This window comes from Pelecanus crispus, chromosome 12 (genome assembly GCF_030463565.1).
Source record: "Pelecanus crispus isolate bPelCri1 chromosome 12, bPelCri1.pri, whole genome shotgun sequence".
NCBI classification, from domain to species: domain Eukaryota; kingdom Metazoa; phylum Chordata; class Aves; order Pelecaniformes; family Pelecanidae; genus Pelecanus; species Pelecanus crispus.
This window is the reverse complement of record NC_134654.1, coordinates 145040-432644: the sequence shown is the minus strand read 5'-3', so window position 1 is coordinate 432644 and position 287605 is coordinate 145040. Positions and strand designations below refer to the sequence as shown.

The following is a 287605-nucleotide window of genomic DNA, read 5'->3' as shown; positions in this document are numbered from 1 at the left end:
ACATTTTAACGACCCTCTGCTTCAAGGATGTGACAGAGCTGGACTGCTCACAAGGCAGGCTCAGGTCTCTATTAGGACCACCAGTGACTTATTGAGATTTCTCATCTTCAGGGAAATAGGAACTCCATAGATAGATTAACTCCAGTGGCTGTGTGCTACTCTGGCCTCAATGCATAAATCAACCTTTCTAGAAGATAGCTGTGCTCCTCTCCCGTTTTATGCTCACTGAACTAAGGCATCTGATGCCAATACACCGCCGCAGCTCCAGGCCAGCAATTCGGACAGGAACAATTTGTTGGCACACCACTCCCCAGCCAGCCTGCAGAGGGCAAATGCAAATCCTTGTTTAAACTCAAAGTAGTAACCCAGGCCTTTATTCTCCTGTAGGATCTCTTCCACCCTGTTCATTTTTCTCTCTATCCTTGCTGAAATCAGGACCTAATTCCAATTGTGCCATAGTCCACAGGGTAACTTATTCTTTTACATATACTCAGTGTGCAGAGGGATGCCAGCCTCCCAGCTGGTGGTATTGCCACATCTTGCACATGTGAAAATGCTGGGTCAGAGACAGGGGATCCTACACCCCAGCCCCTTTCTTCTGTCCTACCACTGCATCTTAATGTCCCCAGAAGCATTTTGCACAGGTAGCAGTGACAGCTCCAGTGGTCCCTGTGCTCGTCACAATTAGCCTACCAGGCAAACAGCAGTGCAATTGATTAGCTTGAAAGAAGGTTTGCTCATCACAGTCAATTCCTTGCAAAAGCTCATGCTGCTACAACCCTAATACACATGGAAATACCTCATAGCACTTCATTAAGGGAAGCAGCTGGCAAGACTGTTTTCACAGCAAGATTCCAAGATGCAGGTTTACCCAAAAACAGTCCACTTCTCCGGAGCCAGAAAAGGGAAGCTGTTTCCTAAAGGGCAAATCACAAATCTCAGTTTCTGCCTTCATGAGGGTTGTCATAGGGATGCCATGGTATGAGAGAAATGGTGTTTCACTGCCCCCTGACTTTGTAGAATAAACATACATACAGTAGCATAGTCAGATTGCTTACTGCCAAACACAGCAAAGCAGCAATAACCCAGATGTCAGCAGTGCATTATGCACCATTAATTTTTTTTTTCTAAACTGCTTCATTGATATGCATGATGCTATATGCAGGACATATATCCTGGGCCTACATTATTCTGCTTTGCAAGCTTGGGGAGATTTGTAATAATGAACTCTGCATCACAATGAGAGTTTTTGTCTGCTTACCTGTGAATAAAAATTGAGTATCAGTTATCTTGGAGAAAGGAACAGAAGAGACGTATATGCAATTCAGTCATACTAGATACTACAACTTTCATTTACAACATGGAAATTACCTTCAGTGCTACGCCAACTGCAGTAGGATGGGCTCAAACCAGGCATTACTGTGGCACGCAGCTTTCCTATGTCTTTTGGTAATATTCTTGTTGGCTCCCATTTGACTTTTCCAGGACAATACCCTGGTTTCTCAGATTCTTCTGTGATTAATAATTCATTCAGGTTTTTCAACATTCCTTCTATCCCTCAGCCCCTCATTCACTGCAGTATTACCAGTCATTAAGTGCACGATCTTGTAATTTGTGCTCCGAGTCCATCTCTTCCTTGTTATCTCACTCCATAAGTGCCACTGTGCTCACAACTCCAGCTGGCTTCCCTTTGTGCAGAGGCAAACAATTAAACACTTCATAGCATTAGCCCAGACTGATCTTTAAATGCTTACTCTAATTATGTCCTTTCCAGCACAAAATGGCTGCAATTTGTAGCCATTTTATTAGCCATTTTATAATTTGTTCTCCATATTTCCTTTTTGGATACCATATCAAGTCTCTTGGTGAAAGCCATACAGATGAAAATGGTTATATTTCTTTTGTCTAATAAAAGCAAATGTAAAGGGTTACTCTAGCACACTTTCTGATAAATCTGCATTGCATTGACTTGTTCCCATTGGCATCCCACCTTTAAATGATCCCCTCCCAATATGTTCTGAAGTATAACATACTATGGAAGTTAAAGTGTCGGTTTAGCTTAAATCACTAAGGATCAATTGGAGTTGAATTTGTGTAACCCACTTTAAAATCAAATGAAGAATGTCTAGGCAGAGTTATGAACTAATTTAAGGAAACTTAAGATTAAACTGGTACAATTTTCAATATTAGCAACATCAAGGTATGCTTATCCTATGCAGAAACTGGTGTCAATGAAGACCTCTCCAAGTGCATTAGAGAACTCTACAGTAAGGAGAAGAATACCTCATCACTGTCTCAATTCACCATTCTCAGTTTTAGCTGCAAGTTTCCATCTCAGCAAGGCAGAAAGAAGCCACTGTGAGATGGCACACAACAGGCCAGCACTCCAGCATCTCAGGAGGAGCCTGTAGTCAGCAGCAGGCAGCGACAGCAACACCGTGGACCAGCTTAATCTACTAACCCCACTGATATAGTTTACTCCAGGGCTATTCTAACATGCACATACATTTCAGCACTTCATGGACCACAGCAGCATGCCAGTACTTCACCTCGAGGCAGCCACACATCCCGCAGCCCTCCAGCCCACTGCAATCCTGTTATTGCCCATGAGCGCAAACAGTTAACCTCATGCAAATGATGCAGGATTTCATATACTTTACAGATGAAAATGACATTTTACAGGTAGAAAAGCAGATACATAATCTGCTGGGGTTGCAACCAGTTTGCTTTCATTGCCAGAAAAATCTTATCTGTACCTTGAAAAATAGAGCCACGTACTAATAGTGTAATTTGAACTCAGTGGTACTTTATATTAAGGGAGAAGGAAACTTAACAAAGTGTTATTTCTCTCCTGGGAAACTTTTACAAAGCCAGAAGTAACAAATTTTTCCTGTCACTTGAAAACATGAGTCAGAATTTAGGCTTTTAGCAGATTGAAACAGATTTAGAAAACATCAGTACTACAGTTAAGTTACTTTCTCAGCACTGAATGCAAGATTTCTTTGCTGAGAAACTGAATATATGGTTTTCCCCTGCAGATACCAAAATATGTCCTGCTCTGACTATAGTTTAAGATTGGCTTTGGGCTGCATTTAAGCCAAATGAACTTAAGTCAGCTGGGAAGGAGTTCAAACTCACCTGAAATAAACTACTTCTAAGCTAAGAAACCTTCTTCCAATGTTTCCCCTGTTTTAATGGCACTATTACCTTCTTCAGAAATACAATTTAATTGAACAGAGTTGTTTAACTTTTATAGGTTAATACCTAATGACTAAAACATAAAAGCAATCTATGGGATATGAGGTGGATACCATCATTAAGAGATTGGGGAAAGACAGTTAAGGATTAATTTTCACAGGATTACTCCTACTTGCTGCAATAATCAGTTACACACATCCCTGTAAGGGAATTAGGAAGCTAAGGTTTCTTGGAAAGTCCCTCCCTCCCAGCTGTAATTTGAACAATTTTTTGGCAAGTTTCTTTAATAAAGGAAGGATTGAGGTAGGAATTATATTTGCTGTAGTCCTGTACTTATATAATTAAGTGCAAGACAATTTATTTCATTGTCTATGAGGAAAAAAAAAGCAGTGGGAAAACAGGTTGTGCCAGCCAGTCATTAACACAAAGCACTCCAATCATTGTCCTGCTTTAGCTCACTGTTTCAGCCAGAAAAAAAACCATATAGAAATTTCCTTAAAAATCAGCCATTAGCATTATGGAAACAATCATTTTATCTATTAATCAATTCTCCTGTGTTAAAATGCAACTCAAGACAGAATATTAGCATATGAAAGCAACTACAGTACTGTTTCTATGTACTACTCTGAACCAGTTCCCTCTTAATCAGTATTTCTCACTCCACTGACTTCAGTAACCATTGGCACACATTGCTGATCTGCCAACTTATCTTGACTTGGTGATATCTGGCAATTAATTTACAGCCCTAGTTCCTGAAGTCCTGGGAATACATCAAAACGTCAACTTTCCATTGAGAAACACAATGCAATTGTAGGCCCAGTAGTTAATACAAAAAAGCCTGAAAATGAGAAAAATTAAGAGGCAAATACAAAAGCCCAAAGCATGCATTTTAAATCATGATACTTTCAAGGGCTCTGTTCTGTTATCCTTTTCCACATGCGGGCTTAAAGGTACTGGACACAGATCCTGTACAAATTCACTACTATATGGCTAATCAGCTGTCTTGTTCACCACAGCAAAGGACAAGGCTGGAAACACCAGCCTGGGAAGGTGTTGGGTCATGATTTCTTCTACACAAAGCTGCTTTGTTTGCTTTGTCTTCCAGACACTGCTGCCTTTGGTGGTGGAGTATTGCACAGGACGAATTCTTACGTGGGTTTGGGGACTTCTGGATTATCCCTGTTCCTCCCAGCCAAGTGCCCACTGCCACCAGCGCTCACAGGCGGCAGAGCAGCCTGAGCTCCTGCAGACTCCCCATGGCCTTGACGCTGGGGAGCAGCTCGCCATACAGCAACGTAGCCTGCCACGCAGAGCGGCAGCGCTGAGCTCAGTTACAAGGCAGCACTCCGGCACTGCAGCGAGAGCTCTGCACGCAACCCATATGAAGGTGTTTCTGATGGAGCTAAGGTGTCAAAGCACACAGGTTTCAAAGAGACTTTATAAATAGGTAATACAAAAAAGCACAAAGTGTCAGCCCCAGAATGGCTCATTAAGCAGGTGTGATGCTAAAGAGGAAAAAGTGATTCTGAAGTGTTATCCTGTTGCTAGGTTACCCCATGCTGGTCAAAGATTTTGCTGGTCTCCCTACTAACTTCATCCTAAAAAGCACACAAAGCACATGTTAAGCTGCCACAGGAACCCACCCTAAACCTATCAGAGCCAAATCATAGTCCATAACACCTCTGTGTTTACTAGAGCAACTGTGGCTTGCCCACTGAAGCTAGTTCTATTAAGTGTTGTCAGCTGTGTACGTATGGACACGGGGAATTTCATGTAGAAAAGTTTGTTAAATATCCTCATCATTCAGCTATAATTGATCAAGCATTTTGCCTGTGCTAAGGTAAGACTGGCATTATCTAGTTTTAATCTTTGACACATCTGTATGACAGTGCTGCAGATAGGTCCACAGCTAAAAGCTCGGCCTTGAAAGCAATTTTTGGTGAGCCTGTAAGTGCTGAATTCAAAGGACACCCTGCCTAGTGTTTCTTGCTTTTGAAGATCAAAATTGAAGCCACTTACTATTGTTCAGCCACTGCTATTTCAGGAACAGTACCCTTCCCTCCTCTGAGGAGACCAATTCACAAGAAGGAAGAGGCAGGAGGTCACATCATCTTGCATGGTACAAGCAGGGTGTCTGGGAACATCAGACCTCAGAAATAACTGAATTAATATCTTTTCATTATCAGGAGATGCAGAATTGCAGCCCCCAAATTCAGTGTGTTAGCAATGATTAACACAATAACTTTCACTGTCATTAGCCTCTCTACACTTTATCCAAGTCACAGAAAGGACCATACAGGAGTTCTAGAAGATCTTGCTCATTATTCCCTCTGGACCTTTCTAAGACATGGATAATTGACACCGTAAAACCAAACGGTGCCGCATGCTGGATCTGTGACCAAAATAGGGCTGATGGCACAGGTGTGCTTCTGCTACTGCTGAACAGTGCTTGCACAGCATCAAGGCCTTTTCTGCTTCGCAGGTTGCTCCCCCCCCAAGTCAACAGGAAAAAGGCAGGAATAACCAGCTGTATAAATACAGGGTGGGAAACAACCGCCTGTGCAGCAGTCACACAGGAAGGCATCTGGTGATTATTGTGGATGATAGATGGAACGTGAGTCAGCAACATGATGTTGCTGCAAAACATCAACTGGGAAAAATCCAAAGGGGAATGATCTGAGGTCTCAAAAAATTGGTTCAGAAAAACAGGTGAAAGAACAATTTAGTCTAAAAGAGGTAAGACTAATGAGGTCAGGTACAGATATAAAGGAGGGGAAAAAAGCTAACATTAAAGGACTCTCTTTGAAGGCATTCAGACATGCTAAATATCAAACTGTTAAGAGTATGCTCCAAGACAGTCAATCTACTACTGAAATAAATGCATGTCTTAAATTATGTCTAAATGCTCATACAAGAAAATGGCTTCTCCTAGAAACTCTGAAGCATTGTTTCAATACAAGGAACAAGCTTTTGCTCTTTCAAAGAGTTAAAGAACATTATATTCTACCATACATTTTCCCAGGAAAAAAAGAATCTGTTAAACTAGTGAAGTACTCAATTTACTGAAAAAGAAACATAATTACCTTCCTCTGAGAAATTCCCCAGTGGACCATCCAATTAACTCAAAAAATATTAACCTCCAGGGGTCAAACTTCCTGTACCTAATCTCACCACACTTATTTTGTTGATCAGTTAAGAAAACATTCAGAACTATGTGGGTATGTCTACATAGCACATGTGTGCTTATACACTCTTTGGTAACAGAAGTTACAAATGGTAATTAAGAGTATCATAGGAAAACAGGCTTATATTTCAGCATTATTTTAAGACCTGCAATTGTTCAATCTCACCCATCCACATAAATACGTGCTGTACCAACTGCTGATCATTTTAATAGCACATATTTGCTGATAATGCTTCAGTACGTGCTAAGAATTTTCTGCATTCTCCAAACCATTAACAGTGATTCACAGCCTCAAACTCCCATGAGAATACCAACGGGTGTACCAGTAGTTATCCTGGAGAAAGATTGCACCTTTTATTTGCTATGCAGTTGCCACAAATCTCCAAAAAGCTCATGAGCAGGAATGAGAGCTGTAGCAAACACTGAGCTCCACTTGGGGAATTTTCTACTGATCAAAATATTTTGCATCAAGTGCCTTTTGGGGTGGGGGCTTCAAACCTGACTTCAAAACACCGGTGACAAACCTACAGGCAAGCTGGTTAGCTCAGCTTGCTTTCTAATCAATGGTATAATTAGAAACAGGCCCACTAAAGCATAAGTCATTTGACCAATTTAAAGGTCTACCTTCGGATGCAATGAACCACAGGACAGATAGTTCATTTCTCTTTGTAGATATTAAAAATTCAGTGAATCAATACATCAGGCTCAGGTCTGGGATTTCTAGACTATTGATCTCAAGTCTGGTGACATATCCCATTCCTGATGTCTACTGGAGTGCTTTGTGTTAATTCCGAAATGCCATCTTCTGAGTAAATGATCCCTTTCTGCACCATTTCAGTAAATGTCAAGATTTCAGTCCGGCTAGTATCTTGTTCAATATGTTTGATATCTACAAAGGTACTACTTAATGTCATACAGGCTTGCGTGAGATGTTGTTCCTGATGGCTGACCACCTCAAAACAGAATAATAAAGGTATTGATGTCAAAAAATCTGAAGTACCCAGCAGAAAGAACAGCAACAGTGCATCCTGACACATCAGGCTGAGCTGGATAATGAGCTGAAGTGTAGTTCCCGAGCCCCTGCATCACACAGATTGCTCGCTGCCCATCAAGTCACTTTAAGGGCAGTCTTTCATTCCCTCACTCATCTAAGACACCAAACAGTGAATTATCATTCTGTGCTGTGATTTTTGGCTAATAATCATAACAACTCTATCTTTCCTGGAAAAGTACAGGAGGCATTGTATTGTCATGGGAAATTAGGCATTAACCACTATGGAAATGGACTCACAATAGTCTGGGTAAAAGAAAAAAAAGTAGTGAATTACCTCTAGTTCTACCTACACATTTCTAGACTTCAGAAAAGGGAGTAACTTCAAAATAACAGGTAGAGTTTTCAGCATTATGCATCTTCCCCACTTTTCCTAATTTCAGTTAATAAAAATTTTCTTGCCTAATCTAGGAAAGGGTTTTTCTACAACTCCAAACTGATTGTGCTTCTTTCTGACACATCATTTGAAGGAAGAAAAATAACATCCTTAGCCATACTTAGAGTGGGATATCTATACACCTCATTCTTTGAGCAGGTCTGAAAGTCAGAAGCACTGCTGAAAAGTCCAGTTCTATCAAAACCTCTAATACACTGCAAATGTGTCATGCTTTTATTGAAATTTAGTTTAGGGAAAAAAGCATAAGTGATCCAAAAGTGGTATGTTAAGATTTTCAGAAATGAATGTCAAAACCATCTTCATTTTGCTACATTATAATAAACAAATTAAGTAACACTTAAAAACAAATCAAATATGAACATGTCAAGAGATTTTTTTTTCCTACCAAGAGTTTCCTAGGCCAGATAAAAAGAAAAATTGCAAAAACCTGGAAGTCCCACAAAAATGAGAATTTGCATACCCCACTGAGTGCTGTTAATATGCTCTGCAAATTGTATTTTTAAAATGGGTGTACAATTTGAGATTACTTACCAAATCAGTAGAGCATCTCAAAAAAAAAAAAAAAACCACTTTTCATTATCAGTTACAGAGCATATTTTTTTCATTTAAATATTATCTTGGAAAAGCTAAGATGATTGCTCCCCTAGTAATTATGCAGAACACTCCACACTGGATCACACTTTTACTGAATGTAGTGGGAAAGTGTCATTTACCCCATGCAGAGTTGCAGCAAGACTCTAATTCATGAGAGAAATGAAAATTCAAATGGAGCTACATACATGTATTTATTTTAGATATGTTGGAATTGTTAATTTACAATATATCATTATAATCATTCTGTAAACAAGTTTCTGTCCTAGTTTGATGAGCCTTTAATTCAAGCCTCCACCCATTCTCTTCATGTTTGCAAATAAAGAAATTGCATTCCAAAACTGAAATAGCCATCAGTGTTTATTTGCACAATTCACATAGGCGGAGAAGTTCAAAGGGGACAGCATGAGCACCAGTAGCACACCAACACCCAACTCAGTATCCGACTCATAGCCTGCAGTCTTAGGTAGCATTGTTTCTCAGCATGCAAGAAAGGCATGTTGGGAGAGAAAATATCTTTTTATAAAAGATACACTTAGGGAAAACAGACTTTCAAGTACTTGAGCCACTCTTCTGGTTACAAATGGGACCCACAAAACTCAAATACAGTTTACTGTGCTTAAATTCACTGTGTTAATCAGATGATTTAGGAGAAACAGCATTATGGAGAACAGCAACGAGCAGAGAGCTGCTATCTAGAGGAGAGGTGATGAGGTTAAACACCACCACAAGACAGAGCACATGGTACTCAAGTGTTAGCAGAGCACAAAGCATTCCCAGCCTTCTCTTAAAAGAAGACTTGCTACCTCTGCTTGATACCCTAAATCTTTTCAGTCTTTTTTTTTTTTTTAACTAGTCCAGCCCACAGATGAAAAGACACTTTTCCCTAGAAGTTTTATTTCACCTACATTCAAACCATTGCATTTTAGCATAAAACTACTATTAAAAAAGAACTCAGTCATGGATTGTTTTATCCTGCATTTGCCCAAATATTTAGAAACAGCAGCAAGGAATGAAAAGAGCTAGCAATAACAGCAACAACGCTTACCACTTAGAAAAATTTGAATCACTAATGGTTAATGGGGTTTACTACCATAGCACTTAAAAACAGTCACAGATTGGCATCCCTTTGGTCCAAACCATAGACATAGAACAGAAATTAAGATAACAGTTCAAGCTCACTGTGATGTCATTAAATGATCATTTTTTCATTTATTCAGAGACAGCAGGTGCTTTGACCAAAAGCTGCTCAAAGTGGGTCTTCTGAACACCCGAGTGTTCAGATGCATGGCTGCAGTAGTCCAGGGACTTTATTAGTCAGGCTTCAGCATCCTTCCTCCAGCCCTCTTAAACTTCTATTTTTCCTCCACTGCAGGCACATATTTCTTCATAATTGCCTTTCCCTGTGCTGCTGCTCACTGGGGAAGCTGATGCTGCATCCATCCCTCACTGCTCAGCAGTGAGGAACAGAAAGGGTCCCTTTTTTCCCTCAGCCCTAATAAATATTTGCATGGTGTCCATTTTCATAGCTACCTACTAGAAGCTTGTAATGATGCTTATTTATGTGCTACCCATTTAAGAAGGTGACAACATCAGAGCAGGAGAGAGATTAACCCCCTACCACTGAGACTTTTTTAAAGTGTTCTTGCTATCCGCAGCTCATTTAGAGGATTACTTTTCTTTAAAAGCTCCAATTAAGATGTTTGTTAGCTGAAATGTATCCTTCAAATCACCTATTAGTTTACTTCATAATCAGCAGACTCATGTTTCCAGCCGGGTGAGCTGCAGGACACAGAATTTGTTTCTAGTTCACAAAGTTTTATCAAGTTTTGTATATTCCTGAATCCACCCCACATACACAGCCTTTCACCTGGATCACTCTGGGTACTAGAAATCCTGCTGGAATATAAAAAGGAGATGGAGACATCCAGCAATTAAAGTGGGGACAATAAGGAAATCGGCAACACAGGAAAAGACAACCTAGACAAAAGACACTGTAGTTGATTATCCAAGCTGCTGCTGAGTTGGCAGGTTGTACTAGTTTCAGGCAGAAAGCCTGTAAGGATACAGGTTTTCTGGTACTTAGTATGGCATTTCACACTGATCTCGAATAAAGATGCCATTATTCAGAGTGCACAGATTCTTAAAATTGTTAGAAGTCAGTAAGAATATTCATGCTCTCAAATACTTGCAAACCAAAATGCCTACCCAATGACACACAAGCAGTTAGCTGAGGTGCAGCTTTTCTATCAAGTAAAATAATTCTGTCTATGGTCAGTTATGCAAAGTTTCAGCAGTACAGACAATCCAACAGAATGGTTTGTTCTAAAGAGATTAAGACAGAGCAGAGGAATCCAGGTCTGAAAAATGACAAGTCTCACCAAGGAACAGTGATGCTAGTTAATGAGTTTGTGAAAGGTCTTCTCGTCCTTTCTTTAAGCATAACCCTAGGGATGGTGGCACATTCAGACCACCATCAAGCACACAAAACACTTATTTCTGTGTAAGCAGACTTAAATTCAGAGCAACTCAAGTTACACTTCAGGATCTTAACTCCAATTCAAGCAATGTCTATGCAAGTGAATGACAGTAGGACTGCTGCATTTTATATAAATGGGAAGAAAAATGGGAACAATCATGCCCACCTGCACCAAGAGGCAGTCTCATTATACATTCAACATCAAGTACCTCTCAGCAATTTACTGGAACATGCTGGTTGACAATTTGGGCAAGCAGCTGTCAAGAAATTTGTCATTCTGATAGTGTTCTAGGTATGAAAGTCAAATGTTAATAGACCTGCTTGCAGTGTAGCGGAGCAAGAAGTCTCAGACCTTTCAGTTCAAAGGAAGTGGGAGCCCAAAGCCCTTCTGATCTGGTGATGACAATGCAGACCTATACTTATCTATCCATTCTGCTCATTCCCAAGATAGTCAAGCAAGTAAAAAAAAAAAAAAACGCACAACTCATGACAAGTGAGTTGGCAACACTGAGGGTCATCAGACACCTGTAAAAAGAATACACATCTGTAAGCTTCTAGTGATACTTTCCCAATGTGTTCTTGCGACCCCGCTCTGACACTTGGGCTTTTTGAGTCTGGCACATTTTTGTATTTCTTAGTCCACAATGATTTTCTACGAATGTCAACACAGTTTTTGAACCCATTTACAGTCTTAAGTTGTCAAATCACAGATGATGCAACAGACATGGAAAACAACTTGCACAAATGGTGAATACAACAGAAGCACTTCAGCTCCACACTCAAAGCCCATGGAACAAGCTGAGAGACATGGCAGGTGCTGACTGCATACAAAAACTTCTCTTCCACATTTACTGTACCTATATGCCTGCCTTCACACCAGGCTGACCCTTTACAGGTATCAATTCTAGCCTGTTAAAGTGTCACCTTAGCTTTTTCTACTCTATTATTAGGGGATTTTCCTTATAAAACTCTTCAACCCTCAAGACTGATGGTCCAGGATATATTTTTCCCCTGACAATAAGCTTCTAACATGCCCAGCAACTTTCATTGTTTATATTTTCCTGAATTATTGAAAGGATTTGATAGCAAAGTGTGTTAAAAATAAACACAAACAGTGAATCTATAAATAGAAACATGCAGCACTAAGTCAGTCAGTGGAAAAATGTTTCCTGATGTGATACACAATCATTCTGAAAATTGGAAGTTGAAGATAAACTATTGCAACAAGAGACTGTCTTTCAGAAAAGTCAGTTGATGAAAAATATTATATGAACTGATTATTTCAAGAAGCAAGAAGCCTCCTCTATCTGGCAGGACTTCACTTTTTTTTTTTCCCCCCCTAAAAATGCTTGAAGGTTGACTTTTGTCAGATAAAATTATTCCAGCAAAGAAGGTCCACATACAGAAGATTATATAGTTTCCTAACATAAGCTGTCATAGGGTGTCACAGTATTTTGTCTGCATAGCCAGCAATAACTTGATAGTCCGAACCTCTGCAATGCTGATGTTTGCTTTGCCAGATACCTTGCAAACTGCTCAGCTCTTCCTGAAGTTTAGGGGAAACAAACTTCATATTACACAAATTCCACTTCCACCTGCACTGGAGGTTTTGTGGCCCCACGATGCCAGTTTTCCCACCGCATGGGAGGCAGAGGGGGGCCTGTGCCTCCCCAGGCGGGCACAGGGCACCCCTGCTCCCTCCAGCACACAGAGGCTGTTACCACCAGCAAGGGGCTGCTGCTGCTCAGCAGCAGCTTGCCATTAGCATCCTCCAAATTATTTCCTGCGTTCAACTGCAAAGCGAGCTCTTTAGCTGCAGTGTCCACAGACAGAAGAGTAAGCAGACCTTCTGCAAAAGCTACTGGCAAATGAAACTGCAGGCCCCACCCCCCAATTTTCTCAGAAAAGGAAGTTTCCCTGAGCATCTCTGCTCAAAGCTGATGCTCTAATTTACCCCATCAGCAGAGGCAGCTTCAACTGAGTTCAAGACTCTGTATTTCAGATAATTTTCAGCTTTCTCCACCTTCAGAGCTCAGCACTATTCCTTTGAGTATGTAAATAATTGTTTGGATTAAATACAAAGAAAACTGTCAGCTGTTGATTCACTAAAGCTGAGAGAACCTTTCCTGAAAAACCTACCAGGATTTATCACTCCTATGTCTCACTTCTGATGAGATTTTGCTCTTCCCCTACAACATGATTTTTCATCAAACTGACCCTTGCCACTTGCCCTGGAAAGAAGAAAGGTGCACAGCACCGTGCTTGCACAGACCACCCCTACGCATAGGAAGGGAGCAAGTCTGATTACGGCAGGCTTGCTCAGCAAGCCTCAGGCCTGCTGTGCCTTCTGGAGCAGCGATAAGCCAAGAACAAGTTCAGTACAGCCACTCACCCGTTTTTGGGAGAGGGGAGTGTGGGCAGGCACCACATACTCATGTCTGTCCTTACAAGGCTGATCAAGTGTTGTTAAGGGGCAGAGATGATGGCAAGTATTGAAAGAACAAGTCGCATGCACACAAAGTCTGGAATTAAAAAGTGTCTCCCCAGGTATTAACTGTAACTTTCACTCCCAGCACTCACCCACTCAGACCCAAGAGACTCCCCTCTCTGGCCTGCGTGTCTGATGCACACAGCTGGGCAGCAACGAGACTCAGATCGCCCCACGCTTCCAGCAGCCATCCCCAGCCCTTGCTTTCAGAGACAGCCTCGCGGGGCACTGTCTGGGCCATCAGAATCACACTGTGCTTCAGCAGCAGCTGAGAGCAAGGCCTGAAGCTGTGAGCCTGTGGAGAACAGCCACAGCAGCCCTGTTTGCACACGTACCAGCGCCAGCCCACGCAGCACCAGGGGCCAGTGCCTGTGGGCAGCAGGGCAGGTCTGCGCTGCGCACGGCCACGCGCTCTGCTGACCCACGCCATCTCCGTCCCTTGCCCAGTGCAGCTCCCGGAGTCCAACCCTGCACCAGAAGCCATGCTCTCCCATTCCTCCTGCGCACACAGGTGCTCTCTTCCGCCTGCCCATCCCACTTCCTAGTGCCAGGAGGAAGCCACAGAAGATCCAAGCAATTGATTTTTATCCAGACCTCTGATCACAAAGACAGCAATATAGTCTTTGTCACCACCACTGCACTCTTCATCCAGTAACACATAGCCACATTTCAAATACCATTATGTGCTAGAAGAGTTAATCAAGCATACATTCAATTTGCAGACAGTGTAAGGCAGGATACTGCTGCAATGACACAGAAGATGCAAACAAAGCAAGAGCTACAAGGAAGAGAGGCCCACTGAGACACCCAAAGAAGTGTTTCCAGGCCCAGAAATCTGTTTGGTGCAGGTGCTAGGCAGCAAGCACACTCCACCCCATGAACTCTCTTACATAAAAACAGAGGCTGAAGCTTCACAGGAAAATGGGGGTGGAGAAGGAAATCAATGGAACTAAAATTCACACTGAAAATGGCTACAGGGGAAGCCCAGCCTTTGTAGCTGGCTGGCCATACAAGGGGCATCACACCAGCTTTCTAGACCTATGTTATTTAGCCTCCAGCACAGGATTTTACAAGTTACTTTGAGATTTCACCTCCCAGCACCACTACCATCAGAGGAAGCATCAGCCAAAACAGCAGAAATCAGCAGCAGAAGACCCAAGTGACTCACCAAGCTCCCATGGCAAGCCCCCAGCTGAGCTGGCAACACAGTCCTGATGCCCATGGCCAGACTGTGGCAGTTTGGGGACCAGTGCTCCTGCAGCACAGACAAAGAACAGAGCACAGCCCCAGGCCGAGCCTAAATAGCACGAGGGGGCCACAGAAGGGCGGGGGGGGGGGGGGGGGGGTGTCCCAGGTGAGGCTGGTTGGGGCCAGCTGGCCCATTAGCAGCCCCAGAACACCTGTGGGGTCTTCCCAGGAAGGGTTCCTCTCCAGCTACTGGGCTCCCGAACAAGGGGGAAGAGGTCCTGACTCACTCAGGCCTAAATAATGCATTTCTGAGTAATGACACCGATTTCTCTTTTTCTCGGTGTTTCAGCTAGACCAGATCCCAAATCTAGTGGAATCAAGGGAAATCTTTCTACTGATCTCTCAGGCACTTTGGACTAGGCTCTTATTGAGCTATTTGTGGCATTTGGGTTTTATTCTGCTTTACAGATTGAACCTATTGTTAATCAAAGCACCGGTGACACTATCAGAAAGGTAGTGTGACATTTCCATGCCGTTCTACCAGTTTAAACAAGATTCCATGAGGAAGTTGACCTTTTCTCAGTCGAATTATAAATGTCAAAATTTCAGGAATCCATCTTTCAATTACTGTCACCTTGAAAGTGAAAAATGCTGGAGGCATTACACTTAAAACATTACCAAGCCCAGATATATTTCAAATGCAATCTCCCCTTTCAGGATGGATTCTTCATTTCTGAAATGCAATGAATCTTATGCAACTTTTCCACACAATGGTGACAATACTGCAGATTAAGCCTAGCTTTAAAGAGGGGAGGACTGTGAGCATGTTGGGGAACAGCAGGAGCACGGCTGCCGCAGGAGGGAGGACAAGCCAGGAGCCCAGGGTACCCACGTCACAGGCTGGGAAGTGACTGCACCAGCAGGACACAGTCCCGCAGCCCCTGAGCAAGGCAGGACGGCAACAGCCACAGGTCCCGCTGACAGCCCAGGCATCAGCAGACCACACAAGGCAATGCGTCGGAGCCAAGGTCAACCTGAGAAGTCCAGAAGCCAGGGAGTCTGGATGAGCAGGGGACAGGGGCAGACATGGGTGTACCTGCGGCCCAGCTTTGGCAAGGACCGAGGACTGGTCTGACTGCAATGGGGCTCTTGGCCATGGGCAGAGGTTGCAGAGCAGGCTGGGTGGGGTGGGTAATGCCCCTTGGTCGGGCAGGGAGAGACCAGAGCTAAGGGTTAACTGGGAACTCCGACCAAATGAGCAGGACCTTCCTAGCTTAACAGACAAGAAAAAGTGCATGTTTTGGTCTAATCCTGCAGCTGGCAATTCTGGTTCTGGGTTCTGTTTCTTCCACAAACTGGATGTTCGGGTGTTCCTGATACAGCTTTGAGTCCTCCCCCTCCTTCTGTAGCCTTGAAGCTTTTAGGAAATCATATGCAACTTTTTTACATAGGGAAAAATACATTGAAATGACCCTCAGTTCTTTGGGTTTTGGCTTTGTTTTTCCTAACAGAAGTAGTTGTACTAATACACAGGTGAAGGACCCATGGCTTGGGGCAGCGAGAGGAAAAAGCAATTAGAAATGTGCCTGCAAATGTAATGATGTATCATTTATCTCAGGATTCTACTGAATTAACAACTGCATACAAGTGCAAGATTTTTTTTTCAAAGTTGCCCCTAACAAATACTTATAATATTGTTTCTAACTTTGCATATCATTAAGGCAGGCAGGTTATTGGATTCCTGCTCAGTTCTCGCAGACCCTGTGCAATCGGTATAACCATATGGTCACTATCAACACATGCAGACACGCTCCGGTTCTGAAACTACTTTGTCAAGGGCCCCAGACAAGCCCTCTGGCTTGATACAGACAAGTATCAGTAGGAGATTTACCGAGGCAGCAACATGTCAGCAGTATTTTTAGCTTAAATATGCATTTGTGCCCCTTGGATGCAGCTGGCGTTAGTGCGTCCCATGGCCAGCGCAGCGGCTGTCCCTCTCGGCCCCGCGGCAGGGCTGGTGCCTGCCTGGGCTGCCCAGGAGCCAGGCGGGGTGCTGGGAGGTGCTGGGGCGCAGGCGCTGCCCTGCCCCACGCTGCCCTGCTTGGCCCTAAGGGGCGGGCAGGATTCTCATTTTTATTTTAGCCAAACTCTCGAAAAGCCCAGTTAAAAAATTTCACTTTTGTTTGTTTGCATCCTAAAAGAAATCCGACAGCCTCTGCAGGAGCTCTGGCAGCCCGTGCTGCAGTGAGGCAGGGCCCAGGGAACATCCACGCCACGCTGGGATGTGGGGATGGAGGATCCTCCCCGGAACAGCGTCGGCTCGGCAAAAGGCACCGCTCCAAGTTGCACGGTCCTCCCTGGGTCAGACACACACCTGAAACCACAGGCCCGTTTGGATGGGGTTTGTTATTATTATCGCTGTCCAAGAGGGACCCGCGCGCCGTTTCCTAACCGCCGGCACGGCTGGGGATGGTGTCAGCCGGAGGCAGGCTGAGCCCCGGCTTGCAACTCCCGACTCGGGGCACTCACATGGACCCTCCCCTCCGCACATTTGGCTCGAGGCATCTCACCAAAAGCCACGCCAACCGTCATCATCCATTCCATCAATTACCACCAAGCCAGAAGGGATAAAATGCAGCACTGATTCCTTTTCTAAACACCCTCCTTCAGATTATCGCTCACGTTACTTGTCTCCACAAGCTGCACACTCATGCCAGAAGTACGAAAGGGGAAAAAGAGTTCAACTCAAAGTGATGAGACTCCAAACACTTTTCTCGAGAATATTCTGTACTTCAGGGTTTTAATCAGAGAGCAAAATTATGCTGACACTTCATTGATCCCTTTTCTCTAATCAGATCAGCCAGTGGGCACATTCTTTTTTCTTCACATATTGGGGCTCACAGTTTTAATCTGTCTTGTATTTTCCCCTTAACAAAGATATTTGTTTAATTCCATGATGCAAAAGGTATTTCTTTTATAACTGCTGCTCAGCTGGGAAGAATACTGCTCCTCAAGTATCAACAGCACTGTTAGTTTCTGTGTCCCAGAAACACAAGGGCCCCCATGAAGAGAGGGCTTTTCTTAGCACAACTCGAGCACATGTGCCAAGATGAGCGTTGCAGAGACCTTACAGCAAATTAAGCAGGAGAGGACAAAAGCATGGAAATTACAGGCATGTTGCCTGCGGCACCAAGGCGAGTTCCATGCCCAGGGGAAGCAGCTGGTGCCTGGAGGTGCTCGCTTCCCTCTCAGAGGGGTGGAAGGCACAGGCACCGGTGGCAGGGAGACGGGTCCCTGCTTCCTGGGGAACAAGTGTCTTTCTATCCCTCTTCTCTTTCTGACGGTCCCACCTTTGCCAGAAAACTTGCCTCCAAATGAGTTCTCTAGGAAGCAGGAAATAAAGCCCAGAACCAATTTTAAAAACTCAGCCTGAAGCATCCACAGAAAAGTTCTGTTTAAGGGGAAATGCTGCAAGGAATAAATGATCCAGAGTTCCTGCTGCTCTTTAAAGCCAAGTTGCATTTTTCCTTTTGCTTTCTCTTTCCTTTGAAAAGAACAAGACTGTGAGTCCAGCTTGTCAAAAAAGCAGCAAATATTTCTGTTCAAAGTAACTATGCACACCAAGGTTGAAAATTCACACAGGCTCTACTTCTATTTCAGTTCCATTTTATATTTCAAAACAGGATCTTCCTCTGCAGAGGTGAATGTCAAGTGTTTAATCCATCCATCTGTGTCACTCTACATCTGTCCCACTAGCCATACACCCATGAAGTTATAGGATGTTCACAATCACAATATCTGAGCACCTGCTCTTTAAAAAAAAAATAAATAAAAATTGCTACTTTTAACACAGAGTTTTAGCTCAAAAAAAGAAAAAAGAGTATACATCAAAGAGTCTGTGCAGACCCCTAAATTTCAGTTATTGCTTTCCATTTCCCTAAAGTGGCACATACTACAGTGCTAAGTGACAGCATAAAGCCCTTAGACAGATGCACATAATCATTTATTAATTACCTCTAATGCAGCCAGAAGCCCTTGGACATAGATATCCTACAATGAAACTATTTATTATGAATCATTAGCATGACTTCCTTGGATTGGTCTGCAAGTTTATTGAAAGGACTACCATAGATTAAGAAAAATCTGTTTTTTTTCTTTCTGTTCTTGCTCATTTTATCCCATCTTTTTTGTTTCTTATTCTTTCCTCGCATGGTAGCAATGCTGAATACTAACAAGACCTATGCATTTAACTGTGCTCAGTCCTTTCCATGCTAACTAATTCAGGTTCCAGTATCTGCATTTTGTGCAGGTTTGGTAAATCCCCCTTAAATTGGTAATTTCAGCCCAAATCTTCTCCCATGGCAGAGAAAATATTTCAGCTTCTGCCCATCTCTGCTCAAAATGTCAGTGCAGGGATTATTTTAATTAAAATGCTAGGTGAGAAAATCATTAGAAAGCTAACAAACAGTCCAGATCACCCATTACCTGTGGCTGGTATATATATGGGATTCTAATCCAATTTATGAAGCTTTCAAGTCAGTAAAACAATTAATTTTAAAATGCATTTCAGTCAAGATGAAAAACTACTTTGTTGTGTGCTTTGTTTTTTAAGGTGCAGGATGAATAAGCCACAGAAGAGCATTTTCTTCTTGTTTTCGTTTATTAATGACACAAATGCAGTGATTACTCCTAGATGAAATTCATCAGAAGTCTCCCGGCTGTTTATATTCAACTTTAACACTAGTTGAAATACTTCAGATACCTTGAAAGTGATGTTAGAAGACAGTGTTTTTCTACCGTTAATTGCTTTCGTTCAAATACCTCCCGCATTAAAACATCAGCCAGAGAGGAACGTGTCATTATCCCGCTGTATTTAGCGTTGGTGCGGCCTCACCTTGAGCACTGCGTGCAGTGCTGGGCCCCGCCATTGGAGAAGGACGGGAAGGTCCTCGAGCACGTCCAGAGGAGGGCAGGCAAGCCGGTGCCTGGGCTGGCAGGCATGTCCTCGGAGGAGCGGCCGAGGACTCTGGGTTTATCTCCTGTGGAGAGAAGGAGGCTGAGGGGCAACCTCATGGCTCTCTGCAGCTTCCCGAGGAGGGGATGCAGAGAGGGAGGTGCTGGGCTCTTCTCCCTGGATCCAGGGACAGGCGCCTGGGAATGGTCCACGGCTGCGCCGGGGCGGCTTAGGCTGGACATTAGGAAGCATTTCTTTACCAAGAGGGTGGTCGAACACTGGAACAGGCTTCCTCAAGATGTGGGGAAGGGGATTAGAGCAGTCTCTGCTGGAGTCTCAAACTGCAGAAATCAGGACTCTGCTTATCCTTCTCCAGAATGAAATTAAGTTGGCTACAAACAGTATTTGACAATAAACAGGTACATTTTACAGTTCCACTACTTAATCACTTAGATTTGCAGGCCAGGAAGATGAATGTGTTGAAACCTATTTATTCTGACTCCTACACTACGGCCAGATATTCACGCTCTGTGAATCCAGACAAAGTGGGACACGGGTTCAAATCATATCTGGTTCTGAATTTCATTTAAGGACACCAAATCTTACTGCATTTCACAAGCCTGGAATGACAGCTGTACATGGCAAAGCAAGACTGCCCAAAGAAGATTCTGCTGCCCTGGAATATTCTGTTCCTCCCACTTGGAGGTGCTAGGAAGCTCTTAAGCCTCCAAAGATAATATTAAATATTCAAGAAAAGTTATTGAAATTATTAGATATGGGGTCACTGTGCAAGTACATAAAACATCATTACCTTACATTATGTATTTCACTGAGCTCAAAATTGTAATTATTATGTTGGGTCATGTTACTATTTAAAAAAAAAAGAGTAGGAAAATCAGAATGATGCAGCGAAAAAGCTCTTTAATATACAGTATTAAGTGAAAGTATTGAAAAACGGGATACTGTGTAATTAGACATAAAGTGTATCCAAGCAGATATTTACAGTCTTCATTACGCTGCAGGACAATAAGTCACTGAAGGCAAAAATACCCTCCAAATACAATAAAAGTCACCATCAATTTTGCATGACAGAGGAACCTTTAAAATGAACAGGAAAAGATCATTTCTTTCTGCAAATAAACTTCACCAAGAAATGGCTATTCAATTGTGATGTATTCCATTCTTTTGAGCAACTTTTTCCCAGTTTTTCACTTTGCTTTTTGGCAGGGAGAGCAAAAAGGGAGAAGAAAGGAAAATGGGAGTGAAAAAAAAACATTCTGTCTCACCCAGCATAAAATGTATTTCACAGCAAAAGCAATCAGGAAGAAGAAAAAGAAAAAAAAAAAAAGCCCTATTTTTATACCAAAGCTATATCATAAAATAATAGTTTAAGAACTCACTGTATTCATAACCTCAGTTTCAGTACAAATGCTGTATTCATTAAAAAGAAATACAGGGTGGCAGGGCTGGATTTATCACTGGAATTTGCACACTGCCATAAAGAATGTCCTCTATTAATGACAACAGCTGTTGGTTTAATAACCCTAGAAAAGATCATTAAATTCCTTCACATTTCCCAGAAACAGATGGAAGAAATGCAAAAGTGTTAAAACATATGGGAGAACATATTGAAATCCAGCAGCCTCCTAGAGCAGCTAGGAAACCTAATGCTGCAATCTCCCGGTTTACACGGGTCTCCTCGCGGGTGCCTAAGGTGTGTGTTGTGGAGATTACGTAAATACTGGAAGAGGATAGTAGAGGCTTGATGTGCTGTAGGCGGCATTTGCTCTGACAGCTTATCATCACTTACGCTATGTTTGCAGGCACTGACTTCCTTTCCCCTCTATTTCCTTGTTAGCTTCTTTGCACCTAGAACTTCGAAACGTAAAAAATCTCCACACACAGAGGAATCCTTTCATCAAAGAACTGATAATAAGCCTGTGAATGTAGGTCACCTTCTGCACTTCCTAGAACAAGAAAAAGATTCATTTCAGGAAATGGGAATTTCCCAACAGCTTGAAATAGAAACCACAACAGGTCCCAAATGCAATTTTTTCTGTGATCAGGGACACTGTGGCGTTCATACAGTGGCATATAATTTATGCACAAGCCTTAAACGCTGCACAAGAACACCTACAAATATTTGAATGAAATATTGTTGGTATTGTTGCTAATACAGGTGAACAGTGGTGGCAAAACTTGAAGCAATGTGAAGCCCAAAACCACAAGGAAACTAATATGGGAGCCCAGCCATTTCCACCTGGTGTTTGCAGTACATTTACTCCCTCCCTTCCTTTTTTCCCGTTTCCTGTCCATTTTGGCTTCCCCTGGCATGTGGCAGTGCTCTCCCATGAAGGAGGCCAGCAAGGCCAGCCCAGGCTCAGCTCGCTTGTGGAGCCAGCCAAATTCAGCACCGGGCAACCTTCCACAAGCACAGGGGAGAGCAGGATTGTCCCAACAGAAGAAAAACCCTGCAAACTAGAGCTGGATGGGTACTGGGAAAAAAGTCTCCCTGTATAAATGAGGTGATGGCATGCACAGGGAGGGAGATACAGCTGAAAGCTCTTTGGGTTTCCTCTAGAAGACTATTCAGCCACCCATACATCTAGTAATGCTGAAAACAAAACACAAAAAAATCCCAAACGCCCACGAATGTAGAACAGGTACAGCTCTTCAGCTTTTGCAAATTAATATTGATTTAGGTCAGCTAGGGAATCTGTCCCCAAATGTGTGTATCCAAGAGAAATTCCTTGCCAACAAATTCTTGGACAGATCACCAATACTGAATAACTGAAACCTCCTGGAAATGTCGGTGGCTCGGTTCTGTAGTCTGCACAATGAAACTACTGTGGCTAAAGGCAAGGCAGGAAATCTGACAGGAAATTCAGGTGCACAGGCTCCTGCCCTCATCAAAGCTGCTTAAAAAGATTTCTTAAAAAAAAAGCAAGATGTTTTTTGTATCAGAATTTTAACAGGATTTGTGATCAGCTTTATTTGTAACTGATTTAAATGTAAAGACCAGACTTCTTTGTAAGAGGCTGGATCAGGATTTAAGAGATCTGGGACTAATTGCTGTGTGATTTTTGAGGCAACACATGCAATTCCTCTACACAGAGGCCAACAGAGAACGGGCAGCTCTCCTGCTTTGATCACCTCTAAGGGCTATAAATAAAACAGAGATTCTCTCTCCAAAGGTCACAATCTTCTTTTTATGAAAAAAAATTGTCTCTGCAATGGTTATATATTGAGATGCAGGATGCTATCTTGGATGTTCTTGCCAGGTTAATAAAGTTTGGGAGGCGAAAGGGAATTTTTGATAGCACAGATGGAGGTATTACTGGCAAACTTTGCAAATTAAGCACACGTAGGGTGAAAAATGCAATAAATCTATCATTACTAGTTCTTTGCTATTATCAGATTACTCTGCCTGCAAACAGCTAGTGATGACTAAATAATGCTGATTTGCACTGATGTGTGCCTCAAGCTCTCCAAAGTGAATTCTAACTTATAACTCAATTAGCCAGTTAGAACTAACATGATTACAGACACACAATGCTGTCCTATTTTCCTGTTGCGACTTCCCTTTCTTCTGATTTAAGTTGCTTTAACAGCATCCTAATGCAATCCTAACAGCAAAAGCTGTTTTTCCTGGGTTCGCTAATCTAATCCTTTGTTGTCATTTTTTCTGCAAGTTGTAATAAGCAACTGTACAAGCCATCCCTGCCTTCTTATGACATATATCAGGTGTTGAATACATGGATCACCTAAATGAATGATGTTTTATTTATTGCTGGATCCTCCAACAGGTGAGAATGAGTATCCATAACTTTCCCCTTGACGGAAATCTTGCAAAAACTTTGTGCATTTCTAAAAACTCTCTCCAACAGACAGTATCATATCTTAATTGTGCCTTGTCCAGGGCAGAGTTTTAAACCCACTGCCCAGTAATTTCCTAGGTCACCTCCATTTCTCACATTGTCTGTAGGGAAAGATCATTCCTCACTTGTGTTTCTCCACCCCGTGCCTAGCTTTACACACCTTCAGCCCTTTTTTCCCTGCTTCTCTCCCACCTGGAAAAGCGGCAGTCTCTTTGCTGCCTTCTGGGAAGAAGCTGCTCCTAGGTCCTGGTGATCATCCCCACCATCGCTGGCTGCACGCTTCCTCTCTGCCCTTCACCCCATCCGAGCTGGAGGGACTGCTGTGCAGCACTCAGCTAACGGTACATCAGGGTAGCTAATTTAGAGCTATCCTGATGTACCTATAACTAGAGTTATTTGTTTCCCAGTGCGTATACAATGAATTTCATTTGACATTTTCCCAGTCAGGCATTTACTGAATAGCTGTAGAAAATCTTTCTGTCTGCTTTATTTATAGCTGGAAAAATATATTCACCATTTTATTGGTCCCTTTTCCGGGGAAATGGTGTCCAGGTAAAGCAGCAGGTCGTTCACAGATCTATTTGGTCTCACTTACCATTGCCCCATTATGAAAATTACTAATTCCAGTCTTTTCCAGTTATTTAACAGGACACTAATCATCAGGAAGACTTCTCATTCTGTAACAGAATATGACAGAATGAAGAAAGGAACATATTTTTCTAACAATTATACCTGATTTGAATGGTTATAGCCATAGTTATTGGAGTAGCCATCAGTGCTTTTCATAAGACCATAACAGGTATAAATATTTCAAGTCACAAAAGTCATTTTTATAAGTCTACAGCCCACATCACAGACCTTTCATATTCATGGAGATGATAAATGACCCTGTCAATCTGACAACATAAGTCACATTTGGGTCCCTACCAAGCAACCCAGCTGCTTTATGATTAAAGCACGATCTGGAACAGCACAGAAGACTTTGGATCACACCAGATCCCTGACCGCCACCTCTGGTTGCACCACTTCATGCTGTGCTACTCGCAGGGCTCCCAGTGCTCACGTCCTTCAGTTATTAATTCGGTCAGGAAATACAAACTGCCTGCATGGACTTGAAATTAAGCATTTGTCTACTTCCTCCAATGTCTTTAGCCTATGACCTTTTTCATTGTTTTCTGGACCCCTCTGGAAGATCCAGTCAACACAGTAAGTAGAACCTTAACCAACAAGGCAATTTCTTTTGGAAGCAAAATCAGAGGCATTTTGAGAAGGTCTGATTGTCTCTACAAACTTGCTGGCAGAATTGCTTTCATTTTTCTCAAATGCATCATTTAAAAAAAAAAAAAATCCAGTAGGGATATTTATACTGGGCCAAATTCCCCAGAGGCCATGTTGATTTAATTGAACCTGCAGTAGGAATCAGCTCTGTCCTTTACGTTTTCAGCTTTGTTTCTGGATTCACCTGGATGTTATTTAAGCACTTCAGTGAAAAACTAAACAATGAACATTGGTATTTCTTGACCTATATGCAAATTATCTCCACTCTCTCTGCTCAAAAATGCCAGGTGTTTTTATCTCCTCTACAATTATCTGCTTTATGAAATGTCATAGCAAAGCTATAAGAAAAAATGGGCTCTTTAATGTTTTATTCCCCCCACTTTTTTTTTTAAGTCTTATTGCATTTTCTGGGTAAAGAGGAAGAATGCAAAAATACTCAGAGCCAGGTCTTCAGCTGAGACTAGTGAATCAAGCCCCACTGAAATCAATTTGCATCAGTTGTATAGATGGCCAAAAGCTTTCAAAATGTAATTCCTTGGTTTTTGCACTCCTCTGCCTTCCATGCTTTCCTTCTGATTGCAGATGACCATTTTAGAATTGCATCATACAACACTCTGCCACAGCCGCACAAGCAAGGCTGGCGCTACACAGCCAGGTTCCCAAGCATCGTAGCGGTTCTGCTCATCACGTGGCAGCAGCACGAGCGACCAGTTCATGATGTGACAGGAGCACAAGTCGGGATTGGGCTGTAAAGCTCTCCCAGACATGGCTCACCTGCAGCCGAGGAAGATGGGGTTTTTGTAGTGAAACCTCAAGAACCGCTAGAGGTTAAGGACTTACTGCAACACTTCAGAAGTAACCCAACTCACAAATCTCTAGAAGACAAAAGTTTTTGGTGTAGGTACCGTCTGGCTACAGCACTAATGGAAAGGTGCTCAGGATTTCAGCTCCCACCATCAGTAACATCTTGAAGGCATCGCACAGCAACATACAACTGCAGGCTGTCAAGGGCTGGCATAAAAAGAAGAGTGATGGTCATTAATTCATGTGCAAAATTTAATAATAAAAAATCAGCAACATGCCTGCAACCTGTGCAATGGTTGCACACCGGCCTTGTTACTTTCTGTTCATCAGCCACCAAAAAAGGAGATTAGTTTAAGAAAATACAAGCATAAAGCCCCTCATAAAGTATCCTAGCTTGAGCTAAGGTCTTTGAGTGATTTCTTAACATCTTCCACACAGAACAAAATGAATACATGGAGGAAAGAAAGATTTCACTGGGTATATAACTCTGTCCTCAAACTGGGAATAGCGAAAAAGTTGAGAGGGATATCCAAGTCTGCTCAACACCTGAAAGAGAAGGAATGAAGCAATGGTATTTGTCAGTGCAAAAGCCCAGCGTAACAGCACTCTGCCCACACTGCACCTGCTGAAATGTAACAGCAGACATCGAGATGTCTCTCACACAAGGGGAAACTATCTTGCAGGGTAGACCTTAGACTCCAAATGACAGAGATCTGATTTACAGAAAACACTGTATGTATTTCCATTCCAATATTGGGGGGGGGGGGGGGAGGGGGGAGCAGGGAGGTGGTTGTGTTCCAGCTAATTTGAAGATTACAGTTTGCAACTCAGCCGGGAGCCAGCTGGAGGAAGAAAATGAAATGCAGACTGAAAACCAGCCAGCCAGAGCCTCAGTGGTTTTTCTTTCAAGCATAGTCTGGAATGCATACGTGGGCCAGCAGTCTCAGAACTGATACGATTTTTCTTTGCTCTGCTCGTACAGGCTTTGACCATGGTAAGGCAGAGAGATTTTCCTTAGGGCATGACAGACAAGCTTCGGTTTTCCTGCTGCTGACAGCAGTGTAACTGAGAATTAAGAGCTGATTTTGTCGTATTTACCTCAAGGTATGATCAGGGAGACAATTTTTAATGCAAGCAGGTGGAATTAAGATCTGATTAAGTCTGATTAAAAATAGTCGTCCCCCCCAAAATGGTCTATGTCTGGGACAATACCTCTAAAGGATCAAAAGGAAGGTAAGTACCAAATCCAATTACTCCTCAGAGGCAGAGCTGTGCACTGGAGTGCAACTCATGCTTGTAAAATAGCCACTTTCTCCGGTAAAGATAAGCCTGCACTCAGAGAAATCTGTGGGAACGTAAGAACATTTAGTAGTTCTGTTTCCCTTACTGCATGATGTGGTGAAACCTTGTATCTCACAATATGCCGTTCTTTTATATTGCTTTCCACTTACACATCCCTAAGCTCTAAACAGTCTCAGTATCTCCATTTTGCAGCTGGGGAAGCTGGGGAATGAGCAGGAAAATGCTTTACCCAAAGTAACCCGGCAGATAGTGAGAGAGAACACATTAGAAATCCAAACCATAAACACGTTACAGTCTTCGCACAGATGGAGAGAGGGATTTCTCACATTTTCAGTTTTTCTGAACAAATGTACAGGAGCTATGGAAGAATAAAAGTACCCAACACCAAGCCACTATAGAGTGTCTTCCTTCTTTCTGTATTGCACATCTGAAATAAAACTCTCCTTGCTAGCCAGTAATGAGCTTTTCTGCACTTCTTCACTGGCAAGGTAGAGACACTAATTTTCGTTCCAATGGAAGCCAAAATCGCAGCCTGCAATATCAGTACCTACTAAATATGTGGGCTGAATGGCAACACAGTGAGACAAACAGAGTAAGTAGCATACACCTTCAGGTGACATTATTTTGCTATCCCGGTGGGGACTTTATTCAGGGCCAGCCTTCTCAGACTGTTTTGCAGAGGAAAGAAGTCTGTCCTCTGCCTTTCTCAGCATCTGGGGCTTCCTGGAGACATTTTGCTGGCATGCTCAAGCAAGCAGCACTACCCCTGAGCCATGTTGGGCCCTGGAGGCTGGGGGCCAGAGCATCAGTCAGAAGAAAGGGGTAGGTTCGATGGTGCTGAAAAAGTTTTAAAGCATTTCAGAACTGAGCGTGGAGCACGTGCAAAACCGTGCTCCCAGAGGAGAGCTCCTTGTGCCTCCGAAACGGTGCTGTCAACAGCCTTTAAGTAATAACCAGGTGGCACTGAGTCCCAAACAGTTCAGACTAGGAGCTCAGCACAGCCTCTCCTGGCCTCACTGTCTCCCCATGAGCATCTCTGCTCGTTGCATGCATGTTCCTGCGCCCGTGTCCAGGCGGGAGCATGGGTCCCTGCGGGTGTCTCCTCCCCTCCCGTGGTGGGAGCACCGCACGGGGCCAGCACCAGCACGGGCCGCAGCAGCTGAGCCACTGCCAGGAAGAGCACAGAAGCCAAATAATGGCACACAAGTGCCACGGTCTTTCTGCGTTTTCTCAGCTTTTGACAAGACTGGAGAGGTCTGGCTCCTTTTCATTGCTTTCTCAGCAGAGAATTCTCTGTTTCTGCTTCACAGCCCTTTTGGTATTGCCTGGCTGCTATTCTCCTCTTCCTCATTGCCCACCTTTTCTATCTACTGCAGACAGAAAGGAAAATGGCTACTTTTGACAGTATTTTCTACTATTCAAGGAAATGCTTTCAAGCAGCAGCTGAATTTTATTTACTATTTCGTTCCAGTTATTTCCTGAAAGGCCCAATTTGCCTTTTACTTTCCAATACCTTCCCTTTCTGTGGGCTGCCACACAGAGCTCTGAAGGCCTGCTGAGGACTCACCCTGCCCAAGCGCCCTCAGCTCCGACAAGTCACACCAGCCGCTGAAGTATCTCCATCTCTGGGCACGGGCACCCGCAGGAGGACAGTGCGCTGGCAGGTGGGGCACGGGCACGCTGTGCTGCAGCTGACCCAAAACCCACTGGCAACGAGACCACGCTCACGTTTTATTGCACCTGGGCAGCAAGAGAGGTGAGGGCCTGAGCAGCAGCAGATGACATGCAACAGGGCTGACCAGATCCCTCCCGTTGAAAACATGTCACAGATCCGGCCCTGAGCACGTTGTCCTTGCCCTAGGTCAGTCAAAATGGCACCATTTCATATCATTTGTAATGGAGACAAATGGGCAATGTCAGCCTTTGGAGGAACACGTGCCTAACAGCAGCGTTTTCATTTTGAGGGGTAAGAAAGTACCAAAATGCGTAAAACAGAACTTCTATTTGGGGAAGAAAACACTATCAATAAGATAGAGGGAGAGAATTCACAAAAGCATTTTCCTCCGTGTTCCCCAGTAGGTCTAATATCAGTATGCCTCAGCCCTCCCAAATGATTCGTTTAACCTTCACAGTTTAGTCATAACAATAATATTTGTCCTTTTCTCACAGCACCTGATGATTGCTGTATTCATTACACTAGAGCCGTACATCCTCTGAAAGGAAGCACTCAGATGCTAGTCAACCACAAGGCATATATTTTCTCCCCGGGTGCTAGCCAAGTGTTTGGAAATAACCTTTGTAATATACAGTAACCACTAGACTGTAATAGCTTTTGTTCAGCCGCCAAGAAAGGTTATAAAGTTTTGCAGGGATTTGTTCTGAGCAGATTTCCCCCCCAGTTTTAAAGGACATTTCCGAAGTCCTTTTTGCCGATTCTTCCCTCCCTGGCGATCCTCTGGGCACCACGAGGTGCTCAGGCCTGAGCTGCGTGCATCTGGCACGGGTCCGTGCTCCCGCAGGTAGCCCCCCAGACACAGCCCGGTGATGGTGGCCCAGGTGCTCGTGAGGTGGACCAGGCCCCGCTGTCCCCTCGCCCAGGGAGCACATCACTTGCGTCCTTGTAGTCAAGAAACTGAAAGTCACTTTTGGGCTGTGACTGCACTGGATTAGGTTCAACATCTAACCCTAGAGTGGGACCAACTTCCTCCTGCACTCCCGGGCTGGTTCTCTTCAGGCACAGCCTCGCAGACGTGAACCTGCCGTCAGCCAAACCCCACCCAGCAGTCCCAAAGCAGCCGCCACGGTCCCCTGTGCTGCTCAGGCCCTGCCTCCCAACACATCACCTGCTCTGAAATGAACAGCCGTCAGGCAACATGATACTTTTGAAAAATCTATTTGGCAAGTCTCTGCATATTGAAAGCCTTGAAAATACTGTAAGACCTGACTGCAAGAAAAGTGTCTCATCACAGAGGAGAGTAAGAGCTGAAGCCAGACCCCGTGCCCATCCAGCACCTCCCCGGCACATCCGCAGGCTCCAGCGAGGAGCCCCTGCACTTTGTGCCGCACTGGATCAACGCCCCAAAGCAGCCGCTCTGTCGTTCCCACCCGTGGGCATGTGGAGGCTCCAATTTTCACATTCACAAAGTCCTCCCAAAACAGCGCAAACAACCTGCGAGGCCACTCAATTTGTCCTCAGCAAGACCGCTTTTCTAAGGGGCAGCAATATGTGACGGGAGATGGGAACCAGCTGAAACCGATGTCTGACACACCGCCCTCTGCAATTACCGTGAACAATAACCTCTCCAAAGATGACATATTCCTAATAAAAATGTGGGCAAGGGGGTGACTCAGAGGAGCAGACCATGACGCTGCAAGCGGCTGTGCCAGCAGAGGCCATGTAGCTGCTAACAACGCTTGAGGCCTTGCTCCCTGCGACCGCCCTGGCCCAGGAGGGCCCCGGTGCTGAGGAAGGCTTGGCAGGGCTGCCACCGTGCCCGGCAACCACTGCCACCGCGCCTGGCAGCCACTGCCGCAGCCGATGCCCAGCCGACGCTGTGCAGCCGCAGCGCAGCTCGAGCCCCAGAGCGGGGACAGGGCAGCGCCAGCAACGGCTCTGCTCCAGGGGCTGGGGTGGTCCCAGCTGCTTCTCTGCGCAGGGCCCTCTGAAACACCCTTTTCAGTGTCAGCCGCCCACTCTGCTGTGAGACTGCACGAAATACAGATGCCCAGGGAACAAATGTACACACACATCCCCGAAAACAGTCCAGATGGAGCTGCAGCAGCTCCTGGAAACCAGAGAATGAGTTAGCAGTACAAAACCAGGTAAATTATCTTTTTCTGTGTGGCTTTGAGGCACAGCACAGAATCGAGCCCTAATACACAGCAGAAAATACCATATATAGGCACCTATGTACAAAGCATCATTCATACGATGAGCGTAGGACTAATCCGCGAAATTACAAATGTCTCAAATTCACCTGACATCAGCATCGATTTCAGGACCTTTGCACCCTGGAAAGCCTACCTTTACAATCATACCCACCTAGCTACTGCACTCCCGGCAGCCCGCCTGTGGTTATACCAGCCTCCAGTGGATCCCCATTCCATCTGTCCCTGAAGCACGATTCGTGCTGATTCCACCGTAAGGTTAAGACGCGGCACACCTTGTCATTACTACCATTTACAAATTACCTGTTCTGAAACATCACCCTCCCGTGAAAGCCAGGGTAGGATTTTATTACACAGCACACTCTTTATTGCAAATTATGCCCTTGTTAAAATTCATAAGTGATAAATTTAAAGGAGAAAGGCTCTACTTCTTCATTCATCTAAGTCACAGATTACAGCCTATGTGTCAGATTCTTCCTTTCTTCGCTCCCCAGTAGGCTGTAATTGCACAGAAATCCATGAAGGAGGATTTAAAGGCTTGTGACAGGAGAGCATGTAGTGGACACTAACTCCTTCTGGTACGTTACAAAATAAGATCACATTTTCAGTTCAGGAAAATGAATTGTACATATTACTTGCTGAATTTAGAAAAAAGCGTCCCCACACCAGCACAGGTCATGGGACAACTAGTACCCATTCTGCTAATATAATCCCCCCATAACAATACAAATATTGAGCCAAACATCTGCCCTATGTAAGTCAATGGAACTTTACTGACTTCCACTGAACAACACCTGTTTGTATTAGTTCATGATCCAAACTGTTAATATTCATTTTCATCTACCCTGCAGACAGCTATGTTTGTGGTTCACAGACTGAGCTGGCTGCTCAGCTTAGGAAGCTGTAATCATCAGCCGCTCGTTACCACCCAGAGAGGAACCCATCCTCATTGACACTTTAGCATGGTTCTGCTGAAGGTCTCTGTCCTGAGAGACCCCAAACCTCACAGCAAGATGCAGTACCTGAGCACACAACCACTCCTTGTCCATATTAGTGCCAGCAAGCATTGCACCTCGTTACCAGTGCTGCACTTCCACTGTGCTCCCACCACCAGACTGCAGAGGGACTTGTCTCCAGCTGAGGTTGCAAGAGCCTCATATAGCTGGGGGCAGGGGGTGGGGGGGGAACAAACACAACACCCAAGAAAAAAAACCAAGAGACACACACACACACCCCCCCAAAACCCCAAACAAACAAACAAAAAACGTAACACAGACATAACCCCTGCCCCCAGGGACATCAGTACAACAGGATCTCTCTCCACACAGTCCAGATGACTGAAATCTCTGCAACATCGTTTGGCCAAAGATGGAAAGCTTGGTGTGGTATTAGCACAGTTATAGTCAGATGCTTTAACTATGGTATTAAACATACAATACGCTAAAATGAGTCGAGCTTAAAAATCTGCATGTCTCCAGATTTCTTCTTCTGTCACCCATCTGCAATGTCTATATATTGCACCTTGGCAGACTTAAAAAAAAAAAAAAAAAATCATCTAGTACTGTCTATACAGGAGAAGAGTTTAACTACAAAGTTTTTGCTTCAAGGTAATTTCAAAAGAGGGCCTCTTAAAAGCTGTTTTCATTTTCTCCTAACTGTATTCAAACAGTACCATCTGTTTATCTAATGCAGCCTTTTGAATGCATGCTCCAGTAAAGTGATAGATGTAACAGATTCATTAGGTCATTAATCACTGATGAATTGCCTTAAAAATAAATATTAATCTTTGTTTGGGAATTTTATTTTTCTGTTCTGATAGCGGATTAAAAATCTGCCTAGATATTAACGTTCCCAATAATGTACAGTTTGCTTAAGTGAAAAAATAATCCATTAGATTCAAAAAGACAGTCTGATAAAATGTTTTCATTATAAGATGTATATGTAATAATTTAAACATTTAATTAAATATTTCCCTGCCAGTCCGAGAGGTATCTTCCTTCTAGATATTTAAGACAGTTTAATACATAAAAAGTGGAGGTTATTCAGCTGTAACTGAGAAGATTAATGCCATTTCCTTGTAAGACCAACTCCCATCCAGTTACCCTGACCTTTATGTCCCTTCTGCTGCCATCCCAACTCACTGGAAGCCAGCAGCTTCACTGACCTCAGCAAGGCCTTACCATGGCTGAACATCTGCTCCCCAGATAAACACAGCCATCACAGCCGGGACCCCACCGAGCAAGGTGCCCTCTCTACGGGCACTTGCATTTAAAACAAGACAAATAAAATACTTCTTCATCAGCTGGACTGCAACTTACTGCACATTGCCAGGAAAGCAGGAGCTCTGAATCTCGAGACCTTGGCTCAGTGGATATATGCGTGCGGCTGCACACAGAGGCCTTTACAAATTTTTTGTCTCTTTATATCATTTGCAATGGATTTTGTTAAGTTTTGTATCTCCCCAGTAGCCTTGGCATTGAATGCAGTTCCCACATAAATAGGCTGACAGGCATTTTATGAGCCATCTACAATACACCGCACCTTCTTTGTGTACACAAGTAATTGTTAAGTTCACTCTTTCAAAAGACTTCCTTTTCTTCAGCAAAACCCACTTACAATATTAAGCCATAAATCTAGGTCTTGTCTCATTGTTTATTTATGGTAATTCTCATAAACAAATGGTTCCTGTCTTCTCTAAATTGATAGCACAAAATGAGCAAGTTTATCAAAGTCATCCCAAACTATGTATAAAGTAATCATGTTTTTGTAAATCCAACTCAGGTGTGTAATTACTGCAAATAATAATTCCCGCATTACTCACTTGAGCACAATGGCATTTCAGTGAAATTTTGGCTAGTAATTGATTGTTTTGCAAAAACATCATTTCAGCTCACAAGGATACATGTAAGTTTATATGTTTTATTTATATACACACATTTCCACCTGCACGCCTACCACAGTGCATCATTGCCAAACCTGGAAATTTAACCCCCATGGCTCTCTATTCTGTCCCAAAGAAATCCTATAGGTTGAAAGGGATAACTTCCTACACCTTTTTTTGCTTTTGTTCTGCTAATTCAGCAATAAACTGTGGTTCTGATAAATATCAAGGTAACTTCTTTTTTGAACATGTATATCAGCAGATTTCAGCATCCGCTGAAAATCCATTTTTCATTCATCGTTCCTCTTGAGGAAAACTTTGCAGTTGTGCACATTCTATGAGCAAGTCTGGGGAAGATATGTTAGGAAGGGAAAATTTATTTGTTAATTCTACATTCTGTGGAAATGGTCTTTCGTTCCAGTGCTCTAGTAAATACTCTTAAGCACCTTGGTACACTATTCTACTGTCATCATTATTATTATTACTATCCTCCTAATCCAACTCTCTCTGAAGTCAATGAGACCCCACAATAGCAGCCCTGGTGGTTGAAGTTCTTTGTTATGCAGAGAAACTTTTGCACAAGCGCAAAGACTGTAAGCTTCTCATAAGCATCCAGCTACATTTCTTCATCCCTAGCACAAAGCAGCTGCCTTCAGAAGATGAAAAGACAACAAATATTCGTTCTTTCTCTGATAATGATATGCTGAGGCTCCATTGCATGCTGCATTTTAAAACATGACTCTCTTAATTGTCAAAAAACTCTAAGACTGATAGCACGTTTAAGACTATTAATCTTGGTTGCAATCAAATTGGTAAACTATTAAGGACCAACTGAAGCATTATTGCAGGATAATGATGAAAGACCCACCCAAATTGTATCACATTGTACAAGCCATAAGACAAAGTTATCAGCTCAAAGAGCTACCAACCAGCACAGGCCTTGGTGAGGAAGGAAACAGAACCTCCAAGACCTACATGAAAAAAAGCATCAGGTGGAAAAGTCCAGCCAGCAATAGCCATTCTCTTTTTTGAGACAGAGCCCAGTACACAAGCCACCAGCCCATACTGCCTCTCCTCCCTGTCTTTTGCATTCCTCTGAGCTCTTCAGCCCCATTTCCTTTTGTAGTGATGACTTCAGATTTGAAAACCAGTTTATCATCAAAGTAAATTGCTTCTGCATTGTCACAGAGCATGCTTTCAATACAATGATAGCATGTACTGGTGAGTTATAGGCAGTTTTAGAAGGGAAAGGTTCCCTTAATTGTGAGAAGTAGAATAGATTTGTATATTGCAGTGAGAAAGCAAAACATTCTATTATTGGCATCTAATAGCATAACAGATTATTTCCCTAGATATATCTCTGATCTGTACTTATTAATGCCAATCTGGTATGGTGCATAATGTAGTTATTTATACAGACCAAGCTCTGTTCATTCTCACAGCTATCAGTTTCAAATTCATGATATGCTTTTGTGTTTAAAACATCACTCTGAAGCTACAATCACCAAATATTAATCAGCCAGCCTCTTCCAGAGCTCCATATCCCTTCTCCCCAGAAAGTCTGCTTTTTGCAAGTGGTTAGACTATAAGCAGCCTTAAGTGACAACCCTTTGGAGCTAACTAACAATGAATTAGAGTCTTTGTGCATCACTAACACTTCAGAAATAAAATAACTCTTACTTATTTATTTTGCCTAGCCAGTGTTTTGAAGGTCAGAGTATTCCTTCTCAATCTGCTGAGTATTTTACACTTCAATGGAAACAAAACTAGGCTGCAAGCACCTTAACGACAGGATGCAAGTTCTCCCCCCTTCCCATTCAATAAATGGGAGTGACCCATCATTCCTACTGAAAGGTAGATGGAGATTGGGGAATTCAAAGCTTTTGCATCCTGTCTAGGAAATGTTGGTTCTGTCAAATCAACTGCAAAAATGTGTAGGAGCCCACCAAGAATTGCTCCTCAGCACCCATTTTTAGCAAATTGGAGCTCAGGGATTTCAACTGCTCTTATCCTTCCAGTAAGAGAAGGAGTGAGCACATCTCTGGCATACCCAGGCACAGCATCACAAAGGTTTCTCTGTAAATCAAGGACAGCTTCTTGAAAACATGCACCCCCTGCATCGATAGGGCAGGGAAGGTAACTCCCTGGCACATGCTCCCCCAGGCAAGCCGCCCTCCCTCTGCCTGCAGCAGGGGTGGCTCTCTGCAATGCCTCAGCTCCCACCAGAGCAGGCTGTGCCACAGAAAACACTGTAGTCATCATAGCTTCCACATGGTAAATATTTGATCAATTTGCAGGTTTTCATTAGCATATGTGACTCACTATTGATTTCTTTTTTATTTTTAGACAGCTGCAGCACACTTGATATGCCATTTCCAAGACCTCCTGTCTTCTGCACACAGTGACAGCCTGTCTTTGCAGCATTCACCAGATGGTGAAAGATCACAAGTGTGCTAGCCAGAAAGAGGGAGGTCATAGCACTTTGTGGCAAACTCGCTGTACTAGCCGTAAAAAAACATTGCTCTAATGGCTAGAACAACTAGACACATTAGAGCCAAACTGAAGATGTAGGTATGTCTCTCATCCATGTCACCTGAAATTGTGAGGCTAAATTCCTGGCTTGCCTTCTTGCTGGAGGAGATTCTCCTCTCTGCAGGAAGGTGACTGCAGACAGGCTCTGCATTCTCCCTCTGCAGCACCTCCAGCCCAGTCCCAGCTCCCTGCATCTAGATACTTTGCAGGGCAAGGATTTTCCCTACTGCCCATTTTCCACATCTCACCTGGATTCCCAACATGCTCTGAGCACCTTGAACTCTTTGTCATCCTCCCTCTCGCACCCCAGGAAAGCAACTCACTCGCACCTTTCCTCCCCAACCACCTACCCTCTTTTTCTGAAGCCTCTGCAGAATGGCAAAGCGCTAGGTGAGAACCCCCTCCAGGCCACCAAATAGCAGAGGAAGCAGCTGACAGAGCACAGCAACCCAGCTGGGTCCTCCGGGGAGCACCAGCCAGGGCAGGGGGCCCAACTGCCCCAACAGGCACTGCTCCTGCTGAGCACCCACAGCAACCGGCTGCTTCTTCAAGGTGGCCTCCGATGCCTTATTGCTTCCAGCTGAGATAACCGCCCCTCTCAAGGTGGCACCGCTCCCCCGGGGGGAAAGGATGGCTCCTTGGGACACCGCAGCAGCTCTGGAACTGAGGGTGTCCATGTCTGGAAGATGCTCCAGAGATGCTTACTTGCCAGGCATCACTTCCCCGCTGGCCTAACCGGCTGCTTCCCTGCTGTGACTGTAAGCTGCAATGGTACCTTGAGCCTTCTGCCCGCTGCATCCCTGCAGTGCTGATTGATTCCCAAGTCTGTCTTTATATACAGTGATCAAGCCATAAAGCTTTATAACTACACGCTGGTATTTTGCAAGTTGTACACCTCAAGAGAGAAACTAAAATGCAATGAGTGGCAAGTAAAATACACTGTTTGCATCCTATTAACTCCCATGGTGGGAAGAAATTTGCTTGGGGGGGGTCTTAAATGCACATTAACAGAATATTTTTTTCTAAACACATTTCCATAACAAGTACTGATTTCCTCTTCGGTAATAAGAGTGCTTTGTAATAAAATGTCATGGCAGCAGAGATGGTTGCAGTCTTGCTTAAGCTCATCTGTCCCACTGGAGGCAGGTCCCACACTGTCTAAATTAAGTTTGCTAATCCTTAAAACAAAGTTGCCTTCAGAGTTTTCTAAATGTCCTGGACTAACTGTCCCAGAGACCTTGATTTACCACTAGTTTAAACCAAAACAGCTTTTTTGCCATCAGTGGAGCCCAGTTGAGTGATGCCAACACCTCTGTTTCCTGGGGTCTCTCATTCAGCTACAGAGATGTGTGCAGCCTCCTAGTTTGCTCAGTGAGAGCACCTGGGAGAGGAGCATTGTGTTGTTCGGGATGTGTCGTACCCTGGTGCTCTCCCACAAGAGCTAACCAGCATCAGCTTCAGCTGGTGTGGTACGGACAGCTGTCCCTCAGGAGCTACCCTGAGAACCTCAGCTTGCAGAAGGCACCAATGTGTCATTAACTCATAGGAGTATTCACATGAGTGGAAACAGAATTCAAATTTAGGAAGGTGAGGCCCTTTGCTCCTGCTGTGCCTCTAGACCACCAAGTCCCCTAAGCACAGGGCCAGCCAGGAAGCCAGCCACAAATCATAAAAAAATGTGAAACTGATGCACAAGATCCTTGTTTGAAGGTCATTCAGAAATGGCCTTAAATTGCCATACCTTAATCCTCCAGAGAAGCTGAAAGTTAATTTATCTTTGAATGAAAACATCTGCAGGAGACCTAATGTGTTTTAAAATATGCACAGTGACCTCACATTTTTAGCTGGATATGCCTCAACTTTCCCGAGAGCTAACATAGAGATCAGCTGCAATGCAGGGCCTGGGTCTGCAACACGAGGCACTCAACCCTTGGTTGCAGAGCTGTGGTGCCCCAGATGGAGATGAGCCGTCAGGGACAGCCTCACCACAGAGGCCAAGACTTTGCTGAGCTGAGATCCTCCTCGTAGCCAGACACATCTCTGCCTCCTACACTCTTTTATTCAGTTATCCAAAATAAAGTTTACCTACGGGCTTATTTCTGCAGAAGTTTAGATGGAAGCTGGTCCCAAATAGGGCCCTTGAGCCTGTGCTGAGGCCCACAACATCTGGCCTGCAACATCTGGCCCTCACGCCGGTTCTCCTGCAGGGATGCAGCAAATCCCTGTATGCCTCCGAGTCATGGCTTCACTTGTAATGGAGCCAGATGCCAAATCTCTAATCCCTGCTTCCTGCTAGGCCAGTTGGGGGGAAAAAAAAAAAACAAAAAACCACACCACAAAAACCTCCACACAGAAACAGTCCCTTCCCCAGCAGAATCAGCTAATAACATAGAGGGACACTGAGGTTTTACTGGGTTATGCTTCAATCTTTATTAGAAAGTTTATCAATTATTGAATAATATTTATTTGCATTATTCAGCAACCTCTTTTATTTAAACAGGCATTTGGTAGCAGGGAAACTGGAACAAACCGTTTCAGTCCATAGCTCTATAATCTAAATAGATAGGCTTAGCAGAAATAAAAGTCTCATTTCACAGTTAAAATTCATTCGCTGGACTCATTTCATCTTCTAAATTCGTTGCTACTCCTCAGGAACGGCATGGATAGAATCAAAAAGTACCCTTTGTTTGGTGCTTTTGGGGAGCGCGACCGTCCCCGGCACACTGCAGCCCCCGCAAAGGTGCAGCAGACAGCGACGGCAGAAGCGGCCGACGGGCACCCAGGCCCCCGCCAGCGCTGCAGGGAGGGTGTTCTCCTGCAGGGATGCAGCAAATCCCTGTATGCCTCCGAGTCATGGCTTCACTTGTAATGGAGCCAGATGCCAAATCTCTAATCCCTGCTTCCTGCTAGGCCAGTTGGGGGGAAAAAAAAACCCAAAAAACCACACCACACACACAAAAACCACACTTCTGCCCGGCTCGGGTACGGTCTGGACGCAGCCCCGCTATCTGCAGAGCAGCGGCCCAAGGAGGCGGCACTCATTCATCCGAGCCAGAGTCTGAACCTGCAAAACGACAATCCTGTTCTCGCTTAGAAACAGGTGTAGCGCTGTCGAACTGAATCAGCACATGCAGTTGTGCTTTTCAGCTTGAAAGGCAAACATTTCGATCGCTACATCTTTGATCTTGCAGATGCTTGATCCTCTGCATTAAGCACAAGACTCATCCCGCTCACGCATGCAGAATGACTCACACGCCAAAATTTGAGAAGTGAGGATAAGCCTTTATAGCATTGTGACCAAGGCATTCTGTCTTCCCAGCCAGTATTTAAACTTCAGCAAATGAGTTTCGTTAGGCAACTTGCTAAGAGAACTCCCCTTTGAAAGGCCAGTGCATGTCTCCTACAACTTGCTGAAAGGAGTGCGGTAGGCGCGGGGTTTCTCAGCTAACTAGGCTGTACTGCATGGGGTTTTTCTTGAGTACCATCCTCAGGATGACACTGCAACATGTGTGCGTGTGGCAAGTCTCATCTTATGCGCAAAGCAATCAGACCATTTTAATTACCTCAGTACTGTTTATGCACAGCAATGAAACAGACCCGTTAAAGCTGAATCATTAACCATTTGAGCTAAATCAATAAATAATTATGTGTGCCATACAACTGTGCTCATAAACAGAACCTTACTGACCTAGACATACTGGAAATAAACAATAGCCACACATACACGCGCAAGAAAGAGGGAAAACAGATATCCCTCAGAAACACTACATTTTCTCCTAAGTGCTCAATAGTGAGATTTGCAAAGTTCCTGAGCTGTAAACTGATAATTTGTTCCTAAAACCACTATAGGCTTTTGAAAATCTTATTACATCAGTAGCAGATTCATAATTACCTCATCAGGTATTATTTCTGCACCATAATTTTAAACACTGATTGGACATGCACAAGGGCACACAAACATTTGCAAAGTGATTTCTATATGCCAAACTGTAGTGACATGGGTCTTGACCTGTTTAGGAGTTTTATTTAACAACTTTCCTGCAATAATCTAAAAGTTGTGAGAGAAGGAGGAACAAAATGTAGACATCCAGTCACCGTCACCTTTAAACTCCTTTTTAATACCCGTGACATCTTGGAGAAATGCCTATTTAATTGTCCCCTAAGTAAGAGTCCTCCCCACTCCCTCACCTCTCTGCTGTATTCCCCCTGTTCAGAGGAAATCACAAGACAGCCCTTTCTAGGCTACGTGATGAGCTACACAAGCAGTAACAAAGCCCGCAAAAGCCATTTTTCTTTTCTGCTCATGCAAGAGCGTCACCAGGCACGAGTCCGTTGGCCCCACTGCCCAAATCAACGCCAAAGGCAGCGGCCAGGACCGGCCCTTGCTGAGTAACACCGGCAAGGAGCTTTGCCATCTCTGCCTCCAGCCAGCCGTGTCCTCCAGCCGCTCCCCACCTTCCCGAGCGGCAGCACCCTCAGCGAGGCAGATGACGGCAGGGCCGGCGCCGTGCCAGCCCCGAGCACGCTCAGGCAAGGAGACAGGCAGCGAGGAAGAAGCGCAGCAGAGATGGCGAGGGCTCGCAATTGGAAGGACCTGCCTGCACTGCACATATCCCTGGCTGGTCTCCTCTCCCAGCAGAGGGGTAAATTGCAGCTGAATGCCACACACCACGCAGCTTCCACGTACAGGCTTAGACGGGGGAACATACCCCGCACTCGCGACGGGCAGGGAGTCAATGGTCTGAATACTTTTATTCTGCCATGCATTTTCATGGGTCCTAACACACTGTATGAGGACAAATGGGAAAAATGTGGAATAATGGCTGGGACATGCACTTATTACTGCTGTCTCTGAGGCTTTCTGAAAAAGGTCAGGGGTAGTGTCTGAACTTGTAGAAGACTGAGCATATCCGAGTGCTGGGAACTATTTACAGAGAAGTAATAGGCATTTCCAAGGGCATGAGACGTATTGTTTTGGTAATTATGTAGATTTATCTCAACTGGGGATGTAGTGAATGTTGTCAGTTCACCAGGGTGGGACACTTGTGCTGACTTGCGGAGCTAAGGCTCACCAACGCCCAGGAACAGGACATCGCCACCCCTGCAACTGCAAGCAAGGGCCAAGCCGAAGTACTGACATGTTCACCTACCCTCTGCGGGGTGACAGCAGGCACCAAGGCCAGGGGACCTGCCAGCGAAAGCAGAGAGCCTGTCACACGCCAAGGTGAGCACGGGGGCTCAGACCACACAGTTGGATGCTTGCCTAACTATCCTGTGGACCACGCAGTCTCACCTTCCCTGTTCTCATCATGCATAAGTTCTCACAGCTTTTTGAAAACAAACACCGGTTTTAGACAGCAGGAGGGCTTAGCATGCCTCTGCTCCAGCTTCAGAGGTGTGGGCTGGTGGGCACAAGTTAGGGCTCATCAGACATCTCTCAGGGTGTCCCAGAACTGTTTCCGACACTCATGCCTGGCTTCCCACCCCTCTTCAGCCTCCTAACACTCACAGGCTCAGAGGAAGATGAGCAGCTCTGGGCCCTCTGTCAGCTTGCCCACTGTATAAAACAAGGCTAATCACACACAAGAGCAGAGTCAGGTGCCCAGCTACAGTCCGGGACAAGGAGAGCACTCAGTGCCGGCTACGGCCAGGGCAGGTTACGGCACACAGGCACTGCCAGCACTGCCTCCAGGGATGCGGTCCTACCCCATCGGCTGGTGCACCCTGAGGGGTCTCAGTGCCTCCTTGAAAGCTCCTGTGGCCCGATGCTCACAGGAGTAAGCATCACTCCGCTGAGCCCTGGGCTTAAACTGAGCCCAGGCTTTTTCAGAGCAGAGCACGCAGATGAGTCCCTGCATGAAGGGCCAAATGCTGGCAGTCTGAGCACATTCGATGCACGCTGGTTATCAAGTGCTTTCAGAGGCTTCAGGATAGTATCAAGTGATACCATGAGTTACACCCATGCAGGATCTACCCCCCAAGTAGATTAAAAAGCAGAAGCTGTGAGGAAGCAATAGGTTGGCATTCTTTTTCATTTTCATCCATTGTTGAAGGCTGAAAAGTTTGTGGGTTTGAGATTTCCTTTAAACTACAAAGACTTGAAACAGCATTAGGAAAATGAATTATAAAAGTCTCAGATAACTCTGGGAGCTGGAGTTTTAAGAAGAAACACCAAGTATTGCAAGATTTTTAATAAAAGTTAAAAGACATGGCAGCACTGCTGCTTTAGTGTCTTCCTACTCTCAGAACTGAGCCGTAAGTGCATCCTTCACCATGGTGCTTACCCTGAGACAGGGACTCACAACCAGGTGCCAGCATCCCAGCTCCTATAAAACACCTCTGCGTTTTACCTGTTTCAGTCTCTTCAGAGACAGAAGTCTTCCTTTCAAGAGAAACCTTGGTCTATTTTCAGCATATGTTTCCAGGACTGAAATTCTTGCTCAGGATTAAAAAAAATGCTCCTCTAATAAAACCTACATAAGATAATACAATTTTTATAGTCCATGAAAATAACAATAAAGATTCAAGCTTTTGTAGAAATCAATGAATCTCCTATTTCAAAAGCTTTTGTGCAAACACTATTTCCTTGAACTAATATAATACAATGAACTGAAAATTTTAACTTTAATATAATTGCATCAATAGAGCAGTCACATTCCTCCAAACAGCTACTCTGAAGATAAGATTTTTAAAGCATGGTTCATAAATATAGGAAGAGAGAACAAAATAGCTTCTTTTTTGATAATTAAACAGTTAGCAGCTAAATTGCATTGTAATTGATTGGAAAATTGCTTTTTTAATGAGATTTAGTCACTAGGAAATGGCTTTTTTCTTCAATATGCCCAATGTGCATTGGGTCATTTAAACAGCAAATTGCCTTACTGGCCTCCTATTTAGACAGTCGAGATTCAACTTTCCGTAAGCAAAGAGGCACCACCCGACAGACCAGTGTCGGCCCCTCCCGGGCTCAGGCAGATGCTAGCCCCAGTGACTCTGCTGTGTCTGGGCATCCGACACAGAAAGAGGGCAGCCACAGGTCTGCCTGTGAAGGAAGAGCAGGTGGTAGGCCTTACCCACGCAGAAAATAAAATTCACATCCTGCAAGCTCTGCTCTGGCCCATTCTGCAGACGGGAGCAGGAGGCGATGCTCCATTCCCCTGCTGCAGCAGACACACGAGCCCTGCCGCCATGTGCCTCCTGCCTCCCCTCCTCTGCAGCTGAAATCAGAATGAACAACCCTCTCCCAGCTGAAATCAACAGCAGAAAGACTCTAAACTTCAGGAACCTAGGATTTCATGCTGGTTTGCTACAATATTAGCTAAACTGCCCTCCAAATGGCAGCGCTGAGGTCCCCAAAATGAACTCTGAGGCAGCGCGATCCTGACGGGTGAGCGCAGGCAGATGGCATAGCCGGCTTCCCTGCTCTGGCTGCCCGTCGCGAGCCCCCTCGGGGCGCTGGACAGACTCATGTGCCCGCTTTCTCCCTCCTCTATTGTTCTCAACTTCTTCAAAGCTCAGCAGCTGATGTTCAAAATCAGAAATTGGTATTACAGCTTATTAATGTTGTAGCTCATAGAAGTTTCTTTGTACAAGCCTTTGCACAAAATAAAGACAATCCTTCCTCAAAAAGCCTGTATAATCTAAATAGACAAGACAGACAAAGCATGGGAGAAAGTACCAAATTATCTTTTTAAAGATGTCTTGTTTTAGACCTAAGATACTACTATGATGAGTACAAGGTAAAACAAAACAAAAAAAAAAAGAGTAGCCTTTCTTCAAAACTAGGAAGGCTATTAAAATAATTGTTTTCAAGGATATACTCAGGAAACAGTGCAAAAGAAATCTTGTCCAGCTGTGTGAAGAGCACTGGGTAAGTATGTATTGAAAATAAATTATCATTTGACAACCCTTTAGGTTAAAGGAATTTTCCAAATACTTCAGGAACAAAAGATTTCGATGAATCCTGATTATTATGAACAATGTATTATGTACAACAACAAATGCAGTGTAGAGTTAAGTCAGATTTTTATTGTTTAGTTTCCAAGATCTCTATTGATGTGACTTGGATTGCAATATAAACAGCAGTGATTGCAATCATTTGTTGCTACCATAGCAACAGACAAAATTAAAAGGGCAAACTACAAAGCTGAAGTGGCATTGTAGTTGTAGCTTCCAATTGCATGACAGTAAAATGATGTGTACGGAATGGCAGCAGTACTTGCAGATGTCTATGAAGCAGGTTTGCTTGCAGAGATCAAAGTCATTTAGGTCAGGTTCTGAAATCAAGGACCAGCATCAGCTCTGGTGTTTCTACTAGTTTTCTCTCTCTCTGTGTCTCTCTGCCTCTACAGCTTTAAATACCTGGGGAATGGGGGTAGACTTAAAAACAAGATTTCAAAGCAATATTATGGACATGTAGGCCATTTCTGCATCCCCCAGGTTTCAAATTTAGAACTCAGTCATGACTATTATTCACCAGTTTTGTTCTGGATTTTAGAAAGTGGCAGAGAACAGATTTTCCCCCCAAAAATCGAAAAAACATGCTGTTATGGCCTAATCTTGCAGCATATTTTCATCAGAAAGCATGAGAAACTAGTTACTGTAAAATGCTCTGAGTAAGGTCCTATTTTAAGTATGTTTTCATCCTGTTTTCTGGCTTTGGCATAAAAGAGATGAGCTGAAAGCCTGGATCTGCTGGGTTCACCAACGGACCTCAGAAAAATGCATGCGAGATTGGTGTCTCAGCTCCAGGTCTCTATAAGAGGTAGAAAAAAATTTCCCTCTTCCCACCTTTTCCCTGCCTTATGTGTTTGGATAATCTCTTCAGAGCACGGCTTTCCTCCTGTGTTTACACACTCCTGACCATGACAGGGCCATCAGCACAGCTGGGGGGAGGCATAATACTCATACAAATTACACAAAGAAACAAAAATCCACCATCTTCAATCAGGCTTCCAGTAGAACAGAGACATGTGCTTCAAGGAGCCAATTACACCATTTATGCGCACAGAGATCACATTGGTAAGAAGTAAAAGGGGGGAAGTAGGTAGTGTGTTGAGATGATTTCCCCGAAGTGTTCCATCAAGCTAACTCAAGAGCATCTTTGAAAATTGGGTATTGGAAGCACAGGCTAAAGGTGGAGCTTAGATCTTTAGGCATGCCTGTAATCAGGCATCAAAACCATTTAACATTTCCAGTACTAGATAGGGCAGAAAATGTGCATTAGCAGCATATACAAAGATATTTAATGATACATTATTGACCTCTGATGAGTGTCAAGCTATGGAAATTCAAAGACATTCTCTGTGCTATAAAGGGCAACTATAAATTGAACTTTTAAACTTCAGTTAATTTAATGGCAATTTCTTTTATCAGCTGTCTGCTGAAGAAGCGCTGTGGTTTAACCCGGCAGGGTTAAATAAGTGATGCACAGTGCAGTTACCACCCACCGAAAGATGCCCAGCCAGCTCCTGAGCTGCTGTCACTGCCCCCCAGCCAACTCCCCCCAGTTTCTATACTGAACATGATGTCCTATGGTATGGGACGTCCCTTTGGCCAGTTTGGGTCAGCTCTCCTGGCTGTGCCCCCTCCCAGCTTCTTGTGCCCCTGGCAGAGCATGGGAAGGTGAAAAATCCTCGACTGACTAGTGTAAGCAGTACTTAGCAACAACTAAAACATCAGTGTGTTATCAGCATTCTTCTCATACTAAATCCAAAACACAGTGCTATGCCAGCTACTGGGAAGAAAATTAACTCTATCCCAGCCAAAACCTGAACAAGAAGAAATGAAGGCCAAAGGCTGAGCTGGCCTGTTCTGATGGATCATCTGCTTTTGCAGAAGAACAAGACACTTGGCCATGTTAAGTGCCCGAAAGCTGCATATGAGCCCATAATTAAATGTCAGACTCGGCCAGCTCACAAGAACTGGCCAGCGGACCTTCAGATTTGTGACTTCATCAACTTAAGGAAAACCTTACCTGTGAACACACTTTAGTAAAACTTAGTAGGTAAATTCTTAGGTGATATGGGTAGGTACAGCTTTTTCTCAAAGATAAATGGAAGTGCTCTCAAATACTTAAAAAGCAATTTCAAATGGTCATGAAAAAGTTCTGCTTTACCTGCACACCAAAACGGTGTGTTGCGCTAATCCAGGGGACAGAAAGCCTCAAAGCAGCACCAGTGGCCCCATGGCCAGCATGACTGCACTCCTACCGCTGACGGGACTAAGCCACGGAGTGTGGACCGTTCCCCCGCAACAGCACGGCACAGGTGGGCAGCAGGGCTTTTGCCTGCCAATGCTCCCGTACATGGCCCCGCCGCGCCATTTCTGGAGATGGTGGGGCAGTACACCTGCTCCCCCGGCGCCGCTGCACCAAGCTTCCAATTCTGATCTGAACAAGCAAATAACATTTTCTGAAATTAAACTACAGTGCCTCTAACTTCAGCCCTTTTCATTACCCCTTTGTTACAATGACAATGGGAGGAAAATAATACTGCCTAAAGGTACCCCAGCCATGAGTGACAGCAGACACTGTAACGTGCATAATTACAATATTCATAAGTAAATTTTCATGATAATTAACAAAGACAACTGTCGTCTTTTGTTCTGATTACCTAAAGATATGTTAAAAGTAGGTTTGCATAATTGGTTACCAAATGTAAGTTCCTTACAAATCCTCGGAGGTTATTTCAGGGAGCTTGTTCAAGGAAGTCATCTCCATAATAAACATTTTCTGTCACTTCTGAGCTTATAAATTAATTATGGTGACGTAAAGAGAAATACAGCTTGAGCATCAAGTGGAAGATAAAGCCCAGGAATTGTTATTAGCAGTGAAAAAGCAAACTTACAGGAAGATGGGAAGCCTCTTTGCCAATTTAGAGGACTTCTGCAAGGCCACGTGGTGGTTGGCCGCAGGAGCCAGAGGCAGCTTGGGCAGCATTTGGCCATGCTGCAGGAGGAGCGCGTCTGGACCAAAGCCCTGTTGGACAGTCCTTGGCACAGGCTAAACAGCACACGCACCCAGCCCGACTGCCCCGCACTTGGGTGTCCGCCGCCCGTGCGCAAGCGGCAGGCAGCCCACTGCACGCTGACCATTCCAGACTGTCTGCAGTCGTCCAGCGCCGCACGCGAACGGCTCTTCCAAAACACGTCCCCAGACCTTGGTCACCTCTCACTCAAACCGAGCCCCGTAGCAGTGCCTCTGCCCCGAGAGCCAAGCGGCACCCCAATACCTTTGCTCAGACCATCCAAATAAGACAAACGGAAGCGTCCCGTCCATCCGCTGGAAGCGAATGGAAAAGCAGGCAGATAAAGGACCACTGCCTCTGAAGGATGTTTGACTGAAACAACCTGCAGATACATCTTTGCCGAAAGCAGAGACACAGCCTGCAGCCCAGGCTCTTTTCAACCCTGTCACTGAGCAAGTGGCTCTTTTTCCAAGGCTTTATTTCTCCTCCTGACTTCCCTCTGCCTTTCTTTGTTAGATTTGGGCATAATTTATTTTTATGACCAAATAAAACAAATATAAATAAAAATATTTTTTAAAAAAGAATAAAAATATTAAATATAAACCAGACCAACTGACCTTTATGGACAAATATGCCAAGTTTACAAAATAAAATTCATTAACAACACTGGAATAAAATCTGCCATTTCTAGGAACTTATATGAAGGATTTTTGTTAAATCTAATCAGCTCATAGCTCTATATGAATAAAATACAATAGTAATCTGTCCTTTTTTTCCCTGGGGAAGTCATAATTCTGCAGCCAAATATTGGTTTGAACTTCTGGACAAAGCTCTGGGACTGTTTCCATCTCTCCAGACTCTCAGACATTTTACAAATGTTGATGCCTCAGTAGCTTCCTCTACAAAAAGGTCTCTGTAGTGTCTCCTAGGTTAGGACTCATTTACTTCTCCCTGGCTGGGATACTCATAATCTACAACCCAGCTTGAGCAAACATAGCTCTGCAGATCACCACAGCGTGTTAAGAAATTATGTGCAATCCAGTGATGTAAGGCTAATACTAAATCAAATAGCTTATTTCACAGAGACACAAAGTGGCAAGATTCATCTAAGGCAAAATAGAAATGGGTGTGAAGCTTCTTTTCACAAATCAATTGATTAGGAAGTGCTAGCATTCTACACCTCTATTACAACTGGAAGCGGGGAGAGCTGTGAAATAATCCCCACCAACAGTGTGAGAGGACAGACTAGTTATCCTTACATTTTAAATGATAATTCATTGAAGAAAAGCGGAAGAGATGGCCTCTTCCGTCTACCTTCTTCCTTCCTAAAACAGAGGAAGAGATTTCTCCTCCCGAGTCAAAATGTAAACTACAAACGTAAATAAACTCATTGGAACTAATTGCAACTGGAATATTAAAAGCTAATAAACCAGCAAGCTATCCCATCCATCTCGCTTCCAGCTAGGGGAGCTTGACACTAGAAGATGATAAATAGGTGCTCTGAAACGCAGCCACAGCACAGCAAGAGGAACTCATCAGACAAGAAGAAGGAGACGCCCATCCCCGCGTTCACCACTCATCGCCGCGCGTTCTCCCCATCGTGCGAAGGCAGCGGGGCGCTGCTGGCACACAGCCGCTGGCGCTTCCCAGGCAGGGGCCGTGCTGCAGCAGGGAGGAGCGAGCCCGGGGGGCCACTGCCCCGGCGGGGGCAGCTCCGTGGCCCCACACACACCACGTTAGCTTCCAAAAATTCAAGCAGCGATGGGACAGGAGTCCCATTTTCTCAACCAGAAGTAGTCCATTATGAACAGGTCAAACTCCTACTGTGGGCAATCATCCTTTGGTAAAGTTTATTTAACACAAGGTTCTACTTCCCACAGTTTACACCATTTCTTTGACTTTTTAAATAAAACTTTAAAGAAAAATATATAAGAAGATCCAGTTACACATAATAAAATACGCATGCATAAAGGTATATCATAAAAGCAACATAAAGCAGATTTTTTCAACATTTTAAAAGTTCAAGCTCTCAATAGGGAAATATACTGAAAGCTCAGGCTTTTGAAGAATTAAATCTATTTCCAGTGTTTCTACCAGCAATGTTATATGTGCTTTAATAACGTCCACAATACTGAAGCACAAAGTCTCCATGAAGGATGAGCAATTTGATATTGTTCATTTTATTTTAATGTCTCTATGAAATTCTTTGCATACTTTCATATATTTTTCTATTTGTTAATGCCATAAAAATAAATGCTTAAATAAAAATATATTTGCCATTCATCAATTTTTAGTGCAGTTTATTGCTTCTCCAACGAAATATTCAATATGGCATTCATTTTTACATGTTATGATGCGTGTTTACATTTATCTGCTTGGTATTGCAAGAAAAAAAAATGTGTAGGCAACTCAGTTTAAAATCCTATTTTGTCACATTTCATTGCCCTCTCCAGACTGGAAATATATACCTCCAGGTTTTGATATCTCTGAAAATATTGTATATAAAAAAGCATATTTTCTCTATGCATCAGTGATTGAGAAAGTAATTTAAGGAAGTCTAATTGGTATTTAAAATAAAGTGCCTTCCGCAACAGATTTTGGAAAAATATTCTACACACCCTTCCTCAATGAAGTTTGGGAAAATACTTCTGCTTAAAGAGAATGATTTTTGCCCCTTGATTTACAGCTACCCTGTCTGAAAAACCTGAGATTAAAGCATCATCTCTTGATGTTATGTTGTTGCTGTCCTAGTGAACCAGTCTGAACAACTGGCTTTGATGCACAAAGTAGCACAGAAAGTAGCATATAAAAACCCCTTCTGAGGATTCCAGCTAAGCACAGACCCAGCATCATCCACAGGTGCGTGCTCTCGGCAGTTAAACACCCCTCCTCACGTGGAACAGCTGAACCTTTCACCAAAGCATGGAAGAGCAGGTTGAAATGCACCAGCTTTTGCCAGCGCGGGTGCAGGAGGGGGAATGGGTCCCACCACCCGTCCCGGCCATCCTCCCTGTCCAGGGCCGCGCCACACTGAAACCAGCTCTGGGCTCTCTGCCTCGCACAAAACGAGGCGGCTCAGCCCGAGCACACGGAGCTGAGCAGGCATCAAAATGTGGATGTCACTGGTATCATCTCATCCTCCTCACATACCTCTAGTCAGAGAGGTACCAGCAAAACCACCCCATTTCTGCCCTGGAGGAAACACAACATGTGTAAAGGAAGTCCTTCACCATCATTCAGCAAGTCTCACTGTAAACAGCGTCTATCTTAGTCACAGAAAGCTCTTAATGCTCCCTCGAAATAAAACATCTTGGCCTCTGAAAAACACTGCCATTACTTCCCAGAGCTTGGACCGTCACACTGGTATCTGAAGATGGCACACCAATGCAGGACACCATTCATCTGGCTCGTGCTATGAGACACATCAAAAACAGCCTTGGGGATTTCCAAGAACTGGAGGACAAAGGTGGAAGAAAGAAAAAAAACTTTCACAGCTTTTGAAATGACTGTTTAAATTCTACTCCTCCACCCATAAGCCTTCTGTACAACAGACAATGTTTTCTTCCTTAGGAGTAGAGATCAGTGTTTTACAGAGCACTCTATCAAGTCTTCCCCACTGATTTTCTTTAATTTGCATTACCCTGCCCCTCCACCCACAACAAGGCTTCCTGCACAAAACCCAGGCACATCATAAGAATGTGCTAGTGTCATGAGTAATTTCAGGGATAAGCAATTGTTATGATTCCTCCTGGCCCACATCTTAGGGCTTTTTTTTTTTTTTTAATCATTCTGTGATGTTTTTCTAAGTAGCACTGGGAAAAAAACTGCCTACCCTTTACTTCAAAAACAGCTTTTCAACCAAATTAACAGGTCACAAAAAGGCATAATAGGTTCTCCATTCAAAAATGACAGCAGAGAAAACTTAGGCAGCACAGTCTGAATTCATGCAAATGTTGAAAACCTTTTCTGTAACAGCTCTTATGAGTAAATCCCACTCAAGTCTACATGTATTTTTCTCCACACCTCCAAAACAGCACAATTCAGTGTTGTAGACCAACAAAGGGCACTTTCACAATCACAGAAAACACATGTTCCCAGTGCATGGTGTCAGCACCTAATGACAGAAACTGCTTTCCCAAATCAGAAAAACGTACTTGCAAGATGCAAGCTGGAAAACTGAATTTTCACCTAAATAGACATTGTGCAGAGACCTATTTTTCATGACAATTTTCTATTACTCACTAAAGTAATTCTCAAACTGGCAAAGCCAGCTTTATTGTCAACTAAAAAACCTCCCAATCTTTTTTTATGTGTTGGCTGGAAATTCAAGCTTTCTGCACAAAAATACAACATTCAGTTGAGTTGTAGCCTCTAATCTGAGTAAGGAGTTTTCTTTCTAAGCTCACCTTGAAGAGCTCAGTAATTAGAGTGAAAGAAAGAGACTGCTAAGGTTCTCCAAGCTAATGATAGTTATTAAATGTAACACGTTTACTTGCATCACAGCAGAAGCCCTATGGGTGTTTATGCAGCACATGCGGTTTGTACTGCCAGGAAGCAGCACAGGTTAATCGGGGCACCGTGCACGTTCACTGCGCCCGCTGCACCCCATGCACGCTCAGCACCAACAGCTGCCACCATCACAAGCCACAACCAACTGTGCAAACCAGCTTGCTGCCTCGCCACCGGTGCCCTGGGGACCAGGTCAAAGTCAGCCCCAAGAAGCCACGCGGCTTGGTGGTGGGCAGCGACCATCCCGGGCTGGGCACAGACACGGACACAACACCCACAGGGGAGCATCCACATGGTCTCAGTATTCAGGGCACTCTGCTCAGGTGGCCCCAGAGAGCAAGGCCATCCCAGGCGATTAATAAACAGGTGCTGCATTATCCAGAGACCCCTTTTTATGAAGCTTTTTTAAAAAGAAGGAATAAAAGAAAGAAAATAGTTTATTTCAGTGTTGCTTCAAGACAATCTCTATGCAGCTGCAAGAACAGCCCAAAATGAGAACTAGCTCAGGACTGCTCTGTGTGCCAGCCACTCTTACTAACCATTACAAGTTACTTTTAAAAGAGCAATTTTCAGTCCTCACCTTCACCTCTGCTCAATGTTTCCTCTAACACCCATGCCAGCTCTTCACACTTGCAAGTCTTTATAAAAAATATATTCCCTATTCCTGAAAAGCATCTTTAATATGCTGATAGTGCTGGCACTGGGCTCCAAGCTCTGCGCAACAGGCAAGTTACTTCTGTGGACGATTCCCTGTGGGGTAATCTGACCTATTACAATGACAGTCAACTTTCAAGAAATTCGAGCCTTAGGGATAAGTAACTTCTGGCTGGTAAAGGCAGAACAAACTCTAAGAATCAAGAGATATGAAACTTTCGTTGCATTTGGTAGAAGAAGTTTTTTAGCACAGCAAATGGACTACTAGAAACAAGTCCATTCACCACCTTTCTCCTCTGAGGAGATGTCTAGAAGTACTAGAGGGAACTGTGCCCCAGTCAAAATTTGATACAGCAGTTTATGATGTTATAACCCCGTCCTCCCCCTCTGTGATCTCTAAATATAACACAAAGCATAAAATCTCATTTCCTTGCACTGCCTCCAGTCATGGGAAACCAGTTTTTGATATCTTGTGCAGGCCTGTGGGAGCAGCAGCATCCATTTCACAGAAAGAGAAAGAAGTGACACTTTTCTGTTGCAAGAGTAGAGCAGAGAGATCCCCGCACAGCACCTGCCAGTGCAATCCCTGCCGCTGCTCGTGTGTCACGCTATGGGCTCAGACATGTGGCTCGCTGGGATTTTACGCAGCTGCAGGATACCGATTTCCACAGCCCACGAACTTCCTTCTGCTCTGCTGCCTCTGAAAGGTTTGCCATCACTGCAGGGAGATCCCTACCTACCTTAGTCCACTCATTTTTATGGCACAGGCATGAAAGTAGTGAAGCATGAGGCAAGTTGCTCATGCTAGCTGCAGCACCCCGCAGCCTGTCTCCTCCTGCCCTCCCCCATCATGACTTGCTAGTGGGCTTCGCTAAATGGATGCAAATTGCAGTACTTTACTGCCATTGTTATAACCTCATTTCCCCACATTCCTCACAAACCAACCTGTCACCACACCACTGTTCTGGATGCACAGCATAGAGATGCCCAGAATTGCACTGAGGTTAAGAGGAGGTGCAACCGCAGACACCAGCAGTCAAACTATCCACTGCTGTCTCTAGCTTCAGGGATCTTTCAGCAAGCTGAATCTACGACTTTTCAGCTCACACACCCATGGTAATAAATCTCTGATAGCACAGATCATAGAAAGAGAAGCTGAGACAGAGTAGAGGTCATCTAGTCCCTCAGACTGCTTTTCATTTTCCTGTAACACTTTAGTCTGAAAGCTTCCAGCCTGCTCCCTGCTAGCAACACCAGCACCCCTCTCTGGAACACAGACCATACTTGCTCAGCAAACACTTCCTCTCTCCAGCAATGCCAAAGGAGCACAGAGTCCCCACTCACACCTTTTATACATCCCCAGTCTCTGCAGCCCTGGCCACAGCTGAGCCCAGCCAGGAGCAGCCTCCACGCAAACACCTGTGAAATGGGTTTAACCCTGTGCCTGCCAGCAAACAGCATTGGGCTGGTGCCTCTTACACTACTTCCCTGTCACTGGAGTTTGTGAAATTCCACAAGAGGAATGAGAATGCTGCCATTTGTTTAACAGCACACAGTTAAACCTCCACTGTTTCTTGTATTTCAGGTTGGTCTTTATCAGTATATTAAAGCTTGCCTAATTCATAGTATTTTTGGTGGGATTCATCAGACATGCAGAGGTTTACATCTGAGCATGTTACTGAGACACCCTTTGCAGTCAACAGAGAAAACCAGGCACTTCCAGGACACAGTCTGCCTCATCCTGAAGTAAACATCTCAAATGGGCCAAAGTATCACATCCCAGGGCCCTTGTTGGGTCTGAGAGACCTGAGGTAGTTACAGCACTGCAGCCATCTCCTCTGTAGGCATCTGCAGCTCTGGGAGATTAATCTCACCATGGTCTACTGATTTGCAAATACTGATGATTTTCTTTCCCCATTTTTTCCCTAGATCACAACATGTGCACTGCAGCAGAATCAAAGACACTGAAAAGCCTTTTAGGAGCCAGTCACATCCTCTGATTCAGACAGGGTAGCCTGATTTTCTTTCCCCACAGATGTGAACACTTACACAGCAGGTACCACCACTCCACTGCTCACACTCAGTTGCAGGACAGAGTCCCCAGTGTGGCTCACTGGAGCAATCCAGCCAGCGATTACTGTCTTCACAGGACCCAGGCACTGTCATGACCCCCCCAAGCTGCACTGAGGCTTGGTCTCAGGGTAACTGAGAAGAGCCAAGCATATCCTTAGTCTGATCAGCCACCAAAGAATTCACCACAGACCTCCGGCTGCCTCTCACACCGATGGGTACAAGTGTCACTTCCCAACAGCCAGTTTGAACATTTTTCCAATAACTACCTCCATGAGCTTGCCAAGCCTTCGCAATCATCAGTCACAACGGTTATCATTATAATTCATGGTGTAGAAATGAAATGCCACCTTTTTACAAAGCCCAGAAAATGTTACTGAATTTTTCTTTTAAAACCAAGCTGTTGGTCTGACTGACTGGCGTGTTTATCAACCTGCTCCCTACCTGCACCTTGTAAGGGGCCTGCATTAAAGAGTTTGCATTGAATCCAAGGAGGAACCTGCCAGCAATGCTTCAAGAACAAAATGGCGTGACACATAAGGATGCACAGCTATATATAAGGCTGCTATCCTTTTAACATGTTCTTCTACCTTCCAGGGAACAAGATTGTTCCTGACAGCTGTTAATAAGAACTGCTCTAAGTAGCTGCACTGCTTCTGCACACATCCAGGCAAAGGCAGCATCTAGGCCTGCGGACTGTGGGAAACATGCCTTCCTGAAATCAAAGAAATACACAGCTCTGAAACCACTGGCAGTCACCCAATTCATTTACTTTTAACACTCAATCTCCCTCACTGTTTGCTTGCACTTTTACTGCATTTCTTTCCGAATTGCTGGGAAAAATGTTCATATATGATAGATGACCAGTCCCGGTCATCTATCTAATAGTTTGTTAAGTTTTTGTGGTTTTTTTCTAAATAATCAAAAAAGTAGTTGGGCTCAAGTTTCTGCCAAGTTTTATCCCAATGTGACTCAATTCAAGCAACCCAGAAAGCCCTTTGACAGCAAATGAAGAGCTGTCAGTCATGAGGTACTATGCAAGTTACATATGCTGCTTATTTTTTCTTTAAACATGCTGAAGTGGTATGGGGGCCTTGTGTTGGCTCTTAACAGACTACTTTTACCCTCTGCGTTATTGAAAATCCACATCCCATAGAAGACAGCAGTAAGTACTGAGATCCCACATTGTCCTTTGCAACAGAACCACTGAGAAGCAGCAGTGGGCAAATCCAAAAGCAGGTCGTTCAGCTTCTTCCCATCAGCTCACTGCAGGGTATATTGTCAGTTTAATTTCTTCATTTAGTTCCTTCTGCTTCCCATAACACTGCTTTCAAATCACAACAGTATATGGGAGTAGGATATGCCAACTGGCTTTGCAATTTTTTGTACACACACAACTCCTGCCTTCAAACGAGATTAACCTTCAAGCAAAATTAAGATAACACGCATCACACAGTGTAGTGGAGGAGAAGCCACCAGCATACAGCACCTAGGAAATGGACAAATACAAGGTGTGCTTCGTTCTGGTATCTCATAGATTTGTATTAAAGTTTTCACTATGACAAAAGATTGCTTAAAAAAAAACCCCAAAGTATGGAGAGGCATGTAGGTAAGCTTTTACCAGGGAAGGAGGTTCATACAGAACTGGATTGCCTCCTGCCACTACTAAAGGATAAAAATGTGTCTTAAACTTCAGGGTAAAACACTGAAATCCCAGTGTATTTGAAGCATCAGTAGTGTTTCAGGAGTATGATGCCATATTCTCTGAGCACCTGTCCTGGTGAGGCTGACCTTCCTTTTCTTACTCAGAATTATACTTTTAATCTGATAATCATTTTCTGCTTGGTAAATACAAACTCTCTAATTTTTTTTAAGAAACAGACAATAACAAAACAAATCCTCATTACCAGGCAGGATGATTGCACACTTATTTTCATGGTTTCTCCAGTATCTTCCAGTCATTTCTCCCAGGGCAAATCTAGGCCAAGCTCTTACAAACTTTCCCCGTTGAACAGGGAAGCGCACATTGATTCTTGATTGCCATCTAGTGACCAAAGCTATTTCCACTTTACACCAAACCGGATTACAAATCTGGGGAATTTTGAAACCAAGAGCAAAAGGGAAAGGAAGCTTGCTTCTCACCCTTAACTTTGGGCTACCCTATCCATATCCCTTACGGACCCTCAGACCTCGGGGTTGCAGTGAGCGTAGGCCACCGGTGCCTTCATGCAGTCCTTTGTCTCTGCAAATGAACAGGTCCTTTGCTCTCTCTAGAGCTCAGCAATTTAGAAAGAGGTCATTCTGCAAAAATGAATAGCTTTGTTTTGTCTGCAGGGAGCTCACAGAGCTTGGGAACAGGGGCCACCTTGCTGGGTAGGGCAAGCACAGCACCTCCAGGACCAGGGAAACATTTGATGTAGCTGTAACAGCCATTTCCTCGCCTTGCGAGGTAGAAGGGGTCAGATTGTTTTCAGGTGTTGTCAAGATACTTCAGAGAGGTATTTTTATTTGGCTCATATTTTCTGGGGGCTCACAAGTGACTCTCTTCTTGCTGAGACGAACTCCTAGCAGCTAGCTCTCATATTTGCACATAGGGCACCAAAGCATGCCACAGGGATGTGCTCCAGTCCTTGGACATCGGCTTACTGGTCTCTTTATCCAGAGGCTGTTATCTTTAACGTAGCTGGGAGCCTGAAGTTACTAATTACAGAATGGTAACAGTGCCGAAGCCTGTGTAGCCTCGGAGCAATAGAGTGACCACGGAGTGCTGCTGCGCAGCCTGGGCGCAGGACGGACACCCTGGCGAGGCAGCGCCTGGTTCTCCTCCTCCCTCCAAGGCCCAGGTCTCCAGCCATGACGCAGTTTAGCTCATCCCAGTACCACCAGCAGCCACACGATGACACTACAGCATAGACTTCTGAAATAAGCCCTGCCGTGCTTTTTAGAGCAGAAATACCACTTCTTTAATAAGCTAGGCCTTCTCCCCATCCCCCACAAAAAAGGGTTGTAAGGATAAAGCTGGCCTCGTGCCCTAATATAAGTTTTGTGACACTTTTCAGACACAGACACTTTGGTTCCTGTCTCGCAGTACAAGATGCGACCCCATGGCTGTCCTGCGCTGTCAGGCTAAGCCGTGACAGAGCGTGGCATCAGGCCATAGCTGTCCTGCGATAACGTGGCTGGCGCAAGCACCGTCCCCGTACCTGCCTGTTCCTGCCCACTGTTGTCCTGTCTGGTAAATTAGGCTGTTTCTAGGTGCAAAGCATCTTCCTTTGCTTGGGCAGCAAAGCTTTCAAAGTTCCTTTTCAAAAGGGATGTAAATGTTTTCCTGCCTTTCTCTGTATAAAGATTTAGATTGCAGACTATAAGCTGCCTGTCCAGTTTGTCTCCAAATTTGTTTTACTCATTTACTGCGGACTCTCTTCAGACCATGTTATGTTTACCAGCCCTCTTCAAACAGACTTTGAAGAACAATGAAGAAAGAGTTCCTGGGAGGCCTGATAACTCCAGCTTTGCTGGAACCTGTACAGACCCCAAAATATACAACAGACTGAGACAGCTTATGCTTGTGTGGAGATCCATCGGGTCCATTGCTGTGATGTGTATCAAAGAATAATAAGAATACTAAACTATGTGAAAGTCTAATGACTGCAGAATAAAAGAGGATAAATCTATGCATTGAGTGATACAGCTTTAACAGACATGCTTTCACAGCCCTTTCCTCTGCCCCCAAACACAGAAAATTCTGTTTCATAGCACCATGTTCAATGTTAGACCTGCTTACCGGAATTTTAAAAGCTTAAAATAAACCTCAGTGAGAGCGCTGTCTTGGATTGTGTTTGAAAATTCCTTCTTAAATGTGGTCAGAGTACTCCTGCAAGCTTTCAAACGCAGTTCACTAGACACTGATCAGCAAAACATCTGGGACGGACAGGGAGTGAAGTTATGCACTCTTGGCCTTTGGGTAGCAGAGTTCCAGATTCAGATTAATGAGGTCTAAACACATGCAGGAAAAGCTGTTGATTGTTACAAACAGTCTCTATGCTGCAAAGCTTAAGGGAGCCTCAGCAGTCCCTAACACTTGTCAGGCCACATGACCAGCCACTATCCCGCTCATGATGCTGGCACTCGCCCAGGGGTCACAAGGCTGGACGTGCCTACCCTTGGAACATCCATTGGTGCATTTCAGCTCAGCCCTGCCCATATAGATATGCCTACGATATGCATAAATGAGCCTGGGCCATTGCTGAATCACTGAGAGAGTTTATGAACTCAGCCTGACTTCGCATCCCATATGTGCTTGTGCATAAATGATGCAGATAACACGTTTAGATCTGAGAAGTAAGATGTTACTCAAATTATAGGTCAGCATATATATTTTAGTTCCAGCCATCAGCTTGTAAGATTGAACACCACTGAAGATGGATGAGAGGAAATGGCACATTGTAGTAAAACTTCTGTTGTTTTAGTGTTTATTGTGTAAGATGTCAGGCAGCAAAGGCTGCTTCACAAATGTTCACAGACATTAGCATAAAGCATCCACTCTTCATGTTTAACTTTTCCACCACTGGGCTATAGCAGTTTCCATATTCATATCAGATGATCACACTCAGTTATCCTTGGATGTGTCTGCAATCTCCTGAGACTAAGCTGTCTGTGCTAGCCCTAGGTTCAGTGGTTCACTGAAATGAAGGAGAGCAGGATTTAATGTTTTTTAATTTCACTGGGCCATGCCCTGAAAAACACTAAGGTCTCAGCTCTCAGTGAGGGCAGGGGGAATCGGGGGCACTCAACATGACAGGGAATTCTGAATTCCTTACTTCCTTGTCTCCCCCAGAACAAACTTTTAAATAAGGTGCTCTCCTTGCTGAAGCAGGTGGAAAAAGTACACTCCTAAGGCAAGCTTACACAGAAATATTTGAAATTACAACAGCTGTTGAGCCCCATCACTTTTACAGTTTTCTGGTGAAACCTTTTAAATGCCTCTCTTGATAAGGAATAAAAATCCGAGTCACTCTTTGTTCTTGATCCAGAGTAGCAAGTCACTTTTATTTGTCAATAAAGTTATCACACTTTCAGTGCCTTTTGCTAAAGTTGAGCTGAAGCTTCAATCTGAAGTTGTACCTCTATTTCCAGATTTAATCATGAGTGCTGTAGAGTCTTCTGTAAAACAAACAAAGCAGTTATGAGTGTTTTTAAAGTTTTAGTTTTACAGCCTTCCTATGCAATCACTCAGCTGAACAATATAAAAAAACCACAATGCAAGTCAAATAATCCATGTAATTACCATGTACTTACTTTTATTTCAAGACCAGAGTCCTGTAATTCAAAACTAGACAAACGCCCTATTTCTCACTTTGGTGCTTTCTCTCTTTAATTTACCAGGAGAGGAAAGTATTACAGGGAGAAGTAATACCTCATTTACTGAACCAAGTAGAGAAAGCACAGATTGAGAACAACTGCTTTCACTTAATTAATTGGACTGAGAGGAAATGATACTGCTTAAGAACTGAAAGCAGAGGGGAATGTTAGCAAAGAGAGAAGTGTTAAGATTTATAGCCTGGTTGGGACAGGGTGAGGAAAGAGACTTACTTGCTGCCTATGGATCAGTCCAAGCTCAACTGGAGGTATTGTCTGGCATAATTATATCAATGCTTGCACTGAATATGCAATTTTTACTATGGAGAAAAAATCATTTTACTTCTTGTCTCCTGAAACTATTCTTTACATCTCCATTCAGTGTTGGAGCCGACAGGCCTGGGACAGAACATCTGTTCTGTGAAATCTTTTGCGCTAATCCTTGCTTACAGTAGGGGAGGTATTGCACTGTTCATAACAGCATAATTTGAGAGGCACAATACGTGTTACTCTGAGTCAAGACAGTGAAAGCATACTGGCTCTGAAGCAACACTTGCTTAATGCAACCTCATGGGAAGCACTGTCTGTCAGAATCTAAAGAGCTTTGTGATACTCTGAGTATTAGCTTTTCTAGATGCACTTCCTCTGCAAAATATCCTATTGCTGCTATTAACCCAATGTAGAATAATCCTGAATGATTAATTCTATTCTGAAATTCTGCAGTACCTTTTTCTCAATGGCTTGATTTTTGTTTCATCCTAGCATTTTCAAAGATGTCAAACGTAGACACTTGATCTAGAAAAGTAACAGTCATATATCAGAGGATAATTTAACATTATATTCAACATGTAATCATATTCAGTAGGGAGGCAACTGGGCCCTTGCTGGGATGGGAAAATTATCTAAAGCTCAATCTCTGATGTAGCTGAGATATAATCATACTATTTGCTTAGCGGGAACAACATTGGCTTTCAGCAAGGGCAGTTGCTGAAGACTTCCAGGATTTGAGCTTAAAATGAATGGCTAGAGTTAACGGTTACTATTTTCCTAAAACTCAAGCAGACTATAGGTAATGGATCTCATTTGTGTAGATGTGAGCATAAATAGTCAACAGAATTAACAAATTCCACGCTTCACAGAGCAAGTATACCTGTGGCCAGCATTTCAGGAAGCTATAGAATCCAGAAATGGGCACTGGGACCCCAGGCAGTGTGGAGATAAGTAGTGACTCTGTAGGTGTGGCCCTTTGCGTGTAGGAGGCAGAGTCCAATGTGTCACTTCTCACCTCATGTTTCCGAAGGGTTGGAAGCGGCAGAAGAATGTTGCAATGGGCACAGGTCACCAGCATGTCAAAAGACTGGGTGTCTTTAAAAGCTTGAGGTGGTGTGCAAAGTCCACCTCTTGTGGGAGAGGGAAAGCCATTTTTTTTGTTCTTTGGGGGTTTAAGCAAGGTTTTGGAGGTCAATGGCTGGTGTCTGTCTTTCCCTTTGGGACGGACATCTTTCCATGCCATTGCATTCTCGGAGCAGGAAGAGGGAACCAGGGAGGAAGAAGACTGTGGTGGATCACTGCTGAGTTTTGAAGTTGACTGGCCAGCAAGAACTTTTGTCAGTTTATGGGCTGCACCGCATTTATTCTGTTAAAAGAGAGCACGCATAGTGAGGTGAAGATTGGCATTACACCCAACTGTGTGGCATGTTGTGATTTGTGACAGGTGTGAGTCACGGGAAGGGACAGTGGACACCACCTCACAGTGATGCTTCAGCTGAACATATTTTATCATGAAACTACATTTTTAAGAGCCAAGACATGCTGCCCTTTCTAACCTAATATATAGCTCTTCAGAGAAATAACCTGGCTGGAAATTAAGCACAAACCATTCTCTTGTTCAGTTTCAAATGTGCTTACCAGATGTTGGGAGTACTGGTCAGCTGGGAATGACTTATTGCACTTCTGACAAAGATTGCCACCAGCACCTTCAGAAGGAAAAAAAAATAATGGAAAGAAACACAGTACTGACACTGGTCATCTAGACAGGCTGCTCAGATCCACTTATGGTCACTGTTTCTAGAGAAACAGAATGCTGATTCCACTGGTCACGAAGGAATTACAGCTGTGATTACATTTTGCTTTTGGCACCACTTGAAACCAATCCACCATCCCTTCTGGCAAACTTCAGGATATTTGAAATCCCACTCCACACCTATGTTTTGTGGCTCAAGATGCTTCACTGCTACCCTGGCCTAGCTAATTCTGTTGCTAGGGGGTTTTGCTCTCTGTAGTTTATTTTGACAACCACTGCACCTACTGATGCCTGTTCTTTTCTGGAATCCTCGAAAGGATTCATGATTTTTTTTGTCTTGACATACTCTATCCAATACCTTAGGCCTAATAAAGTCACTCTCAACTTCAAGAAATCAAGGTATGCATCACTGGCTTTATATATGAAGTAGGAGGAAATTCTAAATCATACTTTCTGCTGTGTGACAAATAGAAAAAGGAAGAAGTTCAACTTACTTTCTGACAGAAGGAATTTCACTTCCAGGATATAAAGAGGCATAAAAGAACATGGCCAATGGGCTACCAGTCAGTGGAACCACTCTGGCTTTATGATAACCAGCATAATAGAAAGCAACACTTAGCCCTTTCACTGTGGTTGGTTAAACAACAGTCCCCTCCAGCCTGGACTGTAGGGAATTGTAGGGAAGGCAGGAGAGTTCTCACTGAGGTTTAACAGAGCTGACCCAGTCCATGACAATGAGGAATTCTGCTTACCAGTGGGGTAAATAAATGTTGCATTAGCAGATGCTTCACTGGTTTTAAAGTTCACATCCTTATGATAGGACAGACCACTGTTGGGACAAATATCTTTGTGTTTGTCCTGGTCTTTGTACATGATGTATTTGTTACATTCCCAACACCGCTCTGTTCGGCTGGCACAGGTGTTCAGGTGTTCCTGGAGCTTGTTGAAGGGCATTTCAAGCTCACAGATCTTGCATTTCATTGCTCGTTTGCAGCATTCCTTGGTCTGCATGTGAATAGAGGAAATTATTGCAAATTTTCTATCAATACTAAAAGATGGCATTGGGCGAGAGCAATGAGTGACTGTTTAAGAATGCCCTCCTTAAGGGGTATGTACACAACCAAATGCAGACTTAGCTGTATTAGGAGTTAGCCTATCTAGGCTATCTTTAATTTAGGATGATTTCGGCAATGTAAGGCAAAATGGGAATCAATAGCAGTGAAGATGTTCTGTGTCACTACAGGTTAGCAACACAGCAGAAGCCCACCTAGAAAATTCCAATACTTCAGCTACCACCACCAGGAGAAGCCTGCTGTGTCTTCACTGCTTTGGTTCCTTGAAATGGTTAGACTACAGCTAGCACAGACAGGCTGCTCTCCTTGACTCTCACTTTGTTAAACCACTCCTTTGGAAAAGCGGGTAATATGAGTGTGGGGGCAGGACAGAAATGTCTTTGAGAAGCCCTCAAAGAACATCAGCTTGAGGTGCCAAGGAACAGACTGTCCCATCACAACTGGATGCGCAACCACCATGGGATATACTTATCTACAAGGGGGAGAAGGTGTGCCAAAACACTGCAACAGTTGAGAGGTTTAAGCTTCTTCATGATCCAGGACAGGAGTTGGGGATTTACATATTTTTGCTGTTGAACCCATTAGTGTGAGTCTTGGTGGCTGGTCAAAGGGGTCAGCCTAGAAGGTAAAAAGTACTGCACTCCATGCTTACCTCATGATGCTCCAACTGGTATTGCTGCATGCTTTGGTGACAAAGATTACATCTGACCTGCAAGCAAAACATACAGCAGTTCATTGGGAGCACAGGAGGATGGTTAGTGCTTTCATATGTTAATACAATTCAAGCTGCTGGGATGATCTTCCTGTCATTTTCATCCCAATCATCGACAAGCTGTTGGTGATTTTTTGTTTCTGTCAGGCCTGAGCTGTGTTGATGAGATTTTTGAGAAAACAGGTATCTGATGATTCTGCAGGAAGCTGTCATTCTGTGCAAGGATCCAGTTCTCAAAGCTGCTCACTAAGATACCACAGTGGAAGCTTTATTCCCTTAAGCTGCGTGTGCAGTAAGATCAAAAGGTGCTGTAACCAGGCCTGAAGGGTCATATCAGACCCTTACAGATTTTCCGGGCAAACAATTACAGAAGTTCAAATCCAGTTAATATAGAGCACAGTACCATGAACATACTACTTCAGGGCTGCCAGATGTTTTTGCCATTTGCAAGAAAATCCTGTAAAAAGTGTAGCATTCCTCACCTGCTTGTGTGCTTCTGTTTGATGGTCTTTCATATCCTTTTGGGCAACTGGTTCATCACATTCTGGACAGAGAGTGAGAAACCGCAAGCAGTGGGCCTCATGGAGGGAGAAATTGGCAGCAGACACATCTCGCTTACTACCGAGCATATAAATGGGAAAGAGAGAAGAGTTAATGAACTGGTGTGGTGGGTTGACCCTGGCCAGCAGCCAAGCACCCACAGAGCTGCTTACTCACCACCACCCCACCACACGCGCACAGTGGGATGGGAGAGAAATAGGCAAAACAGAAGTGAGAAAATTTGTAGGTTGAGATACAGACAGTTTAATACTTGAAGGAAAGTGGAGGGAATAAGTGAAGCAAATGACATCACTCACCACCTCCCACAGGCATACCTGTGCCCAACAAGTCTTTGAACGATAGCCACCTTGGAAGCAAAAAATAAAAACCTAACTCTGTTCTTCTTCTTCTAATGCAGTTTTTGTTCCTGAGCACGAGGTTATACAATATGGAATATGTCTTTGGCAGTTTTTATTCCTGAGCACAAGGTTATACAGTATGGAATATGTCTTTGGTCAGTTTGGGTCAGCTGTCCTGGCTGCGTCCCCTCCCAAACTCTCGCTATTTTTTTATATTCTACCACTTAACTGCAAATATAGCAACAGAAAGAAACATCAGCCAGCCATGGGATAAAACTGAGACAGCGGCTGCATTTGGCATGGTCCATGCACTGACTCCCCTGCCAGGTACTGCAAAATTACCCAGAGTAATATTATGTAAAAAGAAAACATGCAGCATAGGAGAGGGCTATGGATGAAACCTCTCCACAGCAAAGTAGCAAGAAAGCAGCAACCTGGAAATGTGAAAAAGTGTACAAAAGATTTTTCTTTACTACTTAATGGCTAGCCTAGCGTACACCCCTCCTGTTGTGTGGTTCTTCATCTTCTCCCCCAGTTACAGGAGCTTTTTTTCTTGATAACATCAAGAAAAATCCCAGAAAACTCTTGAAATACCCACACTTTGTAGGGGTGGAGAGGGAGGAAGATTTCTTACCAGTTTTTGCAGAACGTGCTCTCTTCTGTCATGATTTTTCTTTTTATTCTGCTGGAGAGCCTTTCTCCTAAGAGCAGAGAGGAAAAAAAATCGAAACTGAAAGCCTCTGTTGCAGTAACTCCACCCCAAACAGCTGCTTAGCCAAAAATTCTTTAAAGGAGAAACAGCAGCATTGCCAGACAGTTATTAGTTTTTAGTGCAAGTTCCACATACAGATTAGTTTGCTAGTCCGTAGAGGAAGCATGGGGTGTCAGTTTCCTTCTTTCCCAAATAAGTTTAATTTACAGCAGCTGGTTTATGCAACAGGCAGGGCTGCAGCCCGGAGCTGCCTGAAGCAGTCAGGGGCAGAGGTGTTCCTCTGCCCCACTGCAGCGGGGCTGGCCGGCCTGGCCGGCCTCTGCCCCCCAACACCTGGGCATGTCAGGCTGGACGGGGCTCTGAGCAACCCGATCTTTTCCAACCTAAACGATTCTGTGATTCTGTCTAGTGGGAGACATCCCTGCTCGCTGCAGGGGGGCTGGACTAGATGGCTGTTTAAGGTCCCTTCCACCCCAAACCATTCTATGATTCTGTGTCTGCGCTCCCCTGCCCACTGCAGACGCCTGCCGAGGAGCGCGAGGAGCTGAGCGGGCCCGTGGCTCCCTGAGCAGGGAGGCAGCAGGCTGTGGCGGGCCGCCCGCCCGCCAGCGCCTCAAGGACGTGCGAGGCAGCAGGATCTTAAAGGTCTTTTCCAACCTAAACGATTCTATGATTCTAGGACACCATCTTTGTCTCTGCTTCCCCAAAAGGGCCACGGGAGCTCTCCGGCCATGACCTCCCTGCCATGTCTGGAGCGGCAGTGGCTGTGGGGAGCCCTTGGGCCCCATTGCCCCTTCCGGCCCAGCACCTGTGCGCTGTCTTTGGCAGATACAGCTTCAGCACCTGTCCACAGAGGAACCTGCAGGGAGCATGGCAGCCCTGCCTGTGAACTCACCTTTGATGGTATTTTACTGATAACCATAACACGGCAGCCTACCAGGTCGCGGTCTGGGCAGGAGCCAGCGGAGAGGGAGAGGAAGCGCCATGAAACAAACCCTCGAGCACTGCGGTCCAAGCCCAGGAGGGCTGCCTTCAGGCAGCGGGCTCTGCCGGCAGCTGCCCTGTGCCCCACCACAGCTGGTGCCCGCTCGGCCACAGCCCTTGCCCGGCTGATGGCACCACAGCCATCGTTCTCTCAGCCCGTCCAGGCTGACAGGCTGCAGGGCGGATTTGCAGTGAGCAGGGAGGGCAGGGACACGCTGCAGCCCCCTCCGCCTCTGGAGTGGTGGTGGCAGCAGTATCCAGCCTCACAAACCCACCCTGGCCTCCCTGGGGCAATGATGTCCCATTCAGACAAAAACAGCCAGCTAGGGGAGAGGAAATATTTGCCCACCATCACCAGGAGGCAGAAACCCAGCACTGGTCCTCCAGCCTCGCCTCACCAAGCCCCACAACATGGCTGCTCAGCCTTGCCCCAGCAGACTGCCAGGCCCCACTGTTTCCCCAGTGACCCTCAGACCACGGCAGGGTATCTAAGTGTGCGCGAGGTGAAATCTCCAGCCTGCGTTAACCGGCTTTGCCTTCTCTCCCTGGTGATACTCTGTCATGGCTGGCGCTGACTGACAGTGCTAGCGGCCCCAGGTGCAGCAGGTCCTGTCACTGGACCTCAGCTGGGGGTCATACAGCTTTACATGTTTACACAGGGAACTTTAGAAGAAATGTAAGTTAGAGAGAAAAAGGAACAGAACCTCACATTTTCATTTCAGTGCCAATACCAGTATCTTCAGGATTTTCTGATGGAAGGCGTAGCATTTCTTGTACCTGCTGCTACAACTGATCCCTTGCAGCAGGACACAAGCGGCTCTTCTCTGACGTTGTAGACCCTGCCCAGGATGGAACAATGAGATACAGGAGATGCAGAAAATATGAACTGACCTTCTTAGTCTGTAAAATGGGGACAATAATATTAATTCTTCTACTTTGCAGAGGTATTGGGAAGAATCATTCACTAGTATTAGCTTAATGTATTGTAATGCCATACACAACAGATGTCCCAGATGTTACTTGGAGATTTCCCATCCAAACAAGCCCTTTCTGTCCCCCATTTTTCTCTGGGAAAAATAAAAGAAGAAGAAGAAAAAGGAAGCCCAATAAGCCATTATTTAGACCTGGGAATAATGAGTGTTTATCTGGATTTTGTGACACAAATTATGTAATGAAGCAGAGAAAAGGCTTTTGAACAAATATGTTAATGAGATGGCAGCTAAGGGAGAGGTTACAGAGTTGCCAATTCCGAATCAAATTTTTTAATGTGATTTTCTGGTTTTTTTTTCTTTTGTAGTCATTAGCCTGCACAGCATTTGAATGTGCTTTAGGGCTTCATGAAAATTATATGGGAAATACCAATTCTAGGTCAAGAAAGCCTGATCAGCAACACACACTGGCTGAGAAAACCCCACTGACTCAAAATTCATAATGAGGGCTTTTATGTAGAAAGTTGTTGGGCACAGGGATTGTACTGAAAGGACTGTTCGTTCAGTGTCTCAAAAGCTTTTCTTGGAAAAATATCAGATGCTCCACTGGGAACTTAGTTGAAAGATACTCCTAAAGCAACACAGTGGACTGGCAGTGGCTGGAAAGTACTGATTGGAGGGAAAACATAAAGTCATGAAACAGTGATTTTCTCTGAATGCCGGTAATAACTCTTTCCATTTAAATTCTGTGTAAAACTTCCAGCACGTAACATTACTGTACAAGACCTCTTCTAGGCATCTTTTTAAGTCAAGCATCACACAGAGGTAAGTTCTGAGCTGTTTGGTTTTTAAATGTGATTTTCCAAAGCCTGGGTAGAAGACGCTTCTTTTTCTGTTAAGTCCTAGAATGTCTCAGGGTCAGTTGTTTTCATTTGTGTTTCTCAGTGTGAAGTATGATAGGTCTTATAGTCCTTGTTTAATATAATTTTGTTAAAACTTTTGCACCTCTGGGTGTTGCATGGAGCCTGCGACATGAAAGAACCTTAAAAAAAATGTGAGGAGAGTTTTTGTCTTGAGAGGGAATAGCAGTTATCTAGGTCAAATGGACTGCTTTTAAACAGGCAAACCGTACTTGTGTGCTTGGACAGCATTTGAATTAGAGGTGGAAAATATGTGTATCTGTAATTAAATAAATCAACTGCTACCTGTAAAGCTTCCTTGCCACAGACCATTCCTATCCAGCAATAACAGGAGTAATGGGGATGATTGGTTTGTAGTGATGTATCAGAAAGGCAGCTTCTTGGGAATGACCTAAACTATACTAAAATCTTTATTTTCCGGTTTTTCCACCTGGACTGATGACCCTGGAACTCCTACCTTCCAAGAGGACTTGATTTCTACTCCCTTTCTTCTAACCCAAACAATGCAGATCAGCCTTTGTTAACTAGTCTTCAGCAGTGTCCCACTTCTGAGTGAAACTCTTTACAGTGGCTCACATCATTGAATCTGGTATCTGAAGTACAAAAGGGAAGATTGCAAGACTCTGTGTGTGGTTTGACAGTGATGTCAAGCTCATCTATGGATTTACTCTCTTGAAAGGTGCAGCTGTTCCTGTCCCAGCTGTTAACTGTTCCCAGCCGTAAGTGGCCCAGTCTCTTGAGCTGGCTCTGGTGCTCACTGAACACTTCATTGAACCTATTCAGCTCACTAACTCAGCAGAAAAATGTTCTGCTTTCTTTGTCAAGTTAAATTCCAGCGAGCCCCAGAGCCACCCGCTGAGTAGCAGCACGCAGGCAAGGGCAGGTCAGTGGCAGTGAGCCATGAGGTGGGCTTGGCTCTGTTAGTGCATCATACCCTTGGCTCTCGGCATGCTTTAAAGTGCCGGTGTTTATTAGGGTAGAACAGCAGCAAATGGGAGCAGTGGTGTCTAGTAACCAGGGAAAGGGATTCAGGTACAAGAGACCTGATTCAGCTCCTGGTTCCACTTCATGTCACCACCCATGCCTAAGTCTCTTTGTAACACACAGATTTGAGTTCCTTTGTAAACTGATTTGAAACTTAACTACCAAGAAGAACAAGAGCAGCATATTATTCAATGTTAGGGTATCAAAATTTAGCCCAAATTTTAGCTCAAATTTAGCCCAGCTGCTACAATCTCCTGCTTCTAAATGGTGTCTGCAACCAAAAGCTAATTTTACCTACTGTCTTTAAAGCAGTAGTTAAAGACCATGAAACCACACATCTCACATACATATTTGTAAATACTGCTCTGGTCTCTGCTATGTTCAGAGCAGTACTGACTAGAGGAAAAGATTTTTTTTTTTTCTTGAAGGCCTGCAGTTAGTGCTGAATTAGCAGGAACTGAATTTCAGGCTGTGGGAGGTTTTTGTTTGAATGCTCTCTTTGAACCATCTAAAACTCCTCCTGCTGGAGGTTTTGCAAGCACGATGGGCTCTCTGCAGCTTCCTTTTGCCCAGCTGTCAGACTAGTTCTGTAAAGCAAGCAGCCAAAGCTTTGTCTGCCTTCTCCTTGGCACAGTGAAGAGGAAGCTCATGGGCAAATTATGTGAAAGAGCTGCCATTCCTGTACCACTCTCGTATCCAGCCAGTGCCAAATGTATCTGAGTTGTAAGCACAGACTGAGGGAGACAGGGAACAGCTGGAAGACTTGCCAAATCGAACATGCTCCTCTGTGCTTCTCTCTGTTGGTGCGTGCTGATCCCTTAGAGAGCGGTGCCCAGCCTTGGCCTGCATTGTAAACTGCTCTCTTCCCTCATTTCATCCAGTCATGCTCTCCCCTTCCTGCACCTTGACTATGCATTGCACAGCTTTTCCACCTCCTTATCTGAATGTAGGCATCTGCTCTCTCGTCCTCACTCAGTATTCTTCTTCCTGCCCATCTTGTTGCTGTTTGTGATGATACGTGAATACGTGGTTCTAACACCTGGATTCAGTCGACTTCTCGGCCTCCTGGTTCTTACCGTAGAGCATGAATTGACACATGTAAACCTCGAATGGTTTATAAAATACTGATGCAGGTATCTTGAATATGAAGTGTGCAGTGGCAGGATGGCTTGAGCAAGGGGATAACAAGGTCAGAATTTACCTTTCAAGATTACAGGTTCGGTTCAGTTCAGTGCAGGACTTTTGTCCTTGCTGCTCTGCAACAGCCAGCTGCTTTGCTTGGTTTTAGCTGGTAGTTGGCACTAATGCGATTTCTTCTCAGCAGACTCAGCACAGGCATTTTTCGTGAACCAATGTTTCACACACACTCCAACAAACCAACTTGCTCTCCTCCTGAAGCAAACCTCTAGAAAAGGAGCCTACTTTTGCAAAAAAAGTAAAGAAATAAAAGTTGCTCATTTCCGTGGTCACGCTTAAGATTTTTCCCAGCTTTTGCTTTAGTCAAAGTGCTAGGAATGATTAGCCTTTAAATCTAGGTTTCTAAACTCAGTTTATCAGTGCTGGTCTTGATTCATGAAAAGATCACAGTTGTTTAGTTGGGGCCTGGGTCTCAGATAAAACCATGGTCAGATAAAGGAGATTTAAACACACTTTCTTTCAAATCTGGACTCAATGTTGTTCCTAGATCTCCCTCTCTCATTCAACTGGTATTGACCAGGCAGCTCCACCAAAGAAGTGGGAAGTGGGTATTTATCTCTAAGGGTCAGGTACTTGCTGGTCCTGATTGACACCTCCCTGTTTTCCTCCTTTGCTCTTTCCTTTCTGCTCTCTACTCTCTTGGGAGGCCTGCACCATCATCTCATCCCTGTCCCAAGGCAGCTGTTCCTAAGATCCCTAGGGAACATTGTGTTTCTCGCATCCCTCCCCTTCTCCTCCCAAAGGTACACCCTTCTGCTTGACAGCTGCCATATGGACAGCATACCAGGGTACTCCAGTATCTTTCAATCTGATTTCCTATTATTCACATGCTTATTCTTTTTTGTGAGTCCTTTTTTTGTTTTGTTCCATATCATAGAATGCACTTTGCATGGCACACTGAAGGCAAGTTCTGTGCAATAATTCTGCACAATAAGGAAACTCCCTTATTGTGGGAATTCCCTTATTGTGGGTTTCCCTTCTCTGTATTTGACAAAAGAGGACACTGAGGCATGGACTGGCTAATTGAATTGCCCACAGGAGTCCTGATCTCATTCCTGGGTACAGCAAGCAAGGCTCCTTTCACAGGATTAGTCCATCTAAAGGTATCAACACATGTTCATGGTCATTCTCTTTATTTTCTTTTCTACACTGCATCTCATTTAAACAAGAAGACAGAAAATCATATTTGTACTGTGGTAACGAAGTGAACCTTTGTACAACTCCTTTAGAGTTAACTCTTTGCATTTTCTTATTTAAGTGCTTGTAGTCCTTTTTCTTTGTTGACTAGGGACCATTTTTTCATTGGAGACAGTCCACAGGAATGCAAGTTTTGGCCGATTCCCCACTTTCTGCTAGGCTTTGCGCTGGTGTGAAGTTTCCTCTGTGTTGGTAAGTTACCCAGAGGGACTGCTCCTAAAGGTTTGAAGATTTGGAATCTGTACAGATCCGGTTGGCTACTATTTTCCTTAGGGGACATTCACTGCTTTTGCAAACAGAACAGTAACATTGGAGTGTCTTGTTTTGATTTTCTATCACTTAAGTTCCTCTGGTCAGCAGAGGACAAATAGTGAAAGCTGTAGTCAGAGCTCCCTCATTACTTGCTGTGGAATCTGAAATTCTTTATTTCTGTGGGTAACTGCTTGGTAAGACTGTACTAAGAGACTGCAGGATCAGATTGTCAAGATATGATTTATGCTGCCTTCAATTTCAGGTGGCTGCTGACATCCCAGAAGCAGAACACAAAATATCAACAAATTCTTTGCCTTCAGCCTGGTTTCCAGTCCCTCCAGTTGTTCCTTTCTGCCATTTTGATAGTGCTTACCACCCTTTCAGCAGTGCCATCACTTCTGATTCTGTGGCTAGACTGTAGACCAAATCACTGAAACGAACAACATTAAAAACAACCTTTCAAGTTAACCTTCCTGGGTTATTTTTAACCCAGGTCACAGACACACAATCCCTCACAAAATAATAGGCAGTGAAACACAACCATGCATGCCTGCACAGACCTTTGTTTTGGGGAGACCCCCACTGTGGTTTTAACTCTCCATTTCCCTAAAGGAGCTCAGTCCTTCCTCACCACTGTGTAAATGAGTGAGAGATGACCCCCCCTTGGCATCACCAGCCCCTTCTGGCAGTCCAGCACCTGGGAGAAGCCACGTGGCAGCATTCTGGTCCCTGCACGTAATACGTGTTTTGAGAATCTGTGCTTACTGGCAACTTTCTGTAGGCACGATAAGCAGGGAGATTTTTCTTAAGGCATTCTCACAACTGGTGCGATAGCTTGATCCACAGCCGCTAACCAGCCTTCCTTGGTCGCGGGGGGTCTGCAGAAGCAGGAGGACAGAGGGGGACGTAAGGCACGGGCAAATGGCAAACGCCCCGTCTTACATCCCGGCGCCCGTACGACGGAGCGGGCCGGCGGCTCCCGACCCGCTCTGGGTCGGGCTGAGGAACTCTCCCAGGTGTCAGGCAAGGGCTGCACCGTGCGCGGCGGGGCTGCTGCCGGCCGGCCGCGGGCGGGAGGGCGAGGCGAGGCGCGGCGGGGCGGGGGCGCTGGGCCGGCGCCAGACTGGCGGCTCCCCCGCGCCCCGCTCGCTCCCGACCCGCGGCTGCACCGCTGCCCGGCGGCCCGGTGTCCCGGCGGGGGGGGAGCGGCGGGGGGGGAGCGAGCCCGGTGCCCCGGCAGGGCGGGAGCGAGCCCCGTGTCCCGGCGGGGGGGGAGCGAGCCCGGTGCCCCGGCGGGGCGGGAGCGAGCCCGGTGCCCCGGCGGGGCGGGAGCGGCGGGGCGGGAGCGAGCCCGGTGCCCCGGCGGGGGGGGGGGGAGCGAGCCCGGTGTCCCGGCGGGGCGGGAGCGAGCCCGGTGCCCCGGCGGGGGGGGGGGAGCGAGCCCGGTGTCCCGGCGGGGCGGGAGCGGCCGCCCCCGGCGGGGCGCGGGCGGGTCGCGTCGCCCCCCGCCATGTCCCTCCCGCCGCGGCCCCGCCGCCCCGTACTTAAGGCGACGGCGGCGGCGGGCGCTGCTCCTGCCGGCGCCCTGACCGTGTGTCCCCACAGAAGATGGCCCCGACGTGCCTGCGGCCCCTGCTGAGGTACCGCTCCTTCGCCATCCTCTTCTTCACGCCGCTGCTGCTCCTGCCGCTGCCGGTCGCTGTGCCGACGCGGGTAAGTGCCTGCGGGGCCCCCGCGGGGAACAGAGCCCCCGGCCCGGCCCCTGCCACCCCACAGGAGCCCACTCCTCTGCCCCCCGGGTCCCGCCCTTGCTGCCGGAAAGGAGCCTGCTCCCCCGGCCCCCAGCTCTGGGCCCTGCTGCCCAGCAGCCCCCGGCCCAGCCAGACACGCAGGGCCCTGGCCGGGCTTGCTGGGCACCCAGCCTGCTTGCCCGCCTCGCCTGGGGCCGTGGCCCGGACGCCCTGTGCAGCACTGGCCACCCGGTCCGCCCTGCCGCAGCATCTCCGCCACCTGAGCGGGCAGCGCCTGATCCCTGCCCAGGCAGGCCTGCTTCCCCACGGTGCGCCGGGGCAGATGCTCCCCGCCACCTCGTCCTGAGGCCGTTCTGTGCCGCTCGTCAGCTGCTCGGTCGCAGATCTCAGGAACGTGTGTCGCAGGTTCCACTGCGAGCCATCTGCAGACACTGGTGCTAGGCACCTGAGCTTGCAGAGGCTGTGCCAGTCGCCGTTCATCCTGAGGGTTGTGCCACTGCCACGACCTGGGGGTCACGCAGATTAGATGCAATTCTTTTGGGGCCGAAGATAAATACATGCATAACTGACCTGCACATTTAGAATTGTGTCTTGCGTTATTTAGTAATGATGGCAGTGGACTGAAAGACAGCACTTCTGGGCTCTCCAGCTCATTCTGCTGCTGAGGCTCTGAGGTACTTGAAGGAGTGTTGCCGAGTGGCATTCTTCATCGGTGGTGCAGTCAGAAGCTGCGCACTGTGTGTTACGCAGTGATCGTAACGGGGTTTCAAATGCAATATCCCCCAATTCACATCCGTCGTACTCCAGTGATGGCACGACTCCTTTGCTTTCAGTGGAGTTATACCAGCGTAAAATTGGAATAACCCAGTGAAGAGTTTGGTCTTTAGTGTCTTGCAGCCTTCTTGGCAAAACGTGAAAGCTGAGTTTACAGGATTTTAGCCTACTAGAGCTTTAGAGTCTATTCTAATGGTAAAAACAGTCTTTCTTCTGAGTGACCTGTATTGCTCAGTGTATTTTGAAGTACAGGAAAATGTGCATATTTATAAACAAAATTGCCAGCCATTCCGGTTTACCTGTCTAAGTAATATCGGCCCTGCCTTTCAGCTGAATGCTGAAAGAGGAATTCCTGACTGTTAGGCATTACTTTGATCAATACTGGGAAAGATCATTTCTCTAAAAAAATAAGTATGTCTTCAGTTTTCTGGTATTTGTAGGAATATTGTATCATCAGTCTAGTCTGGGAAATTACAGTATTTCACAATGGGAGAGTACATTCCGTCAGTGACTGCTTTTTTGGCTCTCAGTGAGAAGGCAGATCACTGTGTTTCCCGTCAACTATACAGAGTCACCAAAGAAACAGTCTGTGACTGTTCCCATAAATCACAGATAGATATAAGTATAGGTACAGACACATATTTAATTCCAGATCTTTGGTTGTTTGAATTGGCTGTGGTTGTTGGAGTTAATTTATAAGCATGGTTGTATTTTTGAACTTCACATAAATTATTTACTCTCCACTCTACAAAACCAGTGTTTCTTGTGTATTGTGAATTTTATTCACCTAGGGTTGTTTATGTGTCTTTCATGCTGGCAACAGATTAACCACAGTCAGTTCTAGCACTTAGTTACTGTGGTACAACATAAATTGTATCATGAGCTCACCTCATATTTATTAAGGGCAGAGACTTAAATAGGATCTGTCTGATATCTTTTAGTCTCTGAAGAAATATTTTTTTCAAAACTTGTGCTGTAATTAATCTCCTGGAAACCTGAAGAAAAAAAAAATCAAATTACTTACAAAGGCTGTTTTCTGGTTCTTAAGCTTCTCAACAAAATGAAGGAAAACACACCCCTATTTATAAATATCACCTTAGAGCAATTTTTAAATGTCACTGTAACACCATTTATTTTTGCAATAAAGTCCCATTTGTTGTATTAGAATAAAATCCTATAAACACATACTCTAAATATGAGCAAATTCTGAACTACGGAACACTGACTTAAGCTTTAAAACACTGTTTACTGTTGGCTAATGAATGCTTGCTTCTCCTAACAATTTTGAAAGTACAAACCAAGGAAGGCTGGGTTACAGAAATGCCTGATCAACAGTATAAAGAGACATGTTATAACATTTCTAATCTAGGGAATCCCCGTCGTAGGTAAGCACAGTATAATTTGGGAAAGTAATTAAATACCTCTAACGTGCTTAGTCACCAAAAAAGGTAGAAGAGTTTTACTTTAAGAGTTACTTTAAAAAGTTAAGAACTTGTAAATTATTCAGTGATATAGTTTCTGGGCTCAGGTGTGTTACTGGACACACCTCTAAGACTTGTGGATTTCAGACAAGCTAATCATCCACACTGGGAAATTTGGCCATCCATTTAAAAATAATTAACTCAAAATAGAAATGCCAAAATCTACAAACACTGTTAAAAATTCTTGGCTCCTAGATGTGAAATCTGCTTACCCTAACTACCAAGAAGTAATTGCACACTGCGAACTGTGTACTTACCTAGTTGTGGAAGGCTTGTTTTTCTCACACCCTACATTTTGTGTGGGTACATTAGAACAAACACTGTGGTCAAAAAGATCTTTTTATGCAAGCGACTTCAGAACAAGGTTTAAAAGTACAAGTTTAAATCCTCATTTCTCTGCTACCTATTTCAGCATAACTTGTTAAGCTACAGGCGATGGAGTGTTTGGGCCCCTCATAAGAGTTACCAATGCGTTTCTTAAGAATAGTTTTCTATGCTTAAATGTGTCTTCCATTATGTTGCAGGAAGCCAAATGTGCATATATCATCATCATCATGGCTGTGTACTGGTGCACTGAAGTGATCCCTCTGGCTGTTACCTCCCTCATGCCTGTGGTATTTTTCCCTCTGCTTGGAGTTCAGAGCTCTAAATCAGTAAGGAACTTGCTCAGTCCAGATCTGATACAGGGATATCCATTGCTCTGATCCCCCATCAATATTTAGCAAACAAGTCTGATAGGAAAGCGCTCCAGTTCTGTGGTGCTGTTTTTGAACATGTTGAGCAGTGTTCAGGGTTTCTGTATGGGAAGATACTGAAACTAAATACACATCTGCCCAAAATGTTAAGGGTGTGGGGCTTGAGGTGGTAGAGGGGAAGTTCCATTTCTGGGAGTGGATCCTGCTGGAGAGCATCCCACTAGTGCCAGCAGCTTGTGTGTTCGTAGCCCATCCCATGAGAGAGCAGTGCTGACATATTCTCTGGGAGATTTCAAAATGCATGGGACAGACTTCTGACAGGATAGACAGCATGATGCCAGCAAGTACACTGTGTCCCCTCGAAAGCTCATTCGGTCTGTTTGTGCAGTGCTTTAGTCCAAGGGAGAGAGGCTGTACTTAGGTAGTGTAGCCCAGGTTCACTGCTGGCCAACAAGCTGGTCAGGGCAGGTGTGGTTGCTAAAGGTGCTGAGAATTCTGGTTTGGAGCTCATTCATTTGAGCCCCTAACAATGTTTTAAGAAACTGCTGTAATTTTGTATTTTATTAACTCCTGATGATCCAGAAAGAAGGCTCGTGATGCACAAAGAGCCCCTGCGCTAGACAGTTCAGCACTTAAACAGGGGATCAAGGGTTCAGGAAGCTGGAGGTAGCTCTGAGGCTGCAACTGCCTCTTCTGCCAGTGTTGGATGGGGCCTGGTGCAGTTAATGGCTTTGAGAGGATGGAAGGCAAAATGTACCCGTGAAGCTAACAAGCGGCAACATTTGGGCCCCTGACCTACCTTCTCTGTCTTTCAGGTGTGCTTGCAGTATCTAAACGACACAAACATGCTCTTCGTTGGAGGGCTGATTGTTGCAATTTCTGTTGAACAGTGGAATCTTCACAAAAGGATTGCTCTGAGGGTCCTGCTGATTCTTGGGGTGAAACCTGCGCTGTAAGAGTATTACATTACTTCTTCCTTGCCTGTGTCAATTTAGCAGAGGCGTAGGGGTGGTGTTTAACAGTCAGCAGAGAAGGGAACCTTCAAGAACCTCTTTAGCTGCACTTGTACAGAGTTTCCAGAGGTGAACTCTGTCAGCAGGAACAGTTTATTTGTCCTTTAGCCAAAACCAGCATCAGGCTAAATTCTAGATGCTTGCCATTGGGGACAAAATGATGACAGACTTAATCATGTGCAGACTGAGGAGCTAAATGGCTTTCTGGGATTCCTTCAGTGAAGGTGGCAGAGCTATCCTAGAAGGGAATCTGGCCCTGCTTTGTATTACTGGACACTACACACATCCCTGTCTGGGCTCTACTCTCTAAATTACAGGGACTGCAAAGCCTAGCAGCACCTGTTTTCTTTCCTCCTTTCTCCTCTGCCTGTTTCTCTTTTTTCAGCCTCATGCTGGGATTTATGATAGTCACTGCCTTCCTGTCCATGTGGATCAGTAACACAGCCACCACTGCTATGATGGTTCCCATTGTCCAGGCTGTCCTGGATCAAATGGACAACACAGAGTATGATGTGACCATGATGGAACAAGCAACCGGGCAAACAAATACAGTGATTGAGCTGGAGGAAAAGAATGCATCAGATCCCACTTCAGTGCATGGTAAGGGCCTACTCAGCAGTGAGTTGATTCTACTGAACTTGCTACGCTCAGAGCTCCCTGACCTAGAAGGAGTTCTCTGTACCTTTTCCAAGCAAAGAGGATGGTAACCTGACTGAAAATCCCTAAATGCATGACATTTAGGTTTTACAAAATGGCTTCCAATTTTGGTGGCTGCCATTTTGTTATGCTTAGTGCTAGATCCCATGCAGATTGTTACGTTCTTTCCTTCAAGCTGGGGTCATCCTCCCATAGTTCCCTAGATTTAACTGCCTGCTCAGGGAAGTGAAAAGCATATCCTGTAGGAAATACCATCCAATACCCCAGCATCCCACCTTCTAAATCTCATGATTATCAGTGTGGATTCAGCTTCTAAGCCATGTAGGAGTGTTCAAAAAATTTTTGCAAATGCAGCCTATTTTGGTTCTGGGTTAATAAGTGTCTCTTTATCACTGGCAGATTGTATGTGGAGGTGGGGGAAGAAAGATGAATACTTTAAATGCTACATTGAAAACGGGAACTGGTGTCACTTGACTCACAGTGGACAAACTACTCTTTGGAACACTTTAAAGGGTGATCTTACCCTGATGCTTGACTCCACAAGGTCTTTCTGTCAATGCTGTGGTTCTGCAGTAGGTTTCACTTGATTTGAACCATGCACACAAACTCAGTCCCTCTGATTTCACTGTCCTGCTGTTACAGAGGGCTATATTATTAAATACCATTAAAGGTCAGATCTGTGGTGCCTTTCTCTTTCAGAAGAGGAAGGATTGTCTTGGGAATTTTCATGGAGGTGTGATTTCACTGAATTAGCAAGTTGACCTGCCACGATTCCTTGTGTGACTGTGTGCAAGAACGAGTGCAAATGTTGGTAGTGCATACTGTCCCCCACATTTTAAGCCTTCTGCCTGGGACACACCATGCCCGTTTTCTGGCTATCTTGTCCCTGGAAGACACAGTGTAGAAGAAGGGTGTTTATGTGTGCCAGACATTGCTCTGAGATTGGCTCATAACTCCCATATTTGTTTGGACCTTGGAGGCATAGTTTAGATACAACTGTGATCTCTGCTTTTTGGTTGCTTCATTTCTTACCTCACTTGTGAAGGGAGAATTCACTATGATTGTGCAAATCTTATGTAAGATGTGCAAGCCCACAAGAATGCCACTTGGTCACAGAGCGCTCTGTAAGGTTTTTCATTTCTAGCTTCCAAACAGTTGTATTAAAGATAAGTTTTCATATTTGCAAATGCTCTTTTTAATGTTGATTCTAGACTCCCAAAACAGGACTTCTGTTCTAAGACCAGTAATAATAATTTTGCTGGTTTTCTGTCCACTTAGAAGGATCTGCTCGGCTTCGCTGTCTAATTTATTTTAACACGAATGTGTGCAAAAAGTACCCTTTGGTATTGTTGGGTTGGCTGTAATTGCCATAAATTCGTTGTCCTGCTCCACTAGTCCAGTCAGACTTCAAGATTAGACTGTTAACCTCCGAGAACAATGGACACAGCAGCAAAATTTCACAGCTGATGTAAACTGACATAACATATTGATCTTAACATTTATGCCAAGCAAGAATTTGGGTTTGGGTGGGTTTTTTTTTCTGCCCATATTCACAGCTGTTAAAGCTAGTCGGGTTCTTACTGTGGTATTGGAATGGTTCCACTGACTACAGTATCTGGCTGGTGGTAAGCCTCTCTGTGAAACAGGAAATTATGGCTGAGAAACTGTGGCACCGATATGGACAAGAGCGTCCTTGGATCATGTAGACCCAGATTGTCAACCTCTCTCTTCAGCTCCTCATGAACATGAGGCCAAAGTATTTAGGGACATATCTGTGTTTTTTTGAATAAAAATAAATGGCATACGCAAACTGGAAGCACTGAGCCTGCAGGCCCTGTCCTGAACTCTCTGCATCCCTAACTTTACCTGAGGCAAATCATGTTCTTTGTGTCTAGTCATAAGCAATGGACAAGTCCCTGATGACCCTAGATCATCTGAGGAAAGGAAAATGAGGAAGCGTATATGTAAGGGAATGACACTTTGTGTATGCTATGCTGCCAGCATTGGAGGAACTGCAACGCTCACTGGAACAGGGCCAAACATGGTATTGAAAGGCCAGATGAATCAGTAAGTCATTCTTGCTGTTTCTTTTACTTACTATCTTACTGTTTCTGTGACCAACTGACTAGTCTTAGATGACTGTTTCAGTTGCAAACTATAAGCAATAACCAGATGATGAACTGAGAGTGAGGAATGTGTATGAAGTGATGGGCCTCATTTTTCTGCTTCAGCCTCTTTTAGGCAGCTATGTGCTGGTATTATAGGTCTCCTGAGAAACTTGGAAATACTTGCTGGTAATCGGCAGAGGAATGAATGGGGAGGAAGAAAGAACGTTCTGTCTTGGGATAAATGAGCAGGCATGTTGGAAGTGAAAGGTGCCTAGAATATGTGGGAGATCTTTCAGCAGCGCTTGTCTTGCTGAGGCCTGAAATATCAACATGAGCTCCTATATGCATTAAAGTAAAATACAGGGAAAACCACGGACCATTTAAATTCTGCTCTGAAATCCAGGCTGCCTTCCTATTGACTTCAGTTAGGCTATGGATGTTGCCTATGATTACTTGTAGTGGTTGTCCTAGATTTACGTGTATCATTGTCACTAGCACATACTAAAGGGAGAATAGATTACTAAATGTTTTGACGTTCATACAGAAAGCATTTTTCTTTTCAGGTTATACCCCAACAATAATGATATTGTGAATTTTGCTTCCTGGTTTGGGTTTGCGTTCCCAAACATGATTCTGATGTTGGTACTAGCTTGGCTTTGGCTACAGTGCTCCTTCATGGGACTCAAGTGAGTATTTAACTACATGATATTGTGTAAACCCCTCAGCTAATGCAGATCAGCTTACTGAGAAATCTGGATAAAACAAATGCACTGACAAGTTACTAATTTTGTAGCAGAGAGCAGTTCCATTTCACAGCAAGTTTTGAGGTCTGGAAACCTTTTGTGTTCATGGGAGTTGCACTAAGGCAAAAGCTTTATACATTCTTAATGTTCGTACAGAATTGCCTTTTTATTTTTCAATTTCACATCTGAGAATTTCAACCCTAGGAGAGCTACCATATCTGTTTTGCTACCCTTGATTAAAAACTGAGTTTTTCATCCCAGGTTGCTCCAAATTGGACAGACCCTGACATCCGTTCATAGACCCCATTCTTCTGTGAGAACTGGCATGTCCCCGTGAAATACTTTGACGCTGTTGTCATTTCTTTGTTCCTGGCCTCTGCTGTAGACTATGCCTGTCCCCAGGAGTGACAGCTTCAGAGAGGCAAGCATGTTAAATCCCTCTAGTATGTTAATACTTACAGTACTTTCTTTTCCCTTTTTTTTAAAGCTTTAAAAAAAGCTGGGGCTGTGGGACAGAGAGAACTGCTAAAGAAAAAGCTGCATACAACGTGCTGAAGGCAGAGATGAAGAAATTAGGCCCTATCTCTTACGCTGAATTCAATGTCCTCCTAATGTTTCTTTTGCTGGTTCTCTTGTGGTTTTCCAGACACCCAGGCTTTGTAAAAGGCTGGGCCACCAGGCTCTTCCCAGAAGGAGAAAAGTAAGTTTTTAGGGTTTTTTTTCATCCTGTACCCTCTTGGTTGTGAATCAGATTCCCTTGCTCTTATATTCCATTTTGAGTGTGAGGTCATTCATTCCAACCTTATCTGAATTCACGTTTGCTGGGCTTGATCCTATCACTCCTGCATGGGATCACCAATTGATCTGTTGTTTGACAGTTTGTACTGCAGTGAAGGCTGGAGGCTGGGACATGGAGCAAGCTGAACCTCCTAAAGCAAGAGAAAATTCTGTAATGCTGGTCTCAGTCACATTGATGTACAAGTTAGTATTTTTTTTGTATGAGCTCCAATCAGTTGTGGTGTCATTTGAATATTTGGTAATATCACCTCTAAACAATAGCTTAGAACTCACTGGGAAATTGATTTGGTGCTTTGAATGGCTTCTTCACATGATGTCTGTGGCACACTAAGAACATAAAATGCACGATGGGACTATCATTCAGGCCATTTCTTTACACATCTTTCTTTGAGATACAACTGTTGAACCTTGGCATCACCACAGAGAAGGAGCACCACCCTGCTCCCAGGAGCTGTTGTCATCTGTGACTCTGGTTATTAATGTGCATTGTAGCTAGTTTCTTTTATTACTGTGTTTGTGTTGTGGCAGGTCTGAGAGACCTCAGTCATGAACTAATGACCTGTTTTGCTAATGTACAAGCCCCAAACAGGATGACAAAGAGCAGTGACTGCAATGCTGGAAGGCAGCCATCTTCTAGGAGAAAGGTGTCTGTTTTCTAAGCTATATTCTCTTTTCTTCCTTAGGTATATCACTGATTCTGCTCCTGCTGTGTTTATTGCCCTGCTACTGTTTATCCTTCCTGCTAATAAACCCAAATTCATAGGCTGGAATCCAAGCATGTCTGACCCTGAACAGACTGAAGAAGGTATTTAAAAGAGGAATTGTAACATTGTGAAACAGTTAGCCAGCTCCAGCTAACATGGCAGAAACATATACTGGATTTGCATGCAGTTCTTCAGGGCAGCTCACCTCCCTCACTTCTTGGGCAGGGCTGGGGCACGGTCCCTGCTCATGTGTATTACCCTTACTCTGTGCAGGTTTCTCAGTAATATGCATCTGCCTGTTGGGTCTTTCCTTAGTATCTTATAGAACAGGAGACAAAATGTCTTCACTCTCCTAAAACATGTTCTGCTTTTCATTTCTCACTTCAGATATAAAAAAGCCATTTTTATCAGCCCCGCTGCTAGACTGGAATGTGGTTCAGAGGAAGATGCCCTGGAGCATTGTGCTGCTGCTGGGAGGAGGTTTTGCTTTGGCTGATGCAAGCGCAGTATGTCCTGACATCTGTTTTTCTTTGACTCAAAGGCGAACTTCCCTGGTTTGTTACCTAGTCCTGTATTACTGGGCATGCACCCAAAGCCAAACCCAGTAGAGATGTTCAGATCTGGAGGCAGATCCAAATTAGCAAAAACTGGGAGGAGAGGTGAATGTTTATGCCTCTTTTTCAGGAATTTGTGTGCTCTGACCAAGTTTCTTCAATTTATCTTACTTCTTGGAGGCTGCCAAGTAGTTTGGGGTCTTCACTGTCTGGACAGACCAGAAAAGCAGCCCTTCTTATTTCTGTTATCATCCCAATCCCAGCCCTGGCTAGAAAAATAGAAGTATAGATCACAGAATCATAGAATCATAGAATGGTTTGGGTTGGAAAGGACCTTAAAGATCATCTAGTTCCAACCCTCCTGCCATGGGCAGGGGCACTTCCACAACACTTGTAGATAACACTTGTAAGATTTTCATTTGAGATTTCTCTAAAGGATATGTATCTTCAGATTTAAACCAAACCACTGCTGAAGTGGTCAGGAAGAAAATCATTGCGGGTAGATATCTTCCACAATTGTGTACAGTAGGGTTTCTTGAACTTGTCAGTGGCTGTTGCCGGGCGATATGCTTCATTCCATAAGTTTGATCCTGTGTTCATAAATTCACAGAAAAGGCATCTGAATTCCCAAAACAGGAAAGAATCTTGAGGTGAACCATATTGTTTCCTTCATTATTGCTAAGATGCACCTAAATCAAAGCAAGCCTTTGTTCTCAACAGTGCCATGATTTGGGGAAACTCATATTCAGATCTAAACTTTGTGGCTAGGTAGTTTTAAACCATGGGGCAAATTAAAGCTCTAGGGCCTTACATTCATCTACATACATCATACATACATTATTAAAGCTCCAGAGCATTAGAAGCCATCAAGTCAAAGGTTTTGTAAGCTGTTTGAGTCAATCACTGCCTATCTTCCTACAAGAGAGCATTCATACAGCGTCAGTATCTTCAGAAACCTTAGAAAGACCTGCCAGGAAACTTCTGAGTGATAGTATTTGCAATAGTCTCAGCAATAATTGTTTCTGTTTAGCAAAAAACCATAATTTTGTAACCGAAGTGTGAGCAAGTATTTGGGTTCCAGAAAAATCAGCAAAGTGGGACTCAGTATTTTGTCTAGTTGGCAAGGAATTTCTTTTAGTGTTTGTGACAGATCATTGTACTTTCCCGGATGGTGTTTATATAGGAGTTATTTAGCATTATTTGGTAGGAATGTTACACATAACATGAGTTCCCTGTTCATGATGTAGGGGTTCTAAGCCTCACTGAAACCCTCCTTTTTTCTTTCTCGTCAGAACTCTGGGCTTTCAGCTTGGCTGGGTCATCAAATGACTCCACTAGGATCTATCCCACCATGGGCCATTGCAACAGTACTTTCACTTATTATAGCTGTCTTCACTGAATGCACCAGTAATGTCGCCACAGCCACCCTCTTCCTACCTGTCTTTTCATCCATGGTAAGATTTCTTCCATGCTGTTATCTTATCAGCTGGGAGATCAGAGTTAAACTGACAGTCTCTAGTGGCAAAGCAATATCGTATTTATTGTCTTGAATGTTGCTCCAGTGTTAATCTGAAAGCCAGTAAAGAAACAGTCCATCTGACGGCATACCACAATGGATAGTGATTTTAGCTGGTGTTCACTGCTATGTTTATAGCATCGTATGTAGATAGAAAGTGGGAATGCAGGCTTTCTCCAATCTGCCCTACCTATATGCCTGAACCCTGAGAACCAGCTTCTTGGGTGAAGAAGCTAATTCAGGATGCCTATCCCATGACATCCTCACCACAAAGGAAGCCAGTTCAGGCCTTCTGTAAGGTGTGTCCCTTGGCCCTGGAGAAAGCGAAGTGAGAATCACTTTTTTAATACAGATCAACAAACATCAGTTAATTCTGGTCATTTTGTATTTGAAGCACCAACTGAGAACTGGAAAAACACACACACAAAAAACCCAAACCAAAACAAAATCCAGCACTTTCTATTCATCCCTTTGAATGGTTCCTTCATCTTCATGGTTTTATGCTAGAATACAGAAAGTGGTAGGCTTGATTATTAGAAATGTGTCATTTTCCATAGGAAGCCAGAACAGTTTTAAAACTTAGAGAGGGAAGCCTGGTAAGTTTTGCTGCCTTTTTGAACAGAATTGAAATTGTAGCATAAAGGAAAAAATAGGTTACTTTGTTCTTTAATTTGGAAAGTACAACTGCGTTATTCTGGACCATTTCATCAAAGTAAAATTATCCCAATCAAGGTGCTGCGCTATTAGTGACTTAAATTGGCACTTAAGTTCTGAGTCCCACAGAGTTTATGTTACATCTAAGAGTGTTACTCCACTTGCCTAGTAATTATAATCCCATCCCTGTGTTACCCTGGCAAAACTGTGGTCCGAGGTCAAAGAAAAGATCATTGGATAAATTTGACCAGAACTCCAAATTATACCATAGAGCCAAACAAACAACAAGAAAGAACCAAGCATTGGTTTTAAGTATTGTGGGACAGGAAACGAGAGCAAAGTTATCTTTAAGCATGTGTGGATTTCAGAATAAAATGTTTGTAAATTACTCTGGTGATATAACACCAGGAAACGAAATGAGCCTATGTGTCTCAGTGGTCTGGGAAATGTTCTTTATTCTTTTCTTTTGGAACATCTCCAGTGTGATTTTTCTCTCCATTTCATTGCAGGCTGCATCTGTCAAGATCCATCCTTTGTATGTTATGCTCCCTGGTACTCTCAGTGCTTCCTTTGCCTTCATGCTACCTGTTGCAACACCGCCAAATGCGATAGTGTTTTCCTATGGCCACATCCGTGTTTTGGATATGGTAAGATGATAATTGCCTGGTCTCTTATCTGAAGCTCTCCATTGCCTTTATCCCGAAACACAGAGTTTAATTCTCTTATCCAAGTATTTCCAAAGTATCAGGAAGCTCTTATGGGCTGTAACTACCACCTTATTCCCCTCTCTTATGTGCTGTTAATACTGCAATAAAGATTTGCATCTCTGAAGTAACAGTACCTTTCTCACAGGTTTTGGCAGACATACAGCCCAGCCCAATTGAAATTAAAAGCTGACAAGTCATAAGTCTCTTAAACTCTGAAGAGTTAAAATGCAGTCAGTGCTTTCCAGTCTTCTGGGGCTTTGGCGAGTGTAGCTGAAGCCTTGTTTCCACTGGAGCTGAAAGCAGAAGGTAACAATCAGTTGCCCTAGGCTCTGGTCCTCTGATTGCCTGCCAGACCACACAGTGCCAGGTTCTGTGCCGAACACCCAAACATTATCGGTTTTCTACTGGAGACTTGAAGGGGGCAGAAGCTGTTCTTTAACTAATAAGAGCAACTTGTTGTACATGCCGTGAAGCTCCTGGACTAGTTATATAGCAAAATGTTCAAAGGCTTTGCACAGTGTGTTCCCTCATATTTCCACCTAAGCAAGAACATAGGGCAGTGGGTACAATGGCTATTTCTGTGATTTATTTGACCATGTGTCATTCTTGTGTATGTACAAATAGTCCTTGCTGCAATTTGCTGTGCTGGTGTTTGGTTATTGTTGTTGGTTTGGACTTTTGTCCTCACAGGTTAGATCTGGAATAGTGATGAACATCATTGGAGTCTTCTGTGTCACACTGGCCATCAACACATGGGGAAGACCTATGTTCGAGCTGGACACATTCCCAACCTGGGCAAACAGCACAAATAACCAGTGAGCAGTGAAGAATTCACGTGTTAAACAAGGAAAGGACCCTTAATACTACTCCCTATTGCCCAAAGCCCTGTATAGAGACTCACCACCACTTCAGATTGAGTGTCAGGTGTTTGCTACCTTCCAGGAGTCACACATCATTTCAGGCATGAACCAACTCAAATTTATTCTGGTCGTGCTGGAGCCAAAAGTGCTGTTTAATTATACAACCCTAAGGATCATGTGTGTGGTTCATAAGTATGATCAAGTGATCCATTGTACCTCCGATCAAGGTCAAGATTTAGAATTTATCGAACTTTAAATAAAGAGAGGGCAGGCTGTTGTATCAAATGGTTTGAACTATCGTATCACTGGTATGTACTTATAAATCATTAGCATTGAACACTCCACTCGGGCAGGGGCTGAAAATTCATTAACTATTACTTATATCCACAAGTAAGCAGCTGTACAGAGAAATCCCTGTTGTCACTTGTCTAGTGAAAGAAGGGATATGTTACGTCACGTTACATTATGTTTTAGTCGGGGCTCAGCCATGTGGTGGAATCCTTCTAAGTCAACATCCAACACATTTTCCATTGCCTTGTTTTCATTCCCAAATCTCATTGCATTTAGACACCTTTATTGAGGGTTGAGATAACGTAATTCCATGCTGGTCATGATTCACCTGATGTCTTGGGCAATGATGAGTTAAGGCTGGCTTCGTGTTTCTTGCACTGTGGCACTGGCAGTGCCAGGAGCCTTTCCCTCTCTCAGCCACAGTATGTGGTTTCACACGCCAACCACTGTTTTGTTAGTGCCAGCCTGGAGATGACCGGTGGCCTGTAGGACTTCACACCTGTTGTGAAAGTTCTTGGATTAGCCCCTGATGTGCCTTATTAATTAACTCTGGAATTTTGGAGTGGAGACAAGGCATGAGAAAGGCTCTAACTGAAGGCCTTGTAAAAATTTAGGGGCCCAGATATTAGGGCTTGTGCTGGCTGACAGCAATGGGAGTTGTCTTGTGTAGTTTGGAATTCAGGTCCTGTGAGAGAAGTGTTTTGTAGCACCTGTTTATGTCATTCCTGAAGCAGAAGCAGTCTACAGAAAGATTGGTGTTGGACTAGGTGTATTTTGTCAGTGGTATGTGGATGCTTTTCATTCAGCCCTGGAGATGAAGTTGGGTGGGAGGTAAGGCAGTGTGTTACAATGGAGAGATCTGTAGGCATGACCTGAGTTCTGCTCCCAGACTTGCTGGGCAGCCTCACAGAAGTCAGTTCACCTCTTTTTGCCTCAGTTTCCCCTCCTGAAGAAGATGCCGTGGTACCTGTCTACCTCACAAGGGTGTTGTGAGGACATAAGGGTCAAATTCTGTGTTAATGGTGATTCCCCACCTCATGATAAGGGGTGCAAAGTAGAAGTTACAGAATCATAGAATCAGAGACTTCTGGCCAGAAGATCTGTTCTCTAGCATAGTAGCGTGTGTAGGATACTTAGTAGTTTTGTTATTAACGTGAATGTTCTTTACAGAACTGGAAAAATACTCAAATTTTGCCTTTAAAAGCGAAGAAAGTATTTATCCATAAAACGACCAGGTGCTTTTCTGAGCAGAAAACTACTTCAAGAATGATGTGATTTTCATGCCTTTATCTTCTGTGTTCTTTCAAGGTGCTGGGCACCATAAACTCTTCACTGACTGTTGTTCCTGGGTGCCTCCAATGGCACCCAGTCTACCCAGCTGGCTGCATGTGGTGCACCTCTTCCACGGAATGGTGGAGCATGTGGATAAATGCTTGCCAAGTCTATCTAAGGAAGAGGCCAGTTCTGGTGCCAAGAAGTGGCTTAGTCACAGACACTTGTCACCACCTGAAGCTTATCACAGTATTTGTTTGAAGAAATTGAAACCAGGAACAGTCAAGCACCTTCTGTGTTTTGGCAGTCACCACTTAATGCTGATTTGCATCTGTAGGTATCTAAATGCATTTGAGAAAGGGACTTTTTCTGCCTTCTGATGGACTTCACAGTATGAGGACGTTTCACATTTCAAGTACTGCCAGGTACTTCATGGTGCTTGCTCTTCACTATTGCAGGTAACATACAGTGGAGCTTGCATGGGTGGGTAACACTGAGCTTGCCTGTCTCAGTTCATGCAGATCGAAACTCCTCTAAAACTGGTTGCAGCCAAAAGCCATAGGACAGACACTTCCCTGTCCCATTTGCAGAAAGGAATGTTCTGAAAAAATGCCCTCATCTCAACTAGGGAAGAGCTTCCCTCTGTTGCTGTGCAAGTAGGAAACATTATTTTCATCAATGGTCACACAGGGTGATTTATTGACAGGAGTGCTGAGGCAGGGGGAACGTACATACGGGGTAATAAAGAATGCTGGTTTTATTGTAACTGTGGATTATTTGATGTGTCACCTCTCTGTCCTGTTAATAGCAAATGTTTCTTTCTGAGACACTTTTATGACATCCCGTGATTGATTTGTATTTAATTTGAGTGAGTTGCAGAATTAGAGCCTGGCAAATAAAAAATTACTAGAACTGCCTCCTCTCTGGCATGGATTGTTTCCTGTGTGACACAGTGGACCACTTGTTTCTGCATTAGCTTCCACTGTAGCATGGTACTGCTCTAGCAAGATCCAGGAGGGAACACAACATAGAGAATCGGTGCAAAGCAGAGATTTGGATACTGCTTAAAGTACCTTCAGACCTACGTATCCATGGTTCCTCCTTTTTCCTCAGCTAAGTGGTAACTCAAGTTTCCCTCTTTGAAAATGCTCAGGTGGGACCAAATCAGGTGGCATACCCTACAAGCTGCCTCATTCATTTCAGCATAAAAGATTCTAAGAATCTAAGAAACACAACTAGTTTGTAAGAATTAATCTTGTACAAACTCTCCAGTACAACAGGCACAAACAGGCTTTCTTCAGCATCAAGCGTGCATGTCGCCCTGTTCCAGTGCCCTAAGTAAATATATGTGTTATTTACAATGGGTAATGCAAGGACAATTGCTTTGTTACTGGAGCTGGGTTACATCCCCTTCCAGCATTTCAGGATAAGTATCATGATAGATACTCATATTGCATGGCATCTATTTTTCTTCTCATCAAAGCGTTTTTGTTTGAGGTGCAAAAGTTGTGGTGGTCCTAAGGTGGTGGCATAAAGGATCCCTTTGACCCCCGCTTCAAAATGTGCACCACCAGAGCCAAGAGAGAACACGGGAGGCTCTTTGGTGTGGACTCTGCCAGGGCGGGTTGCTCAGCCACATTGAACTAGCAGATAGTTCCTGTTTTATCGTGCGGGCAGAGTGTGATTCCTGGTGACCAGTGGGTACGTCAGCTGTCCAGCTGGCGTAGCAGCAGGCAGTGCTGCCTATGAGGAGCTACATTAATGCTTGCCTATTTTCTGTTCACTCTCTATAGAATGTCCTTGACTTTTCCTTTCTTCTCTCAGAATACCATGTTGCTAATACTGTTTCTGCAAATGTTGAACGTCTCAAACCTGCAGAATCATGGTACGGGCTGCTGTTATAAAGGGTTTGTTCCTGACAGTTCATGTATCTGTGGGCAGACTTATTCCCACAAAGTACTGGCTGTTTGGGAATGGTTATATATGTGTGCGTGAGTTCACAAGTGACCAAACTACAGGAAAACATACAAAGGGAGGACAAAGGTATTTCCTGCCTGTGTGTTGAACATCTAGATCTGTGGAACAGAGGAGAAAAAACTTTCAGCATTCTCCATATGATCTAGAAGTCACCACGCTGAAAAAAACACCCAGACAGAAATAGACTCAAGCTTAACATGGATGCAAAAGTCATCCCCTTTTCTCTTAAGTACAAGTATGTTCTTTGGCTGACTGCAGCAATCTGTCTGTGCCCTAAGTTTGAAGTAGGGCTATTTTATGCAGGTCACCTCTTTGGTTGGCGTCATCCGCTGAATTCAGAGTAGGGGGTTCGTTCCAGCTGAGTTCTGATCTCACTTGAACTCAGTCTTTGTTTTCCAGCTCAGGTGTGTTACCACTTGAAAGAGCAACAACCTGGTTGTAGCCAAAAAAACATTTGCTGACCATGTGTTGCAATTGGACAACTGGTGAAAATCAGCCCAGAAAAAAAACAGATCACTGAATTAGTCCTAGCCAAAATCCAGCAGTGATTCCTTAACACAAAAGCACCTCTTCCTTTTTAGTCATGACACATCATATACATTTTTACATACTTCACATCTTTTTTTTTTTCCCTAAATGTCTGTGCTAAATATGGAAACAAGTAGGTAGTAATGAACCCTGAACACTTGGATCATGTGGCAGATAGTTTTCACAACATTTTCCCGGTGTGGGCGAATACACACGTGAGACTGCAGTGCTCCGTTCGGTGGTGTCACTGTGAGGCTCCCACACGTCTGTGCATTGCAGCACAATCCCGGCAGCCCATTACTGGACTCTTGGCTTTGGTCTGCATGATTCAGTGGCCGCATGCCAGTCTTCCTCTGTCTGGAAGAACCACCCCAGTGGCAGCTCCTCTGCATCAGCTCAAACCTTCGCTTCTATGGATCTTTGCTGGCCCCTCTGTAGCGAGCCTATGGTGTGTAGAGGACTCTGCCGTGCAGTGCAGACTGCATCTGCTTTGCAAGGTACGACTGAAGACATTCCTGTCCTTGGGCAGAGCGCTTGAATCTCCCTGGCCCTGATGATCTTACACAGTGGTCAATTCCATCGGAGTATTTGCAGAATACCAGAACTTGATAGTGCCAATTGCTACAGGTGAATATTAATGACAAAACCAGCGCAATGAATAACAATGTTGTTATCTAAAGCCTTAAAATAGTTTCTCAGGAAACCTAGTCTCATAACACAGTTTCATTTAAATAACCATGATAGAAAAGGGGTGAAATTTGTCAAAAGTTGGTATTGTAGAGGCGGGGGCTGGTTTCACTCTTTTTTTCATTACTAAGATTCATTCTTTACTGAGGTCTTGATTCTAACATTTCCTGTATAACTCTGTTGCTGCCCAGTTAGAGTAATTAGGGATAGATTTTACACCTCCTCTGGTCTTACTTTATATCCTGCCAAGATTTTTCACCTGCAAAACTGGCAGGAGGCTTTTTCATGGACATTCGTCTGGACAGCCATTAAAATCCAGCTTCTGCTATTAACAAAACACTCAAGGAAGAAACAAGAAAGTTCCTAGAAGGTTGATGATCATTTTTGAAGACTTATGTCTAGATAGTGGTTACCTAAAGATTGATTAAAGATTTTCTGGACTCAGTATTTTACACCACTGTCTTGTAGCTAATAAATGACAATGTGAAATGAGCCTTTGTTGAACTCTGGCGATATAGTTTGTTTCACAGGAAGGCATGCTTTGTGAGAGTTTCTTTTTGTTTGTTTATGCCCATAACAATTTTGTTTCAATGGTCAGCCATCCCCTTTATTTTTCAGACTGAAGTCTATTGAAATCCTCATGTCCAGGAGCTCTTCTGTAGGGCTGCGCTGACTCCACCCCGCTGACAATCATTGCCTTTGGGCTATTAAGGCCAACTGCTTTTCCAATGCCAGCAGGTTCTGTGTGTGCCAGGCTTTGCTTATATGTTTACATGTACATATTATATATGTATTATACACATATATATAAAGTGGAAGTTGTTCTGAGTGTTTCATGTGAGTCTAGATTGCTTAAGAGTAAGTGTATGAATTAGTTTGCGAAACTGTGTGAAAAGACTTATGAAAGTACCTATATCAAAGCGAGACAGTGTGAACAAAGCAAGAAGCCAGAATCTGGTTTATTAAGGTTTTTGTGGACTCTACTCGAACTTTAAGCAAGTCGCTTAACTTTTCTGTTTCAGTCTGAGATGTTGTATTTTGTCCTTATCAACCTGTAAAACTAGTTAGAAATATGTCCTGCTAATTCATGCACGAAGATAGAGATTAAATGATTTGCCTAACTAATGAATAAAGTATGTTGCCAACATCTGTGAGTTAATCAAATTGTATGAAATTTGCTGTGACTCTTGAAGTTCTACCTCTTTGAGTCATGTAGGAATCCCAGCTTTTCTTGGAAGCAATAAGTAAGCCTAAAGCTGTGACAGCATGGGAGGAAAGTCTTTGAATATCAACTCTAAAGCCTCAAAAAACCAGAAGATTCAGTTTCGAATTACTTAGTTTTAAATGCAGACTTGCAATTTTGAGGGTTTGGCTTGTGATTTTGTGCAGCAATTTGCAGTGCGAAGCAATACTGAGTCCATGCTGATAGAATGTGGCATTTCTTGTCTATTATGCCTATTGTTCCCTGCTTTCCCTTGTTAAATCCCTATGCCGTTTGTTGTACTTGCACATGAATATAAGCCTAAAAATTAAACTATATTTATCAACAGACAGTTCCTTTATCTTTTTGTAGTAGATGTCTCTCAAATGCTTTGTTATTTAATCTGTGGTTTAGCATTCCAGTGTAGTAACTATGAACTCAATATGCTGAAAACAATGTACTTATTTATCCTGTGCTTTCACGTGGCTAGCTAATATCTGTAGCTTCTCACGGTGAAGGAGAACCTGCTTGTTCCAGAGGGAAATTCTAAGGAATTTCTGTGTCCTATGTGGAATAGTGAGGTAAGTACAGGCCTCACCACCCAGAGCCACAGAGTAAAAGGTAGGCACACCATGCTGCTCTGAGGTGATTCGGGACTGCTTAACAAGACGTTTGGTAGCTCTTTAAAAATAGAGCTGACTATACAGAAACTATTTTGTGCCCATTTAGGTTTTTCTGGAGCGCCAAGTCAATAGTCGCCCATTCATTATGGTGTAAATGTGGACTGTAGATTCTGGTCATAGAAAAGAGGCTATTTCTTCTGTAAGAAAAAAGGTGTTATCCTTCCCGTGTTTATTCAGTACTTTATTTACCCACGTGAAATTACTCGCTAGCCTTATTTGGCACACAGCTCTTCAATGAGTTTTCATAAACCGTTCCAGGTCAGAATGTGAGCCTCATTGCAGTGTTCATAAAACATTACTTTTACAGACAAACCATATTCTTGAAAGAACTGAATGTTCCAGCTACTAAAACTAGTTTGTTGTAGTTTCTTTTGTGAACTATTCTTATAGTGAATATGTGAACAATAACATGGGTTGGGTCTGACAAATATTTTTGCAAGTCAGTTGAAGATCAAATTTTCCACCAGAAACAAAGTGAACAAAATCTTTCAATTAAAGAATTATTATTTCTGGAGCAAGTATCTGTTTTACTTCAATAATTTTTCTTGGCTATACAGTCAAAAATCAGAAACCCAGGATTTTTTTGTGCATGTCACTAAGAATAGTTATCCTTCAGCTGTGGAAAACAGAATTTCCTCTGAAAAAGAGGGATGGGGGCAAGGTGGGGGCAGGACACAGGACACTTTACCTCCTCTTTGAATAACAAAAGCTGGTGGACAAACAACATAAACTTTCCTGTGAGCATCCTCCACACACACACAATTGTCTTACAATGCCGCATTTCAGAGCTCCCCTTTGACTGTTTTCATTCATATCTGTCTACAGATGTAAGTCAGATCAACCCAGCGCAAAACTGAATACATCATCCTAGGATACTGAAAATACACAAGTTAAAATCAACCCTTTGGGGGCTCGTATTGGGGAATAACTGCACCCTTGTTTGAAGGGTGGTCAAATAAATAAATCCTGAATTTTTTGGCAGGTGATCTTGGCCCAGGTCTTTGGGGGTTGTTTTGTTTTGTTTTGTTTTTTAATTTTGGGGTGACTTAAACTGATGATGACCAACATTCTAGGAGTTAAGTAGGCGCAGGTGTCCTTCATGAAACACCTCTCAGGTCTTTGCTAATTTATATGTCTCACTGCAGCAACCATCCTAGCTGTATAGAGTTCCTCCACGCCACTGTATTTGAATTGATCCATCAGGAGGTTGGAGTCTGCACAATAAATTAAGGTCAGGATACTCTGCCTCTTGAGGAATATTTAAGGAATAGAAATTACAAAGGGTAAGTGCTTTGGTTTTGGGTTTGGTTTTTTTTTTTTTCTGCTGTAGCTTGATGTCCCATAACAGCAGGCGTCAGAAGATCAGAAAAAGACAATAATAAATACTGGGAAACATGAATGCCTATACTTATTAATGCTATGTAAGGTGACAGCTCCAAGTTCATACGCTTTGTGAAGCATTTATAAAGCCCATGTAGCAGGGTCACTCTGTAAATAAAAGACTGCACTATAAAAACCTCTAGCAGTGATAGTTCTGGAGCTGGTGCAGTAAAGCTCCACCAGAAAGAGCCTGTAATAATGGAATCTGGAAACCTCTTAATTAAGAGATTAATCAAAGATGTACATGATGTCTGGACAGCTGTGCTAATGCTTACTACTGCAATTCTTGCACTCGGAAGGTGGCGGCAAGCAATTTTAGGAATAAAGACTGTTTTGACTATTGTTCCAGAAATGGGAATAGATTCCAGGAATCCTGCTGTCCAAAGTGTGGGTGGGACCCATGTTCCTCTCCTTTCTTGTCACTCCTGAATGCTCCTGATATAGGAGATGCCTGTTCCCTGACTGGAAAGAACGATCTGTGAATAACATCTTCCCTCTACTAAACTGTTCTGCACAGGAGCTATTAAAGATTCAGTTGGACTGTTTGGTAGCACTCATTAAGATAACTGTAGGTGAAAGACAACAGGAAAAATTGTTGCTGAACAGCTATGATATGCAAGAAAACTGCAGAGCAGCTGCCATGAGTATGCTGTGATTTAAGACAAAGCTTGGCAATGATTTCTTCATCTTCCTCTCTCTTTTCCAAAATGCTAAAGTGAGCCTTTCTGTGCAAGGAATGGAGATGATGTTAGCATTTCCAGCAAACAAACAAACAAACAAAAAGGTATCTTCAAATACTTTTCCCAGCAATGTGGCCTTGTTCTGTAGTGTTTACCCACAGGCAAGCAAGGATGACTCTTCCACTCAGAAACCTGGCGCCTGAGGAATTGCTATGGGCTTCAGAGGTGAGTCCTAGGGGGAGGTTCAAGCTAGGTCTTCAGATAATCGAGTGCGTTTGGTAAATGCTGCTGAGGAGCAGCTCAGCTCCTGAACACTCAGGCATTTAGCTGTTCGGGTTGAGGAGCAGGAGGCTATGGGGCTGCATCTCCCCTCTTACACAGTTTTAAGATATAAAGAAAAATGATGGGGGGGGGGGGGGTGTTCCCCTTTGTGAAATTTGAGCCCTAAGTCCTCCTTATGATGAAATGACTGCTGAAGGTTGTTTACAAAGGACACACAGTTTGTTTGGGGCTGGAGGTGGGCCCACAGATATATGAGGTGACACTGTGAACAGCTGTTTAAAAAAAAAAAAAAAAAAAAAAAGCAACCCAAAACTTATGTGCTGATCTCTATCATATGTCTAAGTCAAGGTGTCAAAAGTCACGTACAATGGCCTGTGTCACCATGGTCAGTAGTAATGTTAGATCATCTGAGCACAATTAACTGATTCTTTGAGCATATTTAAGGTTCTTCCAGTCTCCTGTGCCTTGGAGCTGGAGGACCAGGAACACAGACAAGGGTCTCTCAGAGCCTGGCTTTGGCAGAAGCTAAAATATTTATAATTTGATGTATTAGATTCACTGAACTGGAATTTTGTGGCAAATCAGCACTTCTGACTTGGTCTGTAGATGAGTGTGTTTTACAGCCAGTTTCTGAGGTCTCAGTGCAAAACCAAGGCACTTGCCTCACGGTGAGGTTAACAGGCTTCTCTCAGCACAGGCTGTGATCATATGGAGGTGTAGCCCAGGCTTGGTCCCTTGACAGAGGAATCCAGAGACAGCAATAACAAGGCAGCATCCACCCCATGGTCAGAGTTACGTCCCACTCTGGTCCCTACAGCAGACCAGTGGAAACACAGCTTTTGCAGTTACACTGCCAGTGTATGTGTCCAAATATTTCCAGAGCCTACTGGCTGATTCCAGCCCAGTTTCCTGGATGGGGAGAGAGTCTTGGGGTAATATGTATCTGGTGAGAAGAACGAGATATGGTTAAGCCCTAACGATGGGAAAAGTTACAGAGAAACTCCACAAGAGAGTTTTGATTATGCAGAAATCACCACTAGAAATTTTGCGTATAGGAAATCTGTTTCTTTAGTTCTAGTGCTCCCAGAATGACACTTCAAATAAAATTATTGCTATCTACTGTTCAAAATACTAGTCTTCAGAGAAGATGCACAGATGATGCTGTTGCAAAGCACCTAGGAAAAAATGCCGTGAAGACCCTGGATGGCTAGGGAGACATTCCTAGAAAAGCAGGAGCTAGAATACAGCACACTGAGGTATCTTAGAAGGGAGTGTGTTTACCCTTCTGTGGGGATAAGGCCAAGAAAGAAAACTAAGCAATACCCTACAAGATGACCAAGTTGTTCAGCTGGGTGTAAAGAGGTACGTCTCCAGTGAAATGAACAGTGCTCACGAGTAGGTGTTTATTAATATCCATCACAAGGTGTTCATTATGGAGATCACTGCTGCTTAGGGTCAAATAGTGCTTATGCTAAAAGCTCCTCTTCTTTTTTTTGTCTTGCTAGCTTTAATGCTCACACTGCATCAACATAGCATCTTCCAGTAATAACATGGTAATTGTTCACCTGCTTAGAGATTGAAAAGAGCAGCACTGAATGGATTCAGCCAAATGATGAATCCACTATGTGGGTTGAAAAAGGTGACTCTGGATCCCAGCTGAGCATTTATTCAATGTGTACCCCTTTTCCCTTTCTTTTTTTTAAAATTACCTCAGCCTCCTGGTGAAAAAGAATGAAGCTGATTGATTAAAATTATATATATTGAGAATTATTGGGCTGGATTTTCTTTCCACTGCCACCAGATCTTCATGTCTGCAACAGCATTGGAACCACTGGAGATACCCTTCTTTTCAGCTAGCATACGCATATCTTTCTGTTTGGAAAGACCTTGGTGAAGGGAAGGTGTATTAGGTGATCATCCCAGGATGCTCATCTTGCACTAAAATTTTCAGCTTTTCCCTCTTGAACTTCCAAAGCAAATCTTATAGTTGGGGTGATGATTAACCCAAAACCCAGTTAAGCAAACTGAAAGCATTATATTGTTCTTAATATGCTCATGACAAAGCAAAAATAACCTAGGATCAGATCCTGAGACTTTTTTTTTTTTTTTCCATTTTCTTTTTGCAATGGTTAAACTGGAGGACTGCAAGATCAGGCACCTCAGAAATTATAATTACAGTGAAAGTTAAACTTTCACATTTTTCTTAGTTGTAGTGTTCTATATATAATTGTACATTTAAAAAAAAAACTTGGGTTTTTTGTTTGTTGGGATTTTTTGTTTGGGGGTGGTGGTTCTCTTTTAACACCTAAACTGACCTAGGAAAAGGAACAGACTGAAAAAACAATGGGCTGTTTTCACTGGGCTAGGAAAAACAGCTAACAAACAGGGATATTATTAATTGTGAGATATGAACAAGGAACCAAGAGAGCTTGAAGAAACCATCCCAGAGAAACTGTGGTTTTATGGCAATGAATCTCAAAATACTTTAATTAAAAATTTAACTTTGCAATACAGGGGAAAAAAAATTGAATGTAATGCAAGTAACATGTCAAGGTGTGCTTTATACTGTTGTGTAATTATCCATAAGCTCTAGGTTACTTCATATTACTTAAGTTTATGTGCTAGACATAATTCAAACATACTCTACTGTAGGCCTGGCATTCAAAGGTTATGGGCCTTGCCTGCAAGAGGTATATTTAGATTTGCTCCCTAAGCAATTCAGCACTTTTGTTTGCCTGAATGCTGTATAATCTTGACTATAAGCACTGAAAGGTTGGCTAGCATGCAACTAAAGAGAGGGTTTATATTCTTGCCAAATATTTATGTAGGCATCTGTGAAACTGTAACTATTTGTGCACCACCTTTGCGATGACCAAGAATTAAAGTTATTTTCATCATGAGTGGGTGAGGTTGTGGGTGAGTGTACAGAGTATTTAGTTTTACTTGCCAGTAGGAAGGAATCTCACTAATCATATTTTCATTATTAGAGACCATGCATTTCCAGCTCTCTTTTCTTTATCTATAAAAGTAACTGCAGTGCTATTTCTAGTATAGTTAGATGATCCTGTGCAAGAATAGGAGAATGTGATTCTTTTTTTTTTTTATTGGTGTTTTTTGATTTCCCCCATCCCGATTATCTTAAGTCAGGCAGTTGAGATGGCAATATAAAAACTAGAAAGAAATTGGTTTTGTCTGTTTAGCCCCAATGACTTCATTAACATTACTCATTTTTATCAGAACACAGCTTTGATCCTTAGCTGACATGAACTGGCAGGTTTGTATAAACTTCAGCTGCTCACCCAGTTTATACCTGGGGAAAGTTAGTCTTGAGTCTGAATCAGTATTGTACACCGGTATGTATTTTCGTGCTCTGTCATCACTAGCATTGATGTAGCACCTACAAGCCCAACGTTTTGAAGTCTGGCTCTCCACATGATTAGTATTACTTGGTTTTGAGAACTCTGATTTGGCAAGGCCCCAGGTAAAGTCTAAAGCTCCTTCAGATCTGAGCTTGCAGCTCCGGTTCCAGCATTTGTCCCATTCGGCATTTTAGGGATGAGCAAGTTGAAAGCCCTTGCTTGCCTACCGTCAGCTTGCTTTCTCTAGACCATTATGCCAGCCCCCCCCGTTCAAAACTTCTGGAAAGACCGGGGGGGTTGACCTCATTCACTGCACAAGAACTCAATCTCTGAGCTGTCAGAGAAGCTCTGTGCGGTAGCCCACTGCTCATTTCTGTTGTTCATGTTCGGAAATAGTTTGGGGGGGTGAGGAGGAGGGACGGAGGGAGGAAGTGCAGCATTAACATTTGTGCCAGTTACAAAATCCACAAAAAAACCCCTACCTGCTAGTCTGCTGTAGACAAATCCAAACAAACTAAACCTAGACATCCAGGATTTACATTTACTCACAGTACCTCTCTGTGTGGGTCATCTGGCGCTTGAACTTTTAAGCTATTTTGGAGGAAAAGGTTGCATTCTCAAGCCTCTGTGCTCAGCTGTAGCACCAGAAAACCTCCCTATTTTTTTTTTTTAATTAAAAAAATACATTCTCATGTAAGGAATATGTTGCTGTGCCCGTTGGAAGAGCTGTTGGTCTATTCTTATGATTATTCAGAAAAATGCCCTCACCTGTAGTCTATGTGAGCATATGTATTAGTTTCAGCACCAAATTAACTATTTGTTTCTTACTTGCCAAACACAGTCAAAACATATTATCAAATCAAGGGGATACATTTTTCATTAATTCCAAATTCATGCCAATGATTTCCTTAGTTTTATACATAATTCTTCCTGGTGTTTTCCCTACGCCCTTCTGCTCAGTGCCACAGTAGAAGAGCATAAAAATGAAGTGGCATAGGAAGTGGATCAAACTATATCATTATTGGACTATTATTGGAAAATTAAATAACTGGAATTGTAATCCAAAATATAATGGAAAACAAGTGAAACTATTCATATCTGCAACCGTTATAAATCAGGTAACATTCAGTTCATTGTTCTGCAAGCTTGCCTATGGATCTCAGCCTTGGGAAGTTTTACGTTTCTTCATTACTGGGGAATGAGTTTGTTTCTGGCCTGTTTGGCATTCAACAAAATAAGAGTTCCTTCAGGTCAGGCCCCATGTATCCCAGCTCACTGCAGAATTCTTTCCTTAGAGCACCTTAAAAAGGGCTTCAAATGGCAAGCAATACCTTTGTGAAGATGTTCCTCGTAGACCACTGTTCTCAGGTTCAATGCATATTGCTCCTGGCAAATGGCTGACCTCAAAATTCATCTGCCTTCCAGACTTCCTAAGACAAAATATTGATGTATTTTGAACCAAGTTATTATAGAAAAATATAAAATGCTTTCTGACACTTGAAGTTCAAGACTGAATTTATCTTTGCTTTCTAATGGTTGTCTGAAGCTAGAGGAGTACCATAGTCACATAAGTACACATTCCAGTGTCTGCAATAAGCCACAGTCTTTTAAGTCTTTTTACACCATTTCACCAAATTTACAGCTCCACTGAATGGTGTTTAACAGTCTTCAGATGAAGATTGTTCTACCATGACTGTTATAGGCTGGCTTTTGAAATGCACATTACTTGCCAGTTTCTTGACCTCAAAAAATAGAACTCAGTGAACAGTTAAGCCTTTAATTAAATATGTTCTGACAATTGTTTCAGTCACTGATAACTATGATCTTGTTTCTATTGAATTACAATTATAACATTGGAGTAAAAAAATTGCAGACTTTGTACTGGCTTGTTTTATTTATAACATAATGCATACCCTGCTCTCTGTTATTTAACCATATTTGAAGCAGGATACTCTCCAGCCTGCAGAATTTTGTCTTGCATTCTATGGGTAAAATCCTTTAAGATGTCATTATCCATGTCAATACAAGTTTGTGCTCTATTCTAAAGCAGATGGGTAGATGTATGAACAAAAGGGGATGTCCTGGGTTCCAAGCACTGGGTGTAAAATACTGTTCCACTTGATCAGTTTTCAATCACAAAGCCTTGCTGGATCTTCTTTTCTCTCTGGTGCAAATGCACTATACTGTGGTGTCATAGATAAACTCTTTGCAACATCTCACTTTCTCAGTGTCCACCTTCAAGATCTAATAGCACTTCAGACAAGGCTTTATTTTCTCCTGTGTCTAATGCACTCTTGGTGCCTTCATGTCCCAGAAAAGGCTCCATTTAATGGCTGTGCCTCTATGCCAGTTCTAATGATGTTATATTGTACTTGTTGCCATAAACCATTCCATTTTCTAAAAAATGTTATTGCCAGTGCTGTACTAATCAACATGACTAAAAATGCCAGAACCTAGCCTGTAGCTTCTAATACTCTCTGGAACCCATGAGAGTAAACTTTAAGCTGAAATAAGTGGAAGGCATAGCCAGCTAAAAATTATACTTTTGTCAGTTACACGTATCCACTGTGGAAAACACTACAGGTGACTGGGATAGACAACTTTAATTAAAAGATAATGGTTTCCACCCTTAAGCCCTCAGAAGCAACTCTGAATTAAGTCATAGACATGAACATGTGAGATCTTTGTCTACAGGAGATATTTTTTAATCAATTTTAAATGGAATTTCCCAGTCCTCCAAAGAACCAAGTGCATTTATAATATCTCCACTATTAAAGGAGAGACCTTTTTTTAGCAAGATGGAGGATACTTCATTTAATATTAAAAAAAAAGTCCAACTGTGTGGCAGTTGGAAAAAAAGGTTGAAATCTAGACATTGACATCAAGCAGACATTGACATCAAACAACTGATGACAGTAGAAATGTTATGTTATTTTGTGGACCTGGGAAGACCTTTAGGTATCCTGGTGTCTGTGGTTTTCCTAAATATAGCATTTAAAAAGTCATGGCACAAATTTGATTTTATTGTCACTTAGCTACTATCTGTAATTACTACTGCAGCCATGTATCATTTTTTGAAAGCAGTTTTCAATATTCAACAGGTTAATTTGCTCAAGGTAGAAAACATTATCTCATCTGTTTCTGTTTGTTAGATAATATATCTGTGTTTTATATATAAATCCACCATAATTTTGGCACACTCTGTCAAAATGTCTCAGAAAAAGATAAGGTTCCAGAAACAGTTTTCAGACAGACAACAGCAGCGATGGCAATCTAGTCCCTATAAAAGGAGAAACTGAGGCAGTGATGCTGTCCTGGTTTCACAACAATAAGGAAAATTCCTGGCTCACAGTCATATATGTTAACACTTATACCTTGAAACTTTGCCTCAACTGGTATTTAAAAGCAGAAAAAAATTCCAACTTTTCCTAGAGAATGTTCTTAGTTATTATGCTATGATCCGGACTTTCAATTTTGTTCCTGGTTTTGATGGCCAAGAATTGAGATGTTTGACTTAAGTATGGCAAACCTACATAGTAATTTATTCCTGTGACCAATCCTTTTTTAGGATTGTCTCCTCTGAAGTCAGTCTTGGGAGAGAAATCACATTCCAGAATAGCAATGCAGACACGTGGGATCTGTTTGATCTCTGCTTTTAGCCCAAAGTCTGTGTTTACTGGGGAGTGACTTGTTATGTTTTGATATAGTAATGGTAGTATTCCACAACCACTAAAACCTTCTCTAAAAAAAGCAACCCTATTTTATTAAGAAAAACTATGTATAAATCCTTTTTAGATGGTTTTTGTAACCCAATTCCCAGGGAAAAAAAAAATCATACTGCATAGGAAAAGATAGTATTATAGAAAATTGCTAACTAAGATGCTGAAAATAGTTCAACAAATGAAAATAGCAAATCCCTTAAAAAAAAAAAAAAGGAAAAGGGAAAAAAAAATCAGTCAGGTTTCAGGTAAGTCTGTATACAGGGTACTGTTGCATAAGTGCCTAATAATACAACTGTCATAGCAGTGAACCTAAGCTAGCCTGACAGTGCTAAACCATTGGGGCTTTTGTTTCAGCCAAGTTCTGAAAATTTAGTATGTAACATCAAGCGGAACTGTAACTCCTGGAGTAAATTTACAACCTCAGAAGCTGGGCTTCTCTCCAGGGTGCTGATGCAACAGTGCAGTTCTGCTCTGCGCTCTTGGAGCATTTGTTTATTAACTGGTTTTACTCTGATAGAATTTTTTTTAATGAATGAAGAATTAAGTGCAGAGGTTGACTGAAATCTACTTGGCTCATTGTAAAGTTGCTATGAAAAACAAAACAAAGTCCAAGCTCAAATCCCTGTCCAATATGCAGAGAGAAAAAAAAAAAAATCAAAACATAGTTTAGTATTTTAGGGTTGAGTCTCTCCATTTTCTTCTGCTCCAGAGGTGATCAACAACAGCTTGTCTAGTACAAAGTTAAAATGAATGTTCTGCAAATACAAACACAAGATCATCCTCTTTTTATCATTCCCAGCTCAAGCATTTATCTATCTGGGGAAAAAAACATGACTAGAACATTGACTCCAAAGCTACCTTCTAATGGAATTGGAACTGAATCGCTTATACAGTAAAAGCTGCCTTACATGACAGAACAAATCATTACTCCAACATTCATTTTCTTCAAAAGGTTGTTTACTCACATTCTACATCATTAAATCTGTGATGTCAGATCATGAACACTTCAGATCTGGAACACAAGGGCTGGTTGAGGAACCTGGAGGGTTGATGACTGACTAATGGCAGCAATGCCAAAAACATAAATGCAAAGATCCATGGCAAAAAATGAGCACTTCAAGCCATGCCACTGCCTCCCAGAAGAACAACGACAGAGCCAGCTAAGTAGAATGAAGAATTCTAGCCTTAAGATGCTCATTGAGGTTTTAAGGCAGACTGCTCTCTAGGTAAAGACCGCGTAGAGACAAACTGTCCTACAGTTCCACTGAGAGGGGGCTCTAACATGGGCTCAGCTGGAGTTTTAGACATTATAAAACCTCCACAGAAAGAAGCTGCAGAAAAACAGATTTCATAAGTTCTGCTGTGTATGGATTTACTTGGCTTATTTTCATTTCTGTTGGCGCATCCTAGCTCTAATAAAGTGATTTTTTTTTTTTAAATCACTTATATTGACTTCTAACTTTAAATATTTTGTACAGTTAGAAAAGCACTAACATTTTAATATAGATCATAAAGAGATCAAAATGTCTAATAATAATTTCTGCTGGATTTTTAAGTTCAGAGCACTTGTTTTATTTCAGTAAGCAATTTTGCGCTTATGATATGAGTACTTCTCAAGGCTTTTCCTCCAACCAGCTTTGCAATGTCTCAGTCCAAACTGATTCCACATTTGGAAAAGGCTTCTGCACCCATTTTGTAACAAGTCCATAATTTCTGGAAGATCGGTTACATTTAGTCTACTGATCTCCTCCAGAAATTCTGTTGCTATTGCTTTGGGGCCATACAGAGCTCTGAGAAATGCACTCCTAAAATGTCCTCCTTACTCCTCTACCAGAGGATAGGTCACACAGCTGGGTTATAATATCTGAATAATATTGACAAAATGCTAACATTTCCACCATATTACTGTTGGAAGGATTTTTTTTTTTCTTTTTTGGTTAGGAAACAGGCCTCTAAAAGGTAGTCTTAAGGATGTTATCTTTATGCCTACACTGGATCCCACTGGAACTAGCGTTGCATACGTAACTTTTTTTTTCCCAGATGGTGAAAGCTTGCGGTTTTTTGGAGACTGCTACGTAAAGGCGGTAAGTAAAGTATTCAGAGGTTCATTTGTTTTGCTTGCAGTTTTCAGAGGGAAGTGATTGATGTAAAACTGAACTTTAGTCTTTTAAAAGTACACTGGAGTTTGTACTTTGGTTTCCGAGTACTTTGATTTTTTACTTCTGCCACTTTAAAGTTTGAAATGAGCTGCAGCAGACCACGGGAGAGCAAAGCAACTTCAAAAGGGAGGAATTCTCCCAGTACTCTATTCAGTCTGGGTTTTTACTTGGATATCGCAATCCCTGAATATTCTTTCAAGCTACAGCTACTGTAGGCCCCGGTGCTTTAAGCCAGCTGGAGGTGCTGGACGGTGCCAGCCACACTGGGGGTCCAGTGCCCGTGCCTTGCCTCCGCGTCCGCGTGTAACGCTCGCCCTGAGCGGCGCACACTTCCCTCATCAAACCGATGGAACTCATCTTTTAGGACACCGACATTTTAAAATAATCGGCACTTGTCCGAGTGATATCAGTATCCAAAAAGCAGCGAGGAATCCTGTCACCACACGTCTGAGAACGATGGGTGAAAACTTTCACTAAGAACTCCCTTCACCACGGGAAAACTGCGGCGCAGGAGGAGCTGCAGCACCGGCTCGACCGCCCGGCCGCTCCCCGCGCTCCGCTGACCGCGTTCGTGGCTCCGCAGCCCGCTCCCGAGCGGCCTTGCCCGCTGCTGCGGCCGGAGCACGGCAAGCGCGGCCGGCCGGGAGCCGGCCCCCCCCGGGCTGCTCCCCGGGCTGCCCCCCCGGCTCCCCCCGGGCTGCCCCCCGGGCTGCCCCCCCGGCTCCCCCCGGGCTGCCCCCTGGCCTGCCCCCCGGGCTGCCCCCCCGGCTCCCCCCGGGCTGCCCCCCGGCCCCCCCCGGGCTGCCCGCCGGCTCCCCCCGGGCTGCCCCCCCGGCTGCCCCCCGGCATCCCCCCAGACTCCCCCCCGGGCTGCCCCCCCGGCTGCCCCCCGGCTTCCCCCCAGGCTGCCCCCCCGGCTCCCCCCCGGCTCCCCGAGCGCCTCTGCCCTCGGCTCCCCCCGGGCTGCCCCCCGGCTCCCCCCCGGCTGCCCCCGGCTCCCCCCAGCTCCCCGAGCGCCTCTGCCCCCGCCGCCCGAGGCCGCGCCGCGCTCCCGCCCCCCCGCCGGCCCCGCCCCGCCCCGCCCCGCGCTCCCGCCGGCCCCGCCCCGTGGGCGGAGGCACCGAGCGAGGCGCCGCGGCCCGGCCCGTTGCCGGGCAACCGCCGCCTTCCCAGCGTGCCTCAGCGCTGCTTTCCGCCGGGCTTCCGCCCGCCGCCATCTTGCGCCTGGGCGAGTCGCGCACCCGGCGGGCCGCCATGGAGACAGGTGAGGGTGGCCGCTGCCTGCCGGGCGCTCGGAGTGCTGGGGCCGGCGGGCCGGCGCGGCGAGGGGCGGGCAGGCCGAGCGCCTGCGGCCCGGGAGAGGCCGGCTGCGGTCCTGCCGCGCAGGAGCCGGGGCCGGCGTGGCGCGGCCCGGGCGGGCGGCAGGTGCTGGCCGGGTGCTGAGCCCGCGGCCTCGGGGAAGGGGGCTTGGGGCAAGCCCCTGCTGCCCCCGGGCCCTCCCGTTTCTGTGCTGCTCAGGCCGGCTCCGGCACCCCGCTTGCTCCGTTGCCGCCGCCCGTGGCACTCCTGGAAGAACCGGCGGCCGCCGTCCTCCCAGAGGCCGTGGGAGGGGAGGTGGCGAGATGGCGTCCGTGGCTGTAGAGCTGAATTACGCTTTCCCAAAACTCTTGAACGGTTTTTGCCACTGATGACACCCCGACCTAATTTTTAACATTTGCCCTTGATTCAGGAATCAGAACTGCAAAATCTAGGAGCACAAAGCCCTCAGTCGATCCCAGTCTGGCCTTCATCTTTATTTCTGTGGAAAGCATTGGTGTTCACAGTTCTCCACGAGCCCTGGGCTAACTGCTCTGGGTGGGTAGCTTTTCAGAAAAAGGAGGGTGCGTTCAGATGCAGCCTTTCCAGAAGCAGGTGTATCCCGGTGTTAAGGTCTGCCAGTGGCCACAGCTGCGCACTGGCAGTTGGCCTCAGTGCTGTGAATGGGTGGTCTCCGGTGGCAGCAGAGAACTGAGCCCGGCTTCCATCGATAAGGGTTTGCTGTGTGTTCGTGATGGTTAAGGCTTACGTGGCCGCCTCCTTATTGTTACCCGTGTTCTCAACTTGCGTTGTACTGCTCTTGTATTCTCTGTTCAAGTTTCTTATTTTTTTAAGGACATAGCCATTTCTCTGTAGGATGGAAATGCTCTGAGGTATGAGGTGGAGTCACTAGGAAATTAGAGACTTGTCGCTAAAATAAAAATTAGGTGATAGTAATTTGATAAAGTGTGTCACAAGTTTTATAAGTATTACATAAATAATTACTTCGACTTAAAGTATTTTATTTAGTCTTTGTTGATGCTACAAAACAGAACTAAAGGCAGTGTGGGCTATTTCAAACAGATTAGAAAATGACTGTTTAGTAGTTTGTAAAAAACAATTTTAAATGTAGAATCATCATTTACATGGATATTTTTTTTTTCCTTCCTGTCAGGATCCCCTAGAGCTTATGTTCTCAGTGGAATGTTTAATAGTTTTCAAAATTAATACCTGTATAGGTGATATGGTGAAAATAGGTGAGGGGAAAATGTGTAATAACCCACCTGGATCAAATAACATTGTTCAAAGAGAGATGTTTTTCTAGAATACAGTTACACTGACAAAGAAAAAAATTTAAAATTAAGATACTTTGATGGAGTAGTTCTAAAAATAAGAAAGTCAGTTGATTCTTTATTCCTCTTTTTTGGTATGGTAGCCCCCAGCTCGTATAGTCATGGGCATAAATGCAGAAATTAAGTGAATTTCTTATGACCACTGCTAAACAGGCAAAAACTGTCAGTACCCAGCTTTGATTTGGTATTAGGCTCAAGTAGGCTGTTCTTCTACATTTCACCTTTCAAGATGGGACTGTTTGGCAGAATTTCAGAATAGTTTGTGTTCAAAGGAACCTTTGGAGCCTAGTCCAACCTACTGCTCAAAGCAGGGTCAACTAGACTGGATAGCTCAGGACCTTTTCTAGTTAGGTCTTCAGTACCTCCAAGGATGGAGATTCCACAGCTTCTCTGGGCAACATGTCCCTATGATTAATAAGCTTCACAGTTTAAAAAAAAAAAAAAAAAGTCAGCTCCCCAGAAAACCCCAGACTCAAACTTACATTTAAAAGGAATTTCATGTACTGCGGTTTGTGCCCATTGCCTCTTGTCCTTTCTCTAGGCACCACTGCGAAGACTTTGATTCTGTCTTCATTCCCTCACATCACGTATTTATACACGTTGATAAGATCATCCCCAAGCCTCTTGTTCTCAAAGCTGAACAGTCCCAGCTCTCTCAGCCTCCCTTTGTATGTCAGGAGCTCTAGTCTCTTAATTATCTTTGTGTCCCTTTGCTGGACTTGCTCCTGTATATCCATGTCTTTCCTGTCCTGGGGAGCCCACAGTTGGATGCAGCACACCAGTGCTGAGTAGAGGGATCACCTCCCTTGACGTGCTGGCAGTGCTTTTCCTAAATGCAGCCCAGGATGCTGTTGAGCTGCTTTGCTGCAGCGGCTCGTTGCAGGTTGTATTCAACTTGTCTACCAGGACCTCAGGTCCTTTTCTGCAAAGCTGCTTTTCAGAAGGTTGGCCCCCAGCCTGTACTGTTGCATGGGGTTATTGCTCCCCAGATGCAGGACTTTGCATTTAAAGTTTGTTGAACTTCATGAGGTTCCTGTTGGCCCATTCCTCCAGCCTGTTGAGGTCCCTCTGAATGGCTGCACAACACTCCTGTGCTTCAGCCACTCCTCCCAGTTTTATGTAATCTACAAACTTGTGTGTGCAGTCTGTCACATCATCTAGGTTATTAATAAAGACATCAAACAGCACTGGATCCCGTATCAACCCCAGTGGTATACCACTAGTGATTAGTGTACACTGCGCTGTGAGAAGCAGTATTCTCACTAGTGTACTATATCAAGATATCTTTGTGGAAAAAAAACAAAAATGCTGCTTTGCACCACTTTTAAAAATACGTACAACTAGGATTTCAGTGGGCTGTTTGCAGTTCCCTGTTCTTACCTTCTTAACTTTCTCTGTGCAAATACTCCAGGCTTCTTGCTCTTCCCTTTTCCTTCACTCTAAACAAAGTGTCAGTGGACATTCCTCCATTCTTTGCGCTTGCTTGGCTGTAAAAAAGCCCCAGTCCAGTGTCTTAATTAATGGGGGCCAAACACTGATTTGTGTAATGAAGGCTTTGCTAAATAAATCCATATTTATTATGGGGAGTTACTGGGTTTTCTCCTGTTTAAACATGTTATCTCTATTTGTATGGCTCAAACTGAGAAAATTACTTTCAAATCTGTTTTGTGGGTCCAATTCTTACTGTTTTTCTCGTGTATCAGATGATACAGGAAATCGACTTCGGTTCCAGCTGGAGTTAGAGTTTGTTCAATGTCTGGCAAATCCAAATTACCTCAACTGTGAGTACTTGAAAGTAAATACCAGGATCCTGAGGAACAAATACAGTTTAATGGTGTTTATTATTACTGGTAATGTTGAACAGGGGGAGAGAGGGCTAAACGAAGACAAGGGAGTGGGTCTTTCACAGCATAAAGGTAGTCTGCAGATAATTTAATTTGTCTAGATTTCTACCAGGTGGGGTTTTTAAAATGCAAAATGTTTTATTGGTTGAAATGGGGTGGGAGGAAGCATCTGTCTGGTGGATAAAAAAATAAGAAGTTCAAGTCTGTAGTTAAAAAGTAATGTCAAGTTAACAGTATTCCTTTATCTGAAAACAGAAATCTATTAATGTTAATAATAGTTCTGAGGTACTATACTGAATTCCCTTGAATCCCCTGCCAATTTTGATGCTACAGTCAGAATTTCGTGTTTCAAAAACCTGTTTTCTTCTTTGCTGTTGTATGAAAGATACATGCTGTAAGGGAGATGAGACTAGTTTATTATGCCTAGTATGTTGACATAAAATATATTTTTCCCTGTGTGTTTTTATTTTGAATTCTCAAAATTTGATTGCAATGATAAAGTTTTGACTAAAGTGCCTCTTTGTATAGTTTTGTGAATACATATTCTTTGAGTTTGGCAGGTATTTTTCACGCATCCGTAACTGACAATTCCTTATTTGTCATTTTATTTCAGTTCTTGCACAAAGAGGCTACTTCAAAGACAAAGCTTTTGTAAATTATCTTAAATATTTGCTTTATTGGAAAGAACCTGAATATGCAAAGTACCTGAAGTAAGTGTTAAAATCACTTAGGTTTCTGCATTGTAATGATTTGATGTTTACCTTCTGTTATGTGCCGTACAGCAGCATGTCAGTATTTGATTTCTGCCTGCAGCCTTACCTTTGTCCTCCCCACTGTGTTTATATGCAACGTAAGTTTTTCTGTTTCCAACAGCCTAGATGTAGCAAGAATAGACAAAATTATAAAACTCGTCTTTCATGAGTCACACATGGAGTCTTCCTTTTGCAGCCTATATCTGCATTTTGTCTTTGTTTAAAAGAAAACTACTGAACATTATGGTAGAAAACTACTTCAGTTAGGCCCAGTAAGTACATTTTAAGAATGATTTTGCATTGTTGATGCTTACATGAAACAAAGGATGACTTTGCATTTTTGTGAGTGTGCAAAGTCCTTCAAATTTTGGGAGAACCGTTCTTGGTTATGTTCTTTAAATGACCTCTGGAGACAGATACTGTAGTTGTTACGTATTTGTTTTAGTAAAATCTAGCCATTAGAAAAGCTACTCTAAGCAAGCGTGTATATCCATTTCTAAACTGTTAAGGACTTCTTGTTTCCTAGCCTAATGCTGAAGTTATTAAGTTACAGTGTGTGGCATATGTACAGTCTTAAGTGGTTTGATACTTGAGTAAAGCACATACATAATAAAACTGAAATAATGAACTGCAGAATTACTGGAGACTCCAGTTTTAGTGTACCTTGTAAAAACTTGTATTCAAGTATGTTTATTTTTAATGCAGGTATCCTCAATGTTTGCATATGTTAGAGCTGCTCCAATATGAACATTTCCGCAAAGAACTGGTAAATGCTCAGTGTGCTAAATTTATTGATGAGCAACAGATTCTTCACTGGCAGCACTATTCACGGAAAAGAATGCGCCTCCAGCAAGCACTTGCAGAGCAGCAGCAACAAAACAACACCTCTGTAAAATGAAAAGCCCTTGAAGAGTGATGATAAGGTGTACTTTGTGTCAGTTGAAGTATTTACAAGAGGAATGAACCCTTTTGTAGGTTTGGCTCTGTGTGTGTGTGTACATTTAATTTTTAATTTATCAAGTGACTGGGGGTTTTTTTTAATCAACTTTTTTAAAGATACAAGACTGATAAACACGTACTTCTGCCATTTATTTTGTAGCATGGACAATTTTGTAAGAGCATTACTTCCTGTAGTTATTGATTCCTCTTGATTTTGAAAACAAACAGTTTTGAGGGCACTGACATTAAAGGATCTAACACAAAGCGTATCTCCTAAGTTTGCTCTTAGGAGGCATTTTCCCTCAACAATAATGTTGTGTCTCAAAGCGTGGCTAAGAACTCCCTCAGGTACTATTTTTTACAACTGCAGGATGAGCAAAGTTGAAGTGACGATATTGTACAAAACCTAAACTGTGGATCTTTGCCTTGAAACCAAGCTGAGCTATTACTTGTCATTTCTGTTTACCTGGTAATCATTGTTGCTGGGGGTCTTAGAGTTTTCCTTACAGCGTGTTTTAGAGAGAGAAATCAAAGTGTGATGAGACAAGGACTGTAGTGAGTGGAGCAGAGATAAGTAATAATAAACTCTGCAGATACTCAACAGAAGGAAATAGGCTGTAGCTGTATCTATTCCATTAAAAGTCGGCTTACTTTAATCTTCATTTTCTGCCAGTGAAATAGTGGCTGCTCTTAGGCTTCTCTGCAGTACGTGTAGTGAAAACAATTTGTGTTACAAAAAAAAGGTGTAAACACTTGCAGTGCATCAGAGAAGGATTTGATATTTATTCCTGTATAGTTTTTATTGTAAGAACACAGATCTTGGCAGCTGTCAGGGATTTAATTTTTGTATTTTAGATTGTATTTGTGCTGCGTTCATGTTACATTTCATATCCTTGTAGGAGCAGGTACTACAACTGTTAACCCTTAACATGTGATCAGTGAGACTAGGACTGTCGGCCTTCAGCGCATCATACTTAGACTGAGTAGATAAGCCATTAAACATCTCCGGTGCTGAAAATTTATCTTAACAGCTTCAGTAACTATCTAAAGTCAGATTTAGGAAGAATAACCAAGTTTTTCTGTTTCTCCTGCTCCCCACCCCCCTTATTCACTATTAAAGGTATAACTTAGCAGTTAAGTCTTACTCTTCAGTAATTGTAGGCTGCTCTCTGTTTATAAGATGACTTCAGCTCATTTGAAAAGAGACTGTTTGCAAACTCAAGTTTATTTGAACATGAAAGATACATTTTTGCTGCAGGATTTTAGTGGAATGTTTGGACCCAGAATTTAATTACATTTATCTTGACTAGTCTGCAGTAATTAACTATGGAAGTTTTAAGAAACGTTACGGATTCCTTGAAAGGACACTGCATGTAATTTGAGATTAACATCTTTGTAAATGATTGACTACTGGAGGATTTAGTCTTCAGTAAACAACATACGCACAAGCTCTGCTTTAAAACATTCTTCTTCAACCAGCTTCTGAGGCTGAAAGAGAAGTTAAGATATTTTAGGGGCAATTCAAAAACGTGCTCTAGGCTAGAGCCATTTGTGCATACCAACACTAGCCATATTCCAGCAATTGTTTTTCTAGTGGGGGTGGGGGAATGGTGGAGCAAGCAAGGTAACAATAACTGAAAAATCCCTGAGGGTTTTCTGGCCTTGGAAGAGGCATTTCTAAGACAGTAACTGCTAACTTAAATAATACACACAAGTTAAAACTTGAGCTGTAGTCTGAGTCAAGAGTATGCTGCACATAACCTTGTTTTACTCCTGTAACTCAGCATTTGGATTTTTTAAATTTGAGGAGCTGCAAGACAGGAAGCTAATGATATGTTGCTAAGATTTTTCTCTACCCCTCAACCACTACATGCTAAGCGTATGTATTTTCTTTACTATATGTTTATTATAGACAACATTGTACAGAAAGCATGGTGGTTCTGTCTTGAGGAACTGTTTGAACCAGAAAGACTGCATTGGTGGGAGCAGAACAGCTGTTCCGAATTGTCTGCTCTCTTTAAACAAGAGAGGGTATCAGAAAACATGCATAACTAACTCATTTACAGCCATAAGCTCCTGCCAGTTCCCCATTTGAAATCCTGTAGATCTAGAACATACAATAAATCACTTACTGTTCCATATTTAAGTAGTGTAGGCACTCCTGTTAGTTTCAGATTCTTCCTGAATTCATTGTTGGGATCCTTCCAGCTGTTCAGGAAGAAGGGGTTAAACACAGCTTGTAGAGGTGCAGTTTGAAGTTAGCCTGTTAAAATTCCTTCAAAAGGATGATTCAAAGGTCTTTGCCTTCCACCTCCCCCACCCACTTCTCAGAACAAGCATGCAAAGAATTCACATTAGGGATGGTGTAGACCTCAAAACCCCAAAAACCGCTTCATTCCTTGCAGAAAAGGACAGTTCAGTCAGTTGTTCCAACAGGTTAGTTAACCTCCAGTCCACGACTAGCAAAGTTATATCAGTTGTTGGCATTAAAACAGTTACTTACTAGGCTCTGTCTCCGACTAGGCAGTAGATGAATACAGACTCATCAGGCATGTTATGAAGTTCCTTCCTCACAACCGGTTCAGCTAGAGAGTAATTTTTAAAACCTATTAGTAGTTAATACTTTTACTGTGCTACAGAATCACACGGATCTTCTTTGACCAGCAAGGCTGCTAATTAATGTTTTTTCTGCTTCAGGTAGAGATCTGTATTTTGTTTCATCTGGTTATGCACTAGCTTTGCAAAGTTTACATGCTCAACGTTTAAGGGACTGGTCTTTGATTAAAGGCCAGTTTCTGCTTTAACAAGTAAGAAAAGTAATCGGTTTCCTCTCTGTATGAAAGCCCATCAGAACAGCAGTAAGCAGCTGTCATATGTACTCTGGCATATATTATCTAGAAAGTTCAGTGCGATGTTTTCTGAGGAACCGCCTTCATATTCTACTGGCAGACAGTGACTGGCTGGTCACTTCTGCCTGCTGACATACAAGCAGAGGTGAATTAACTGATCATACAGTTCACATCTAATTGTTTGTACTGGGCCTTTGTACCGGCCTTTGTACCAGCCTTTGCTGAACAATGTGTAATGTTACGTGCCATTCGGTGGAATGCGGCTAGCAAAATGGAGAGCAGCACGGACAGCTTGTTAGTGAGGCAGCAGCTTTAGCCAGCTCCGGGTCACAGCCCACGCTGCCAGTTCGGTCTGCGAGCTTGGTAAGGGCAGCTGGAGCCTGGCACCCAAACCTGGCCCGCTCCGCTCCCGATCCTCAGTAATGGAGGCGGGATGCTGTGAGGCATGGTGGTGGTGGGTTAATGGTTGGACTCAGGATCTTAGAGGGCCTCTCCAATCTTAATGATTCTATTTAGTTTTACTTTCATTAAAAAATAATCCAGCCACCAAGCCAGGAAACATGAAACTAATTATTACTGTACCCTTAACCGGTTCAGTGGTGGACTCGGTAGTGTGAGGTTAACGGTTGGGCTGGATGATCCTGAAGGTCTTTTCCAACCCAAGCGATTCTGAGGCCGCTCTGCGCCAGGAGCTGCCAGCGGCCCGCCTTACGCGTTGCAGGGGAGGCACCCGGGGCCGGCCCGGCTCCCTCGGGCAAGCGGGAGCGAGAGCGCGTACCCCCGGCGTGGGCAGCTGGCACGGCCCCCGAGCGCCGAGGGCTCCGCCGCTGCCGCGGGCCCTGCGAGGGCCGAAGGAGAAGCGCGCTGCCCCCCGCCCGCCGAGGCCCCCCCGCCCCGCTGGCCTCACCCGTCACGCAGTCCGGGCACCAGCTCCTGCCCTCGGCGTCCTTGTCGCCGCAGAAGAGCGCGAAGATGGGCCGGCCGTGGTAGCGCTGCGCCGTCTGCACGAACTCGGGGTACCCGCGGACCTGCTTCTCCTCCCAGCCCATGGCGCCGCGGGAAGGGGCGGGCTCCGCCCTGGCCCGCGTCGGGCACCGTAGTTCCGCGCCGCTCCGCCCGCCTCGCCGCTTCCCGGCAGCCTCTGCGGCGGCGGTTGCGGGGAGCGGGTTTGAACAGCGGCCCGGTAGGTCCCGGCCCGGGCTGCCCTCCCGCCCTCCCTCCCTCCGCGGCAGCGGGCGGGGCGGCATGCCATGCCGGCATGCCGTGAGGGCGAGGCGGGCGAGCGGGCCGCGGGGGCGGCCGCTGCGGGCTGTCGCCGACAGGGCTGGGTCGTGAGGGGGGCCGGAGGGAGGTCGCGCTGCCGCGGAGCCCCTCGTGAGGGGCGCGTCGTGACCGAAGCCTGCGGGCAGGCACGGCCCAGCGGGCGCCCGGCCCCCGAGTTGCGTGAGGCGAGGGGAGAGGTGCGAGCAGCAGCGCCCGGTGGCGGGGGGATGTCCGCGGGTCAGCCCGACAGAAAGGTTTGGCAGCGCTGCGCCTTGAATCCCGCTCCTTAATTCTCAGAGGCAGGTGAAGGAGACGCAAGTTTCTGTCGGTCTCCACACATCGCTTTTATTTTAAATCTTTCTCAGTGAAGTTTAGGTACGAGCATGCTCTTGATGTGTTTGACGATAACATATTTTGTACAGACCCGGCTGCCCAGAGCATTGCCCTAGGCTGTCTCGCTAGCCGGTTTTCTTCTCGCTGCAGTACACCATTGCCCTTTTAGGTAAGTAACAGCTGTTAGTTCTGCAGCAGTCTTCCTATGGTTCCTAGTGCGAGCCTTGTAGTCTGTAATGGTGCTTCTCAGTGCTCAGTGGGGGTGTGTAAAACAAGGATATAAATGGTAAATTTTGTCTTAAACTGCGGAATTGTACTCTCCATTTTGTGTACCACCTGTATGAGTGCACGATACATTTTTCCGTTTCTCCTCAGGTTGGCTCTCTATCTGTTATTCACGTCAGACCTGGGATTGCTTTTAAGAGGTGGAAATAATGTATGATTCTTCTTCTGTTTGTAGTTGTAACTGTAAGCAAAGGACAAATAACTGGATTTTCAGCATCAAGCCAATGTGATGGGACCAAGCAAGCCAGCTATGTCTGATGCTACACCTGCATTCACTACCCATCTATACAGGAATGAAGCAAAGGCTGTACAAACACAGGTATTATTGGACTTGTGCAGTGATACTGAATAGGTTTTCATTTGTGATCATTACAAAAAGATGATTATGACCCATTTCCTGAGATAGCCTACTACCGAGTGTCAAATCTTCATGCTTGCTTTCATGATGCTGTTATACATAATCTTGACACTGCCCTTTTGTAAGGGTGTAGACCAGAAACTACATATGTAAATATTATTTACCTGTCTGCTGTGGTTTAATCCCAGTAGGTAGTTAAGCACACAGCCATTCACTCACTCCCCCACTGTGGAATGGGGAAGAGAATCATAAGGGTAAAAGTGTGAAAAGTCACGGATTGAGATAAAGACAGTTTAATAGGTAAAGCAAAAGCTGTGTGCACAAGCAAAGCAAAATAAGACATTCTTTCACTACTTCCCATCAGCAGGCAGGTGTTTAGCCATTTCCGCAGCTTCATTACATGTAACAGTGACTTGGGAAGACAAACACCATAACTCCAAACATTCCCCCACTTCCTCCTTCTTCCCCACAGCTTTTATTGCTGAGCGTGACATCATATGGTATGGAGTGTCCCTTTGACCAGTTGGGGTCAGCTGTCCCGGCTCCACGCCCTCCCAACTTCTTGTGCACCCCCAGCCTGCTCACTGGTGGGGTGGTGTGAGGGGCAGAAAAGGCCTTGGCACTCTGTAAGCACTGCTCAGCAGTAACTAAAACGTCAGTGCGCTATCAACACTGTTTTCATCACAGATCTGAAACATAGCCCCATACAAGCTACTGTGAAGAAATTTAGCTCTATCCCAGTCTAAACCAATACACTATCTTAACCTCTTACTTTACTACATGGAAACAGAACCTAGAAGCTTTATTCTGGTACCATGTTTCAGCGTTCCATTTCTCCTTCATCATGCATCTCCTTCATCATTTCTCCTTCTGTTACCTTTGTAAATTTAGTAATGCCTTACTAAATCAGTATGATATAATCATACCCATTTATATTACTAATGTTAATTGTTATAACTCATTAATTTAATTGTCAGAACTCTTAAAAAAAAAATCTTTATAAGGAAATTCATTGTCCATTGCATAGTCACTTTGGAGCAGATTTTTCAATGTGTGTACCCTCCCTAAGGTGCCCCCCTTAAGTTGCAGATAAGTGCCTAATGTTATTGACAAGATCATCTAAATGCTTAATTCAAAATAATTTTGAAAACTGGCATTTGTCTGAGTAGACAGAATGCCTTGCATGCATTGAAGAAGTACCATCATGACAGAATGCATTCTAATATGAAAGAAGATCCATCTTCCTTACTCTTGTACACTAGAGGTACATCACCTGTGTAAAGCATTCTGTGTAACATCATCTTTTTTTTTATCCTTTGGAACAGCTCCAGTTTAATAGAAATATTCCTGCAGTTCCAGAGAACTTGGCTCTCAGATTCTCTAACCCCCGTCCAATTATAATAGAAAAACTGAAGGCATCCAGTGATCAGAGAAAACTAGCTGGAAGTGAGGACCCCAGCACAAGAGGCTCTGGCATGTTTTCAGTGGTATCTGAAGAGAGACTAAAATTGGCTATTCAGCTAGCCAAAAGGGACGTAAAACGAAGGCGTCTTGAAGAACAAGTGAAACAGCAAGTGTTTGGAGATGCTGTCAATAAACTATTGTTGGCCCAGAAGCCACAAAAGCAGAAGACAGAAGTATTTGGAAGTCCAGAAGATAAAAATGCACTGAAGTCTCAAACTCACTTGAAATATCAGCAGAAACTTGGTCAGCCTTCCAAAGTGGAGACTACCATCTCTGGCGCTAAAGTTTATCTCTACACATCAAATGAGGGAAAGGTAACACCAGCTGGTTTGGACTCTCCACCCACTCATGACACAGGACCGGACCCCAAGCCAAATGTAAACAAAAAAGAAGATAAAAATACGCAGGAAGTCCGACGGCTGCAAAAGGAATTGAGGAGCTGTGTCCAGAAAATTGAAGAACTGACTAAAAAAGGTGTAAGACTGAACAATAACTATGTTATATAAATGTACAGTAGTTTGTTGATTTGGATTTATTTCTGTTTTCTGGCTTGGATTAGAATTTGTATTTAGTTCGGGATTTTTGAGAACCGTCTACTTTTTTCAAAAGTAGGTAAAAGCTAGAATGGCTAGCCAGTTTAAGCAATAGCAGGGTTTAATAGAGTGTTTGCAGTGAGTTCCGATCCAACCTGCAATGATAGTAAATTAGTGGTAAGCTATTTAATAACATGAGTGAAGAAACAGTGGTGTCTGTAGGCCTATTGACTAGATATTCAGACTGCGAAAGCCAGTATCATATTTAACCACATTCTTATCAGTGATGAGAAAGGGGGCAACAGTTGGTAAAATTTCATTTCACAAGTCTGACTTGCCTAATTTGTGGTTGTGTGGTAGCATAATTATTGTGCTTTCTGACACTGTTGTGGGCTAACCCTGGTTGGCAGTGAAGCACCACACGCTCGTGCTCGTTTCCCCCCTGGCAGGATGGGGGAGAGAATAGAAAGGTTAAAAGCAAGAAAACTTAAGGATTGAGACAAGGATAGTTTCATAAGGGAAGAAAAGAGGAAGAAGAAAGAAAAAAAACAAAACGAGTGATGCAAAGGCAATCACTCACTACCTTCCACAAGTAGACCCAATGCCCAGCCAATCTGTGAGCAATGGCTACCCAAAAAGCCTCATTTTTTTTTTTATTGCTGAGCATGGCATGGAATATCCCTTGGGTCAGTTGGGATCAGCTGTCCTGGCTGTGTCCCCTCCCAGCTTCTTGCACACCCCCAGCCTATGCACTGGCAGGGTATAGTTGAAAAAAGAGAAAGCCTTAGTGCTGTGCAAGTACCGCTCAGCAATACCAAAAACACTGGAGTGTTATCAACACTGTTTTAGTCACAAATCCAAAACAGCACCATACTGGTGACTGTGAAGAAAACCAACTCCATCCCAGCCAGCCCTAGTATATATACACTACATTGATTCTTTTGTATTAATTACCTAGCCAGAGGTTTAACCATTCCTTGCAACTTTGTCATAAAACTAAGGGGTCACATGATTTTGTAAGCTATAACTAATAAGCTATATAGTATAAGAACATTTAGTCAAATTCTAAATACAAACATGATGTAGAGTTAAAATAACGAGCTTGCATTACTGCTCAAGGGAGCCCTGCAAAATATATGATATATTGTGTATTGGTTCCGCATGAAAGAGGCTTATTGCTAAATTATGATTGTTATCATGGCTTAATAGGGATTTTCACAGGTTAAATTAAGACACAAAACTTTACATTTCATGCTTTTTAGGGAGAGACAGAGAAATTTTAGATCCTGATAAAGAGCAACAAATTTGCACTAGAAGACAGAAACAAGCTGCACGATCAGCTCGGATGCTGTATGTACTCCAGCAACAGGTAGGAACCAGCATTTTAAATTGGCATGTACAATGTCTAGTTTATTGTGATGAATTTGACAGAAATTAACTGAAACAAGAGAAATTTGATCGGGTTATCTCTGAACTTCCATGGCATTCTAGTTTAGATCTGAATGGTGTGACTAATTTCTCTCATGACTGGACAGAGAGATGAGCATCACTGTTGGAAAAACTGGACGTTCACTCAGACTTTACAGTGAAGTTTAATTGTTCGTTTATAGACATGGAGCTAGTTCTGACTAACATCCCTCTCCCCCTCCTCTCTTGATAAACAGGTAAAAGAAATTCAGGATGATTTAGAGAAACTGAGTCCTCATAAAATCAAACATACTAAAAAGGTAAGATATAATTATCCTTCAGACTGTGAGTAACTTATTGACAGAGTTTTCCAGCTAATTGAGTTTGATTGTGTATGGTACACCTAAGCCCTCTCCAGAAGGGAGACTTTCTTTATACCTTGCAGCTTTCATCTCATTCTCACAGAAGAATGTCTCACTTGGTCTGATACTGCCTTTGCTGCTTTCCTCTTCTCCTCAGTTCTTATCTGTCTACAGTAAACTGGAGAGGAAGGCTGTTGGTGGTCTGCTTTTGGGTGGCTTCCAACTCCTTCATTTCACTTCCTTTTCTGAATAACACTGTTCTACTCTTGACTGTGCTTTTTAACTTCCTGTTGTGTCACTCAGTCTTATCAGCCTCCTTTCTGATTTTCTTCTCTGCTCAGCATCATTCAGAAAGATAGTATTGAGTTCATGCCTATTGTTTGGCCAGTGTTGTCCTGTTCTCTTGTGCTTTTTCATCACCTGTATTTTCTTCTGTAACAAAAACTGGGGGATGGAGAATGTTCTATGTTTGTGCAATTGTTGCACGTTAGGGTCAAGCCTGTGACTACAGTACTCCATTGGCATAGGTAGTAGAAACATCAGAATATATTATAACCAGGCTATTTTATCTGAAGCTAGCATGATACTTGATATGAGTACTATTGTGTAGTACCTTTAGTGGATTACTTAAACACCTGTTTCGTTTTGTCTCACAAATGGCCTCATATCCATCAGAATTATCCCAAGCCCGAGTGTTTCTCCGTGACATTTCAGCAATAATTCTTTGAATAGTATCAGTATTCATAGAAACTATAGCTCTTAAAGCATTTCTTTTTCATTTTTCCAGTCTCGAACAGTATCCAGATTGGCGGCAGCACACAGAGGAGCTGTACGAGCCTTGCAGGCATTTGCCAATCAGTTTACAGATCAAACAGAGCAGCAGATTCCTACCCACTACAAGGAACTGGGCAGTCTCATTCGACAACTATCTCTCTGTTCTGCCAAACTGGAAGTGGATTCTTCCATTTCTGACATTATCATAGATATTTTGCTGCAGGTTGAGGTAGGAGAAAACATTTTGGTTTTGCTAAGGCAGAAAAGATGTAGTGAAATACGAGACCGCAAACTATATTGTGTGTTCATGAAATGCCAGAATATCTTACTCTTGGTTTTTTTAGACGCCATATTTTCTAATGTATAAATATGTTTCTAAAGTTCCTAAATAATGGTGGTCTAAAATGGAGTTGCATCCTAAACACAGAAGCTACCTGCTGCTGTTCTTGTTGATGCTGTTCCTGTCTTTATTGGCTCTCCTGGTAGAATGAGGACTGGTAGTGATAGTAGTAACAAAGCACCAATTACTGATTCTTTTGCCATTTTCAGGACTGAAAGAATTACATTTTATACGCAAGTTATGTGTTTATTGTTTTGCGATGCATGCTTTAGTCATGAGGATTAGCGATGAGCATCTGAGCCTCCCACTTGGTGGTGGGTACAGAATTGTCCAGGCAGAAGATAAAGTTGTAGCTACAAGAGTTACTTCAGCTCTATGCCCTTCAAATGACATCTGTTAGTGATATCTCATGTCTTAAAACATGTTGTTGGTGTAATAGAAAAGTTCTGATACACACTTCCTGCTGCAGTTCCTACCTACAAGATTATTTTTAAGTAAGAACTTATGTAACCTGAACTATTATGAAACCAGTATTTAATTAATTTGAATAAAAACAACTGATACAATAGCCATAAGATATTTTATTTTCCTTTAAGTGTTGTTCTAACTGTAAGAGCTGTGTTTTTTATTTTTACTGTTCTGAACTGCTTATGAAAACAGTAACAGTGCTAACTGCCTGGGAACAAGAAAGGCGGTAGAATTGTTTATGTTTGGACTTATCATTGGAAGAAGTGTCTGTCTGTCTTGCCATAGTCCTGTGGGCTTTTTTCTTTGTCTATAGCCTTTGTGTCCATTTCTTTTCGAACATGTTGTAAGCAGATAATTTGCTGAAGTCAGTTGTAAATACAAAAATGCAAGCCTTTTCTGTAAGATTTAAGTTAATAATATGAAGAAGCTTATGCATGAACAAGCTGTCAGGAATAATCACTACCACAAAAACCCAAACCGCACCAAAAAAGTTCCAGCTACTTAGAATCTCTTGAATTTGCTTCTCATTTTTACCTCAGGTTTACTGAGAGCACAATTAAAATTCTAAATATTTGGTGCAGGATCTGGATTCACTGCTGGAAAAGAAACAAACACCCAAAAAAGTGAAGAAATGTATTTCAGCATCTCAGGGCAAATCTCCAAGGAACACTGAGACGTTTCCAGCCAGAAAGCAGCTTACATCTCCAAAAGGAGAAAACAAACCTCTCATCTTAAAGGGACAGCACGGACAAGAACCTAGAAAACCTCCAGCTGCCAGAAGTCTCTTGACTGGTTTGTATTTTGAATTATTAAATACATTTTTATCATTAACTTACCATCTGCAGTTCAGTTTTGTAGTATGTTACTTATTGTTTGTCAGAAGTGTGTAGCAGCCCATATGTAGCTATCAGGTAACCTTGTTAGGCATTTTTTTTCAGCTGTTCCCCTGAGATGATAGACCTGACTCTTTATATTATTATCAACATCATCATGGTCTTCCTGTTTTTGTCCATTTCTTTTACCTTGGCCTACACTTGGATTGTTTTTCTGCAGTGTACACCTAAATGGCAGTTTACAAGTTGATATTAATGGTGCATACAGAATATTTCCAAATATCTAGATAATACTGTATAAATATATTATTTTGGAATGCAAAGTTGCTGACTGTTAGCAAATCTCCAGCAAAGCTATCGTTGTTTAACTGTTTACAGTGAAAAGATATACTGAAGCCTTGGCTCAGAATTTCCTTGGTTTGTGCAGTTTCTCTACTTTTGAGAGGGTTGGCTGTGTTTCATTCTTGCCAGCTCATTAATGTTAATGTCTTCTGCACACTAATCACAGTTTCAGTACCTAGAGACACATTAACTGATAGTTAAGCTGAAGACTGGGTTTTTTCACTACTGGTTCGCCATGCAACCTTTGGGAATTGGTTTACTTTATTGTTCTTTTATGAAAGGAAATGGGCTGTATTCTTTCTCAAGGTGTGTGAGATAAATTTACCACCTGGGGTATTTTGACACTTCATGAAAGCCATTATAGCTTATTACATTATTATATAACCTATATTAATTGTTGTTCTTCTTTGGGGTGTCTTCCTCATACTGTTTTTTACTAGAGTGATAAATATTCCTCTCTACCCCTAGGTAAGGGTAACAAGAATTCTATGAGATGAATTCATCTTTGGCAGTCCAGAGAGACAGTATATTGACAAGTATCTAACGGTTTCCATGTGTCTTGCTGCCTACAAAAGAATGTTTTGTTATCACTACCAAGACCTCATATGGCAATTACTACCAAAAGGCTTTCCCGTGATTTTCATATATATGTGTATTTTCAAATATCTATATATGTATAAATATGTATATGCACACAAACCCCAAAATCTCCTGTTCATTGAAACAGTGTAAGAAAGGCAATTTATCTAATACTTGTCAGGAAATAAAAGTTTTTTTTTTCTTTTTTAATTTGGATTTTTTTTTAATTATGGTAGAGCTTAAAAGTTCATTATTAGGTATACCTAGCGTAGTGGAAGTATCAAATGTAGAAATAAAGGGTATTCTTGCCCCTTTCAACTTACAGTTGAAAGTTTGTTTATTATTTTTGATACAGATAAACATTGACATGTTGCAAATATTTCAGCAGTTCAGAAGACAAACAGTTGTGCTCATGTATTGCACAATAAATTCCGAGAAGAAAATGACCCACGTACTCCAGAGAGAAATGATACTTTACAAGGAAGCATAGATGCATTGGTGAGAACTAGAGCTGTAAAAAAAGATCCCATCCTTGAAAGTGGCCCTTTGAAGAAGAAAGGCATGTTATTACCTGCAAAATCACAGGTATGGAAGTGATAAAAGAATTTATGCTTTCTTCTACTTGTCCTCTGGGATTTGTTATATAATGTAAGACACTGTCAAGCTTTACACTTCCTCACAATTTTTTTATTCTGAGCTAGGAGGCATAGGGGGGTAAACTGTGTCATCTGCCTACATTATTTCTAGTGATTATGACTATTTTATCAAATGTTTTTTGAAAGTAGCGTTATTGTTCCTTGGAAACGCACTGTACAACTAGAAACAATGAATTACAGAATTAGCAAGGAAAGCTTTCACCAAAACTAGTTTCAAGTTTGAAATTAGCATGGTTATTTTTCAACTTGAAATTAAAGCTGAAATATTTTCCTCTTATTGGTCATCCTCTGTTGTGAAGAATGCACTCACCAGTAATGTTGTGCTAATGCTAATGTTATTAGGAAGATATAAGTTAGGCAGACTTACTTCATTGATTACAGAAATTATAAAACTTCACAATACAAATTCTGTTTTCTGGTAAGTCCTTCTTGCAACCGGCAAGAGCATTTGTAATGCAAACAAATGAGTTCTTTAAAGAATGTTTCAAAGTGCTAAATTTTGCAAATAGTTGGGGGTTTTTATTAAATGCTTTTTTTTTTCTTCCTCAGTGTATCACCTTCAGCTTGAAAAATCAGATCTGATACAGTAACATAGATGTATGCATATGTAACTTTTACTGCTTCCCATATCTATCTGTCAGTGAGGATTGTGAGCAGGAAGGTTAAGCATTTCAATAATTCACACTGAGGGGCTAGTCTAAGTGTCCATGTAGCAAATACAAATATGGCAATATTATAGTTTCATGGCTGAAAAATATGTTACCTCGGAAAGCTTCTATTTGGATTGGATTTATTAAGAGTTAACATAGAGTCTAATTCTGAAAATTTATCAAGAAGTTTTTCCCCATGAAGAGCAACATTGGAAAAGTTGGGGCTGTTTGCAAAAATAATAGTTGCAGGATTCAGCATATGTTCTGCTCAGGCAGAGTTGTACTTCCCTTTAAATCAGTTGTAAAACCTCCACATATGTCAACTGTGCAACAAAGCCAGCAGGCATGACTTCAAGACAAATTCTGAAGCAGAACGCAAAATACTTTAAAAATTCAACACCTGGAATATACATTTTTAATGTGATTGTGTTAATTTTAAGGGAATGCCAAAATCTCTAAAATCAAGACAGGTACAGCCTCAAGGAAAGCATGCCCGATTTCAAGAGACAACTATAGCTTCCCAGCTAAAAGAGAACAAACGAATTGTTAAGGAGAGCAGAATACCCTGCGTGCCTCCAAAGCCTACACCTCCGCCTGTTTCACCTAAGCGGTATGTTCAGTCTAGTGGAACCTGTCTTTGCCCCGCTTCCCCGTGGAAATGCTGCTGTATCTGTGCTAATAAATAGGATGGATTTGGCCTGGCTGTCAGGCCGTGAAGGCAAGTGGCACAGCACAGCTCACTACCAGATAGTTGTATTCTTTTCCCGCTCGGCACGAAGTGACCTCATTCGTACAGCCTGGGCAGAGCCATTGCTTTATGCTTTTTCCTGGGTCAGGTCCAAGCATTGTCTGTGCTAGGCAAGGCATTGACAAAATGCACAGTATGCAGAACGGATGTTCGCAGCAATGCATTAAGAAGGTTAATCATCATCTCCCTGTACCAGAAGGACGAAATACAGATCTTTGTCCTAGCCACTAATAGAGTGCAGGTTTGTTTATTTTAAACGATATTTAGCATCCTGTAGTCCAGGGCTCCCCAGATTTCATTTGCTTTGGGATTGCTGTTTGTGGCAGTTGAAGCAGGAGATCCAACTGCTGATCCAGCTGCTGGATCTGTAGTAGGCAGTGTGCATGGATAAGGATAAGATAAGGAGCTTGTCACTCCAGGCAGTGTTTGTGGATAGCCATGAAGTTGCCTGTTTGCCAGTAGCAGAAACATAATTGAAGATCCCTGGTTCTCAACAGAATTTCCTGGCTTATATGCTCTTAAAATCAGTATTAATTTTCTCCCTAAGGCTTTTTGCAAGTTTTCTAAACTAATACTCAGAATCATAGGATTTCATTCTTCAGTTGGTAGAATATGCATTTTGTAACCCTCTATTGTTACTGTTTTATTTTTGAAGACTAGCGTGGCTTGAAGCAGAACCTTCAAGAAGAGGGAAGGTTCTAACTGACCTTAGCAGAGGAGAAATGAAAAAAACACAAAAGTTAAGGTAATGACTGACTTTGAAGAGCTAATAAATGGTGTCAGATCTGATATAGTCTTCTCCCTACACCCACCAGTCCCCCAAAAAGTACATTAATGTGTTTGGGTTTTTTAAATTGTTGTTGTCATACCAAGTTTCAGAATGACACTGTCATTTGTTCTTTTTTGTGTAGGTCACAAAGTGCTTCTCCAACCCAGTATGCAGACAAAGTTGAGAAGGCAGTACGGGAGCGCTTAGAACCTCTATTAGATAAGACACAGGTAGTACAGTCAAGTGCATGCCACTGTTTAAAGGATGCCTTTAGAGCTGTAAAACCCTTATAAAGGGGCAACACACAGTTTCTTTCCAACTTAATGCAAGTCATATTTATGTACTCAACACAGTTTTGGACATCTAGAGAGTGTGTTTCCATTTCAGTATGTAGGTCTTGAATTACTGTAATGAAGTTTGGCAAAGCTGCATTAAATATTTTGGCTAGCTTCTTGTCAAGCAGATGCATTTTTAAGTTGGTATTTGAATGGTCATAACAGTTCCATGCTGAACATGACTGGACTTGATAAGATTATTTTAATAATTCTTCTAATACCATATTTAATGACTAAATAGAATTGGAACTAGTAATATTAATGACTAATAATGCAGAAAGCTTGATTATCATGAGAGGATTTACATTTTATTTAGAAGATTGGTCTCTCCTTGGAAACAAACTGTCATTTGAAGGATTCTTCATTTATAAACCACCTTTTAACTCATGCAGCTGAGAAGGTATATTCTCTGTGTCATAGAGTAAAGCTGTTTGACATTTCAGATTAATTTTTATCTTTGCTGTATAGCAGAATGCATCTGGAAGAGTAGTACTGATTTCCCGAACTTAGCAATTTCAACTTACATAAGCCACAGCTTTAAAACAGTGTCATTGTATGGGCATGTGTGCCTTCTGAAGTATTGTTTTGTAACCATGTACAATATGAAACAATGAGAAAACTCTATCTAGTATCATCTCTTTCGTATATTTTTGCTTGATGTGACCTTGAATGCATGAAGCTGCTCAGGGGGAAAAATGTTTTCATATAAAATAATACAGATAAATGAATAGTGGTTTCGTACCACGGCTAATCGGTAAAATTGGACACAACTGAAACCTATGGCTGTGGCCTGGATCCTGTATGTTTACTCATTACTACCTGGAGCTGCTGTGAAACTGTTCCTGTATGATAAGTTAAATGTGCTTGTAGTGTTTTGTAAGATGAGGGCCTTCACTTCACTTCACTTTCTTGAATTCCTGGGTGTTCCCTGAACCTGTGACAGTTTCATCTTCAATTTGGAAACATAGTTGTGTAGCAAGCTTTTTCCCTATTCATTGATTTTATTGGTAGGAACATACTAAACTGTTTTTATTATTTTGGCTTATTATGTGGGTGGAAGAAAAACAGGAATTTATTTGGATTTTCATTGAAGGGAAGAGTTGAAATGACAATTCGACAAGCTGCTGTAAGAAATGTTTGGTTTGTAAGCATTCTTTCCCCCTAGTTGCTTTGGGTTTTTTTTTCCCTTTCTTTCTTGCATTGGCTGTGTGGATTGTTTTTTCATTTTGGTGTTGTTTGGGTTTTTTTGTTTGTTTGTTTGTTTTTTTAAATAGCAGGTTGCAGCAAATGCGGATATTCTGAGTGAAAAGCTATTGGATGATCTCTTGGAAGATACTGCTCAGGAGCTGTGGAGTATGGAGCAGCATGAGAGACTCCAGACTGAGGCTCTGTCTATGGCTGACACTCATAGTCTGGAGTTAATGTTGCAAAGAATGGAAGAAATTGAAGTAAGATTTTTCTCTCTTGGTTGGTCTCATTAGTGCCAATTTCATGTTTACTGTCCATAAATTGTAATATCTGTAAGTATCTACATTCTTAAATGAAGCAAGGTCTGACTGGACCACTGTATGACATGAATGACTTGGAAGGAGTTTGCACTTCCAGCAAAAAGTAGTGTAAGAATAGAAGAAAAAGGTTTGCTCTAATGGTTTTGTTGCTAGCTTTAGAGTTCATAGACCTGAGCTTGCTTCCCACCTCAAGGCTTTGTAGCTTAGATCATCATATGTGAATGGCAGAATCGGTATGGTGATCATGTCAATTGTCTCACAGATTGGAAAATATTTGAATATTTACTAATTTTTTTCTTTTTTTTTGTAATACTGGATTGTAGTATTCTAGTAGCATGAGCATCTCAAGGAAATATGCTCTGTCAATCTAAAATATTTTACAGGGCAACATGGGGAAGTCAGACAGTTGTCTGTGTCCTTATTTATCCATCTTTCTATGTAAATATTCATGAGGTTATCATTTACTTGACTTGAACTTTCTTATATATTGCTTTATTAGAAATTTTTCTTTGATCAGCTTTTCCATAGGTTTTGGTTCAAGTCTCATTTTGACCTTCTTGTTCAGTGAAATTTATCCTAACTTAGAACTACTGAGTTTAGTGCCATTTAGTTCTAGAGATCTATTCGTAAGTTGGAATCCTGAAGCTTACGTTGTGCGGTGTCCATATCCATATGAGGCATTTAAGCATACATTTGAATTCACTGGGTAAGGCAGGAACAGCATGAGGGCCCTTCAGTTGTTTGGCTAACTGCTGTTGATCTGAAATGGGTCAAGTTGCCACAGTACTGGCAACTAGTTGAGTCTTCAAGTACCGCATTTTGAACAAGATGATTATCTGTGATTTCACCCCCCTACCCCTTTTCTTTGTTAGGTTAACTAGGCAAAATAAGCCTACTTTGACAGAGGAGGATCATGACCTGCTTTCCTACTGGGTGATAACTAGTACAGCTGAACTGCTTAGTATGTGTTGATTGATTAATTTTGTATGTTCAAAACCAGAGATACCAGGAGGTTGTACGCAGGAGATTCACCCAGATTGTGTACAGTGATTCAGAGTTCTGGGTCCAGGAAGACAAAATGCGTAAGTGCCTTTTTAATGCAAATTGCTTTTCCCTGTAATCTGTATCTTTAAAGTCAGATGTTTTAAATTTAAATCATTGGATTATGTGTGATCAAATAGCACCATCCAGACACATTTTTTACTACAGATACTTCTTTCAGAGGACTGTTTCTAAAATATAGTTCTAAAATCAATATTTTAAAGAAGAAGTGTCTCTTCTGAGAACAGGCTGTCATTTTTTACTTGCCTTTATTGGGGCTGCATTTGGATGGAAAGCACTGCTAGTGCAACTTAGCTGAAAGATAAGAATCTTTAACACATACGTCCAGTCATCAGATGTTAAGTTTCAACGTTGCTGTCCCTTTTCTAAGCATTTGTCATTCCTTAGCTTAAAAGAAACAAAAGCCTTTGTGAGGACTTACCTGCAGTACATGTATTTTTTCTCTTCCAAAGAAACAATTTAAAGTGTTATTTTCTTCCTTCTAGAACAACAAATTGCATCAATAGCTAAAATGCCTACATCTCCTCGTCCAATTCAGATAACCAAATTAATTGGATGCACAGAGCCAGAAACGGACATTTTATTTGAAAAACTTTTTGATGGCAAGTAAGTAGAATATTCAGCCCTACACTAAGCTGTGGTGCATATGAGCTGTGTGTCTCCATTATAATGTTTTTGTTACAGAAAATTATGGTTACTGTTTGAAGAGATTTTCTGATCCTTCAAAAAGATACTTGAAAACCTAGTTCTGGCTTTCAATCACTATTTTATATTTGCAGTGATATTGATGAAAACAAAGAAGCAGAGGAGAAATTGCAGACTGGAAATGACATTCTGCAGCCCTTGACTCGGAATTCTCTACAGAAGGAGTGCTATGTATCTGTCTCTGTGCCAAAGCATATGCTCCAGAGCATCTTGGATTATAACAGCAGATACAAGCATCACTTAAAGCTTATTTCCCATGAGGCGGTAGGCAGTTTCAATCCATGGCAGATTGCCGAGAGGTATATGAACTACCTTTGTGTTTTTGAAGTGAATGTATCAGCTGATGAATATGTTTTTCTGTCCTTATTCAGGAAAGGAGTGGGGAAGGGGCCATTTAAATTCTAAATTGAAAGCCAGAAGCAGTCGGCTGTTGGACTGTTTCTCTACTGGTATTTGGTGTTCATGGATTTTTAAGGTAGTTGGATAAAACGAAAGGATATGGCAGCAGAGTGTCCTGGAGGAGTGATTATTTTTCACATCTTTCTATGGTGTTACCGCAGAAACAACTGTGTGAAATATAGGGTAACTTAAATTATTTTCAGAAGACTATCATCAGCAGGTAAATTGAAGGAAAACAAAATTAACCTTTTTTTTTCCCTGAGTGAAAAAGAAATAAAGCACTGTAAATAACTGTGCAAATTTTAATCTTTGTGGTGAGGGATTATGAAGTTGATGTTTCAAGGAACAGCGGTAGATACTCTTTAAAGAGAGAGTGTCGATTTCAGTGCTTCCTCTTCTACAAGTCTTCATGCTTCATGGAGTTCACTGTGGGAAGTGTGACACAGGTGGCTTACCATCCCTTAGTACAAATAGAAGAGGTGAAGAAGCAATAAGTAATAGTCTCTGCTGTTCACTTCTTGGCAAAGAAAATCGTTTATCGCGCTCCATGTCTGCTAAGCAAGCAGGGCAATGTAAGCTGAAATACCCACCTTGCACTGAAGCTTGAGTAAGTGTTTTGATTGCTCAGTAACAGGTATAGCAACTAAGTGATATCACTGGTTATCATTTCCTTGCACTCTTCTTGAGTGATTGCCTACAATTGCCTAGAAATCGTTCTCAATATGTGTATTTCAGAAATCACCTACTGGTCTTGTAAAGTCCCAGCACAAAAAAAGCATGGAAATATAGGCTGAACTGGAACCTTGCTAGTCCTGTTCTTTCAGAACTGAAGAAATACTGGCACATCAGTTGGCATAGAGGGGCCATTAATTCCCTGCAAAGTGGAAATCAGAAGACTTCTGATTATGAGAAGAGAGAAATGAAAGAAGAAAACTCTGGAGTATTAAGAAAGAATAACAAAATCTAACTTCAGTGGTTGTAGATGGAGTGGTTTGCCATAATTGTCTGTATTGGCAGATCAGACCTCAGGCTTAATTGCCAAGAGTTTTTCAACTTCTGCACGCATTTTTAATGTAGTAGCATTGAAATCAGTGATACAGCTCATTTGAGTAACATTTAGCATCTGCACGAGTGTTTCCAGGAACAGGTCCTGCAATATCTGAGATGACTTGCATGCATGAAGTTTATCGTGTGTCGATGGTTTGCCAAACTGTGGATAAGTAGGCAAATGTTTTAATGACTGTGGTTAGACCAGTATTTGAATCTACTGAACGAAGCCACTGAAATATGCCTTGTCAGTTCTCAGTACTGTCATTCTGCCTTCTGAACTGTACTCCTTTTCCTCATCGGTGTGAGGCTGGGTAGTTCAAGGGCTGGCACCTTCTTGAGACTGTCGGATGGATTAAATGGCAGTGAATTTCCGCTTCTGACAGCTGAATTCCACTGCTGCCATTTGCCTGATAAGTTACCTGAAATCAAACTACAAATGCTATCCGATATCCAGCATGCCTCGTTGACTTATTCTTACCACCAGAGGGCATCATAAATCTTTTTATGTAATGGTATCACACAACGTTTAAAAGAAACACTCCTGTGCTATGCTCAAAAGGTATTAGAAAGACGAACTTTATGATATTTTAGAATATATGCAAAACTCTGAAGAGATGTTTTCAAGAGGCCAGTGAGCAATCGTGTTCTTGCACTAAAATAGTTTTCCCTTCTGTAACATCTGCTGTGGTCCAGAGATCACTGAAAATTTAAATTTCTCATCTCACTTTTCCTTAAACTTTATCTCAGTAAGGCTTGATTCAGTGGCAGTTAAAATCAATAAGAAGCTTCCCATTTACTTCAGTGGCCTTTGGATGAGCACCATAGTATGATAACTCTTATTCCCAAAGCAGGATTAGTATCTAAGAGTTTGAAAAAAGGAAGCAACTGAGATCTCTCAACACTTTTAAGCCTGAAGTCTGTCCTTTGCTATGAACCAGACTGAGGAAAGAATTTCTGATATCTTGTACAACACATATCAAAACACATATCAGATCTTTTCTTGGGCTAAGCAGTAGAAAGAATGAAAAAACATGAGTATTTGCCTTTTAAAATCAGAGCATTAATATCAATGGAGTGAATGACTGGAATTTGAAATCTGACTTTCTGAACCTTTTCCTTTTATTTTTTTTCCTTCCCTCTCCCTCAGTCTTGCAGAGCAACTAACAGAAGAAGCCCTATATGATGTGGCAGCAGAGCTACAGGATGTTTGTGAGGACTATGCAGAAGCTGTGTTCACATCAGAGTTTTTGCAGCCAGTGCAGTGAATGCTTTCAAATCTGCCCCATTATCAAATGCAACATCAGCCTCAGTCTAACAGTCTTATCAGATGATCTCATTTTTTGTGCTTTTTTTTAAAGTCTGTGAGATTCTGTTCACCAAATTCATTAAGTCCATCAAGGATTCATCTCATGTTTTTATAAAATCATTATGATGTTTTCCTTTTCAGACTTTATCATACTGCATTTATCGGGACTTTTTTTTTTTTGGCCGGTGTTTCAATAGAATGAAGAAAACTGTTACAGGTAAAGTTGATATATTTTGATAGGAATACCGATCCATTTGTATACCTGTATTACTTCATTCATTTTTATGTGTGATCTTCTTATTAGAATAAAACACTGGGAGGAGGACTGGGTTCAAGCTGTGTCAAGAACTTAGCTGTACTGCACATCGATTTTCTGCTTTAAAACGGAGAGAATCTGACTTACCTACCTCATAAGGGAGCTATGGGTTTTAGTTTATTCTTCTCAGTAAACTGCACTGAATATATCTGATAGTTGTGTCAGAAGAATGAAGCATTATTGTATTTCTAAAGCCAAGCTAGAACGGTTCAGAGTGAAATCTGCTTGGTTTGCTGTTTAGGGCTTTCATTATCATGTAAGAAACGTGTTGTCTGACCACCATGCCTAGCATATATACTAGGATTAGTTCTTTTGGAGATGTGACTGTCCACAGGAAGGATTCTTATGGCAAAGCACTAGGTAGATGTAAACACTTAGCACTGGCTGTACTCATAGGCCGACAGCCTGCTTGGACTCTTGCAGTCAACTTCTGAATGTAGTACCTCTTCTGTTGGTTTCTGAGTATCACTACTACATTATGCACAGACAAATGAGACCTTTCAGTAGAAGCACATGATGGAGATTTTCTTCCTTTTTTTCTTAGTCTAGTCTAAAATACTATAATTTTATCAGCATTTAGTGATCCAACCCTACATTCCTTACTCTTAAGAATTCCATTGAAATCAAGAGCAACAAAATAAATGAACAACTGGCATTTCTGCAATATTGAATTAACTTGTTTGTTTCAAGTAATCAGTGTACTAGTTTGAATTATGTCTGGCGTGAGTAATAATTATTTATGGCAGTATTCTAGGGAAATGCAAAGTCAACCCTTGAGGTAACCCAAAAACCCAATATGACAGTCTGTTTCCTTTGACAAATTTCTTTTCTCCAATAGCGGTTCAACCTATAACAGAATAATTTTTAACCTTATAAGATGATTTTTATTTCCTCTAATTAGAACATACGTTTTAAAAATAACTTTGTTTTTATTCAAGCCTGTTTTACTGGTTTGTTTCTCTTGAAATTTACACCAAATGTAATGATGTAAATGTTACTGCTGATGTGTGAATTTGCTGATGTGCGATTTCTGTAATTTAAAACACTATCTTTTTTATTTCTAAGATTATAGAGATAAGCATGTTTTTAAGTCTAAAAGCCATAGTGTCTCTATGTATGTGTATATACGCTTGTGAAAGTATTTTCAAGATATTTTATTTTTTAATAAACAACACTTGTTTCTTAGGACTGAACATAGTTTTAATTTAAGATAACTTCCATCTGAACCCATTTGGAGTAGTCAGCACCCAACATGCAAGGGAGTACCTGGCAACATTACGAGAGTCAGACTACCATATGCCTCAAAGTAACACGGTCACCTGTCAAGGTAAACATACTTTCTCTCTTAAATCCCATGGTGCTGTGAGTGGTATCCTCTGACTGATGATGCCAAAGTGAACTTTTATTCTGGATGTGAATTTTGTAGCATTTGGGTGCCTTCTTGGAGCAGAAATATGTGGAGAGTGAAGGCTTTAGGTGGGATTCCTGACTTCACACTCTTCAGTCCTTCCTAAGGAACTTAACTAAAGGATTTTGTAATGCATTATTTACACATGCAAGCTAGACAATTACGAAGCTTCTACCCTGAAAAAGTTCATAATTGTAAGACCTTCACAGGCCTGTTTTTTTTCTTGATTCTTTATGTGCAAGTTTCCTTGATGTCAGAGCTGTGAGAGGGATGAAGCAAAAACAGGATGGAAGAATTCAGTGGTTCTATAGACGTGTGGATGACTCCAACAAATACCAATTGCTGCAGTCATATATAGCTGAAGTAGGATTAAAGTTTATAGAGTGGTTTGGGGTGATTTAGGTGATGGCTGGTAAAAGCATATCAGAGCAGTTTGGTGCACCCAGGATATGGCACTGCCCTTGCACCAACAGGCATGAATTGCCCTGACTAGCCTGCCTGGGCCAAGAGCCCCCCTTGTAGTCAGGCAAGCCCCCAGTCCTTGCCGAAGCCGGGCCACAGGTACAGCCATGTGCCCCTCTGCCCCCTGCTCATCCAGACCCACTTCACCACGGCTCCGACGCATTGCCTTGTGTGGTCTGCTGATGCCTGGGCTGTCAGCGGGACCTGTGGCTGTTGCCGTCCTGCCTTGCTCAGGAGCTGCGGGACTGTGTCCTGCTGGTGCAGTCACTTCCCAGCCTGTGCTGCGGGTACCCTGGGCTCCTGGCTTGTCCTCCCTCCTGCGGCAGCTGTGCTCCTCCTTCCCGGTAGATAACGGTGTGTGGGGAGCGATGAGGCAAGGGGGTGAGGGGTGACTCTGGAAATCCTCTGTGAGGGCCCTGAAGACAGGACTGCACATTTGCATTCTACAAGCAGCTCCTGCAACTCCTGAAAGCATGCAATCTACTCTGTAAAGATTTAACTGTAGAAATTAAATCGGCATGCTTCTGGGAGTGAGGTAGTTATGGCAACAGCGTTTGCTCTAACAGTGCTTTGAAGAGCTATATTTTTCTACTAATGCTGGACCTAATTCAGCTTCCATTAATGTCAATGTAAGAGAATAATTGAAGTCCTTTCTTCTCTTTGGCTTGCTTTGTCTCTGGGTTACTCCTGGAGGCTAACTTTCTGCACATCCTGCTTCTCTATGGACTACTTTCCTTCCAGCAGGAAAAAGAGGTCAGGTTTTTTTTGTTTGGGTTTTTTTTGAGAACTGGTTGGCCAGCAATAGGAAAAGGGGCTCTGTTCATGATGTCCGTGTCAGTCAATTATCAGCCAGATAGAAGATCTACTTCAGTATATCTGCTCAAGGTATGTCCTGGAAGAACATCATAGTTTTCAAGTGTATTCTTCCTCAGAAGACCCCGCATTCTCTCTTGCAGCATGCTTGAAGTACTAGATTGCACTTGTGTTTTAGGATGGTAGTCTGGTCTGAGAGAAAAGAAGCCGGTTGAAGGACAGTGGTCCCAACTGGTCATTTGTCATCTGTTTCCTTGTGCTTCACCTGTGTGTTTGTGTCTGCCTGTTGTCTTTTGCGTAACAGAGGTTGCAACGTGTTGGTAAAAGGGCTGCCGCAGTTACACAGCTCCTAGCATGTGGAGGGAAGCGCCTGGCCACTGGAGCTCCTAAGCTCTACTACAGTAGTAATGTGGAACAGAAATCTGGCTGGCAGAGCTTGCCTTCTGAAATATTTCATTGAGAACAACTGCAATAAATGCAAAACAGGATTTAATTTTAAATTGCAGGTATTATCCTGCATAGAAGAAAATGTAAGCCAGTGTCCAAAGTTCAATCCTTACTTCCACTCATTTAGTGGAGACGTCTTTCTTTACTGCTTGTTTTCTTTATTCTTTTTGCTGTAGGAAGATTCATCTTTTCATGGAATAAATTCAGTCACTACTGCTAAGCAGTATTTTTCAAGGACTGATTTTTAATATATTTACTTTTTGGTTTTAAATGTTCTTTTAAGCAGCCCTCTGATTTGCCAAGATGCTTTTGGACATATATAACTCTTAAAGCAATTATATAGGCACAGGTGTAAAAACTGCTGAATTCAGAGCTAATTCATGAGCTACCTGAGTCTTCCTTCAATCAAATCCCTACCGTACCACATATACGTGTGTAAATCTAGCTATAGATTCCAGCTTTCAAAAAACACAGAATGTGGTCCCACAGCATCAAGGTTGTAGTCCGTGCTTTCCTTTTGCCCCATTTTCCCTCAGCGGAGATTGGTATTTTCAGTCCAGCTGTGCCAGAGGTGCACACACAGAAGACAGGGTCACCCTGACAGACTGGGGTACCTGCCGCAGGCAACACCCGAGAGGGTGCTGGTGCTGTGGCTAGGGGCTCCAGGGGCCAAGATGAAGCAATCTCGTGGTGGCCAGGAGAAGGCAGGAGCCCGCGGTCCTGTGCAGGAGCAAAGGAGCCGGGTGGGTTAGACTGGACACAGCTACAGCGACTCTGCTGTTACTGGTCTTAGCCCCTGTGAGAAGGTAACCAGGGTGAAAATGCCGCAGGTTGGGACCGTATGGGGCTATGTGGTTGCTGTTTCCACCTCGCTCTGTAGAAGGCGTTGCTGGAATACCTTGTGCGTTTGCTTCTGGGGCTGGGAACGCTGCCTGAGTGCCAGCTGGAGGAGCGAGACTGGTCCCTGCTCTGAGCTCAGGTTTCTGGAGCAGGCCAGCTCTCTGGAGCTTAATGTAGGTAGGCTTCCTATGGGGAATACATGGTGCACCAGACTGTTAGATCAGCGTGAGAACTGGCGGAGGAAGGCATGGGAATAAAGTGAGAGAATGAATTATATCTGAGCTGCTCCCAGTTATGCTCAGTGAGCTGTTTAATATAGGGAGGAATGTTTTCTCAGGACTTAGATAATACAGAATTTTTTTTAATAGTGCTTTGACCATACTGAGAATTGTAACCTTTTCTTATGCATCAAGCATTCATCCTCCACCCTCTGTTTGGTCCCTGAAAGCTCTGTGGAGCCAGAACCTAGCTCACTGTGGTGATTTCTTTGAAGCTGCTTGCTAGTCCTTTGGACTCCCACTAAAATCAGTAGAGACTGAACATCAGTGGTGTCTGGATCTAGTTCCCTTAAGGCTCTGTTTCAGTGTTGTTTCTCTTAACCCCATTACATAAACCTGACCTTGAGCCACGTGGTTGGGAGTGGATGCAGCCCTGCGCTGAAAGGGCCAGTGGATCAGTGTACAACAGCACCCTGTTGCTGAGGAATAAAGCTGCAGGACTGAAAGCTGAGGGATGCTGTAGCCTCCCAAGCCCTTTGGTTTATCTCAGCCAGGTCACTGTGTAATGTAAATTGGACTCGCTACTTGCGGAAGATTTAGACAGGAGCTGGGAGAGGGAGGAAGTGTGGGCATCCTGTGAAAGTTTTCTGCAGAAAGAGTTACTATGGTCTGTGTTAACTCATTAGAATTCCTATGTTGTTACCTCTTTTAAGAAAGGTTTTGGCTTTCTGTTTGTGCATGTGTCAGAGGCTAGGAAACAATAAGATTTAATAGGCTTGGAGGAAAGGCTATAACTTAGATCATTTTATGAGTGAAATGGCTGTCAATAGATTTCCCATTCTACCATTCAACAGCCCTTCATTATCCCTGTAGTTGTAAAAGTCCTTCAGCAGGGACCTGTGTGGGATTAGTAACTGTACAAAGTCTCTCTACGGGCTGTGTTTTAACTGGAAATCAAACGACAACAACAGAGCGCTGCTATTTTGTGGCTGGTGTTTTAAGGTGCCATGTCCAGAGGAAAGATGTCTGCGCCGTCCCCTGCACGCTGTGCTGCAGTGGTGGCAGCTTTGGGCTTAGCAGGTCTGTGGGCTACCATAGCAAAAGGCTGGTCTTTTGGCCCAGCTGAAGGCTGCTGTGAGGCCATCAACAACTTGGCACTGCCAATCTGGCACCAGCTGCTTTTTGCCCAGTGAACCCTGTGAGGGTACCTAGAATGGACTGGTGTCCTGTGCTCTGCTCAGCTCACTCTCGGGGGCACATGTTGCCTTGGCTGTTTATACCTGACGTACCACGTAGTGTTTCTCTGTGTGGGCAGATTATTTTAAATAGACAAAGTGCAATGAAAAAGGGAGGTGGTTTGGATATTGTAGTGAGCTTGACAAGGAAAACCAATGTCTCGCCAGTCTGTCCTGCCTGCTGACGGCTGAAAGGAAAACTCGTTGTTTCTGGTAACATGTCCTAACTCTGTTAGGCTGATTTCTTTTTTATATTGTTGTTCATTAGATCTTGATTTATATTGATAGAAAAGATTTACCCCAAGCTATTCAAGATGCCTTTGAAGTTTACTCCCTCACTGAAATGCAAGCAGTGCTAATCAGTTATCACTTAGTTACAGCAGCCTAAATTCTTATTCTGTAATGCACTTGTCTCTGAGCAAGTGGTAGTCAATGAAGTTATCTTGATCAAACCAGATCCAGAGCAAGAGAACAATCAGTGTTGATGAAGTCATGGGCAGAAAACGCTGGGTTTTTTTGAAATTAAATTGCAATTCTTTTTCTGCTACCACCCCCTTTGTCTTCAGAGAAGTTTTGCTCAGCCTTCTAATGAGCAGAACAAAAGCTTGAGACATCTTACTTGCATCTGCCTGATAGAAATTAAGCAATCCCAAATTTCTGCAGGCTTTAACCTCTCTTAGGAATCTGAGTCTCATTTATTTATTTATTGCACTGATTTAATTTTTTATGTTTGGCTATTCCTTTCCTTCTGTGAGTCAAACATGAGAATAGCAATGTTATGGAGGTTCATGTCTGGGGAGTTGGTCTTTAGTTGTTCAGTGAATTCTTGGTAGGGACAAGCTCCTGCAGCTTCAGTCAGAGTTTGGTGCTCAGCGATTGTCAGGCCTTTGGCCTTCAGTTTGGGGCAACCTGCAAAGAACCTGGTCTTCATATTGTAAATTCTGGGGGCTACAGCAGTGCAGGCAGCTGAATGAACGCTAGTTCACTGTCAAGGTGTTTTCACTGGAACTTTCACTCATCTCTGAGGTTTGTAAACGTCACCGAAATTCAAGTGAAAGGTTACGCTCTCTGTAATTGTCTGTTGTCTTTCAATCGGAAAAAAGCCTGTTCTGAATACGAAACTAAGTAGCACCAATTAAACTAAAAGTAAGGTGGCTGCTGTTGCTGCCTTCCCCCCCCACCCCCAACCCCCATCCCTCTTGCTTTTCTCTCCTGCTTCTGCAACCAGTCTGAGTATTGAGGCCGAGGAAAAAACAGCCAAACGGAACTGGGTGAGCAGGAAGGAGACAGAGAACAAGTAAACTTCTTTAAAAGGGGAAGAAAGAAAAGAGTGGTTGCTTCTGTTGTCAAGACTTCCAGCGTGGATTTCTAACCGCCTCAGGAGTACCTGCTTAACAATGATTGTATCAGTAGGAGGTGGCACCATCGGTGTCAGTTATTAATAAACCTCTTTAAATGCTCATGCTGACTCTTTCTCTGTTTCTTTCTTCTTCCTCTTCCCTTTTTTAACTCACTGTAGCAATTTCTGGCACTTTTTGAGCTGGCACAGAACAAAAAGTCCATAATATTAATGAAACATATATAGCATTGTTCAAATGGAGCCAAACTGAGATGCTCAAGGGAGATCAAGCTGGGCTATTCCGTATAGACAGCTCCTTAAGCTAGCTCTTCCATCCAGTGTTCTGAAATCTGTCCAAAACAGAACCAACTGTGTAAGATGAAAGCTGCCCAGAGAATAATACAGCCCATCAAAGAAAAGTCAGCAACTAGCACATTTGTTCCCTTTCCGAAACATCACCCTTTGCTTTTCCAACAGCCCTCATTAGCCTTGGGTTTTGGGGGTGGGGTGGGGGTGTGCTGGCTGTAAAATATATGCTCTTGAGGTTCAGGGGCTTTGCTTTTTTGCTTTGTGACAAAGCTGTTGATGGCACATTTTGTCTCTGAATCTAAGCCCCAATAAATTGTCTTCTGGATTTCAATCCATTCCCAGAACCTGAAGAACAGCCTGGAAACATTTGCAGGCTTGAACTTTACCTGCAGGCACAGCTAGAACTCTGTGGGCTGGGTGAAAGTTGGTGACATGTTGTGCCTTGTGGGTCTTACTAAAAGGGGTTCAGCATTATTACCAGTCTAAGACCAGCAAATGCCTGCCGCCTGGTCCCAGACAGGGCAGCGCTCTGGATCAGCGAGCGTCAATGCTGTGGGAAAGGTGCAATGGATTTATTTTGCCTTGTGTATGTTTAGTCCTGTGGGCAATGTGACACTGACCCTGAGGCAGTGAGTTATGCAGAAGCAGAAGTGGAAAAGGCAAATCTCTCTCCACTATAACCTTGCTGGTAGGTTGAATCTTCCCCAAAACATCTTAAAACCATGAATGTCTGCTTAATGCACCTGGATTGTGCCAAAAGGTAGGGTGAATTGGGTTGTGGCAAGGAAGCAGGGGAAAAAAATATCTGCAGTCCAGTGATGTTCTTTGAAAACTCACTAGGTATGTGGCTCCAGGATGAAGCCTCAGTGTCAAAAATCTAGCAAAATCCCCTTTGTCAGACAAAGGCAAAGGTTGACTGTAACCTGGAGTAGCTGAGCTTGAAGGGTCATGAAGGAGTTTGAAAATATCAGCCTTGGAAGCACAGTTTCTGCATGCTTGATGTTATTTCTCCCTACACATTACACAGATGGTTCCATACTTCTCTTACACGGTACTGATAAATAAGAGGGCCATAGGTGCCACCAAGAAAAAAACATTCTGTAAGTTACTAGTCTGAGGCAGGGAGTGTAGAGCACCATTTAACATCAGCATGAAGACTTCCCTAATGCGAGGTTATTAATAGCAGTGGGAATGCAATTTCACCCTTTTGAATGCACTGGCCTCTTCAGAGTGTCTCCACTAACTTGTTCTTCTGCATTATGCTGATGGCATTGCCCTGGCTTATATGGAGGCCTGATTTTGGAACTGAGCAATCCAGCTGCATCAGCTTCATCTGTGGTTCTAGGCAGCATGTCTTAGCAAAGCTGAGCCAGGGGAAAATTCATTTGTTGAATAGAAACTGTGTGAGCTGAACAAAGCTCCATATACATGCGAGGGAGGAAAGCTTGCTGAAGTCTGCCAGATGCCCACAGAGCAGTTTCAAGTCTCCAGAGCACCAAGTAGCATTGTCTTTCCAATGCACTGTGTCAGTGTTTTTTTTATTTGGGTAATGAATGTTTTTATTTTTCCATTTTGACAGATGTTTAGGGAAGTAGATAGGTTGGTATGGCCAAGATGCGTACCTTCTTGCTTTATTTGGAAACACTCGTAACAATGGAAAACATTTTTTTTAATCTTCTTAATGGCACTGGTAACTTTTGCTGCGGCAGTAACCTAACTGGATCTGATCCATCTTAGCAGGATTGAAGGGCACATACCGCTTCTTTGATCCACACCTTCTTACCGCACTGAAGAAGCTAAATCATATCACTGCTGGTACCTAGTAGAGTGATTACTAGTAGTATCTCCAGAGGAAGCTGAGTCATTGTGCTTTCACTGCACCTCAGCTGCATTATTGTATTAATCTGTTTATGTAGACCCTTGAGACAATCTACTTTACAAATTACAGCACCCTTAGGCAGATTTCTGCCACTAGAGTGTCAGCTCTGTCCAACCCCCCCCAGCCTGTTACTTCTAGGGAAGTTTCTAATTAATGTTGAGATTTTTTTCTCTCCTTTGCACAGCATTTGGTGACTTTGCCTACAGGTAGCGACTTTTTTTTTTTTTTTTTTTTTTACTCCTCTTACTAGAGATGAAGTGAGTATTGAAATAGCCAATGCCTAGTATGCAGTCTCACTCTGTGTATCAGCAGGATAATAATTGTCTGTTGGTGGGAAGCTGTGAATACCTTAGGAGGCTGTTTCCTCAAAACGTAAAGTGAGGATCAGATACCTTCTAAAGAAGGAGGAAGCTAGCAGTTTGGGAGTTACAGCAGGTGACTCTTGCTTGCTTCAAGAGAAACCATTACTGGAATTATTAATAGATCTAGAATTGTATTACAGGTGAGGAAATGCATCACCTGCATCTCTTTACAGACAGGAGCAAATGGGGCTCAGGGAAACGAAGTCATGTGCATGGAGTCACCCAGCATACGCACAGCAGGCAGCAGAGTCAGTCTCTTGACTCACTCTGGGCCTTTGTGGGTTGATGGACAGAAAAGTATGGGTTGGGAGGGTTCCCCCCACCCCCCCGATGTCTTTCTACCAAATTATTAACTGAAATTTTTAGCTGAATTTGGAAGAAGAACCAGCACTGAGTGAACTGAGAATATTTGTACCTTCTGACTATGCAGGGGGAAAAAAAAAAAAGTCTGTATTTCTTTACCAGTGAATGTTTTTGTGAGCTGGTTCTGAATAACTTGTGTACCAGCAGAAACCAAGGTGCAAGTCCTGGGGGAAAAATGCTTTTTTTAGGAGTTATTTGTGGATTTCCAGTTCATCAGTGATGGGATTTTTCCAAATTGTTAACTCTCCAAACATGGTATAAAGAAATATGTATGCTGTTGTCAAGCTATAATGGCTGTTTATAGCTGACAGTCTTACTTGGTTATTGATTGCAATATACCTATAGTAGTGGAGAACTCAGAGGGGCTGACTACACAAGTACCTCCCTTGCTTCCTGCAGATGCTTTGTAGCTTCAGATAAGCTGTTTGATGCCACAGCTATACGGCTATTGGTATCTGACAGTGACAATTTAACGCCAGCCTAGCTGTGCCACTCTGAATTTCTCAGCTGTGACAGTCAAGGTAGGTCTACCTTCAGTCAAAGTGACATGGGTGGCATGGCAGCATGGTGTGAAAGTCTCCATCCCGCCGAGTAGGGTAGCTACAACTCCAGCTACCCTTCTTCCCCTGCTTCCTTGGGCTCCTCTGCCTTACCTCATTCATAGTGTGACGGGAGTGTGAGCACGGTTCGTGCAGGTCTGTCTGTCATGCAGCCAGCCTGGCTGGGTGCCACGGGCGGTGGACCTGTGGCAGAGTTCAGCCGCTTCCCAGTGCCGCTCCCAGAAGCAGGATGAGCAGCTTGCCCTGAGACTGGTCTGTGCCTGAGAAAGCCAGTGGAAATTGGGGCTGGGTATGTCTGTGCACACAGCTGCTGCACTGCAAAACAGGAATGCTCCGTAGATGCTTCTAAAAACCCTGGTATCACAGTCTCTCCCTCTCCCCTCAGCATTTTGGTTAGGAAACAGATAACTAAAAATAGCCTACTGTCTAAAGCACCTAGAGAGCTGTGCTGTTGGATTACTCCTTTAGCATTTAATTTTTGTTCTCCTGAATGTATTCAGGGTTTGTTGTTTTGGGGGTTTGGTGTTTTTTTTTTTTTTTTCAAATACCTAGCCCCTCATTTAATAAAAAAAGATGGATTTAGGCTCAAGCTGATATTCATCAATAAATCTTCTTGCATTTATTGTAGTCCTTCCTCCTGCTGATCTTTCCTAACATTCTGCTCTGCTATGGACCAGCAATCAGGCTCTGGGAAGAAGGCTTCCTAGCAACGCATTAAGCCACTATAACAATGTTTTAGAAAAAACAGGCTGCCTTTATGAAAAATAACATTGGAAAACTGATAGACTTTTCCACATGGAAAGAATAGATGCCCTGTGCTTATCCACTGAAATGGAGAGACCCCGCAATTTTATCACTACTTTACTCTTTTTTTAATGCAAAAATCAGAAAGGGCTCAATAAAGCAGAGCAAATATCAGTAATATTGGAGATTAGAGAGTGTGCGTTAGATTGGGGAGGCAAGAGAGGACAAAACCTGAGCTAGTCCATATTGAAAAAATGAGATATCTAACCAGAAAGATTATAGTATGAGCAAACCAATATGTAGGCATGGCAGGTTTTAGCTTTTGTTTTCTATCAGTAGACGCTGATTAACTTAGGCTTCTTCTGTGGGTCTGCAGCAATCTAGATAAAAATTGTACCGCTAGGCTTGCTTGCTGCTTCTTCTTTTCCCTCTCAGTGTGGTGTTTTGTCACTGTCCTGTCCTGATTTCTGAGAGTGGAAAGCTTGACAAATGTGACCTGTATTCTAGCATTTGGAGAATTAAGACATTGCCCTCCTTTTCCAGCTTCCTCCCTTCCCCATGTCAAAACTTGACCAAAAAAAGCTCCCAAAATTGCCCTAAAGTAACAGCATAAAAATCTACAGCTGCTACAATTTCATACTATTCCTTCAAGTTTTGATTCATGAATTTCTGAACACCTTTTTCTTTTTTTTTTTAAATCTGTGGAACTGGTCTTCTGAAGATTGGTAAGGTCACTGTCCTTGATGCACTATTTAGAGGGGACAGGGAGGATTTCTTCTTCTAAGTAACTCTTTCTACAGCACTACCAGGTATGAAAAGTCATGACTGTATGGGCATATTTAAATGCGGGAGCTTTCCTGTAGGGTCTGGAGCACATCTTCCACGTGCTCTCATTTGTAGCCCAGGAGGTTTTGTGAGCTGTATTTCTGTCTCCCATCTGGAACTGAAAGCTGTTTGCCTTGTGCTCAGCAAATCTCTCCCTTTTATTAAAGAACTGTAAACAGTGCAAAGAAAACAGACAGTCTTGATTAAAGTAGTGATTCTGCAGTGCGGTAACAAATACTAGATATAAATTAATTACTTATGAAATCCTGCTTAAATCCTGTGATTTTAATTCTTACCAACTTGCTTTCCATCTGTTCTTATACCTTATGCCCTCCTCCTCATGTAGCTACCAATGCTGGAGAGCACTGGAGTTAAAACAGCAAGTACCATTTTTCCTTGCCTGCATTTAAGAAGGCCTCAGCCCTGACATTACTGATCAGCACAAGTCTCCCCTGCTCTCATAGACCTTTAATTGGATAGGCTCTGGCTATTGAGAAGACTTGAGGCAGGAGGAAAGAGCATCTTTCAGTTCAGAGCCAATGAAGAAGTAACAGATGCGGAGGCGGACTGGTTCAGACTGAGCCTCCCTCAGCTCTTGCTTCCACAGCTGTTGACAGCTGGCTTGGCCATCAGTTAGACCCTGCTTCTCTGCAGAGCAAGACCTGTGATACTGTGAGGAAAATTTTCATCGCCAGGCCCAGGCATTTGTCTGGCTGTCTTGTGTCTGTTGTGGACTTTTTACAGCCATGCATCCAGCTTCAGCTGCAAAGCTGAGTAATCCTGGTGTCAGTCAGTGCAACCTTAGCTGCTGTATGCTTAGGGCTGTATGAAGCCTTTCTGGTGTCTGGGATTAACTACTGCTAGCAGCAACCTGGCAACATCACAGCCTCCTCACCAAGCCACGTATGTTCCTGCTAGACAATTCCCTGTACCTGGGAGTACCATAAAGTCTTTGGTGGGACCGGTTGTCCATCCATTGCTGTGTTCTGTTATGCCTCTGTGGATTATGATTTTGTTCCCTTTGCTTTTTGGCAGAATGCTGCTCCCCTCTAAAGTGCTGGGCTCTGACATATCCTGTCTCTTTTTCATTTTGGCTGTGGGTGACATATACACAGTGTGGAGAGGCCTCTCAAACTATTTGAAGTTACATTGCCAAGAGTTGCCATCTCTAGGCTTATTCTTGGATCCTGGACAGCTTCTTTGGCTGTTTCACTGGCATGAGCAGCCGCAAAACAGGTGTATCAGCTGCCAGAGAATTTCTCAGTCCTTCCAAGTAAAACAGCATAGTGCAACCAATTTCAAGTGGGTGGCTGACGTGCAACACTTGGCTGGGAGCTGCTCTACCGCCTGGTGTTTTCTCTGACTCAATGTGGTGTCTGCTCCTTAGGGCTGCCTCTCAAATTCTATGGTGACTTCAAGGAGGATATAGGAACTGAGCTTAAAGGGTTCTCCTGACCTTCATTGCACCCACCTCATCAGCTGCCTTCCTTGAGTCCCATACTGCTGTATCACTGGAGCCCTGTAACTGCTGGTGGAACTGCACCCAGCATCACCCTTTCTTGAAATAAGCAATTATCTTCTGACTTTGGGCAAACAATGTTGGCTCTAGAGGATAGATTTCCCATTTCCCTTACTTCCTCAGCAGTCTCATGGTTTGGCTCTGAAGGCTGCTTAAACCAGATTGAACCTAGTGTCCCCAGGCACAACTCCAGAGAAGCCAGGCTTGAATTCAGTCTTGGAGATATTAACCAACCCATCAACAACCTCCAGCTTTGCTGCCTAGGCCCTTAAGTGTACAGCTAGAGCAACTTTCCCTGCCCAGTTTGAGCAGGTTTGAAGCATTAGGTGGGCAGATGTTTTCAGGGGGGCAATAGTGTCAGTAGATAGTATTTTTCTCTAAACTCCCATCCTCAGGTGGTTCTGTATTGCCACTAACACATGGCACTGCCTATTGTGTCGATCTTTTTCTGCATGAATTAGCATGCAAACCATGTACAAGGTTTGATTTCTATAATTAGACATCTTGCAACACCAAAAAACCTAGTAATGATGGGGACCATCCTTTGACAGAGGCTTTGTCTTGCGAGGAGTTTCTCTGCTCTATTGTAAGGAAAAGAACTTGGGTCACCAGTAAAACAGAACGTGTTCAGAATTAAGAGTAAATGTGTTTGGAATTAGATTCTTTTCTCAACAGGTACTTGGATGCATAAATATCTTTAAAGGCATTCCAGCTCAGTCCATTGCCTGGCTTAGTATATTTTTCTTACATTATTATTTGCCTATGACTCTTGTAGAGGTTCTACACATCCTCTGTAATGCGTGAAAAAAACGTGTGTGCCTTTAGTTGCAATCTCTGAAGCTTTTACAAGTCTTCAGGAGAAAGAAAAAAATTCTGGAGGTTTATGTTGTCAAGGGCTGGTAGTTGTCCGCTTTCAGTATTCAGGACAGTAAATTAATATTTTCCCCTCGAGGGAGGCATCGTGGTTCTTACTGCCCTCAAAGGCTGCAGTTAACTGCCTGCTCAGGCAGCCATGCCACTGGAAAGCCCTTTTTCTTTTCAGTCACTGCATCTAGCCCAGTGCAAAAGAGCTGTTAAGGATGAATATGTGTTGGAATAATTGTGGTGGTATGTGTGAACAACAACAAAGCTTATGCTTTTTTACATCTAGAGCTATTGTGCAAAGGTCTAATTTCTTTCTACCTCCTTGGGGGAGGATGGTGGGTGGGAAGGCAGCACATCTGCAATGACTCCTAGATGATAGAATCTGGGGCAGGGAAAATGAAAAAGCTGCTTTGTAAAGCATATTTCTCCAGTACAGTTTGCTGGTATGATTTCCATAAAATCACTGAACAATGGATGGGGCACCAGTTGATGGTGGTGCCAGTTTATGTTCAAATTACAAACCAGTCCTATTAAACTGGTATCAAACGCTAATCCAATCTTCTTTCCATGGCTGAGTCAGAACCTGATTTTAAAATGTGTTTTCAAAGAGGCACTAATATAACTTTGATTAAAGGCAGATTGCTCTTACACGTTATTCAGTGTCTACTTTTTCTGAGCAAAGGAGTGCAGGGAAGAGATAGCTGAGCTGGCAGGGAAAAGCAGTGTTTATCAAACTGATACGGTAGTAGTGTCTCCCGACCCAAGTTCCAGCCTTTGCCTACTCCCGTATTATGTAAATATGGTATCTTGGGATATATCTGGTAGTGTTCCATCAGTGCAAGGTGTAAATTTGCTCTTTGTGATGTAAATTGAAAGGAGTTACTTAATGAAGAACCTCTGAGCATGGTGGGCAAGAGCTCTGGGAACGTACACCTAGATTGTGCTTCTGCCTCAGGTCTTTGTACTTTGCTTTCGCTGTCAGCAAAGGGTGTAGAGGACAAAGAAGGGGAGAGGAATTTAATATTTATTGGATTGGAGTACAGTATTGTTCATGTTCTTCATACAGTTCAAATTCTTAAGTCATTTCAGAAGAAAAATTATTCTTCTAGTAAAATTAGCCAAATCTTTTTTGAGCATAGAATATGGTGGTTTTGAAAACGGTTTGCAGAGTTTGAATCTCATATAGAAGTTAATGCCTAAATTGTTGCATCTTGTGTTTTCTGCTCCAACTTGTAGTGAGTTAACATCCAATTAAAATAGGTGGGTTTATCCCATTGATTACCGACCTGCTCCTTTCCAAAAGTGATGGTGGCAGGCCACATCTGTACAAGACAGAAGCTGTTTAGAAAGTACTGCAACTTTCACAGTAGGAAGTGGGACAGAGAGGGAACTCGCTACTCTTGTCCAGACATAGCTCTGCCTTTCAGACATTTTCCCCTGAGCCAGGACTGCCACCAGATCCGTGAATATATCCACAGCCTTTCTCTAAGATTGCTTTATTTCGTGGCTTAGTGACACTATAGAATCTTTGGGAAAGCAATCATGTTGTCAAATCTTTTAAACGGGACTTCAAGTGGAACAGCAGAGGCAATGGGGCTCAAGGCCGAACCTTCCAGCATGTAGCACTGTCACCCATAGGTGGGAGAAGGCGAACTAGAGTTTGTTTCTTGCAGCTGGCTCGGGCAGTGAGAATTGCCGGGAGTTGTGGCCATCCCACTTAAGCCTCAAACAAAACCACTTAACTCGCTCTGTTCTCAGTGGTATTTGCTGTGGCTCCTTGAATGAACTGCTTAGCAACACCCAGAGCAAATAATGTATTTATTTTTATGCCTACCAAGTTGGTGCTGGCACAGAGCCTGTTAAGTTGCTTTAGGGCTTGGTTGCATCGTATTTGCTTGGCTCTTTAATTATATGCTTCCTTGGGGAAAACTTTTGTTTTCTGCGCTTTACTTGGTGGTGTTCTGACATGCTGTAAATAAAATATAGGCCCTCATAGGCCCTCTGCCTGCCTCCTCCCATCGTTCCCACAAGAGGGGCTGCCACTTAGGATGTTTCTTAAGGTGCGTTTCTCCCAATTCTTGGGAGATCTGGAGAAGCTGGCTACTCTACTCTTTTCCTTGATGGTGTTAGAGAAAAGCCTCTGGTGAGGCTCTTGAAGAGGGAGGAAGCAAGTCTTGCCCTGAACGTTCCCTAGTTCAACTCCCGGCAGACTGTGAGCTGCCTGTCTGCCGCCGACGTACAAGGCAGCGCGTTGCGGCAGCTCAACCCCTGCACCGACACGGGGCTTGGCAAGAGCCGACGGCTCCGTGCAGCCGCGTCCCGAGCAGCCAGCGGCGGGAGCGCTTTGCGCGGGCAGCGCCGAGCCGGCTGCCCCGCGGTGCCCTCTGGCCGGCCGGGCCAGGGCAGCCGGCGGCGGGAGCGCGCTCCCCGGGCTGCCGGCGCGGGACTCGGGCACGGTGCGGGCCGAAGCGGCGCGGCAGACACCCTCCCCTTTCCTCCCCACCTCCCCACGCCCGCGGCTCCGGGGAGCACCGCGACGGCAAGGCAGCCCCGACCCCTCCCCGGCCCCAGCCCTGGCGGAGCTCTGCTCCCGGCCCCCGCCCGCAGCGGCGGGCGGTCGCGGCCTGCGCCTCGCACGGGCGCGGGTCCCTGCCGCCAGCGGCGGGGCCGGGCGGGACGAGGCGCGCCCGGGGGGGGCCGCCGCTGGCCCCCGCCCGCACCGGAGGACTGCTGGGGCCCCGCCAGCCGCCTCTGCGGGCCGTTTGGGAGCAGCCGCAGCCCCGCGCTGGCCCGGCCCGGCCCCCGCTCTCCGCGGAGCCGCTCGCTGCGCCTTTAACGACGGCGGCTGCGCCGCGGCGGGCGGGCTGCGCGGCGGGACCGAGCGGCGCGGCGGCGTCTCCCGGCCGCGTCTTTCAGCGCCGCAGGCGAGTGGGCGGTGCGGGCCCTCCGCCGGGAGCAGATGGGGCGGCGGAGCGCGGGGTGCCGGCGCGCCGGGACGGCCCCGCGGGCGAGCACCTGACGCGGCCGACGAGGGCTTGGCTGCGGGCGGGCAGCCCAGAAATGGCGAAAGCTCCGCGCCCAGGTGAGTGCCGAGCCCGCAGGGCGGGATGGGACGGAGCTGAGGGGAGCTGCGGGCCCGCCCTGAGGGGAGCTGGGGGCCCGCCATGAGGGGAGCGCGGCGGGCGCTGAGGGGAGCGCGGGGCCCGCCCTGAGGGGAGCTGGGGGGAGCTGCGGGCCCGCCCTGAGGGGAGCGCGGCGGGCGCTGAGGGTCCGGCGCGCTCCCCGCCCACCGGCGGCCCCGCGGGCAGTCCCGGCTCTGTGTCCGCCGCCCACCGGAACGGTAAATGCAAACTTCTGTCAACGAGACGCAGGTGCGTTTGTGCTCCTCGTCGTTTCCGAGCGGGGTCCGCTCTGCCTTCGGCGCCCGCGTCGGCCTGCGCCGGTGGTGGCGGGAGCGGGGCCGCAGGGGCATCTTGGCCGCCCGCCCCGCTCGCCGCAGCCCGGCCTGCGCCCCGCTCTGCTCCCCGCTCTGCTCCCGGTGCGGGCCGGGAGGGGGCTGCCCCCGCCGCGGAGGAGCTCTGTGCCTGCCGCCTTGTGGAGCCGGCGCTCGCTGCCGCCCGCTCGGGAGGAATGGCCCGGGACGCGGCAGCCGTGGGCTCCTCTGGGAATAACGAAGGTGTGCTTGTTGGGTGGGACTCGCTGAAAAGAGAAGGCAGATGCAATCTCTCCTGCGCCTTGCGGGTGCACGTTTTGCCTCACGCCTCCTGCGGCCTGAGCGATTTGAAGTCGGTTGGCCGGGGCCGGGGCCGGAGGGCTTGGGGACTCTCGGCAGCAAAGCCCGGGTGCCCCGTGCCTGGTGGCGGTGGCAGCCCCGCAGCAGGTGGCACATGCCGTTTGCGTGAATGGCCGCTGCCAGCTAGCAGAACAGATGAGAAGCCTCTTGCTGTTGCAGAAGTGGTTTTCTTCTGGGTTGCACACAGACGCCGCTGGCTTTTGAAGGTGAAGGCCTAACTGTGCTGTGACTGAATGCCTGCTGGTCTGTATGGGAAACTTGCCTGGTGTTTGGCACCAGTTCTTGGCACAGCTTTACGGCAGCATGGTAATATTAAAGCTAAACCCAAAGTTTTTGCCTGGCAGTGGTGTTTTTTTTTAATATTCCCCCAAAATAGGCATGGATTGGTGGCAGCCTGGAGACATAGCACTCAGGAACATGAGAGCGTCGATAATTTCAGAAGATGCAAATATAGTATTGAACTAAATGGTTGTTTTCCATCTTTGGAAGATGACGAAATAATCAAATGGGGAAGAAGTCTCACTGGTTTTTCTTTGGCATTGGTTTGCAGTCCTTTTAACTTTGATAGGAAAATAAGGGAGCATTGCTTTCACTTTCAGTGGTACTTGAGTAACGTAGCCTGCATACATAGCATGCTTGTTGAAGTCCAACTTTGCACAGGAATTTTAAAGGATGGTACTTCTCTTGGATGTGATTCCACTCACTTCAGTAGACAAAATATGACTTCTGATGCCAGCTTTGTGATGTTGTCACTACTTCTTATTGTAAAGAAAAGCAGGAATTGACCATTCACAAAGGAGCTCTGGCAGAACATATCTGGGTTAGGAGCAGGGAAAATGTGCTGCTTATAAAATGAGCCTACTGAGTTTATCAACATGAGCTGGAATATGCACAAATATAGAAATCTTGTGTCTGTTTTGCTTGTATTTACCCTGCCTTGCAGCCCCTGCTAGTGCTGTAGCCTTATCACAAAGACAGACTGTCATTCTAGTAGCCATGAAATCTGCTGTTTGATCACTGGTTCAGTGACACGTGTGCTTATAAAGGGCTTGAGAGGTGGTCAGCTTGACTTGTTTGAGAAGCCAGATCTCGCCTAGTAGACTCCAGATCTTAAGCACTTGGAATAGTCCCTGTGCAGAAATGCTTGGACATTTGCAGGATTGTAGGTTGCAAAACCACATAGCAGCAAGTGCAGATCACTACCTGACATGTCCCTATGTGGGTGGTGTGGTATCTTCTCTTCCTCTCCTACTTCATTTTTTTAACAGGCAGCAGTGACTCAAAAATGCCAGATCCTCTTCAGAAAGCCAAAATCTTTGCACTGTGAAAGTAGACTCTTTCAGATGTGATGCAGGCAGTCCACCTACAGTCATTGCAGGAAAAGGTTAGAGAATATTCATATCTTCTCTGGGTTTGGGGAGTGAGTTTGGAGGAGGTGATGATACTGCTGAGAGGGAAGGTGAAGTTAATTTCTGCTGTGGGGAAGCTGGCATCTGACGCACATTTACAGGAAAGCTTGATCTAGGATTTGGAGCCTGAACAGCCATGTTAAACCTCCTCTCTTTCTTCTTCCATCTCACCAGTAATCCCATAAGGTACAAGACTGGAAATGTCACTGATACCTTAAAATAGGGGCTTAAAGGCCTGCATGGCTTAGTTTCTTGATTTGTTTCCTATACTCAATAAGCAAATATATGCTTGTCCTTACCATCTGCTGCAGAACTGCCAGTTGAAGGATGTACAGAGTAGGTAACCAGGGACTTGTCATTGCTGAATTGCTGTGAGATGGAAGACACTGAGTGAGGAATGGGAGAGAGGAGTTGGTTATATTGGGCGCTTCTGACCACAGTGGTGTATGGACTGTTCCTTCAGTTAGCTCTTTCACTTGACTTCTTGACAAGAGAACCTGCATTTTGTGTGGACTTTCTTCTGCCTTTAGCTATGTCTCTGGCTTTGCAAGCTGTGCTCTTTGCGCTCCTTTTGATTTTTATCTAGGGACTGATGTAGCCACAATGAGAATAAAGGGAGCTCCCGACCCTTTCCTCTTTCTAGCCTTTCCTGGTATCTGCTCAATCTTGCTGACTCTTCAAGCTGCTCCTCCTCTCCACTTCCTGTCCCAAGCTGCTTTCTGTCCAAAACTGACCACTTTATTCTTTCCTTAATGCTCCCCTTCACCTCTCAGTTTCTCCTGTGTACCTGTCAACCCTTTTCCCACCTCTTAGAAATCCTGTCTGAGTACACTACTCTGTCAGCCCAGGACTGCTCTCAGAGGGAGTATTGTAACATCTCTTCTCTGGGCTGCAGCTTCTCTGATAAACTCAGTGATTTTGTTCACTCTAAGACCCTGCTTGCTTTATTGCCCTTTCAGGATTACCTTTCTTCTCCTTTTCTCTCACTTAGATACTCCTGGTTTCTTGCCTTTTTTCATCTCGCTGCCTCTTAAACCAGGAACTTTCTCCTAGTACTTGTCCTCAAAGCTCCCACTTCTGTCCATTTTAATTCATCCTCTTCTGTCCTCTTTCTGAAGTGCCAGCGATGCTTCCAAGTCTGCAGTTCACAAGACTGTGAGCGTACACAGATTTCAGCAGGGCAGGACTCGGCCTGAACTTAAGAATACTGCAGGTTCATGAATGGAAGGTATGGTTTGATGATCTGGTGGCTTGCTGCCAAAAGTAAGAGAAATCTTGCATATTTCTACCTCTTTCCCATGCCAGCTCCCAAGCTTCCCCAGCTCTTTTGTAGTCTAGTTCTGGGAACTACACAGGTGGAAAACTCTTCGTTGTCTTAAATTTTTAGAAAGTTTTGTTTTCTGCTGGTTTTACAGTCTTCAGGCTCAGCTGCAGGGTCAGGTGACTGCCCTCCCTGGTGGGAAGAAGGAAATGGGATCCCATCCCTTATAAGCAGCTACCAGGTAGGCTGGTTGGATGCCTCTCCCCCCCTCCTTTGGCCTCCCACTCCTTTATTTGCCTCCCCTCTCTGGCTCCCTGTTTTCCTCACCTTCCCCCTTTGCCTGCCACTCTTTTGTTTTCTTCCCCCTCTCTCCTTTGGGGCTCCCCCTTCCCTTTCTGGCTCTCCATCTTTCACTGGCCTTGGCACTCTCCCCCTTGGCCTCCCGTTCCCCTTCTGCCTCCCCCGCGGCCACCCCCTGTCCTGTTGGCCTCCGGGTGCTCTCCCCGTCGGCCTTTGGCCTCCTGCTGTCTCCCCCTCAACCCACCCCTCCCGCTTCCTCTCACTCTTAGCCTCCATCTCTCCCATCAGGTTCTCTTTTTTAATTTTCCTCCTTCTCTCCTCCACCTGTCTGGCCTCCCACTTTCCCCTTTGAGCACTCTCCCCCTTGGCCTTCCACTTTTTTCCTCCCTGTCCCCCTTGGCCTTGTGTGCTCTCTCTCCCCCACCTCCCTCTCGCCTCCCACCTTTATTTTTTTCCCTCTCCCCCTCTGGCCTCCTCCTCTCTCCTTGTGGCCTTGCACTTCTATAGGCTTCCCATTCCCCCCCCAGCCCCTTCTACTTGCAGTGGATTTCATTTCAATTGACTTTATTTCAGTTCCAGTCTCTGCTACAGATTCATTGTGTGACTTTGGACGAATTCGGTGTGGCCCTGCTAACAATAATGGCATAAATGGTCCTTTTCTGGTGGTCTGTGCACAGGTGAGGGCTTACTCTGAGCATACTTTAGTTTTCACTCTGGAATAATTGGAGGGAGGATCAGCATCTCCCTCTGTCTTGCCTGAGCTCCTGAGTCTGAGAAGTGCCTCCAGCAGTTAAATTCACATCTCTCTAAAGTACATCTTCAGTTTTACGTTTGCCAAAGAAGAAATAAAACATAACTAGGAAATAACAGTGGGTAATTTTGGCCTCCAGTAAGTCTTAACTGTGTAGTCACTAGGTAACACTGTGTGGGTAGCTCGGTTAAATCACTTAATGGGTAGGCAGGAAGCATCTGAAACCAGCAGAACAGAAAGAAGTATTATTACACAACAGCAGTCAATGGCAACAGCAAAGGTCATTCCTTCTACCTAGCATCTCTTTCCAAATGGAAAAATGACTTGTGCTTTTTTAATTTTATTAGGAAGACCGTCCCTGAATTCAAAATGGTCACAGTTCTAAAGTTTTGACAAGTGGAAATGTTTTAATCAGTGCAACAGAGTCTATTTTTGATCATTTTTTTAATTGAGATTAATTCAGTCTCCAATACTTTGCTATGTAAAAGACTTGAGTTTTCAGTAGCTTCACATTGTGTGGTATTTTGTCTCTGCTAACTAGGTTGGTGTGGTAGTAGTATTCAGGAGTGCTTTTTTTTATGGCCGCCTGTCTGTGGCATGTGCTTATGTCTAGGCTTGATCGGCAAATGCTTATTACCACGCAAAAGATGTAGCAAACTGCTGGGCCTGCTGCAGAGCTTGAAGTCTGTAATATTATGACAGTGACGTGAATCATATTGAATTAGTTCTACAGGAAAGCCCACTGCTGTCATCACAGCCAATGAAAACTGCTGTTCTTATCCCAGGCTGCTTGAATGCCTGTCCTGGAAGGTGCGGTGCAAGCACACCTGAGCCTGGATGGTCTGTTGGATTGGCCTGGTACATCGGTGATACTGCCAGGGCACATGAGGGGCTGCTAGGACTTGCGTTTAGATCAGCCTGCTTGCTTTCCATCTGTCCTATTTGCCTGACAAGGTAACCATTGATTCATGCATTGTTAAGGAGAAAAGAACCTTTAGGAGATACTGGAGGGTTTCTTAAACTGATGCTTCTGGACTGTGCCTACTGTCCAGCTGCTCTGCCCTCTCACAAATACCTTTCAGATACAAAATCATTGCTTTTTCATTCCCAAAGTGTTTGTGCTGATCTGGCTGGTGAAGTTCTGCCATAAACAGTGATGACTCAAGTCATGGTCTTCTTTTTCAGCTGCAGTCAGTGTTTGTAAAAGCTAATTCAAGCTGAAGAGAAGGCAGAACCAGTGAAGAAAGGTAACATGGCTGTGGTTTTACAGCAGGGCTAGACTTAGTTCCCAGTACATTTGTAAAATGACTTTTCAACTCATTAGATCCAATGGCAGAGCCCTGGATTTTGGTAAAGTGTGCTGTCTACTAGAGGACATAATTTCCGCAGGCAAATGTTCCTTCCGTTTTACAGAAGGTATTGCTGTGCTCTGCACACATTTCATCTCCACATGTATTGCACCTAAAGAACTGGGGCCTACCACGTACAGTATTGGTTTATTCTAAGTCAGAGGTAATGCCAGTTACTGGAATGGGACAAGTAGATGCCTTTTCTTTCTCCTGACTTGATAGGCATTTTAAATAGAATCTTTGCATCACAAGTAATATTAAAGCAGCATTTTTGGTACTGCTAGCAGAGCACGTGGAATTGCTGAGTGACAGTGGTGAGCCGTTCTGTCTTAGGATGCTTGGGACCTATAGGTTGAGTGGGTTTTGGACACCAGGCCTTTTAAAATTATATAGGAAAGTGGTTAAATTAAAGTCAGGAGTCAGCAGCGTTAGCTATTCAATTTTCAGAGGAGGACCTTTGTTTCTTAAAGTGCTTTTCAGAGCCTCTTAGGCCTTTACTTCTTGTCTGTTTCTCTGCTTCCATTTCCTTAGTTCTGAGAATGTTGGCTACAGACCAGTAAGGTCACTTTAATTCCTCTTGTGGGTTTTTTTTTGCTCTTCTAGAAACACCCTAAGATCACATGGAATGAAGTGCACTTATGCACTGCTTAATTGTCATGTCACTGCCAGTTTGTCATATTTCTTAAAAAACAAACAAACAAAAGGCCTTTGGAAAGAATTTGGGTTTAGGCCTCCTGACCAGGAGAAACCAGATCCGATTCTTCTCTTATATACACTTTTCAACTACTGTTGATTTCAGCAGGGTAATTTGCTGATCATACTAAGAGAAAATGAGCTCTTCTGGTGTCTGTGGGTGAAAGTGGAATTGCCTTTTCCTGTGACTGTTCTGCTCTTCAGGTCTATTTGTGGAACATATAAGAGATTGCACGATGATAGTGGGTCTTTTTGTCTGCTGTAGATGGATGGCATTAGAAGCTGCTGATACATGAGTGGGAACTGTTTCTTCTGCAGGTTGCTGGAACTATGTACAGTCACTAAACTCCAAGAATGAAATTTGCCTCTCATCTAAATTTGGATGACATCTGCAGAGGTGCAGTCTGGCTTGCCCTCAAACAGAAGTATGAGTGTCACATAATAGGATGTGGAACTATTTCTGTAGGAATTCTTAGTCAAGTAAGATCCTGGATGTTCCTGGGAAGAGGTTTGGCTTTTCTTTTGTTTGGGGTGGTGGTTTTTGGGGTTTTGTTGGGTTTTGGTTTGGGGTCTTGGGGGGGTGTGTGTGTGTAAATGAGGGTCAGAGCAGCTGAGTGTTCCTCAGGGATGAGTTTAGGTGCTCATTCAAGTGTGGGGTCAGTTAGCTATTCTAGTGCCTATCACAAGAGGATGCAACCGATTGTATCTGCTGCTCTCACCCTTATGGAAGCTACTGCTGTACAGGATATAGGTTTCAGTTGTGATCCTTATTTATACATCTTAGTGCTAAGGAAATCGGTATCTAACATGGGTAAATTAGCTAATGAGCATATTATAAATCTAAAAATCTTACTTTAACTGATTCTTTTTCAACAACATTCAGAAGTGACTTTGCTTTTAATTAGCCATTTATATAATGAGAGTTACTGTGAGGTTGGGGTATATTGTCAAGTATGGTGAACCACAAATCCAGATCTAGTATATCCATGATGTGGAAAATTGTTTTCTGTAGGTCCTGCAAGGAATTGTCTTTATGTAATAGCGTCAACCACAGAAAAATTAAAATGTGAAATGATTTAGTGCAGGGAAAACCAAGAGGGTGCTTTTCAAAGTTGCATTTTACTCATGCATCATATCACCTCATCGCACGTCACCAGATCACAGATGCAACAAAGTACCAATGGAATTCCAGATGTTCTTTGTTGAAGGAAAAAAGCAAGAGTTGTTTTACAGAAGAAAATCACTGATTGTAATCTTAATTATAATTAATCTTGATAAAGATTAATTACGGTTAGGGCTAGCCTAACTAGAGAGTTTGGCTTCTGTGCATGGTGCTGCAAGATGGCTCAGCTTTTGTCTTCTCCCAAACTACAGTACTATGCGAAAGAAAAGAGTTTAGGTAGGAAACTTTTCTTCTGCTTCTCCTAGAAGAAAAGCACCCGTGCATTTCTGTGAACTTTCCTGGCACTTGGAAATGTTACCCTTGTATCCTACTGTCAGTATGTTGTGCTGCCTCAGCAGCCTATGGGAACTACTGCCTGTGCTTCTAGTTCAACTATTGCGACTGGCAAATTAGTGATGTAGTGGGTTTCTGTTAAAGGCATTGCATTTCCACGTGGTTTCCCCTTCTATCCTCAGAAACTGTGATACTGAACGACTGAAATGAAATGTAAGTTGCTACCCTGCTTGCAAAAATTGCTGAAATCTGGCTGCTAAGAATCAGTCAACAAATCTGATAAAGTTCACTGACACAGAAGCATCAAGTGTCATTACCAAGGAGTTAGACTGTATTTTGAAGCAGGGCTGGTCTTTTTGTTATCTGAAACAAAATAATAAAATAAAATATGCAGCAGTTGACACTGTAAATCAAATCAGTGAGTCCAGGCAATGCCAGTGTCTGATGCAATCAAGAAATGTTAATAGAGTCCTATTAAGGTGGCTAATGCTAATCTGTTGGCACAGAAGGAAGCAGACTCGATAAGACTAATGTATTAGGGCGATGCAATGCAGTCCAGCCAGCAAATAAATGTAGATGTGAAGAACTGCTGCAGTGGGCTTACACAGACTTGTGCTGCTGACTGTGGCTATGTTTAACCTGCTTCTAAATCTAGAAGCATTCCTAGTGCAATATAATAAAACTGATGCTCCCAAGGGCTTTTCTCGTAGCCAGAATTTATGCCTGGAGATTTGTGACACTGTTCCCTGCCCTCCCTTCACATTCTGCATCAAACTCCAAGGTCGCTGGAAGCATGAGCTTCCTTTGTGGGGCCAGCACTTTTACTGATTTCCAGCCAGGCTGGTGGCAGTTCTTCTCCAGGGAGCTGCTGTTTTCTTCAGAGTACTTGTGAAGTCTTTACAATTTTATATTTATAGAGCCTTCTCCCTTCCTTCCTTCCCAGCAGATTCTAGTGGCTGAAACTGAAAGCGTTTTATTCTGGCAAAAACCCAACAATCCCTGCAAGACCTTTTAGGCTCTTCTTCATCTAGAAGTTCCTTCAACTTTACGTTATTCATCAGGAGATAATTAATCCAGATTAAGTAACACTAGAATGGTGTTGGTTAGGGAGGTGCTCATGGTCTTTTGAATTTAAGTTGAAAGTGTTAGTGCAGCCACTGGCATTTTTTTCCCTTGTGGGAGGTGCATTTGTATTTACTTCTGTTTACATGGGCAGCATGCTATGCTTGAGGTGGACACCTTAAAGCTGTTATGCCAGCATGGTCCCTGTGGCTGAGGGAAATGGCAGTTTCCACTTTTGGATGGGGCCTTACTTACATGTGTGAAACATTCCTGGAAGCCGCTGCATCCAGCACTAAGGAAGTACAGACCTGGGAAATGAACAGCTTTCCATGTTCTACTGCTGCTTGTAAGCAGAAATTACTAGTGAAATTTAAAAGTTAATAGATTTGAAGAGAGGCTTTGAATATCTTAATGCCTCCAGAACAGGAATAATTGGATAAAGCAAATGACCTGAAACACCTTAGAGCTGTTTCGTCTGTGGGTCATGCATCTTGCAGCACTGCAGTGCTGGCACTGAAATTCAGTACTGCTACGTTTATTTCTTCCAATGTTGTAGTTCTTTTAGACTTCTGAAACTTACCTTTTTTTTTTTTTTTTTTTTTTTTTTTTTTAAAATCTGTACTGTGTGCTTTCATGAAAGCCTGTGTAGGCAGGTGTCAAGACTTCCGTGCGTTTGCTGTGCAGATGATACAGTTCCCTTAAGACTTGGGAGCTTGATAGTGTGTGACCAATGGGGTGTGGATTAGCAGCATTGCGTCTACTCACCTTTCATAATGTTCTGTGCAAAGAGTTGCTGTGCTCTTCCCAGAGGAGTATTTTCTTCATTTTCCTAAAGAGTCACCAGTCTCTTTCCTTGAGTTGCAGAGGCTGATTTTTTGCATGTGATTTGACAGGAGATACGGTCAGATACTTATCACAGTAGTTGTATCTGTCAAGCATTGTCTTCCAGCAGTCCCTCAGATAAGTTCTTTTCTTCTTGTAACAATCCAGAGTTCTTTCCAAAGAAGCAGCAGCTTCTCTTATTAGGGTTTTTACAGAGTTTCACAACAGCTTCTCCATGAATTTTCCAGCTTCTGCATCAGAGGTCAGGAATTGACACCACCAGCTTCTGTTTTTTTCGGCTGCATAATCCTCTTTTCTAGCCTGGTACTTGACCATTCCCTGATAGTTGCTGGTCTAGAAGAAAGCACGAAAGGGTGCATGAAAAGATGGGGCAGTGGAGCAGGGAGTGGAAGAGTCCTCCTTTGTGAGGAAATTGGAAGGAGATGGCTTTCTTTATATAGCAAAATCGAAGCCTGATTTCATTGCTGTGTATTAGATTGGTGAGTGGCCAGGAAGTTGACGAAAAGGTGCTGAAACGGATGTTGACTGTAAACCAGAGAAAGCTGGTGTACAGTGAAACTGGGGTCGCCCCATACTTTGTGCTTTTCTGCATGTTTTGAAACATGGAAAGCAGTCTTATTTTCTGGAGAATAGCCTGGCTTAAGCTGCTGTTAGTGTTACAGGAAAAAAATATTCCCTGGAACATCTTCCCTTTCAATTTCTTGATGCTCATGTTTTTGTTTTCTTGCTGTTTCAAGGTAATTCTTTTCTATTTTATGGAGACAGCACTTTTATAAACACTGTGTTAGAACCTGTGCTGCCCAATGCCTGTAAATGTGGTGAGGTTTTTTGGGTTTTTTGTTTTCTATTTTGTTTTTCTTCTAATTGCCACTCCAATGAGTAAGAAACGAGTTCAAAGTATTTTATCTTCCTTTGGTGCTTTTTCAAGCATATGGTGATGACTTTGGAAACTTTTCTTAGCATGACTCATTAAAAGTGTCCTGGTTTTGGCTGGGATAGAGTTAATTTTCTTCCTAGTAGCTGGCATAGTGCTGTGTTTTGGATTTAATAGGAGAAGAATGTTGATAACGTGCTGATGTTTTAGTTGTTGCTGAGTACTGCTTATGCCAGTCAAGGACTTTTCAGCTTCCCATGCTCTGCCAGGGCACAAGAAACTGGGAGGGGGCACAGCCAGAACAGTTGATGCAAAGTGGTGGCCAAAGGGCTATTCCATACCATGTGACGTCATGGGCAGTATAGAAACTGGGGGGTTGGCCAGGGAGCAGCGATCGCTGCTCAGGAACTGGCTGGGTTTTGGTCGGCGGGTGGTGAGCAATTGCATTGTGCATCACTTGCTTTGTATATTATTATTATTGTTATTATTATATTGTTATTATTACTACTACTATTGTACTTTATTTTGTTTCAGTTATTAAACTGTTCTTATCTCAACCCAGGAGTGTTTCTCGCTCCTCCGATTCTCTCCCCCATCCCACCGGGGCAGGGGGAGAGAGCGAGTGGCTGCGTGGTGAACCACAACAAAAAGGCAGGCATTTTGCCTCCTCTGGCACATGCGTGATACTTGACATGCCTTGACAGTAGAAGGCCATGAGGATGAGTTTTTGCTCTGAGATAGGAGATTGAGGATTAAGATGATCTTTTCCAAGAGCTGTCTAATGGGACCAGCTTGTACAGTTGGCTCTTCCCAGAAGGTTATGAGGATTTTAGCTTGCTTCTTGGCTTTCTTGACCCGCACAACAGAGAATATCTGTTAGTGGGGCTTTGCTGTGTTTTCCACCTTGTGTACCATTAAGGCAAAGGCCAGCTTGACCCAAATCAGTTTTGGAAATGGCACGTCAAAGGAATTAACACTGCCCGAGCATGCTTATGCCATACTGTTCTGTGCTTGCTGCTAGGGTACAGAAGATTTCTTAGGCCAGCAGGCTTGCTCTAAGGATGCAGGCTTGTTTTGTGACAGTGGGTGGCAAGCTTGCTGTTTCCCAGCTGTCGGTAGTCATCTCCTCTAGCTCTTCTGCATGTTGGCTCTTCTGCTTATAGTTGGTGAGCTTCCTCAGCTAATTCCTTTCCTCTTCTGCTGAGGTCGTGGCATCACAGCTACTGAAAGAGTGAATTGCATTATATGAACAGCCTGCAGGTGACGCATTGTCTTTGTGAACATTAAAAAAGCAGCTTTGTTATCTCCAGCTCAAATGCATGACCTTCATGCCAGGTGGGGTCAGCAGGGCACCGTATTTCTCTGGTCTCGGTGAGTTAATCAGGGCCTCCCTGTGATGCACCCTCTCAACTCTTCCAAGCTGAACCAGGAGTGGGGATCCGCTAACAGTGTGGCTGGGGGTGGCAGTTGTTCTGCACAAGACTAGGTCTTTTTTTGTCTTTTTTTTTTTTTTTTTTTTCCCCCCCTCCAACATTGACAGGATCCAGGCAATCTTTGGGGCTATTGGACTCAGCTCTATAGGAAACTCTTCAGTCAGAACTTAAAGTGAATGAGGCAGATAAAGAACAGGGGAAAGAGAAAATATGCCCAACTTCATCGAGCAAATCAATGGCAATTGTGAGTTTGGAGTGAAGTCCAACCCTCTAGCCAGGAAAGGATGTTCTTTAATGGCCTGTTTGCTTGTCTAAGTGTCTTTGAAGTAGGCCTGATAGTCTTGGCACATTGTTCTTAAGAGGCCTTATGAAGTATGAATTCCCTGCAGACTGATAACCCAGGTATTTCAGGATGCAGCAACGATCTTTGAACAGCTGGAGGAGGTAAACACCAGAAAATGAGTCTTAACATGAGTAGAGCTGGAAAAAAAAAGTGAGCATGTGACTTCCTCTCTAATAAAATGCACTATTAGATTTCTGTTTTCATTTAAAAATAACAATGTTACTGCAGCTAAATTCCATCTTTTAAAAAAATTAACCAAGGACTCTGTTAATAAATTGCAGTACATTTTTTCTTTATCATAAAGCTGATACTAGTGTAGTCTGCAGAGGTTGCAAAGGAGTTTGGGATCCAATTCTGATAGCTCTGGGCACCCACTAGACAGTGTTGGCTCTTCAGGGAGGGAGGCCACTAAAAATAGATGACAGAGTGGAGACACGATCAAGTCTTTTCCTTGTCTCATTGCTGAGGACTGCAGAGAGAGATGACCAGTTTTCAGAAGTGCCATGGTTGCTGTCCAGTCATGGACATTATGAATTTGTGTGTTGTCACCCTGCAGTATAGTGTCTGTTTGGATCAGGTGGGGGTAGACCATGACATTTCCATCAAACCAGCTGAAGCACATGACACAATGCTTATGCTAGCTTTATGTTTCTGTTCTGACTGCAGGCAGAGAATGCCTGCTTTGTCAGGAAGCTGTCCGGTAGGGAAGTTAACCCTCCAGAATGTTTTTGACAGATGGGAACTCGTTTTACGAGATTACACTGACCAGAGTCATGTGGCTGTGGCACCTTTGTTTTGATTTGGGGAAAACAGATGACAGGCTTGAGCCACAGTCTGACTCTGTGATCAGCTGTGGATCAGCACCAGCTACTGTTGAAGAAATCCTGCTGCAAGTGACTTGCCCTGCTGAGTTTATAGCAGAGGCCATGACCAACCATGAGGTTTTCTCTCTCCTTCATCTGTATTCAAACCACCTATAGACTTGTCCTTTTTCTCTTGCATTTATCTTTCAAGTTGGTGGCACTGTGCTGAGTGCTGCAGTGATTTGTTGTGTAACAGGGTCACTTAAGTACCCTGTGCACCCATTCCTTCCCCCTTGTGCTTCATCTCCCTGCTTGCCAGAGATGTACTGGGTTTACACAAGGCCGCAGAAAAACAAGGTATTTTGTTTCTAAGCTGGTCAGTCAGAAGAACATAAAAGTGACTCCACAGAAAGACTGATGGGACTTCTTTGGTCTTATACTTGAAGATACTGAGAACTACATCTGTGGCTGTCAGTGGGAGCTACTGGCTAAGTTTCCCATGCGGTGGGCAGAATACATGACTCCAGTTGTTCTCTGCTGTATTTAAGCATTTAGTGTGGCATTTGGGTATGCAGCATTGATCATAGTGCCTCTTGTGCCTGTGTCTTTCCAGGCAAGGCACTAGCTGTGCAGTTAGCAGCCTGCATACAGCTCTTGGCATCCTCTTGGCTCTGCCTCCACGTACAACATACTGGGTTTGAAAGGATACCTGGGCGAGTTCTGTGTCTTAACAGACCTGCATGTCACCCTCTGTGTCAGCTCTCTGAAACCCAGCAGATGCCATCAGGAAGTGGACAGGGTCCCAATGTATATTTTGGTGATGTATTCAAAGAGGAAGTAAAAATGAAACATGGAAGTGGATGCAATGAAACATTAATGCTTCAATTAGCTTCAGCTTTGAGCTGCCATCCTTTTTTCAATTCATTGTCATATCACTGGTTTTGAAATGGATTTGCTCCTCTGTGGGTTCTTGCACAATCTTTCTTAATTCCTTTAACTCATTTCAGGAAGGGTGTCTGCTTTTCTTCCCTACCCTCCACCACCATCCCCAGCTACAAAAATCTTCTGGCATCAAACATGAGATTTTTCTTTACATATTAATAGATTTTTTTAATGTAGATTGTTACTCTTCCAACTGTTCTTTTTGTTGTTGTTGCTGGGCGACACACCCTTTTCAACAGGAGTCCAATGATCCCTTTGACATACATACCTCCTTAAATCTGTAACAGGGTTATGGATGTTTAATGCTTCTTCCCAGAAAAGAGTGTCATGCTTTTACGTTGCAGGTTTTTGCTCTGGTTACTTCGTGCACAGTGGGCTTCAGCCTCTGGTGACCTTTTCTAAAATGACTGAACTTACCCCTTTCTGTGGTGAAGTAGGGTGTTGCAGAACCGCCCGTAAGTGAGGTACTGACAACGTACAGAAACTTGGCCTGCTCAGAGATGCAATCCGTGCAGCTGCAGCAATAGGAGCTTACTGGCATTCTCTTCTATGCATTCCCTCTGATCAGAGTGTGCTGTGTGTCATCACAGGGAGTATTTTTATCTTTCAAGATGGAGTGTCTACACCACAATTTCATTTACATGCACACACACTTGTGTGTGTGCATATATGCGCTTACGTGTTCTCCCTCCCCACCTCTGCCAATTTTCTTAGTACCAATCTGGTTTAAGATACATCTGCACTACAGACAAAAGCAGAACAAAAAGCTGCTGCTAGGAAAAAAAGGAGATGGATCAATTATTTTAATTGCTTCCTGTATTGTGAGCTAAATAAATGGTAAAATTTGATTGGCAGTAAATAAATGAAAATAAAGGTTATGTAGAGGGTCTCTGCAGCTTTTGTACTCTTCACCTCATTGGAAATAGTTAATGCATGCTCATCTAGTTTTCCCCCACCCTTGCTGAGATGTAATTATGGTTTACTGTACTTTCTCTATTTCCACTGAAAAGAAGCTGGCTCCATCTTCTTTACACCCCCTCTTCAGATATTTGATTAGCTGGTGATAGCAACACAAGACCACTGACCAAACACGGCAAATACAACAGAAGAAACATCAATGAGTACTGCTGTCACCTCACTTCTCCATTTCCAAGACTATCCTCCCAGTCCACTACACTCAAGACCAATACACTTCCAACTTCTACAGGCTACTATTAAGTGAAGGTATCATGGCTGATACTTATTACTACATTTCCTAGCTGCTGCAAAGCATATTCATCCCGGCAAAGCAGAGAACGTTCTTCCTCCTCAATGATGCGTAACTTCCCAAGCCCAGCCCACTAACAGTAATTACAGAATACAGTTGATTGCATTTAAATCCCCACAGGGTGCAGAAAACTGTTTGCTACTGAAGCCATGTTTGACAGTCTCATTAGAGAGAGAATGCTAAACAAAAGCTTAAAAAGTATGTTTCTTCTAACTGAAGCAGTGGTACTAGTAAGTGCTCATTTCCTTTTTTTTACCTCTCTTTTTATTTCTGCTTAAGAAAACCTCTGTAACAATATACAATGTTTTTAAAGGCTGCAATTTTTTAAACCGTCTCACCAATATGCAAAAGTTATTTCAAGCTTTCACTTAACACAGTAATGTGCATATTTAAATTGTTTGTTAAAAAATACCACTGCAAAAACCCCACACAATACACCATCAGGCATGAGGATCACACTTGGTATTGTATTTTTTTTTCCTTCTGTCAAGCATCCACTTGAAAAACTCTCCAGTTATGCATTCACCTCATACAGTAAGTATGATTCATTGAAGACTCATTCCTCATTATGATTATTATTCATTTACTATGATTCATTGATACAGTGGAGCGACTGTTTAAGGACTTCATAGCAGTCACTACTTTTCCTCAATTCCCAGTTCCCTTAAAAATACAGATAAATTTGTACTCATTTTAAGAAAAAAAGAAGTTTCTTACCCTGAGCTGTTTCCAGACCAAAATAAGGAACATGGAGCTTGGCTCTCACCTCTTCAGTGATAAGTGAAGACTGTGGGTCCTATTACATGGGAGCTGAGGATACTTGGTTTCTTGAAGGACTGAGGTCTATCTTCTTGGGTTTTTTGTGCTCCAAATTTATCTGTGTTTGACAGCCAAAATGTCAAGTAATGAATACAGTCCTTAGGAAAAGAAGTTTTTACCAAGACTGAGTTTATTTGGATTTCTTTTGTTGTTCTCTAGAGATTTACTTTTTTTTTTTTTTTTTTTTTTTTTTGGTAACAGTGCTTTGTTCCCTCCAGGCAAATGCAGATCAGATTATTTCACAATCCAGTTGAAAATTTCTCAAATGAAAAATTGATTTTTTTTTTTTTTTTTAAATTTTTCTGTGTTCCGGGAGACTTTCTTGATAAATAGCTTGCATTCTGAATCCTTTAATTTTAAATTCTAGTTCAGTTCTGGTATGCAGAAGTAGAGCACAGTCATATGTCTTGATCTGAATGAATTTTTATTTGATTAAGAAAACCATGCTAAAATGCTTTTGTTATTATCAGATAAAAACCAGTGAATCACCCAGATGCTTAAAACTACCTTACTCTTCAGTGATTTCTGTAGTGTTTTTTGTGCTATTTGCTGTCTTTGTCATAGTAATGTCTCAAAATCTGTTGGGTAAAAACAAACAATAGCAGACAGTTTCTTCCCAGCAGAACTGGCTGTCTTCAGCAGAGGAGCCAAATCAAAATTGAGGTGTGAAGGCATGTACCATGAAATGGAAGGAACTGGCCCATGTATTGCAGGTGTTGGATTAATCCTGTAACTTACAGTATTTGTTCTTTGAAGGTGGATTTTGCAAGGGGACTAGATACCAAGAAAGGCAAAGAAGAAAAGGAAGAAAGAATGAGTGAGTCCTTCTGGTCTTAAATCTTAAGCTTTTACTGGAGAATTATGGAAGCCCAAGACCACGTTGAATGGGATTTCACCAATCCATGGGAAATATAGCTGACTGACTGACGTAACAAAAATTGGAGAATCTTTAAAATCATGATAAGATAAATCAGGAAAATAATTATCTAAAATGCCAAATACTTGTTTCTTCTGGTTTGTTTTGTTTGTGTGTTCTTCCCAGGGTTTGCTGGCTTTGGATACCTGCATTTGTGGTGCCTGACTAGAGGCATACAGTTACACAGCTTTAAAAAGTGCAGAGAAACTAATTTCTAAAAGTCAGGCCGCTAAATGTCTCTTCAAAACAAGTTATCTGCTTCCGTAAGAGGGTATTTTTTTGTTGTGGCATTTTTGCTTTGTTTGTTTCTGCAAATGTAGCTCTCTGTCGTCTTTGGAGTCACTGAATGCTCAAAATGTATGAAAATCAGACTCCTCAGTTTTTAGCCTCAGAAGAACTATCACCAGTACATACATGCGGTCTGGAAAATCTGAGCAAAATTTTCTCAGTGTGAAATTTATGTTCAGTATGGGAGTGTCTGCATCTACAGGACCCCAAAAGGCATTAACTGTGTGTTACCACTGAAGTCTGTCTGTCTTTGTTTGGATATTCCCATGGTTTAATAAACATCCATAGCACAGAAATTCAGCTTCAGTTACAGATACCTGATTGACCAGGGTAGCTGAGTGAGGAGCTGTTTTCTTGCAGAGCAAAATTCTGAGCACTTGAGATGTTCGAGGTAGTCCTTTGCCATTCTCTCTGTCTCACTCTTGTTCTCATGTTCTGTGGACCTGCCTCTCATTTATAGGTTCTTCATAAATTTCCTAGCTCACTGCCTTCCTTCTGGCTGCTCATAGATCTTAAGGCCTGTGATCAGGAATATCATATTCTACATAAGGCTGAAAAAGAGTAGTTTACTGAAGAACTTTTCTACTAAGACTAATAGTATTATACGTTGTTTTTCAGATCTAGCATCTCCAAGGGTGAGGCAGATTATTCCCTCCTTCTGCTCTTTTGTAGTGTATAGGCTCTTATCCAAAGACTGAGTTTTGCAAATTCTCCCTTTCCCATCTGTCACTCTGGGTTTTTTGTGGTGCTTCCCATTCTAGTGCTTTGAAATTTTGGAATTCCTGCTCTTCCAGGCATTGACCAGATGCAGACTTTTCTTCGTTAGATGTTCAGAATAGCGTTCTTTCTACCACTATTTTCAGAACTATAGTGGTAAGTTTTAGGATATATATATCTGAATGGAGGGACAGCAAGGTGTTGTTTGGTAAGGAATAATTCAGTTCTCTGCTCGCTATTGTTAGTAAAAGGTTCCAGAAATCTGTAGCAGTAAATGTAATGATCTGTATGCATTCTCTGGTAGTTGCCAAATACCACTGGACACATTCCCAATACACACTGTATTCTTGTAATGAACAAGAATAATAATTATTCTTAATATTAATAATAATAATAATTAATAACCAATTATTTTTAATGGTTTTGGGTTTGTTTTGTTTTTTAAAAAAATATTAAAATGCTATTAACTTATTATTTTTACTCTCTTCTTGGCCAGCTAAAATCTGCTTCCTCCTACGACCTTTCATTTATATTTCTGATTAGTTCAGCAATAGATGGAGTAAAAGTAGAACAAAAGGCTGTGACCTAGTTGGCGTGTTTCCCCCAGAATAGTGTAGAAGGATGCCTCCCTTGCTTTTGCTACTGGGAGAAGGAGAATGCTTTTGTGGACAGGGCCTCAGGATATTAGATTTCAGGTCTGATGTCATTGGAGAAATGAATAAAACCAAGGACACTATTCTGGTTAGTAATGAGGGTCCTTTCTACAATAGCCGTAGTGTTGTAATGGATATGGTGGATTTGATCCCTGGTTCCCCACTGATTTGGGGGAGACTTTGTTGTTAATGTAAGGCAATATATTTCACTACTAATGCTAGTGTTTGGTTGCTATAGATGTAGGAAGAACTGATATAGATATGCAGGTCTGGTTTACTAATTACAAATCAGTTTGAGTGTGATAATCCATTGGGACCGTATAAGCTGTCATGACTATATCTGCTACTGTACCTATTCTAATGTGGTTTTGCCTTCCTGTCTTCAAGTGGCAAGCTTCAAATGAAAGCTCCAGGCTCCAGCAAAACAAAGCTGTCTGATGAAAACAGCTCAGTGAGTTGAGAATTCAGTAGTTTGTCTGTAAATCTGTGAGCCAAATAGGATGGCACTTCTTTTAGAAGTGAAATTGAATTTAAATCGGAGCTACTGCCATGTCCTGGGGAAATGCTACTTCGTGTCTTAGAAACAATGTACAGTTTGAGTGCTGGAATTGAACAGCCTGGTGAATTCATCAGGGAAGAATTCATCTTTTCAAGTCACTGCATTAGCTGAAAGTGATGCAGGCTTGTCTTTAACAAGAACTTATTTTAATCACTTTTGTTAGGTGGAGGCCAGCGGTGTAAGTTTTGTGCCATCCTGAGAACTCTGTCTGACTGTTGAGGTTAAAGTGTGTGCGCTGACCAAAATGATCCTCCTGAGCCATCTACACAAACTGTTTATTAATGTTTTTTTTTTTTTTCTTTAAGCCTGGAGCAGAGGTGAGCATTCCGTTTGGTTAATTGAGTCTCTCTGTATTTCCAGCTGGCCCGCGCCGATTCAGTGGTGCTCAGTGGCACATGCAGAACGTCCTCAAAGACTCTGTGGAGAGCTCCGATGATGAATTCTTTGATGCACGAGGTCAGTACACATTTTTGTCCTCCCCTCCCTATTCTTTCCCCAATTTTGCAGCAAGTAACTAAGCTCCTTTGGCGATGAAATGACAACATTGTCCTCATCAGGCGGAGATGTTAAAAAAAATAATAAGGTCTTTTTTCAAGGATTTCTGAATGGGCCTAAATTTACGGGAGATGGGTGAAGTGCTGGGGTGGATGAGCGAGCTGCCATGAACAGGATCTGGCATCAGAAGCAGCATGACTACAACAGTACAGAGTTTCATGGGGTCTCTTGGGCCCAGCCTATTTACAGGTCAGGTAGTATATGTTACAGTTGGAGTGCTCTTGTTTACAGTTCCTGATGAAGGCCATGAGTGTCTGTGTTACTGATGGCCAACTTTTAAAACCAATGGCCTAGGTTTTCCACTCTGGCAAAACTTTCACTGAAGTGACTGGGACCTCTGCTTGTTCAAGTAGCAGCAGTATCTGAATGCTTGTGGATTTAATCAGGTGAATCCAAAATGCAACGCTTCTACAACATCTGATGAGACCCTGAATCTTGACATGCTCTTTAACATGCCAAGTTTTGTTCTGAAGGTCCCTGTCCTCCTTATGTTGGAGGCCCCAGAGCTGAATGCAGTACTCCAGGTGGGTCCCTCTACTCTGCTTTCGTGAGACCCCACCTGGAGTATGGCATTCAGCTCTGGGGCCCCCAACATAAGAAGGATATGGACCTGTTGGAGCGAGTCCAGAGGAGGGCCATGAAGATGATCCGAGGGCTGGAGCAACTCTCCTATGAAGACAGTCTGGGAGAGTTGGGGTTGTTCAGCCTGGAGAAGAGAAGGCGCCGGGGAGACCTTAGTGCAGCCTTCCAGTACCCGAAGGGGACCTACAAGAAAGCTGGAGAGGACTTTTTACAAGGGCATGTAGTGATAGAACAAGGGGTAATGGCTTTAAACTGAAAGAGGGTAGGTTTAGATTAGATATGAGGAAGACATTCTTCACTGTGAAGGTGGTGAGGCACAGCAACAGGTTGCCTAGGGAAGTTGTGGATGCTGCATCCCTGGAAGTGTTCAAGGCCAGGTTGGATGGGGCTTTGAGCAACCTGGTCTGGGGGAAGTTGTCCCTGACCATGGCAGGGGTGTTGGAACTAGATGATCTTTAAAGGTCCCTTGCAACCCAAACCATTCTGTGATTCTCAAGTTTGTAGGTTGTGTGCACGCACAACCTCCCACCTACAGTGGGAGATGGGGGCTCAGTTTTTGGTTTTGTTTGCAGGTGCCAAACCTAATGCTTTTCTGACATGTTTCATTTGCTTTTCTGAAGAGAATAACCAGCAAAGGAGGATTAATTCTGCTACTACTGTGAAATCCAACTGTAGGATCTTTCATAGTGTAGGCTATTGAGGTCAGATCGCACTGTCCTTATGTCCTCATGTTACCTGGAAGTCAGGAGTGAAGGGTGATGGAATAAACTTGTTGAATGTCCTTTGGCTTTTGTAGCAAACTGGATCTGTTAAGTACAGAGCAATCCCTGTGGCTTTGAGGAACCTGATCTGGTGAAAGATGTCCCTGCCCATGGCAGGAGGGGTTGGACTAGATGATCCTTTAAAAGTCTCTTACAACCCAAAGAATTTTATGACTCTATGGAAAGGAGAGGGATTCCGCTTCCCCCAAATATTTGTTGAGACCTCTAGTTTAAAGTAAACCTAATCTGAAGTGGAAAACTCAACTTGTCCCATGGGAAACTTGGCTTGAGTTTGGATGTGCTTTTTTATTTTTAGTTTGGTTGCTTCATTAACAGCACACTCAGCAGTGCTCTGCTGATGTCTAAGTGCAAAAACATTTGCATGGCTAAGATTGTCACTCAGTTTTTCCCTCTGTTGATATTTATGGTACAAAAGAAAATCCCCTCCTTTCCCAGCATTCTGTTCTTCTTGAATGAGGCCTGTTTCTGAGGAAATTAGTTTTCTTTTATAGGACTGCATTGGCTTCAGTCTCATTGCTGTGTGCTGATTTGATGTCTGGAGATGCATGGTGGTGTTGCAAATGGCAGTTGGTGTTTTTAAGGCAGTATTTGGCATTAAATGTCTGCTGTCTCACAGTGAACTCTAGTATTTCAGCATGTTTTAATTTTCTTCGTGGCTGTAATTGTTGCAGGAATGGTTGGCGACTGACTCTTGTGTTTTCATGCTGGCATAAGCTCGAGCTGAAATTCAGCATGAAGGAGTTGTTACATCAGGAGCTTTTTAGTTGCTTTAAAAATGCAGAAGGTAGGAGGCAGGCAGTGGAAATGAAACAGCTTTTGTGGGGGAATCAGCTCTGTGCTGTGAATGGTTTGGAAGCTCTGAAGCAACTTCACTGATAACTCACCGGTTTATTTCTGTGAGGCTGAATTTGCAATATTATTTCCCTAAACAAGCTGTTTTTGCAGAGACATAGTTGATGTTAATCAGATTATTACTGTGTATTACTCAATATACATGTTTGAATCTGGGATGCCTCAACTTCAGTTCATCTGCCAGTTGCCCTGACAATGATGGTGACTTTATCTGGTGGTGAACCACTTATTTTCCATTTTTCTTTCTGTACATTGTCTACTGTAGCTGTAAAATTTACAACAACTTTAAACTTGAAAGACAAGCTGCTTACATGAGAGTTAGATTTTCTTTTATTGCCTCCACCCCTAGTAGGCAACAGCCTCAATCAAATGGGAAGACAAGTTTTCAAAGTGCGATGGAATTTGAAAACTTGGCACAAAATTCTGGCCTCCTGTAGAATGCTACAACTGTTCATTGAAATCAGGCAGTTCTAAATGGAGATGGATATTGGAATAAAGTTTTTATGAAAGTCAAATGATTTGAGTTTGGTTGATCAGTTATAGCGGGTTGATACTATGTGATGTGGTTTATTCAGGAAGTCTGGTGAAATGATTTAATGGATCCTTCTATCTCTAGGATCTGTGAAATTGACTGTGGACTTCATGTTCTTTCAGAAACATGCTTGCATCCTCTTGATTTACCACAGCAAGAAATGAGTCCCTGGCTGTACAAGTATGCTATAGCCACTGTGCAGAAAAAGAGATGGCAGATGGTAATTTGCAAGGATGTCCTATGGTAGGTTTGTTTGTTGTTGGTTTGGGGTGTTTTTGTTGTTGTGGTTTGTTTGTTGGGTTTTTTTAAAACAAAACAAACCACTCAAGTACATTCTGGGGAACAAAATTCCATCATTTTTTGCCTGTATTAATAAGGTATGTATTCAGTTCAGAGCCTTTTCGAAGTCTGAGACGAGATACGCATCAAGTATCAGTCTTCTTCCCTGTTCCTGTACAGCTAGGCTTACAGTAATAACTACTTGGTTGGTGTAGAGGGTTCTGTATCTGAGAGTCAAGAAGCAGTCCACAGAAGAATAAAGAAATAAGTGACCCAGAAAGGTAAATAAATGAGAGGGTTTTTTAAAAATTTATGGGTGGGCTGAGGCACAAAGTGGGACTATATGTTGTCTGGTATCACAATGCCAGCTCATGCCTAGCCTGAAATCAGCTCAGATCTGCAGTTCTGAGCTGGGATTTAGCAACCCATCTCCATTTGAAGAGGGATTTGAGAGCTCTGAGTGAAGAGCTCTGAGCTCTGTCTGTGTGCATGCGCATGAGTGCACGTTTCAGAAAATACATTGCTGAACACTGATTATTTTCTCTTTGTTCTGAACCAAACGGCTATCTTATCTGAATGAGACTTTTAGCACAGGGATGTTCCAGCTGTCTGCACAGAGAGAGGAAAGAAATACGGATGTTATAAGCTGATTTGTCCCTTGTAATCTTTATTGTCAGTGGGCAGGCACACAGACACTGCAGCTGGTACTCAGATGATTCTTGCACTTAGATCCACCCCACTCCTCCCGCCCATGGATGCTTCATTATTATGAGAATTTGATATCAGATCATGAGTGCTGCGAATTGTCATAGGTACAAAGCTGATGTGGATGTGTACCTGAGATTTTGGGGGAAAGGCTGTGTGGCATATGTGTGTAGATACATATTTTATTTGCTTTTTTAACCATAAGAATGGCAGCTAGTCATCTTGCATTTTGGAGGGAAAAGCAAAATCTCAAGATATTTGTGTCATGTCTTATGGAAATCCATGCTCTTGAAATCCATCTGAGTCTGCGCATGTCCCCTTTCACTGAGAGAACTAGTAACAAATAAATTAAAGCTTTCCACATACTTGTTGATCAGGTCTCCGAGCTTGGTCTGGCTTTGCTGGTCAGGAGGAATTCTGCCCTTTAGGGAAGGGGCTTTAGCGATGGCAGAATTGTGTGCTTCTACTAAGTAACTGAAGTGTAATGTGATAGAAGCGATGTCCTGTGACACACATGAAAAGTAATGTTGAAGATGCTGTTCTGCATTGCAGATACTCAAAGAGAAGTGAATCAGTTTGGCACTGTGAAAAGCTGTTACTGTAGGGAGAAAGCGCAGTGTTAAAGAAGATGACGACCACTGCGCTTAAGTTTGACTTGCTGCATCTTTCCTAGTGCCTAGTCCACAGGACTGACTATAGCAATAGGGGCTTGGGGTTGAATATTGTTATTTGACAGGCTAGTACAGATTTCCAAATCTTATTCCATAAGAAAACTGGAGAAATCAAAATGTGATGTCTTAATAAGTGTTTGAGATGCACCTTCTCATTTCTCAAATACATATCCACAAGGAAGGAGAAATTTCTTAAAAAGTTGTAAGAAGAGATGCAGGCAGGGCCAATAGTTGCCATGTGCCAGGAGAGCTCTCTGGAAATGCATGGATGTGCACCAATTCGGTCTACTATTTAATTCGTCAAAAAGGAAATTAAAAACCTGACGAAAACTAATCCTATATGCAGTTGTCGAACAGGCTGCTTCCTCCTCCTTCGTACTTTATGCTGACAGAAATTGAGAATAACTAAGGAAAACAAATTAGTAAAATTGACAGAAGACTCAGGCCTTGGATTTCTGTGTTTAAAATGAGTAACATGAACATTTGCACTCAAAACCATTTAAAGCAAGGAAGAGCGAGGGCATCTGGAATTCTAATCTCTTTGGAGGGTAAAAGTTACAGAAACTGGAAAAGCTGCATGACTGCTGGAATCAAGTCTCTCCCCAGCAAATACGTTTGCATGTAAAAGGCTGATTTCAGTTTTGCTTGTATTTTTAAAAGCTGTGACATGCAAGAATAGACGTGTGTGTAGAAGATGAGGGACTGCCAGAGTCATCCGGTACAGTCTAATCTAATGAGTTTTCTTAAATTCTTTCCTTCATATAGCCCTAAATAGGGATTCTTGCGTACCCCGCATTGACTTTACACTGCTGTGTTTGACCCCAGCACAGAAGTCTTGCTGCCATTTCCTCAAGCATCAGACTTGGCTACACCTAGTTTGCAAATGTGGATCTTTACTGCCCTCAGAGCAGGGGTGCAGGAGCTCGTGTCCATTTTATCAGAGAGTCAGGATATCATTTTGGTGTTGCTGACTGAACTGTGACTTTGCTAAATGAAAAAACAAGTGGAAATTTTGGGGAGGTGGCTGCCTTTGGATTAAGATACCAGGTAGGAGCTGAGGTTCTCAGATATTTGGTCTGTAGTGTCTACGTTCTCAGGGACATGGCCTGCGGCTGGGTCATTTTCCTCAAGTCTGTCATCACATGAGTCATTTTGGTATCACTGCTTTCAGGTTCGTAGACTTTTTTTTTTCCCTTTTTGATGCATTGTCTCCCATCTTTCTTACATTTTGAGGTAGAATGTATATTGCCTGTATCAAAGCTCAAGACTGCAGAAGACACTACTAAGTGGGAGATGTTACTGTGGAGCAGAAAATGCCTTCAGGGGATCACAGAAATGCGTTCTGTATCACACAGGGGATCACAGAGCCTGGCAGTGAGGAGTAGGCAGGATGAAATAATCACTCTCCAGGGGTTTTGCTGAGGAAATACTAGTTTCTCTTCTTTCCATGGGGCTCTTATGGCTGGATTTTATGAAATGCATGTACTGAAATACTCATGGTAAGATAATTTTGGACAGTATCAAATTCCAGGCAGTGACAACAGCTGAAAGGAATCACCAGGACGCTATAGTTTATTTGCCATTCAGAATTTGCCACTGCTTTAAGCTCTTTCATTTTTTCTTGGCACTTTACTACTGTGGTACTGCTGCCCTATGTGCATTGAGCCCTGCTAAGGTAAATGGCTCTGCTTTACCCAATACTACATGCTTCACGGTCTGAAAACCTGCAGTTAATGCTGCTTTGCCTCTTGGCTGGAAGGCGGGAAGAGAGCTTCAGCTACTGAAAATTGTTGCTGAATTCACACCAAAGGGCAGGTGGACAGTTGCTGCACAGCACAGCAATGAAGCATAAAATAAAAGGCTGTTCAGTGTGGGTTGTTTTGTTTTGGTTTTTTTGTTTGTTTGTTTTTTGTGTTTTTTTTTTTTGTCTTTGGGCAGGAGAACTGTGTGCTATGATGTATGGAAGTAGTTTTTCCTGGTGTGTATTTACAACTTAGGTAAATGCTGCATTGAGTTGCAAATAGACTGCTTTGGGCTTCTGAAGGGGCTGTAAGTCTGTGTGCTGCCACAAGCTGTCAAGAGCAGTGATCCTCTGCCAGCTGCTGTCAGGTGGATGATGAAAGGACTTGGAAGTGCTTACAAGCTGTTGATAGGAATGGGAGGTTTTGTGCTTTCTTGAGAGGGAATGCCCTGTAGGCTTTTGTATGGGGTGCTGCTCTGAATGGGGTCCATAGTGTGAAATTGTTGTAATTTCATCATGTTTCTAGGACTACAACTTTTCTGGAAAATTAGGTTGAAGAAGGGCAAAGCTGAGGGAAGTCATGTGTATTCAAATGTGTATCTTCCAATATGTGAATAAATAATAATAAAACCCTCTATCCTCCCTTTTAGCTGATACTCCCTGATGGCTGACACTTGAGAGCATGAAGCAAAAGTTGATAATGAGGAGGGAACTAAGCAGTATGTACTGGCATTGCAGTGAGCCTGTCTTTGCTAGTCAGGCCACTAAAACGTGGCACGTTTACCACTCCAGATCCCTGGTGATGTAAATAGCAGCCAGATGTAGTCATGAGAGAAGCATGATTTGGCTTTAGCAACAGGAGATCTAAGAGCAAAATTAGAGTAGGAAACTGGCCAAAGGTAGTCTCAGTCTGGGGTCATATCCAAAGCAGCTAATTGTGAAAGTTGCTGTTTTTTGTTGAAGTCGGTGAATAAATGTAAAGTGTAGAAGAAGGATGCATGTGTGTTAAGAACAGAAACTGTTGTATGTTTTGGTTTGTGTGTCTGGTGGGACTGTCTTGGATCATTGTTGGTAAGCATTCCAGTTAGTTCTGTTTTCATGTGGTGTTGTAGCAGCAGGGAATACTGTTTTTGATAAACTGCATGTCTCTCCCCTCCCTTGGTCAGTGTACTGCTTCCTAAACAGGCTATAAGCATTTATTTTAAGTTGCTGTGTAACTCTTCTCGTTGAGTCCATGTACTGCAAACTAGGTTGCATTCATGCTCCTAAATGAACAATTCCCATTCTTCTTTTTTATAACCTAGACTCCCACCACTAGGATGAAGGCAAATTTAAGGTTTTTCTTCTAGTTGTGGCCCCGTTACCTTGATTAATTTTGTTCTTGGTGTCTTGATTTTGTGCTTAAAAAATTGCCCTCTTTATTTCCTTGCTCTTTTGGGGGAGTTTATGTGCTGTTGACAAGTCTAGCAACTTGCAGCTCTAATTTCAGCACAGAGCCTACAGGCTGGAGCAGCTGGCAGAGCAGACCACAAGGAGCAATCCATACGTTTGGAAGTTAAAACAAAGCCAGTGTATCTAAGCTTCTACCTACATACTTACCATGAGCCTTTTACCCATGCCCCGTGGACTCACAGAAATGTTCCCTACAGCATTTGAGCTCTGGTACAAGTTCTCATTCAGCAAACACTTTCCTCATACCACCTCACAAGGTTATAAGATGTCCTTTCCAGGAGTAGAAGGACTTTAAAGATACGGCTCGGGAATAATGCGGAGAAGACATGGCAAAACTGATGGTGTTGGATCATGCTGTATGACAGAAAGTGGTGACTGTCTGACTCTTTATAGGAGGCAGTAGGAGGAAGTGGGTAAAAAATAGATGGACTGTGGGTACATGCAGTCTATTTTAGGGCACTGATTTTCTGAGTCATATAAAACTATTCATTTTATTTCTAGGTTTTCATTTTTCCAATTATAAACTACACGAAATCTTTTCTGGCAGGTGGCTGGAAATTAGAGTGTTATTTAAGAGGAAGCTGTTGATGATGGTTATTATTAAAGTACCTGGGAAGTGATTTCAGGCTTTTTATGGACTCCCTCAGAAGAAGCAAAGTTAACAGTTGCTACCATGTTTGTGATAAGATGCAAATGGTAGTACTGCTGTTCGCAGGGGATCCTATAGCCGCTTTCTGACCTACTTTAAATTCAAATTAACTCTGACTTCAGCAGTTATTCTGGATGTAAACATGTCCAGCAGATGAGAATCTGACCTATCAGAAACATACCTGCTTCATAATTTCTTTATCTGTGCATTAGGCTTCTGATTTAGAATACGAGGGCTTTTTTTTTTTTTTTTTTTTTTTTTGCTTCCAAGTGTGCAACTGTAGCAGATGTTACAGCCAAAAGCCTGCTGACAGCTTTGCTAAAGATTGAAGAGGTGGCCTGGAATACGGCTGCCTCATTTTCTCCAGCTGAGTTTATTTAGTCTGCATAAAAACTTTTGTCATTAGTTTTGCCTTCATAAAATGAGCCTTATGGTACTGTCTTCTGTATTACTATGTTCATAGAAAGCTGAAGCCAATAGATACGTGGTATATATTTCAAGCCAGGCTCTGCGTGTGCTTTCTCAAGATTCTTATTCATGAAACAGGCTATGGTAGCTCTCTGCTAATTAAGAGCTGCTCTTAATTTGCTGCACCTTCCTCTCCTGAAAATAGATCCACCAGTCTCAGTTATTTAATTTTAAATTGCTTTGCTGAGCAGCTTGAATATTATTTGGAAGTGCTGCCAGTGAACTAAAGTGGAAGTTTGGGAGGTCTAAATACTCCTCAGCGTTTGTGCTGTAATGCAGCAGTGTGATGTAAAATTCTATTGTGCTTAGCAAAACGCCTCTCAAGGTGTGAGGATGCTGACCCTCATTCACTAAAGTACATGAATTTTAAGAAAAGGCTGTGTTGCAAAGATGGCTTGTGAATGTCTTAATGTCAACATACCTATCTTTTCCTGCCTCAGGTTTTAGTGGGTGTCATTCCCCCCCCCCGCCCCAAGTTTAAACGTAAATGTAAGGCACTTCTGTAAGCATGTTATTTTCCATGCGATACATTCATTGCTGATGGTATGTGGTTTACCATCTGTGCGGATGGTTTGGAAGAGACCCAAGTGCTTGATGTTGCTAGCGCTAGTCCTGCATCTATGGCATTAGAGTAGCTCTTTGTTTCTGATGTTTGTAGTATATTTTATCTATGGACTGCAGTCATAGTCTTCCATTGCCTTCTCTGCTTACAGGGCTTCCCAAGAGACAAATACAGGTATTAAAGATTCCAGATATTTCTGTGTAAACTGTATGCAACAGTCTTCTAAACCTCCCTTCCATAAATCTTTTTTAGCCATTGCCTAAACCAGATAAATAGTGTCTATTCTTGGTTACGGCTACTTAGCTGTGTAATTTAAAGCCAGTGCAGTGTCTTTTGTCAGATGGCAGATTTGATGCTGGAATTGAGTTGTTCCATAGCAGACATTGTCATATCATGACAATGCCAGTTTCAATATTTTGATGCTTCCAAAATTTATTTAAAGTGCTTTTATTGTCTATCAGTGCAAAGTGCTGTGAGTTTATCCAGTGTGTCGTCACTTCTCATACTGTGTGGTATGTTTCACATTTTGTTTAGTGCAGATGATGATACTAATGTATGGGCAGTAACTTATTACTGCACCAGATTCACACAACGCTTCAGAAATGTGAGGAAAGATATCCTCTTCCTAGAGTTCATGCATGTTAAAGGACTCTCATAGTTCACTGAAGTTAGTCTAGAATCTTTTTGGGTGAAAAACCCCTTATCAAATTAAAACACAAGTCATCACTGACTGCTTAAGTATTATAAATTTGAGGTGTCTGGTTTGAAGGGGTTTTTTTTAAAGTCTATTTTTTCAGAGTATCCAGGCTCTGAAAATCAAGAATACTGAAAGTTAGATAAACTGAGAACCCCCAAATTGGAAAGATTTGGAAAAAAGAAAGATGAAATCCTAATATTCATTTTTGAAAAGCATCCCATGCTCCCATCAAGCCCTTCTTCCTCTTCATGTTTGAGAATATTCTCTACATTTCTGTCAAACAGAAGTGATCCAATGGCTTATGCAGTCTTCCCTCCCCAAACCTTGCTCACTCTGCATTTGCCTAGAATAGGACGTAGCAGGAGCTGCTCAGGCCCAGCTGAAATGGGCCTCTTCTTTTGTCAGTAACAGTTCTGGACCTGGTATCCTGTATTCCATGTGCTAGCCAATGCTGTTTAGCTGTGTGGCTACTGCAGTGGCAAACTTTAGCAAGAACACTTTGTGCATAAGGCATTGGATTTTGGAATGGAGAAGACAATCCTAAATCTTCCTTGTCCCAGTCTACTGCCTCCATTCTCTTAATCCCTCTTTTTTGACATAAACTGCTTTAAAATTGGAATGTCCGTGCAATATTTTTCCATTTCTAATGCTGTCCGCTGTCTCAGCTCTTTTATGGCAGGATGATTTCCAAAGTTTGGAAGGAAGAGGGTAAGTGCGTATATATAATATTTCACATATTGTATTTTAAATAAAATTGGGAGAACTATCATGATGCTCCTGTTTTTGAGCACAGAATGCTGTGTGTAAAGTATTGATTTAGTATGTAATACAGCTTTCATTAAATACTTATTTTTTTAATGTCAGGAGCCATCGTCTGAAATGCTTCTAATGACAGTAGCTGTCCTTTTTATAATTGTTATTTGAAATAAAAAGTGACTGCTATGTATAGATAATGAACGACATCTATTACTGAGTTGTTAATCCTCTAATAACAGACTTCTAGTGAGAGATAATAATAATTTAATATGTGATAAACTGCTTATGTGGATCAAAATTAAATGTGTATTGGAAACGTCTAGGCATGAAGAGAATGAGAGATGGTGCTCTCTTCCCACTGGGTGTTCAAAGAGAATAGGATACCTAAATTGTTTAAGCTGCATTGAAATCTTAAGCTTTAGTGAGTGGAAGAGTTGGAAATAGAGAAGAAAAATAGCCTCTGCTGATTTTTCTCCACACTGCCTTTGTGCTTTTCAATGGTCTCCTACCATGTGCTTAAAACAGCTGTCTTGAAGTTTTCAGCGATGTTTCCAAATTCCATGTGAAGCTGGAATTGTGACTTTGAGCACCAACTCATACTTCAAATTTTGTCTAAAAAGAGAACTAAAATGATGATGATTCAGACATTTTAGATGAGGTAGTTTCTTTGATGCGAAAAATGTTATTGGGTTCTGTCTTTGGGAGTATAATAGCTTACTGTGCTTGATGGAATATTCTTTTGAATTGCCAACACCCATTGTTCAAGAATGCTTTGAAGGTCAGTGTGATGACTGCCTTTTTGGAGTTGCTGAGTATGGATCATAGACTAATGAGAACAAAAAATGCACTTGGAATTTGCTGAATGTAGTCCGTATTCAACCTAAGTCATAGAACAGACTTCAAAATACATTTTGCAGGAGACTAAAATGTTGGTAAACAGTGGTTGGACACTGTACCAAGAAAGTTTGACACAAGTATTTCTAAGTTTTCATTACTTTGTAGTTAGCTTGTAAAAATGCTCTTCAAATCAAGTTTTGTTGAGATAGATTTCCAGAGAAAAGTGGTATGGGGAAATGGACTCCTTCATTTCTACAGTAAGTGTCATTGGTCTATTAAGCAACCAAAGATAATGTCGTTCATATGTAGTGTCTTATAATGATTACATACAGCCTTTGGCCAGTACAAAAGCCTTATTGTACTGAATCCTTTGCAAATGCGCAAGGGATGTCTTTTGCAGCCTTGCCTTTGTCACCTTTCGTTCTGCGTAGATGGGTGGAGACAGGCTGAAGAAATCAGCACAGCGTGGAATCATCTTACCCAGAGCCATAAACTGTGGCTGAAGTAGGGGTAAAAATGGTTCTATTCCAGTAGTCTTCTCTACAATTAAATTTACTTTCTAGAGAATGCAATGCACATTCAAACATGTTAGGTCAGTATCTTACTGCTGGTTATTAGCAGTTCTGGAATGTTTCAAGGAGATCCAGCTATGCTTGAGGCCTTGGGGTATTTCATTTGCCTTGGTCAGTACTGCTTCATATGCAGAACAGGTTCACTAGGTGTTACAACCTGAAAGTACTGTGTTTTAATAAAGAAGTGAGGAGAAGAAACAGTTTAATTAATTCATAGGGAAATGATCCCAGATCATATTCTCTCTGGCTATGTTTGGCATTTGATGTCAGCCTTTGGGGCCTCTGAATAGAGACTTTGTCATCTGAGCAACTGGTCCTGCTGTCATGCCTCCCTTTGTCATTACTCAAAGATAATGTGTCCCATAGCAAGGGTGAGGCCGACTCTTCCCTCAGGAAATGGACTTTGTAGTAGGGAGTGCACGGTGTGTCCCCTTCCTCCACTACCCAAACTGTTGTTGCGATAGTCAAGCTCTCACTCTCTAGGCACTTCTGAAGTTGGTTTGGTAGCTGCTGCTCCCCTGTACCTCTTGCATAGGTAATCAGAACTCCTGATGTTCATGCATTTTTGGAGTGGATGGAAAAAGGTATTATTTTTGTGGTAGATTCCTATTTGAGATGGTTGAGACTTCAGTTTTTCTGTTCTTTATGCTGGGAGCCAGGCGTTGTAAGTGGGCTTTCTCTTAAGTTTAAGTATAAAAGGAAGAAAAAAAGAATGGAATAATCCCATGTTTTCACACTGGTGTCCATCGCTGGCCTCCCTGAAGCAAATGTGGAGGCTTTCTCAGTGGTGTGCTAGACCTGACTCCCTTGCAAGTGGTTTGGTAAAGACAGTGAAGCAGGAGGTTGGCTTTGATGTGTTTGTACAGCACCAAGGTGTTGTTCTAGCCTAACTGGTCGGTTATGTGTCTGTATCATCAGATCCCAGCCATTAGAACCTTGCATCTCTTATTAATGAGTCTTGAAGGAAAAGTATAGCCCAATTTGGAAAAGAGTGCAAGAAGGATACCATTACTTGGTCTGTTCATAAGTTGATATTTGTGCTTGTTCCAATAGATTTTTAAGTTGGAAGAAGATAATTCTGATACAAGCCTTTTGTAGTTGTTTGTGCTTCTGATAAAAAGCAGAAATGGTGTATAGTTTTCAGTACCTGCTCTTAGAAAGATGGGATGGAAGGTGGGAGTGAGCTGTCCATTCTGAGAGAGTCCTCATGAGGCAGATGTGAATATTACTAAATTGATGTTATCAACCTGCCTTCCAGTCTGGCAGCAACCTTCAAAATCTCCAAATTGTTTGAAGGAAAAGATGGTGTTTACATGGACCTGTTACTGGATTACCTGAAGGATGACAGTACTGATTTATATTCTGTAACTTACTAGTGGGAACATAAACTCTTATGTTTGGCCTGTATATTTCTAGTAGGGCATAGGTATAGAATCTGGTATAGATTATCTCATTATTGACTTCTTGCACATACTTTTGAAGTTTCTTATTTTCTGGTGCTGATGCCTGTAAACCAGATAACAGTGACCAGGCTGTTCTGTCAATCTGATTAGCATCAGCAGTTAACAAAGAAAAGAAAAGAAAAAAAAAGTAACAACAGGGCATTTATGAGAGGTAAAGAAAGGAAAGGAGGATTTGGTGTTCTGTCATTTTTGTGCATGTACTCTTCCATAGAATCATAGAATATCTCAAGTTGGAAGGGACCCATAAGGGTCATTGACTTCAACTCCTTGTGCTCTGGGTGATGAGGGAGCTTGTATCTTTGGTAGAGCAAGGCATATGTGTGGGCTAAAGTAATCAGCATTTTCAGTGGATTAAACATAGCACCAGAGAAACAGCAGGAGTTTGTGGTGGAGTGAGGGGAACCTGTCCGAGAGAGAGACTGTAGCTTGATACCTTTATTCTGTCTCCAGCATTAAATTTCCTGTAATGTTTCTTACCTGTATTTCTCTGTATTTATATAGAATGCCTCATCAGTGCTTGATATTCTTGCAGCTAAAAGGGCTTTCTGCACAGTGCAGCTGGAGTTGAGTACTATGTTTCTTCATGGGAGAATTTGGAAGCTGTCCTAGACTCTGCACCTACCCATGTTTAATTTGCACTTCAGAGACAGCCTGAAATAGGAGGCAGAGAGCACAGCAGTGGGCACAATTAAAACATAACATCAGTGAGCTGCTTTTGCATTCTGAAAAACAGCTGGGGCAAACCCCAGTTCCTCAAACAAAGAAATTTCTGGCTGACAACCTTGTAAACAGATAATCAAGCACCTGTGTTTGAGATGGAGCAGCTGTACATGTTTTGACTGTTGATTCATCTGCCCTGCTAGCTACTTAATTTAGTGAAATCCATAGAGAAAGGGAGAAGTAATATTTTAATGTTTTCTTTTGCCCAGCTTTTCTTTGTTTCTTGCTTTCCATGTGGCATGCAGTAAGTTAGGCAGAAGACTCTCAGTTCATAGGACTGAGTTATGCTTCCATGTTGGAAACTTTAGGCTCATTAGATTTTTTTGCCTTGGTGCTAGCAGATTTTCCTCAGGTAAGTGATGGTCACTAAAAATATTTTCTCTGTGTATCAAATGCCTTACCAATGTGAACTTCCAGCTGTGTGTGAACAAGGTAAGAAGCTTTTCACAGTTTGACCAGACAAGGGATGGAAGGAAAGATGCAGGGTCATCCTTTGTTTGCTGGCAAGGCACTGGAGGCAGGTCAGGCAGGACCCCAGGTTCTGTGACAGCCACAGAGCCAGTCCAGGAGTTTTGTGTAAAAGTCAGCGGCCTTTAGATGTGCTAGCACCCTCTGTGTCCTTCAGGCTTGGAGTGTATTCTGCTGCCATCGCCTCAGCAGTGGATGGGTGGGGATAAGCAAACACATGAGGAGAGGAGGGGAATTGCTTAGGTACATGTAGTTGCATTCTTCTCAGACAAGCTGCATTTCAGAAACACTGTGGCATGCTAAAGGTTTAAATGGGAACAAAAACTCAGGCCCAAATTTGTGTACTCCAAAGCCCTTTGCCTGTTATGAAAGTTGAATGGCCCAGGGGTAAGGGGCTAGCCCTTGCTCAAATTAGAGGTCTACTCTTGATTTCACAGAGAACTCTGTGACGTGAAGACTACTCAGGGTAAATGTGAAGGCCTTTCAGCAGTACTTGTCTTTGTTCCTGGTATCTGAAAGTATCTTTTACCCAAACCACGTATGCTGTATTGAGCTCTTCAACACTGATCTTTACGTTTACAGTAAGCAGAGAAAAATCTCCTGTCTGTAAACAGTGTAATTCATATTAACATTCATTCTATTTTTCCATCGTTTCCTCGAAGCATTTAAATGGCAGATAAAACCCGTCATCAATAATCATGAGGCACAAGCTGCAAAATATTCTTGCTGCAAAATATTCATGAGTTAGGCATAGGGGGTACTAGATATTTATATCCCGAGTGTGAAAAACAGTATCTATCTTGCTCTGCTTGACGACAAACTATACTTGAACAACGAATTTCAGGTGCATGTTCTTTTCCAAGTATAGCAGCCTGATGGTAGTCATGGATGTACTCAAGCTGTCCTACTGGTTTTCATCTACGAAAAATACTCATTGCCCCCAAAGCAGCAGTAGTGATCCAAGTTAGCTGGCTTTCTAACCTAATGCAGTTCAAAGTCCATCTCAGTTACAGTACATGTAAATCACTGTAGTTTGAGTAAAATCCAAATTTTTAAGCTTGATTTTTATTCTTATTGCAGAATTCCTTTCTTGTGGATGCATTTATGTTTTGTTTAATTTCTCTTGCTGGGTGACTTTCAGCTCTATCTTGTCCCCAAACCTTCTCTGTAACCCTTGTAGTATTTGCTGTGACATACTCTTACATACTGTTGGTTTGACTGAACAGATTGCCTGAGACTTGTTTCTTTAACCAAAGGCACCTTAATAGTTTATGCTCCTGGTGAACGTGCTAGAGTTAGAAATATTTCTGCTTTGAAATTTTTCATGCCGATATGAAAACTGGTTTAACAAAAAAGCAAGAAGAAATGCATCGAAGTCTCTGCTTGCCCTTCTAGCCCTTGCCCTTCTCACAACTCTGGAAGTTGGAAGTGGAGGCAGAAAACAGACCACTGAGGCTGTGCTCAAGTGTTACTCTGCCTGCGTGTCCTGGCAAAGCATGCCAAATGTGTTACGTAGCCCAGGTTTTTCTCTGGTCTTTTCATGTTGATAGCTGTGTGCAGAATGCTAAGTCTTTTGGTTGTTGAAGTCTGATTTAACAGCCACTGAATTGTCATACATTTCCTAGCAATCAGGAAAGATATAGTACTGTAATACTCCTTCCTCAAGTTTCCCTGCGATGGGTGGGCAGTGTAGTCCCTGATAGGTCGTCATCCAGGTCTGTATCTGCTCCTTCTGAACTGGAAGAAGCTGTTTTGTTGCTCTTCTAATAGTCCTGGGACTGAGAGTAAACTGGGATTGATGAAAAAGAATTGGCGTTTTTAGGCTACACAATTCCCTCCCAAATACATTCCAAAACTGTTCACAGACCTGAACAGTTGTGCAGGGGCAACACTGAAGACTAGAGCCTGCTTTAATCACATTTTAACCTACAGGAGATTTAAATGCTTGTTTCTGATAAGGTTACTGCCTGCTGAAAGAGAACAAGAGTTTCACACTTGCAAAGGTGACTGTTAGACTTGCTGCCTACATACAGATCTTCTACCAGATTACAAATCCAACCAAAATACCCTTGAAAGTTCAAGTCTCTACTATTCAGGGACTGGTTGTGCCTGACTGCTGCATCTATGAAATAGGAAAGAGAATGCTGGTTCTTCTACAGAGAATCCACCAAAACAGAGAGATCCAGCATCCACAGAGATCCCACTAAAACCTGTAAGGCTTTTGCCCCTCCACGCATTCATCTGGCTCTTTGTCACTGCAAAAGCATGATCACTTGTAGATGAAACATCTTTCTTAAGTGAAGCTATATGCAAAACTTGAGAGTATTTGGGCCTTCCACTTCAAGCTTCTCATTTGCAAACTGAATGCATTTCCCAACCTCTTTGAAATCCATAGGTTCTACTATAATACAAACAATAGACAGTTTTAAAAGTACAGCTACATCTCAACATGTTGCTAACTAGTGACATTTGATGCAGGACACTACCCTATCATTTAACTGCAACATACCTCTGATCACAGAAAATGAAAGTTACAGCTGAATGCATCTTCACAAAATGGCCAGAGTATGAAATTCCACTGTTTAACTAGCATTTTTTCTCAGATTTGAAAAGCTGCTCAAAGAAGTCTGCACATTCCCCTTTGGCTGTTGTATCAGACTTCCAAAACAGACAGGCAAACAAGCGGGAACTTGACATTTTTGTATACAATCTGGTGAATACCTTTTATCTGTAATTTTTTTTTTTTTTTTCCTTTCATTGAGGTTGAAAGTCATAACAAAATTCGGAGTGAATTGTTTCCCCACTTTCCCTTCCTTCTGTGTACATTTAAGTGAATTTGCTTTGAAATGTTATTCTGAAAGGCAGAGATGCATGTTTATATCCATTTGTGTACTGGTCCCCAAGTCATAAAATTGCTTTGAAAACTCACAGGTCCAGATACTCAGTTAAGACTAACCAGATACTTCGTTTACTCAATTATATGCTTCAGTTTATTCCAGCTGAGAAACCGTCTTGCTGACTTAGGCATACTACCACGTGATTTTGGCTTTATTGTCTGGCTGGTTTTTGGGTTGCTGACAAACAGTATATATGGTCAGACATTTACAGCGTGACCTGCACATCTATCCTTGTTAGTCTGCTTTGAAACAGCTGGGAACAGTGCAACTTGAGGACCTGCAGGCTCACCCAATTCAGAGTGCCGGCAGCTGCTGAGGTGAGACAAAGTGTTAAGAGGTGGTCAGTGCTTGCGGGAGCAGCTGATACTGCTGTCCACAGCTGTCCACCAGACCACAAGTGTTTGAATGCGGATGTTCTGTAGTGCCAAGCAGTTGTGCTAGGTTAGTTTCTCGTGCTTGTCCTTAAGGGCCGCCTTTTCTATTATTTAGTCTGGGGAAAGAGGGCATGGCAGAACTCCAGTTTGGAAAACACACCTGTGGAATTTCATGCCTGGATAGTTAATAAGCTCTCTAAGTAGAGGGAGCGAAGTTGGTGAGGAACGTAACTGTTTTCTTTGGACTGGGAGAGGAGAAGGGGTCCTACAACTGATGGGAGGGCTGGGGGGTGCTCCACAGCCTCTCCTCTGAATGGGCTTAGGGCCAGGCTCTGGCGTGCATTAGTCCCTGGTGCCTGGGACTAAATGCCATTGTATTCCAGACCACATTTAATGTTTTCTGTCCAACTCAGAAAGCCAGTAGAAATGAGAAACAGAGTCTGACCTCTAATCTTATTTCATCTTTCTGCTAAAGAGTAAGGCCATCTGGAATGCCTGGCTTGGTAAATGACATAACAGCAAAAGCTGTAAGGAAATACTAGATCTAAATGCTCAAACAATTTTGGAGCCCTGTTTCTCTGCAACAGACAGTTCTGTAGTGTCCTCTTGATACAATTCCGAAGTGCTAAAGCCAGTGCTGGGGCAGATCCTCACCCCGAAGCCAGCTGTCTAACGTACTGCTGAAAGGCTGTGCAGGCTCTTCGTGCTGGACGAGGCAGGTCCCTCGGGAGGCGTGCCACGTGAAGGCGGCTGAAAGAGCTGCCTGCTCGGCACTGGCACCCAGGAGCTCAGCCAGGTCCCTCGGGAGGCGTGCCGCGTGAAGGCAGCCGAAAGAGCTGCCTGCTCGGCACTGGCACCCAGGAGCTCAGCGGCCCAGTCTCGCCTTCCTTCGTTTCACTTCATGGTAACAGTTAATGCAGAAGGCGCTCTCCCCACAGTCGAGGAGCTGCCCCTGCTCTTTAGGCAAAAGTTTCGGTTGCTGACTCGGTCGCAGGAGCTGCAGGATGTCCTTGGGACGGCTCCGTCCTCCGCAGTGGCTGCAGCAGGGTGCGACCAAGCTGCCTTCAGCCAGCCGGTCAGGGTGCTCCAGAGCCGCCACATGGCTCGTTCCCGCCCTCCTGACAGAACTTCAAATAGATCAGCCTTTGTGAGAGAAAGGGACAAAACCCGAGCAAAATGCTCTTTTAAGTGGTTGATTTTCTTTGCCTCGGGGAACGGCTGAGATTACGTCAGGTCCAGTTGGGGCTTTGCTGGATCCAGCTTCTCTGATAAATCTGACAAATGACCTTTATTAGTGTTTGTTTCTAGAAGGTAGGACGTAGGGGGAGGTAAGAGATGGTGATGACGATGAAGTGATTTAAAAGCCTTTATACAGACCCACTTTCCTTCTCCCCAGTACCAAGATCTCTCTAAGTGAGAGAGGTACGTATGAGAGAACATGAAAGAACATAAATTTTTAAATCGCTTGGAGGCTCACTGCAAGGCCTGGTTGCCAACAAACCCATGTTTCTTTTTTTGTTTGCAAATGTGGATCATTTTAGCCGAAATGTTCTGGCCAAATTCTTCTGTGTTTACTGCCATAATAGAGCCCTTCTCTCTCCAAAAGGCAGTAAGAGAGGGCAGAATTTGACCCATTTCTGAATCTGCCTTAACAAGTAAAGAACTGTGATTATTCATTTTACGTGTTTTTCCTGTGTACTCACCCTAGGTACAAAGACCATTCTGGGCTGTACCCAGCCAGGCTGAAATGCTTTTAGTAAATTTATTCAGAAAGGAGTAATGCACCATTCTTGCCAAACAGCCATGAAATGGAAAGAAAATGTTTTCCTACAGCTCCTAGGCCTGTTCGTTATTTGGGGGGTTTTTTGAGAGAGAAAGAATACCTATGGCTTGTGTTTCATGCTTTCAGCTTTCCCTGCCCCCCTCCCTGGATGGGAACCAGATAAAAGAGCTGGTTCTCTGTGCTGTGGGCTTGGTGCCATTCCATTATGTCTCTGTGTCCCTGAATGAAAATTTAGAGCTTTGTCTAGCACAGGTGGCTTTGATAAAAGGGGAAAAAACATGCTTGAAAAGCCTTAAACTGGTCTGTGTGTCCATTCTTCCCCCTGCTCTGCCTTTTGAATGTTCTGAAGTCAGAATTTCAGGGTATTGAAATCTGCTGGCTAAAATGTTTAATGTTGACTTTTACAGAGAGACTTTCACTTCAGGCCAGTCTTAAGTAGGAAAATACTACTTTTGATTACAGGTTAAAATTGTGATATATAGTAAACTTTAAAATGCTTTTAATTATAGACACATTTATAGTCTATTTTCAGGCTGAAATGAGTGTTGAACTGCTAGTGTATGACTGATAAAAGTCCCAGTATGTTATCTGAGGTTTCCCTCGCATCTTGGAAAGTACTGTATTCGTGTTCTGAGCAGCTCATATAGTTTGTTGACTATTGTGGATTATTTTGATTACTCTATAGTATAAGTATATAATCAATATTTATTATATAATTACATCAGTGGTAGATAGAGTTACTAGTTCAGGAGTATTATTACAGCATTTTCACATGTATCACCTGCAGAAAATCAGGGGGTTTTGTTCACATTGCTGCTGGATTATGGAGGCAGGGTTAGTGGTGACTGAATTATATGTGCGAAAGCACAGCGTTTGTATTCCTGTATCAGGTGGGAGGCTTTTAGAACAAAAAGGCTGTTTGTTTTTCCAGAAGCTTACAGTGATACTGACACTAGGAAGCTTTTGTCTGTTTCAGTGCATGTACTCTGAAGCATTTCTGCTCCATCCAGTCCCATAAGAGAGTATCCCTAGGCTTCCAGCCTACTGAATTGCTTCACAGGGCTGGTGTAAATACTAAATAAAAAAATATTTACGTGAATTCTGGTCAGAAAATAATTCCAGTCTATTGTCAGTCTTCATGAAATGTCAATTTCATGAAAAAAAAAAAACCCAACAGGTTGGTGCTGTAATACTGAAAGTATTTTCAGGTTTTAGAAACTGAAGAATGAGAACTGCGGTTTGGGCAAAACTGGTAGGTTAAGTGAAGTTTTTGTCAGCTGTTAGAAAAAAATACAGATATGCATAATTATTTTAGGGCTTTCTGATCTTCTTTCTGCAATACTTGCAAAACAAATAAAGAAAATCAGGAATTTTTTCCACGAGGAGGAAGAATTCTGACTAATTCTGTTACTTGATATTAAACACTCAAAGTAAATTATTATAAATTTTGTTTTTAAGTAAAACAAAAAAACCCTTTTTGCTCAAGGTACGAGCAAAAATTCAGTCAGTCCTCTCTTTTCCATGGTTTTCCTGCACACAACATATGAACCATGCAGGTATGCTGTAGGGCACATCAGTAAGCAAGAAGCTTTCCTGGAGAGTCCTGCATGTGCTAACCTGTTATATATTCCTGTTAAGGACCACAATGAGTGTTTATTTCTCTCTCAATTATTAGTTCTCACCCTGTCTTTTTTCTCGTTTGTCACTGCAATTAATCTGTTCTCCTTTTTCCTCCTGCAGAAGAGGTGGTGGAAGGAAAAAGTGCCATTCTTATAGGCATGAGCCAGTGGAACTCAAACGACCTTGTTGAGCAGATAGAAACAATTGGGAAGCTGGAAGAAAATCAAGGTAACGTTTAGCTTGCCTTACGTGTTAATTTAAAGTTAACAAGAAAATCTGACTACTGAAGCAATTAGTTGTCAGATATTATGTAAATACTCAACAGAAACATCATTTACATCATCCCATAGTTAAAAGACTTACATAGACATGTAAGTAGTATTTTAGTGCTGGGAAATGAATTGCAATGATCTCTTTCAGGAGGAAACTTCTTCTCTGGCAGGCCAGGTAATGCAAATTTATTGACTTCAGTGGGAACGCAATGTTGGACTCAGCTCAACAACTATGAGATAGGTTGCAAGATCACAAATTGTGTTCTGCATGTTTCCTGTAATCAACATATATAAGTGACTTGTTAGTCATTGTCACTGGGTTATATTCCTCCTTAAAGTCAGGAAATCATTATCTGGAATTTTCAAGGGGACACATACTTCCAGAAGTATTTGGGGCCAGTTTTAGGTAAACATTTAGGTAACTATGTGCCACTGAAATGGGTGGGGAAGTGGGCACTGATGCACCAGTAAGAATCTAGGACCTGGGAGAAAAGCCTAAGCAGTCTTCCTTTAATTGTTACTTTGAGTCCTAAATTGCCTAGTCATTTGAAAATTAAAATTACCTCATTGACTTTAGGGAGAGAGAAGGACCTAACTTCCTTACCCATCGGTGGTATGGGGCTCATGTATAATGGTGCTTGTTAATTAATCTAGCTTTTTAAAGAATTTGATGGACTTGTCCATTGTAAGAGCCTTTTCAGGAGACTTTTCTTTATGTATTTGCTACATGTAGTCAATCCTGAAGATAGCTGTGAACAGGTCTATTTTGATGTGCAGGTACATAAAAGTAATACTTATCTATCTGAGACACGAACTTCTTGATTACCTACCATGAGAATGATTTATTTTGATAGTATTTAAGTGATAGGTAGACACAATACACACAGTATATTTACAATTGTTAAATAGGTAACCAGAGAAGAAAAAACTTCTCTATTTTTGTCACTGCAATTAATTTTGTCACAAGCAAGGCCTTATCAAGGCCTCACGTTGCTTGGTAACTTACTTCATTTGAAGTCAGAGATTCAATGGCAATTTGTAAGAGATACCCTGTGTTGTAAATAGGCCATTTTCTCGGCTACAAAGTAGCAAGAAAAATTAATACAGTATTGCATCAAATATGAGTTAGTCTTCTAAATGACTTGCCAAGAACTAGCGATCCTTGCATTCTTGCAGATATATCTCTATTTCTTCCAGAGCTAGCAAAGATTTAGAATGCTTATTTTCATTTTAGCACCCATTATACGAGGATGGTTTGGTTTGGTTTTTTCATAGTGCCCTTTGTGTTGGAGAGTGCCCCTTGTGTTGTAAGAGAGTGTTTTTAAGGGTTTCTGCCATTAAGAAACAAGGGCGGTAAAAGGATTATTATTTGCATTATGCAGCTGAGTAGCTGCAGCAAAGAGAATGCGAGACCCGGGGTTGCATGGAAGAGCTGTGCAGAAACAAATAAGCAGTCCCCTGAGGTATAGTCCATCCTTCTTCATACAAAGGGTTTCCATATTCATTTAATCTGATTCTCAGTGATGTTTTGTAAGAAAGAATTCTCATCCATTCTCTTCTTTTACTTCATTTTGGTTCACACACAGCTGTTAGAAGAGGCTTTAGAGCCAGTGTACCTAACTGAAAGCATTTGATGAATTGGCCTATGTGTAAGATGCATCTACATTCTGATATAGCCTCACGTATGCTGCAAGCGTACTGTGGCTTTTAGGTCATGGTTCATTGTGCTGGTTTTGTCTGTTCTTGAATAGAGATGTCAGACAAGGACTGAAGTCGTTAAGAACTGGGCCAGCACAAGTCTGAGCCGGTATTACGTGTACCGTATCTCATTATGCCAGAATGTGATTTCAGTGCTTCAGTAATACAAAAGAAAGTAGGGTTCTGGCTGTAATGCACACTGCCAGTTTGAAATTTTCCCTGATGCACCTCAGCTAAATACATCAGATTTCTGTATAGGCGAGGCAATTAAGTGCGTTTCCTTCTTTCCTGTGCCACCTTATACTCTCAGATTTAGTCCTACTGATGAGCTGCTTGGGGGTGGTTTTTGTTTGTTGGGTTTTTTTAAAATTATTACTTTTTTTTTTCCCTTACATATGCTCATCTGTATCTTACCTTCATGGAATTATCTGCCAAATGGTGATAGGTTGTATTGAATCGTTGTCAGTGCAGGTAATTGTACGGTGTTTTTGTTACAGCTTAACAAGACTGAACAGTGTTACTGATTCAGCAATTTTATAAAAGTCTGTGATAAGTGAACTGCCAGATACAAATGATAAAGGCAAAGAGGGAGGGAGGAGGATGTTTGAAGGAAGACTGTGTTGTCTTCTGTGCCACAGTAGAAAGATATTTCAGCCTTAGCCCAATTGTTTATAGTCAAAAATTAAAAATTGAGGTAAAGCTGGATTCTCTCTTTAAAAACATTATGTAGAAAAGAGAAAGCTGTCTTGTATGGTTTCTTTCCCAGGGTACTTCACTAGTTCAATGGAAAGATGTGAGGAGTATCGTCTGCTGATTCAGGGAAACCTCTCCCCCTGCCTCCCCCCAAGCTGGATTTACTTATGGCTCTAAGAGAATGATGAGTTCATTGGCTTTGGTTGCAGAGAGCTTTGTTAAAATTCAGTCAGTCTCTAGGGCCAGTGGTTTTGCTAGGTGCCTGTGCAGAGAGCAGAGCACTGGTTCTTTTTCATGGTTGAATAAATTGATTAATAAAGCACATAATTATGGGCTCTTTCAACAAATTAAGATGTATGAGAAGATGCAGTATGCTCTGGGCAGAGATGAAGACCCACTGGATGCTACTTACTGAAGTAATGCTACAGTTCCAATGCAAGACAGACAAAGTCCTCAGGAACTTTATAAATGGCAAGTATATAATTTAATTCAGTCATTGATTCTCAGTAAGTACGACTGAGAGCACTTGACCAGCACAACCTTTCTCATCAGAGGTAGAAATAACTAGTCTTTTGGGGAAAACTGGCAGCAGCATTTAAATTTATTAAGTTTTCATTACAGAAAATAACACAAAACAGCACTCAAGCTGAATTAAAAACTCATACAGCTACATAAATTATGTTGATGCAGATGCCTTCCCTGTTGCGGAACAAAAGCATTTTCACACATCATAGTCATGCATTTAAATTCACTCCTGGTGCAAATAATCTGTCCCTTACATTAAGGAAAATTGCACATACTGAGGCCTAGGAACAAATTCAGCCAGTTGGATTTCAGGGCTTTGTATTTTCTCCAGCTATCTTGAGTTCATATCCTTAATGTTTGTAAGGTTGAAGTTGTTGTCGGTTTGTTTCTGTACTCTTGACACAGTGCAGTGAAGTGGTGGTGAAGAAGTCTTTGCAAATACAGCAAAGACTACTTGTATACTTTGAATTCAATATATGCTTTGTATTTCATTACTTGGGTTTCTTTATAGGGGGAAATGAGGTTACTATAGGTTTTAACTGGCAAGCCAGGCAACTACTTGTTACAGAAAAAATATGTCATTCAATCCAAGCTAGTAATTGACATGTAAACTTAAACGTGTGTCAGTATTTCAAAGGGTGAAATCCTGGGGAAAAAATGCCATAGCTGGAGTAGACATTACCCGTAAGGTCAAAACATGTTTGTTTGAGACCAAACCTGCATAAGACTTAAAACAAGGTCACATGAATAGTGGGGTTGTCCTCTCTCCCTTGGTTGCCCGCCTCTTCTTGTAGTTGGCCTTTTTAGAAAGTGGACTTGAGAGCTGGAAAGTGTTATAAGAGTTTAACATACCATTTCTTTTCTCTTTTCTCTCACACATGCGAATTAAAGCATGAGGGAATTCAGAAACATGTGAAATGGATGAAGAACCATAGAGCTCCATAGGGAGATAGAAAGTGCTTGCCATTGCAGTTAGAGATTAGCAGTCCTGCTATGATTCAGTCTTCATATACAGACAGCAGGCTTTACTGCTCTTTGCCCTTCATTTTGTCACCTCCTCCTCCCCCTGCTCCCCCAGTCCATCTTATTTTCCTAAAGAGTAGAAGAAACATGCAGCTGTCATGGAATGGGCAGTGCAGTTCAGTGTGATATATCCAGGCTTTGCCAGCTGACCAGCATCACACATCCATGAACGTGAACCAGCTTTAATTACATTGAACTGCTGTGAGAAAAAGGTTGTGTTGTTCTGCAACTTTAGTAGATCGCCCTTCCTGAGCTGGTAACTACCACGCTGAGGAATTTTACTCGCCTCTGCCTTCCTAACTGGTGAGCAGAAGCAGCTGGCATTTTCTGGATCGTTGCCACAGACAGAGCTGCTGTGCATAAATTTGTGCAAGCTACATTGCAACTTCAGGCCTCTTTTTTGACATCAGATCTAATAAAATAACACAAGCTTTATGATTTTTCTTGTGTTGAGTTTCTGCTTTTGTCTGTGGCTCTCTGGTTTTCTGCCTGTCCTCAGAGAGCCAACAACCATTGCTGGACAACTCGGATTTCTGGCCGTCTTACCAGAAATGCCAGGGAGGTTTCTTCTAGGCAAAGGTTGTTAGACTTTGCTTTTCTTGTACTGCCCTCTTTCACTGAGAGATGATGTCTGGAAAGGAGAAAGGTCTTCTGTACACCAGCTGTGTACACCACAAGTGTCGTGCAGCAAGGAAGAGAACAGAATTCCACCTATAGTTGACCTTGGTACAATTGCGGAAAAATTTCACAATGGGTAAGGTGCTTGCATAATGATCGCACAAGCAGTCGAATTGATCAACAAAGGGATGCATGCTTTTCATGACCATGGTAATGTTGCTTTAACTGCAGGCTGTACTCTTGATGCTATTTCTTGGTATAGTGAAATACTCCAACCAGGACTGACTGATCATGGCAGGATGGGAAACGCAGCTGTGTTGAAATGGAGTGGTCTTCTTAGCATTTCCTATTTACTGTTTGTTTTCTCCAGATTTTGTTTGGAGAAACAAAAAAAAGTGTTTTGTTCAAGCCTCTGAATGGCTTTAACATAGGCACTGCTGTCTCGGTTCAGTCATTATCACTGCATGTTGCAGTTAATTGGTAGGGCTTTTGGTTTGCTGAGCCCTCTGCTACCGTCTTACTCCTGATTGTGTCTTCTGCAAGAAAAGCAAGCAAGAACAGCATGAAAATACAAAATTAAAAAATTGCTTTGCAGAAAAAAAATTGTCTGGAAACTCTGAGTTCATTAAGGACTGTGTTGTCTTGTTACTTGTGCTGCTACTCTCCATTCCTTTCTATTATTTCTTCCGTCTGTTTTTTCTGTCAGTGGCACTTTTAGCACAACTGGTTCCCTTTTGAACAAAAGGAGGCTGACTTGCCTCTTGAGAGACATTGGATTCTTTTCCTCTTGCCCAGAGGTTTAATTTTTCATTGTCTGTTGTTCAGCTCTGTGTTTTTTATAAAGCAATAACAACCTTAGAAACTGTAAGAGCAGTGGATTTCCAAGCTCATTTGTAGCTTTTATGATGCAAGTGAGGTTTGGGACTGTGGTGTCCCTTGGCTGCTGCAAAGCAGCTTGGATGTGAAAACAGTGTTATCTATTCAGTTGGCCGGCTGACATAGCAGATCTCACTTTCAGCCCTTCACTGAAGTGACAGAAGCCCAACACACCAGAAGGTCAGGACAGGCTATATTTCATTACAGTTGCCAAATATCCCAGAACTAAGTTTGCAAAGCCAAGATTTCAGAATTTAGCAAATGTCAAGCTTGAGATCTGAATGCAGTCTTTATGGGTCTCCTCTGTGTGTTTGCCCTGTCATACTTCTCTTAGTTACTCAGTGATGTGATAGAAATGCATGGTATGTGTAACAGGTTTCCTTACTCGCCTTGACATGGGTGGAAAGAGAGCTTGTGTCTAAAGAGCTCTAAAGATTGCTAAAGCAATGGTGGGAGAGTTCCTGAAGGAAAGTTTGTCTGGCAGTGAATGGAAGGTGCTTGTGCCTCTTTCTTGTCTGTGAATAGCTTCTTCCTATGAAAGCTTCCCTTAAAAATTTAGAGAGATGTGAAGATGATCTCCAGAAAGATAGATGGATGTGTGAGTAGGAGGGTTGAAATGCTGTATTTTAGATTATGTATTAAAATCTCAGTAGCAGGATATTTGCAGTAATGTGGATTTGTGGTGTAGTTGTGGGATAATAGGTAATTGGCATGTTGTTGTTTGGTCATTATTTCTTCTAAGGAAAAGAAATAGACATCTTGGTAAGATGTGATAGAATTAGATAACATCTGAAAATGGCTGTGTGAAATTTCTGATTCTTGACTGTTTCCTCTTGCACAACTCATGCTTCTCAGGAGCATGCAGCTTTCACTGGAAGATGTGCTTAATATCTGAGGGCAGATACACTTGGGGATAAAGTTTGTATGCTCATTAAAATGGCAATAGGTGACTTTTCTTGTTCTGAACCTTCTCAAAGTTATATTGCAGTGAAGCTATGAAATTACTTAAGACAAATAAGGGAACCTTGACCTCAGTACAAAAAGCAAAAATGAATCTGCCTGGCTTTGTCTCTCAAAAGACCATGTTGTATGACAGGACGTATGTTGACCTCCAATGTTTTAAGTAACAGATGATAATTAAGAGCTCATTTGGAAAGCAGTCAAGTTGTATTGCTCTTCTGTTTCATAAAGAATTTATTGGAGGTGCGTGGAAGTGTCTGCTTGCTTATGCACATTTGCCACAGGCTCTAATGAGAATGACTTTAATGTTTCCTTAAGGGGTTTAGCCAGGTCTGGGGCCTGGCCAAGTGATACAGGGAACTGAGCATCTAGAACAACAGTTAAAATTTTAGCTGCATGCGTGCCAACAGTTATAACCATCTGAGGTAATTTTGTGACCTCTAAGAAACAAGTGGAGAAGCATTCTCATTGCCAGCTCTTACACTTCCCTCCCCCCCCATGGGCCCACACTCCCTGTTCAGCCCCAAATAATTAATGCTTTTTGACACTGACTAGCTCTTAGCTGGATGTTCCAACAAGGAGCTGATGGACTTCAGGGTCTACAGAGTCTGAACTATCATCTGTTTATGGAAGTAAATCTGCTTTGATATGGGGTGGCTGTTGTTGAAGTGGGGGAAAGATGCTTACGTTGTGTTTGAGAACCGGCGTATTTAAGGCCCTGGTTACAACAGTATCATTCTGCAGATTTCTATTCCAGAGACAACCCCTACCTATGCTGTTAAAGAGCCAAATTCTGTGCTTGGTTACTGCATGGAGTCCCAGTAAAGTGACTGTGGTGTATATTATTGCACATAAGGTAAAACATAAAATTTGGCTCCTTATTGGTGAAAGACTTGTGATCCTGACAGGCATTATTGTAATTAATTGCAGTAAAAGGAAAATAGATCACGACAGAATAGCAGCTACACTTAATAAATTAGACCCCTGTTTTCTAATTGTAGAGTCAATGCTTGGCATACCTCAATAAAATGTATTTTTTACGCTAGCAAGAATGTAATGTAGTGAGTGCTCTGTTGCCTTTTAAAATAGTCTAACTGAAAAGCTGATGAAAATTAGAATGACTAATACTTACCTCTTCTGACAAGTGATTTTGTATGTGTATGTTTCTAAGCAGTTTCTGCTTAAGTGCAGTGGTTTTAATCGCATATTACCTTTCATTTGGTTTGTTTCATTCTTGTTCAGGTGCCTGAAGCTCCTCTGGTTTAAGGTTGGTCCAACTTAAGTGAAATCAGTGTACTTACACTTGGTGCAGAGTAGATTTGTGTACTAGGCAGGAGTTCGGTAGTCAAGACTTCATTCTTTTCTTTCATCTCTTCTGACACTCTGGTCTTCCATGCAGCTCATACTCAAACATATTGAGACATATACTTTATTGAGTTGCCTACTATAGATCATGTTTGAAAATGTGGGATTTTTTTAACCTTACTTCACGCCCAACTATGAGGATATGTTTTCTTCACCCCCAACTATGAGGATATGTTTGTGTAAACTTGCGTGGATTCATTGGGATATGCAGTGCTATTTAAGACCAAGGTGTCGTGGTAGCACAGAAGAACAGGTGGAACTGGTTCTGGAGGCTGGAATTTGGGAGTATGAATTCATTGTGAACTATGCATCTCCTTATGATAAGGTGGTCATATTATTGATGATTCTAGTCCAAGGGTATACCTAAGAGGATAGCAATCTCCTTTCAAGTAGGTTGTATCTTTTGAATGATTTGGAGGACCTTTTTCATCTCGGTCACTTTTTTTGCATGTACAGAATTCGGAAGATCTTGGTGTCTAGGATGACTGCTACATCATGAAAAGACCATGGAGAATTAGAAGACTGTAGTCACACAATGTTTTGTTGATGAGTGTATGAAGTGGTCGTCTGGCCCACTGAAGAGAGAAATCAACCAGGCTATTATTCAGAGTATTCAGACAAGAGCTTCCAAGACTGAAGTGAAGTAGCATACCATATGAAAGGAAGCTATGCAGCCAGTTGGTCCATTGTGACAGGCTGAAACTGTTCCAAAGGGTGATATAAAGGCCTTCATTGCCCTCAGCTGGTTGAAGGGGATTTGGTTTCAGATCTTGGATTCTGACATAACCATTATAAATTCATATGGGATATTTACAAATTTCACAGTTCTTTCTTGATTTATCGTTCCACCTTTTGCTATGGAAAGTACATTTATATCTTAAAAGACCTTTTTTTTTTTTTTTTTTTTTGTCCCACTGAGCCACACTATCACTCCCCCTTCTCAGCAGACCAGGGGGAGAAAATACAATGAAAAGCTCGTAGGTTGAGATAAGGGCAGGGAGGTAACTTACCAGTCCCCACAACAGGCAAAACAGACTCGACTTGGCGAAATTAATTTGATTTATTGCCAATTAATTTTAACAGAGTAGGCTAGTGAGAAATAAAGCAAAACTAAAAACACCTTCCCTGCACTCTTCCCTTCTTTCCAGGCTCGACTTCATTCCCGCCTCTTCTACCTCCTCTCCCCTCCCCATGCGATGCAAGGGGATAGGGAGCAGGGGTTGTGGTCAGTTCTTAACACTTTGTCTCTGGCCCTCCTTCCTCCTCATGCTCTTTCCCTGCACCAGCCTGGAGTCCCTCCCGTGGGATACAGTCCTTCATAAACTTTTCCAGTGTGGGTCCTTCCCGCAGGCTTCAGTTCCTCAAGAACTGCTCCAGCATGGGTCCTTTCCGTGAGGTGCAGTTGTTCAGGAAAGGACTGCTCCAGCGTGAATCCCCTGTGGGCCACAGGTCCTGCCAGGAGCCTGCTCTGGCATGGGCTCTCCACAGGTTGCAGCTTCCTTCAACGCACATCCACCTGCTCTGGTGTGGGGTCCTCCACAGGCTGAAGGGTGCATATTTTCTCCACAGGCCATAGGGGGACAGCCTGTGTCGTCATGGTCTCCTCCATGGGCTGCAGGGGAATCTCTGCTCCAGTGCCTGGAGCACTTCCTTCTCCTTCTTCACTGACTTTGGTACCTGCATGGTTGTTTCTCTCACATTTTCTCACTTCTCTCTCTCACAGATGTTGCACCTTGCTTTTTACCCCTTCTTGATGATATGTCATCACAGAGGTGCTGCAGCATTGCTGATGGGCTCAGCTTTGGGCAGCAGTGGGTCCGTCTTGGAGCTGGCTCTGTTGGACATGGGGGTCGCTCCTTTTTGTCCTCTTACAGAAGGCCCCCGTAGCCTCCCGCTACCAAGACCTTGCTACGTAAACCCAATACAGTTACTTAACTTTTCTGTAAAACAGTTTAAATTCCAGTTCTACAGATCTGTAGCAGGGGCTTGAACTTGGGCTGCTTTTAGAAGGGTTCCATAAACACTTGTCTGTTGCCTGTTTTGCAGTGAGTTTGTCTCTTTTGAAGTCTTTGTGGGGAAAAAAAGTCACATTTCTGTGGATCGTTTTGGTTTTAATACGTTTGCATTTTCCAAAATGTAAACATTAAAAAAAACCCAGAAATGCACATTAAAAAGAAAAAAAGGGAAACAGGCAAAACCCCAATGAACCTGGACTGTTTCTTTGTTTTGAAACTTAATTTGTACAACAGGCTTTTAAGGCAGTCATCCTTCGTTGTCCAATCACAGCGTCCTTAAATTGGTAAGACTGGAATTGTCAATATGCTTCTCATGCTTGAAGTCAAGAAGACATTCTAAAATCTGCTGCGTGCCCTGGGCAACCTTATTTCTGCAATATGATCTTTAACCAAAGAAAAAAAAAAAAAAGGCTGGCATTAGTAGTATTTTTGTAGAATATAAAGTAAACAAGCAAGCAAACAAACAAATAACAATGTAATTTCTGCAATACAGCTTGCTACAAATGATGACTATTGATTTAATACACTCTAATTAAATTTTAAGAACCATTAGTCAATTTGTTGGCAATATGCTACTATTTTACTCTGCAAATCCAGCTAATTTAATTACAGTGCTTCAAATGAGGATGAATTCTCAGGTAGGCAATTGACAAAATGCAATTTAATTTTTAGTTGTTTAAAACATAACTGACTGTAAAATGCATGTGAAATTCACTTTTCCTGTGCTTCATATGCCACACATACAGACTGATGGATTGCTTTACTGGTAACCAGCAAAATAGATGGACATGATCAGCTTTCACAACTGGAAATTTTCATATCAGGTGAGTGAAAGGCCTTTCTTGGTCCCATTGCGCAAGACCAGGTTACTCAGATCTTTTAATCTTTTAATGCATTGATTGTCTATCTGGAAAATAGTGCTGACAGTAATATCACTCTCTTTCTGGGACTCATTTGAATTGCTGATTTAGATTAAACTTTTATTCTCCACATCCAGCCCATTACAAGATAGTGGTTTGGAGCTGGGAGGTGCTACTGTTGGGCAGGTTGTGTTAGGTCTGTGTATGGAAACCTGCAATTCCTGCCCTTTCTGCACCACCTGAGATTGAGCTGTGCAATTCTTACTGATTTTTTTAAAAAGACAAATTCTGTGCTTCTCACCTTAAAACTCACTAAGAATTGTTCTCCAAAGTCTGTGGCTTATGAATGGTAGACCATAAAATTCTGTTGAATTCATGGCATGCACTATGACTCCCCACCACTCCAGCTATTCTTTGAAACTGCCCTTTAAAAAAATATTTCCTGAGATCTTAAGTACAGTAAACACACACCGAGTGATGATTTTTTTTACCCTCTGTTACCATATCTTTTAAATCTAATGTTTTTGCATCTAGCGTAAGGGGAAAAAAAACCCAGTTTTATATATGAAGCAGCACATTTCTAAGAGATGATGGGCAATTTCCTGTTGATTCCCTCACCTGCTATCTCTGTTCTACTGTCATAATGTCCACAAGGCACTGAACAGAACTGGAATACTAGAATAATGTTTTTGGTTAAGATTAAGTTTAATATACATCTGTGGAGTAAACTAGTTCATAGAATCATAGAATATCTCAAGTTGGAAGCGACCCGTAAGGATCATCAAGTCCAACTCCCTGCTCCTCGCAGGACTACCTAAAACTAAACGATATGACTAAGAGCATCATCGAATTATACTATCGTATTTCACACTAATTTGAAACAAGCATTACTAAAGCATATTTATGTTTCCAGAAAATATACAGCAGTCATCTCTCAATTGCAGTGTCTTTTGATGCAAGTACTTTTTAATTCTTTGCAAAGACTACCATTAAAGAGTTACCCTGCTGAAGAAACTGGACTTAGAGCAGTAAAATGGAGAGCAGAATCTGTCCTAGTAGCTTTTAGCAGAGACTTAATGCATGGAAGGGATGGTCAGTCACTGGCTCCTTCCACAGTAGTTCCTTGGGCACCCCTGTGTTTGGTGCTTCTGTTGCAATTCTAAAGCCCTAGGATTCACATTGGGTTTTGTTGCACTACTTGGAATTAATCTTTTCTGTTGTCTTCTGTGCATAAGGCTGCTATAAAGACTTAACTCAATGATGGTGATTCTTGTACTTTGAGAAAGTTTGATTTGGTTTAGTTTTGAGTGGACTGTTCACAAAGGCCAGCTTTTCAAAGCACACTGAGCTCTCATAAATCGTATTGGGCGTCCAGGAGCATTAAGTGCTTATGAAAATGCCTTTGTCCTTGTCCCAGACCTCTTGAATCTCTGCTTAGACTAACGTGATGCAGCACAGGGTACTCTCTATATATTAATCTATAATAATATTATAGATTATATTATAGATTAATATAGGTTAATCTGTCATATTATAGATTAATATAGGGTAATCTATGCAGCACAAGGTCATCTATTCTATGATCTAAGACAACACCAGAGAGAATGGTCGGATACACTTGACAGCTGCTACAAAAAGTTACCCTAATCTCACCCCATAGTGGAAGGTAGAAATAGGAAAGTAAATAAGTAATTAGTATTTTATTACTTAATAGGGCATAAGCAGTTCTTAATTTGGCTGTGGAACAGTATTGCTTTATCTTTCCATCAAATTAAGAGTCTAACCAGTCATGTATTATGGAGAAACATTAACATGAGAGAGAAGTAATTCATCAACTTCAGGAGATTGGCCTTCATCAATCTTTCAACTGGGTTGTTGCTAAGTAGATACCAATCCTAAGTGTAAGAGGAGAGTTTAGCTACATCATTCTCCAGATTGATGTTTTTGCAGAAGAAAGACTATGTAGTCTGGAAACCATCTATTGTTTCTTGTAAAATGAAATTCATCTCGGTTTAAGACAATAATAAAGCTTGTACAGTGTTTAAATCTGTACGTACGGTGCTTGGTTAGGAGTAAAGTAGAGCCTGCAGCTCGCTGTGCAATGGTTAAATACACCTTTGGCAAGGAAAACCGCCAAGGTACTAGCAATCAGCCCTGAGTTAACTGCAAAGTATGGCAGGGAAGCAGCTGTTAATTTGATTTTTAAGGTCAGTTTTTTTCAGGCAAGATTGAGGTGTATTATTTTTTCTGTCTTGTTTTCTTTCCTTTGTATAATTTGTATATTTGTATAATTTCCTTACATAATAATGTGAAATATATGTATTTCCTTTTCACTTTCCTGTGTATAAAACCTGTAGAGATGGAATCAACTAATTTCTTTTCAGCCTACCTATATATGGTTCTTAATTGTTTTGTTGAATTTTGCATTTCTAATGTTTAAAAAAAAAAGATTTGATGATTAGGTCAAGAGAATAAAGAGAAAATATTGCAGGTATGCCAACTTGGCTGTGAATTAGCATTTTCCACTTAAATGGGAATGGTTAATTTTTTGCATTGAATGGTTCAGACTTTTTGTTAAGATACTTGTCAGTTGTGATGTGGATACTAACCTGTAGTATCTGAAATTGAGCTATGTTGAGCTGGATCCATTAAACTACAGGAAACTAGTATTTCTGTGCAAGACAGGGTGCACTCTAAGATGTTTTCAGCGAGCTCTTCATCTGGTCTCATTTTTCACTGGCTCATTGATTCAGTCTCCTTTGCTACATCTGCCATGCATCTCAAAGGTTCTCCAACACTTATGCAATGGTTAAAACGCTGAATATAACAGAAAAATCTCTATACCCTCATGACTCTGCTTTCAGTATAGTGATTTTTACCCTGCACTAGTGTGTCTCTCTCCCCCCCCCCCCCCCCCCCCCCCCCGCCCCGAAGGCTGCCTTGCCTAATTTTGTCCACAGTGAATGTTCTGTGTAAACAAACTGCTCTCTTCCTTCCCCCCAGTAGCATGTGATCTCCCCCTCCTTGTCACGTCCTCCTAGAGTCATGTAATTAATTAAAGGGTGTTTGTACATAGCTGACTGTAGTGTTTACACTGCTATGAAATTTGTTGCAATAGCATCTGCCACTGCCTAATAATGTGAAGAATGGCAAAAAGAAATTTTGGCTTAGCAGAGTGAACAGTGGAAGGGAAGGATGGGCACTAGAATAGCCAACAGCGTTCCAAGACACATCAGATGGCTCGTATAAAGAACAGATTCACTTCTAGCAGCAGGCCTTAGAGAGAAGCGGTGAATTGCATTTCTGCAAATCATCCATGGTAGCAGTTTATGCTGCTAGTTCTGCAACTGCCGTCATTTAATTTTGTGATGCTGTATGTTCTAGAATACAGCTCAGCAAATGCATGCAAAATGGAGGAAGCTTAGACTAGCTGCTAAGATACCTTTTAGCTGAGAGCTGAGTCCTGCTGCAGAGAGTATTGCTTTCCTTGCAGTCCCTCCACAGATTCCCTTTTCCTTTTTCATTCTGTATTACGATCCAGTCTATATGCTGAAGTCAGCATGTGTTCTTGCATCAGTTTTATTGGGCCTAGAGTTTCCCTGGCTGCCATTCCCATCCAGAGCATCATACCATCTGTAGGTATATTACCTCCTTTCCTCTCCCCCTACTTTCCCAAGTTTGACATAGTTGTGCTCATACCAGTGTTACATTTGCCATGGCGTTAAAAAAAAAAAAAAAATTCACAAAACAGATTTTTTTTTTCCTATTCTGAGTTAAATTTCATGGTATTCTTGCTGGGGTGAAAGCCACATTCTAAAGTGGAATATGAACATTGTTTGGTCCAGTGGTATGGTTATGTTCTTAAATGAGTTCAGATTATTAGAACAGAGAAAGTCACGCATACCATAAAGCCTACTGGCACTCCAGTAGCTAATGTTGGAAAACTGGATGTGTGGGGAAGACAGAAGGATCCCCCTAATATCTCACTGGTGCTGAGGCACACAACTCTGTTCTGCTGTGCTGTCCCCTGATGCTGATGCCATTAGCAGTGTAATCGGAGAGGAGAGCAAAACAAGAGACGCAAGTTGAACAAAATGCCCTCCGACATCTCAGGAGCACAGATCTGCAAAGATACATGTATGTGTAATGACTATGTACCAGAACATGACACTAAAGGTAACTTTGTGAATCTTGTTTTTACCTGCAGCTACTTTCTCTGGTGAATAGATGTGTTTATTTCTACTGGTGTTACCAATCCTTTGTGGGAGAGTAAGGTAGATTCTATTCTGGTTTCAACACTGCCCAAAAAACTGCTCGCTAATTTATTTTTGTAGGATTGCAATAGCTGGTAGCATGCAACCAGCGTAATTGCAGATCATCTTTCAATTCCAGGCCAGAGAAGTGGCGATTTTTTGCAGATTCCATGGAAACTACTGTGTGATATCTGGACCCCTCTGACAAGCATAGTTAACACTCCTTTAGAGCATAAAGTTCCTACAGCCTTAATTTCACTAGCATGATTATTTTGATCAAGTCCTTTGAATTTGGTGAGATTCCTCATAAACTAAACTGTCTTCATTAATTTGTCTCTAAATGTAGGACTAACAGCTCAGCCCTTTAGTAGTCTAGTTTTCAAGGACCGTAGTTACACAGATGAAATAGAATGCCCTCAAGTGGTTAATCAGGCATGACATTTTCCCATCAAGCTTTTTTTCCCCCCAAGTTTTTCCCATCCTATCAGAGTAAATGTCTTCAGAAGGGCAATTTAAAATATGCCAGGTCTCCATTTCAGGCTAGGTCCTTGAACCTCTTGAGGGATGACTGTGTGAAGCGAAACACAAGTGTGATTTAGGGGCCCTTTAGACTTGGATTGTAATCAGTGCTGGCGTGTATCCTGAAGCTGCAGAACATTTCACTCACGAGGAGGAGGAAATGAGAAGAGAACCTAAGTCTAGGAACCTCTGGCTGAAAGACATTAATGAACCTACTTCTCTGCATCTACCTTCTTAGGAACCACCTTTTGTGAATGTTTGTGAAAGTGGGTAACATCAAAATTTAATTACGTGCCGGAAAATACTTTGTGTCAACAAGTTTTTAGGGGCTAGACTTTACAAGATGTCTAGCTGTGGTGTCTGAAAGTTCAAAGCTATTAAAGCTCACAATCTAAGTATAGTTTAAGATGTTTTTGGGATCTCTGAATTTCATTAGAAATCCAGAAATTCATGGCTGCCTTTGCTTATTTTATATTATCAATAAAATGAACACGTGTGCTTAAAATACCGTGTGCGCTGCAAAATAACCGATTGTGAAAAATTGGGTATATTTTGCACCCAGTAATTTCAGGCACTTTCGAAATTTTAAGAAAATACCTGCCCTGTTCCAAAGGCAACAGTCATGTTTACTATATTGGATTGCTGAATTGGGCCCATAAGCTCTCAGGACAGGTCTTCACAACAGCTCAAAGAAAGATTCCACCCACCACCCCACCCCCCGCCAAGAGTTTAATATTAAAAAAAATTGGAGGGCAAATTTTCAGAATATTTGGTGCTTAAGAAGGAAGCCCTGGGCAGAGCGGGTGATCAGCTGTGAAGGCAGCATGTCCCTTGCTGAGTTACTGCAACAAGCACTCTGCAGCCTCTTTGAGAAGATTCTGAGTCTGGGGATTACCTGGAAATGCTGACTTCGTGTGTTTATGCTTAGCGTCATAAACTTGAAGTTCTGTACTTATATCCCTAATACCAAGGATCTAGCTTCTCCTGAGTAAAGATATTGTCACTTCTGACCATTTTTCCCTCTCTGCATTTCCCAGGAATACACTGCTTTGTGCACAGCTAGTTACATACTTATGCCTATTTTGCTGGAAGGTTGAGACGGTGAGGCGGTAAGCAAGAATTTTAGGAGCAATGTGAGCTTTTAGAACTTTTAAACGAATCCAATCAGCCCAGAAGTTAAATTATTCCAACTTCATCTCTTAACCATGGAGGCAAGCTTGTTCTCCTGATTATTTTTATGTTGTAAATGTTTTAAAATTAAGTTTATAAATTACTCAGATCCTCGCTGGTCAGGGGCTGTGAAGTGAGAGGAGATGATATGCAGCTGAATGTGCAATTTGCATTCATCTGCTCAGCAGGTAACTGAATTCTCTCGGTAACAGGACCTCTTTCTTGCATACACATACAATACTGCAGCAACGCGGAGGTGATTAATTCTCTGGAAGACTGAGGGAATAGAAAGGATGGGAGATTACTGCCAAATAGGATGTCAAAGGAAAGACTCAGCACAGACTCAGAAATGTAGGGCTGGATGGAAGCTCAAAAGAGCTTTCACTCTCACCTTCATTACTGAAGCAGGGTAGGGAATATTCAGCCAGCTCCCGTATCTCCTGGCAGTAGTTTGCACTGTAGCTCCTTGCTTTTTAGCTTTGAATGTGAGGATAACAGCATTCTCAGAACTGTTCTGCTATAACTCTAGCTCCCAGCTGGCTAATGATTGTGCATCACCTGTTTGTTTTATTAGTCACTTTTCACACTTCCCACTCCACTCTGCTTGCTGGTTTCTGCTGGGCTTTTGAGGCCTTATCTTTAAGCTGGAAAGGAATTTGTGGCAAGTAGTTTACTACATATGAACAACCCCTCTTGTGGTAGTACTCTGCTGAGATGGTCTGTGTTCATTGAAGTGTATGAAACAGGGCGATAGTATTCTCACATCTTCATGGAATCCTTGTGAAAGTTCAGTGCAAGATCAAGATATGTAAAAGGAGGAAGAAAAAGAAACAGCTATGAAACACCTATCTGAAAAATGTCATGAAAATATTGCAGGCAATATTATTGGGGTACTAGTGTTTATCCACTCTGTTGCCCTTTTGTCAAGACAGGTGAAAGTCTGTGACTTACAAACTGGCACAGTGCTTTATTTTTGGCTGTTACCATTAACATCAACAGAGAATAAATGAAGGCAATGCTTGTACTTCAGAAATAATGCAAGTTTGTAGGAAAGAAAGAAAAAACAGACTATGGGGGGTACTTAATATTTTTTTGCAGATTGTTTCAGTGGTAGTATGGGATTCCATACATTTTTCAGTACTTTGTGGAGCAGCTTGCAAACATGCCGAGAAAAACGGCAGAAAATGACAGTGTACTTAATGTTCACACGCTGGGTCAAATTTGAAAAACTTGTGATAAATAACTTTTCTTACTCCCCATGAAAGCATTAAACAGCAAGGTTTTGTCTGGAGTCTCACTGACCCTGGCAGTTACTAGTTTTCGAGGGGCAGATGGGTATGACTATCTGAACTCTTCAGCATTCATCTTGGAGATCATACATGAGTTCGAGGCAAGGTACTGAGTCTGAAAGACAGATGAAGAGCTTTTGAAGAAACAAAAATCTAAGCCTAGATTTAAAAAAAACTTGAGGAATATTTGTGTCCCCTCTATCACATTTGGTGATGGCTGTGGTTTAACTCTGGCCAGCAGCTCAGCCCCACACAGCCGCTTGCTCACTTCCCCTGCAGTGGGATGAGGAAGAGAATCGGAAGGGTAAAAGTGAGAAAACGTATGGGTTGCAATAAAGACAGTTTAACAGGTAAAGCTAAAGCTACATGTGCAAGCAAAGCAAAATAAAGAATTCATTCACTACTTCCCACCCACAGGCAGATGTTTAGCCATTTCCAGGAAAGCAAGGCTTCGTCACACATAATGGTGACTTGAGAAGACAAATGCTAAAATGCTGAAGGTTCCCACCTTCCTCCTCCGTCTCCCCAGCTTTCATTGCTGAGCGTGACATCATATGGTATGGAATATCCCTTTGGCCAGTTGGGGTCAGCTGTCCCGGCTCCACGCCCTCCCAACTTCTTGTGCACCCCCAGCCTGCTCACTGGTGGGGTGGTGTGAGGAGCAGAAAAGGCCTTGGCACTCTGTAAGCACTGCTCAATAACTAAAACACCCCTGTGTTACCAACACTGTTTTCATCACAAATCTAAAACATAGCCCCATACAAGCTACTATTTAACTCTGTCCCAGCCAAAACCACTGCAATTTAAAAAACCCTGAGAAATATCTGTGTCCCCTCTATCACATTTCCTTGCTCACTTGCTCTTTAACGGTATGTGCTGTGCCTGCGAAGCGATTGTCATTCACCGTATCCTGCACAAGGCAATGGCACAAATGTGATGGGAGCTTTTTACAGAAAAAGAACTAGAAAATGTGCATTGAAACATGGGGCAGATCTAGAACTTACTGACTTTTATATACTGCTTAGCATCTGAAAACAAGTGTTTCCTTTCTGGTGTTTGTGTTTTGCCTTCATGTTTTTATTTTTTTTCCCTGACCTCTTCTTATTTTTCTCTTTTAAACAGTGAAAAATGGGGGACAGGCAAGTAGCACATGCCGAAAGACCTAAATCTAGATGTTAAAAACTTACATTCAAAGTTGAAATTTGTTAGTAAAGCTTTAAAAAAAGTAATTGTCTGGTTTTGAAACCTACCAAATTAAAATGAATTTCAATTCTGTAGTGAAAGTGGCTTCACTTTCCTTCAAGAGCTGTTCTTTTGAGATGGAGAATTTCTATTTGCACAACCATTTAAAGCTGTCATGGGAAGGAGTTTTCTTCATGAATCCCGTTGTTTTCCAGTCATGTTGTAATTCATGGAATTATGCATACAAGCACTTCAGAAGGCTTGACGTGGAGGCCTGGTTTTTGCTTTTAGCTCTCACATCATGAGAGCTTCATAGGTTCTTCGCAAGGCAATGACTGATGACTGCTTTGCCTCAACAATTGCTCTCCCCATGAGCTATTGCAGATAATACTTCTTCCCTAATAAGCTGAAAGCAGATAACAGTTGTGAGCCAAGCTCTTTGGCAGAACACCAGCCTGTGAATTGCCCTGGTGCGGAACTGAAAATGAAAGAGATTGTATGTAAAGTGTGGACAGTGGTTACTTCAAATCACTTTAATTCCTCAAAAGTCAGGTACCGAGGTGGTCTCTTTGCTTGCAGTTTCTGCACAAAGAATGGAGAAGAGCAGATTTCTATGCTGTATATTGAAGAGCTTGTCATTTTTTTCTTTTCTTTTTACTCCCTTTAAAAGCCAAGTTGTCAACTGTGATAGCTGGGGCATCTGAAGAAAAAGAGAATTGTGGCAGAGCTCTTATTCTGTACTGTGGCATCTATCAGAGGAATTAAAAATTATTGTTATTATTCAGTATATAGTAACCCTAGTGGGGTTTAGTGTAACAGCATTTTTAATTCGTGGGATTAGGAACAGTGCATGCAAGTTCTATAGTCTTCTTAAGGCACTGGGCAGAAGTTTTCACTGAACACAAGAAAATCAGTGGGCAGGCAATTACAACACATGCACTGTTTTCTTCACGTATCATGGAATGCCACCATCTTCCCTGGTGCTTGTCATTTGACCAGTCTGGTTTTTGTTTCCAAATACATAGAACATAACGTTGCCTCTGTTGTTTATTCAGACTGTGTCTCAGCAGAAGAGTGTCATCTCTATCGCTTGTTTGAGTATACTCAAATGGTATGTAGGCCCCAGGAAAAAGAGTGAATTTTGCCTAGACTTCTGAAGAATGAATCTAGAAGGGATTAAGAGACCTGCGTTCCCGTCCCAGCTCTGATGGTAGCTGTGGGCTGGTACCATTGGGCTTCAATTTCTGTAGTGGTGAAATGGTGGCAAAGGTGTTTATCCTCCATGGTAGAAGTTGCCTGAATGCTGTAGGAGGCCTTTATCTATAGGCACAAACTAAATGAAAGGCCTTTCTATTCCCTTATCCTTGTGTCTCTATATTTTAGGTTTTTGTATTTAGATCTGAGAAAATCCCTTTGTACTTGCAACTTTCCTTAGACAGGTGGACTGTGGGAGGGAATGGAAGGATAGAGATGTTCTTAAAAACACTGTTAATTAAATATTTCGAATAAGAATGTGTTTTGTGTTGCTAGATAAGTTATGCTAATTATTAGTTATTTAGAAATTCAGTGGCTAATGCTACAGGTAATCAAATAGATTCCTAGCTACAGTTTAATTGATTATGGTGCTTTTCTTGAAACGAAGAGTAAAATCTGGCTTTTAGACTAACCATTTTGATGAACAGATTGGAGCAGTTTTCAAGCGTGTCATATGCTGAGCTATTCCCACTGAAGCCAATGGGGGTTTTAGAAATAAGTATAGTGGTCAATTGCAAAATACTTACTGCAATACAGTAGAAAAAGTAAAGAGCTTGACGTCCATGTAAAGCGATCCTGCTTCATATTGTGTTTTTTTTCCTTTTGCAGGTGAAGAGTCTGCATTTTGCTCATCTGCCTTTCTACAGGAAAAACAACGTGAGTTGAAGTTCTCATTTTTCTTTGTACCAAGGCTGTTCAACAGCTGGAGATAATAATAAAATAGAAATGAAAACCAGCACAGGTCTGGTGGTGTGTTGGGAAGGGAGATGGGTGTGGACGGACCAGGATTCTTTTGAGTTTTGTTTCAAATGTATTTATTTTTAATGTGGATTATGAACATGTACCAAGAAAGTGCCTGTAACATTATGTAATACATTAGATGGTGCCTTATAGCATTGGCTGGAGTGGCAGAGGTGGAGCATTGGAGGGTGAAGCTGCTGGTATACATGATAGCTAATACAAGGCAGTACAACATGGCTCAGTTTGGAGCGTAGAAGCCTTCAGTGCTTTGTGCTCTGGGCTTCCTTCTCCCATCTCTGCTTAAAGAGGTGTAAGAGGTGTTGCTGTGAAAGTTTCCGAGTGCTGTAGGAGTGACAAGTAGTGCCATGCCTGGCATTGCTAGTGTTCCTTGGCTGCTGGCGCCCCACTTATCAAAGTGTATTCACGTGTCCCTGTGCTGTTGATCTTTCTGTGCTTTGCATTGCTTGCTAAAGAGAGCAGATTGGCTTATAGGAACGGGTGGAGTTAATGAGGGTGTTTTCCTTCATCGCACTCTCTCTGGGAACAATGGTTGGTTGCCCTCGTTGAGTTCACAGTGAAACGTCTGTCTGCTGTTCCTGCAGCTTTGTTCATAAGCACATGGTGTCACTCTGTGCCAACCCCTTCCCCTTTGGAAATCATGCTTTGCCCAGCTCATCCGGCCTGGTCTGAGAACCAGGAGGAGGAGCGCTTGGAGTCTAGATCCTTGGCTAAACCCCGTGTGTTGCTTCTACTCCAGTGCTCCATGGAGTCATGTACAAGATCTGGTAACGTGTTCCTGTAAGATTCATTCAATGAGGAAACAGTGTAGAAGTTAACACAGGCGCTATCTCATGTTGTGGCTTCTAGAACAGGATTGGGTTCAGTGATGCGTGCCATTATTTTCCTCTAAACAGTGCAGTTTGCATCTGCAGTGTATTACAATATTCTTTATCATTTGTTAATAGAAAGCATATGTTACAGCCTTCATGTGAACATGTTTCTCATGATGGATTTGTCATTATAAACGGCTAGTAGTAGCACAGCAGATGGCAAGAAGCGGCATAATTTCTCATGGGAGTGCGATAATGGAAATAACAGTTTTCTTTGGGGACTGTCACTACCTTATGCTTTGTACCTAAAGCAAGTTCTCTTGTTTTTACTCTAAATTCCTCCCTAATTAACATGGCAAAATATTAAGGATGTTTTAAATGGTCTGTTAAAAAAAAAAAAAAAAAAAAAAGAGGACCTGGCTTGATTCTTAGTACAGGTTTGAACGGTACCTCATGTTCTCAGAAGTCTGGGAATGGTCATGCGAATTCTTTTCTCCTAGATTCAGGGTACTTATTTTTTTGTCAGGGATTGAACTGATGCTTTTCATGGCTGATTTGGGGTGTTGATTCATTGCCTGAGCTGTTCCTTTCACCTGGCTCTCTTCTCATGCTGATGGCTGATCTTGTGATCTGATAAACTCCACATGAAGAGACTGTTTGTGCGATGGGTTATTTCAGGCAAGGCTATAGACACAGCTTGCTTGATGTCTCTGTAAGTCACTGATGAACACGTGAACCATTTATTATATGTACCAATCCCAGCGGGAATTCAAGTCCAAAACAATCCATGCCAGAGACGCTGGCTCATTGGTATCTGCAGTAGCAGTGTATGTTTCTGTCTCCAGAAATACTTGGTAGATCTCTTCCCTGGTCATTAAATCAGTTGGCTCGAGATGGTAGACGCTGTTCTTGGATATTGACTGCTAAACTGAAAAGCGGTATGATTTCTGTAATGTGGTTGCATTTAATTTAAGACTGTGAGCTGTCTTCCTTATAGTTCAGCATCTGATCAGCAATAGCTAAGTGTCAGTTACTGTTTTTACTCACCTCCTTCACTTTGATTTGTCTTGGTACCACATATTGCTAAGAGCTGTTTAACTACTTAGGGTAGTTCTCAGTGAGCTGATATATAGTCCAGTGGCTGTCCTGACAAAAAATCCTTAATAGTACCTGCTATTTTTTATAATGCAGACTTATGTTTTAAATGGTATCAATTGATGATCTCCCAAAAGATGGAACTTCTAAATTTCATACTGTTGACATAGTTGTTTAATAGTGTGGTCGATGTCTCCACATGATAGTTGAACACCTACTGTGATCTCAGCCAAACCAAATTATTCAGAGTACTTACATTTGGCCACCTGTTTTAATTAAGGTTACCATGTATTCCAGGTTGGCCGAGTTAGCCCCAGATTACAGGATGTGTCTCCAGGATGCTATTTTGTCTCAGACTTTCATCCAGACATACAATTTTCTGTTTTCAGCTTTCAGATGGGGTTGAGAGGGTTTACTCTTTCTCCAGGGCTTCAGCCTCCCTCTCCCGCTTTCTCTCTTCCCAAAGAGAATTGCAGACATATATTCTTTTCATTCGACTTGTTGCAGTTGGAATATAGTAGCATTGATTTTGTTCTTGACATCTCCGATACCTCTGTTGCTGGTATCAGACTACTAACCTGTGGAAAGTTACGAAAGGCATTTGTCAGAGCCTGGATTACAACTACTGAACATACCTTGTATTAAAATGTCAAGAAATTTCCCGGGAGAGGAAATGGGAAATTGAACAGTTTAAAAATTATTCTTGTTGTTTTAATGAAAGTACTCCTTCCCCTTTCCATATTTCAGCTATTGCTGTTCCAGAATGCTGAATTACCCAGCCCTGTGCTTATACTACTCAGCTGAGCTGTCTGGAGCTATCTGGGAGGCTATTGCTTAGTGCAGAATGGCAGTGCCGCTTCCCCGTAATCACTTCAGTTGATGCAGTTACATGAATGCATAAGCCAAAGGTTTGGGAGAAGTTGTGCCTGTGGAAGGGGTAGCAGAATTGCTCCCCCTTGCATTCAGTGTGTGGTTTTGAAACTTTCTGCTATTGAAGAAGCAATAAAGATTTGAGAGCTAACAAATATCTGCATATTTCTGGGGAGGAGGTAACGAATTCAGGAGTGAAGTTGAGCCCGGGAAGAAAGGACGGGTGCGGGGAAGGTGTTTTAAGATTTGTTTTTATTTCTCATTATCCTACTCTGACTTGATTGGTAATAAACTAATTTCTGCAAGTCGAGTCTGCTTTGCCCATGACAGTAATTGCTGAGTGATCTCTCCCTGTCCTTATCTCGACCCACGAGCCTTTTGTTATATTTTCTCTCCCCTGTCCAGCTGAGGAGGGGGAGTGATAGAGCGGCTTTGGTGGGCATCTGGTGTCCAGCCAGGGCCAACCCGCCACACTTAGGTACCGTAGAAGCGGCATACACTGAAGGAAAAATGTGGTCCAAACCTTACATCCTAGCCAGCGGTTCATTCTTTATCTGTTTCACTAGTCTGTCCCAAAGTGGGTTTACACCATTTTCTTCCTTTGTATCTGACTGCCTTTATGAGCGTGGTAAAGTGTTGTAGCTTAAATCCATCATATGCCATGCATTTTTTTCTTTCTGTCCTCAGTGGAGTTTTATGTGCAAGATAGTTTTGTGATTTAGCAGAACTTTGTTTCTTGTTCTTTTGGGGGTTTTTGTACTTTTATTTCTTTTATTGCCATGCTACTGTACATTGAACTCTGTTCTCTGACATGCAGAGTGTTTTACAGGGGGAATGGGAGGTGTGAAGTTTTGTGATTTTGAGCTAATTCCACAGTCTCAGACTAGCTCTGGAAAAGATGCTCCTGTCTGCAGAGGCAGGATTATTTACCCTTTTAGAGGGAAGTCATTGCACCTTAGAAGCAGAACAACTGATTGTGACTTTTACATCCTGACATGCTGCCTGGGATGAGGAAGCATCTGGGAGAAAAGATACTAGGAATTTGCATCCTGACTTGTAGCCTGCAGGAAACCAATGCAGTGATATTAGGCCAAATAGCATGAAGAATTTACTCTGCTCAGTGATACGAGCCAGAGCTGGGTATGGTGGCTCAGCAGCTGTGTCTAGATTGAGGTTTTCAAGTGTTTTGCTCACAGGAGAGCATTAAAACGAAGTCTGGGTTTTTGAAAGCTCTCAGTGTGTTTGGAGACCTGGTTGCTTTTGTAAACTTGGCCATTGGGACAGCAGTTGGAACCAGCCGCTACCGCCTGCCCGCTGCTGATCAGTTTGGGTGCCTGCAGAGGAGCTGACCTTCTTAAGGAATGAGATTTCAGCATGTTCTCCTATTCCTGCATCTCCTTGTGCCAGATTTGAGAAGCCTAGCAGACCCTGTAGCTGGTGCGTTTGTAGGTTAATTAAAATACAAGACAAAACAAATGAACAGGAAGTCTTTAATCTTATCCCACCCTGACCCTTCCTGACTGCATCGCTAGCTGTTACAATGTAAGCGATTACAACCCAGTGGTTTCTGACTCTGTATGGGATTTGAGTACCTTTTTTGTTACTGTAATTTACATAATGATACAATTAGCATAAATTGGTATAATGACGGTATGAATCAAGACAGCTGGAGAAATCTGTAAAATGTTGATAATGTCATCGGAGAGGTTCGGTCCAGCAAAACCGTGTTATTATTTTACCTCATTAAAGCCCTTCCAGTAAATAGTAAAACACATAATTTCTCTGTAATCAGTTTCTTTTCAGTGCCTAATTAAATTTGTGTCATTTTCTCTAGTAGGTTGTGCTGTCCATTTCTGTCTCCTACAGAGCTTTAGCTGCTGAACAGTCTTTATATTGTCATCGTGACAGAGAAGGTCCCCCAGTTATTTAAGGCTCTGGTGTTTAACCTAAACAATAAAGCTGAACCTATATCGACCCAAAATCTCATTGTCTTCCAAAGGATATGATCAGCGAATCTCTTGAAATAAAGGCATGTGTTGATCCCCTTACACGTGCCTCACGCGTGACACACAGCCCCTGCGTCCCCCGCTGTGGGCCCCTGCGTCCCCCGCTGTGGGCCTGCTTTGAATTCAGGCAAGTTTGTTTCTTTGGGCAGCACAATGCTGAAGATCTACCCATTGAAATCCCTGACTTGTACTGCAAATCAGCAAAAAACCACCTGGCTCCCCTTTTGCCTTTGCCTTTTTTTTTTAAGATCTCCTCATTCTTTTTATGTTAAAACGGTACTTCTGGGTGCAGATTTTCAAAACAAGATGTTCAGTGTGTGTTCTAACATTACTGCAGTCTGAACTTTTGGCAGTGTAGCAGTGTTCTGAAGACAGTTGAACTGCGCACATTGGTATGTCTGAAAGAAAAGAATAACTTGCATGCTTCCATAGACTGATCTGTGCGTCAGCATTTCTGTAATCTCTAATACTGCAACTTGATACCATGCTTGCTTTCTTTTTCTCAGCTGAAGTGAGAATGCAGTTTTGAAAGAAGCCCAATTTTATGGTAGAGGGCTACTTTAACAGCAGAATAGAAACTGTGATTAAAACAGTGCCTAGAATCCTAGTGTCCAGTTATCGATGACATTTGTGTGTGTGTGAAGCAAGGAACTATCTTGCAACCTGGTATTTGATGCATCAGGGAAAAAGCAAACCACCCTCTCTGCTTTCTGAAAGCATTATCTTTAGAACAAGATTTCAAAGGAACAGCACACAAGTAATCCGAGGAAGTATTTTGTCTAGTGTGTTGCACTGTATAGATAACCAAAGAGGTTTGTGAGCATGTGGTGAGGAGTCCTGGGTTTCCTGTTTCAGTATTTTCTTGAAGATAAATACTGTAGTTCAGTGTCAGGTGGTGCCTCATGGCCCTGAATAATCCTTTTTCATGACACAAAACTAACGTTTCTGTGGTACTGGTTCTGTTGTGGGCTTAGGTGTTAAAAAACTGACACTTTTTCATATGATGGCCTTCAGAAAAAAGTAAGTCTTCTGGACAGGCTTTTGGAAAGAACACTTTTAATTAGAAGGAGCTTTAAATTTCAGAGACTTCTAGAAAACAATTGCATTTGGTGGAAGTTCAGAGTTTATGGGTGTGTGTTGCTGCTGTTGGTTTTGTTTCCTGGTGTTTTGTTTTTTGTGGTTGTATTGTTTTGTTTTATACAAGTATTAAATGACTAATTCTTTAAAATCCTTCCCTGCTAGAAAGGCAAGAATAATTGCCTTGTTTTTAAATGGGAAGAAACATAGCTACAGAGGTTAAATAAATTTCTAGTGGCTATAAGGAATGATATTGGTAGAATCTGCTGTAGAATTAGCTCTCAATCCTAATGTAGAAGAGTAGAGAGTGTTCGAAATGCGTTTTGGACTAAATTCAGTGCTTTTAGAATAACCTGGCCAGATGCTGTTTAATCAGTGTTCTCGGTGAGGTGAAAATTACAGTCTGCTCTCTTAGGGTCTGGCAGACTGCCTATGAGTATACGTCAGATGGAGCGGAACCACAAATGGGGTGTGAACTCAGAATGCCAAAAAAAAAAAAAAAGTAAACTTGAGTCATCTATAGCATTATGTGATGCATTTATTTTCTTCTGGCATGCTGGAAGAAGCAGAGGAAGATGTTTAAATCCAGAAAGCTGTCAGTGAACTTTGGTATTATTATTTAGTACAGTCCTCTCTCATTAACTCCTAAAACTAGTGTCTGCTGTGGAGGGAGGAAGGCCTCCCAGTTTTTCTTGGAACAGCTAATCCTCATGAGGTGAGCAGAATTTTAAGGCTGCAACACTGCAGTCAGCTAAAGTTTTAAATTACAAACTTCTGGTGTTGCCGGTCTTCAGAAGGGTTTCAAAGCCTCTTCCTCCCGCCATGAGAGGGAGGAGGAGGTGTTACAAAGAGAGGAGGATTCACATCTTGTCTGGAATTTCATCACTGTCTGTAGAAGGGAAAAGCACATTTGCCTTTCCCAAAGAACTGACCCCCATGACTTCAGCTGAAGTAATTCCCCTTCACTGAGATGTTGCAATATTTAATTTCTCTATTTAAGTCCTCTGAGGTATAGGAATAAAAGGTGTTATCTAAAGACAGCCTGGCACTTTTAGTTTGTAATTGTTGAAAGACTGGCATAGTTGGACCATGCCATAGTTCTCATAAAGAACTTTTGCTGGTCTCTGTTGCTTCTCACTACATGAGTGTAGTTATGTTCAGGCAGAGGTTGAGACTTCGCAGTAAATCGTGGCAATTTTGCCATTTTGGCACATTTTAATAAACGGCAACTAATTTGTAGCTTTTAATATTCTGTATCTTAAAAAGAAATTAATATTCTGGAGAGCAATGCATATAAGGTAAAGCAGCAAGCGTCGTGAAATGAGTAGGAAAACTCATGAATAGGAGCACATTTAACAGATAAAGCAGAAAGCATCTCTACTGGTCTAGGTATCACTACAGTTTGTATTTCAGAGGAAACTGATTTGTTGTTCCTAGGTCAATATTGGTTCATTGCTAGCGGACTAAACAAATAAACTCAACTTGACAGTGTTTTAGGTGTTAAAGTCTTCCTCTCAGGTTTACTTGTATACGTTATCTGTTTCCTGTCTTAAGTAAAAAGTCACTGCTAGGAAACTGAGATGGTAGCAGAAGCAATCACATCGAAGATGTTTTAAATTCTAAATGGAAAACCATCAGGTTTCAGTTTTGCTACTCTCTTTTTAGTGCCTTTTCAAAAAAGCCAGCTGAGTGCTGTAAAACTGGAGTTTTCATAATACTGCTAGAAATTCAAAGAGAGCATCCTACCAAATACCTGGTTTGGGGGTTACAGTGGCCATCAGGTACTAATTTTTAAAGAACTGCTATGTTTCGAAGGCCATGAAGAACCTAAATATTGTGTTCCAATGTCTTCTAATTCAGAGAATGACTGAGGTTGGAAGGGACCACTGGAGATTTTATAGCCCAGCTCCTCTGCTCAAAGTAGGGTCATTTAGAGCAGATTACTTAGGGCTGTGTCCAGTCAGGTTTTGAATATCTCCAAGGATGGAGACTCCATAACTTGTCTGGGCAACCCATTCCAGTGTTTGACCACCTTCACAGTAAAAAAGTTCTTTCCTATATTTAAATGGAATTCCCTGTATTTCACTTTGTGGCCATTGCCTCTTGTCCTTTCACTGACTATCGTGAAGAGGACTCTGGCTCCATCTTCTTTACTTCCTCACGTCAGGTATACACATTGGTAAGATTTCCCCCACATACCCCAAGCCTTCTGTGTTCAAGGCCAAACAGCCCCGTCTCTCTCAGCCTCTTCTCATGTCAGGTGCTCCTGTCCCTTAATGGTCTTTGTGTCCCTTTGCTGGTCTTGCTCCAGTGAGTCCGTGTCTTATACTAGGGGGTCCAGAACTGGACACAGCAGTGCAGATGTCATCTCACCAGTGCTGAGTAGAAGGGAATGATCACCTCCTTTGCCCTACAGACACTCTCCCTAATGCAGTCTAGGATGCAGTTGGCACTCTGCTGCAAGGGCACATTGCTGGGTCCAGGTCAACTTGTTGTCCACCAAGATCGTCAGGTCCTTTTCTGCAAAGCTGCTTTGCAGATGGCTGGTCCCCAGCCTGTACTGTCAAGTGGCGTTATTCCTCCCCAGATGCAGGATTTTGCATTTCAGTTGGTTGAACTTAATGAGATTCCTTTTGACCCATTTCTCTAGCCTATTGAGATCCTTCTGAATGGCAGCACAACCATCTGGTGTTTCAGCTACTCCCCCCAGTTTTGTATTGTCTGCAACCTTGCTGAGAGTGCACTCTGTCCCATCATCTAGGTCATTAATAAAGATGCTAAACAGGACTGACCTGGTAGTGACCCCTTGAGATACACCACTAGTCACTGGCTTCCAGATGGACTTTGTGCTGCTGATCACAACCCTTTAAACCTGGTGGTTCAGCCAGTTTTCAGTCCATCTCACTGTCCACTGATGTAGCCCCTCAGTTTCTCTATGAGGATGGTATGAGAGACGGTGTTGAAAGCCCTACTAAAGGTGAGAGAAACAACATCCAGTGGTCTCCCTTCATCCACCAAGCCAGTCATCTCATCATAGAAGGCTATCAAATTGCTTAACCATGATTTTCCCTCTGTAAATCCGTGCTGACTACCGGCACTCACTTTCTTGTCCTTGTGTTTGGAAGTGAAGCACAATGGCCAGTAGAATACCTCTTAGAGACAGCAACAAATCAGAAGTTTGATATTTTTCTTCTTGCCTCCTCTTTCTTCACCTGAGAAGTCAGTGTTCCAGGATCTGATTGCAGAACCCTGTAAGCTAAAGTGTGAGTAAGTGGGCTTCAGTGTGTTTTTTGCAAAGCTTTGCTCATCTCCTCTGATGTAGATATCTCATAAGTGCTGTAAGAGATAGGAGTATGAAACATTCCTTTAATTTGTAAAGAAGAGATTGGCCCCATCTATAAGTGTGACAATGAAGCTGACAACAGTGCTAATCAAATTTCATCCTACAGCTGTTTCCTAGGTAACTAACACATACAGCTGAAAAAAGACTGCATTATGAGGAGACCAGAAAGATCCTGTAGCAATTCTCTTCAATGACTGAAGAAACACCGGGGGGGGGGGGGAGTGGAAAGTGCTATACTGTCTTCTTCTTTGTCCTCAAAGGCAGAGAAGATTTGTTCAGAGGGCAAGCCTTTTCATAGTTGGCTGTAGAAGTTTTATAGAAGAGAATAGAATAGAATATTTTCAGTTGGAAGGGACCTGAAAAGATCATGTGGTCCAACTGCCTGACCACTTCAGTGCTGACCAAAAATAAAAGCATGTTGTCCAAATGCCTCTTAAACACTGACAGGCATGGGGCATCAACCACCTCTCTAGGGAGCCTGTTCCAGTGTTTGACCACTCTCTCTGCAAAGAAATGCTTCCTAAGTTTTGCCTCCTAAGGCCAGATAGTGGACAGTCTCATGGTCTTAAAGCTGGTATCGTGAATGTTCCACCACTTACAGCACGTTGCTGGCCAGCCAGTCTGCCTAAGAAGTAGTCACAAGTGGGTCTTTGGGTCTGTTTGGTCATGCTCCGAAGTCAATGCAGAGACTTTCATTGTTGTGTTTATAACAGAGGATGTTGTGCACATGATCCTGTTGTGAAAAGGTGTTAGCAAAGCACTGTGTTTCTCTGCAATGTCACTTCCTATTTTTCAGGTTACAAGGTTTTTTTGAGGAGAATCTGTCTTTTGCTCTATGGTCTGTTACTCCTGTTTTGCATCTTGGTAATGGAGCACTGCAGTTACATCTGGGAGGTTCCCAGGTAGTCACAGAGGTTTGTGGAAGAGCTGGATACTGAAGGTCTTTGGAGAATTTTAAAGGCTTAATTCACTTGCCTGTATAGAGGTGTTTAGTGCCATTTAAGACATACCAGAGTATCTAAGATATCTGTATGGGATGAGCAGAGATGATGCAGAACCTCAGGTGACCTCTTCTACTGCCGCTCCAGAAAGGCACAGGGGACCAACAGCAGCTGTACTGGTACTGCACACCTCTGTATAAGGACCTGAATCCTGTTCTAAATGTTGCTGTTAAGAATAGAAGAGCCTTTAATATGTAGGGCTGCAAGAAACCTTGACTGTTGTTCTGTTTGTCCACAGGATTTCCTGTGAACAGATCTTTCTGTCTTGAAACTAGAAATGTGCCTTACCTTCGTAGATGGCTGTAAAAGATGAGCCAGCCAAATATTTATATGATCAATTATGTCTGTTTTCCTTTCAGGTGAATTATATAGAGCCTCTTTAAGAAAACAAAGGTTCCCGGCACAAGGCAGTATTGAAATACACGAGGACAATGAGGTGAGATTGTTTCCCAAAACAAGCTGTGCTGATTTCCAGGGAGTAGACATGTGGAAATACTCTCATATTGTATTACGGAATTATAAACCTGTTTGGTGGCTTAGTGTGTCTTTCCCTTGTTCAGTAGGTGCACATGCGATCACTGAAAATGGTCACAAGCTTTTTTAGACATTGCATTATTAACTTAGGTGGAAATAAGACCCAGTTTTCTGAAGAGAAATTGTTATGTCTGCTTAGTACTTCAGTGGAAATGCAGGTTTTGTGAAGCAGATTCAGCAGCAGTCATGAAATTAATAGTAACAGGATTGCCTTTTTTTAGAAGCAGCAAAGAATCTGAACAAGTTGTGGTCCTTCCAGACCTTCCAGTTAACCAATTAAGATCCTCTGCCCACATATAGGACAGGCAATGGAAATGGCTACTTCTCCATTTTCAAAGAATTCCAATCCTACAGCCCCCTGAAAATGGTGACAGTCTTTGACTTGAGATGTCCTTTTGATTAGCCCTTGAGCCCTTTGTCTCAGTCATGGCTGAACTACTGCTGAGAGGCAAATTAATTTTATTCCCTTTGAGTCCTCTTGTGAAGGATACCAGTTAAATCCAGCTGAGAGGCTTTTTGTAACAGTGACTTTAGCAATGTTAACTTGCTTGAATTTTTCCCTCTGTTCTAAAGCTTTCAGTTCCACGAACCCATCAGCAGTGCCTCTTATTTTCAAGCTGGCATTGGCTGTGGAAGGAGCTACTCTTAGCTTCTAAAGGGAATTAAATTTCTTTTCTGAATAACTGGAATGGGACCATGGAGACACCAATTGTAAATTAGAGCAAGGAAAAGTGGAACCTTAAAAATTCTTGTAAGATCCAGTACTTAAGCAGAAACAAGGCAGGTCAGCAAAATGCCTTCACAAGCAGTACTTCTACTGGATACTAAAAATCATGGGCTGAACAGAGCTAGTGGCTTTATGGAACAACTTATAATTCTCTCATTCTCAACTGTTTCCCTGTCACCATTACACAGGTGCTAAAGTTACCAATTTCTTTGTCTTATTAATGTCAACAACATTTCCATCCCACCCCTCACTAAACTACAGGCTGAAATGTATGTGTGTGTGTTTGTTTAATTGTCAGCTTTTCTGATTAATGTTGTTATTCTTAGAGCAATTCTTCTCATTTTATTCTTAATGTTGAAGATTGTGGCTTTCGTTACAGAACTTAAGAATAAAGTGTCTAGAACGTTGCCTGATTCTCAGTAAATCACCCAATCTAGCAATTAACAATCCTCAGACAAATACAAGAAATGTTACTGTTATTTTTATTGTGTGTTCATATTTGATCAGGAACTAGAAGTCTACAGGATTCATGTGATCCAAGGCAAAGAAGAAGATGGCAATCAAGATTTAAAACCAAAAATCTCCTAATCTTTTAATGTATTACTGAGTTGTTCTTTGAGTGCAAAGGGTAAAGAAGGAAAAAAAGCAAGAGTTGTGAGACATGAAAAATGTTTTTCCAGTGTCAAGTAGATAACATCTTGTTTATTCTGCGGAGCACACTGATTATTGTCTGTGTATGCACATACTCATAAATATATTTGTGAGGTTTATGGATATCAGCAGTGATACATTTTTTACTTTTTCAGTAAATGTCTGGGTAAGTTAGGCCCATTTTTCATTTTAATAAGATGTTGCCAGTCTCAAAAGGCTGAGATAACTGTATCAGCTGCTTTTGCTGGATGAGTTCATTGGCAGAGAAATTTGTCTTTTTAGAACCTGTGATGATTTGAGTTAGAGCCTTTCCAGTAAATGCAGCAGCCTCGTTCACGATACCTAGACAGACGCTCGCTTAGGCAGTCTGTGGATGTTGGAATTCTTCTCCAGTCTCAATATATTTAAAATAGCTTTTGATGTACACAAAGCTGTATATAATCTTTGTTGATCTGAAACCTACATCTGTGCTGGAAGGGTTTTCTGGCAGAGCATAGTGTGCCTACCTGATTCAGACATACTTGAATTAAATGGAACAGAGGGTGCGTGCACACACATACACACAAACCCCCAGTGAAGGCAAATATCACAAAACGATCACAGTGTGGTTGGGAGAAAAAAAATCACTGCTAACAGCTTGTGAACATTGACACCAAGTCTATCAACACTGTCCATAAAAATGCTTCCTCCCGTCTTATTCCCTGTTTCTCTCACAGGAAGGAGTTCAACACCAGAACTGCAAAACACATGTGCTAATTTTGATCCTACATGGGGGGAACATCTTAGACACTGGAGGTGGGGACCACAGCAGCAAGCTGGCAGACATCAACACCTTCAGTTCTGTGTTTGAGAAAGTGACCCAAGCCCATTTCCCTGCCGCTTTGGGCCACATCTTAATCAGACTTGTTCCCTGCCCAGCAATCTGTTCAGCAGCTTTCTCTCTTGTTTCCAAGTAAGTTGATTTGCATTTTCTAATGTTTGGCTTTGCAGTGTGGTTTTGAATAGTTTTCTGTGACGTGTCTTTTTCATAATGAAATGTTGCAAATCCCTCTTAATCTTTTGCTTACTGCAAGACTTGGAACGATCTTTTATCCTTTTCTAAGTGACCGTGTTTGTTTAAAAAAACCCACAAAAAAAAAAAAAAAAACCCAAACAAAACCCATGTTGGACTACAGCCTATTGTCCACATGCATCCAAAAGAAAAAAAAATCCAGAAGAAATCTGGACAGAACAAGAAAACTGTGACAACTGTTCACTTTCCTCCACCCCCAAATCTGACCCAAAAAAATGAGTAGTCAACATTTATCTTATTTTAAAATTGAAACATAGCTAGATCTGCCTGCGGATATGCCAACTGACATTGGTCTGTCTTATTTATCTGTTCATTATTTGGCCATTGTAGGGACAGGATGTTATAGAAAACCCTCCTGATAGTTCTAGTGTTCCCTGGTTTAGAAACAAAAACGGCATATTGCTAATATTGGTTTAGGAATAAAGTGGAGATTGTGAAACGTTGCTGAGAAACTTAGACCGATTTAAGTAAATTCTGCTTTGCGCTGGAAATTGAGAACAGAAATAAATATCTAAAAAAGAGAGATTGAACATGTCTTCTTGGTGAGAGAAAATTGACATATGAACACAGTTTTTACATTTTAAGACAACAAAACTTTAGTATCTGTTCATTCCCAATAACAGCTACTGCACTTTGAGGTCCTGTAGTGTTTTGTGGTAGACCACTCATCTCATTTATCATCATTAACCTGTAAGAATGCCATATACAGAAGTGTCTTGAATGGGCTACAAAGGATGCATCGCTAGGAAGCGGTGGTTTGGCTAATGAAGTCTTCAGTTTGCAGTACAACTAGGGTTTGGTTGCATGCATAGTGAGAGGGTTCCATTAGCTTTGCTGGAATTTCCTGTCTGAGCAGATCTGTTTGCTAACTCATGTAAATGAGATGGCACTCACAAGGTTGCCCTTACTAACGTGAGAGATGAGCGGTTTGCTTTAAGCAGTTTGGTCATTCACTTGCATAAAGGTAGATAGACCCCAGTTCAGGGCTTCTGAAGCAACTGGGAGAGAATGCTGTGCATTACAGTAGATACCGGATCTTCATTAATGAAGAGCACTAGACAAGAATGCCTCAAACATCTTGTCATTGATAAAATTAGTAAATTTCTCAACAAGCATAACTCTGCAAACTGAAACGGCACTGAGCTGTAGTGTGGTTATGCTACATGACACTCACATTTACATTTCTAGCTGTCAGGTCCTGTTTCTGTCTGAGACCAGGTTCTGCCAGGAAATACTTACTCGTTGCTATATGAATCAGAATAATTTCATTTTAGGAAGTTGCTTATTAACTGAAAAAGTAGTTTGGGGGTGTTGGGATTTTTGGGGGAGGTTGTTTTGGGGGGGGGGGGGGTGTTAAGAAAATTCTCACAAAAATGTTTTGTTACATGTCTTTTAGTGTCTGGCTGAAATAGATAGTTCATCAGATCACATCGACATTAAGCCTAGTGGCTTTCTGAGATTCCTGGTAGTCACTTCTGCATTTGAAAATTATTGTTCTGTAAAAAGCTGTGATAATATTTTGATACAAAACCAAGTCACTATGAAATACTAAATGCAACTTTCAGAGAAAGAGTATTTAGCAACTGCATCTGAGAGACCTGCTTAGTCTAGTATTTCATAGAATCATAGAATCATTTAGGGTGGAAAAGACGTTGAACGTCATCGAGTCCAACCGTAAACCTAACACTGCCAAGTCCACCACTAAACCATGTCCCTAAGTGCCACATCTCCACATCTTTTAAATACCTCCAGGGAGGGTGACTCAACCACTTCTGCACTCAGAGCAAGAACATAACTCCGAACCATTAACTGTGTGTCAACAGTGAAATGTTCTGAAGTTCCCATGTGCATGCTTATATGAAAGGTATTGTTGCCTTGCAAAACTATTACAACTATTGATTTTAACAGTTGTTATGTGTATGGAAGTAACAATTTCAGATGTGCACTCTTTTTGACAATGCTGTCAGATGTGAAAAATGACATGTAGCCACTCCTTTGGGAGAGGAAGTATGACTCTAGTTATAGTGTCCACCTGGGGATCAGGAGATATGGATACTGTTCCTGGGTCTCTAACAAATTTCCTGGTTGACCATAAATGAGAAAGTCAGTGCCTCACTTCTCAAATTTGTTGAACAGAAACAAGGCTAAAATGCTACAAGGAGGAATTTTTCTGTCATTAACCAAAGGCCTAACATAAAGCCTGAGAAAGAAATGGGAAGAAGATTTCTGCTGTCTGGATTGTGCCTCCAGCCTAGGATATATGAGAAAAGCTTAAGGGATGTAGGAGTAAGAGAGTACTGTAGTTAAGGCATGTTCCCTGAAAGCTGGAAAGGAAACAGCTATGCTGAGACTTTACTCTGACAACTGGTACCTTGTTAAGCATGAGAAGAGATGTTTTGTGAGGGAAGGAGAGTGATCTGGGTGTTTCTTTGTCAGATTATTAACACCAAGGAACAAAGACTGATCTTAGCCTGTATGATTGAGATGTTACATTTTCATTCCAAGCCTATTGAATGGCCAGGTAGCCTTACAAGGTTCGTGCAGAAATGAGGACCATAGCAGCAATAGGGTAACCAACTTAATTTTACCTTTTTTCCCCCACTGAAACAACTTCTCCATGCAGCATGACTTGCACGCTAAATGAGTGAAAGTTTTAGCAGGTGGTGAGCAAACTTTCCACTGACTGCTGTATGATTGGCTTCCACATCGTCGTAATGATAATCAATTATATTCTGGTAGTGTTGTTCTGATTGCGCTCTAGTTCTGGTACTAGCCCAAGCAGTATTCTAGAGGATAGCTGAGGAGATACAGAATATTCAATAAGGGAAGGGATTAAAATCTTAAAATGTTTTTGATGTTGTTATTTGTCCCCATGGCTCTATTGAAATGAATTTGGAAATAACAAATGGAGTGTTCCACCAGATGTATCCACTTCAGTAGGTGCTTTGTCTCGCCTACTTTTTCAGTCTTGAAATTCACTCATTAAATGAAAGAACTTTTCCGGTAACATTTCTTTCCTTAGTGATATTTTCCGTGACATAAATACTTTAAATGGCATGATAGAGAAAGCAGGAAGAAACACATGCTCTTGGGCCTGCTTCAACTCTTCTACAAGTGTAAACCAGGAATAACTAGTGAACTCTGTAGTGATGGGAAGGAGAGAATCAGACTTGCTTGATTTCTTTTCTAAGCAAAAAGAAGTTTCACTTGGTTTTGTCTGGGGCTTCCCCTAAGTGATGGTCGCTTTTACAGTCTTTTTGTTGCAGTATAGTGCCCAAGGTTACATTTGAAACTCATGTAGAGCAGAAAACCCTGCAGAGGAGTTGAGGAGGTCTACAACCATGTTTTGGACCATAAGGTGCGGGAATGGTGATGCCTGCTATCCAGATGACAGAGTTAGAGAGGAGAGATGGGGAATACATTAAAGTTCTGAAATACTAGCTGGACTTAAAGCTATGACAGGCATATAGGGAGAAGAGGTGGCAGGGTGCAGATCAGACTGGTGGAAGGTGTGCCTGACTTTGCATCAAGGGGGAGTACACTGAAACAACCAGGAAATGAGAAGCGTGTGCATGTCCGAGCCGCTGCCCTGTAAAGCACGAGGACTGATAGTAGAAGAGAAGGTGAAGAATCAGAAAGTGTTTGGAACATCATCCTTGCCCATTTGGGCCACTGATTGACACAGGGCTCAGTAGTGTCTCTTGGGCATCCCATAATGCAGTGCCCGCAGGTCTGAACTAGTTATCTGGGAGAAGAGCTGGTAGAGTGGAAGGACGAGTGTGTGCTGGCAGCCCAAATGAACAGAGCTCCCACTTTCTTCCTCTGTTTTTTGATTCCCTCTTGTTGCAGCACACAGTATTCAGCTAGACTGAAAATAGCCACGCTGGATATTTGAATGTCCTATAGAATCATTCCCAGCACGGACTTAAGATTGGTATTGCCTTGGTATGTTCTTGCGTGGAGCTGCTTGTCATGTACCCGTTTGGGGCTGACAAAAGGAGAGATGATTCCATGCTCTCACATTTCTGCAGCTTCATGCCAGCAGCTTTCACAGCCAGAACTCCAGGATGCAGTTGTGGAACATAAACTTGTGGTAAACATTCCATTTAGCAAACTGTGGGGGAGGAAGTGTGTTTTTAATTACTGCAATGTTTCATCGAGGGTGAGCCAGATGACTGACTAAGCAGCAGCACAAGATTTCTTGTTTGGTTTGAATGTATCCTCCATTTTCTGAATGTGCAGGCATAGTGCGTGCCAAGGTAGCACAACCCTCTGTTTACCTTGGCACAAGTTTTGAATTATGCTGAGTCTGTGTGCTGGGTGCCTGAGTTCAGAGGGATTCCACTGCGACTTCTCATCTGAAGACACCTATGCAGTCCTCCTCCCTGCCTTGCAAATAGTGGCCTAAAGGAAAGGGATCTTTCAGGGTGAAATCACTCCATCTACTAAATGTTTCAGCTTGTTTAATCTGGTCTGCTCCCATCTACTTCCATCACTTTCAATTTCCTGTGTCTCTCATATAAATCAGAAAGACACAGTTTACACAGCCAGTGTAAATTTGTAATGCATGACTGATCTCCTGTGGCACTTATCTCTGTCTTTGCTGCTAAGGACAGATAAGGGTTAAAACTAAGGCACATTCTTGTTCCAGCTAGATGACGAGAGAGCCATCTCTTCCCTTTTCAGGGAGAAAAATATCCCAGAGTGGATCAGCTGTTAGCTTTTTATAGCATATGATTTAATGAGCATACATTGATTCACACCTCACACTGGAGCTCCTAAATTACAGTATTAACCAAACTGGAGAATAGTAATTGCAAAGGGCGGGGGGAAGAAAGAGAGAAGGATAAAAAGGCCAAAACAAAAGTTACATTTAGGAAGCAAACAGTTAAGTAGGAAAGTAAGCATATGAATAATTGAATGAGATGGAAGTGTTTTGTTGGGTGAGCTTTGGAGTGCTCAGCCCCTTGCATGCTCTTTGCGCAGTCATGGGTCCTACAGTGTAAGCTCTTGGTGTTGCATTTTCCTAATCAGTTGTTTAAAATACCTTTATAATTTAATTAGAAACTGTATGGAGAAGTCCAGTCATTATGATTTGAGTGTTTTCTGTTCCTGGTTTTTCTTTTATCCTGAAAGTGGAGGAAGTAAATGCATATTCTGGCTTTCAGAAACAGCAATAGCAAGTCCCTAGGACTGTCAGCATGGAGTGCAGATAGCCAAACCATAAATGTCAAAAACCCGTTGTGTGACAGTTATCCAAACAAGCGTTACCATATGGGTGATTTCTCCCTCCGCTTTCTCTTCTCACCTCTGCCATGGTCAGGGACTGCTGACCTGAGGGAAGTTTTGAGGAGGGACCAGTGTTTTGTCTTGATCTGCATCTAGCCAGATGCTTTCTGCATTCAGAATAAGCTTTTATTCCCTTGTTCCTCCTTTCCTTCCCCTTCCCCCGGGGTTGAATAACCCCTCACTCCCCATCTCCGTGGTGCAGTCTCAGTTATCCCTGCAGGCAGATGCCACGGTGCCATCAGTCACTTCTCCCCTGGGAGCCAGGTGTGCTCTCACCCACCATGGAAGACCAGTTCTGCTTGCAGCCTCGTCATTTGCTGCCTCTTATCAGGGTGGTGTTAGGTTCTAATGCTGGTGACTTCATCTGTCAGGGTCTTGCACTTAGTGATTTCAGCTGCTTCCTTGTGCTTTCCCTCTCCACCTCCAGCCTTGGTTGCAAGTGTGATGTTTCCAAGCTGGTGCTTTGGAATGACCTCCTTGGCAGCGGCAGCGTCCTGCCAGTGCATTGAGATAACAAGACTTGTGGTCCTTTCCGCTCCAGTGCTGGTATTTTACCTGCTTGTCCCAGCTTCAGCGCTAATACTTAGCATGTCCCCTGCGATAAACAACTTCATCTCTTCCATGCATTCTTTCCGTGGTCTGGATCTTTCTTCCCTTTGTGTTGTGTTTACGGTAACAACAGAGGTCTCTGTGGCCACAACCTTTACAATAAAATAAATTGGAATTAAAAAACCCAAACCCTCATTTCTGAGCCAGTTAACTGTGATTAATTGTCTAGACAACAATTGCTCAATTTCAGTTTGATCTATATTCCTTTAGCCAGGAAAAAATATTACCAGCTATTCATTTTTCCATTGGCTCTGTTTTGTGTAGTTCTCTTGTGAATACTGTTTGCATTTTACTTTTATTATGAAAACATACGCAGGTATTTTTTTCCATTTCAAACATTCACTTCATAATTTTTTTTCCTCCTGTGTTTCTCCCTTTCCCTTTCTGAGGTGTTATCTGCCAATTGTTATAGTAAATGAGGCCTTTTTATGTAGGTTTTTAAGGTTCATTTTTCATTTTTGAGAGTTAGTATTCATAACTGTATGTCTGCTGTGCATTTGGATAATCTAATCAGCTGACAAAATGAAGCTGTGTTAATTGGTAAATTGACACAGCTTGGCAGACCAGCTGAGCTCCAGGACATAGAAACTGTTATACTACTTCGGATGAAAAATACCAAATCATTGCAGTGCTTCAGCAAGAGGCAAGTGTGGAAATGTCCAGTGAGGCTCAGGAGATGAACACAGACCAGCTTCCATGCTTGAGCATTGCAAGTTTTCTGTTCTTCTTCCATTACCCTGGTAATAGTCTCAAGGATGCAGGTTTTAGCAACGACATAGACTCTAATTCCATTTCAGGCAGCTTGCTTTTTAATACTGTGATAGCCCACAAAGTTCCTAAAAAAAGGGAATACAAAATAGTGTTGAAGTTGCCTGCCTGCAGCTTTGGGTGAACTTTGGGTGAGCTGAATTATCCAAAATACTTCTGACATTCCTTTAATCTCTAAAGGACAGTCAACTTACAAGAGAATCTGGCACACACTAATGTGCCTTGCATCTTTGGCTGTCTGTGAATTGTTTTCCCCACTCATCACTAAAAATCAGTCAAGACGCGATTGGGAGATTTACTGAGAAACTTGCAGGGTGAACATTGAAGCTAAAACGAAGCTAACATCCTATCAAATTGAAGCTTGCATTTTCAGTCGAGTCACCTCCTTTTTGCAAAATGTTACTGCACAGACATTTACGTATCATTTCAGAATGTGTGCAGAATTTGTTCCACCTTTTTAAAAGGATGGGACACTGGGGAAAATGTTTTTATATGCTTGTTCTGAACAATACAACTGTCACACTTGTGTTCTAGGAAACAATATTCCATTGTAATGATTGGATCCCATTTTTTGGTGTAGTAAGTTGTTATATGGGAAAAAAAAAAAGCTGAAATGGAATAATCTGTTTGCTGTTCTAGATTATGTCTACTTGTATGTGGAAAAATTGCACCAAGTACGTTTTATTACAGAAATGCCTTCTAGCATGATGTCATTCACATAAAGCAGTAATTCCTTGATTTTTTAAGCAGTTGAATTCTGTGCACATCTGAATGTGAGAAAATGATCCTTCCTGTATGCTCTCGTTGTGAACTGCAATAGCCCAACCCATTTCCGTTGATAAGTAACTGTGCGTGCTCTGATGCTGTGTGCTGCCTCTTGCGTTTTTCCTGATGATAGCATGTCCTTCTCTAGCCTAAATCCCTACAGCTATGATGAGAGCTGTCTCAGCAGCAGTGAAGACCACATCCCACTGGCTGCCTTGCCCTTGCTGGCTGTTTCATCCCCTCAGTACCAGGATGCAGTTGCCATGGTGATCAGCAGAGCCAATCAAGTTTACAATGAATTTCTCAAATCTACAGATGGGGCTGGTTTTAATGGACAGGTAGGACTGTTTTCTTTTATATCAAAGTAAAATTCCTTTGGAGTAAGGCTGTTTCTTTTTAAGCCATTGTTTTGAGGGTTGCGAGTTGTGAGTGTGGGACAGTACTGCAAATATAATGAATGAACGTTAGCATGGGATTACCTGCAAGATGCCTTCTCGGTGCCCAGCATGAGGAAGGCACTTCTGGAATCCTGTGCAGTGTCTAACCTGGACTTACTCAGTTGGTAGAAGATACTATACCTTCTCTCACAAGCACTTTGACCCCAAAGCTCTTGCTAAGTATTGCTATGAACTCCGGTAATGTATAAGAGCCTTAGTTGTGGAGTGTGGCTTGCTAACCAGTGAACAAGCATGCCAGACCAAGACAAATAATAATCTATGTTACTGAGTTCCTCACACACCTACTATAGCTGATATAAAAGTTGGGACATCTCTGGCTAGGAGCATAAGGGATCCAACATTTAACTATTGGTGTTTTGGTTTTGCCTCCATCACAGTAGTAATAATTGACAGTAAAGAAACTTAGAAGAGAAATACTCAGTTGCCAGCAGTGTTGCAGATTTCCTGTGTAACTTTGGGAGTTGTAATTTTTCTGGTGTAACCCACTCCCCAGTGAAGTCACCTGCAGACTTCTTCCAGCTGACATGTCACAGTTATTGTTCCTGCTTCTCCATCTTTAGACTATGAAAACCAGTACTTATGTTGTGGCATATCAGTGTTTTTAGACTAAAATTTGGTTTGAAGCCAGTTTTCATATCCATAGTAAACTGTTCTTGCTTGAAGCATAAAAACAGCCCAGCTGCAGTGACAGAACATTATGAAAGATGAGATTATGTAAAGAAGAACTATACCAGTTACAGAAAGAATTGTGAGAACAATTCTGTCAATAGAAATTGAGTGTTACAGGTTTTTGTCTTTGACAAAGCTACAAAGAAGTCTTTCTGGTGTGTTTTACAAACCATATGTATTAATATTTCACATGGGAAAGTCTGCATGACCTCTGTATGCTTGACAGAATTTTCACAATCAACAATTACCAGCATTGTTAGAACCCAGGTGACTTCTCTGTGCTGTCTACAGTGCTTTGCTTTGGTCCTTAGATAAAAATCCCAACTCTACCTCTGAATAAGTCCTGTACTTGTAAAATACGTACCATAGAACCTGATCCCTACCCTATATATATCTTTCCTTTCACATTTTGGTCTCTTCTGTCCATTTATATTGCAAGTTCATTAGATCAGAGATTGCCTTTTTGGTTTTATACGGTATCTGGAACAAGTTAACTCCATTACCTTAATGCCAATAATAATGAGGATTAGAAGTGGAATGGTAAATTGGAGGAGATGCTATTAATCCCTCCCCAGGTTAATTTTATTAAGGTTACCAGTATCATATAATTTTCAATTCCTTGTGGACTTCATTGCGTGGTGTAGGAATTTGAAAATCAGAGAGTAAATAAGCATGCTGTTCAATTGTATACAGCTTCAAAACCAGAATTGTCTTAGGATAGATGTTACCTTAATGTATTTTGATATTTTATTTTATTTTTTAAAATGTTTTTATTCCAAGAAATGTACTCAATTAAGAGTGTGTGGTATGCAGAGATGCACTAAGAGAAGTTTGAGGTTTTTCCCTACCTGCATCTTGAAGCACTTGCTTTCCTAAGACACTTCACTTTGAAGAAATCATGCACAGTATCCTATTATCCATAACTTGTAGTTCAGTGTTGTAACCAGGCTGAATTAAGGCTAGAAGCAAGTTAAGGTTTGTAAGGAGAGGTAATGTCTTCTGTTAAACTAATTGGAGTTGGGAACAACAGACTAGATGTTCGCTTCAGTTTGAGAATTTGAGAGAAAGGGTTGCTGGAACCTGTGGAACCATGGACGTTGTTATCAAAAAGAAAGGTAATACCGCTGTTACTCATCCTCCGACACAGGCAGGGGGACAGGGAGAAAGAATCATCTCCTGCGGGATGGGGAGGTGTTCAGTGGAATTGGCTTGTGAGGTGGATTCTAGTGTGCCATAAAATCACTCTTAACTATTGAATTCCCAATTTTAGTACTCTATGTATTTTAATTCCTAGGTTCATACTTTGAAGGTAGCTTGTATGTTTATATTAAATGTGAAGCAAAAGTGAATCTCTCTGCTTAATACCTCACTTAAAAGTTCCATTCCCTTGTCCTGACAGGGGAGTAACAATCTGTTTTTAATCTGTTGAGATCCTCTTCCCTATATGACTCTAAAGGAAATGTTCAATGGCTTGAAATCTTCATAAGACCGGTTGTCCAATGATCTGGACTTTTCAAGCTGGTATCTGGCTGCAAGCAGCTGGAAGAATTCTGACCTGTTTGGCAGAATTCCCAGCTGGTCAAAATAGTCCCTGGGACAGATATTCTTGGCATAGGGCGTATGTCTGGAGATAAAAGGAAGTGGGAGAAAGTGGCTATACATTCTCAGCTGCAATAGGAACCACGGTGTAAAAAAAACAGGAAGAAGGGTGTAAAGTAAGACAGCAACTCCTCTGCAGTGCTGTGATGTTTTTTGTTTATTCTAAAACACTTGTTACATCTCAAAAAAAAAATCTTTTTATTTCCTCAGGTGTGTCTCATTGGTGACTGCATTGGAGGAATTTTGGGCTTTGATGCCATCTGCTATAATTCTAATACAGCTCATGAGAGTCGGAACAGTAGCAGGAGGGGAAGCATCAGCAGCATCCAGGTGAAGAGAAAAAATCCACACAGCTGAAACCCTATAGATTCATTCCCTGGAGGAAATCAGCTCCATATAAACCAGAGAAAATTTAAGGATTTGGTAAATTGCCATGATAGCACAGGATTTTGCTCATATATCAAAAAATTGCTGTCTGAAAATTAAGCCTGCAGCTTCAGTTTTATGATATACAGAAATCACTAGTGAAGGCTTTATCCGTAAATCTTTAAAGTAGGGTTACCAAGTGCCCTTTATTGTATCCCTAACTAGATGCAAACATGTTCTCTCTCGGTAATCTCTGGTAGGCTCCTGGTTTTGCCAGAATCTTTTATCTTTCTTTTTATAACCTTTTTATTTGTTCACATAGGATCTGGAATTCTTTATGCTACTGCCTGGGAGTAGTCTAGCATTAAGATGTGTTCATGAGTAAGTGTTAGCGACTGGTGAAAGAATACCTCCTTCCTGATAAGGAATGCAAGTCACCTGAGGATCTGTGAATGGACCACTGAGCATAACAGTGTCTATATTAGAGTGCTGCATTTGGAGAGAAGGGAGGATTAATTCTAACTGTGATCCAGGAAAGATTTTATGATAGTAAACCCACAATTTTTTAAAGTAATGCTAGCATGTAAGCTTCATTATTGTGTTCAACACTTAAGAAAGAAAACTGAAGTTCAACTAATCTTACGTACTTCAGACTCAAGTGGATATGGAGAGGGGGTATGGTGTATTAGAGTTGATACTGAGTGAGGTGCCCACACTCTGTTCTTTGATGATTTTGTGACCCTGGCCAAATTGTTTCATCTCTTGACTCTTTAGTTGCCTCTGTTCTCAAAAATGGGCTCAGTGATACCAACCTGCTTGGTTCGGTTGAGAGCTGTGTGTGATGGGAGTACTCTCGAACAATGAGAGATCCTCTAAATGTTTCAGGAAGGAGAATTACTCGCCATTGATAACATGGCTCTAGATTCTCAGCAGCCAGCCTTTGATAGTACCAGCACTGAGGACAGTGCATTGCAAGCAAAGTAAATGGAGAAATGGTCCTCCTGGATCCCAGTCCTACAGTGGGGTTGCTTGTGCAAGGCATTGCTGATGAATCTGAGTGGGGATCAGGCTTGAGGGAGTATGGGTTCTTTTGACTTCCCTGCTCTTGCTTATAGTTTCAACTTTCCTGTATTCCTCTCTTCCCTGATACCACAGAGCTTCTCTTCCCATTCCTCTCTCCATCTTTTCCCTTCTCTCCTCCCAATTTCCTCTCTGCTACTCTGTGTGTTCAGAAGATTCCTTTCCTTCCTTATCTTGTCTTTCTGTCCATTGTTCTCAGCTTGCTCCTGTGAAACAGATTCAGGAGGACTGGTTTTTTACTGGGTTCCCCCCCCCCCCCCCCTTCCTTGCTGTCTCCAGTAGAAATGGACCGCATTGGAAGAGTTTGAGATGCAGAAATATAAGAGTTTTTTACTTTACCATTTCACGAATGTTGGAAACTAGTTCGAAATAAGGATGAGACTGAGGTACTCTGAATCACTGCATTTTATGATTATAAACTGTGAAAACAGAGTAAATTAGGTTTATATAGTTCCCTTCTTACTATTTATTTCAAAGTGGTCTATAGTAATAAGCTAAACTGGTGATGCAGTGACCATTACAGTCTCTGAATAGTTCACAGTTTTAGGCACTAGAAAGTTCCTTTTGGAGAGAGAGGGCCTGTTAATTTAATGAGGCAATGTAAGTAAGGAATTAGAATAGTACATTGTTCTACTACCCCAGGTGAGTATTTGTTGGTTTGTGTGTTGTAGCCTGTTTTCTGTATTTTAATTTCCAATATACACTAAATAATCAAGTCAGGATTAACCGTAATAGGTAGTGACTTCTACAGTGTAGGCAGAAATGTGAATGATTACTGAGATCATGATGATTGTTGCATATACATGCTTGTACAGGGCAGTATTTGAAAATCTACCTGCGTGTTCAATAAAAGAGTCTGCAGTACAGCAAATGTCACTCTGCTCAGACCAGACTCGTAACTCTTGCTCTTTAAAAATCAGTTACATTTGTAAATATCAAAATACTTCACAAAGCAAGCCAGTGATGTTGTCATTATCATCATTTCACTCCTTGGGTTATTAAAGGACAGAAGGATGAAGTGAACTTTGTCCATCATCAGAAGCGGAAACCCAAAGTCTTACATCAGCAATCACTGTACTTGGTTGGGAACACTGTCTCTTAGAAGAGGAAGATGGTTCTTTTTTGTTGCAACAGCTAAAATACTCATAATTCAGAAGTAGACAACTCTTCATTAGGACAAATGGAGTAAGTTGACAGTTTGCTTCATTTGGATCAAGGATAAATGAAAGCCACCTGTGGGGTGACTGATTCAGATCCCAGTATTGATACCATTTTACTGCAGATGAGATTTTAATTGTGGCATGTGGGGGAGCTGAAAGAGCTTGTAGCAATGGAAAACAAGCTTTTTAACTGTTTAAAATGCAGCGAATAGTCTCTACACTGATCACCTCAACCTTCTAATGTGCTGCCTAATGTCTTTTTAAGCGGTTTAGTATATTTTTCAGAACTATTTCTCACTCCCTGATCTGGCTAATATAAATGCTGAATTGGCTCTGTCTCTTTTGCAGTATACAAGAAAGACTTTGTCATGAAGGTGAACCTAAATGCTCAAACCAGTGAGATTAAAGTCTAGCCAGGTTTTCTGGATAGGTTTGGATATGGGATTTTTTTAAGAAGACCTTTTTTTTTTTTTTTTTTAAGGTATTAGACTACCATAAAATTGAACACTTTCTCTTCTCCATGACGCCACAGCGTGCAGACATTTTGACATATACTTAGCATCTGATGTAATTTTCACCATTCAGATGCAGAGAAGGCCCAGATGGTTTAGAGAAGTTAATTTCTCAGTGATAGTTCTTCTCACCAGCTAACCTTCTTTCTCTGTGAAATGGTTGTCAGGCTTTCCCTGTTGAATGGCTGTTCAGTAACGTGTAAAATTAATTTGGTCACAGTTCAGTCCCCAGGGGACTATCACGTGAACAGATTGTTCATGGAATAAAACCCATCTCCAGAACTGGCACTAACTATAGTTCCCAGATTCCCTGTTCTTGGGAGTAAGACTAACGATTCACTTGTCACAGAAGCCACGAGGTCCTCTTGGCTGTTGAAGACTATAGGTGGAACAGTGTGGGGAAGGTTCATCTCGTAGATCATATACTGCTGCTGTCTTTGTTTCATTTTCCTGCAACTCATCTATAATAATTCTGGAGAACAGATTGCGTTCTTCAACATCTCTTCTTGACATGAAATGTCACCCCACGTGCACAGGGCTGCTGTATTGTATGCGCTCCAGTATGCGCTCCAGTATTGAGTGAGGTTATGGGAAATACCTGTCCTATGAACTTTTTCTTTCTGTAGCTTCAGAGAAATGGATTCAATTAGCATGTTTTCCACTCTGTCTGCGTGACTTTGTCCAAGTCTCCTGATCTGTCATGCCTCAGTCCTCATCTGTAAGCCTTGCACGCTTTCTCACATCCTCTGTTTTGTCTAGTTGGATTTTACACTCTTTGCGAGTTGCTTAAAAGTACTGAGCATAATAAAGTCTATTTTCACTTGGGGCATTTGCTGTTATGAATAGTGAAGAGTGCTGCAATGACACTTCAACAGTGTAATGCAGTAGCATAATGCTATGTCCAGGAAGACAGGTGCAGGGAGCAGTGGCGGAGAAAATGTAAATGAGCGTGGGGAGAGAGTTGTATGCAACAAGGAAAAGAACAACTTTGAATCCTGCTCTCTTGTACAATGCCTAGCCAATTTCCCAGTGACTTTCCCTAGGGTCATCTCGCAGAGATCAAGGCCCTTGTCCTTCTAAAACTATGTTTTCCTTCCCTTATTGAACTGTCTGTGGCATGTATACTTTGGAAGACCTGAGTTTTACCCATAGAAAATCAAGTTTAAAATGTGTTGATTTTGACCAAAGAAAATGCAGGCTTTCTTCTGCAGTACAGTAATAGCATGCCATGTCCTGGGAACTCAGTTCAGGTGATGGTTATTACTCTAGAATTTAACCAAAAAAAAAAAAAAAAAAAAAAAAAAAGAAAGAAAACCCCAGAAAAAGCAGCTGGCATTCTGTTGTGTGTCTGACAGAAACGTCATGCCCGGTAAATCAACGTGCACAGCTGAAATGCTAGGTATGCTAGGTTAACCTTAATGATAGCAGTGCAGAAGAGGAAGCTTGATGCTTTGCAAAATTTGACCTGAGAGTGTCTTATGACACAAGAGAACACACCCTCTGCAAGGAGAAGCTGTTACTGAAGCTTAGAGGACAAAGGTGAATTGTTGCCTGCTTTCACGGATGAAGATATTAGCTTCCATTACTAAAAAGACTTATTAGCTAGTTCAGTGGTGACACAAGCTATTTTTTAAATACTGTGAAGAAACATGTGTGTGACTAAAAGCAAAACATTTGGTGTTACATTACTGTCAACTCTGTGCCTTTCCAACAGCCAGCTTTCTTCCTGAGACCACCAGGAAATCAAGAGACCTAAACAAAAATATTTAATCATGTTGAGTTCCTTGCATCTGCTTTCTTGCTCTGGCACCTTCAAGGGTTCCCATTTTTCTCAATCCACCGACAGGAATTCCTTTTTAAAAAGTAATGGGAGCCGAGATGCTGACATATCTGCCATGTGATTTTAACAAAGAGAGTCTTCAAATGTCACCAGGGTTTTGATGAAGCTCTGAGCCTTGACAGCACTGATGCAGTTTTCAGAAGTCACTGATGGTATGATGTTTAAGAGCTTGATCTACAGCCTGTTTAAATCAATGGATTTGTCAGTGCATTTCATGGGCTTTGGTTCAATCTCTAGAAATCCCTTTCAGCTTTGTGTATGTGGATTCACCTGCATTTTGTGTGCCACCATGAATATTCTTATGCACTCTAATAAATTTATTCATAGTAAAAACACCAAATTGGAATTTTAGGCAAAGGTTGCAGAATGTTTGTAGCATGCAAATTACAATTTAAAATCATAAATATATTGCATTTTCATGACATGGTTGCTTGGGAACAAGCTAGAGATGGGAACTCATCACAAAGCCTAAGAGGTAAATAAATACGTTGGCTGAATCAGTTTGAGGTGAGACACGAGCAGATAAAGAAATGTTGTTCACTTATGTTCTTGAGAATTCACCTATAAAGAGTTACTCTGTAAGAAACTCTGTCAGGAACACTTTGTTTATAGGAATTTTGGCTTGGAAAGGTCCGTGGTGTTCTGGAGAATAGATGGAGTTGCTAAAAAGGACTGGTGTTACAACTGAGCTTCAATGTAAGGTTGTAAACTGCAGGGAAAATCAAGCTACATAGTCAGTGTCAGGCTGAAAAAAAAGTTACTGGTTATGTTAAAAAATGCAGGTAGGGCCTGTACTTCGTTCTGGCTTGAACTCAATGGAAGCACATATTTTAGGTGGAGAGTTTATTTTGGTTTTACAACACTTCAGCACACCAAACAGTGGCGGCAGTCAGCTGCCAACACACAGCAGGAGCCCTCACCTCTCACCTGGCACTGTGAAATAGTCCTCTGCACTGATTAACAGCAACAACAAGTGAGGCTTACTTTTAGCATTGTAGATACATTAGTATTATGCCAGGCAAGGTCCTAAATCTTACACAACTTTCATATTAAAGTTGGCATGATGTGACTTTTGCTATATTATGAAATGCAGAAAGAGATTCCTACAAGCATGTTAAGTTTTTTCATTGTACCATCACAGAAATAATTGTCTCTGAACATGATGGTCCTAAACTAATCTTCTGCAAGTTATTAAGATGCTAATGCTAGTTGTATCATATCGTCCCATGAATTCTAGTACTGCATTATAAGAGTTAGTAGACTATGGATGAAAACCAGTAATTGTGCAGTTAGAAGGGGTTTAACTGTATCTGTTCTCCCTGTGCACCTTGTTGAACTTCATATATTTGAAGTTTTGTAAAAATAGATGTCAGGCATTTTTGTCTTATTTTGTTGATCTGAATAGAAGGAGATTTACACAGAGTTGGATTACACAGTTGTTAGAAAGAACCAGATCTTGCATGCCTCATGCACCCAGATCTCACGCATGAATGGGGGGATTCAGTCCAGTGGTGTTTGTTTTGAAAAGTGGCGTTTGCATTGGCTACTGAAACGGATGCAGTAATAAAACTCTGGGTGTAATAGGGATATGTCAGAGAGGATGCTGGTGCAAGCTGCAGAAGTGCTGGAGGAAATGAACAATAAATAAATGTATTTCCTATTTTAAGGGGTACCTTAAAGATACGGTACCACTGGTCTCCTCTTGCATCCCACAGAAGTTCACATTCTTAAAAAATCAGGTCCTGCATCCTTGGAACATGATGAGCAAGACCATTAATGTTGTAATGGGCATTTTGTGCGCTCAGGTAAGACCCCTTCTGATTACCTTATGATATTTATAGTTCTTTAAGAATGATGAAGTCATGAGGGATAAAGCTTTTGTGTGACTCCTCCTCCCCCCCACTAAAATTACTGATGCTCTTTCCAGCTTTTAGGCTATACATCCTACAGGGAAATTTAGTCTTCATCTCTTTCCTTATCTTCTACTGCAGAGGGAAAGCCTAACCCCTTCCACCCTTTCCTGGATAAAGTGAGGTCACATGTATAAATGCAGCCATTTCATATAAGCTCTGTCATATTTTGGTCACTGTCTAAATCTTCATTTTGCTCTGTTCATTCTCTGAAGGATAATCCCCTCTTAGCAGAGGACTCCAGTCTGGGTGGCAGCAAGCGCCTGAGCAAAAGCAATATCGACATCTCGGGAATCATGGAGGATGAGAAGCCAAGGCAGCCGTTGCCTAGGAAGCAGAGTGACTCATCCACCTATGACTGTGATACTATAACCCAACATCACGCTTTCCTCTCTAGGTAACTAGTGTTTGATGACCGAGTAAAAGAAAGAGGCTTGCCGTTGAACGGAGCCTGTCAGCACCAGAGCAACAGAATCATTTTTATTGTTTGTGGTGTGTTTCTGGACGTTTGCTTGAAGTCCTTGTATATCCCTCAAAGAAAACCAGAGATATAGTGGGTCTGCTATGAATTTACTCACATGTGGAGAGTTTTTTATTTGATCTTTATTGAGTTGGGAGAGTTTTGAATATGCAAAACTGAATGCAGGTATTTCCATTTCTTCGTACAGCCCACACAAATCAAGATGGGTGAATGCTTTATAATTGTAAATTTCTGTTACGTTTTTCTTTCTAAAGATCCCTCTTACAGGCTTTCTATTATTCTGTAAAGAGTGAGACAATTGCTTTAGGTGCTCCTATTGGTCTATGAGCTGTTTAGATCAGCTTTAAAAAAAAAAAAAAAAACCCTGCATAAATATTTGGCTTAAATGAAGAGGAGGTTGGGGGAGGACAGTTAATTTAATTAGCTTTCCTGGATCCTAAGAAGCATTTAAAACATAGATTTGATGGGAAGATGAGCATTCTCTTTGTCTCATTGTTTCTGCCTGTTCTAAGCTATTTGGTTTTTTACTTATCTGAATTCTTTGTGCTTTTTTCCCCTCTATCCATCATCTCATTTCCTTTATTTCATTGGGAGTGATGCAGAGGGAGAAGTCTTATTGTGTGTTGAAGTTTCAGTTCTGCTACAGTTGAGTATAGTGCAGACTTACTACTGTGCTTTACTTCACATCTGGCAGTTTTGTTAGTAGCGGTTTAAAGTAATTTTCTTTTCTTGCTTTGCCTGAATGTACCTTGCTTTTGTGGACTATTCCGCTTTTATTTTCAAACCCTTGGGTTTTCTGGATATTGATATGTTGTAAAGTGTCTTCCCTTTGAGGCAGAATTGTTGTTTTTTGCTTATCTATGACTGAAAACATGAAGATTTTTTTGGTCAGTCGCTTTTAGGTTCTTGTATAGAAGGAGTACTGTGTTATGTTTAAAGCACAGTGTTGGCTTGTATAGAGTACTTCAGACTTGGGGGATAATAGGATAATTAAAAGACAAAGATAACAGTTTTCTTCCAAGCCTTTTTTCATTTCCTGTGTATCTATGATTTTACACTGAGAGCTTTACATGCAGCTATACTTAAGCAAGCAGATAGAAAAGTGTTATCTTCCATTCACGTTTTGGACTCCTCAGACTTCAGGCCGTTGCTAAGTTTTTGGGCAATAGTTGGACAAAGAGGCTACAGACTGCAGAAAAAATTCCTTGGTAAGGTAAAGGGGGGCAGGGGGAAAACACAAATCAAACCAAACCATGTCATCCTCTGACCCACCCTGTACATAGGGAGAAATTCCAAGCCTTTTGTTTCCTGTCTGTGAGACTTGCGTAAGATCCTTAAGACTTTTTTCCCCATGAGCTCATTTACTGGAATTTAGAAGTGGTGTGTCAGTGTGAGTAATAAGGTTAGGAAGATTGCTCTTTCACGCAGAAATGTCCTTGTTCTACACACTGTGGTTGTGTTTCAGCATGTCAGCTTGTGCTTTTTGTCCAAGTGCTTTTGGCATGAAGAGGTAGCTCCTAAATGCTGTGCCAATGATGGATTGAATTCTTGGCTTTCTTCATTTCTACCCTAAAGGAGCCCTAAGCTTGGTCCCCAGAGTTTCAGTTAATAACATCAGGTTATAAATTGAGAACGTCACTAGGTTCTCAGATGGAAAGAGAGGCCTGGTGTCTTGGCCTGATTTGGGGCTGATCTTCAGGATTTCTGGATTCTGATCCATGCTTGGCCACTGATGCAGAGTGTAGTGTGCAGATAACTCATGAGGGCTTCATTTCGAGCTCTGGTTGGAGTCAGTGCGGTCAACATCTCTCTGTCAGGTTCTGCATGCTCTGGAGGCATGTTCTGCTCTGTCTCATGACTGCACAGCAGGTGTATATGCTACTTCTCTGCTTCTGAATGTAGTAATTTCATCTCCAGCAGAACTTAATGAGGGGTGGGCCTTTTCTCTGTCAGTTGAGGGATAGATGATATGTATTTACCTCATGCATGTTTGGCATACAAAGTAAATGAAAGTGTTTAAATCACTTAAAAGATTAAAAGCTGTCTATAAGCATCGCTAATTTTGACCTGTAGTAAATAGTTGAAAAGTAGTGAAATTCTAGTTCATAGCTCAGGGAACAGATTAGAACAATGCTTTTTATGTACCCTTGTAACATACTTTATGAGTGTAACCTTTTAATACAATTGTCCTTGCACAACTTGAGCAGGTTAGAATTTGTAGCAGAAGTTTCAGAATAAGCTTACATACATCTGTACTGCTAAAAGGGAGGGGAAGTAAACTTAATCTTCAGAGTCCCTGTGTAACTTAACAATAAGTATTCTGTAGAGTAACTGTAGAAAACTCTTGCGTGTTGAAGGTAGTAAATTTACTGAATAGCCGCACTGGAAATCATAATAAGTGGCTGCTATACTGCAATGTCTATCTACAGTTGAAGGCACATTGCTTGGATCTAGGTATAGATGCAAGAGCTTTCTAAGCAGTCTGTTTTGGGAATGGATTTTTTTCCTCGGGATGCCCTCTTCATTATTGTTGAATCAGTGCATTTTCTTTGCTCAGCATCCACTCAAGCGTGTTGAAAGATGGTGCAGGCTTTCCTCCTGTGAATTCCAGTCTCTCAGAAGTAAACCTGGGCCGATTTGAATTTGAGGTGTCTGATTTCTTCCTCTTTGGATCGCCGCTTGGTTTGGTGCTGGCCATGAGGAGTACCGTTCTGCCTGGCCTGGATGGTAAGCTCTTTCTGGGGTTAGAATACGGGCTGCTTAATGATCTTTGTAGACAAAGAGGCTTGTATAAAAGGAGGTAAATAAAGGAGCCTAGTTAAAGACTGAGGAGTGAGGTAAGTTTCTTCCTCTAAAAGATGGGAGTGGTAGTGCAGGTAGGGCTGTCACTGCTCACCCGCTTACAGTAGTGTGTCTTTTCCTCTGCTGTTAATCATATCTTCCGTGTCATACAACACGAAGCTTACACCTCACCAAGGATCATCCTTGAAAAAGATACCAAAAATAACATCTGTGCTTGGTTCAGCATTGCATCTTGTTCATGTCTGGCTTCATGGGTAAATTTGGCCCCCGAGTGTGTTGGTTGTGAGCCATTTTTTCCTTTCTGGTAACAGAGCCTAGTGATCAGACAAATAACAGGATTTTTTTGTTTTCTTTCTAAACACATCTGGATTTTTTCAGTTAAAGTAAGAGCTTACTTTACTTTCAAAATTCAGTGTGTTTTTTGCCTCTTTGCACTGTATGAGGTTTGGATAGCACAGCATCTTCATAGGAAATGATCATTTATTAGGTGAGCAAGAAAAATCAATTGCAATAGTGAGAAGAGAGAACAGTTCAGGACTTCCAATTTTTTTCTTCTCAATTTATAGACTTTTGAGTAATGTCATTTGACTGAGCTTTCAAAGTCACATTTAGTTGTGGGAATAAAGTGGAATGTAATATAAACTGAAAATTATTTTACTTGCCTAATTAAAAAAATTACCAAACCCATGTGTTTCAGAGCCTTTAGAAATCTGGTAGGATTTTTTTAGCAAGTTCTATGGACTTACAAGAGAGCATAATTAAAGTCCCATTTTGCATTTAATTCCTCATATTTGCAGTACTCCGTTTTATTCAAATAAAAAAAAAACAAAGCTCAGCTAAAGAGAATGGGAATTCATGTATGTTTTCCCACAAACTAAGGCTTTTGCTTCTGTGAAAGAGCTGTCAGGGAAATGAACAAAAATTACATAGGTGATGGCTGGCTTTGAAAACTGAGCTGCAATTTGGTTTTCTGTCTGAAGGATTTCTTTACAAGATTAGCAACGCTTACCTCTGAAGGTAGGGGTTTGGCAGGGAAGTGAGGGGTTTTCTTCTAGGACCTCACGTGGAAAAAAATCTATCAGTGTTAATTTGTGCACACGGATTCAAATTCTTTGAGCTAGAATTTGTATTTTTGCAAGATGTTGTGGTTTCCATTTAATGACTCAAAATGGACACATTTACTCTGAAACCGCATATGAAATAGAGCATGCATCTGTTTCATTAGATACCTTTTTAGAGTCTTTGATGACAAATGCTGATTAGCAGATGCCAGTTACTGCACAGTAAGTAGAAAATACTGGCAGTGCTTGGTACAAGAGTACCTCAGTGGCAGACATTGACACATCTTTTTGTATAGCCGGTGGTGGCTGTCAGCAGTTGACTGTGTGTGGTAAGCCCTCCCATCAGTCATTCCTGATGAGCGCAGAGGAAATTCACGGTTCACTTCAAGGGAGTGTACACATGTATTGAAATGTGTGAAAATTTAATGGAATTATGGCTTTTTGCAAGAGGGGTTGCTCTGAGGTGATACAGTTTTTGTGTGTAATTCTCTGTGCGATCTGAAAGTCTTCCCTTGAATGTTGTGCTGCACATTGGCTAAAACCAAATATTCATTCCAATTTTTTATTTCCTTGCCAAATATCTTTTATTTCTCTTCTGTTGAATACTCTGTTGGTCCCTTAGTGCTTCCTTGATAGTTCTTCTGGTTACCCTCTAGCACTCTCTCCTGTGGTCCTGTCACTGTCTAGTCTCAGTTCTTATTTTCTAAAGTACTGATCATTTGTTTGTCTCTGCCAGGTTCTTCCACTCTCTGTGTGCTGATTATGCTTGCCGCCCTGTGAAAATGTCGATGTTTTTTAGAATTCCAAATGTATCACGAGCATTTAGTTACATCCACAAAGTGGCACTGTTCTACCTTAGGATGGTTATAATGGTAGGGTGTTTTGCACTTGCTCTCAATGATCAGGTTGGGAACTAATACTGCTAAGTGCCACAGAAGTAAGAAGTAATCTCCTTCGGAACATGACATGCTATATACTCCTTTGCCAAGTTGGAAGAGTGGTATTAAAACAGCTGATAACTCAGAGGACATGCTTTCTTGTTGCCACTAAATATCATCATTTGCCCTATGCTGACAACTTTTATAACCCTGCTGTTTGCATTCCTGGCTTTCTTTGTCTCAGTCTGCCTTCTGGGCATATACAGAAGGCAGACATACACAGAAAAAGTTCCTGTACAAGAAGTTTTAGCAAGTGCAATTAGGCAACTGATTTAATTACATTAAGCACTTCCTTTATCTTTGGCTCTGACAGTTAATATTAAGCATGACAAGAAAGAAAGAATAAACCAATATACAACCCACTAGGGAAGGAAGCTCTAGTTTAGTAGGATAATACCCAGTGTACTGCTCTACTTTATAAGCACTAGATCCCTAAATACATATGTAAAAGTTATAGGCTTGCCAAAGTATGGGTTTAATTATAATGCAGTGCAATGCTTACCGCACAGAATTTGCTTCACACCATTTGGGCTCTGCAAGAGAATTATACTTTCCTTGCAAAGAATTAATTTCTGCTGTGCTTAAATGCTCTCACACAGGTGACCTGTTTCCATTTTTTCTGGCAAATACTCGGAACAAAATACGGCTTGAAGAAAGCTGTCAAAAGTAGTCTTGAATCTTTGCAGTCTTGCTGGTGTTTCCCTTCTGCTTCTCTTGTGATGGAATTAACTGGAATACATGGGAGAATTTACTCAGTTTTCACAGCACAATAAAGTCATGGGTGCATTTTGTACCCTACTTGGGAGAATATGTTAAGAAAAAAGGGTACTTGATAGTGGTTCCTGGAGAACTGTGGAAAGGTACTTCACAGAAGAATCTCACAGGCCGTAGTTTTTGCATATGGCTGGCTTAATGGTGGGAAAGGGACAAAGGTGGCATGAAGCTCCTATTTATTTGATAGTGAAAGGGGAAGAGATTCTATAGTGTCCTCAACAAGCAGTCTTATTATCTCCCGCTTTCTTTTCATCTGCTGCCAGGTGTGCTGAGTGATGCACAGAGCCATCCTTTCTAGAAAAATCAACATACAACAGACATCAAAATTAGGTTTTGGTTATCCTGCAGCTGGAAACCTGGTAATTGTCACTGGTAACAAAACATTTTACAAAGAGAGCTTGAGGGGAAAAAACCAACCCACAAAGCTTCGCTTAATGCCCCCAAAGACACCCACGTTGTTCACTTTGTGTGACAAAAATCCTGCAGAATTAAGGAGGTGTTGCACCATTCTCAGAGTGAGTCAGTGAATGCAAAATACAATGTACACTGCATGTCCAAAGAAGAAAAAAGTTCATGGTTTGGCAGAACTGGATCATATATACATATGTTCTTATTGGAAGATTTGTTCCAGAGCATTTCTTGAGAGGCTATGAGTATTGACATCTTTATGACACAAAGATAAGTCTACTATACAGTTTAGCATGGAGCAATGCAATAAAGTGGTCCCTATGGATGTGATTCACCACATCTGCCTTAGGCAGTGAACTCGGATACCATGTGAGGAAGCAGTCTAGTCTTCATCTGTCACCAGTGGATTGCATTTAGTTGCTCTCTGAATGGCTGTCCCTTTCTCCCTTCATTATAGGTTTAACCAGAGTTGACAAGACGCCTGCCTGTACAAACGTGGGCTGGGTACACATGTGGTTTCTGAGGTGTAATGCATTTTGAGTGTCTGACAATACCATATTTCAACAGCTACACAGGCTGAGTGTGATTTGGTGCTTTACCAGCAGGATAATTTGGAGAAGTGGGTAGAATATTAAATGAGAGGAACTTCTTTCTTTCCCACGTCACAAATTCCTCAGGGTCTTGCATTGTGTCCTAGCTGTTCATGAGCTGGGACACCCAATTCTAGTCCTTTTCTGAGCAACTGAACTTCAGTCTTTTCAGGTAGTCCTGCTTCTGACCCTGTTCAAAAAGATACATAAACGTGTGCCTGGTCTTCAGAATTAATGTTTTCCTGAACTGGATCCTCAATGTTGAAGTATCTTGAGAAGATTTTTACTATGATCAATAAAAGGTTCATTGTCTTACTAGTTTGAGAAAAAACATTGTGTGCCTATGCTGTAGCCTTTATAGAACAAACATTCATATAGAACAGAATAAAACAAAGTATTGTTCTGACCTGCTTATGGCAATGCTGCTATTACAACTCAGTATCAATCTTTTAAGCTTAGAACTTGGTAACATCAACATAGTCGATATCTAGATTTGTCCCTATATAACATTAATAGCAGCAAGCACCAGAACCTGAATTTTTAGTGTCCTTCCAGCAACATGGAAAGCACTGGAGAAAATCTGTAAGAATGTAGTGTTTTCTGATGTTGCTCTTAGTGACTCTGTGACTGCAGCAGAGAAAGACATACAGCATCAAGTTTGCTTACTGTAGTTTTGCTTGTGTACAAATACCTTGACTATTGCTTTTGCAAATGAGAAAGTACCCAGGTAGCCTGGTTTTGATTTTTTTTTTTAATTCCATGATGGGTGCCCTGGTGGGAGATGTCACTTAAGATAGACTCTATTAGATCTAATATTCCATGACTCCTTATATTAAAACTCTTAACATCTTTCTTCATGGTTTCCAGTTAAGCATGTGTTTGGCTTGTGCGTGGGAACAATGCTATACCAAACATGTCTTCTAAGGAAAAAACATCATACATGTTACCAGTTTTTTTAATCACCACAAGGAAATTGTAATTCTATCAAAAGAACATTTAGGGTTTATTGTATAGCACAGCAGGTTTGAAAACATGTCTTGCTTGCATGGAGTTCATGGGGAGCAGACATAATATTCCCAAACATATTTTATAAATACTTCAGTCATTCCTTTACTCTTGTAGTTAATAAACCAACTGTTGTAACATGTAATGCAGTATTATACAAACTGTACTAAGTGTAATGAGCCCATGATGAATTGATATGATCGCACTGGCAAGATTCAGTGTGATTGAAGTGTGGTGTGGTGAGAAGTGACTACACTGACCATTTTACAGACCTTAGCAGTCTCATGTGATCACCCATCTGAGTATGTTATGCTTCCATGCTGTGTGTTTAGTCAAAATAATGCCTTATTAGCTGAGTAAGTGATTTTCAGATTTGCATTTACAGTTGCAGCCCAAAAACCTCAGGACTGCACACCTTCAGCAAGAATCATAAACATCGCTGTGCTGTTATAGAAATGAAGTTGGTCATACTATACATTAGCTTCCATAAGGTGACTTCAGAAACTGCAGTGCTTTCTGTCACCTACCTGCTCCTGCTGTCACCTAGATTTAAGTCCTCTGGACATAACAGGCCCATCGAACCATTTTGCTGGTAAATATTTGAAGTGCTGAGCATCATAGCTGTAATGCTTAATAATATGTTTACAAGATTTTTAAATTTCTTTTGCCTTCCTTACTTATGTCTATTTCTCTGGCTGGTCTTCCTGTCTGCTACATGCCTGCATCTCAGATTGTGATGGCTTTGTAAACCCCTTTGCAATGAAGTGTGCTTTACATATGCAATATGTAAACACATACGAAAACATACGAAATAGCAACGAATTTCGTTTAAGTTTGTTGTGGCCGGACGCATGTTAGTCTGGGGTTGCAAAAGACCATATTAACCATATTTCTGTATAGATTCCTTGAAAATTGTAAAGGGGCAATACTGAACTCTCTTTCTCTGTCTCATTCTCATCCAAGTATGCCAGGTCCGCCCAGCCTGCAGCCAAGTGTACAGTTTCTTTCATTCTGCTGACCCCTCTGCCTGCAGACTTGAACCGTTGCTGGAGAAAAGATTCCATCTCCTGCCTCCATTCAGTGTCCCACGGTACCAGAGGTACCCACTAGGGGATGGAAGATCTCACCAGTTAGGTACAGTGCCTATTTTCATAGCTTTCCTTACCTGTTGTTCGCTAAGCATTCTGTCCTTACACAGCTCAAGAGGATTTGAAGTACCAATGTGCTAACATGCTAAAAACAAGTCATCTGGGACAGAATGGCACAGAAACATTTAGTAAGTGTGGAACCAAAGAAGATCACCAAGAAAAAAATGTTTCTTACATATGAGTTTTGTGATACTAGTTGTGTTAAAGAGGGGTTGGAAGGTGATACCACTGCTTTAGTTGAAGTGTCACTTGCAAACTTCCATGTTTTTGACTATCATTTTAAACAATTTATTTTTACAATTAGTTGACCTTTGCCTAGATCTTCAGATATTGTTTCTCTTGGTCACTTGTCATTGGTTTATTGCGGATATCTACTAGGACAAATTAGAGCACTGAGCAAATTGTCTTTTGATTGCTCTTTTCCTAGGCAGGCTACTAAACAATAGTTATGTTGGGTAACAAATGTTTGAATCCAGGAGAAAACAGAAATAGACTGATTTGTGGGGAGGAAAGAGGAAGTCGTGGATGAACAAGGTGCTAGTAGAAGGAATTGTGCTGGTTTGACTTCATAGAAAATGAGATAAAATCATAATAAGTGTGAAATATCTTGACTTGTCATATTATGCAAAAAAAGCATTGATCATTGTGTATCTGTACATGCATGCACATTAGATTTATTCTTTTTGCTACAGATTCAGTCATGAATTCAAGCCTCATCAGGGTATTTCAAAAGGCTTTTCAGGATTCAGAGTTTAAGGTCAGAGGCTAATATAGTAAAACAGCAGTGTTTTCTTTTTGTTGGCACTAGAAGAATCATATTATTGGGAACCTGTTCTGTGCAGTAGGCTACACACAACTCCTTTGTTTTAGCTGCTCAAATATGGTGTACATTGGATGCAGATGCAGATCAGTTCAAATCTGATTAAATCAATGTTTGCAAAGCAACAGTTGATCTTGAGTTGCAGAAGGTTGGTTTCTAGATGTTGGCTTCACTGAAACATGTGAAGATCTGGCTGTTCCTCAGGAATTGACTTAAGGAATAGCTAAGGTGAGGAACAGTCCAAAGTATGTATTTATATGTACTCTCTCCTCACCCCCATGTTTGAGTTTTCTTTCAATATACCCTGCTTTGCATTCTGACTGAGTTGTTATAAAGCCTGACTGCACTTGGAAATCCTGCTGGTTAGTTAGGCACAAATTCTGTCACTGAGACATATCTAAGGCTATCTTGAAAAGTTGAACCTTCCTTTAAATAACTGTCATAGGAAGAATAGTTCCCTTAGGCTGCTTTTCAAATTGAAAACCTCACGTTTGTACATTTTACCAGCTTTTGTGTTAAAGTAAACCCTTCAGATACAGTGATTCGTGAAGCAGAGACTTTGCAAGTGATCTGGGAGCAACTAGTGTTCTTTTTGAGTTCGTCTAAGGCGATGGGTCAAAAGATTCCCCTACAGAGCATGTAAATCTGGAAACCTTGTCTGTTGGATGTATTATAAAATAAAAATTCCTGAGTGCTAACGATCAGCAAATGTTCCATGGTATGGTTTTGTATTTAAATATCTGTGCAGAGTTAAATCATTGCTGTGCTTTACACCTAAGCTGCGTTATATTTCAATGAACATGAAATCCTCCCATTTAAATGCAAGTGCTTTGAGATCCTTTTGGAATTTAAGGTTCTTCATTCACAAAGGATTAATTCTAGTGACTGTATGGTTTTTTTCCCCCCCTTTCTCTGATACCTGGGCTTGTGAAAGTATTTCTTAAAATGAGAGCCTTCGTGGTGTCAACTGGAGTGGTAGCTTACCAATCAGTTATGATGAGATCTAGTTACACCAAGCTCTAACTATTATGCACTGCCCAAAACAGCCTTTTCTGATAATCATTCATGCCGTTAAAGAGTCTCATTCCCTGTTCCTTTTCTCATAAGAACTGATGATTAAAATAAGAATGATTCTGTTGTCTGCTTGACATTCCTGATAGGTGCCTCTGTGGAAAAAAAATATGATCTGGAAGCCACATGAAAAAAGGTTACTACTAGAAGAGAGTCTCTCCATATGATTCATAGGAACAGTTCAGTGATTAACACAGGCTGCAGAACATGATAAAAACTGTGGGGTGGCAGATTCCCATAGCTGTCTTTCAGTTCTTGCCAATCAAATGAAGCTCTTGGAGCCAGCTGCTCTGTGCATAGGGTTCATCTTGAAGCTTTTAGTTGATCAAATCTACTTTTTCCATTGAGATTCAGGAAACATCTAAGACTTAAATGGCAGGACTTATAGAGCAGGGCACACGTTTATCTAGATGATTGCCTTTTGCATCCAGCAGGCATCAATACTTACCATTAAGTCTGCCCCCAGGGTCATTGAGTTTGTAGTAATGTGGTATTGCTTTTGTGTGGGATGGATTGAGCTACTAAGAGCTTAAGATGATGAAAACTGACTCTTACCAGGCTTGATTTTGACAATCACAGAGACTTGACTAGCCCAGAGAATTATTCCTCTTCCTGTCAATTACTTGGTTGGTTGCAACTGTAATTTCTGTTGATACAATTCCTAATGTGGACATGATGACATTATTAGGCTATTGATAAAATAGCTTAATAAAATAAAATTATTTGAGTCATGATTTAAATTCAGTTTTCTGAATACATAGGAGAGTCAACACATTATATGCAAAGAGAAGGAAAAATAAGCAAAGATTAAGTTTAATATCTAAGGTATCTTCGACTTATGCACTGGATAGAATGGAAATAATCACATAAGGCATCCCACTTTTTCAGAAGTCACCTCTTATGGGGATATTTACCTTGTGTTGCTGTGATATACAGACAAGTGAAAGTAAAAGAAACTGAATGTGCAAAGCACTGCCAGACGTACAGCGCAGGTGGAGAAAGATTTATCTTCATAACTCTTTCATCTACAGTGATTGCTGACAGAAGACATGGCAGTAGATAATGGTTCAGACAAATATGTCATTTAGTAATTGGTGGGGTTTTTTTTACTATAAGGGCAAGGTACAAGGTTCAGGTTATGTTACAGCCCAGAGAAAGCCATGCTGTCTTGACCCATCATTAAACAGCAGCTTTCTCAGCTGCTGCCTAGCTGACATTTCATAATCAAAGTGCTTTTGTAGCTATTGTAAGCGAGCCTTAGCTTTATGACAGGTCTCTGATCTACCACCAGCCATGTCTTTTGAGATTTAATAACGTGTGGGATTTAATTCCTTTTATTGTTTTGCTGCTTGTGACATGATGTATTTTATCTACTTGGGAGTTAAAAATATAGCTGTTGTGTATTAATTCAAAACACCTGTTTTCAACCTGTCCTGCTTTTTAGACATTTGACATAGTAGAGTGTAGATAATCATAATCCTCTTTACTGTTTGAGCTTCTACCTCACATTTTACTTTGCAGCACAATTGAAATAATGGCAAAATTTTTCTCTTGCAAAGTTTTATATATAGGGAGTGTGCAGGAGTGCCAGTCCAGACTATGGCTGACCCAACTGGTCTGCTTCATTATGAGTAGATAGAAATTAAGGTCTAAAAGCACAGTATTTCTCCAATTGTATATGCATAAAATGTTAATTTTGTCTGGAGACGGTTACTGTGTGGCCTTGAGGAAGTAGCTTTGCCTCTTTGTATTGGCTGTAACTGTCATAATTATCCAAGATAAGACTCTATAAAATGATCTGCCTTTATTTTATTTCTTATCAAGCATGATAGTAAATTTAGATTAGTAGGATAAATGATAAGAACCTTTAGTGACCCTCAGAGCCATGAGAAAGGTTGTTTTGGGTGGGAAGTATCCGTTTCAGTTATTTAAATAGAAGAATTATGTGAGTAGACTGTCCTAGTCTAAAGGTGAGCAGAGGGCTTTTAGAAAAAAATAGTATTACATGCACTTTATTAACCTCTAACTGGTACTCTCTGTTCTCCTTTACAATTCAACAAAGACCTCACCTACAGAGAGGAAGGCAGGCTGCCCTACCTGTTTAAAATAAAGATAATTCAGGAAACGGGAGAGGAAAAAACTGTCAAAAATGCCTTCCATTTTATTGATTTGATCTCTTCATAGGGAGGAGCGTTACTGCACTTAGAATAACAGTATTACAAAATAAACAACAGGTTTCAAGGCACCAGACACCTTACCAAGCTGGTCTTAAGCTAGTCAATAATATGGAAAAGGCTAACAGATACGTTGGCTGACAACATGTTTTCCGTTCTGTGCGAAGTTACTGGTTTTGCTTCTCTCTCCATCCCCATTTTAGTGGGAATGAAAAACCAAAACTCTTGCAAAATTATAATGGGGGAGGAAGGATTAGATTAGAGTCAATTTATGACTCTGTCAGCAGAGCAACGACAATTCAGAAGCAGAAAATTTATTTCAAAAGCACAACCTTTTTTATTTAAGTCAATCTTTTGGAAGGGGAAACAGAAAGTATGCATCAGGACACTGCCAATCATGAGCACCTCATGGAGATACAGCTCTTATTTATGGGATTCATTGTGCCTTCTTCTGTGGAATTTCCTGTTGGCTGATGTTTGGATCTGGGTTCTGGTTCAGATAGACCCCTAATGGGGTGCAATTTGGCAGCTTCCCTGTTCCTTACTGCTTATGTCCGTGGATTCTGCTGCTCTCTTCAGTGAACTGATTTACTGTGGTATTTTAGGCCACGTGGTTTGGAGTTTGTTGTCAGAAGGACCAGGTGCCTTGCTGTTCACTATTTAGTATGACATAGAATCAGACCTTTTACTTCATTGTGCTGCTGCTTTCACTACAAAGAGCGTATAATACTTCCTCATTTTGTGAGGTAAGTAATAGGAAAGCAGCATTGTGTTTTCAGTTGTCTGTGTTGGAGTCTATATAGCTTGCCTGAGACAAGGGAAGCGAGAAAAATACCCTTCTATTCTTTTCACCTCCATCAAGCTTTCCCATAGCCACACATAGCTTTCCCTACTGTATGGCATCAACAAGATTCCTCTGAAAGAACAGTGCATTGCAGTTTCTTTAATGAAAACTCAAAGCACATGTTCTCATGGAAGCTACAACTGAGCATATTCTTTCCAAACTACATACCCATCACAAAGTGTTAGCATTTAATTGTTTCTCTGATTCAGTTGCAGGGCAGCTCCTTGTGTTGTCTCATGCAGTTGAGATATTCAGGCTTATGTCAAAACAAGCCAGAATCTTTCTAGCCATGTCTGCTTTTTGGAAGGGAGGAGATTGTACGGAGCTATGCTGCTATTCCTTTTCAGTTAATGGTGACATGTTTTACCTGTTCTGATAATCTATAGACTCTTACGCTTCCAGTGTATTTTTTTTAAGGAATGGTGGCCTTGAAAGCAGCAACTTGTTGTTGTGTTCTCCTGTGTGCGCCATTGAGGTATTCGTTGCATTGAGAGTTGGTAAGACTTGAAAAGTGGAAGAGAAACTTATTCCAGGCCTCCACTACATAAGGAATCATATGACGTAGTCCCTAACCCAAGACCATGTGAAAGATGAGCACAGCATTACAGTTATTTGTCTGAATGGCACTGAAATATGCTCAGAAATAGAGCAATACATCATCGAGGGCCGTCTGCTTTTTTGTGTATTATGTGCATTGAACTCGGTCTCCTTTTTCTTTTGTTCACTGTTTGAATCTCTCCAGGAGGTTTGTTCTCTGAAAAACAACACTGAGGAGGCAGCTGCTTTTGATATGCTCTTTGCTGTATATCCTGTCTCTCAGTTTGAGGTTCTGCCTTTCCTAAGTACAGGAGGGATGTACAGGCTCCGTCAAGCAAAATTATCAGTACTGCTTTTGTTTAAATGCACATCTGTTCTTACATGTTTCAGAACACCTCAGGAGGAAGGCTGTGTTTTATTTCATTAGGTAGAGGTGTTAGCCATGGCCCGTAGCTCATCTGTCGGAGTGGCATGGATAAATGAGAATTCTGTTCCATGTGGGAACACGCAAACCAGTAGACAGCCTTGCTGAAGGCTCTCTTTCTGAAGTCATTTTGCTCATGTCAGGAAGAGGACAAGAAGTATCACAGACTCCCAGAGCTGTGTAGCTTTTCTCAGAGAATGACTTTAAAATGGATAGGGTTGAGTGTGAAGTAAACCAGCCTCCCAACATCACTACCCAGTTTGGAAGATCTTGGCCAAAAGCACCCAGCTGCCATTCCATTTTGATGTCAGTATAGTCATGCTGTCTCATGCTGTCCTCCTCACTCTGAAGGAATGTCGTGGTTTAACCCCAGCTGGCAGCTGAGCCCCACACAGCCTCTCGCTCACTCCCCCACGGTGGGATGGGGGAGAAAATTGGAAGGGTAAAAGTGAGAAAACTCATGGGTTGAGGTAAAGACAGCTTAATAGGCAAAACAAAAGCTGCGCATGCAAGCAAAGCAAAACAAGGAACTCATTCGCTACTTCCCGTCAGCAAGCAGGTGTTCAGCCATCACCAGGAAAGCAGGGCTCCATCATGTGTAACGGTTACTTGGGAAGACAAACACCATTGCTCCGAACGTCCCCCCACTTCCTTCTTCTTCCCCCAGCTTTTTATTGCTGAGCATGACATCATAGGGCATGGAATATCCCTTTGGCCAGTTGGGGTCAGCTGTCCCGGCTGTGTCCCCTCCCAGCTTCTTGTGCACCCCCAGCCTGCTCGCTGGCGGGGAGGTGTGAGAAGCAGAAAAGGCCTTGACTCTGTGTAAGCGCTGCTCAGCAATAACTAAAACATCCCTGTATTATCAACACTGTCTCCAGCACAAGTCCAAAACATAGCCCCATACTAGCTACTATGAAGAAAATTAACTCTACCCCAGCCAAAACCAGCACAAGGAGTTTCATGGTCATTAAATCTGATATTATTCAGGAAAATGCTCATTAGTTCTGTGTTAAAAATAAATAAATTAAAAAAAAACCACACACACACTAGTTTTAAAGCCATGTTGTTCATCCCATTGGGGTTTTTTTTATTATTTTAATTTCTGTAACCTGCAGGTGATGCTATCCACAACCACAGTGCTCTCTTCCTTGAGAACAGCTCTTTGAACATACCTTTCTCTCAGGAGAGTCCTGGATCTCCAAACACATCAGATCAACCGCAAGGAAAAACAAGGAAGTTGAGCTTGGCCAGCACAAACAGTGAAAACTCAGGGTCAACAGAAAGCTTGCCATCAGCATACCTCACCAACAGTGAGTGAAGCCTATGCCATGTGCTGTCTGATACGGCAACAACCCTTCCCTCCCCATCCTTTTGTGGAAAAGTTTGTTATGAAAAGGAAAAGGACCTGCTTGGAAATTTGGGGAGAATGAGAAAAGCCTACGTTTCTGCAATTTTAAATAACACAATTTAGCTTCCTCTTCTGTTTGTAATTAAGTTGATAAAGTAATAGAAGTGAAGTCACAGTTTTATATTAAGGTGCCACTCATAAATAGTCATTAAGGGTTTCATACTAACAGTGGTTTAGAAGCATGTTCCAGGCATGAAGAAATACAGATAGATAAGATTTGTTACCCATAATTAAACATGCTATATGTCATTATGTTGTCCTGTTATGGACTGTAGTCATGTATCGATATTCTGTTCACTGTTTGGGAAGCATTTGCAATTCTTACTCTATAACACGATCATAAAAGTACTAGTCTTTCACTCCACATTTTCCATGGACCAGGAAGCAATGGGAATCATGCTGAGGTGATTTCTGCTTCCCAAAACTTGGACTCAATAGAACTGTTTAGATTGCAGACATTTAAGTGATGATGCAGTCAGTGAAAACAGTGCTTTTGTGTTTGATAGATACCTTTAACAGATTCTAAATGTCAGGATTAAAAAAAGCAGAAGACTTCATTAAATTATCTAGCTTAAACATAAAGACAGCAAGAGATCTGTTAAGAGGATATCTTATAGAAATGTGATGCTATTTTGTTTGGGTTTTTTGTAGTTACTGCAAAGTGGTGGGGAACAAAACGAATAGATTATGCCTTGTATTGTCCAGACGTCCTGACAGCCTTTCCAACTGTGGCCCTGCCGCATCTCTTCCATGCCAGCTACTGGGAATCAACAGACGTTGTGGCCTTCATTTTAAGACAGGTCATTGATCTCTTTATTTTTTCTCTGCAATGAATAACCTTGTGATTGTTGATTGCATCTTCCAAGGGTGATCAGTCTTTTCATCTTTAGTTCAGTTAGATGGCTAACTGTGGTTACATCAGATACAACTGGATGTAGGAATGACAGTGGATTTATTGGAGAGGTGGAGGGGACAGTGAGCCCACCATTAGCACTGCTGGCTGGTGTTCTTACTACTGACTGTGTGACTGGGAACAAACACTGCACTGTCATGCATACCTTACTCAGCCCTCCCATGCCCCAGATCAGTATAACCCTGTATTATGTATTAATAGGCTATCTCCAGCCTTACTTAATTATGTATTTTCCTACTAAATATCAAGTTATTAGCATACATTTGCTAATAAACCAGCAGTTTGAAAGCACTGCTCCTATAAGAAAATCAAGTCTCTCCTGTAACTATACCAGAACATTTCGAGGCATTGTGTGCACTGTCTCCTCAGAATTTGTTTCTGAGTCATATGATGGGTCTCTTGTTCCTACTGTGTCAGTAATTAGACAGCAGCTCGCAGTGACTTATGAATAATGCAGTGCTCTGACCTCTAGAGAAAGTGGTGAGGCTAAGAAATCTCACCTGGGGTAAAAAAAAAATTAAGCGGTGTTCAAGTGAAACCTGCAGGATAAGTGTCCCTCCAAGAACCCAAAGTAACCCTCACCCAAAAGCTAGTAACAAGCAGTTTAATTTGGATTAACCCAAGAATCAGTGTGGTTTTTACATCCAGTAATGATGAAACAGCTGCTGCCAGGCAAACAGTAGAGAGAATAATGCAGAAAATGGGACTGTTCAATTTTTTCATTAAATCAGTTTGGCAGGTGTCAGTGTGCCTGCCTCTGCTGCAACGCCTTTTAGCTGGTCTCTCTGAGTGTTAGCTCCCTCCACCTCCTGCATCCATCAGTGGTGTCACTGGTGTTAGTTCACTGGAAGCTCACCTGGTAGCTTCTGGGAATGGAAGCTCAGTGGCTGAGTTCCCTCCAGCCCAGAACTGCTGCTGAGTCACACTGTGCAAGTTCACCGAGCCCCCATCTTTATATGGCAGTCTGTGAATGGAGCGTGCAGCAGGCAGTCTGGCTGGTAACCAGACCACTTGCAGGGTTTTTGATTGCTGTTTTTAATTGATGAAATTCTAAGAGTCCTTCAACCTCTTGCTGTCCTTTCAGAGCATGCTTTAGTATATCTGATTCCAAAATGGATCATTAAGCAATGCAGAATTTTAAAAGCTAATTAAAAAATTTTGTTTATAACTAGCATTACGATAATCAAGGCAAAGCAAAAGTTGCTGAAGAGTTTTACCATGAATGACAACAGCCTCCAGAATAGGAGTCTTATTTGATGTTCATCCCAAAGTAGAGGAGCGGTTTCTACTTGAAGTGTGAGGATGCAAATCCCTGGCTTTCCTGTTGAAAGGCCGTAGATAATTGTACATAGATGCTTCTCCTCTCATTTGTCATCTCGTCTTCTCTCTCAGGACGTTTTTTGCCTTGAATCCATCAGAACATTCTCCCATCTTTCCTTTCAAATGCCTCCCTGAGCCCAGTTGTCTGTTATCAATCATTCCTGCTTTATTCTACTTGTTATCTCTGTGCATTCATATAAAGTTGCATTGTTGTGTCTTACCTAGCCTTGTATGTGCATTACAGCTTTTAGAATTTAATAGGCCCTTCAAGCATTTGGAACATACCTGTAAAGCAGTATGTGAGCTTACAGCACTACATAAAGGACTGGTTAGTTCCAGCATAGTCTGGGTATTCTGCCCTTGCTGGGGGTTAAGGCTAAGGCTCACGGCTCCTGAATGCCCTGTGGGTGCATATATTCCCTGCAGATTAGTTCCAGTGAACAGAATTTATGCCAGTTTGTTAAAAAACACACTGACTTCACCATTACTATGATTTGTTGCAAGCCAACTGCTTTGCTAAGGCTGAATGCAGCAGGGTTTTACTCAAGGGATTTCATATGAGATATCTTTCAAAGGGATTCCCGGCCGCTCTTCCAGTGAGGGCACCCAGGGTGGAAAACTGTAGCACAGAAAACCAGATGCTCAACTTGGGTAATTTTCTGCTAGCTTGTGAAAGAGACAGACTAAGCTATCTCTCATCCACAATGAAGTAGGCTCATGCTATCCATGATCCCACAGTGCAACTCGCAGATTTCGGTAAGACAGGGCTTGTGGTTTCAGTTGAAACAGGGCATAACCCACAGATTCTGAAATCTGTGGGTTGTGTCCTGAAATCTGAGTTGGACATGCAAGTTTCATGGTAAGCGTGTGATATTTAGGTTGTAATAATGTGTAGCTTGTATGATATATTAGGGTTCTGCATGGTCACAAGTTATAGTCCTCTTACCTTCACATGTTACTAGCCACAAGCCAAATCCTGAGCCTGTCACCTACTGCAGTGGTGAGTAATATCCAAAAGGTGATAGGAACATTTCTGTCCGGGTATATGTATAGAAAATCAATATAGGCGGAGTCAGGAATCTGACCTCTGCCCCATAAAGGACATTAAAAAAATACTGTTGTGGTCTTAAGCTGCTTTAGTGACTTTGCAGACCGTGAGCAGACAATGTGACAGTTGCTCGATACCATCCGAATGTTTTCACCATTTTCTCTGGAAGAATGTGCATGCTCTGTTGTGACTGGAAAAGCTGTTCAATAAGTACTTGAGATTAAGTGTTGGCCAACAGAGTGAAAGCAGTTTATTTGTCTATACAATTAATGTGAACATACCGCCTGTACCTCTTTCTACTTCCATTGTGCTCTTGGCTTTGCAGTGTCATTCACCTGGGGCAGCAGTGTACTTTCGCTTTCTTTGCCAAGTACCAGGACACCTCAGGCCACACACTGTTTATTAAAATATTAACATAATTTCAGGTGATGAGGTACGAAAATGTAAATTTCAAGGAAAATGACAACCTGGATCCAGCAACACTAAGTCCGTCCAATCCACGAGAAAAATGGCTACGCAAAAGGACACATGTCAAATTGAGAGTAAGCATAAATGTGAATATCTGTGGCAGCTATAGAACTTGGGTTTGGCAGTAATTTAAATGGAGTTTGATCTCCCAAAGCATGAGTTTACATAACTGAATATTACTAAAGAGCTGAAAACTGCCAATGTAATCCAGAGGCAAACAAATTAACAGTGAGGGAATAGGAACCATTTGTTCTTGGTTTATCACTACAGGTTGGGAGAAAGTATATTTCTTATCTTTAAGTAACAGAGGGGCCTTAAGTTCCAGTTAAGCAAAGAGGTTGTTCTTGTATTTTCTTACATGCTAGATAAATCCGTAACTCAAGAAAAAAAAAAATTTCTTCATTCTTCAGATGCCACTTCAGTTAGAAATGTCAATTAAGATATGTGTGTGTCTTGCACATAATCGTGTGAATCTATGGCACCACTTGAAGTGAAAGATAATTGGCATTCCCTTGAATGTTCTCTCCTATTTGGTCATCTTGAGCGCTCTCACTAGAAGGTCTGTTCAGGAACCCACCATTACTGGAAACCTGGCCCCAGCTGAAATAGGAACGCAGTTTTGCGAGGTGCTCTAAGGTGCACTGTGACGTTCCTCAGATGCACTGTCCAGGACTGTGTTTCTGTGTCACTGCTCATAACAACATAATAGATACAGTAGCCTCATTACAAAACCAACTACTACCCTTCCCACCTTTTGCTGTTATTTCAGAATGTGACTGCTAATCACCGAGCTAATGACGTCATTGCAGCAGAAGACGGTCCTCAGGTACTAGTTGGGCGCTTTATGTATGGACCTCTGGACATGGTAGCTTTAACAGGTGAAAAGGTAAAGTCCAAGCAATCGATTTACTTATTTTTCTGAATCAGCTTTTTCTAGAAACAGTTGTCGAACGTAGCACACATGTATAGTACAGAGAAAGCCTTACAGTGAGGGGAAGTATGTCACTAGCCCCCACCACTTCCACAAAAATACGCTGTAAGTGGGCTTTCCTGATAGCTGACTTTTTTCCCAGCTCTCATCCTTCTTACATGATGCTGGCCATCTCTGTTTAATGATGAATATGCTGTGCAGTGATTTCTGAACCTGCCATCTGACTGTACCACCTACTGGAGACAATTAACTTTTTGAGCAAGGAGGAAAAATTATTTTATAGCGGTTGGCAAATCACTAAAAGAAAAATATATATCCTCTTATCCAAGTAAGACAACTAGATAAAGAAATAGGGATTCTAGAGGCTAGGTGGCTGCTGTTTCTCTTATACATGGAAGAGTAAAGATTAGTTTTAGAATTCAAGTAGTAATGTGACTCGATTGGAACTGTCATTCGTAAAGCTGCCTGCAGTAGCCAGGCTTACAGTTAACAAAGCCAAGCATTAAGTGAACACATTTGTTCATATTCACTGAGACTGTAAACATTTTTGTGGGAATTAACAGAGCAGTGCTGCTGAGCTGAGGGTAAAACTGAAGCGTGGAGGCTTCACTTGACCCGTTTTGTGGGTGCCCATTCTGCTAAGATGCAGCCCTAACCTGATGCCTCGAGGGACCAGCCTGCTGATGGCATGCCTTCTTTGGAGTATATTTGCCAGTGCAGATGGCAGGTATGGATGTTTCTGGAACCATGTCTCTAATGACCATGCTTCTGTCACAGTGGGGCTTTGTTAGTCAACTCCACAAGACATAAGTGATGTGCTGCTTCTAAGATTTTGTTGTAGAATTCAGCATACCTTGCACTGACACACATTGAACTGTCAATATAAGTTATGGTTATGTTTTTACGACCGTCACTGCTTCAATCTTGTCCCATATGGTTTGTAAAAAAACTTAAAGCAGCCCCATCATTTGACTTTACATGCAAGACAGAATCACAGATTTTGTCTGATTTTGAAGATTTTAATCACAGCTCTTTATTAGCTTTTACAAATTTCTTCAATCTGATTAGAGTTTATTCATTGACAAGGTTTTTCTGGCACAGTGATGAATAGGGCACTAAAGGAGTTCATAGTGGTCCTATGGAGAACACCAAAATTTTCTGGTTCCAAGACTTAATAATTTCCTCTTTGTGCCATTACTCAAGTGTAAGTTCAAAATGTCAGCTAAATGTATCTGAGTGTATTGGATTGCATTGAAGGTCTTCAATTAGATCTGCAGTCAGGAGGATCGCAGACCCAAGCTGTGCATGCTCCTGTCATGCATTATTTGTGCCTATATCCTAACAATGCCTCAGGTCAAAAGTTGGACGCTCTTGTAACTGGTACAGTGCAGAAATTAGAAGAAACCGTTTTTTACCACAAGACCATTGAATCTGTCAAAGGAAAGGCCATCCCTCTCCCACCTTCCTTAGTGGGAATTAGAGTGGGGGAAGGATTTATGTCAGTTAGCAGCGTGGCCTGCAGACTTGAGCAGACCTTGAAGCATTAGTTTGCGTATGATAGGAGAGCCTGATCTGCTCTGTCACATCACGGTGCTATCCTTAGCAGGCAGGACATTTTCGTTGAACCTCATCTGCTTTGAGTGGCTCCTGTAGAGGCACGACAGAGTAGTGATGATGGGGATGAGGCCACCTGGTCAAGGCAAGGAGACAGAAGCTTGAGCTTCTCTGAGAGTCTCTGCCAGTCATATCCTCCCATGCTCTCATGGGACTGGCCACCCAGTAATCTCAGCCTCAGTCTGTTGACCTATTAGAAAATGTTAATTAACCTAAGGTGGGCTTTACATACCAGTTTTTACTGAGGCAAGGATCAGTCCTGGAGACTACCCTTGTTTTCCCAAAAATTCCTAAAATGGGCCTGTTGGGGTTTCTAGAGATTTGTGGACTGGATTCATTTTAGCCCTGGGTCTTTTACTGAGATGAATTTGAGTTGGTAAAAAAGACAACATACTCAGCATTTTAGTGTGCAATTGCAAACTAGGTTGAAGATATATTTCAGCATTTCAGTGCTTTTCCTGAGGCCAGAGGTGTGTCTCTGGGATTACTTAACCCATTATTTTCTGGGCATTATAGTCTAATGTTTTTCCTCCCTAGATAGATTATTGTGTGCTGGCTGGTTGCCTTGAAGTCATATTCCCATTTCAGGATAGGGATGAATGATAAGCTGTGTTTCTGCAGTGGTAAAACAGATTCATATTATGCTTGTGTATTGAATAGAATCTTGTCATTAAAATCTCTTGAAAGAAATTGCTAAGTGAAAATGTTAAGATTATTACTAATTATTGCACTGGAGAGAATTCCATACTCAGTGATGAATTATTGATAGTTTTCATTCTAATTTTGAGGGGTTTCAAGACTAACAGAAATACTATCTGTATTTTTTTTTACATTTGTATGTTGTCCCTCCAAGGATCTCAAGTAACTACATAAAAGGCTGTATTTAATAATCTCTTGATGTGGAGAGGGAAAACTGAGCCAGAACAGTGCAGTGACCACTGTCAGCAGAATGCTGTTCTAGTAGCTTTCACGTTGATAGTGAAAAAAGAAAATGTTGATCTGAAAGGACTGTAGTTGTGCAGATTTTTCAGAATGCCCAGTGCAAACTCAAAAACTATTTTTCTGAACCACACATACACAAACACACACACACAAACTTTGCCCCCATCTTTAATGGCTTGACTTGAGAAAATTTATTAAAGGGGAAGAATAGAAGCTAAGAACAGAATGGCTGAATAAAATAAAGTTAGAAGTGTGATTCTCGAAAGAAAATATTTCTGTTCCTGGTTAGGTCTTATATTCCTTTGCAGGTTGGAAGGAAGTTAGATTTTTCCCTAGCAAATCATAAAAATGTTTTCCTTGGCCCTCTCTGCACTAACGGTACATTTGAAAGTTGGAAATTCAGAATCAGTTAGGGTACAAAGTGAACCTTTCTCCTACTTACACCATCCAAGACTTTAAAGAGGCAGTTGGCACACATCTGTATTCAAACTGTGAATTCACTTTGCAGTCAAAAAGCAGAAGAAAGGAGTAGGCCCATTCTTTGATCCTGATAACACTTCTGGTTCAGCAATACTTGTTATTTCTTCCCTTGCACCAAAGCTCATCCCTCAGAAAAATTGAGTTCTGAATTTTGTCAGTTCAGAATAGATTTAGTGTTATTTATATGACATCCCAAAGTCATATAACTTCATTATGTCCAAGAAGAGCATATCTGCAGAGTTATCAAGGATATCCACACGAACAGTGGGATCTTGTAAGCTGCTGGCCAATCTTGTAGAGTGTCTGGCTGCATGTTGAGCACTGAAGAAGTCCGCATAAACTTAGTATGCCTAAGTTCTGTAAAAATTGAGTACAGAAGGAGAGTTTTGGAGATACCTCCCTCATTTACTAATGTACTTATTGCTAAAAAGTGCCAGTTCAAGTCAGACAAAGTATTTCATACACTTTATGTTAATTTTGATGAAATATTTCAGTTGAAGAAAGCCACATTGATGAAACGTTATAAAAAAAAAATCTTGATAATTTGAAGTGTTTAGGTTTTGCATTTGTAGGCAAGGTCATGATTTGAGAAAGATTTCATTTTGCTAATAACCAGGTGAAATTTTCCATTTTGTAGGTTTAGTATGCAAAAATGTAATATACACATGCAAGCTGAAATGATCTTTTTTCTAGTTTAGGGTTCCTGCCAAATTTCTGAGCTCTGTACCCTCGTAGGACACCTGCAGTGCTAAGCTGAGTGCTTTAAATTATGAAGGCAATAAACTCTTGTACTGTGTGTTAGGAAGCATTTTCTAGTTGAGAGGACCCTCTGAGAAGTTTTTACCAAGTTTTGAAGTTTCTTCAAACTTCCTTGTAAGCTTTTAGTACAAGCCACAGTTGGAGATGCTAATGTGATTTAGGCTTGGCAGGCCTTGTAAATAGGGGGTGTGTTTCCTACTATCACACTAGATGACTGTCCTGTTGGTTTTGCAGGTTGATATCTTCATAATGACCGAGCCATCTTCGGGTAGGTGGGTGTACTTTGACACAGAGATATCCAACAGCAGTGGCCGGATATCCTACAACATACCCAAACAGAAGAGACTGAGAGTTGGTGTGTATCCCATCAAAATGGTGGTCAGGTAATAGCTCCAAGCTGGAACTACATCTGTGACGGGTTGTTGTGATCAGGAAGACACTGAGGTGTGTAAGGTTGAAGGGGGAGCAGAGGGAGATGTTGGTCAGTTAGTTATCTTTTCTTGGTCTTGTCACTGTGTTGTCAGCTTAGGTTTGAAGCAGTGATCATCTGTTTACTGGCCAGTTTGGAGGTGCCCAGGCCAATGGGTTTATCCCTACTGCAACACAAATCCTCAGTGCAATTCAATTTAGGAGCACTTGGTCTTGCAAAATATGGGGACTGGGTGACTGTAATCGGTCTTCTTGTGGCAAGAATGTATGACTGTTGCAGCCTGTTCATTGGGGAAAAGACTGCTGAAGGGCATAGCTTTGTGTTCTTCAGACTGATAAGAAGCTTTTCTTATGGAAATTAACAGTAGAGGATGTACTGCCTTGCTCTCAGCCACCTGTTTATCTGTTGATGTCAGGCTGATCAGAAGAGTTACCATAATTCTGTAGTCAAGACTATGCTTATTCTAAATTGGGAAAAAAAACCCCAAAAACCACAGTGCCTGAAAATAACAATTCATTGAAATAAAATCAGTCAGCTCTCCTAGCTCTCCAGCATTTCTTTAAAATCTCTGTGCTAAGTAAAGCATGAAGAATGAAGATGTGTGAAATAAAATTTGTTGGCCTAGGTGCAGGGGTAGCTGTGCTTTTACAAAAACTTACATTTAATAAAAGCGCAGTTTGATTTAATACAGAGGTTTAGTTTAATATTGCATGTAGGATTAAATCGCCTGCCCACTTTGGAAGTAGCTTTACAGCTTCCTTTGAATCCCTACTTTGGAGGCTAAATCAGTGGGATGAATTTAGCTGAAACAGAATGTGTTGTTACCCACCAGTTAACCAAGTCCGAAGTCGATTTACAGTCTTATGTAGTGCTAATTGAGGAGGAAGAAATGTTTTGCCTCAGTGTAATAGAACAGACAATCAATTCAAGACAAGAGAGTTACTTAAAAACAAATTAAGGTGTATTCAGAAGCTAAGCTCCCATGGGCTTTTAGACTGCAGGAGTAAGTTTCAAACAGGAATTAAAGAAATTGTCCTGTCTTTGCTCATTAAGTTGTGCACACATACTGTAACAGTCTTCATCACCAGGTATAAATTGCTAGATTATACAATAATCATCTTTCTAAAGGAAAGAAGATGTGGTCTTCAGATTACATTTTTTAGGGAGCATAAGGTCATGGGATGGTAAAAGCTTTGGATCACTTTGTGCTTTATTAACGTCCAGACCTCTTGGGGAAAATACATCATGAGGAGAAGATTGCATTTCACATGCCTTGCCATGAGAAGAGCTATCTATGATTGCATTTCTCTTCTGGTTTAGGTTTGGTTTGGGGTGGGCTTTTTTCTTTTTTTTTTAAACCTTTCTGGCTTGGCATTCCCATTGTAATTTGCAAGGATAGAGGGATGAGTAATGCTAGTATTACCAGCTGTTTATCTAATGGAGAAAAGCTGATTTGTGTAAGTACATGCCAATAAAAGGTGCGTATCAATTCTTCCCTTGTAATTTCTAATAATTTGCTAGTAACCGTAGACTGCTGGAAAAAAAAATAGCTAATTTCTGTGTGCCATGGGTGTATGTATGTGTGTGTGTACGTATATGTAGCATTCATATCTTACATATGTACATATATAGACATATATATACATATATATACAGATAGCGTGATTGAGTAGTAGTTTGAGTACTTCCGGCTGTTTGGGGTATTTTTTTTCCTAATTCTTTTAGGTATTTATACAGATGTGATTTCATACTAAAGTCAGCTTCCAGCTTTCTCTTTGGAAAGCTATTTCCTAAAAGTGTAAGTTTTAATTGCCCCACATAGAGCTGAAATCAGAAACCCTATTTGACAGTGATTTTTGAAGCTGTAGATCCAGACAGATCTAATTTCAGGTCTTAACTAGAACATGCAGAAAACACATTCTGACTTTTTGCTTTTTAAAAGTATTTATTGCTTTGACTCTCTAGAGGGGACCAGAGCAGTGCCGCAAGTTACCTGACTGTGCTTCCCCGAGGAATGGAATGTGTTGTGTTCAGCATTGATGGTTCATTTGCAGCAAGTGTTTCAATTATGGGAAGTGATCCCAAAGTCCGAGCTGGGGCCGTTGATGTTGTCAGGTAGGTGAGGTTTGCACACTTCACTTTTTAAATCTCTGACTTTCCTGTTTGAACTACAATAGGAAGGAAGAGGGCAGAGTAGGGGTTTTTTAACTAAATAAACAACAATTCTTTAAAGGCCAGGATTCTTTGCAGATACATTTCTATATTTGCTTGGACATCAGGTCTGCCTGATTTTCAGAGGAATCTTAGAATGCTATGGTTTACTTTGAAATTTGTAGTTTAAGTTGTCTGAAGATTAAAGTTGCCTCTTGGGAGTATGGCCTTAAAGTGTGTGCAGTGAGTTAATAATGAATCCGTGTGTTACCGTGATTAGGAAGGAGTGTATTTTGTGTTTCACTAACTTCAAATAAGGACACGCATCTTCTTCAAAAATATCAAGTTCCATGAATGCAAGAGCATTTTTTTTGAGGAAAAATTAAAAGGCCTTTTAATCCATTCTTGCAAGTGTGTTAATGTCACACTGGACGGGGAAATACAGCTCTCATTTTGGAACTTGCATAGGAATGGAGAGATGTCAGTTTTCAAGGGTTTCAACTCCTTACAGCTGAAATAGCAGAAACCTCATTAAAGGTTTCAAAGGTAGCAGGACTTGATGTAGCAAAGTCTATTCTGAATACATTTTTAAATCGCTCTCATATTTTATATAACATACTGTATGAGAATGTCTTGCTTCCATCCGTCTCCCTCAAGATGTAGACATCATTACTTAATTTCTCAGTAGGAGCAGAGACTTAGGCATGCTGCTTTCCGCTTGTTGAAGGATTATGTCTGACTTCTAACTGGATCTGTGCTAAGCAAAGAAATGCTGACCTGACCTGTGGGTATTGTTTCTCTTTCTGCACCTACATAATTTACCTGCTGTTTCTGACAGGCATTGGCAGGACCTGGGATATCTGATTATCTATATTACTGGCCGTCCAGATATGCAAAAACAGCGTGTGGTTTCATGGTTGTCTCAACACAACTTCCCACAAGGGATGATCTTCTTCTCAGATGGACTTGTTCATGACCCACTGCGACAAAAGACCATTTTTCTCCGGAATCTCATGCAAGAGGTACTAGAAACCTGTTTATAGCCTTAAAACCTTTTTCCAGAGAATGTCATTCAGTGAAGTTAGAGATTTCCCTCCCTTTCAAACAGTAAATCTCACTGGCCATCACAAAGTCTTTTTGCCATTCCTCATTTCTTTTCTCACTTTTTAAAGAGCAAGGAAGGCTGATAAAACATCCAAAGGGGCCTCCTGGCATGACAAGTAAATTAACTGCTTGTTCTTTCCTGTGTGCATATCTGTAGTTCTTGCCGGCATGCAGGCAGACAGATTTAGCTTTCTGTGGTTTACAGAATGAGGTTGTTAACAATGAACTCATCTGCTGCTTCATTGCAAAACAAGTGCCATCCTTGTAGTGCATGGTGTTCAATAGAGCGGTCACTTTGGAAGTAATATTTGTTTCAGTGCCACATCAAAATCTGTGCTGCATATGGTTCCATGAAGGATATTTCTGTGTACAATGTCTTGGCTCTGTCGCCATCCCAGATCTACATAGTTGGACGATCAACAAAGAAATACCAGGCGCAGTGTCAAGTAAGTAACTCTTGCTACTGAATCCGGGAGTCCTAGGGGGAACAAGAAAAACGCATGCATGTGAATGCCTGCGCAAGCAAACACACACAGAGGAAAGTTTCAGAGAAAGAAGGGCAGTTTTGGTTTCACATGAGGCATTTTCTGGCAGGATTAATACTAAAGAGAATTGAGTGGCCATAGGTTGTATCTGCAAGTGCATGCATCGCCTATCGTTGAATGACAAAATGGAACAGGTCGTTGAAAAAAAAAAAAGTGAGGGGAGAGGAGTATTAGTACTCTGTAGGTACGTAACTGGGATGCCAAAGATAGGAACTTAATTCCTCATAGAGCTCATAGGTTAGGCAGCAGTAATTTGTCACTCCCTTTCTTTCCTTCCTGTTTCAGTTCCTCAGTGAAGGTTATGCAGCCCACTTGGCCTCGCTGGAGTTCAGTCTCCATTCACGACCCAAAAAGAACAACTCTCGGATGATCTTGAGAAAAGGCAGCTTTGGCCTCCACTCCCAACCTGAGTTTTTGCGCAAGAGAAACCATCTCCGCAGGACTATGTCTGTACAGCAGCCTGACCCACCTTCTTCAAACCCCAAGCCAGAGCGTGCCCAGAGCCAGCCCGAATCAGACAAAGATCATGACAGGCATTTGCCCTCCATTGCTTGGGTTCGAGGTGGAGTTCACAAATTTGAATCTGTCCCCTAGGAAGCTTGGGAATATAGATCTTGGGTGCACCCCATTAAACTTGTAGGCATGCCTCAAAGTTAATATTTAGGCAGCTTCAAACTAAGAGATGTAGAGGGGAACCTGTACCTCGGAGTCTTCCCTGCTCTGGAATCTGCCTTCTTACAGCAACTGGGGAACTTCCAGTTTGTTCCTCTTGACATGTTTATTGGGAAATTTTAAAACAATCTAAAACTATCGCAAGTGCTTATAACGTCAAAGCGACAGGAAATATCTTTGATTATTTTTTACAATAGATACAATAAAATGTGCAATAAGAGAAGCAGCTGTAACAGGCTGATTTTACTCAGAAGGATTGTGGTGTCAGCTAACCAGCTGCACCCGAAACAGTATGAACAGTGGGTCCCGTAGGTTACAGAGGAGGTTTACACTTTAAACATTAAATAGTTGTTATCTGTTTCCGCTTCACTTTTGATAAAGCGATGCACTTGCAAGGGAAGCAGAGGTGGGAACTACAATAATGGGTGGTCAGGATTTGTACAGCAAGATGCTTTTTGGGTGCCTTAAACCCAAGATTTCCTTCCAGCTTACAGTGTTGGTCAACAGAGCCCAACATGGGCACTCGTGTTTGTGTGAGGTGCTGGACATCAAGTAAATGGGAGAACTCGAACTCCACTTATGAACCAAATCATAAAAACTTCATGTTAGAAATAAATGTGTATACCACAGTTTGAAGCAGTTAGTGTTGCTGTATACAAAGTAATGTGCAAGTGTACAAAGAACACATTGTTTTGTGGAACTTGGTGACTGTGCAAAATGTGTGGACTACTCTGAGTAAGGAGATGGCTCTGACCATCTCAGTCCAGAGACAGATCCTAAGATGGTAAGCTAAAGGGAGCCCTTTCATTAAGGGATCTGCAAACTTCAGAGCAATGACTTTTTTTTCTTTATTCTAACTAGAGTCTTTAAACTGGAGGAGAAAAAAAATTAGTGGAATTCCTATGGGTAAATTGTTTACTTTCTCATGCTTTATAGCAACTGCTGTGTTAAGACAATCCGTAGCATTCAGAATTACAGCATTTGAGCTTCAAAGAATGGACATGCCAAATTACAGGTCTCAAATAGATGTTTTCCTACTGATTTAAATTTCTCATGGATCTCTTAATGAACTTACTGGAAGTAAAATATGTGAAATTTTCCCTCAGTGGTAGTATTTCTGAAGTGTTGTAGTTAAACATAGTAGCAGTTTGCAGATACTTCCACTGCACTAAATTCACCAAGAGAACTTTCATGACTGAACTGAGGCATGTTTTAAGATCTGCAATGAAGTTACAAATGCACATAAAAAACCTTTTCTTTAAAAGTTAAAACCAGACTATTGACACTGAGAAAGCTTGAAGTCAATAGACTTCTTTTTCTGGTTGGTTTGTTTTTAATTTCAGGGAGTGGGGGTGGAGAGGGTGTCGTGTTTCCCCCCTGCTTTCAGGTTTCCGTAGTCTGTAGCTAGACCAGAAACAGTCTCTCAACAAGTCTGTTGGTTAATGATTTTGAAAGTTGACATGTAAAGCAAACAAGAAATGCAATGGAAAACTATTAAGACAGTGCAGAAGTAAACCTAAGTCTGTACTCCCTATTCACCCAAAAGTTTCAGTGTGCTTTTTGAAGGGCATGGTAATGTGGCTTTTGCCTTAAAAGGCAGCAAAGTATCTTGTAAGTGGAGATCTTTGATTTAGTTTTTTAGACATTACTTGGCAAGATTGTCAGTTACCTATTTCAAACTTCCTGAAAGATCACTGGCACATCAGTAGTTTGTTTTTTGTAATGGTTCCTTTAAGGGAAAGGGTAATCTTTGCTGAAGATTTAGGAAAGACATTAAAAGTTTGGTAGCTCACACTAGTTGGGAGCAGGTGACCACATTACAGGGGGCTGGGGTTTTATGCGCTGTTGCCAAGTCAGCCAGCTACAAAAGCTGAATGAAAGCCACAAACCCCATTGAAGCAGTCTTCAGGTTTACAAATGCTTTCCCAGTAGTTTCACACCCAGTTCTTTAACCCACAAATTTGGAGGAATAATTCTGTGTTCTGTCTTGGCCCACTGTGTGTATTAATTGTAATCACATAGTCCATTTCTTCTCCTGTCCTCTACACCTAGGAGGAGATTGCACAGTACACCAGACTCCATCTCCCTCCCGTCAGTTCACTGTTAGCGTGCTCCTGCTTGTTAGTTTTAAATAGGCATGGGAATCCAAGGCTTTTGAGGGAGGAACTCACTAGGCAAATTTTAAATTTGCTGGGGGGACCTAAAAGCAACATTGATTGATGGCAGAGTTCTTTTTTAAGCACTGGGTGTTGTGTAGCATGTCTCCTGAGAGTTATCACTGTTCTGCTGCAAAGTTCAAAGCTAATGTTGCTTTAGCCATCTACCTCTATCATCCAAGAGACTCCAAAATCTATTTTTCATTTTAAGTTGCTGTAGTAGAAAGGCCTACTTCCTTTCAAAAGAGGGATCTGTGTGTAATTCTGTGACTGTATTAAAGGAACTAGCATCTGAGCACAAGGTTAGAGAAATCTCCTAGGTTGTTAAAGTCTGTCTTTTACTCTTGCAGACACAATGTCATTTTGCAGGGCACCATGTCATGAAAACTCTGATTTCGTGTAGTTCTATTAATACCTGGGTCACCTTTACAGTAGTCACTGTGCTGGCTTCTCTTAAGAACATTATGAACTAACAGTAGCGTAACAAATGCTAGTGTGCGCGCATGATTTAGAGTGGTAACAATTTCAAAGTTTCTACACGTGGTATTGAAATCAAGATGAAAATATTTACCCTAACTTTGTTTCCTACAGTGTATGAGAGCTCACATGGCCTTTGCATAATTCCAACGCTACTTATTGCTCAGGGATAGAATGGTTTATCTCCTGATCACATGCCTCCAGCTGAGCACTTTGGCAAACCGTAATACAGGCTTAGCTCGGAGGTTAAGGCTTCAAGTTAATTAGGAGCTGATCTTCGGAAACATCAGACGCCAGATGCATTTGTTTGGAAGCACTAACCAGTTGCCACTAAAATGGTAAAACAACTTCTGTTAGACGTCTCAACTAGGCTGGCAGTTCAACAAATATTCTGTGGCAGTGGCTGGGGACCTCATGTATGTTGAACCAATGGCTTCCCCCCCCCAGCTATGCTTGGGGTGATCCCTGAGCTTTGCCTGACGAATCACTAGTTTTATAGCATAATTTTTCAATCATGTTTTCTCTTAAAGCATTTCCTTCTGGTCAGGATTTTAATTATACACTTCGTCCACATGAAACTACATGCCAGCGGTTCATGGGCACTCAGTTTGCAAGTGGATTTCAGTTTTACTTGTACTTTCATGGAAGGATTATCAGTCCTCCTAAGCAGGCCATTTGCTGAGGATAAGCTTGATCCTACAGTCGTCTTATTCTCTGATTGCAAGTCCTCATTGCTGCAGTCCCTGTGCAGTCAGCACTTAGTTAAACTTCATAGGCTATGGAAGTGTAAGTATACACAGAAGGGAAAGGGACAGAGAGGTCAGGCGGGAATGGTGGGTGCCCAAGGAACACGGGTTAAGACTCAGCAGTAGTTTCAGCACCTTTAGTGCCTCCAGTCTGTTACAGAAAAGCACATTCTTTTAACCTGCTGAATGGAGGAAGCATAAGTGAAACCATAACACACAAACTGTTATTGCAGTGAGTGCTAAGGCAGCAGTACGAGTCAGTGCAAAGTAGGCCACAGTTGGAAGCATTTACTTTTGCCCTGTTGATACGGGTCCAGTTTTAAATTACTGTAGAAAAATGGCTGTGATTAATAGCAGTGGTGGACTTATCTGAGATATTGTGAAAACATGCTTTCACAACTGTGGTGTTTTGTTTTCGTGTGTGTATGTGTGTATATATGTGTATGTAGCTACTGGAAGACACCTTAAGTGAAGTTTTGGTTCTGCTTTCACAGCAAATTTACTTTTAGAAAAACACAACAATGGCTGTTTATTCAATTTTGTTGTCTAGTTAGGCAAGTTTGACAAAAGATATCATTGTATAAAGAGTGCAAAATATTCCACAGACCTGAATAGTGATATTGATCCAAATCTGCTTATTTTGAATTTTTTGGTTTTTAAAGTGTTTGCATACACTAGTGCTCTTGGAACAGATTCTTGCTTGACCAAAGTACTCCTATTTAGTTTTATGGCATGGTTTATATCTATTCAGCATAAAATTTTGTTAGGTGTAAAAGTGACATGGCATTGATAATTCTGCTTGTTCATTGGGGTTCATGAGAGCTGCCATTTTGATTTGTTTACATGAAAATAGTCTTAATTCTTAGAGATTACTTCACCTGTTCCTCTAGTACCTAGGAAAGTCACTTCTAAACAGAGTTAAAACTTTAACTGGTTGTGTAGAAGTGGAACTATCAGTAAACTAGAGAAAAAAGTGACCCACCTTAATCTACTATTAAAATAAGCAGAACAATGACAGTTTATCTGGAAGCTCCACCATTCTGCAAAATAGCCTTTGTTTGCCATTATTAGTGAACAAGTTGTCCCATTTATACATTGCAGTCTTTAGGCCAGGGCACTACTAATGTGTGTATTTAAGCAAATCCCCAATACTTACAAGTATCATCATGTACTTCACGGAATAAATTTAGAAGGGGGAAAAAAAAGAAATTTTTCCTTCTTTCTGTATTGTTTCCTGTCTTAAATTTGCTAAAAATTTTGTTTATAAGCATTTTAACAATACCTGAAATCCATAGGTTTTTTTTCAGTTTTTAAAATTTGTAAGCAAGCGCAACAATTGTTACTGAACAAATAGGATTTTCCCCACATTTTTCCCCCCCTCTTGCATCAAAGCCACAGAAAGGTGAGTACATCATAAAAGTACTAGATGATTGGAGTATGGTCGCCTTTTTAATAAGCTCATTGGCTTAATAATGGAGAGAAGAAGAGATTGTACACTGCAATTTCATAGTTTTTCTGATTAGAGCTTGAAATGTGGGATCTGAACTCAAGATTTCTGCATTGAATTGTTCATTTCAGGCATGCAGGGGAGAAAGTGGCACTTTCCATCCTCATCTGGAGCTGGTACAGGATAGAATTCCCATAACACAAAACTTTCCAACTTACCTCCTCAGCTTCTCTAAGAGCAATGATTCCTCACGGTCCGTGTTTATAGCTTCAGCAGAAATTGTGGGCTTAACAAGGTAATTTGACTTCCATGATGTTTAATCACTCAAGTGTAAATATAGGTTCCTACAGATGATCCTAAAGTCAGTCCCCCATAAAAAATGGAGGTAATAACACATTTTTCTGGATGAAGAGAGCTCTTTTTTTCAGAAATAAGAAATGGCCTGGAGCAGCTAGAATCCTGTGCCATGGACTGTGGAACTGAAGTCAGTTGTTGGTATTTCCTCTTCCCCTCATTTTAGTTCAAGCCCAAGGTAAGGGGATTACAGTTTACCCTCTATTTGTATTCAACTCAATAAGCTACCTTTGAAACTGTATATAATTGTGGGGGACAGGGGAACATGAAACAACTGTGACAGCTCATTTCTTATTTGTAAGGATGTACAGAACTTACAGGGGGAAGAGAGAGAGAGGAGGCAGGTTTACTGTGACGTGCTGGGAGATGGTCTACCAGAGATTAAATGTTGAAACGTAATTTACAGATTGCAAGCTTTAAAGATAAGGTTATTCTGGGAGGACTGGTGTAGGGCCCAGAATGGCAGTCCTCTCACAGAACCCCAAGCCTTCTGCATAACTTACTTTTCTATTTGGGGGGGGGAGGGAAGTGGGCAGCCCACTTACAACTGAGTTCATACAAGGAAACTTACTAGATGATCCTTAAGGTCCCTTCCAACCCAAACCATTCTATGATTCTATAAACTTGAAATTGTACATGTTCTTTCAGTCTATAGTTTTATTAAGTGCATACTTTTAAATATTGTTTGTCAGTGAGAAGGTTCTATCTGGTGACAAATGTTTATATTTCTTATGGCTGCCTTGTAAAGATTCAAAAATGTACAGTAATGAATTTCTTAATATGAAATAAGGAGTAAGATTTCTACAACTGGTATAGATTTTGATGTGAACTGGTTTTTAAAATCTTATAACAGATTAGTCACTTAAATAAAACCTTCCTTGCTTTAAGCAAACGGTGTCACTGATTTTTCTTACCAGTGATGTGGGAAGTATTAGATTGTCATTGTACATGTCCTAGTAGCCAGTGGAAACAGAATAAGTAGAGGCTGTTTAATAGATCTGACTATCTGAAATAATACTTAGATTGGAGGTTGACTTTTCACAAAACTCCAACCCTCCTTCCTTTTGAAAAGCCTTATAAGAAAATATTTCAGTAATCGGACACCATCTTTGTGAAAGCTTTATAGAAGTAGTTTCAGTACATTGAAAAAATAACTTCAGGCTACTGTTCCATATAGAACAGTGGTTAAAAAAAAAAACAAACAAACCACAACACAAAAACTACGTCAAGAAATAACAAAAGCTAAAGCTCTTAGTTATCTGAAAGCTTGGAAGTCAGGGTTGTTTTCATGTTTCCAGGCCTCATTAATTGTTTCAATATTTTAAAACAGTCTAGTTTGACAAGAAAAAAGAAGAATCGGGAGCAAGTTTAAAATCAATACTTACACATAAATCAGAATTGAATGTGACTGCTTCCCATATTTATACTTAATGCCATTAAAATTTTAGTAGTTCCAGTTTTACTAAATTACATGTGCATCTTAAAAAATATCAAGTTGAGCAGAGTTTGCCAAATCAATCTTTTGTTTGAAGGTTCATCTTAGAGTGAATGTAATCTGAGAAGCCTGCACAAAGGTGCTACTGTGGAAAACAGCCCCGGTGTTGAACTCCGGAAGCTTGAGAAACCTTTGCTTTAGTTTGGCAGACTAAACTTTGTTAAACTGAATCACCTACAAAAAAAGGCTTGTCAAATGAATGTTACTTTTTTTAAAAAGTAATTAGAAGCAAAATACAGGTATAAAATGCTTAGTATACTTCATCAAATAAAATACCTGCACTGTGATATTAGCTAATAACAGTAGTTTTAAGAGGTTACATTAATTGCAGTAATGAATTTCTAGGTATATCTAAAAGCCAGATGTAGTACAAAAGCAACATTTAACTTGACTGCTAAGATGCTACTTAAAGCAGCAGCAAGAAATGACATAAAGTTGCTCTGATTTGTCTGGAACCCAACTACTTCAGATAGGAATTAGTTAGGCTAATCTAATAGCAATCCTTTAGGCCATGAATTAGTTCTAATGCAGCTCCTGTCTTGTGGCATGAGTGACTCCACAGAAACCTGTTGCCTTGGAATGGCGGTTGTGGCAGAACTCAAACAAGCCACTGCTGTTTCATTAACTTCCAGTTCAGCATGATAGTTTGTTTGTATACAGAAAAAAATTGTTAGGCTTTCAAAATAATGGACCAGTACTTTTAGTATGCAAAGTACTCATACTAAAACCCACGGAAACTGGATACCAGTCTAAATACTGCTGTCACCTGCGATCACCCTTCATAAGTCTGTGGCCCTTGCTCTGGCCATTCCTACTGGTCAGTTCAACATAACTTTCAAAGTACTTACTGCCTTCTGAAAGTCAAATGCAAGGTGGTCCCTCATCTCAGCAGGAGATAATACACTGTGGTACAATTCTGATTCTCTTGTTCACTTGAAAGGAGAAAGCAAGGGAAAGGAAGTCCTGAGCTGCTTTGTCAAGAAAGGTTATAAAATGTAGTGGCTTGTTCAATGTATAGAGTGCACCTGTTCAAGTGCTACACAGAGCTCTCCTTTGTCTGTGCTGATAAACTCATAATAGTTACAGCCATCTCTGTCTAGGTACAAAGTGCTCGATGGAGTCTCTTTGCTTGCCTTCCGATAGCTTGAGAAAGTTTCCGAGATCGACGCGCAGACAGCAAGTTTTGTGCCGTTAGATAGTAATAGTTTGATATTGCGTGTTGCCTGCAGAAGAACAAGACTGCCATTAGCAGCATGAAGTCGGTAAGGTTAATTAACTGGTCGTCACACAAATTGCTGGAAAACTGTTAGATGGGAGCAAGGAAGAGGTCTGGGATCTATATAACAGTTCTAAACACTAGCAAGAAAATATTTTGTTACCTTCAGTGAGCATAAATGGCAGTACACAAATTAAGTACCGCAATACTTTAACTAGCAACAGGAGCATTTCTTGTGATAGAATCTAAGTCATTAAAATGAAAAACATTAGAATACAGGGAGCTGGCAGCTATAAACAGTTTGAGATCAAGGTTTGCTTCATCATGGAAAAGATGAAAAGGGAGCTGTAACACTAAAACTAATGGCAATTGGATACAAGAACAGAAAGTCATATGCAAGACTGTAAGGACACCTCCAGAAAGTTTATTTCACAGTTATTCCAGTAAGCAACCTACAAACCAGCCAGTGACAGAGCACGTTGTATGCATCTACACATGCAGGAGAACTGGACCAGATTGCTTAGTGGAAGCAGTACACATCACTGTTTAAAGCTTCGGTCAGGCATTTGAAACTGCTCTCATTTTTCCTGAAATGTTACAGCAATCAACTTCTTACACCTATCTTTCTTGCTAAAATAGGACATAGTATTCAGGATGTAACTTTCCCTTTAGCAAAAGGAACACTTCCAACATCATGGGTGAAGATATTAATGTCACAGTACAGATCTCAGTGAAGGTAATAGAGGCATTTACCTGGTAATGGTTCAACGAATTGACACTAGAAGTGATGTTTAGAAACTTAGAGCAAAGAATTCCTGTTCCCATCCATTTAGGTACAATTGCTGTGTTTCAAAATGCCAGCAATACAGGTATCAACTGCTGTTATTGTGATAGCATCGTCTTAACTGCTAAGACAATGCTAGGGATGGAAAAGAAAGGCTGTAAAGTTAGACAGCTCAGGGTAATAGTTTGTTCTGTCATGCTTTGTAATCTATTAGTAATCCGTGAGAACTGAGGTCAAGTGACAAAGACATTAGTACCAATAGTTTTCTGGTCCGGGGTGAGAAAAGCTGCTGTTTGCGTAGAAGCCCAACTTGTGGTTCATTGCGAACGCACAAGGTTTCACTAATCCACAATGCGGAGGTGAAGTTTTACAACTGCACAATGATCTCTGTAGCAGACAGCCACAGTGAATATGAGGGAAGAACCCTGTGGTTCCTCACAGTAATACTTTAAAGAAGCATGAGTTAATAAGCCTTTCTCTCACCAGACAGCGGGTTTTCTCCCCACAGATGCATGCAGGTATAGACAAGGTAAGTGAACAACTACTTTACCTGGTTGATACTATCTTCAGTTACGAATGAGAGAAACTGTCATATCACTAATAGATGGGAGAATATTAGGAGTAAGATTTAGTGAACTTTCAATGGATGTGATCATTAACTTAATACAGGATTTAACCTATAGTTACCTAGAAATGGTCCCATTGGTAAAAATTGAATTTTTGGAATTATGTGGGATTTTAAGCCCTTACCTCTTTGTAGATAAAAGTATTTAATGCTAAGCCCTCTCTAGAGGATTTTAGGTGCTTGACATTTAATTATTGAATGCTTGACATGGAGTGTTCTAAGAGAGGAAGAGGTTTAGGGAATTGCCCTGTGACAATACTTCTGACCTTTAGTTTTTTAATTCTAGTCTAATTCAGAATGACATAACCTTTACAAAGACAGCAGCCTACCACCTCATGAATTAACCAATGTGTTGTATAAGAGGCTTCTGCATCCTCTAAATTTTTGAGTTATGGGTACCGTGGACTATTTGTTAACATTAATGCTACCTAATAAAAGGATTTTCTTATAAATGTGCAGGTACCAATGACAGTATCAGTGTAATGGGATTCCTCCCCCACCCCCACCAGCCTGGATTGGCACCGCTTTTAGACAGAGGCAGGGAGGTACTGTTCTCACACAGGGTCAAAGGGAGGCTCTTGCTGGGAAAAATCTGACTTCCACACCAAGAAACCTGAAGACAAGGAGAGCGTTTGACAAGTTTTAGAAGCTGGAAGTCCAACTGCAGATTTAATCTGCACAGGTATCTCGAAGAAAGGCTCTGCTACATTACAGCTGAGAAGGTTCTGCAACTATTCCTCATCCTGAGTCACAGGTATCACTTAGCCTGCAATTTGGCAATGTTCGAGTGAGAGGTAACCTGTTGCTAAAAGTTGAGGGACAGTTAGCGGTATTTACCTCTCCTCTTGCACAATGGCATCATCAAATGCCTGGGAGATGTGCTTCAGTTGGCAAATCCCTGAGGATACCAGCTCCAACTCGCAGTCAAACTCTCTGCAAACAGAATGGTCATTATTAAAGATCAGACAGGACAGACTGACTAGGTGACACTACCCAAGCCTCTATCCCTGCAGTAGCAACTCTAGTTACCTCCAGACTTTACCCAGAGAAGTTTAGGGCTGTAGCAATCATGCTTTTAATTCCACTAACCAACTGCTTCACATCTCCATTCATCCCCAAGACAGCTACCTTGCAATTCAAACACTGGGTTCAGATTCATGAGGCTTGGGATTCAGCTTCCAGCTTTGACATTTCTCATGTGACTTAGACCAAAACAAAAACCTTTTTGTGCATTATGAAGTATTTCCCTAGCTCACAACCCCATCTAATTTGTGTTAAATGTTTGAGGCAAGAATCTCTCTACTTTCTATAAAGAGCTCAGCGTAAGTGGAGCTATTCCAGGTATCTTTGCAATACAAATAGCAACTTTGGAAAAGTTAGAGCTAAGTAGGTGTGAGATGCATTGAGAGCATTTTTCTTTACCAGAAAGGCATCAGCAAAGAACTCGGGTATGTCTCTAGTGTCAGACAGGGACTGGTGCTGAGACACATAGTGTAAATTTACCCAGTGGGAGAGTGATTTTTAAGAAGTTCTTGTCACAGCACAAAATTAAGTTTCATGTTTCAGCTTTATGCAGTGCTCAGTCCCTGTCTATACAGGGACCTGTAACGACTTTCTTGACTATTTGAACAGCACACCCTTTCAGGGGAATGGGATAGCAACCTTCATATCTTGCCTTTCACCTTACAAGATACTCTAATCACAGTAATTAAAAAAAAAAAAAAGGAATAAGGTTTACAGAAGAATGAAAAGAATGTAGCTTACATCTTTCTGCTGGCAGGAGCGGGTGATGAGTAAGGGCTTTTCAGTGCTGCTGCTCTTCTTGATCTCCGGAGAGAGACAGCATCTTTACAAAGCCACGATGAGAAACCCCTCCATTCTCTATGTTCTGACACCCTTGTTGGCCCAAGCAAGGCTCTTTTGCTGGATCTTGGGGTGCCTTTGGAACTGGCTGCTGGAGTAGCACTCTTCTTACAGGAAGGGGTTCGAGGTGTAGTACTTCTTTGCTTGGTAGAACTGGTTGCACAGCTTCTGCTGATGGATTCAGCTGGAAAGGTCACCATCGAGTGTACAGGGCTTTGGCAAGACCTCTGTATTTTCTGAAAGAAGCATCAGACAGACATGTTATGCTAAACGAACTCAGTTAGCCTAGAGTTTGGAACCAGAAAGACAAGGAACAACTGAGCTGAATCCCTAGTTTTTATTCTGATACCAGGTTTATTCTAGCATGAATGCTTCTCAACCCTCTGTAGCCATTTGCGTTGGAGGAATCATTTGCTCCCCCAGTCCTTGGAACTTGTCAGGGACTTCAGCAGGCATTGGAACAGAGCTCCTGCTGCTCTTACACAGAAAAGAGCCAGGCTCCCTAACATGTAATTGATGCAGTTAAAATTGGAGGTCCTCCACCAAAGGGAACTACAAGCTCGAGTTTGCTACCCTGCTACCATCTAGCATTTTTGGTCAGTCCAAATTTAGATTGACTATAATGAAGAACGTGCTAATAAATAGTCTGGGTACAAGAAAAGGAGTTAGAAATAATCCAAAGCGCTACACATTTCTCTGAAACAATTCCTTGCAAGCAATGGCAGTCTCTACCCACCTTCCTCCTTGTGAAGGCTGCTGTGCTATACATGATGAAATGAAGGAGGGGAAAAGCATTTATTTAGTAATAAAATAAAAGTTTTGATGAAACTACGTCTCCATCTTCCTTCTTTTCACCTTCCTCCCTGTTCTGCCAGATCCATCATTTGCCTGTCTATACTTTAGCAAGGATATTAAAGATTTTACTAGTTAGTAGCTATGACACAACCATTACCATGTGCAAGTGCATGGGATAGACTCTCTGCAATACAACATTCTGTACACAGTCCAGAAATCTTAGTGCTGAAGCCGAAGCAAAAACTAAACTCTATCCACGCTCCACTGCAAAGGCAAAGTACCTGGGACACTGTTCCGAAAGCATTTTTTGCTGTTCTTTTAATACTCTGAAGAGTTTGGCACTTCTGTCCCACTTCCAGACTTTCCCAAGTTGGGGTCTTATGAAAATTCAGCTCTACTTGTTTTAATGGCACTCGCTTCCTTAGAGACATGCGGATGGTATTGAGAGAACTCAAAGAAGCCCTTCTCTTGAATTTGTCAGGTACAGGGCTCTCATTCTCATCAAAGTCAGCTAGGAGCTGGTGTTTCCGCCAGGCCATTGTTGCCTTGACATTTTGGAGTACAGATGCCATCTTGTTCTGGTTCTTAGTCAACCCTATTTCTAAAACAATCAGAATGAGAGCAAGAATTAGACAGAGCAAGGTACAGAGCAGTGTGGAAAAACATAAATGCAAGTAGTTACACAATATGTTCAGTTACATTTGCCTGAAACAACAAAATCAGAGCTGAGCAGACTTTTACTTGGAGGCTTGAAGGAGCATTGATTTCTACAGCTATTTAGGTCTGTGCTTGTCCATGAAGAAGTCTTATACTGCATTTCCAGCACTGGGCGTCTGACCTGGTAAGCTGCGGGACTCAAGCTTGTGAGGTAGAATGCTCTGTAACCGCAAGTTTCTTGTTGGTGTCTCAGACTAAGGTCTCATATCCCAGATTTTTGCCTTCATTAATCAAAACAGCCTTCCACTGCCAGGCAAGTTTACACAGCTGCTATTGTCTCCTGCCCAAGTTGCTAGCTGAAGGCTCACTTAAGTCACAGTTATGATTGTGGATACCCAAGTCCTGAAATGGACAGGATTGTTACTGGCAGAAGATATTGGTGGGAAGGACTAAAATGCCTGTTACCTGTATGATATATGACAGTTTAAACATATGTATATATTTTTATTCATTTTCACTAGCTATCAAGCTAGGATACTGCTAGTGAATTACTTCTAAAAAGCAACTGAAATGCAAATGCATTTTAGCAATCTGAATTGAGAGTGAATTAATTTTACCAATACTTCATTGCAGATTATGAATAAAAAAAGCTGGGAGGTTTCTACCATCATTATACCACATACTAGGAAAGCCTCTTGATACTCCTTACTACCTCTCATCTCCCAGATTGGCTCCATCTCTCACAAGTGCCCTTATTTGTGTCAGAAAGCAGTAAGGCTTACTGAAATCTCTTAATCCTGAAGGTGTTTGGGATGTTAACACCTTTAATGCATTCCTACACGTGGCAACAAGCAGCAGCTAGTAATCGGGCAACCAGTCAGTTCTCTTACTAGCCCACAGCTTGTCCAGCTTCCTTTTGATTAACTGCTAACTACGCTTGATTAATTTATGCTAGAAAATACTACTCGGGTGAAATGCCCAGAAGGGAGTAGCTACCGTCCCAGGGTTACATTCATCTGTTACCAGACTGGCACTGCACAGTACAGCGTGGTGCTCCAGTTCAGCTGGAGCCCGCGGCGAGACCTCGGGCAGCTTCTGCGCCGGGCGCCTCGCGCAGGCCGGTCGCGGTAGCAGGGCTGGGCCCCGGGCTCACCCATGCACTTCACGCTGCTCGGGCAGCGCTTCGCTCGCGTGGCTGGCGCTCCCTGCGCTCGCTGCCGACAGCCGCGGCCCGAACCGCCCGTACGGCTGCGGCCTGGCTAACAGAACCGCTTCTGCGCCGCGGGAGCTGACGCGGCGTCGCAGGACAAGCCCCGCCGGCGCCATCATTTCGCCCGCCAGGGCCGGTCGAAACAACGAGCGCGAAAGGCGACGCCACGGCCGGAGGAGAGCGGCTCAGGCCGCTCGCAGCGGCAGCTGCTCGGGCGGTACTCACAGCGACGGGCGAGAGCGGGGCCGACCTGCCGCCGCCCGGGAACCTCCTCGCGCCGCCGCCGCCGCCGCCGTTTGAACTGCGCGCGCCGCCCAGCCGGCCGCCCCGATTGGCGCCGCAGCCGCGGCCCGTCCCCATTGGCTGCGCCCCGCGCACGCGCGGCAGCCGTTACAGGGCTCGGCGCCTGCGCATGAGCGCGGCCGCTGCGGCGGGGGGGGGGGGGGGGGGGAGCAGGCGGGGAGCGGAGCGGGGGGGGGTCGGGGGCGGGGGCGGCTGCGTGTCCCGATAAGTGACAGATCCCGGCCCCCGCCGCAGCGCAGCTGCAGGGGCCGTAGGGACGCTGGTGATGGCGGCTGCGGCCGAGCGCGGCAGCACTGCTGCGTGTCCGCCTGCCGCGGGGTTAGCGCCTTTGCGGACCTGCGGCCTGGGGATCCGCCTCAGCAGGAATAGCAGAAGGCTGCAGAGGCGGGGTTGCCCACTGCGGCATGCAAGCCGCGGCTCGTGTTACTTCTGGTAATTATGAGCCAAGGTCTTACAAGGTTTTTGTTCGCTTTGTCTCCACCAGCTTCTGCAGCTCCTGCTAGAGGAGACAGCTGGTGTAACTGCACAGTGGTGCTGGAAACCATCTGTAGCAAATCGGGCAGCAAAGAAAGGCCAAGTGCAGACAATGTGGTTTGTTTTGGGGTTGGGTTTGTTGTGTGGTGTGTGTTTTTGTTTTTTTTTTTAATCCTACCCTAGAGGAAAATGACATGCAAAAGCATTTATCCTTAA

The 287605-nt window shown here is 42.4% G+C and overlaps 7 protein-coding genes across 13 annotated transcripts; 4 read left to right on the top strand and 3 right to left on the bottom strand.

Moving 5' to 3' along the window:
• Positions 1–60383: 60383 nt before the first annotated feature.
• On the bottom strand, positions 60384–65077 carry XAF1 (XIAP associated factor 1). Its single transcript, XM_009485535.2, has 7 exons — positions 64993–65077; positions 63942–64077; positions 63400–63456; positions 62427–62679; positions 61560–61627; positions 60937–61287; positions 60384–60446 (listed from the first exon to the last, which is right to left on the bottom strand). Exons 1-7 carry the CDS (start codon positions 65022–65024, stop codon positions 60405–60407), a joined length of 939 nt encoding a protein of 312 aa, XP_009483810.2. The 5' UTR covers positions 65025–65077; the 3' UTR covers positions 60384–60404.
• An 8064-nt stretch (positions 65078–73141) lies between these two features.
• Positions 73142–86507, top strand: SLC13A5 (solute carrier family 13 member 5). Its single transcript, XM_075719609.1, has 12 exons — positions 73142–73246; positions 76064–76192; positions 77050–77186; positions 77633–77847; positions 79800–79971; positions 80576–80698; positions 81243–81455; positions 82237–82358; positions 82645–82763; positions 84104–84265; positions 85491–85628; positions 86379–86507. The coding sequence occupies exons 1-12, from the start codon at positions 73142–73144 to the stop codon at positions 86505–86507; spliced, it is 1764 nt and encodes a 587-aa protein (XP_075575724.1).
• A 17226-nt stretch (positions 86508–103733) lies between these two features.
• On the top strand, positions 103734–112105 carry MED31 (mediator complex subunit 31). 2 transcript variants are annotated; one of them, XM_075720298.1, is made up of 4 exons: positions 103734–103767; positions 109118–109198; positions 109875–109971; positions 110719–112105. In XM_075720298.1, the coding sequence occupies exons 1-4, from the start codon at positions 103734–103736 to the stop codon at positions 110909–110911; spliced, it is 405 nt and encodes a 134-aa protein (XP_075576413.1). In that variant the 3' UTR covers positions 110912–112105. The 2 variants fall into 2 exon arrangements, with proteins under 2 accessions (XP_075576413.1, XP_075576414.1); XM_075720299.1 differs by lacking the exon at positions 103734–103767 and adding an exon at positions 105965–106033 and having other exon boundaries at positions 109121–109198; positions 110719–112103.
• KIAA0753 (KIAA0753 ortholog) lies at positions 110950–133796 on the top strand. 6 transcript variants are annotated; one of them, XM_075720293.1, is made up of 17 exons: positions 110950–110984; positions 115858–116001; positions 117366–117978; positions 119300–119406; positions 119702–119764; positions 120594–120809; positions 121970–122180; positions 123531–123727; positions 124889–125058; positions 125852–125941; positions 126108–126195; positions 126617–126700; positions 127575–127748; positions 128809–128890; positions 129356–129476; positions 129650–129874; positions 132172–133796. In XM_075720293.1, exons 2-17 carry the CDS (start codon positions 115912–115914, stop codon positions 132287–132289), a joined length of 2649 nt encoding a protein of 882 aa, XP_075576408.1. In that variant the 5' UTR covers positions 110950–110984; positions 115858–115911; the 3' UTR covers positions 132290–133796. The 6 variants fall into 6 exon arrangements, with proteins under 6 accessions (XP_075576408.1, XP_075576409.1, XP_075576407.1 ...); XM_075720294.1 differs by having other exon boundaries at positions 123528–123727; positions 126620–126700; XM_075720292.1 differs by having other exon boundaries at positions 123528–123727.
• Positions 112198–114850, bottom strand: LOC104026150 (thioredoxin domain-containing protein 17). The gene is made up of 4 exons (XM_075720300.1): positions 114709–114850; positions 113456–113537; positions 113085–113160; positions 112198–112440 (listed from the first exon to the last, which is right to left on the bottom strand). The coding sequence occupies exons 1-4, from the start codon at positions 114848–114850 to the stop codon at positions 112372–112374; spliced, it is 369 nt and encodes a 122-aa protein (XP_075576415.1). The 3' UTR covers positions 112198–112371.
• A 16667-nt stretch (positions 133797–150463) lies between the features above and the next one.
• On the top strand, positions 150464–272709 carry PITPNM3 (PITPNM family member 3). The gene is made up of 20 exons (XM_075720092.1): positions 150464–150618; positions 169708–169820; positions 191502–191609; positions 212563–212610; positions 223276–223352; positions 225545–225780; positions 233480–233669; positions 236268–236387; positions 243141–243322; positions 245964–246133; positions 251948–252118; positions 259118–259312; positions 260062–260210; positions 263117–263233; positions 263929–264045; positions 268120–268268; positions 270281–270430; positions 271305–271488; positions 271888–272016; positions 272401–272709. Exons 1-20 carry the CDS (start codon positions 150464–150466, stop codon positions 272707–272709), a joined length of 3069 nt encoding a protein of 1022 aa, XP_075576207.1.
• A 7849-nt stretch (positions 272710–280558) lies between these two features.
• On the bottom strand, positions 280559–285317 carry PIMREG (PICALM interacting mitotic regulator). The gene is made up of 4 exons (XM_009483825.2): positions 285027–285317; positions 283852–284186; positions 282925–283020; positions 280559–280685 (listed from the first exon to the last, which is right to left on the bottom strand). The coding sequence occupies exons 1-4, from the start codon at positions 285315–285317 to the stop codon at positions 280559–280561; spliced, it is 849 nt and encodes a 282-aa protein (XP_009482100.2).
• Positions 285318–287605: the final 2288 nt, after the last annotated feature.

Excerpts from the sequence above, each read along its gene's own strand:
- XAF1 (XM_009485535.2), bottom strand. The coding sequence starts at position 65,024 with ATGACAGAAGAGAGCACGTTCTGCAAAAACTG. Across the intron at positions 64,078-64,992 it reads AGCACGTTCTGCAAAAACTG|TAAGCGAGATGTGTCTGCTG; the intron begins GTAAGAAATCTT and ends TATGCTCGGTAG. Across the intron at positions 61,288-61,559 it reads ACCAGTACTCCCAACATCTG|AATAAATGCGGTGCAGCCCA; the intron begins GTAAGCACATTT and ends CTCTTTTAACAG.
- PIMREG (XM_009483825.2), bottom strand. The coding sequence starts at position 285,317 with ATGGCATCTGTACTCCAAAATGTCAAGGCAACAATGGCCTGGCGGAAA. Across the intron at positions 283,021-283,851 it reads GCTCCTGCCAGCAGAAAGAT|AGAGTTTGACTGCGAGTTGG; the intron begins GTAAGCTACATT and ends TTCTGTTTGCAG. Across the intron at positions 280,686-282,924 it reads GCCATTGTGCAAGAGGAGAG|GCAACACGCAATATCAAACT; the intron begins GTAAATACCGCT and ends GTTCTTCTGCAG.
- SLC13A5 (XM_075719609.1), top strand. The coding sequence starts at position 73,142 with ATGGCCCCGACGTGCCTGCGGCCCCTGCTGAGGTACCGCTCCTTCGCC. Across the intron at positions 73,247-76,063 it reads CGGTCGCTGTGCCGACGCGG|GAAGCCAAATGTGCATATAT; the intron begins GTAAGTGCCTGC and ends ATTATGTTGCAG. Across the intron at positions 76,193-77,049 it reads GAGTTCAGAGCTCTAAATCA|GTGTGCTTGCAGTATCTAAA; the intron begins GTAAGGAACTTG and ends TCTGTCTTTCAG.
- KIAA0753 (XM_075720292.1), top strand. The coding sequence starts at position 115,912 with ATGGGACCAAGCAAGCCAGCTATGTCTGATGCTACACCTGCATTCACT. Across the intron at positions 120,810-121,969 it reads ATATTTTGCTGCAGGTTGAG|GATCTGGATTCACTGCTGGA; the intron begins GTAGGAGAAAAC and ends TATTTGGTGCAG. Across the intron at positions 123,728-124,888 it reads TATTACCTGCAAAATCACAG|GGAATGCCAAAATCTCTAAA; the intron begins GTATGGAAGTGA and ends GTTAATTTTAAG.
- LOC104026150 (XM_075720300.1), bottom strand. The coding sequence starts at position 114,850 with ATGGGCTGGGAGGAGAAGCAGGTCCGCGGGTACCCCGAGTTCGTGCAG. Across the intron at positions 113,161-113,455 it reads CTAGTCGGAGACAGAGCCTA|CTGGAAGGATCCCAACAATG; the intron begins GTAAGTAACTGT and ends CTTCCTGAACAG. Across the intron at positions 112,441-113,084 it reads CACTACTTAAATATGGAACA|CCTCAGAAGCTGGTTGAAGA; the intron begins GTAAGTGATTTA and ends CTTCTCTTTCAG.
- PITPNM3 (XM_075720092.1), top strand. The coding sequence starts at position 150,464 with ATGGCCCGGGACGCGGCAGCCGTGGGCTCCTCTGGGAATAACGAAGGT. Across the intron at positions 225,781-233,479 it reads GCTTTCTCTCTTGTTTCCAA|CCTAAATCCCTACAGCTATG; the intron begins GTAAGTTGATTT and ends GTCCTTCTCTAG. Across the intron at positions 270,431-271,304 it reads GGGGCCGTTGATGTTGTCAG|GCATTGGCAGGACCTGGGAT; the intron begins GTAGGTGAGGTT and ends TGTTTCTGACAG.
- MED31 (XM_075720298.1), top strand. The coding sequence starts at position 103,734 with ATGCCACTGCCTCCCAGAAGAACAACGACAGAGC. Across the intron at positions 109,199-109,874 it reads AAATCCAAATTACCTCAACT|TTCTTGCACAAAGAGGCTAC; the intron begins GTGAGTACTTGA and ends ATTTTATTTCAG. Across the intron at positions 109,972-110,718 it reads GAATATGCAAAGTACCTGAA|GTATCCTCAATGTTTGCATA; the intron begins GTAAGTGTTAAA and ends TTTTTAATGCAG.